The 238,103-nt window shown below is 51.8% G+C and overlaps 12 protein-coding genes across 25 annotated transcripts; 5 read left to right on the forward strand and 7 right to left on the reverse strand.

Moving 5' to 3' along the window:
* Positions 1 to 26,959: 26,959 nt before the first annotated feature.
* Positions 26,960 to 34,317, forward strand: LHX5 (LIM homeobox 5). 2 transcript variants are annotated; one of them, XM_040081004.1, is made up of 6 exons: positions 26,960 to 27,200; positions 29,014 to 29,237; positions 29,898 to 29,951; positions 30,435 to 30,712; positions 31,861 to 32,026; positions 33,010 to 34,317. In XM_040081004.1, exons 1-6 carry the CDS (start codon positions 27,028 to 27,030, stop codon positions 33,375 to 33,377), a joined length of 1,263 nt encoding a protein of 420 aa, XP_039936938.1. In that variant the 5' UTR covers positions 26,960 to 27,027; the 3' UTR covers positions 33,378 to 34,317. The 2 variants fall into 2 exon arrangements, with proteins under 2 accessions (XP_039936938.1, XP_039936939.1); XM_040081005.1 differs by lacking the exon at positions 29,898 to 29,951.
* Positions 34,318 to 37,277: 2,960 nt separating this feature from the next.
* Positions 37,278 to 40,554, reverse strand: SDSL (serine dehydratase like). Of its 3 annotated transcripts, XM_040081022.2 has the most exons (9): positions 40,446 to 40,554; positions 39,597 to 39,642; positions 39,139 to 39,324; positions 38,996 to 39,035; positions 38,767 to 38,906; positions 38,446 to 38,534; positions 38,114 to 38,341; positions 37,908 to 38,032; positions 37,278 to 37,789 (listed from the first exon to the last, which is right to left on the reverse strand). In XM_040081022.2, exons 3-9 carry the CDS (start codon positions 39,304 to 39,306, stop codon positions 37,596 to 37,598), a joined length of 984 nt encoding a protein of 327 aa, XP_039936956.1. In that variant the 5' UTR covers positions 39,307 to 39,324; positions 39,597 to 39,642; positions 40,446 to 40,554; the 3' UTR covers positions 37,278 to 37,595. The 3 variants fall into 3 exon arrangements, with proteins under 3 accessions (XP_039936956.1, XP_039936958.1, XP_039936957.1); XM_040081024.2 differs by lacking the exon at positions 39,597 to 39,642 and having other exon boundaries at positions 40,446 to 40,458; XM_040081023.2 differs by lacking the exon at positions 40,446 to 40,554 and having other exon boundaries at positions 39,597 to 39,660.
* Positions 40,555 to 42,087: 1,533 nt separating this feature from the next.
* PLBD2 (phospholipase B domain containing 2) lies at positions 42,088 to 45,956 on the reverse strand. The gene is made up of 12 exons (XM_040081297.2): positions 45,741 to 45,956; positions 45,511 to 45,604; positions 45,267 to 45,425; positions 44,773 to 44,873; positions 44,157 to 44,371; positions 43,994 to 44,088; positions 43,762 to 43,922; positions 43,565 to 43,660; positions 43,210 to 43,281; positions 42,974 to 43,126; positions 42,715 to 42,877; positions 42,088 to 42,609 (listed from the first exon to the last, which is right to left on the reverse strand). The coding sequence occupies exons 1-12, from the start codon at positions 45,953 to 45,955 to the stop codon at positions 42,442 to 42,444; spliced, it is 1,692 nt and encodes a 563-aa protein (XP_039937231.1). The 5' UTR covers position 45,956; the 3' UTR covers positions 42,088 to 42,441.
* Positions 45,957 to 48,341: 2,385 nt separating this feature from the next.
* SLC8B1 (solute carrier family 8 member B1) lies at positions 48,342 to 53,640 on the forward strand. 3 transcript variants are annotated; one of them, XM_040081271.2, is made up of 15 exons: positions 48,342 to 48,494; positions 48,956 to 49,108; positions 49,206 to 49,258; positions 49,364 to 49,421; positions 49,666 to 49,771; positions 49,852 to 50,019; positions 50,117 to 50,224; positions 50,307 to 50,363; positions 50,543 to 50,673; positions 50,846 to 50,987; positions 51,355 to 51,476; positions 51,661 to 51,814; positions 51,890 to 51,970; positions 52,467 to 52,531; positions 52,615 to 53,640. In XM_040081271.2, the coding sequence occupies exons 1-15, from the start codon at positions 48,357 to 48,359 to the stop codon at positions 52,810 to 52,812; spliced, it is 1,734 nt and encodes a 577-aa protein (XP_039937205.1). In that variant the 5' UTR covers positions 48,342 to 48,356; the 3' UTR covers positions 52,813 to 53,640. The 3 variants fall into 3 exon arrangements, with proteins under 3 accessions (XP_039937205.1, XP_039937207.1, XP_058278813.1); XM_040081273.2 differs by lacking the exon at positions 49,852 to 50,019 and having other exon boundaries at positions 48,356 to 48,494; XM_058422830.1 differs by lacking the exon at positions 48,956 to 49,108 and having other exon boundaries at positions 48,356 to 48,494.
* Positions 53,641 to 54,484: 844 nt separating this feature from the next.
* On the reverse strand, positions 54,485 to 96,540 carry TPCN1 (two pore segment channel 1). 3 transcript variants are annotated; one of them, XM_040080723.2, is made up of 27 exons: positions 96,522 to 96,540; positions 95,553 to 96,226; positions 77,499 to 77,623; positions 74,952 to 75,128; positions 74,034 to 74,147; positions 73,672 to 73,802; positions 73,061 to 73,149; positions 72,444 to 72,478; positions 71,836 to 71,894; positions 70,982 to 71,081; positions 69,937 to 70,053; positions 68,971 to 69,095; positions 67,724 to 67,772; positions 67,453 to 67,516; positions 66,630 to 66,674; positions 65,830 to 65,886; positions 65,685 to 65,738; positions 65,276 to 65,348; positions 64,964 to 65,071; positions 63,727 to 63,798; positions 62,851 to 62,940; positions 62,032 to 62,147; positions 61,321 to 61,367; positions 60,721 to 60,874; positions 59,310 to 59,446; positions 58,541 to 58,621; positions 54,485 to 57,093 (listed from the first exon to the last, which is right to left on the reverse strand). In XM_040080723.2, exons 2-27 carry the CDS (start codon positions 95,662 to 95,664, stop codon positions 56,971 to 56,973), a joined length of 2,454 nt encoding a protein of 817 aa, XP_039936657.1. In that variant the 5' UTR covers positions 95,665 to 96,226; positions 96,522 to 96,540; the 3' UTR covers positions 54,485 to 56,970. The 3 variants fall into 3 exon arrangements, with proteins under 3 accessions (XP_039936657.1, XP_039936659.1, XP_039936658.1); XM_040080725.2 differs by lacking the exons at positions 95,553 to 96,226; positions 96,522 to 96,540 and adding an exon at positions 91,980 to 92,105; XM_040080724.2 differs by lacking the exons at positions 95,553 to 96,226; positions 96,522 to 96,540 and adding an exon at positions 80,272 to 80,734.
* Positions 96,541 to 97,239: 699 nt separating this feature from the next.
* RITA1 (RBPJ interacting and tubulin associated 1) lies at positions 97,240 to 100,801 on the reverse strand. Its single transcript, XM_040081133.1, has 3 exons — positions 100,593 to 100,801; positions 99,511 to 100,389; positions 97,240 to 99,084 (listed from the first exon to the last, which is right to left on the reverse strand). Exons 1-2 carry the CDS (start codon positions 100,799 to 100,801, stop codon positions 99,855 to 99,857), a joined length of 744 nt encoding a protein of 247 aa, XP_039937067.1. The 3' UTR covers positions 97,240 to 99,084; positions 99,511 to 99,854.
* A 75-nt stretch (positions 100,802 to 100,876) lies between these two features.
* On the forward strand, positions 100,877 to 106,536 carry DDX54 (DEAD-box helicase 54). The gene is made up of 20 exons (XM_040080918.1): positions 100,877 to 100,927; positions 101,488 to 101,623; positions 101,710 to 101,780; positions 101,857 to 102,042; positions 102,131 to 102,180; positions 102,289 to 102,330; positions 102,573 to 102,668; positions 102,778 to 102,899; positions 103,037 to 103,098; positions 103,225 to 103,356; positions 103,609 to 103,819; positions 104,097 to 104,231; positions 104,510 to 104,731; positions 104,821 to 104,894; positions 104,987 to 105,184; positions 105,346 to 105,494; positions 105,570 to 105,683; positions 105,769 to 105,873; positions 106,051 to 106,154; positions 106,246 to 106,536. The coding sequence occupies exons 1-20, from the start codon at positions 100,886 to 100,888 to the stop codon at positions 106,467 to 106,469; spliced, it is 2,475 nt and encodes an 824-aa protein (XP_039936852.1). The 5' UTR covers positions 100,877 to 100,885; the 3' UTR covers positions 106,470 to 106,536.
* Positions 106,537 to 106,782: 246 nt separating this feature from the next.
* On the reverse strand, positions 106,783 to 109,037 carry CFAP73 (cilia and flagella associated protein 73). The gene is made up of 7 exons (XM_040081134.2): positions 108,979 to 109,037; positions 108,364 to 108,499; positions 108,129 to 108,233; positions 107,861 to 108,061; positions 107,538 to 107,759; positions 107,110 to 107,268; positions 106,783 to 107,013 (listed from the first exon to the last, which is right to left on the reverse strand). Exons 1-7 carry the CDS (start codon positions 109,035 to 109,037, stop codon positions 106,918 to 106,920), a joined length of 978 nt encoding a protein of 325 aa, XP_039937068.1. The 3' UTR covers positions 106,783 to 106,917.
* A 591-nt stretch (positions 109,038 to 109,628) lies between these two features.
* VSIG10 (V-set and immunoglobulin domain containing 10) lies at positions 109,629 to 115,748 on the reverse strand. Its single transcript, XM_040081112.1, has 8 exons — positions 115,619 to 115,748; positions 115,122 to 115,406; positions 112,056 to 112,337; positions 111,020 to 111,313; positions 110,812 to 110,922; positions 110,559 to 110,571; positions 110,286 to 110,446; positions 109,629 to 110,171 (listed from the first exon to the last, which is right to left on the reverse strand). Exons 1-8 carry the CDS (start codon positions 115,701 to 115,703, stop codon positions 110,104 to 110,106), a joined length of 1,299 nt encoding a protein of 432 aa, XP_039937046.1. The 5' UTR covers positions 115,704 to 115,748; the 3' UTR covers positions 109,629 to 110,103.
* Positions 115,749 to 116,523: 775 nt separating this feature from the next.
* Positions 116,524 to 118,951, forward strand: PEBP1 (phosphatidylethanolamine binding protein 1). The gene is made up of 4 exons (XM_040081113.1): positions 116,524 to 116,732; positions 117,059 to 117,168; positions 117,779 to 117,879; positions 118,120 to 118,951. Exons 1-4 carry the CDS (start codon positions 116,598 to 116,600, stop codon positions 118,335 to 118,337), a joined length of 564 nt encoding a protein of 187 aa, XP_039937047.1. The 5' UTR covers positions 116,524 to 116,597; the 3' UTR covers positions 118,338 to 118,951.
* Positions 118,952 to 119,878: 927 nt separating this feature from the next.
* TAOK3 (TAO kinase 3) lies at positions 119,879 to 194,496 on the reverse strand. Of its 6 annotated transcripts, XM_058422849.1 has the most exons (23): positions 173,891 to 173,921; positions 173,329 to 173,433; positions 172,907 to 172,980; positions 161,851 to 161,940; positions 160,450 to 160,660; positions 158,238 to 158,309; positions 157,243 to 157,344; positions 156,928 to 156,973; positions 156,186 to 156,282; positions 154,196 to 154,309; positions 153,027 to 153,118; positions 150,975 to 151,068; positions 149,504 to 149,585; positions 146,922 to 147,089; positions 143,941 to 144,147; positions 135,890 to 136,024; positions 127,646 to 127,882; positions 126,752 to 126,880; positions 125,839 to 126,042; positions 123,351 to 123,590; positions 122,025 to 122,237; positions 121,477 to 121,659; positions 119,879 to 121,398 (listed from the first exon to the last, which is right to left on the reverse strand). In XM_058422849.1, exons 5-23 carry the CDS (start codon positions 160,567 to 160,569, stop codon positions 121,237 to 121,239), a joined length of 2,697 nt encoding a protein of 898 aa, XP_058278832.1. In that variant the 5' UTR covers positions 160,570 to 160,660; positions 161,851 to 161,940; positions 172,907 to 172,980; positions 173,329 to 173,433; positions 173,891 to 173,921; the 3' UTR covers positions 119,879 to 121,236. The 6 variants fall into 6 exon arrangements, with proteins under 6 accessions (XP_058278832.1, XP_039937048.1, XP_039937049.1 ...); XM_040081114.2 differs by lacking the exons at positions 172,907 to 172,980; positions 173,329 to 173,433; positions 173,891 to 173,921 and adding exons at positions 193,584 to 193,646; positions 194,332 to 194,496; XM_040081115.2 differs by lacking the exons at positions 172,907 to 172,980; positions 173,329 to 173,433; positions 173,891 to 173,921 and adding exons at positions 193,584 to 193,646; positions 194,332 to 194,487 and having other exon boundaries at positions 161,851 to 161,935.
* A 3,587-nt stretch (positions 194,497 to 198,083) lies between these two features.
* SUDS3 (SDS3 homolog, SIN3A corepressor complex component) lies at positions 198,084 to 214,968 on the forward strand. Of its 2 annotated transcripts, XM_040081070.1 has the most exons (13): positions 198,110 to 198,243; positions 198,368 to 198,481; positions 199,686 to 199,755; positions 200,658 to 200,713; positions 201,009 to 201,080; positions 202,484 to 202,503; positions 203,054 to 203,210; positions 205,095 to 205,190; positions 206,871 to 206,932; positions 207,789 to 207,810; positions 208,451 to 208,556; positions 212,524 to 212,608; positions 214,214 to 214,968. In XM_040081070.1, the coding sequence occupies exons 1-13, from the start codon at positions 198,147 to 198,149 to the stop codon at positions 214,310 to 214,312; spliced, it is 1,056 nt and encodes a 351-aa protein (XP_039937004.1). In that variant the 5' UTR covers positions 198,110 to 198,146; the 3' UTR covers positions 214,313 to 214,968. The 2 variants fall into 2 exon arrangements, with proteins under 2 accessions (XP_039937005.1, XP_039937004.1); XM_040081071.2 differs by lacking the exon at positions 198,368 to 198,481 and having other exon boundaries at positions 198,084 to 198,243.
* The last annotated feature ends 23,135 nt before the right edge of the window (positions 214,969 to 238,103 follow it).

The following is a 238,103-nucleotide window of genomic DNA, read 5'->3' on the forward strand; positions in this document are numbered from 1 at the left end:
GGGGAAGCCCAAAGGGCTGCCAGGGAGGTAATTAATCTTGGTCTCGAGCAGAAAGGCTCCTGGAGAGGAGGGGGGAGGTCAAAATGAGGCAGGGTTTGAGGAGAGATGGGAACTTGGCGAACGCTTGAATGCGTTTCTTTGCCCTTAATGTGAAGTTCACCCCAGGTCTGGAGACACCTTTGTACTTCCCCCCCGATTTAATTTGGATTTTTATTTGGGATCATCAGTTTCTCCTCACCATAAAACACATCATCATCACTGTAAAGCACTTTTATGACACCTTTCTCTGATTATCTGAAAGCACTTAATCAGCATTAACTCATTAAGCTTCCTCAGGCCGCTGTGGGAGGGAGGGAGGAGGGGGTCGGTGGTGCTGGATTCCAGCGAGCATCCCTTGGTCCCCCACTCCACAAGCATTCCAGAGGGAATTCCCTGCTTTTCTGCATGGATGGAGGCTGAGGTGGGCAAACACAAGGGTTCCTTGGTGCTTGCAGCACCTTTCAGGGGTCAGGTGAAAACCACCACACAGAGAAGTTCAGCATCTCCCAAGAGGGGCTAGGAGTGGTCCTTGAGATGGAGCTGGGGTTTACCCACTGGCACTTGTCCTAAAACAACACAGAGGGCCTCGGAATATGATACAGAGTTGTTTAAACAACTCCCCCAACTCGTGTGTTGGCAAAAAATAAAATGTCAGAGGAAATACCGTTCAGTTTTGTGTCTGCAAAGAACAAATCTCACTTGGGGAGCTGTGGAACTTGCTGAGCCCTTGCAGTGCCCCAGCACCGAGTGGCTGGATTTGGCCCTGAGGATAAAGGCCTTGAGCACCCCACCCTCCCCAGGCTTTTTGTGGGTGTGTGCTGCGGCCAGCTCCCCTCACATGGAGACCCTGGAAGCTCTCCAGGAACATACCAGGACAAGGCCACCCCTACCCACAGCAGCAGCCCTCCGTTGTTTGGGGATGCCTGTTCCCCGGCTTCCACGGCAAATTAGAGCCCTGGGAAGGGGTGGTGGGCAGGGCTGCCCATCTGCTCCTGGTTTTGTCCCTCAATTAGGGCTCATTTCCCGCGTGCTCACTGTGGTTCATTGGTTTCCGCTTCACGTTCCGCGTGGTTCGCAGCCACCACCACGGAACAGCTCTGGGCTGTCTCCAGAGAGGTTTTGCCTTTGGATTCTGGCCATCCTATTTTTTTTTCCCCCCCCACCTTTTCTTCCCTCCTCTGTCCCAACTGTTTTTGCCCCCCGAGGCTCATTCAGGCAGCACTGCCCCGGGCCAGCTCAAAGAGCAGACCCAGAGCCAGGTTCTCCAGGACGCCTGGGATGCACCAGCAGCACCCACCCACCCACCCACCATCTCACCCCAGTGTTCTCAGACAGCTCCAGACCTCCCTGCAGAACCTCCCCTATCACCAGGGCAATGCTTCTCCCCCACATCCCGGTCTCCCTGGCTGGCAAAGCCAGAGTTCCTCTGCCATTTCCTCCTGAACCAAATCCTTCCTCCCTCCTTGGTGCTTGTCTGCAGCAATCCCATCACCCGTGGGCAGGGATTTTCCCTGCAGACATGGAGCAGGTCCTTGCCCACGCACAGGGAAGGTGGCACAGACACGTGGACCTTCAGGGTGGCTGGACTGCCCTCGAGATCCTCCCAGGTCCCGCTAAATTCCAGAGTGCCCAAACCCTCCACTCTTTTCTTCAGCAGAAATTTGATGCAAATGTCTCTCTTCAAACCCAGGGCAGCAGGGGTGAGGGGACAAGGCTGCTAGGAATGGCACAGGAAAGGAAACCCAGAGCCCAGCAAGGCTGGAGGGTTTGTGGTGAGAGGAAGGGATAAAGATCAGCTATTTCTGAGACTCCTTCAGCATCGTGAGCTTGAGGGGAAGAACATTTGCATCTGGACTCAGAGAGGAGGATGGGTTTTGATTTTTGGCCTAACTGAAAAACGTGGTGTGTGTTTGGGACTGGATTAGAAGCCCAGATTTCACATCCTGGGAAAATCTGCCTGAGTTTAGGGGGAAAAAAAATGGAGGTAGATGGGAAAAACCCCCCAGATCCTGGTGTTGGAAGGACTTTGGGTGCACGGCTGTGCCCCCCATCCCACCCGAGGGTGTGGGGCGCCAAGGACCCGGCGCTGCCAGGCTACTTGTGCTGGGAACTGCCCCTGGGTGGGCTTGGGGACAAATGGGGGTGTTACCCTGGTTTTTCTGAGTTTCTTTATTAGCCTTTTGATTTTCATAGATAGAGTCAGATCTTTTAGATACTGTAGAATATTAGAGCAGTTTTTCTACCTTTCCCGCAGAAATAATATAAACAAATCCTTTGTTTTTCATTCTCTGTCCTTTGTTTGCATATTTCTAACCTGAAAACAATTGTAACTGACAATTGGTCTGGCCACTGAGGCTGAGGGGTGGAAACCCCAAAAAGCCAGTCTTCTGCTAGACCCACAAATGTATAAAAAGTAAAAAATAAACAAAGGGGCTCTCTTCTCTCCGCTCTTTCAGCTGGGAGCTGGATCGGAAGAACCTCTGCGAAAATCTCTTGTCTGCGTGTGATTGCTTTGTGTGTCTCGGTGACATGGGGGGGGTCTCCCACACTGCCCCAGCTGGCAAAGCTGGTGGGGAGCACCCCAGGCAGGGAGGAAAATCATCTGGGGGCTTTGCCCTCCATGGGTCACTGCTGCCAGGGGGCCATGGAGGGGTTTGGGGACCCCTCCCACAAACCTCAGACACAGCCAAAGCGTCACTTTGTCTCCCCAAATCAAATCATTAGAGATTCTTTGGTACATGTGAAATAAATTTTAAAACCGCCTTGGCGTGTCTGTGGGTTAAGCCTTTGTTAGGTGACAAGAATTCATGAAGGGATCTCCTTCCTGTCTGGGCTCCCACCCTGACTTTTCCTCGGCTGTCTGGAGGGTGGTGCTGCTCCCTTCAACCCAGGCATTTTTACCTCCCAAAGTTGTTATTATTTAATTCCCTCTGCAGCTGCCTGCAGCTCTCGATGGCCAAGCAGTTCTTCGACTGATAAAAAAAAAAAAAAAGTTGAGCATCAGTCAGTAAATCAGTGGCAAGAGAAACGCTGAATCGTTAAATCTTACTCTGTAACCTGCTTTAGCTGCGTTTTGAACGTATATCCAGGGTTGTGCATGGAGGCAACAGGCTTTGAAAGCAAAACCAAAACACTCCAGGGAAAGCAGAGCAGTCCCTGGTTTTCATGGTTATGGCCTAGGTAGCTCCAGTCAGTGCCTGAAGATAAAAATCCTTTCCCCTGTGAAAAACTGTGGAGTTTGAATTGGGCCTGAGTAAAAATTTAGAATTCTTTTTTTTTAAAAAAAAAACGGGGAATCATGCAAATTCAGAGCCGGTTTCTGAGGGTTGGCTGCACCTCTGAGTCAGGCAGCTCTGAGGGTGAGCCACCACTTAGTGTAATCCTGCTTCACCAGCACAGGCAGAGGTGACTCCTGTCCCACAGAGTGGGGACACTCAACCAGGACAGAAAATTCCAGCAAAGGCTCATCCTCCCCATTTCACACCCCATAAATGCATCTGATCCAGCCTGGTGGGGAAATGAGAAGGAAAACTCAGCCCTGGGACACAGCAGCTGCTCTTTCCCTACTCACTGCCTGCCTTTTTTTCTCCCTCTTTATCCGATGGAGAAGTGAGTTTCTAGAAGATGTTGGACAAAACACTCCCGAGCCATCCTGTCCTGGGGACCCTGCTGGACTCAGCCGTTGTCAGCAGCTCCTTGTGCTCTGACTGAGCCTCTTGCCAGTGGGATCAAAGTGGAGGAAGCCCTCGGTGAGCTGCGAGGAGAAGATGATACTGGGAGCCCTGTCCTGCCTCCTGGCCGTGCCCAGAGCCTCTTGTCCCATGGCTTGGCCTTCAGGAAGGGTCCCTGCAGAGGTGCTTTGGCCCAGAGCGCAGAGCACCCAGCCCTCCCCACATTTCCCCTTTCCCTCCAGCACAGTGGGCCCTGCTGCTGCTGCCCAGAGCAGCCTCACACCGAGCTGAGGGACAGCATCTCCCCTCCCACGGGCTGGGAAGCATCAATCCCCCTTGGAAAACTGCTCCAGCAGAGCCATTTTTATCCCAGATCGGGCTGTCTCGCGCCATCTGCGAGCGCTTTCCTGCTTGCTCCCAGGTGAGGGGACCGTTTGCTTCTCTCCTTTTTGGGACAGCAAAGCAGAAGAGCGAAGGGCAGAAGCTCCAGGGACGCAAATCGCGTGCATCCAGCCTGATCCTTGCGGTGGAGGGATCCTGCTGGGCACAGAGCACGGCCAGGGCATCTCCCCAGCTCCACAGGACCCAAGTCCCAGACCCGTTCCCCTGCTGTCACCTTGCCAGGCCGCTTGCAGCTCCAGCGGTGAAGCAGAGGCCTCAGCCCTGCCCCGGGGAGCTCAGTGATGCTCAGGCTCTCCCAGTTCAGAGCTCAATTCAAACCCGGCCAAGGGGATCCCACTCCTGCGGTCGTTTCCTCGCAGCCGTGACTTTTGTGGAAGAGTTTCTGCAGAGTTTCAGAGGGAGAGAGCTGGAGGCTCTCCGAGCTCCCGCGGGGCTTTTCCTGCGGGCTGGTGCTGCACATCCTCAGGGAGCACACGGCCAGACCCTAAAATCAGAGACAAACAAACAGGTGAGTGTGTGGGGACAGGGGCTGCAGGGTGCCAGGGCGGGGATGAAAGGGAGGATGGAACGGCAGCGGGGTGCAGGCAGGGGAGGGCACGGCGGGACGGGGCGCAGCAGATTCAGCAGACAGGAGGCTCACGGGTGCATTATGTCCTCCTTTTCCTCCTCCCCGGAGCACAGGAGAGGACAGCCAGCCCGGGGGCCACGCAGGGCAGCCCAGCAGCAAGCGGGGACGTGAGGCAGCAGCAGCAGGGGGAGGCCGGGCGGGGGTCCCAGCCCCTCATGGGGGGCCCGGCCGGCCCGAGCGTCTGTTCCCTTCGGAGCGGGCACCGGCGGAGGGAGAGGGTTTGGCAGGTCGGCACTTCTGCTCTGCGGCAGCCTCGGAGCAGGAGGGTTGGCTTCCCTCCCCGCGGCACACGGCTCCGGGTTGAACGGCAGCCCAGCCGGCGAGCCCCGACAATGTCCCGTCCCCCCCAGCCCAACGCCATTGTCCCCGGGAGATGCCTCCTTCCCCCTCCCCACCTCTCCCTTCCCTTCCTGGCAAATTCTCCCCCTCCTCCTGGATCCAGCCGCTCTCATAATAGCATCCTTTTCATGGAGACAAATTGTCCAGCCGGGGGCTGCACCTGAGGGCTTTCGCCCTTTAACAAATAGCCTTTTAATTTTCTGCCAGAAGGGCATGGGGAGGGGGGGAGAGGGGAAAGGGGGGGGCTGGAGAGGGGGCTGCACAGAGGAGAGAGAATCAATCAGACATCCATCTTCATCATTGCTGCCAAGGGACCATTTGCACTGGCTGGATGCCCCTGGGGGAAGGTGGGGTGAAAAAGAGAAGAGGTTGGGGTGAGGGGTTGGCGAGGGAGGGAGGGGGCACGGAGCTCCCGAAATCCACATGGAATGGCTGCCCTCCAGAAATATAAACAGCAACCCTTGGAGCCCAGGGGAGGGAGGAGAGGGTTGTTTTTCAGCTCTTACTCCGCTCTCCAAAGAGGTTTGGGTCAAATCCAAAAGTAAGTCAGCAGCTCTGGCCCAGGGCAAGGCAGCAGCCAAGGGAGCCAGCTGAGGCCAGGGGGGATCCCCATCCCTGTGCCCCTGGAAGTGGGGATCTCCAGGTGAGAGGAAGAACAAAGAGACACGGGGAGAAGCTCCACCAGCACCTTCTCCTTCCGAGACGAGCTTATCACAAACAGCACACACAGCTTCCGCAGCCCGGCAGAGGGGTCAGGAGAGATCCAAATTCTCCTTTCCCCAGTGCCAGGACAGCAAGCAGAGAGCCAGCAGGTGAAACCACCGCGTCAATTGCCTCTCCTCTCCTCCAGATTCTCTCCTGCAAAGGGATATCAAGCCGCGGTATCAGCTTTAGCTGGAATCTGTCGCCTCTCCCACCACAAATAAATAAATAAATAAATCAAATGCAAGGAGGTTAATTAGATGTTTGCAATCCAATTTACGTCTTGTTTGTGAAACCAGCATTTCAGCTGTAACCCAGCCTGGGAGCCCCCCGTGCCCTCGCTCTTTTGCTAAATTTATTTCACAGCTTTGCAGAACTGGCTCAGCCGGGTCAGAACTCTTCCATTATCATTTTATCGCTGCCTCTTACTCTGTAATTACAAGCTGCTTCCCTCACCCCCTCCCTCCTCTCCTTCCCCAGCCCCCTCCAAGCACAAGGTGGGAGATGCTGGTCTTGCTTTAAGCTTCTTCCACGATTTGTCTCACCCACTGAGGCCGGGGACAGCCTGGCCCTGGTTTCAGCAGATAAGCCAGGGAAGGTGGCTGGGGAAGCAGGGGGAGGAGGCTGCTCTCCAGTTCCCCCCTCCCCAAGGATTAAAATATTCAGATGCACCGATGAATAGCAATGAGAGCTGGAAATGAAGGCCGGGGAGCTCAGCGCTGGAGAGGCTGGAGTCAGGTTGGCAGGAAGGAGATGAGCTGCAGAGTCGTGGGAGGCTGTGGCACATCCCCCCGTGTGTCCTGCGCCGACCCTCAGCTGTTCCCAGGGACTGGTTGGAACGCACCAAAATTGTGCCGGGAGAGACAGGGAGATGTCCGGAACTCTCATCCAGAACTCTCTCCACCCCGTGGAAGGGAGCAGAGAGGCTTTGGGAGCCCTGCTGGCCAACATTCCCAGCAAATTCCAGCGGGAGGGAAGGGCGCTTGAGGAGCACCTCGGATGCAGAGGCAGGAGCCAGCATCTCCCTGGGCTTCCAGCAGCTCCTCTGCGTACACAGGACAGGCAGCCACGGGGACTGGAGTCCCAGGGCTGGCAGGGCCACCAGAGGACTGTCCCCAGCCAGCCAGCAGGGTCACAGGGCCACACGGGGAGGTCCAGGACACGCGGAGCAGCAGCAGGGTCCCCACTCCAGGTACCCTCTCCCACACACCCTCCCCAAAGCACCAGGCTCCAGCAAGGAGTAGGAGCCACGTCCTCCCCAGAGAAGGAGGAAAACTCAGGCTGAAAGCTTCCCTGGGAAAGTCAGGGAGAAGAAGGGACAGGCAGAGGGATGTCTGCACCTCTGGGGCTCTGAAACCTCTTGGCCGTGGGGATGAGACATCACGGGACTCCAAAAGTGAGTTTGGGGTGGAGGTGTCCGCTGTCCCTGCCCTGGGAGAAGGAGCCTGTGCCTTGCTGTGTGGACAGGGCCCGGATGCAGCTGGACACAGCCAGCAGGGCCCTGCTTTGTTGTGAAATTTGGCTTCCTTTCAGTCACCTGTGAGCACGAATCAGACAAGAACTCGCAGGCGGCGTGAATGCACACACACACACACACACACGGCCAGCTCAATTGCCCATGAGAAGGTTCATGTAATTAACAGGCAGCCAGCTTTTCTTTCATGTGACAAAGAAAGGATGGGGAGGGCTGGGAGGGTATTTTTCTGTACCCATCCCCTGAGAGCAAGTTCCAGCAGGCCTGTTCACAGGAGCAGGGAGCACAGCACAGCCTGTGACCAGGACCCCGGGGCAGGGAGGGATGCACCACAGGCCCCTTTGCCCAGCCCTGATTTCCCTTCGTGCACAAACTGGGTCCTTTCCCATCCTTGGGAGAGTTAAAGCCTTTCCTCTGCTAAGCCCGGGGTGCAGGGAGCCCCTGCTCGATAAAACGGCACAAGGATGGATCTTTGTGCTGTGCCACACTGAGCAATCCCCCACCTTGTACTGGAAACCCCCCCGGATCACTGGGGCCAGCGTTTAACTCACATCCATCCCACACACGCGCCACAAACGCCCAGATTCCCAGCCCTGGAGCACACCTGGCTGTGCCCGTGCTGTTCAGCCCAGTGTCCACAGCCAGGCTGAGCAGCACGGAGCACAAAGACACCTCGGTGCCTCCCTACAACAAAGGTCAAAGCCCCTGCTCGGAGCTGAGGGTGCCACCGCCTCTCTCCGCTGCCGAGGAACATTAGAACCCCATTAACCTGGCGTTGTTATTAATCACGCAACATTGCCCAGTGGGGGCAGCCCTGCCGTGTGAGTGCCCAGGCTGCCGCCAGCTCCCCCGGCCCGGCTCCAGGTGACACGGGAAAGAGTGGGATTGGTTTATAACCGTGCGGGCCAGCTCCAGATAATGAATTTCCTGCACGAGGCAGCGCAGGGAAGCTTCACCGAGATTGGAAATAATCACCCCGAGGCGAGGCAGGGACCGGACCGTGGATGCCTCTCGCCCTGCGGAGGATAATCCCCTTTGTGACTGGGCCGAGGGCACGGCGAGGAAACCACGATTTATCATCTGCCTGAACCACATCCATCCTCTGGAAGATGATTTCCGGTCCTGCTGCTGAGCAAACCCGACGGCAGGCAGAGATCCCGGGCCAAAATCAACCCTGGAGCCGGGGAGATGTCACTTTGGAGACCTCCTGGGACACAGAGGAGACACCTTCAGCGCACGCTGGACGGGTTAACGCCAGGAGAGCGGAGCCTCTGCCCGCACGTGTGCGTGGAGGGTGAAGCCCCATCAAGCCCTCACAGCTCGGTGATATTAAAGCTTTCCCCTCATGCATAGAAGCAGGCAGGGGGGCTAATTGCTTCTTATGACACTATAATGGTAGGACTATTTACACTAGATTAAAATCCAATTCATAATGAGGTATAATAACTTTGCAAATGCCGGGATTTGTCGAAGGGTGAGGAGCGCCACCGAGACAGAGCTGAGCAGGCTCGGACTTGGGTCTGAGCCCTGCCATGGGAGGAAGGGGCTCCTGGCAGAGCCGGGCTGGGGTTTTGTTGGAGTGTCCCTCTTTGGTTGCTCTCTTCCATAGGTTAAGCAGAAGGGCTGGTGGAGGGGAGCTTGGGGAGGAGCACGGCCCTGGAACAGCTTCACAGCCAAGCAGGCAAAGGCCCTGCGCAGAGCAAGGGGCTCTGCAGTGCCTGGAGCAGGGGAAATGGGGCTGGGCAAGAGGCTGGATCAACCACAGAGCTGCTGGGCTTTACCTCAGGAACAGAGCTCCTTCCCCAGGGAAGGTTTGCTCCAGACGCTGATAAACCAAAATCAGGTTGGGATCCACCAAGGAGTGCTGAGGCAGCTGCTGGATCAGGATCAGGCACTCGCAGGGAGAACCTCGCTTGCTGGGTGTCACACCCCAGGCCACACCCTCAGAACTCACCCTCCCTGCCCGGTGGCACGCTGACCCTTCCCAGTCACCCCAGCCCCGTCCCAGCACCCCTCCAAGGACAGAGCACACACACACAGCCCCAGCAGTGCCCTGTCCCCCCAGTGGTGCTCCTGCAGTCGGGGGGATGTTTGTCCCGCAGGAAAGCCGGGGCTGGGATTGGATCCAGCCTGGATTTGCTCCGTGCCTCTCCATCCCATGTTTACGGATGTGACCTTGAATGAGCCCAGCAACACATCACTCCTGACGCGCTCAAAAGAGGAATTTATTTATTCCCTGCCAATGACATGGACTGATGGTGCCCTCTGAATTCCAAGTAGGACTCGGCTCTGTTTCCATAGTCTGGGTGGCTCTGCTGGAGAACGGGCAGGAGAGAGAGCCCCCCAAGCTTCATTCACAAAGGGAATGGTGCTCCCCAGATCCCGGGGCTCTGTGCGATCCCTGGATCCTGCCGAGGGGGCTCAGTGTAGTGCTGGCCCCTTGCACGGGGGTTTAAGGGATGGAACTCAGGTGTCCCATGGTCACAGAGGTCCCCTGATGGATCTCAGCCCCAGAGAGTGCTCCAAAGGCCTTGCCAGCACCAGAGGGTGAACTGCAGAAGACAAGAAGTCCCAGGCTAAGCGGGGTGATGGGGTGCTCAGGTAAGCCTGAGCTCCAAGGTGCTGACGTGAGTCACTCTCCCAGTGCCACCAAGCTCTCCAAGCCTTCCCACACCTCTGTTTGCATCCAAACCCAGCCATCTGCTAAAAATCCTGATGGCAGGGCCTCCAGAAAAGCAGCCCTTCAGCACACTGGGCTGTGAATTCGTCACTCGTCCTGCTGGACACTCAGCACCCCCAGCTCGTCACTGCTGGGTCACACACACACCAAGGACAAGGAGAGCTGGAAGGAATATTGATTTCCTGAAGGGTGAGGCCCTCTCCTCCAAACAAACTCTTCCCTGATGGGATCACTGGAAGAGCTACCCTGTGCACAGGAGGAGAACTGAGTTATAAAAATAGCAAAAACCATAACACACCCCGTGCTCAGAAGAAAATCAGCTGAGCCTCAAGTACAGCAAAAACGAACTGAATTGTACCAAACTCACACTGACCTCGGCAAAGGGCTCCTCCTGGCTCCATGGAGCGCAGTCCCCATGCCCAACAGGTGCATGGGCACAGCAAACCCCATTCCAGCCTCTCCAAGAAACGTGAGTGATTTTGGGTGGATCAAAGCCTTGTCCTCAGCAGCTCCTGCTGATGGCAGAGCCAAGAGAGCCCTGGCCACCACTGGAGTGGCCGAGGGACCCTCTGTCCTTGGAGGGCATGGACTGCCCAGCAGACCCAGGGCTCTGCAGGGGGTGTGGGGAGAGGGGAGAGCAGGGCTCTGCCAGGTAGGGACCATGGAACGGGCACCTGGACACAGCCTGCCTCATGGAGGGGCTGTCAGGCTGGAGGGAGAACCCAAAAAAGCAGAGCTGCCCCTCCTGCAATTATAATGATCCCTCCTAAGGGGAGGTGTTGATAAGGTCACCCCCCCGCAGAACACGCGGATGTTGGGTGTATAAATACGTTCAAGCTGTAAAAGAGGAGGTGTCAAGGAACCCAGCAGAGGGAATGAAGCCCAGGAACACCTCTGATCACATGGCATCTCCAGCATCAATCCAAGAAGCTCCTTGGACAGAGTTTGAAGCAATTCTCTTCTGGCAGGCGTGCTGCCCTTCGACTCCCCAGCACTGAAAAGAAAAACACCGTTTTCCCCCGTTCTGTTTTTGTTTGTGAGAGGGAGAGCGAGCGGGAGCGGGCAGCGGAGCAGAAAGGGATAGAGGGGATGGCACTGCATCCCAATTGGAAAGAGCCAGTGGCCACTGCCCAAGTAAAATTCCAACTTTATGACATAATGGGCTTTTTCTAACCAGCGCTCGCTATTAACTTCAGCACTGGCTTAAACTCCTTGGCCCCAGGCACGAGCAAAGCAGAGCTCACACACTGTAAATGTTAATACTGCTTTAGCACTGTAATAAGCTAAAAGGTGGATGCAAGATCTGGCACATTAATTCCTTTTTTCATCTTTTTAGCGCATTTCAGGGTAATATGAATAATAAATATTTGAGCTCATGGAGGTTAACGGATGGATAACCCTGGAGACTGGGACTCCCCAGGTAGGAAGGCAGCAGTTCCTTTCCACATGTCAGTGTCTCCAGTAGCGAGCCAAGGAATTTGCCTCCTCCTGAGAACTCAGAGTTTCTTCCTGGCAGGGAAGAGTTTGACATTAAAACTTGTTGCCCAGCACACTTGTGCACACTTCAAATGTTTGGGCTGGGAAATGAGTAGAGGTGGATGTTTCCAAGCATCACGGGACAAACCTATGGAGAGAGGGAAACCACATCCATTACAGCACAAGCTCTGTTCCCTCCAAACAAGAGCCAGATTTGGTCAGCAAAGGGCTCTCAAAGCTTTTTAGTCATCTAATTCCTCATGCAGCCAGCTCTGGATTCACCTGAGGCCTGGTGGCACAGCAAGGGAGCTGAGCATGAATTTTAAACCCCAGCTGAGGCAATGTCCTAAAGGCAGAGCACTGCATGGGCCTGGCCCAGATGTCACCATCAGCCCCAAGGCTCCTGGCCTGGCCTTGTTTTCGGGTACTGGCTCTGAATTAGAAGGCTTTGATGTCTGACAGGAGACAGGCACACAACGGCCTAAGGAGAGCAGCTGGGTGCAAAGCTCTGCTGGAGCTGGTGCAGCTCTGCACACCACCTCTGGGTTACAAGAACGGGGAGAACGGGGCATTGGGAGGAAGTCACTCTGCTTTGACACCAGCCAGGTGCCACAGGAGTGCCCCAGCTCATCCCAGAGCCATGTGTGAGCTTCCAGGGAAGCAGCCTAGAACGGATGAGGAAAATCTTGTAATCCCAAACAAGGAACGTGTCAGGAGGGAAAGGATAGGTCTGGTGACCCAGGGAAGGGTTTGAAACCTGCGCTTAGAGAGCAAACACTGGAATGTGTGAATTCCCATTGCTTACCTGTCAACAGGGACCTGGCAGGTAGGAGCACTTGCGGGGAGAAAAGGGCTGGGGATGAACAGGAGTGAGATCCCTCGGGATGGAGGACGTGGGGCTCTCCCAGATTCCATCTGCTCTTGCAGCTTTGTCTTCCTGACCTCAGGGTGCAGACAACTCTCGAGGTGCCGTGTCTGACCAGCCCCCTCGCTGGAGAAACCCTGCTATTCCAGCAGAAATCCTGCTGCCTCTTTCCCCTGTGATCCCAGACAGGTGGACACGAGCGCCGTGGGACAGTGGGACAGTCAGGGCACGAACCTTGCCCGGGTAGCCAGCGCTGCCCGGTGTCAGGACGTGCCCCGGAGGTGAAGGCGCAGGAGGAAGGTGCTGGCTGCGCAACAAACGCGGCGCAGGGATGAGATCCCCGTCCTGCTCCGGGGCAGAGCTGCTGCATCCCCCGATCGCACCCCCGATCCTCCGGTCCCCACCGGTGCCGCAGCAAGCTGGGACAGGCGGGGAGCGCTGGGCAGCCAGGGCAGCGGCGGGGCTGGCGGGGGGCACGGGCGGGGCAGGCTGGAGCAGCCCTGCCGGACGGAGAGGGGAGCCAGGAGGGAACTGGGGACACCGCGGGGACCCCCAGAAGAGCGCGGCCGGGGGAGGTGGAGCGCGGGGGGCTGCGGGCGCTGCCCACCCTCCGCCGCGCCCGCCGCTCGCATTTGCGCTCTCCGCGCTCGCCGGGCACGGCTGCGCATCCGCGGCCAGCGCCGCCAACCCCGCGCCGGGGAGGGGGAGCCGCCCCCGGCTTTTGGGGGTGCAGCCTGGATGCTGTGCCGGGGCCGCCGCCCGCCCCCCTTGCAGCCCCCGCCCCGCTCGCCTTTGGGTTTGCTCGCCGTTGCGTGACCGCCGAGCCCCCCTCCCCTGGCAATCCTTGGGGGATATCAAGGGCAAGGAAGAGAAGGGTTACCTGGAGGAAAGGGTTGCTAAGCAACCCCTCCCCCCGACCCCCCCCCGCGCCCCCCCCCCAAAGCACCGCAAACCCAAAACTCGTTCCAGGCCTGCAACCAGATTAGCATATTAATGAGGCTGTAATTTCCCCGGAATTGTCTGCACGTCTATGCCCGCTCACAGCACACTGGCCCAGGAGTTTGCTATGCAAATAAACTGGTTTTACAGGCTGTGGCTTAATTAACTCATCAAGTTCATCTTCCTAACAAAAAAGGCAGACTAACTGCGGATTAATGGACCTGTGTTTGCTCTTCTTTCTCTCCCCCTCTCACCCACTCCCTCCCGGAGGCAGTGCCTCCCCGCAGATCCCTCCATCCCCGGCCGCTCCAGCCTCAGGGCTGGCGAGATCCTCCAGCCTCGCGAGGAGATAAATCCTGGGAAAAGAGATGGGGAGGGGGGAAGGAATCTTAACACCGCTTCCAGCAGAGTCGGGGAGGTTTCCTCATCGACTTCAAGGGGAATAAGATGGATCAGGCCTCGAGGATGGTAATTACGCCTTCAGTGGAAGCTGGCAGGTGACCACTTATGAGAAGGAGGTGGCACACGGTGACACTGTCTCTTTAAAATGGTTGTTTCTGTGCGGATCAGGGGTCGGGGATTTTGGGGAGGCGGATTAAGGTTCCGTTTCTGGGGGAGCTCTGGCAGTCCTGCTCCTTCCCTGACGGCGCAGGGTCAGAGCAGGCAAGAGGGATGCTCTCCCTCCTGGGTTAATTAGAGGGGCCCTTCCCGCCCGCATCCCATGCTCGGAGGCAAGGTGTCTTTTGAAATCCACCCCCGAAAAAGGTAAGTATAAGGATTTGCAGAGTCACTGAGGGAAAAGTTCACGTGGCCAAAAGTCTGCATTCGACACAAATCCCCGGGCTGGGGAGCTTCCTTTGAACATCATCGTGGTTTCACCTCCCCTTCCCTGCTTCTCTGCCACCCTCTTCCTCCCCTGGGAAGAAGGAAGGAGTTTCCTGTGGAACCTGGACTGGGCACGGATGTCCCCACCTAGGCTGGAAGCAGGAGGAGCTGGCTGGGAGGGCTCAGTCCCCAGGCTGTGTGGGGAGTGACTCCAGTCGGAGATGAAATGTCTGAGCGGATCTTTTCCCTTTTAATTCCAGCTGTATTTTTAGTTAATTGTAGTTGGAGCTCCAGGGAGGTTTTCCACGGCTCAGAAGGTGGCCTGGGACACGGAATTCAGAGCTTGGGGTGGGAATGGTTGCTTTCCATTCATAGCATGGAGTGTGCCAGTCCCATGCACAGAGCCCTGAGGAGTGCAGAGCCCCAAACTCCCGAAAAAGCAACGGGAAACGGAGGAGCAGTTAAATATCTGCAGGGAGGGGGTCTGAGCACGGACCAGGCTCCTCTTGGCAGTGCCATGCAAGAGGACAAGAGGAACGGGCAGGGAATGATTCCCAGGAAGCTCCACCTGAACACAAAGAGGAGCTTCTTTCCCATGAGCAAGCACTGGAACAGGTTGCCCGGGGAGGCTGTGGAGTCTCCCTCACTGGAGCTATCCCAGAACCATCTGGACACAATCCTGTGCCCTGTGCTGGAGCAGAGTGCTCGGACCACTGACCTGACTGTGGTCCCTTCCAGCCCGACCCATCCTGTGGCTCTGGTGGCCCCGTGGCCATCCAGCTCGGGCCCTCGGCTTGCCACCCGTGGTGGTCACAGCAGATCTCTGCCCGTCACGCTCCCACAGCCCCTCCCACTGGAATCTCCCCATGCAATCCCCCACTTTCGGCTCTGTGGGCTGGGAAGGGGCTGGTTTCCAGCCAAAGACCTTCTGGCTGCTCCAGGCACACAAGCCTGCAGCTTCTCCTCAGGAAAGCTCTGCTGAGTTTCACACCTCCCTTGAAAGTTCCGGAGCATTCAAATGACACTGAGCCGAAGACTGTCCCTCTTCCAGCCACAGACACTTTGGAACGGATTTAAGCTGAAGCTTTCTCGCTAAATTTGCTTTAGACTGGACAAAGTCCTTGAAAAAAAATCTAACTGTACTCAGAAGCTTCTCTGCATTTGCAGGAAAATGGACTGGCTGACCTAAAAGGTCTTTTCCATCTCTAATTTCTGTGGTTGCATGATTCATCCCTCTTCTTTCAAAGTGTTTCCTACATGAAACGTCTCATCAGAGGGAAAAAAAATTATACTAAATAATCTATTTTTCATTTCCTCTCCTCATTGTCAGAGCCTGGGAGAGGTGAGGGATGTGTCTGCTCCCACATGAACCGAGCAACAGAAGAGAAAAGGCAAACCAGGATCCAGCTTAGCAGCTGAGAAGGAAGCTGCTCATGGCAGGTGGGGTGGGAGGAGTTATGCATCCTTCCCGGGAGCACGGTTGTTCCTCACTTTCTCAGATCAGGAGAAAACCCTGAGCTGGAGAACCACAGCCATCTCCCAAGGATAGAGGAATGGCCACATCCCAAGTGAGGAGAGGACATCCCTCAGACTGCTGCTCCCAGGAGACAAAATCACAGTTCCTCGGGATGTTCTTGGGAAATCAGCTGTGGGCTCAGCACTCTGAACATCCCCCAGGAATTTCTCTCCTAAGAGCTTGCCCAGTTTCCTCCCGATCCATCCAGCTCCTGCAGCGAGGAGTTCCAGAGATAACTGCTTGCAAGGAGCACAGTTTGTCTTAGATTTTGCCACCTTCACCTGAAGGCGTGAAATGGGGCTTGGCCCCTCCAGACATTTGGAAATGTTGCCAAAGACAGCACATAACGTCAGAAAGGAAGCAAAAAACTCCTGAGGTCAGCCAAGACATTCCCCTGGGAATGCACAAGTTTCCATCCTACAGCAGGCCTGCGTGGGGAGGGAACTGGGAATTACCCTAAGAGAGTGCACAGGACAGATCCCTTGGCCTGTGGCCACCAGGCCACTCCTCATCCCCCATCCCAGTTCCAGGCACTCCCCCAGCCCTGTACAACCCCGGGGAAGTTGTCCCATCCCCGCATCCCTCTGCTCTCTGGATTTCTGATGCCCCGGTGCTGGGCTTGTCTCTTCTCCCCCGGCTCTCAGGTGACTCCCTTCTCATGAGGGACAAACTGAAGATCACCAAATTATTCTTATTTTTCCCATCGGATGATGCCTTTCAATCCAACCCATGAACTGATCATTCCTTTCCCACACGTTCAGCAGTAGACACAGGGTGAAGTTACTGGAAAACATCTCCTTTCAGCTGGTTTCTGCTTTAAAATTTGAGTGTGAAGTTGGATACAGGCTCACATCAGGTGATTTCCAGAAAGCTGGGGAGCCCTGTGTTTTGGGGCTGGCCAAAACCCCACTTGAAGCCCCTGATGGGATGGGAGAGCAGTGGGGGACAGAGCTGCTGTCCCCAAAATGAGGGGAAGAGGGGAAAACAAAAGGGACAAACCCCTGCAGGAAGGCAAACTCAGCATCTGAGCCTGGCTCACTTTTCAGTGAGGTTTTGCCAGGGATTTGGGGACCGGAGGTGGTTTGAATGATAATTACCCATCTTCAGCTGTCACCCAAGGGGTGTTTACGTGAAGAATTGTTGTGACCATAATACAGGACTTTCAGCTCTTTTTATTTCGTTGATTTAGTGGATTTTCATTCTCTCTTTTCTTCCATTTTCTGGAAGCACTATAAACCCAAAGTCCTCCAGCATCACCCCTCTCTGCAAAATGCAGATTTATTTTTTTTAAACACAAAGACTGAAGCTGAAGTGCTTACATTCAGGGAATCACCAAAAGATCTGAACACTTGCCATGTACCATTTCCACCTTTAAGAAGTACCAATCCTTTTTCCCGATGACATTCCAGGACATTGATTTTTTTCTTTTTTTTTTTTTTTTTTCCCTTTTCTCCAGCATCCCTGCTACCTCAACAAAAGGGGGAAAACGGGCTTTCTTATACACGAGAGGCAATCCAAGAGGTGGAAAACTGGACCTACACAAGCCGAGCTTTGAAATGAAAATCTGCCCTTTTAGGATTAACGAGGAGCGTGATAAAACAAGGGAACGAATTTGCAGAGGGACGCGTCAACCCTCAGCTGGCAGCCGGCCGCAGGGGAGGCTGCTGCCTGCCCACGAGTTGTGGGGCAGGATGCAAAATTCACCCCCAGCTCGCACTCCGTGGGAGGTCAGACTCCACGCTCGCCGGGGTCCCTTCTGGCCCTAAAATCTATGAATCTATTGATGCTCTGAGGCTTAAAAAGCAGCAGCTGCTCCTACGCAGCACCTAGTTCTCATAAGCGTTTGGAATAATGGATCCATATTGTGCCAATGCATACTAATGTTAATATACATTTGCAGCACACAATGTGAGGGCTTTGGAGACACCCAGGTGTCAGATGGAATCAGTGTCACTGACACACCGTACCAGGACTCCGCCGCAGGTCCCTCTTGGCTTCTCCAGAGGGAAGCTTCTGCCCCTTGGAAATTATTGTGTTTATCCCGTATGTTTCTGTAGGGGGAAAAAAAATAAATAAAATAAAAATTACAAAGGAATTGTACCAGGCCCGCGGCGGGGTTGGCGCCTGCGGTTTGCGGCCAAGCAAAGGCTTGAGCAGGGTTTGGGATGGGGATGTGAGGGAAAACAAAGAGAGGAGCTGCACGAGGTGTGCCCGAGGAGTTCAGAGCGTTTTGCTCTCCCTGGTAATCTCCTCTCACCCACCAACGTGAAGAAATTCAGAGCCAGGGCTGGGGGCTGCTCCCAGCTCTGTCCCTGACGAAGTCTGGACAAGATGTACAAAGCATTTGCGAGCCAAAGACCTGAGCCTACCTCTGCCAGGTTTAACCCCCTCCGGCTTTCAGGTGCAGGCTCAGGTTGGGACCCTGCAGAGGGAGAATGGCCTCTTTGGTGGCTGCTTCGGGGTTGTGGGGGCACAGCAGGAACGGGGTCCCCCCTGCAGCCCCACTCCCTCCACACCCACAAACCCTGTGCAGTGTGCAAGTGGAGGGGAGCGCTCTGGGTGTGGGGTGTCAGGGGAAGGTTTGCACCCCAGACCTGCCCTGCGTGCTTCGTGAGGGTTTAGGGCATGTGTGGAACACCTTCACACTCATGTACACACACAAGTACCTCATCTTCTCATAATTAGCACCAGCCTGGCCTAAAATCCCTGCCCAAAGTCCCTTGTCGTGCTGACATGAGCCCACACGGGAAGATGCCCATTTCTATACAGGAATTAAGGAATTTAGGACAGCAGCATGGCTCCCAGCAAGTCCTCAACTCCTGGAATTCTCTTTATTCCAATTGTCCAATCTGTCCCAGTGCTTGGGACAAGGGGATTTTGTCATCCCCCAGGCACTGCAAGGGTTAAGGCTGACCCTGCCTTGGGACTCATCCGGGCTGCACTGGTCCTTGGCCATCCCTATCTCCTGTGTGAGGAGTTACTTCCGTGGAAAAGCGAAACCTAAGTTCTTCTCCTGATGCTTTGGTTTTGTTTGGTTTTGGGGGCTTTTTGTGGTTTTTTTTTAATTATTGTTATTTTTTTTAAATTTATTTTCCTCTTGCTATTGAAAAAAAAAAAAAAAAAATTAAAACCTGCCAGAAATATATTTAAAAAAACCAAACCAAAGCAAAACAAAAAAACCCCGCAGCTTCCCAAGCCCCCGGGGGCTCCGATCCCCTTTAAGCCCTGCCCAGCCCCATGGAGTACCCCGCTTCTGGATCTTCTCTCCTGATTTCCAGACGCCTTGGGAAAGCCCAGATATCCAGATACCTTTGGAATTCCCCCTCGATCAGATCAGATGGAGCTGTTTTCGTGGTCCTGATCGTGATTAAGGGAGGCAGGTGTGCATTTCCAGTGAGGACATGTCAGCAGAAGGAAGCGGGGTGGAGGAGCGGGGAACGCAGGAGAGAGAAAGCAGCGCGGCCCTGCGCCGGGGCGACAGTGACGGTCGGAGCACACCGAGCACAGCCGCGCATTAGGCAGCTGATGAGGTTAGAGAGGTCCCGTGCGCTCTTCCCATTCCCTGAGGCAATGGAGGAATTATCCCGTCCCTGCCCATCGCCAGGCGCCTCTGCCCCGGCCTCTCACCCGGGCTGCGAAACGGGCGTTGGAGCGATGTGAGCCAAGCTCAGCCCCATCCCCGGTCCCAGGACAGCTCCGGACAGGGCTCCCTCCTCTGACCCGCACAGAGAGAGAAAAACCTCATCCCCCGATATCAAAAGATGGGGCTGAGGGATGGTTCAGCTCCCCCGGAGCCTGGGTACGTCAGAGAAGGCAGGGCCACGGAGATGGGTGTAGCAGGGGGAATGTGCGTGTGCAAGGGCTGGTTTTGCGTGTAACGTGGCACAGCGACGCGCTCCCGAGCCGCGGAGCTGTGGGGAGCGAGGGTTCGGGACGCGCGGGGAGCGTGGGTGTGAGCAGGGGCCGTGCACACGCGTGGACACGCACGGAGGAATGCGGGGAACGCGCGGCGAGGGCGGCCGGGGGAGCTGCGGGAGAGGCAGAGGCAGACAAAGAGCTCTGCGGGCGGGCAGGGGACACCCCGAGCCCTTCCCGGGGGGGTCCCGGCCAGCCCTGGGTGGGGAAACACCCCGCAGGCGGCCCCCGCTCGCTGTGCCGGGGCTGCTTTTTGAGTGTGCGAGTGTGTAAGGACAGCAGCGTTTGCACAAATGCCCCAGCGTCGCCTCTGCTCGGCTCGGGGCTCGCAGCTTCGTTTTTCCCCCGGGGCTCCCTCCCTGCGCTGGCAGCCCGGGGCGGGCAGGGCCCGGCTTTTTTGGGGGTCGTTTTTTAATCGCGGCCGCTGTAAAGGGAAAATAAAACCGCGCTGAGATCCCGCCTGTCCCAAGGGGCGCGGCAGGGCCGGGGCCCGCAGGGTCCTGGGCAGAGCGGCCCCGCTCCCCTCGGGGCGAGGCACTGGGGGGGCATCGCGGGGGTCCAGTGGGTGTCCGGTAATTCTATGGCGGTGTCGGCAAGATTTTCCAAGCTTTGTGGCCCAGGCGGTTCGCTGTGGGAGAAGGGAAACGGGGAGTGAGAGAAAAGCAGAGAGGGACAGAGAGATGGGGAGGGAATGTGTGGGAAATGAGAGGGGGAAACGAAAAATAGAGCAGGAGGGTGAGGGGAGTGAGGAAGGAAGAGAGAGAAAGGGAGGAAGAATCGAGAGAGGAAAAGAGAAAGAAGTGAGGGAGGAAAAAGGAAAGGAGACAAATAAAAAAGAAAACGAGGGGAAACGAGGCGGGGAAAAAAAGGAGAGAAACAGAAAAAATAAAATGAGAAAAGCAGGAAAAAAATATGAGAGAAATAGGTGGAAAAGGGAGAGAAATAATAACAACCACAAAAAAAAAAAAAAAAAAAAAAAAAAAAAAAAGAAATAAAAGAGAAAAACGGGGGGAAACATAGGAAACCAGAGAAATACAAAAAAATAGAGAGAGAGATAGAGAGAAAAAGGGAGAAAACAAAAAGGAAAAAAATCAGAGACGGGAATATCGAGTGGAGAGGACGAAGGCGATGGAGAATAGGGCAGGGTGGCGGGGGCAGCCGTGCCCGGTGCCCGCAGGACGCGGCGGGGACGGGGCCGGGGGTGGCCGGGCCCGGCGGGGCCGAGCGCTTCAGCACCCTGGAGAGCTCCGCGAGAGACCCCGGGGACACCGGGGACACGGCGGGGCCGGGGCGGGCAGGGCTCGGGGCCGCCATCCCGGCGGGTTCCTCCATCCCGGGGCTCAGCCCTGCCGGAGGCATCGCTGTCACATCGCTGTCCTGCCGCGGGACGCCTCTTCCACTCGGGACGTGGAAAGCAAGGAGCGGCGTTCCTGCTCCGCTTTCCCCTAAAAACCGCCCCCTCCCCCCTCTCCCTGGAGCCGCCCCCCTTCCTTGCCGGCCCCCTTGGCTTCGGGGCGCGCTCAGCCCCCCCCGTGTGTCCCCCCGTGTCCCCCCCCGTGTCCCCCCGTGGTGCCCCCCCGCCGTGCGGGCCGAGCTCTCCCCCCTCTCTATTTCCCAAACAAACCCGAGGGAGGGAGGAGGTCCCGGAGGGGCGCGGCCTCCGGGGGTCACCCCACACCCCGACAGCTTTGGGGGTGCGCTGTGCGGGGGTGTCCGGGGTGAGACCTCTGCCAGTGCTCTGCTCAGCCACGACCCCCGACGGGAGCCCCGGGGCGCGCTCCCTTCCCCTCGCTGCATCACCGACAGCTCCACGGCCACAGCTCCAGCCCTGCCCACCGTGCGCCCCCCGACCCCCCCCCGCTCCGGGGGCTTCTGCCCCGCCACGGCGGGCTCCCCACGCACCGGCTCGCTCCGTCCCGCCGCTGCTATGCGGAGCTCCGCGGTTGCCGCCGGCTTTTCTCATGCAGATTCCCTCTTTCACACCTCCCAAACAAAAGCAAACGGGGGCATCGCCTCGCCGTGTCAACACACACGCTCATTAGCGGGGAGGCGGCGGGGGGAGCGGGTGGGAACGGCTCGAGCAGCCCCTCCGGGGGGGCGGTCGCATCGACGGGAGGTTGGAGCGGGCCGGGGATCACCCGAGGAAATTTGGAGCGAGTTCTTTGCCGCATGCCCCTCGAGTCACTAAGTTTCCGAAGGTCTGGGTTTGCCCGTCTCCGGCTCGTTTCTATCAGCGCACGCTGCTCACGGCCGGCCTTTGCCCACCCGGCACCCACGGGAGCTCCGGGCGCATAGCACCCAGAGCCAGGGCCGGCTTAGCCCCGGGGCGCTGGGAATGGGGGTCCCGGAAGGGCTGGGGGGTGCAATTAAAGCTTCGCCAATTACCGCAACCCGCAGGGAAAAGTAAAAAAAAAAAAAAAAAAAAAAAAAAAAAAAAAAAAAAAAAAAACGGGGGACTGGTTAAAATGGCTGTGGAGAAGGTGCGGGGTGACCGCGGCACCGCGCTCGGCGTTCGCTGCCCCCAGAGCCGGGAGCAGCAGCCCCGGCCGGGGTCCCGCGGGGTCCCGGGGCGCTCCGGGATCCGCGCTGCTCACCGAGCCCGCACCGACGGCTCTGCGAGCTCCGCCACCGCCGGCGGCACCCGCTTCTCTGCCCCTGCTCGAGATTTTCGTGTCTTCACTTCGGTTCGGAATTTATTTTCTTTTTTTTTTAAATTATTATTTCTTAATGATGTGGTTTTGTTCTGCTTTTTTCCCGTTAAACCGCCTCAACAGAGCCCGGTCCCGCGGCCGCTCCTCCTCTCCCGGGGCTTCTCCCTGCCGCCGGCATCGCCGCTCGTTTTGTGCCTTTTCTTGCACCGAAACCCCGTGCCGGAGCCCGGAGGGAAGGAAACAAAAATTCGTTAGAACGAAGTAAAAGGGGTAAAAACCCGAATTAAAAATGCCCCGGTTGTTGGTTTGTATTTGGGCTGCGGTGCGGCTGGAGGGCTTGGTTTGTTTGTTTTCTTTTTCACACCCCCCGGCGATTCCAGAGACACCCGTTGGGAGCGAGGAGCTGGAGCATCCCCTCTCCCCGGCACCTTCCCGGGCCCCCTTTCGGGATGGGGAGGAGGGGGAGAAGGAGCCGGGGGTGGGGGGGCCCGGCGGGGGCCGTGGGGGCTGCGTGGGGCTTTGTGCGGGGCGGGGGTCCCGCATTGTTCGCCGGCGCTGTGCGCGCTCGCACTCGCACTCACGCTCACCTCGTGTGTGTTTGTGTGTCCCCCCGCCCCAATAACACGGAAATTTCCACGTCCCAGCTGCTTTCCCCTTTTAACCTTGGTATTAATTTAGGACGGATCTTTTTAAACAGCCCTATAATGCATTCAGACGCTGCTGGAGGTTTATATTTCTTTTTTCCTTTTTTTTTTTTTTTTTTTTTTTTTTTGTACCGTGGGTTATATTTACACCCAAAACAAAATAATTACACTTTTGTTGGCGAGAGAAAGCTGGTGATTAGACTGTGGCTCTTTGCAGCAAACCCTTTCTCAGTGGTACACCAGGACAATTTTTCACGGCTGGGTGAAATCAGACGCGGGAGGTAATGAATCCTGTGAGCTATTTAAATTTACAATTTGTAACGCAGTCACTCAGAAACGCCTATGGCCCGGCGAGGAGATGCTTGCTGGGTTTGTTTAATGTTAAAACCTGCCCCGTCCCCCCTCTTACCAGGGGAAAGGAGGGGAGCGCGGGGGGAGCAGCCTCGCCCGCCGGCAGCGGCCCCGCGGAGGAGCGCGGAGCGCCGCGGAGCCTCCGCCTCCCACCGCGCCCGGGCTCGGCATCCTCGGGTCGGCAGGAGCCGCGGAGCCCGGCCCCGCTCCGCGCTCCTTTCCCGGCGTGATCACCGCCTACAACTCCAAAAATAGTTGGTAATATCTACAAAGTCGGCGGCGGAGCATCCGAACGGATAGATAATTAATTACAAAACACAGGGGGAATATGCAAACCGCGTATTACAAATTCTACAGGGCTTAACTGATTGGAAACAGATTATTATCTTGTTTGTCTTTTGTCTGTTTCACTTATCCCTCTGCCGTCTGTTGTGTTGTAAGTTGATACACTTTATTCTTGAAAGGGGATTTTTTTTTTTTTTCCTTTAATAATATAGTAAATTCCATCAGCATCTTGTGTAAGCGACGCTGCTTCTCCACGCATTACCCTGTTAAAACACAAAAGGTTTATTAGTTACATATAGGCGGTCTTATGGGCCCTGAATTACCATCTGTTTCCGTGGGGGAATGTGGCTGAGGGGAGTTCCTTGGGGCTCGGGCTGGTTTTTTCCCCTCCTCCCTTTCCCCTTGGATTTATTTATTCCTTGACTTTCGAACGAAAAACGGAGCCGAGAGCGGCGGCGGGGAGCAGCGGACGGGGTGGGGGTCCCGGGCTGGGGAGCAGGGGGTGGCCGGGAGGGACCCACGGGGGTGTGCGAGGCCGCGGGAGCGCAGCGCGGGTGCGTGGGCACCAAGGAGAGCGGGAGCGGCTCCGTACGGCCCGGATTATCCGTGGGTTCATCCACAGGATGCGGGACGCACTCGCTGGGCCGGCCCTGAGCAGCCCGCGGTGGCTCGGGCCACGCGTGTGCCAGCGGAGCCGGTGCCGTGCGAGCGCGCATCCCCACCCGGGACACGCGTGTGGCCGCGGATCTCCGGGCCCTCGGTCTCCCGGCTTTTCTCCGCCGTGCGCGGCCGCCGGAGGGACCTTCATCCCGGTGCCCCGGCCCTTCTCCCGTGCTGGAGCTTGTCCCGAAATCCGTGGAAGCCGCGGTGGGAGTGGGCCCCGCACATCCCCGCACATCCCCGCGGCGCTCCGCTGCTCCCAAATTCCTCAGGAGCACCCAGGGAATCCCGCAAAGTTGGGCAGAGCCCGGCGGGAGCGATCGGCCGTGGGTCCGGTTCCTCCTCCTTCTCCTTCCCCTCGCCTTTCTTGCCCGTTTCTCCCCTTTTTAACGCGCTGCAGTTTCAATTTCCTTTCTTCTCTCTTCCCTGGCTTTTTTTTTTTTTTTTTTTCCCTCCTTCTTCTTCTGTCTTTGTTTTCTTTTCTTCCTCCTCCTCTTGCTTTCTCCCTCGCTCTGGCGCTTTTCCTTTTTCCTCCCTTTTAGGTTTCCATTCTATTTTATTCTCGCCGAATTTTTTGCCTTTTTATTTCTTTCTTCTGTTTATTTTTCCTTTTTCCTTATTTTTCCTTCATTTTTCCCCCATCTTCTTCCTTGCCTTCTTTATCCCTATGTATATTTTCCCTTTCGTTCATTTATTTCTTCTTTCTTTGCTTCTTTGCCTTTCTCTTATTTTGTCCTCCGTTTTCGTGTTTTTCCTCTGTCTCTTCTTAGTTCCTTCCTTTTTCGTTTCCTTTAATGTATTGTTCCTCTCTCTCTTTTCCTTTCCCTTTCTCTATCTCTTTTTTTTTTTTTTTTTTTTTCCCTGCATAGGTTTTTCTCCTTTTCCTCCTACCCTTTTTCTCTTTTATTTCCCCTTTCCTTCTCTTTTATTTGTCCTCCCTGAATCTCTTCTCTCTGTGTATTTTCTTATTTCGATTCTCCTTTTTTCCGCAAACATCCCTGCACACAAAACCCGCTCCGCTTCCCACCGATGCCCTCGCGGATTTGTTGGGATTTTGAGGTGGGGGTTTTGAGGGGTTTTTGTTGTTTTTTCTTGCTGCTACCAGGAGCATTTCCCAGCAGCAGGATGCTCCACCGCTACGGGTTACTTCGGGCCGAAGCGAGGGAAAACTAAAAATAAAAAAATAAAATAAATTTTTTAAAAAAAAAATAGGTTTTTTTTTTTAATATAAAAATTCAGAGATTTTGGCTAGAGGAAACAACGGGGAATGGGAAGAAAGCTTCGGCCTCCGCCTGCCCCGCCGCTTTCCTCCTCCGGACCCCAGGGCTGCCTCGTGCCCTCCCGAAATCCCCGGCAAACGGAGGGAGACCTGCAGACCCCGGCCGGCGCAGCAGCCCCCGGCCCCAGGCTGGATCTTCCTCCCCAAAACCCACCCTGACCCCCGGGGCCGCTCCTGCCCCCGGCCCTCCCGCGGGGTCTCAGCTCCGCCGCACCTGGAATTAAAGAGAAAACTCTTTAATTGGGAGGGGGGAGCCCCCCGGGCCCGGGGCACAAAGGCCGGGGGGGTCGGGGGGGCCGCATACCTCCGGGAGAACTTTTCATCCCGCTGCGCTGCGGGAAGGAGCCCCCGGCCTCCTCCCCATCCCCATCCCCGCCACCGCCTCCCCCTCCCAAATACATCCCCCTCCCCTTCTTTTCCCCACTTGTTGCTCTTCCAGACAAAAGCGTCTCTCCTCCTTGTGCAAAACAAATACAACCCCCCCCAAAAGAACAGGTGATGCTCTCGCCCGGAGCAACTCGGGACCCCCCAACTCCTCCCCGGAGCATCCCTTTGAAGAGAAATAAACGCCAATTAAAATAAAAAGGGAAGGAGAAGCGGCGGGCGGGCGGATTTTCGGCCGTGCCCCCCTCCCCCGGCCCCCCAGCCAGGTGCGTACTCACTTCGCGGCCCAGGTACAAGCCACCCTCAACAATAGAGGCGCGTTGTTTTTTTCCCTCTGTGCCAAGCGCGAGGCCGGAGCCAATTTAGATATGCTATAAATTAAGAGGTTGCCATGGTTACCGCCCTCCCATTGGCCCCTGGCGCGGTGACGAGGAGCCCGGCGTCACCAAATCTGAATAAGGATGCGCGAATTACTAAGGCGGGGGACAAAGCTGGCGATGGGGACAGCATGAGAGTGGCGGCGCGGCGGCGGCGGAGCACAGCGAGGCACCGGGGCTGCCGGCTGCACGGGGGGGTTCATGCGCCCCTCCCGCCGCGCCCGCTGCCGCAGAGCCCGCCAGCAGCGCGGCCGCCGCTCCGCCGGCTCCCGGGCCGCTCCGCGGGGGTGTTCAGTATTCGCCTTCTTATTATTTCTAGGGGGTGGTTTGGATTATTTTTTTTGGGGGGGGGGGCGACGTCGTTTTTTTCCCTGCCGTCGTCGAGGCTCCGGAGAGAAGAAGGGGAAGAACTTGACAGCCGCCCCGCTGCCCTCCCCTGAATTTTTTGTTGTTCCTTCTTCTGTGTTTTGTTAGGTTTGGGGTGGGTTTTTTTGGTTTTGTTTTTTTTTTTTTTAGTTTTGGGGTTTTTGTTTGTTTGGGTTTTTTTTAATTTAATTCGATTTTATTTTCTTTTGTTTTTTTAATTTTTATTTTGTTTTTATTCTCCTTTATTTTATTCCATTTTAATTTATTTGATTTCTTCTCTTTTCATTTCATTTGATTTCATTTGATTTTTTTTTCCTGCCCTTTTTTTTTTTTTTTCCCTATTTTATTTTATTTTTGCTTTATTTTCCCCTGCTTTTTTGTTTGGGTTTTTTTTTTTTTTTTTTTTTTTTGTTTGGTGGTTTCTTTTGGTTGTTCTTTTTGTTTGTTTGTTTGTTGTGGGGGGGTGGGGTGGGGGTTTTTTTCTTATTTTTTGCCGCCGCCGTGTGCCGGCGCGGGGCTGGCTTCTCCTTTCGAGCGTCTCCATCCCCCGGCGGAGGTTATGATGGTGCATTGTGCGGGCTGCGAGAGGCCGATTTTGGACCGCTTCCTACTGAACGTCTTGGACAGGGCATGGCACATCAAATGCGTCCAGTGCTGCGAGTGCAAGTGCAACCTCACCGAGAAATGCTTCTCCAGGGAAGGGAAACTCTACTGCAAAAATGACTTCTTCAGGTGAGTCCTCACCCCCACCCCGGCGGTGCGGAGCTCTTTATCGCTGCCTCCCCGGGGTGTCTCCAGCAGTTTTGGGGAGCTCGGGGGGGTTTTGCTCCCGTCCCTGGCTGCCCGGGCTCCGCACCGCCCCAGCCCCAGGGCTCCATCGTGGGCAGCCCCCGGCCCGGGGAAGCCCCGGGGGGACCCGCGCTGCGGCCGCTGCTGCAGCCTCAGGTGGGGGCGGCGAGGCTGTGCCCCCCTCCCCATCTCCCCACGACCTTCCCCCGCCAGCCCCGGGCCCCGCTCCGCCGGTGCCACCGCCCGCCCCGTCGCGTCAGGCCTCGCCGGGCATCGGGGGCCCCGCTCCGGGCCCGGCCCGGCGCCCCCAGCTCCCCTCCCGGCACCGCAGGCCCCGTGAAAAGGACGGCCAGAACCTCCCCGGCCGCCCCCCCGGGGGTCCCCGCACCTTAAACGCCCCTAATGACCGCGATAAGGTGCCGGGAGGGAATTCGGGGGGGCCGTGACTTATGACTCCTAATGCTCGCACTACATCAACGTCACGGCGGGCAGCGAGGGAGGCACGAGGGGAAAAGCGGGGACCCTGCGTGGGCACCCCGGGGCCTGGCGGCCCCCCGGGACCTCGGGGAGCCGGCAGCGACAGCCCCTGCTCCCCGTTCTGGGAGCAGATTTTTGTGTTTCTGTGAAGGTTTTTTTGTTTGTTTTGGGGTGGTTGAGGGGTTTGGGTTTATTTTTGTTTGTGTGGGTTGTTTTGGGTTTTTTTCTTGTATCATTTTGGGTTTTGTTTGCTCGGTTGGTTTGAGGGGTTTTGTTGTAATTTTTTTTTTTTTTCTTTTTTCTGGGGGTTTTATGTTTTGTTCTTGTCGTTGCTTTTTTTTTTTTTTTGTGGCAATTTGGGTTTTGTTTTCTGGGGTTTTTGGCAGGTTTGGTTGTTTGGTTCTGCCTTTTTTTTTTTTTTTTTTCCCCTTGGGAGATCATTCCCAACCGATTCGAATTCCCTGGAATTTTTTTCTTTTTTTTTTTTTTTTTTTTTTTTTTTTTTTTTTTTTTAATTTAAAAAAAAAAAAAAATCCCCTGGGGGAAAAGAAATTAAAAACCCCACAGGGGAAAAAAAAAAAAAAAAAAAAAAAAAAAAAAAAAAAAAAAACACACAACACCACAAACCAAAAAAACCCCCACAACACCTAAACGCAGACCAGCTCTGGGACGGGAAGGAAAACCAGAGATTTACACAGCATTCTTCCCGACCGGGAATATTCCCCCCTCGGGAGAGCGGGACGGGCTGGGGACCTGATGCCGGGTTTGGGACCGTGGGATGTTCTGGGGAGCGCAGCCCCCTCCGCCGCCGCCCGTTGTTCTGATCCCCGCACCCGCCGCTCCCTTTCTCCGTCTCTCCGGCCGTGATCGGCCCCGTTTTCCCCACGGGATTTTCGGGCCGGAGCCCCGCGTTCCCCTCCCGGGGGGCACCGGCTGAAACGAAATCCTGCCCCGCGGAGTGCAGGGGGATCCCGGCCGCTCTCCCCCCTCGCGCGTCCCTCCTGGGGCCAAATCCGGGCGGGGACGCCCGTGTGTGTCCCCCGCGGGTGGGGACACCCCAAACCTGCGCTCCGGCGCCGGGGCTGCGCGGGGATGAAGGCTCTCCTCATCCTCGCCCCAAAGATGCGGTTCTCCCGCTCCCCCGAATCGGGAGATGCTGGAGGATCGGGGCTCCCGCGGTGGGGTCTGGGGAGGGGGCTCGGTAGGGCACACGCACACAGCCCCTGCCGCCGCCCGTCCCTGCCGGGGCTCCAGCTCTTGCTTTTCTCCCCCTTCCCAGGAGGTTTGGTACCAAATGCGCCGGCTGCTCCCAAGGGATCTCTCCCAGTGACCTCGTCCGGAAAGCCCGGAATAAAGTCTTTCACCTGAACTGTTTCACCTGCATGGTCTGCAACAAGCAGCTCTCCACTGGCGAGGAACTCTATATCATCGACGAAAACAAATTTGTTTGCAAAGAGGATTATTTGAACTCTCCCAGTTTGAAGGAAGGCAGCCTCAACTCAGGTACGAGCTGCTCAGCCCGCCCACCGCTGCGTCCCCGCCGTGGGTTCCTCCCGGCGGCACCTCCCGGCCGGGCAGGAGGTTTGGATTTTTGGGGCGACGGCCCGACCCCCCCCGGTAATCGCTGCCACCGGCACCGGCAGGAGCGGGCAGCGCCGAGAGCGCCGGGCGGAAGCCCCGAGCTGCCGGCACCTCCCGGTGGAGGAGGTTTGGATTTGTGGGGTGAGGGGCTGCACCCCGCGGCCAGCTGATCCGTCGAGGGAGGGAGCGATTTGGGGCGAAAGGCTTCGAACCGGGCGGAAGCCTCCGCGACACCCCCACGTGGGACGCGGACACGCGTGGGACGCGCTCCCCGCTCCAGCCTCGGCTCCCGCCCCGCGCACGGCCCCTCGGCAGCGGGGCTGCGGGGCGGGGGGAGCCAGGATCCCCCCGAGGGCCGGCTCGGGAGCCCCTCCCTCCCCAGAGCCCCCCCTGCGAGTGCGCCCGGTCCCCCCGCGCCGTGGGCCTGATCCTTCGCCTCCTTTCACCCAGAGGCAAAGCTCCCATTTGACTTCCTTGGAAGCTGTCTCTGCGTCAGGAGAGCAGGGCCAGGCCCCCTCCTGCTGTCCCAGCCATGCCGGGCGCCCCTGCTCACCCCCTTCCGTGGGCTCTCTCTCCGTCCAGCGCCCGGGGCCGGATCCTGCCACGCCAGTCAGTGGGGCCGCTGCTGTGAGCGAGGCGAGTAGAGCTTGGCCTTGGGGGGGTGCTGGCTGCAGGGTCCCCGGGGGGAGCACGGTGGCCGGGGGCGGGGGACGAGCCAGGCTCCAGGCAGTGACCGGGGGACTCCCCGAACCCCGACAGGGACCGGTTGTGTTTTTCCCCAGCGGCGCATCCCGCTTCCCGGCGCGGGGGGTACAGGGGGAGCGTGGAGGGGGGCAGCGGTGGGCCTGGGGGATCGCCCCCTCCCCAGCTGCCCCCCGCCGGCACGGCACGGGGCTCAGCGCCGGAGCGGGCGGCGCTCGCCCGCAGCTCCGCGTGGAGTTGGGGGGGCGATGCTTTAGGGGAACCGGGGGGGCAGAGGCCGTCTGCACCCCTCGCTGCTCTCCAGCACCCCCCAAGCCTCTCCTGGGAAGCGGGCGGGCCGGGGAGGACTGAGGAGAGGGGGGACAGTCTCTCCCCTAAGTCATCCACCCCCCCTTTCCTCTTGGGTCTCCTTTACAGTGTCCTCATGTACAGACAGGAGTTTGTCCCCGGATCTCCAGGACCCCATGCAGGACGACACCAAGGAAACGGACAACTCGACCTCCTCGGACAAGGAGACCACCAACAACGAGAACGAGGAGCAGAACTCGGGCACCAAGCGGAGGGGCCCCCGCACCACCATTAAAGCCAAGCAGCTGGAGACCCTCAAAGCTGCCTTCGCCGCCACCCCCAAACCCACCCGCCACATCCGGGAGCAGCTGGCGCAGGAGACCGGCCTCAACATGAGAGTCATCCAGGTAGGACAGCCGCAGCCCGCCGGGGGCGAGGAGAAGGGATCCCGCTAGGAGCCCGGGCGGTTCAGGGTGGAGAGATTCCCCCCCGGGTGCCGGGATGGGGTCGGGACACGCAGGCTGGTCCCTCAAGAAACGGGAACGGGCGAACCCCATCTATCCCCTGCCAGCGTCACCCCAGGCCCAGCCCGGCGCCACCCCACGCCCTCGTGGCTGAGCGGGGATCCCCCAGCCCACGGGAAGGGATGAAAGCCATTCCCAAAACGCCAAGGAAGCAGGCTGGTTTTGCGCGGGGCCGAGCAGCATCCCCGGTGTGCCCGGAGATGGATGCTCCGGCCTTGGGGACGCGAGGAGCATCCATCGCGCTCTGCAGGCAGCCGGCGCTCCCTCACCGCGCTGCCCCCGTGCAGAAAATCCCTGCGGAAATGCAGGGATTAAAGGGCTTTAATAGAGGCGTTAATAGGGGAGGGTTCTCCGGTTTTGCCGGCAGCGGAGCCGCGATTCCCGGCTCCCGGCAGAAGGGAGCACAAGTCCCGCGGGAGAGGGCTGTGCTCGTACCCCTGAGCTGCCCCATCCCCGGGGCAGTGAGACAATAATCCAGACGCCCCGCCAGGCTGCTGAGGCAGCAGGAGGAGGCAATGCCCGTGGAGAGGCGGCCGCATCTCCCCGTTCCCTTTTATTCGCATCCTCACCGCCGGCCGTTCCGACTCCCTGCCTGCTGGCCCAGGTGCTCATCCCCCTGCTCCCAGTTTCTGCCGGCTTCTGCCACCATCAAGAGTCCAATCCTCTTTTCCCTTCCCACCTTTCCTCCCTTCTTTCCCCTATCCAGAGGGGAAATTTCCCGCTCCTGCATTTTCCATCTGCAGGGACAGAGCGGCTGAGGATGAGCGTGTGGGGATGCAGCTTGGGGGAAGGAGGGGCAGGATTTTAAATAATTTCTGGGATGCGGTGTCCCCATGTACTTTTTGAGGCAACAGCAGCAGGAAAGGGGGGGGGTGGTGTGGTGTCGGTAAAAACAAAAATACCCAGATATAGGAAAACCCTCGTGGGTGCAAGATTTCCCCGCGCAGACTCCGGGGGATGGGATGTCGCTGAGGCGGAGGGGGGCCCTGCTCGCCCACCCGCGGTGGGCACTGACACCAGCCCGGCCACAGGTGTGGTTCCAGAACCGTCGGTCGAAGGAGCGGCGGATGAAGCAGCTGAGCGCGCTGGGCGCCCGCCGGCACGCCTTCTTCCGCAGCCCCCGCAGGATGCGGCCCCTCGGCGGCCGCCTCGACGAGTCCGAGATGCTCGGCTCCACGCCCTACACGTACTACGGAGGTGAGGGGCGGCCCGCGGGGTCCCTGCGCTGTGCCCCCTCTCCTCCTTTGTTCCTCAATCCCGTTCCCCGCGCGTTCCCCCCGTTCCCCCCACCCCCGCACACACACGCGTGCCCAACACACGCGGAGCCGGCCCCACGCACCCCCACGGCATCGCGGGGCCCCTCTCCCGCGAACAAAGCCCCAGCTGCGGGGCTTTTGTGCCCCTTTCAGGCCGCGTTTGTTGCAATTACCTCCCGGGCCCGCAGCATATGGAAGGTCAGCGCGGCCCGGCCGCCCCCCGCTGCCCCGACGGGACGGGGGTGGGCGCGGCCCCGCGCCTCCCTCTCCCCCAGCTGCCCCCCAAAAGCTGCATTTTCACAGCCTCCCGTCTGAGCAGGGGCTTTCCAGGCACTCCTTGTTGCCCTGCAGTTAGTTTCTAGATCCTTTCCGAGCTGCTTAAATCCATATATGAATTCCACATTATACATATAATTTTTTTTTCTATTAGATATAATTTCCCCAATGTACATATGTATTTTCCCATTATATACATTTCCCCGTTACATACATACATACATATATATATACACACACACACACACATATATTTGCCCATTCTTTTTATATCTATCTTTTCCCTTTTTATATTAATATATAGAAATACATGCATTTTTTTGTTTTGTTTTGGGTTACTAATTAAGCACTAAACGGAGCCCATTTTCCCCGTCCCCTCACCTCTCCCAGGCCGAATTCCCCGCCCTCCCTCACTCCAGGCCGGGCAAAGCGAGGGTGATGGGCAGTGCAGCTCTTAGGACGGGCTCATTTCTCTCAGGCTCGACTCAAATCCCGCCCGCCCTTCGGGTCCCCCTTCGGGGACCCTTCGGGAGCCAGCAGAGCGTTTTGGAGGGGACACCACGGGGCTGCTTTGGGGTTCAGAGGGATTTCGGGAGGTTTTTATCCCCAGGAGACCGGATCCATCCTTTTTTTCCCACCTCCCCACAGATTACCAAGGTGACTACTACGGGCCGGGAGGCAACTATGACTTTTTCCCCCACGGGCCGCCCTCCCAAGCCCAGTCCCCGGCCGACTCCAGCTACCTTCAGAACTCAGGACCCGGCTCCACACCCCTGGGACCCTTGGAGCCCCCCCTAAGCGGACACCACTCCTCAGAAAACCAAAGGTACACGGATATGATCTCGCACCCCGACACCCCCAGCCCCGAGCCGGGGATGACGGGCTCGCTGCACCCCATCCCGGGGGAGGTCTTCAGCGGGGGGCCCAGCCCGCCCTTCTCCATGTCCAGCAATAGCGGCTACAGCGGGGCTCTGTCGCACCCCAACCCGGAGCTCAGCGAGGCGGCGGTGTGGTAGGCCCGGCGTGGGCACGCGTGTGCGTGTGCGCAGGGGGAAAGCCCCCCCCGCTCCCCCCAGCCCACGCGTGTCCCCCGCAGCAAGGGCGCGTCGCGTCCCCGTGGCCGGATAGAGCCCTCCCCGTCCCTGCCTCCCCAGCCCGGTGCCAAAACGCATCCCGGCATCCGCCCGTCCTCCCCATCCCCGCACCCCCCGGCACCTCGGGGTCACCCCGCTACCTCCCCCCTCCCGGCACCTTCCCCCCGACACTTTTGGGGGGGGCGATGAAAGGTGCCCAGCCCCGCAGAGCCCGCCGGCGTCGGGACCACCGCCTCTCGGACCAAAGCTGAACTCGCCTGGACACGGGTCCCACCGCGGCCGGGGGGGCTGCGGCCCTGCTAATTAGCGTCCTTTTTAATTATCCCCTGCCACGGGAAGGGGCGGGGGGAAATGGGGAATAGCAGGAATAACCCCCCCGCGGCCCCTCCCTGCCCTCGTTTTTATTGTTCCCGTTTTACCCCCGAGACGAAGGTGGGCTCGGAGCCGGTTTTTGGCGGTGGGGAGGAGGGGGCTGTGCAGGGGCCAGGCCCGGGGCTGCCCCAGTGACTGGCTGAGACTGGGCTCCCACGTGGTGGAACAGGCAGCAGAAAGAGGCAGAAACGGGAAAAACACAACAACAACAACAACAAATAAAACCCCAAACAAACCATGAACCCCAGAACTAAACCAACCCAGCCACAACAGCAGAAATTTCACCCGAGCCTCGACGCCGAGTCCCGCCCCAACGATTCCCAGAGGCTCCGTCAATTTAAGGATGTATTATAGTTTTTGCTTCTAGTTTCTTTATTTTGTATAAAGGAGAAACAAATAAAGTATGTTTTTGTGTTTACTGATTATTTATTGTACTTTAGTCATCGGAGGCTCCGAATTTTTCTATTTTGAAGGCAGGGAGGGGATGGCACCGGGGAGGGGTTGAGAGCATAGAGAGAGGGCGGGGGGGAATAAAAGGAAGGAGAATGGAAAAGGAAAGACAAAAAAAAAAGTTGTTTTCTGAAAGCGTCGTGGGTTTCCTGTCCCCGCTGCCTCTTGCGGAGGCTGTTAGTGTGAATGGCTCTTGTTGTTCAATGTGAATAAAAAACCTTTTAGTTACCTACTGTTCGGTCACCTGGTCCCTTTCATTTTATTTTATTTTATTTTCATTTCACACGAGCCCGTGAGAAATGCTGGCCGGGCTCCCCCACTGTCACCCAGCCCTGCGTGGGGCCTGGGGGAGCCGCTCCCACCGCTCCCCTGGCTGAGCGACGTGCGCCTGAACGAGGTGATGCTGCTGCATCCCCCGGCCCCTGCCCCAGCACCCCCCATCTCCCCGGAGCTGGGAAGGGGCACATTACCCAGCCCAGCGCCTTCCCCCACAGCGGGCAGCACAATGCACTATTTCTTTCTCCTGGGGGCACCCAAGACCCACCCAGGGGCACCTGCAGCCCTGCTGGCAGAGCAGCCCCAAGGGGTCAGCTGGGGGCACACCCCGAGTGGGGGTTCAGCAATGCCAGCAGCAGCTTTTGTCCCCTTTTCCCTGGGCACACGGGTGGCAGGAGAGGGGGGTCTCCACCCCAGCACCCCAGCTCACTCCTCTCCCCTGCTTTCTATCCATTGAGATACAGCAATAAAAAGTCCCAGGCAGGCTGCAGCTCTGAACTAATATTTAAAATGCAAAATCATGTCAGAGTTTTTCGCACCCCCCCCCACCCGCTCCTTGTCTTGCAGTAAAACGATATAAACAGAATAAATTACCTTCCCTTGCTGGCTTACGAGAGTCCCTCTCTCCTGACCTGAATTTTAAGTCCTGGCTCGGTTGTAGCACGGAGCACCGATGATTTATGGAAAGCCAGTCACTCCTCTGCATATTTTCTCTGTTCAGCCAAGTGGTGGAATTTATCCTTCCTATATCATTACCGGCATTAATAACAGGGTGGCCAACGAGCCAGGCAGAGCCCTCGGCCAGGAGCTGGGGCCAGCACGGACGCTGGTGTCCCCTCCTCACCCCTCCAAGGAAAACACCTTCTCTCCTTTTCACAAATGGGGAAACTGAGGCAGGAGCGCAGCCCTGGGCTCCAGCACTTCCAGGCTGTCGGTGTTAGCAGGTAGTGGGGACTTTTCATAGAGACTGGGCCATGTGCTGGTAAATAACGCGCTCACAGCATCATTTTGAGGAGTATGAAATGGTCAGCCACTGGGTGAACACCGGTCGCTATTATCATTCTTATTACCATTTTTATTAATTCAAAATCCAAGGCTGAGTGTTGTTTTTAGGCTGCTGGGACACCTCATCTCAGAGACCTGGACAGAAGAGGCTGTGGGGGGGGATGGGGATGATGCTCCAAGCTGGAGGCTCGCAGGAGGATGGGGCTCAGCAGGAACATCAGAGCAGGGATGATCCCAAGGAATAATGCCCTGGCACTGTGGAGCTCTGCAGCTCCGAGCTGGGTGCAGGAGCCAAACCTGGGGTCCCCATCATCCCAGAGGTGCCAGGAAGGCACCAGCACTCGGGATTCCTGCCGGTCTCCAGCTGCAGAGTGACCAGAGGTCACCAGCTGGGGCCATGCCACCCCATAGGGGTGTCCCCAGCCACCCTGCACCCCACATCCCTGCCGGGGTCACACAAAGCCCAATGCCCCCAGCTGTCACCCCAAAACCAAGTGCCCCCTCATGAAGGCAAGGAGGGGGAAACTCCCTTGGGAGCTTGGGGGAGTCACCCACACCCCAGAGTCCTGCCTGTGTCACCATCAGCAATGAATGATCCTTCTGTGGGACCGTGCTGAGGAACCACCATCGTGAGCTCCTGACCCCCACCCTGACCCTCGCCCCGAGCAGAATCACGGGAATAAAACCCTTTTTAAAACCTGTTGGGCAAACAACAATGTTATTTGGTTGTGGTTTTTTGTTTTGGTTTTTTGGGGTTTTTTTGGGGTTTGGGTTGTTGGTTTTTTTTTGGGGGGAGGGCTGTTTTTTGGAAGGGGAAGGTCTGCAGAAGGTGGAAAGTAATCAGGTTTTGGACCTGGGATAAAAAATAGCTGGAGTAGGTTGGGCTGACTCCTTATAATTAATAGTGTGCCTCGTAATAGGATTCTCCAGCCTTCGGTGCTCCCTGGAAACACCTTTTTACATAAGATATTGCTCGCGATGGAGTGGCAGAGTTTTGATTTATGGGGGTTTGGCCTCCTCGAAGCACCTGGGGAGGTGGCCTGGGCGGTGGGAGGTGTAGGGCCAAGGGGCTGAGGGCAGGGAGGGGTTTCGGGGGATTGGCAGCCAGGTCAGTGTAAAGGGCTTTGTGGGTGAGCTGGTCCTGGGGCTGACACCCTTCTGCTCCAAAAGGGAGGGGGGCGAGTGAGGTTTGGGGACAGCAAAAGGCTTCCCTCCATGCCCAACACGGCAGAGCACGGGGCACAGGCTCAGCAGGGGAACCAGGCAGGGCTGGGGAGCACCAGCAGGAACGAAACCCCGCATCAGCCGGAATGGGAGGAAGGAGAGGGGAGAAACGTTGGGAGGATCCAAAAAAACAAACCCCAGGAGGCGCCACAGCAAAGGGCTAAAAGCAAGCGCAGCATTGCAGAGTGGAAATGAGGGAGCGCAGGAAAGCCCGGGGGAAAGGAAGAACGGGAAAAAGAGTGGGATGGGGGGAAAAGGGATCTTAGGGGGTCTAGGATGGGGTATATATCCCCTCCACATGTCAGAGCAGCCCGGAGCCCGCAGGCGTTAACCCCGGCCGGGGATCCCCTCGGATAAATCACCGTAACGACAGCGTTGTTCTCGTCTGGCCACAGCCAGCGTGGCAGGGACGGGAGAAGATTGTATTAATTAATAATCATTACAATAATAATGCATAAAGACAGTAGCAAAGTAATTAGTCAGAGACGGAGCATTTGCTAATTGTGGTGCGGAGCTGCAGCCCGAACGGCCTGGGGAGGAGCAGGGGGAGGGAGCAGGGGGGCGGAGGGTTGTAGGGAGGATGCCCGGCACGTCCCAGGGGAAAAGTGGGATGTGCGGAGCCCAGGCCTCAGCCCAGGCACCACCCTGGCTCCATCTTCCCCCGTGCCTCAGTTTCCCCATCCCTGCGTGGGCGCTGTGTGCTGGAGAAGGCTGCGGGTCCCGCTTCACCAGGCTTTATTTCGGTTATTTCGGAAGGAAAGCGAGCAGAGCGCTCCAGCCGGGCTCTGTCACACCCCCTGCCCGGGCCGGGTGTCACTCCAGCCCCAGCTGGCTCTTCAGGGCCCGCAGCTGGGCCGTGTGGATGTTGCTGCCGCCGCACACCACCAGCGCCACGGAGCCCAGCGGGGTCGGCAGCCGCCCCTCCCGCTGCAGCCGCTGCAGCCGCCCCGAGTAGAGCACGGCCAGGGGGGCCCCGCACGCCGGCTCCACCAGCATCCGCTCGTCATCTGCGGGGACCGGGGCGGGGGGACATCGCGGCCATCCTCACAGTGTGCGAGGACATCCTCCAGCACCCCGAGCCCCGCCGCCCCCGAGGTCCGGAGCGTCCCCGGCACCCCCGCTCACCCAGGAACTGCTCCACAGCCCGCACCGCCTCGGCGTCCTCCACCACCTGCGAGATGACCCGGCACTCCCGGGCACACTCCAGCGCCCGCGCCGACACCGTCTTGGCTCCCAGGCACGTGGCCACGCTGCGACGGGAGGAGAGGAGGCGGTGGAGGCGAGGACGCCTCGGTGAGCCCCGCCAGCCCGCTGCACGCGTGGCCGCTCACCTGGTGATGTCGGGCAGGGTGACGAGCCGGCCGGCTTGGAGCGACTCGTGGAAGCTGTGAGCCCCCTGGGTCTCGGCCGCCACGATGGGGACATCCTGCCAGCCCACCTGGTGCAGGCCGGCCACGACACCGGCCAGCAGCCCCCCGCCACCCACCGCCACCACGATGGCTCCTGGTTTGGCCTCCAGAGAGTCCTTCAGCTCCCGGACCAGGCTGGAGTGACCCTCCCTGCGGGGTGAGGGGCGGCAGGATGCAGCCTGGGGGCTCCCCGGGCAGGCCCGGATCCCGGGGATGGGGACCGGGGGCAGGAGCCGAGTCCTGGCAGCACTCACCACACCAAGGGGTGATCGAAGGGGTGGATGCTGACCCAGCCCTCTGTCTTGGCCAGCTCCTGGGCTCTACTGTTGGCATCATCCCACACCTGGGGGGGACAACGGGCGGCTCAGCAGGGCTCCGCAGAGCCCTCACAACCCCGGGATGGGTCCCCTGTCACCGCAGGGCTGGGGGACACCAGAACGGGTGAGGGTTCCCAGGGTGACCCTGCTGGGGTGCAGGAGGGGGACATTTTGGGATGGGGTTTACCAAGCACCAACGAGCAGGGGAGGTCAGGCTCGGCCCCCTCTGGACCCCCCAAACCCCGCTTTTGGGGGTACCTTGCCATAGACCTCGACGGTGGCCCCCAGTTCCTGCAGTTTGCGCACGGGGGTGGGGCCGCTGCTGCTGGGGACCACCACGGTGATGGGCAGCCCCAGCTCCCGGGCCGCGTATGCCGCTGCCAGCCCCGCGTTTCCTCCTGTGCAAAGCGGGCATCAGGCACGGCTCGACCCCCCCGTGCGTCCCCACATTCCTCAGGAGCATCCCCCCAGGTCGGGATGGAGGTACCTGAGGAGCAGACGAAGTGCTGGCAGCCCTTCCTGGCAGCCTGAAAGGCAGGAGAGAAAGAGGGGAGGGAACGGCTGTGTGCCCCTGCTGTGCCCCCCACCAGGGCAGGAGCAGCCCCCCGCACACGCCATGCCCACACTCACATCCTGGCACCGGTGCCCGATGCCCCGGATCTTGAAGGATCCCGAGGGCTGGACGTTCTCCAGCTTCATGAAGACCTTGGCGCCCACGGCCTTGGAGAGGGGCAGGCTCTCCAGGACGGGCGAAACGACGTGGAAGGGCTTCTGGCCCCCGACAGGCTGGGCTGCCATGGCCTGACAACGGGTGCTCTGGCAGGGAGGGGCGGTGGAGTCACCAGCTGCTCCCCACGGCTCCCCCCCGCAGCCCCGCTGCCCACTGCGGGCTGGGCGCGCAGCACAGGAGGCTCTGGGGAGGCACGGCGCTGTCCCCAGTGTCCCCTCCCATCCCTAGCATGAGGCAGCACGGATGGGCTCTCCCTGGAAGATCCCAGGACGGGCTGTGCCGCCTCCATCCTCGCGGTCCCCACAGCCCCGGCGTCCCCAGGCGCGCACCCTGGCCCGTAACCCGCGGCTGGCATTACCTGGTGTCCCGCGGGACCGCGCTGGTGTCCTCAGCCACCGCCGAGCCTGCGGGACACGACGGGGGAGAGGCGGCGTCCGAGGGGCCGTGCCGGTGTCCGCGGGCCCCCGTGCTCGGTCACGCCGCAGGGCAAGGGCCGGGGCTCAGACCTTGCCCCGGAGCCGCTGTTTGCTCAGCCCGGGCCGGTTTTACAGCCGCGGGGCTGGAGCGGGGCCGAAGGCGGCCGGCCATGACCGGGCACGCTGCCGGGTGACACGAAGGGGACAAACACGTGTGGCCCCGCCAGCCAGATCCCGGCGGCTTTCACATGCCCGGGAGACGGGATGTGGGCTCCCAGGAGATGGGGGAAGAGGAGAGGCAGCTCACTAATTATTTCGGTGGCCCTCAAGGGTTTGCAGTGGATATTATCGGGTCTGGCCAGAAACACGCACCAGCAGATTTTAGGGTTTTGCCCCCGAACCCCTGGTGTAACCAGGGCAGCCTGCACACCCCAACCCCTCAGCCAAGGCACCCCTCACTGCCCCCAAATGAGCCGTCACACCCCTCTGCTCACCCTGCCAAGCCCCTGCCCCATGGCAGCCATCCCTTGAGTCCTCTCCAAGATTCCCATCCCCGGGGGGCTCAGCCCCTCCAGCTCTGGGGGCCCCTGGCACGAGCCCCCCCAGCTCCAGCTGGCCCTAGCGGGCACCCCATGAGCAAAGATCACCCCTCAGAGAGGGGCTGTCCCAAGCGACCCAGCCAGACCCAAGGTCCGGCAGCCCCCGGGCAGGGCAGGCAGAGCCCACTCCCTTCCTCTGGGAGTGCTCCTTGTCACCCAGCCCTGGTGACAGCCCCAGGGTTAAAGTCCTACCTCTGCTCTGAGGGGCCGGTTCTGTCCGCAGCAGGCGAGGAGGAGGAAGGTGGGATCTGGAGGAAGGCCCAGCCCTGGCTGGCAGCCCCGCAGCCGCAGAAGGTTCCTCTGTTGCTCTGGCCAAGCTGACGCAGCCTGCAGGCAGAGGGCACAAGGAGTCCCGAGGAGGGGACACTGCACTGGACCAACACACACCAAACAGGGCGCACTGGGAACCCCACACCGTGCCCCGTTCTGCCCCGGTGCCAGGCAGACAGCAGTGAAACCAGGACACAGGATTTCGGTCCCCTGGCCCAAACTGCGCTGCCAAACCCCCCCCAGAGCAGCACTACTGGCAGGCAGCGAGCAGGGGGAGAGCTCTGGAGCAGCCCCGCTCCTGATCTCTGGTGCCAACAGAACATCCCTGATTCCCACACCGTCCTTGGGCTCCGGAGTGACCGGCACAGAGCACTGCACCTCTGCACAGAGCCACGCTGCTTTTGGGACATGGGGGCCTGGAGAGGAAGGCAGTGAGGAGGATTTCATGAATGGGGGCATCGGGGTGGGGGACACAGCTCCAGTCCCTCTGGGGCCCTTTGGAGTGACCCTCGTCCCCACCTCACAGTAGGCAGAGACTGCAGCCACTTCCATGAGGGTGGGACAGTAGCAGGAGCTGGGAAAGCCTCCCCCAGCTCACAGGGATGAGGCTGGAGGTCCCCTTGGGGAGGACACTGCATTTCAGCTCAGCCCTGGGGTGCTTCAGGGCCCCTTTCCACCCCCTACCCACCCCCCTGCCCCTCTTCTGCTCCACTTTGGCTCCATCTCTCTGTGAGGAAGGCATGCCAGGCCGTCACCTGGTCACTTCCCTTGGCCAGAGTCCCTGGCTGACACTGTGGCAGCAGCTGGGATGGTATTTAACAACTTTTTGTTTGTTTTTTCCACTTTTGAAGAAACAAAAAAAAAAGGGAATCGGCAACACTGCGGCATTTCCAGCGTGTCCCGTTCCTCCCTGCTGCTCCCTCACCCAGTGATGGTGATCTGGGGAAACTGAGGCACGGGGACCCCAAAAGCAGCCCCCCGTTCCACAGTAGCTCATATACCATGGGGACACGAGGGGACACAGGCTCTGCCGTCCTCAACTTACCTGCAGTGCGTCCCAGCACGGTGGGGTAAGGACACCCCACCTTCCCCAGGGCATCCATCCTGGTTTTTGGGGTGCCAAGAGCCCAGACCCACTCCCTTGCACCTCCCACAGCCGCCAGGGGCCCCTAGCCCCGGTGGGAACCTGGCGCCTTCAAAGCGCTGCCGAGCCGCAGCTCATTAATCCCCCAGTAATGACCTCGTTATTCCTAACGAGGCAGAGCGGATCAAGGGAGCTGCCTAAGAGGATTTTGCACGGCGGGTTTTGGGGACGGGGGGCACACAGGTGCCAGAGGGAAGGAAGACAAAAGGCAGGAGGATGGTCTCCCACTCCTGGGGGGTGAGCAGTGGGGCTCCCCCGTTCCAGCAGCACAGAACCCATCACAGCCTGCACCCCAAAAGCCCCGGCCCCACTGGCCACACCCTCCCACCAGCAGAGGAGATGGCCCTGTTAATGGAGAGGGGGCAAGACCCCTGCGTGAGCCCAACCCTAACAGAAGCCACCAGAGAACCTGAGCAGAGAGCAAAGCACAGCCACCAGCACAGAGCACTTTATTTGCCACAGCCAAACCAGCTCACTGCCCTCCTGTCTGCCCCGAGGGCGAGCCCCAGCCTCCCAGGGTGCCCCTTTCGTGGGAAGAGCCCCCCCAAACCAGGCAGCAGCACCCAGGGAAAGGGACTGGAGAGCCCCATGGCAGGGAGGGGACACCCAGGCTCAGCCCCTTGTGCGGCACAGCCAGGACCCTGAGAGGCAGAAAGAACAGGGAGAGCCGGGGGTGTTACAGAGCTGAGACCCCCAAACACAACTGCCCCCACAGAGGGACCCCCCACAGGACAGACGCCCACGGACGGACGGACGGACGGGACCAGCGCCTGCTCAGTCCCAGTGGACCTTGACTGGGGGGAAGGTCCAGAGGTCGGGGTGGCCCATGTGGAGCAGAGAGCTGCAGGGGGACGCGCTCCAGCGGAAGGGGGGAACGTCGTCCCAGGCGGGGCCGCTGACTGCCACCAGCCCGAAGGTGGGGACCATGCCCGCGGAGGTGACCTGCGGACGGGGACACACACCAGGGCAGCGAGTCAGCACCAGGGGTGGGTGCTGGGGGGTGCCCCCCCGCAGAGGAGCCCCCGCAGGGCTGCCTGGCACGCACACCTTCATGTCGATGCCGCCGTGGCAGCGCTGGCGCAGCGCAGGGAAGGGGTAGGTGCCGTTGGAAGGGTTGAGGTCGGAGCGGGCGGAGATGGCGTTCTCGGCGTTCTGGGGGGGGTCACAGCCCCGGCACCGCGACAGGGGGTCCTGCAGGTAGTTGTTGGACCTGCAGAGAGAGCCACGGTGACGACACGGAAAAAGCCCATGGATCAAAACAAATTCCTCAGTGGAGCGTCCGGGTTTGGGGGCCCCCAGCACACACCGCATCAGGCGGATCATGGAGTCCAGGTCGTGGACCAGCGTCTGGTTCCGGCGGAAGATCTGGGCACGCGGGTTCTTGTCATAGGTGAACCAGTCGCCGTATTTCTTCACCAGCTCCAGGTTCCCACTGGCGTTGAAGATCTCCTCGAAGTACCTGGGGAGGGGGAAGCCAGCAAGCTGGCATCAAGGGGGTGCGAGGTAAGCACTGCTGCCCCTCTGCCCAGGGATGGCACTCACGGCACGTTGTAGCTGGCCCAGTAGCCCTGCTGGTACAGCAGCTCTGTCCGATCGGCCACCACCACCAGGCCCCTGTGCTGGGAGGAAGAGCACTGGTCAGAGCAGAGGGGGGAAAAGCCACTGGGGATAGTGGGGGCCATGCTGGGCTGTGGGGAACTGCGGGTTTCCCACCCCAGCCAGAGGTGCTGGGCACCCAACACCTCAGTACCAGCACCCCAGAGCCTTCAGCCACAAACACACCGCACTGCCCTGTGACCACCCATTGGGCTGGGCAGGCACCGCCCTCAGGGCTTTCCCAAACCCACGGGATGGGAGAGGAGACAGCAGGGGCTCAGGGAGGAACGGAGCCACTCACGGGATCTGCTCCAGCACTGTCAGCACGCCCAGCGCCGGGCTCGCTCTGCCCGGCGTGAAGGCGTTGTAGTCCACCACCATCCACTGGTTGTTGTACCTGGCACGGAGAGCAAGGAATGCATCCCTCTGGCAGCCTGGGCACATTCCATCCGATCCCAGGACCGACCCCCAGGCCCCACCACACCCCACCCCACTCACGTGCCGCTGTTGAAGCGTCGGAAGACCGCGGCCCACTCGGGCCCACTGCGGGCCAGCCGGTTGGCCACGATGTTCCTCAGCCACTCCAGGACGCTGCCCCGGGGCTCCAGGTACTTCCACAGGGCCGGGTTGTTGTTCCCAATGGTTGTTTCCAGCGCGACCTGCAGGGCAGGGAGTGATGGGGGAGGGCAGCAGGGCCGGGGGAAGGTCCCTGAGGACCAGACCCACTCACCAACCCGCTGCTGAGGATGTAGAAGTCATCCACGGAGAAGATGGTGCCAGGGTAGGAGGAGAACACCTGGACGCTCCCCGGGATCTGAGTCTTGCCTGGAGGGGGGTGCAGAGGCATCAGAAGGGGGGTGTGAGGCGCAGCCCCCCCAGCCCAGCCCACGCACCGCCGGCCGAGGTGCGGAAGGGCAGCGTGTACTTCTTGATGATGCGCAGCATGGCCTGGTAGGAGCTCCACGTGTCGTGGGCCACCAGCAGGTCCCGGTGGCCCGGCAGCAGCTTCACGAGAGCCGAGCAGGAGCCCGAGCCCAGGACACGCTGCGGGGAGGAGCGGTTCAGGGCAGACTCCAGGTCCTCCAGGTCACCCCCCAACTGCAGCAGCCTGGGGGCAAGCAAGGCAAAGATGTCAGGTGAGGGATGTGCCAGTCCTGGAGCTGAGCTGGCTCGGAGCTGTCTGTCTGTCTGTCCATCTCCACCAAACCCCAGTGCAGGCACTTGTGCTGGGAGCACCCCAGTAGCGTGAGCAGGGAGGAAAGGGGGAGCACAGCAGCGGGGAAACTGAGGCAGGGGCTGTGGGAGGAACCCACCACCCAGCCCATGGGGTGGGGAACGGGACAACCTGCCTTGTCTCTGTCCTGCCCCAGCAGCAGAAGACAAGTGCCCAGACAAGGTGGACAAAGTGGGCTGGGAATAGAACTGGCTGTTCCTAGCCAGGCAGGAATTGTCCCCACAGCTCTCTGAACCCTGGGACAACCATCCCCCACCACCTCTGAAGGAGCTTACAGGAAGCCGAAGGGTGCCAGGGTGATCCTGCCCCTGGGGAAGTCCAGGCGCCCGTTGTAGCTGTCCTCCAGCCCCTTCAGCTGCAGCAGGGCCAGGCGCACCTGGGGACAGGGGACAGAGCTGGCACCCGGCTCCTGTGAGGAGGCGGGCTCAGAGGTTTTGGGGGACAGGCTCCCTCATTGCCCCAGGGGACAGAGCAGATCAGGCGGGTCTCAGTGCCGCTGCAGAGGCACGGGGGGAAGTGTCACTGTCAGCAAGGTCATGACTCAGCACGCAGGGCCGAGGGTGACAAAGCCACATCCCGTGCACCCCAACTGCAGCATGCGAGGCTCTGGCAAGGAGAAAGTCACGAGTCACCCCAGGAAGGAGGATGATCACATCCCTGTCATCCCACCTGGAGCTTGGCCAGGACAGCTGGCTCCCTGTACTGTCCTCTGGATGGAAGGCCCAGGAGGATCCCGGGGTGTTCCTGGATGGGGGTTCCCTTTCCTCACCTGGTGCCAGTACTCGGGGTCCTGCCCTTTCGCCATCTGCTCCTCCATCCAGGCCAGGTTGGTCTCCAGGTAGTTCCGCAGCTTCTGGCAGTATTCGCTCTCGTACTTGAAGGGGCCGCAGTAGCCCACCATGGTGTTCATCCAGTGCATGTACATCAGCTGGGGGACAGGGCCGCGGTGTCACCGGCGGGGGACAGCCCGGGGAGGGACCACGGCGTGCATTTCGGGAGGGGTCCCCCGTTACCTGCTCGGTGACGGCAGCCTCGGCGAGCCCAGCAGCGTAGGCCTGCAGGCTGTCATTGTACGAGGCGTTGGTGGCCACCTCCAGGAAGGCCCAGCTGCGGGGACACGGTCACGGTGGGTCACGGACACGGGTGGGACAAGGCACCTGGCCGACGATGGCTCCCCCGCGGCCATCCTGTCCCCGCTGGGCTCCATGCGGCCCCGTCCCGTCCCGTCCCACCCGGCTCGTACCCGACGTGCGGGATGCGGTCATCGAGGCTGGCCCAGGCGACGGCGGCGGGGTGACGGCCGGGGAGGACGCGCAGGCGCTCGGAGCCGGGCTCCAGCAGCACGGAGACATTGCGGGGCACCGGGGACGGGGCTGCGCCGGCCGGGACGGCGGAGAGGAGCGGGGACAGGAGCGGGGACAGGAGCGAAGCCACCAGCAGCACCCGCGGGGCCGCCATGGCGGGGACACCGAGGGGCGGTGCCAGGGAAGGGGCACGCCCCCGGCGGTGTGTGAAGGGGCGGTGCTGGGGCGCGGTGTAATTGTGACCACGCCCCGCGGTCCATGGCGGCGTTAATGAAGCGGGGTGGGACCGGGGGTGTGTGGCCCCGCCCCCAGCGGCGCAGCGGGGATCAATGGGCTGGGCCCCCTCTGGGGGCGGGGCGTGTTTTGGCCACGCCCCTGAAGCGCTGCTCTGTGAACGCCCCGCACGGGGCGGGGAGTGGGCGGGGCTTCTGCTGTGGGCACGCCCCCGGCCGCTCTGAGGCCGTGGGGCCCCTGAGCCCCCCACAGCAGCCCCTGTCCCCCCATGTCAGCCCACACTCACACCCACGCTCCCACCTGGCCTCTCCCAGCGCCACAGGAGGTGTGAGCAGGTTCCTCCGCCCTGCGCAGCCCTGCCCCTTGTCACGATCCGCTCCTGCAAGCGGGGGTCGTGATGGTTCGGTTACTGATCTCAGAGTGCAAAACACAGCACAGAGGGGATTTCAGCATTAAAACAAACGCACCTTTTATTGATTGACCATAGCAAATGCGATAGAGGGATTAAGAGTGAGAGAAAGAGATAGAGGAAAGGGGAGATATAGCTACCAAACGTGAAGACGGAGTCCTCGTGGTCCGGTCGATGGGTCCGCCTGTCACGTCAGGGAGAGTCTCTCTAAATCTCTGGTTAACTCAGGGGTTTTTATTATAGTCCTCAATCACGGGGGGGAACAGGTAAATCTATTGAAGCCACCAAGGGGGAGCAGGTAGTCCATGTTCTTAGCAGTAAGCGAGAGCCACTGTCCTCTTGGTCCAACGATCATGCCTCCAGGCAAACATCTCGCTTCGGTTAAGTCAGTCCCCACCCCCTGAATTAGGGTTGTAGGGGTCTCATGTCTCAGTCCTTGAGAGGGGCTTCATATAGGGGTCTCAATCTCAGTCCTTGGAAGGGGGTTTTGATCTCTGTCTGTCACAGTGGTTGCAAAGCAGATGAGAGATTTTCTGTGGGGGCTCCCAAAGTTACCCCAGAAAGTTCCCTTGGCCAAGAGGTGGGGAAATTCATAGGCTATTGTCATGAAGCAGGGACCGTGCAGCAGGTGTAATCTTCAGGTACAGAACTGCCATTACACTGCTCAAAGCCCGTGTACCGTGGCGTGGTGATGCAGGAAAATGCACCTGCAGACGACTGGCAAGTATCCACCTCGAGCACACCAAAACTGCAGTGGGGTCCTCGGGGTCCTTATGACGATCGTGAGGCAAATGAGGGGAACTTCAGACAGACTCTTACACCCCTCCTTTGGGGACACGCGTGGAGTCCTCGCGGGTGCAGCCCGGCCCAGGCGTGTCGCTGTGTCCGGGGCAGGGGGAACACACCAGGTGCGGGTGCCTCCCTTGGGCCCCCGACCCGCGGCAGCCCCGGCCTTGTGCCATTCCTTTCACCTCTCCGCGGGGAGAAGGGCGGAATGCAGCTTCGGGGAGAAACTACCCGGGCCAGGAAATGGATCTTCGAATCCCATCAGGATCTTGGGGCTCCGGCCGCGGGGGCCAACCTGCACCCCACAAACAGGGCATGGCGCTTGCACGGGGCACGGCTGAGGCTGGGGTGTCCTGGAGCCGGGACACCGGCCCGGGAAGGGGCACCGGCCCCTCTGCGGGGTGTCGGACCGCCGGCACGGGGTGCCGGGGCTGCCCCATCGCGGGACACCATCCCCGGGCACGCCTGCGCTGAGCTCGCCCGTTCTCAGAGGGTCGCCCCAAAGGGGGGCCGCAGGTGGGCGCAGCACGCAGGGTGGGTGTCCCGGCCTGAGAGGGACGGGACGGAGCAGAGAGCGGCCAGCCGCCTGGGAAAGCGTCGCTGTCGCTTTAAGGGCGGAGGGTGGCGGCCCCTTTAAGGCGGGGGGGCCGGGAGGGATCAGCTGCCCGCGCACGGCAGCGGGGCCGCGCCGACACGGTGGGGCCGCGCCGTGGGTGGGGTCTCCGGGTACCCCCATCCATCCCCGCAGCCCCGCCCGGGATCCCCTACTTACCCCCGGGGTGCCCGTCGCCACTCGCACCGCGGCCTCTCTGTCGCCTCTCTGCCCTCGGGGGTGCCCCCGGTCTTTCTCCGTGGGGTGTGGGTGCCGTTCCTCTCCCTCCGCTCGGGGTGGCCCCGGGCTGAGACCCCCGACGGGGACGGGGCTCAACCTGCCCTCGGTGGGGAGGGCTCTGCTTTTTATCCGTTTTATTATTTTTAGCGTTAATTATAATTTCCATTTTTATTATTGATTTTTAACGCCTCCTCGCCCCGCACGGGGAGCGCGGGATGGGGGTCCGGGGGCAGCCCCCGCTCTCTGCCCGCGGGGACCGCTGCCGGTGCTAGGTGTCCCCAGGGGCAGGGGGCCATGGGGCAGGGGCCCACGGGGCTGGCCGTGGTGCTCAGCCTGGCCGGGGCTCTGCCGGCCGGGACCCCGCTGCTGCTGGACGTGGGGCACACGCTCCCTCCCGCGGGGGATGCTCTGAGCCGCGGACGGGGCCTGGATGTAAGTCTGGGGGCTGCGGTGGGATTTGGGGGGGACGCCGGGGGGGATTTGGCGCTGCCGGGGCGGTGGGGTCCTGTCCCGTCCCGTCCCCGCTTCCATGTCCCCGCCATCGCAGCAGGGATCTCACCAGGATTTCCTCCGCTGCTGGTTTTCTCCTCTGAAAACATCGCTGCTTGCCAGGCCGGCGTCTTCCCATGGCCCAGGGTGGGTGTGGGCCGTGTGGGGACAAGGATGGGGTGGGGACAAGGGCTTCCATCTCTGCTGGCCCTGGCACAGCCCTCGACCCACGCACATGGAGCACAGGTGGGGAAACTCAGGTAGGAGTGACAGTAACCTGCCGAAAACAGCCCATGGCAGCGCTTGTGGGGGCAGTGTCCGCTCAGGGTGCCCCATGGCAGCGCTTGTGGGGGCAGTGGGTGCTCGGGGGGGCCAGGCCAAGCCCCCTCCCCTCTGCCCTGCAGTGCTGGGAGGTTCGGAAGCACAACAGCTCCGAGTGGTGCCACTTCATCCGGAGCAACCCCGACTGCCAGCTGGATGGGGGCTTCCTCGACTACCTCGGTGGGGTCTTCTGTGTCTTCCCGCCCCAGCTGCTGCCCCTGGCTGTCACCCTCTATGTAAGGAGGGGAAAGGGCGGTGCTGGGGATGCTCTGCTGTGGGGGCATGGGGTGGGGACCCCACTGACCCCTCTCTGTGCCACCCCTGACCCCACAGGCTCTCTGGCTCCTGTACCTGTTCATCATCCTTGGTGTGACAGCAGAGAAGTTGTGAGTGGCCTCACAGAGGAGGGGACTGTCCCCAGAGTGACCAGGAGCCCCGTGGACCCCAAGCAGCCCCATCACCTCTCTCTGTCTCCTTTTCTGCCCTTCCAGCTTCTGCCCCAATTTATCAGCCATCTCCACCACCCTGAAGCTGTCCCACAACGTGGCAGTATCCTTGGCAAATCACAGGGGCCCTCAGCCAGGAGGGGTGTGGGGACAGAGCAGGGGAGGTGGCCGTGACAGGGTCACTTTGTGTCCCCTCGGCACCGTGCCAGGGGAAACCAGTTTGGAGGGTGAGCTGGAGGTGACAGTGGGACAAGTGGTCATGTGCTGGCGCTGCACAGGAGCACACAGCACCCATGTCCCCACGGGGAGGAGCACACCAGGTCTTTTCCTTGACGTCCCCTCTCCATGGTGTCACCTTCCTGGCCTTTGGAAACGGGGCACCTGATGTCTTCAGTGCTGTGGTGGCCTTCTCCAACCCCCGGACAGCGGGGCTGGCCATCGGGGCCGTCTTTGGTAAGGGGACCCCACTGCCGTGTCGTACGGGGCAGCGTTTTGGAGCCGTGGGACGTTCCCACGTCGCGCTGTGTTGGCAGGTGCCGGTGTGTTTGTCACCACGGTGGTGGCCGGGGGCATCGCCCTGGTCAAGCCCTTCACGGCCGCCTCCAGGCCCTTCCTCAGGGATGTCATCTTCTACATGGTGGCCGTGTTCCTCACCTTCGTGGTCCTCTACTTGGGCAGGATCCGGCTGGGAGAGGCTCTGGGTGAGCGCTGTGGGAGCTGGGGATGGTGGGAGCAGTCTGGGGGTGATGGGGGCAGCCTGGGGGTGCCGTGACCCCCCCCATCACTGCCCCATCTCAGGTTACCTGGGGCTCTACGTGTTCTACGTGCTCACCGTGGTGCTCTGCACCTGCATCCACCGGCGGCAGCGCAGGGACGGGCTGGCCCCTCCCGGACCCTGGGAGCCAGGTAAGGGCTGCCCAGCTGGGATGGGACCCCCTGTGATTTGGGGTCCCCTTCCACTTCCCCTGCCCGCTTCTCTTCCCCGCAGAGATGCCGGCAAATGTGGAAGAGCCGGAGCCCTCGGGCACAAACAGTGGCGACTATGGTACGTTGTTCCCTGTGGGCTCGGGGCTGGCTCTGCTCCATCCTCGGGGGTCCCAGAGCCCCCCAGGCTGCCGCAGGTGTGACTGAGCCCTGGGGACACACAGAACCGCAGCCCCGTGCTGGAAGGGCTGGGGAGGACAGGGAGCCCCCACCCCGCTCAGTCCCTGTGGCCCCTCACAGGGGAGGAGTACCGGCCCCTGCTGCCCTCCCAGGAGACCTCCCTGCGCATCCTCACCACGGCCCTCAGCCCCCTGGACTACCGCAAGTGGAGGAGGAAGCCCTGGTACTGGCGGCTCTTCAAGGCCTTCAAGGTGACCTAGGGAAACACAAGCCAGGAGGAGCCCCCCAAGGGGACATCCCCGTCCCTGCTGGCCCCTGGGGCTCTGTCCCTGGGGCTTTGCAGTGGGGATGGTGGCACAGGGGCAGTGGGGTCAGGAGCAGGGCACCTGGCAGGGTGTCCCACATGGGTGTCCCCCATGCCAGGTGCCCGTGGAGCTGGTGCTGCTGCTCACCGTTCCCGTTGTGGACCCCGACAAGGATGACCTGAACTGGAAGAGACCCCTCAACTGCCTGCACATCCTCACCAGCCCCCTGCTCTGCGTCCTCACCCTGAAATCGGGCGCCTGTAAGAGCCTGGGGCAGTCCCAGCTTCCAGGAGGGGACGGGGCTGAGAGTGCCACCAAAGCCCTGGGGACTGTGAGAGCCCATCAGAGCTGCTCCCCATTGTGAGGAGGAGGATGGGCGGGGAAGAGCCAAGCTGTGTTTGCAGCTGGATACACCCTCACAAGGGTGGGGGGCTTGGCTGCATCCTGGCCCTGGGGGGAAAATGGAGCAGGCCCAGTCTGCCTGGGGAAACTGAGGCACAGAGGGGAGCAGCTCTGTGAGAACATAGGGTAGAGGTGGCTTTAGCTGACGAGGCTTTACCTCCTGCCTCGAGCCTGGTGGGATCCTGTCCCAGCCTCTCTGACGCCTCCTCTCCCCACCGTGTGCAGATGGGCTGTACCAAATCCAGGGCATCTTCCCAGTCTGGGCACTGGTCACACTGGTTGCCTCTGCCCTGGCCCTCATCATCTTCATCACCACAAGCAATGAGGAGCCACCCAAGTACCACTGTGTAAGGTGTCCCCCCGCCCTGATCAGCCACCACGGACCGGCACAGCCCGCTCCAGGCTGCGCTGAGGCTCCTGGGGCAGAGCAGAAGCTGGGACCTCTCTCCCGAGTCCCCAGGAGGGACAGCAGGAGCTGTGCAGGGCCCTGTGGGATGCACACATGGACCAGCTTGCTCCTCTTCCTGTCAGGTGTTTGCCTTCCTTGGGTTTTTGGCCAGTGCCATGTGGATCAACGCCGCGGCCACCGAGCTGGTGAACGTCCTGCGGACCCTGGGCATCATCTTCCAGCTCAGCAACACCGTGCTGGGCCTGACACTGCTGGCCTGGGGCAACAGCATCGGCGGTGAGGGCTCTGCCGCTCCCCAGTGCCCCCCTGGCACACCCTGGGCTCCCCCTGCCAACCTCCTTTTTTCCACAGACGCCTTCTCCGACCTCACCATGGCCCGGCAGGGCTATCCCCGCATGGCCTTCTCCGCCTGCTTCGGGGGCATCATCTTCAGTATCCTGTGGCTGCCAGGGCCAGGGTGGTGGCACGAGGGGCAGGAGCTGCCCCAGTTTCCCTGCCTAGAGCCCCTTACGCTGCGGGATCGCTGGAGGGGAGCTGGATCCATCCCAGAGTCCCTCCGAGGCTGGCAAACCCCGCAGTGTTCCCACGGTGCAAGGGGACACGGAGCTATTTGGGAGGGGCAGGGACAGAGCCAGCAGCACCTCCCTGTCCCCACGGCTGCCCCAGCTGGGCGGGAGTTTGGGCTGGAGCCTGGCAGATTCGGGATTTGCCAAAGGGAAGGAGGAGGGCAGGGGGCTGTGCCTCGCTCCCTGGGTTGTGGGTGGGCCCCAGACAGCCTCAGGGCTGTGTTCACCACAGAGAGAGAATGCTTTAGCCAGGAGGTGCAGGAAGGAGGAGGACGTGGGGCAGAGGGATATGAAGGATGTGCTCAGTGCCGTAGCTCCCTTGAGCTCTCCTGTGCTGTGTGTCCATCCTGAACGTGCTCCAGACATCCTGGTCGGCGTGGGCCTGGGCTGCCTGCTGCAGATGACCAGCAGCCAGCCGCTGGTGAAGGTAAGGCCGTGGTGGCACGGTGACACAGGCCGGGCTGGCGGCAGCACCCCGGGGTCACCCCACATCACCCTCCTTTCCCACAGCTGGAGCCCGACAGCCCCCTGGTGTGGGTGCTGGCCGGGACGCTGGGGCTGAGCCTGGCGTTCTCCTTCGTGATGGTGCCGGCGCAGTGCTTCCAGCTGGGAAAGGCCTACGGCCTCTGCCTCATCACCTGCTACCTGGTGTTCCTGTGCGTGGCCCTGCTCACCGAGTTCAGGGTGATCCACTTCTCCACCCTGTGAAGGGCCCCAGGACATGCAGCCCTGGATCTCGCTCTGTCCCCTCCCCTGTCCCTGGCAGGGGGGCGAGGGCACCTCGACGTGACCGTGCTGCCAGAGGTGCCAGCCCAGCCCTCGGCCCCTGCTGTCCTTTGGGGAAGGAGCTGTCAGTGCCCACATCCTCTCCTCACTCTCTAATCCATGTAACTTAAGGAACTCCGGGCAGGAGCAACATCCAGGCCTCAGCCGTGTCTGGTCGCAGGACCAGAGGATGGGGAAGCTCCAGCTCAGGGGTGCAGCAGGAGAGGTTTTGTCTCCAGAGCTGCTTCACCTCCCCCTCCTCAGCTCCATGCAGTGCTCTGGGACAGAGCTGGGCACTTGTGACTCTGCCCAGGCACACGCTTGTCCTTGGGAAGGACGGTCCCTGTTGGCACCATGGGCTGGAACAGCAGACAGGGCAGAGCCAGACAGGGTTAAGGGGACACAAAGCTCCGGGGACGAACTGGGACAGCAAAGCCTGAGGGAAAAACAAACACCAAACCAAGGGAGGCGGGTTTCCCCTGGTTTGTTTTAGTGTTTTTCAACCTGAGTTTCAGATCCTACTTTTCTCCTCCTGCTGGGGTGGGCAGAGCTGTAGGAAAGGACCTGGAGGTTTCCACACACAGTGTTGACCTCTGGCAGGACTAGATTTAGGCACTGTAAAAATACTGCAATAAAATAAATTAAAAAAAAAAAAATACAAACAAACACAAACCCAACCTTGACTTTTGCCTGCTGCAAAGGCCACTCCTGCTCTGTGCTGGTGTGACACAGCCCTTAGTCAGCACGGAGCCTTGGGAGGGGAGAGGGAACAGCCCAGGACCCAGAGTGGTTTTTCCTGAGGGAGTGGGGAAGTGGTTTCCAGCAGCTGAAGTCCCAAGAGCACTCACGTGCTGCCACACTGGGAACGGCCACGGCACGGGGTCAGCACGGCTCGGTCCCTGCAGACAGGGACTCCTGCAGGGCCCACAGGGCCGGGAGAACGGAATGGGGGGGCTGGTGGTTGTGCTCCCGGCTGGAGGGTCCAGGGGCACGGGCTGGAAAGCGAATTGTCCCTCCGGAGGGACACCACAGCCCCGCTCCACGGGAGAGCGGCGCATTGAGCAAACACCACAACTGTCAGACCTGGTCCTTCCTCCTTTACTCCTGGGCCTGGAGCATTTCTCCTTTTTCTAATAGATACCAGCAGCTTTCACAAATAACCCTTCCTTGTGCCTGCAGCCATTGGCTCTGCCCCGAACTCGCCCCGGCAGCTGCCGGAATGATCCTGGACACAACGCCCACTTCCTGCCACAAGCAGGGCTAAAGCAATCGAAACCCTGGCCAACATCCCAGGACAGAGGTGCAGGGTCAAACACCCCTTCTGGCCTCAACACTGCACCGGGGCAGCTTTAAAAGAACGAACTTTGAAAGCGTTACCTTGATGTTTAGGGGAAAAACCTGGCAGGGGGGAAGGCGGAGGGGAAGGCAGGCTCTGGAATGCCCTGGAACAGGAATGTGGAGCAGCTCAGCAGGGCATGCAAGCACAATATTCCCAACACAAACACTTGCCACCGTAGAGGATGGGCAGGCTCCTCTTCAAACACTGGAAATGCTCCAGCCTGGCCAAACCCCACCTCTGGAATAAGGAAGGAGGGAAAGAGGAAAGGAAGCCGCTGCCTTTACGAAGCCGAGGATGCTCTTTATTAGTGCGCCTGAAAAAAATCTAGAGAACATCTGACAGACACGTCCATAAAATCGGGGTTTTTTTTATAAACAAAACGCCAGCATACAAAATCCTTCAGTGCTTCCTCCCGTGCTCCCTACAAAATGATTGTCTCCGTCGTCAGTCGGTGTGTCGGGGGAGGGAGAGGAGGATAAATAGAAGGGGATGCCCCGTACTCAAACTTTGTTTCCTTCCAAAGTCATATGGAAGAAGCGAACTCCTGCCACCCTCCTTGGCTTTACAAAAGTAATGAACACAGCGGGTATGTGGGGGAGGATCAACACCTTGGAGGCAGCAGCCTGACCCCAGCCCTCCAGGGAGCCCTTTATTGCATCATCGGCCCTCAGTGCCTTCCTCAGCACAGCTTAAAGCCACAGCTCTTTCATACCCAGAAAACACCACCCCAAAAAAAAAAAATAGAAAAAGTCACCGACAGCCCTGCCAGGAGAAATTTGCTGTAGGGGAATGCGGAGATTAAACGCAGCCACATTTTTTTCCCCCCACTAACCTTCACAATGCTCATTCATCCTGGCCACAACTTAAAGCACAATAAACACCATCTCCTGCAGCCCCAGGACTAATCTGGATAAACCTCCCGGGCTCTGACTCCACGCAGAGCAACTGCAAGAGCAACAACTGCACTGCTCGTTAATTTGTGGTTGAATTTATGGTTTGGAAAACAGCCCTTTAAGGTCCTTCACGGGTCAGCTCAGAAGTAGTTTCATACCTGCAAGTATCCAGAAAGGAAACAAAGAGTTGCTGGTGAGGCACCCAGGGAATTTGGGCAAGGGTTGGGAGCAGCCACCGGTGCGTGTGCTGCCCGGGAAGCTGCAAACCCGCTCCTTCCAGGCGCTCCCGTGGAGGGGGAGATTTCCAGAAGCAGCTCTGTCTGTCTTGCCTCCCTCTGAAAGTCTCACCCAGCCATGAAATGCTCCTGAGCTGCCCGGGTAGGATCAGCCCTCTCCTGCTGTCCTTGTGCCACGAGGTGAGGCCACCGAGGAAAAGACGGGCACGTGGGACAAAGGGAATGCGGACACAGACCTCCCACTGCCTGATGCCGCCCCAGGAAGCTCCACTCCTCGTCTGAACTGAGGAAAGATCAAACAGCAAGAGGTGATGGAACCTCCCAGCTGCCAGGGACTTCCAGCCCTCAGAACTTCCGGCCCTGACAGGGAAGAGGGACTTGGAGAGACAAACTGTGACAGCTGAAGACACAACTGCCACATTCCCACAGACGTGGCAGAGCTGGGAGGGGATCCCTTCCCTCCCATTCCTCCTCATCCCTCAGCTCTCAGGTGCAGAAAAGCAGACAGGTGAGAAGAGTCCTCGTCTCCCACATTCCTCCTGCATCCAAAACCCAGGGGAACAGTAGAGCCCTTCGTGGATCTTCCAAGATCTGACTGAGCTGACGTTTTCCAGCCTGAGAAACATTCCTGCAAGGGAGGAGCTCCACTCTGTGCTCAGCTGGACTGAGGAGTGACCAGCAGGAGTGTGTGACGCCCAGGAGCTCTCCTTAACGCAGAGCCAGGCAGAAAAACGCCAGACTTGGAGTTGCAACGCCTCCCACTCCTGTTCCCAGTCATTTACCAGAGCTGAGGAGCAGCCAGAGAGGTTTTACAGAGCTGCTGGCCAAGTGGCAGAGCCCAACAGCCACATCACCCTGCAGAACCCCCTCCCCAAAGAGAGACACGAGCTCTGGGGTTTGCAGAGGTGACCCCAAGCCCAGGCAGTGCCACGGGCAGGACTGACCAGCAGCGATGCAGACACAGAAGAGACAGAGTCTCCAAACCCTGTCCCACCTATGCTCATACCATAACGAGGTGATGGCCCTCAGTTCTGCCTCAGAACTGTTCGGGGACAGCGAAATTCAATAATCAGAGCTGGAGCTACTACAGGGTGTGCATCTAGGTGTGCCAAAAGGAGGGGGAGGGCAGGCTGCCCTTCCAAAAGTGCCGAGATTTGACACCACCTCCCCCTTCTCTGCTAAGGAAGGTGGAGAAGAAACAAAAACTCACTCCCAGATCTTTTGTCCCTCGGTTAATGGTACCCTTTGAGCAACAGGGATCTTCCAAAAGGGCCGAAGTTTTACTGTAAAGCAGGTGACTTCAGCGAATTCCCTGCTGTTAATGGATTACACATCCCTTTCCCCAAGGTCTGTTAGTGGTAAGACGAGCAGCAGGAGCTGCAGCCTGGGCAGGGGCTCAGAGGGAGAAGGGCTCTGTCCTGCCCAGATGTGCTGAGCATGGGCACCACGCTCAATCCGTGTGCAGCAGCCTTCCCCAGAGCCCCCTGGGCCTCTGGCTTCTCAGCAGCCACTGCTGGGGTGAGATTTGATCCCTACATGGTACACTGACAGATCTATATACACCCTGCCAAGAGACAGGCTGGGGAGGAATACTCTAGGTTATTGCATAGAAGGTGGCTCGCGTTAGCTAGGCCTAAATGACAGTCTGGGAGCGCTGCCGGAGGCTCAGGGGCTTCAGAGAGCTGCTGGAAGCAGATGCAGGCTCTTGCAGTGGTGTCTGAGATTCCTCTTTCCTGGAGTGCTCCTCGTACCATTCCTGCAGCAGGGGAGCAAAGAGGCAGGGATCAGGCTGTGCCCCACACACCCCAGAAGGGCAGAGTCCTCTGTCACTGCCATGTCAGGGCACATTTTTTCAGGCACTCTTTCCAAAGCCCTAGATAAAGCCTAAACACCTGGAACTGATGCCTTAAGTTCTATCTCTGCTGTATTTCAGGTTCTGCGCTGCCCAGGGCGCAGCTCTGAGCTCACACTCAGGGTCACTCAACTCTCTGCACACAGCAGGGACACAGAACAAATCCTTTTCCTGCTGCACACCAAGGACAACTTCCAGCCCAAAAGCACAAACAACAGTGGCTAAAGGGAGGAACAAGAAGGATGAGACCTCACAGCCTGGAGCTGTAACTGGACAATTAAACCCCAATATGCAAATGGACCAAAACATAAAAATGTAAGACTGTGACTGCTTAGACATTTTGTGACCATTTTCAGTCCACCTTGGGTGCAGCCCTGGCCAGGCACTGCCCTGCCCAAGCTGAACCCTAAAGGCCTTTCAATAAATATCTCCTTTATTCCCCAGCTCTGTCCAGTCTCTGTTCCAGCTCAGCCCTCCCAAGGCATCACAACAACCCAGCTAACTGCAGCCTGGCTGTCGTGGCTGCACTCAGACCTTGCCACCCACAGCCCAAGGAGACTTCCCTCCCTCAGGATGTCCCTCCTGAACACCCAGGGCTTGAGTACAGCTATTCCCATGGTGTCTGGGGCTTGCAGAGCTGCTCCTGGCGCTGGGCAGCACCCAGGGTGTTCCAGGATGTCACATCCTCAGTCACAGACCAAGCACAACAGGCAGAATGACCCAGCCCCGTGGTAAATAATGTGCATTTTCCTTAGGGGGACTCAAGACTCATCCCCGGTCTGTCTGCTCTGGGGACAAAGGACAGGCTCTAATGGTTACCAGATAATTCTTTCAGCACTAATGATTACATCAGCCCACAACCTTCAACTGTCTTTGGCAGGACAGTGAGCAAACCCATGGCAGAAAGCTCCTGACCACAGATAGCACTGGCAGCAAGGTGCTAAAAACTGCTGATTTAATCATCACCCATCTTGCTCAGCCTGCAAACCGGGCAGCCTGGGCCAGGCCTCGGTTTCTGTGTCAGACAGACACGCCTAAGCTCAAACACAACCACATTCCAGAGGTTTAAGAGCTCTGTGCTCAGCAGCCAAGCACCAGGCAGCACCAAACCGTGCTCACAGCCCCAGCTCACAGCCGGGGAGCCCCGGGCAGCTCAGAGAAGCAGAAGTGCCTGTGCACACCCCCAGTGTGGTCACTGTGCACAGCCTGACACAGCTCTGATGTGCGCTGTGGTTTAACAAAGCCCTGGTCTCAGAGGAAAGCAGTCCCCAGTGTTTGAAAGGATGGGCTGTCATTCCAGGGAACGCTCTCAGCACAGAGCTGGTGGCAGCCCCAGCTCAGGCCCACGTACCTGTATCTCCTCCTCATACATCTTCATGCTCAGATCGCTCTTGGTCCTCGACCTGCGTCCCAGAAACACCGTGGACATTTGCTAAAGAGCCGGGGCAAGGAGGAGCAAACACCAACAAAGACATCCATCAGTCACTGAGCAGCTGGATCTGCCCTGGAACTGCAGACATCCTTCCTGTGGACACCCCTCACCCACTGAGGAGCTCAGACCACCCCAGGCTCCTTCTGTTGTCACCTGGGAGGCTGCAGCACCTGCCCTGTGTCATGGTGACACGGGGGTATCGTGGCCAGTGCTAGAACAACCACTTCAGCTCTTCCCAGATGCACGAGACAACAGTCCTGAGACAAGAGCTCATTTTCCCCACTTAGAATGTTTTAGAATGGAAGCTTAAGCAGTGCCAGGGGGAAAGGAAGGACCTGGAATCAATAATGCTCCAGGACTGTCCAAACCTTAGTGCATGATGGCACAGAGAGAGACAGGCAGAATTATGAGATCGTGGCTTCCTTAGAGGAAAACAAAATATGCTTTTTTCCAGTCAGGACAGCTCCAAGGGAAGTTTGCAGGCAGCAGGGACGAGCCTTTGTCAAGGCTATGCAAGGAGCAGCTGCTCCTTCTCTAGAGCAGCAAAATTTTGTGCTGCTGCTGAGTCCCTCCAGCAGCTCAGCCCTCAACACTACAGAGGCAGGTGGATCTTCTCTTTCCAGACAGACCAAGTGTCCCAGCACACCTCCCTCTCCTGAAGGTGAGAACCTGCAGAGTTTCCTCTTACCCCGTATTTGTCCATCTGCAACACGATCTTCTGCAGCTGAGCTGTTTCAGTGGCAGCTGAAGTCCTCTTGTACAGCTCAATTATGCCAATCACCTCCTCCTTGGAGATCTCCTTCTCCAGCACAATGCCATTATCTTCTGGAGAGGCAAGAAACAGAGGGGAAAAAAAAAAAAAACCCAAAGTCTCCAAGGTGAGCATTGCTTCAACAGCTGCTACAATAACCCTGGAAGGCAAAGTCTAAAGCACACAGGACAAAGCCAGAGGTCAGGTACAGCCTGCACCTGCTTTTGGGACTATGACATGGATATGCTGGACCCCCAACAAGGCATGGAGAAAGTTAACTGGTGTGTAAGGCCAGCAAACCTCTGACTCAAACTATTCTCATCAGGCTCCTTGGTATCTTAAAACATAAATAAATCTTGTAGCTTTTTTTTTGCTGGCCAGTAAATTAAGGAATCAAATAATCCCACAAGAGTTGCTGCCTTCTGACCTTCACCTGCCTCAGAGAGCTTGGGAGCCCTGGGCTAAGCAATGTCCTTCACTGCTCCCTTCAAACTGGGTGCAGGAAGGATCCCAAGTGTTTCCCTAATTAATTAGCTCCTGGGCCACACAAATTTGATCTTCTGGCACTTAAAAAAGCAGGGGGCTGGGGCCTTCACCTGAAGGAACAGCAGGAGAAGGGCTGTAAGGCATTAGTGTAGCTTTGGCAGCTGAATTAGCAGGTCAGGAAGGTGCCTGCAGTTCCATGCCCCCCAGCTGAGGAAAAGGACAGTGAGTAAGGGACAAGGGCGATGGAGAGCTCAGCCACTGCCAGTTCCTAGAGGAAAAGGCATGTCCTAAGTACAACCAGAGAATGGGGGAACAACTGGACAGGCAGTGTCTGCTGTCCTCCAGGTCGTGGCAAAAACGGCAAATCACCTCGGAGACACATCCTGCCACCAGTGAGGAAAGAAAATTGGTTTTAAAAAAAATTATCAATCTTCCCTTCCTGTCAGGTCACTCGTTGAGCTTTGCGACATCATTGCTGCAATGTTTCCTAGAAACCCTGCATGAAATGCACACCGACTTCCTATTTTCAAAGAATTTGCTTGAGATGGCTCAAGTGGTTGAAGTTTGTGTGTGTGTGTGCACACAAACATACAGACGTATACAAAACCCACATAAATACACCCACACACGCTTTTTGGGGAATTCTGGTGGAGAGATGAGGGGCAGAGCAGAAAGACCAGACAGAAATATCACATCAAAGCAAAAGAATTAGCTCAGGATGTCAGGCACAAAAAAAAAAAAAAATTGTAAAAAAAAAAAAAAAAAAAAAAAGTATTTTTTCCAGTCTCATTCTCTCCTAAAGACATAAAGTACCAGGGAGAGAAGACCCAACGTGTCAGGTGAGCCAGGCCTCAGTTCTGACCTTCTGAATCCTGGTTCTTCCGGGTGTAGTTCATGCGGAAGACAAAAGCGTCCAGGATGAAAGCCACGATGATGGTCATCACCACCATGGTCACAATGTAGAAGGTCATGAAGTACAGACGGCTCCAGTGAGTGGTTTGGGATGTCACCCCTTCCTAAAGAGGAGAGGGAAGAAGTGAGCAGCGCACAAAAGAAGGGAGAGGCGCCGTTCACTGCTTGTCAAGGGGCACAAAGCAGCAGAAACACTCTGGCCCCAGGGACTGCTTGTGCAATGCTCAGTGCCCCAACAGGTCCTCATAGCTCACGAGAGAGGTTCCTACAGGCAAACACACTCAACATCCAAAGCTGGTGGCTGTAAGAGCCCCTGTGCCACGAGAACACAGCCTGGACAGCAGGGTGACAAACTGGAGCACAGGGTGACTGCATCAGTCCAGCCTGTGAAGCCTGGAAACGTGCCCAGCAGCATGGCAGGGGTCAAATGCCTCCCAGCATTCAGGACCCAAAGATATCTGGCAACAAGTCACGGTGGGAAGAAAGCAGTGGTGGTGTGGAAGGTGAGCCTGAGCTGACAGGGTCCGTGCTGCCTGCAGGGTTCACTCACCATGATGATGTACCAGTCATTGACCACCGTCAGCTCAAACAGCGTCACTGCACAGGAGAGGGAGAAAACACACACAGGTAATTGTTCCATCCATCCTGACCCGCTCTACAGGGGTTTGTAGATAAAGTATCTGACTGGGAGGACTGATACAAGACAGCAGATCTGGAGAGAATGCAGACCCTCCCCACTGCAATGGCTTCAGACAAAGGGGGTCAGACCCACAGAACCTGCAGCATGGATTTGTCTCTGTTCCCTAAAGAAGCCAGACCTGACTCTTCACCGGAGAGCATGGAGACCTCTGAAATCTCCAGGAGATAAGCATTCTGCTCACACATTAGGAAAAATCACGGAGAGTAATCAACACATTCAAATTATCCTTCATCAGAGGGTTTAAAGAGCGGCATCGCTGTTGGTTCCTTAGAAGGGCAGTGACTTAATGGCCTCCTTAAACACCTCTGGTCTGATCACCAGCCAGAACTGATCTGCTGGCTTCCAGCTGCCTCTGAGAGACCTCTGCTCAGCCTGCAAAGCAGTCCTGGCACAATTAGTCAGCTGGAGCTCTCCAGACAGAAAGAGCAGGATGCTGAGCGAGGTGCATTAGCAGGACTCCCTGGGAGAGTCCCGGGCTCACATGAGCATTACAGCATTACAGAGCCATCCAGCTCCGCAGGAACACGGGATAATCTTTCCTAGGGACAAAAGTGCCCTTACCAAAGCTGTTCAGAATGTTGTCAAAGTTGTTGAGATAGTAATAACCTTCCTCCACAACTGTTTTGTTGCCAACGGTGTGGTTCACCCAGCGGTAGGAATCTGCGACAGTGCTTGTGCTGGTTGGAGAAAACAGGACACAGAATCAGCAGAGACTGGAAAGGCAAGGAAAACCTAAAAAATTATAAATATCAGCCCTTGTAGAAGCAATTTCCAGAAGAAGCGAGGCAATTTCCACCTCTTGGCCAACGCTTGTCTTTTCCTCTGGAAGGAATCCTCTCTCCTTCACAGCTCAGCACAAGCCCAGGGAGCACATGGAGTCCTTTTAATAATTCAGCCAATATCACACCAGAGAAGCTGAGAGTTTGAGTTCCTTGCCTCACACCCTTCAAGCTTGGCATTTCCAAGTGGTCTGCCGTCATTAAAGGTGAAAAGGGCTCAGGACAGCTTAGAGTCCAGCACCAGGTGAATTTATCTTGGGTGAATTTGTTGCTGGACAAGCAACTCTGCATCATAGAAACAGAATGGTTTGGGTAGGAAAGGACCTTAAAAGCTCATCCAGTTCCTGCCATGGGCAGGGACACCTTCCACCATCCCAGGTTGCTCCAAGCCCCATCCAGCCTGACCTTGGACACTTCCAGGCATGGGGCAAGAGAAATGAATTATGCCCTGGGTTTTTGCCACGTGTTGCCTTAGCTACAAAACCCCATTCAGCCCCATCCTCTGGCCACTTCTCCACAGGGGAAATGGAGCTGCCAGAGCTCCCTGCTGCTGGCTGAGCACCAGAAGCGCTGTTGAGGGGGCTGGATTTGAGATACTCACTTGCAGCAGTTCGGGTAGACCACGCCAGCGAAGAACTCCATGCCAACGATGGCAAAGCAATAGTAGAAGATCAGCAGGGTTAAACCCAGGCTGGAGGCAGAAACAGAAAGAGTACTGTGCTGCTGAAGAGTTGCTAAGGCAGGCAAACACAAAATCCTGGGCTGGTTGCTCTGGGAGGAATTTCCAAGGGATGGGAAGCAGCACTGGAAACCCCAGCCCACCCTCCCTGCTGCTGCGGCTCTGCAGTTCCTGGCCTGCTCTCATTCAGGGAGTCCTTGGACAAGGAGTTTGCCACTCACTGAAGAGAGAAACTAAAGAGCAGCCTGGATTCCCTCCCAGTCTGTCCTTTTTCTGTTAAACAAACATCTCTCCGCAGCTCCTTCACTAAAGAACACCACACAGTGTTTCTGCCCTCTCCACATCCTTGGAAGCAGGGACGGTGCCAAGAGCAGGGCTCTCCAGCCAGCTCAGGCCTCCTGCGAGGGAAGCAGGGCTGAGGGGGCCCCACTCAAGCACCAGGCTCCCTCTGCCCCACCAGCTCACAATAACGCTCTGCTGAGGACAGGGGAGCGCCCGGGGCCGAGGGGATCCTGCCAATGCCCTTCCCATGTGGGCTTCGGCCCTCAGCGAGAGCTGGGACGGGAGAGAAACATTCAAACAAGCAGGGACTCTTCGTTACCCTAACACAAAAGCAGGAGGAGGCCCAGGGTGTGGGAGCGCTGCTGCTCCGAGGGATTGCAAGATGAACGCTCCGGTGGCTGAGAAGAATCGGTAACGACCCACAGGCAGATGGCAGCAGGTTGGACAGGTCCCCATCCTGACCCCAAACCTTCACTCCCCTCTCCCTGCCATCGCCCAAAGAGCAGAAGTTGGTACCTGGCCATGCGAGGGAACAGCTCAAACATGGTGTCCAGGACGTTCCTGTAGCGTTTCTTCAGTTTGAACAGCCTGGAAGGAGAGGCCGGGAGTTACCCACCCCCTGCAGCTTTCCTGGTGCTGGGGGAAAGAGCTAAAAGGAGAACCCCAGCTCTCTCTCCCTGGCAGGTCAGTGACAGCGAGGTTTCCTGGCACCTCACTGCTCTCGCTCAAGTGATCTCTGCTCACCTTCCACTGTCCTGCTGTCCCTCTGAATGTTTATGACACATTCCGCTGTTTACAGCACTGAGGATCTCAGGGGGGGAAAAAAGGCTGTATTTTTACATGCCATGATGCATAAACAGCTGTTTAAAACTCCTAAAAATCGTAAGAACTTACTCTAGTCCCATGTACACAAGCTTTTCTGTGCTCCCCCCCATGACCCAATAAAAACTGATGAAAGAAAACTACACTGTGCCTGCTAATTTAAGATTTGGCAACCCCATCAGCCTTTAGAGAGAAAACACAGCTGCCAAACAGGCTTTGGCAGGGGAGGAAAACAGAAAACTTTTTTTTTTTTTCCCCTCTTGAGTGTCATGAAGTGTTTTGAAAATCCTCGCTGAAGAGCTAAATTACATTAGCTTGTTTTTAATGAAACATTTCGCCTCAAATCCCTTCCCCCTGTGGCTCTGGGGGTGTTTGTGAAGGTGAGTGTACCTGGGCATGAGAGGGTTAATCAGCCCCAGCTCCCTGAACTGCAGAGAGGTTACAGGCCATGGTCTTGCTCAAAGTGTGAGATGCAGTTAGAGCAGGGCAGTACTTCACCCTAGAAAGCAGCAGTCTTTGAGAACTGTAATTTCTGGTAATTCAATGGAAATTATTAAACTGGCTCAAACATCTCACCCCGACGGAAAAGCTCTTCTCTGAACAGCAGCAGACAATTTAGAGGAGGTATAAGAACCCCACGAAGGCAGACACAGGATAATCTGCCCCCAGTAAATCCCCTGATCTCCATTAGAGATCAGCTTAAGCTCCAAAGCACGGGGTTTTCATATCCCATCCCAAGTTTTTGCCACCCTTCGTTCCGATAACTCGGGCTAATCTCATTACGCCACGCAATTCCCGTTTGCCACGGTCACATTCCCACAGAGCAATCCTCGCCCTCTCCTGCTGGGGAGCTCAGTGCCCAGTGGGACTGATGGAAAACCAGCTGTTTCCTCCCACCTGCCCTCTGGAACCCCAGCCTCTCCCAGCTCACCTCAGCAGCTGGAGGGGTCGCAGGACCACGATGAAGTAAAAGGGCTCCATGTTAAACGCCAGTGCCATGAGCCCCAGAAATGCAAACAGGGTGACTGAGAAGTCAAAGCTGGAAAGAAAAATAAAATAAAATGAACTAAGAGCAGCGGTTTATCAGCAGTGCTTCAGCAGAGAAGAGGGATTGGTGCTGCTCCAGCCTAACAAGATGCACGAGGCCAGGGGCAGAATTGTGAAAGCTGGTTGATGGCCTCTCCTCTATAGGCTTGGCTCAGGAGTTGACATTTCCGACCCAAAAAGGTGAATGTGCACTTACAGATTCCAGCCTGAGGACAGGTACTCCACAGGCCCCAGCCCAGTGGTCTTCAGGAGCAGCTCCACGCCATAGACTGCAAAACAAGGGATCAGGAATGAGCAGGAAAGGCTCCTGGGAAGGTTTGCCCTGTTGGATGTGGGGTGATTTTAAAGGGTTTCTGAACAGGGTTTAACAGACCCCACCCACCCTCCTCATTCTCAGTGAGGTGCCCAAGAGACTCTTCCCCTCCAAATCAACAGAGTTTCCTGTGTTGATGGAGATTTCTCTCTGGGAAAGTCCACAGAACAATCCCTGCCAGGCACAGCATTGTTCTGGGTGGAGGCTCTACACCCCTGGTTAAGTTGTAACTCCAATTCCCTTCCCAGCTCCTCAGGAAGTGACACAGCTCTGCTGGGAGGCATCAGCTTACTTGTGAGGAAGACTATGTAGCTCCACGGGACATTCCTGGAGAAGAAATTCCCTCCTGCAAGACACAAGAACAGCTTTCTCAAGTCTTCCCTTTTTTTCCAACCCCCCAGCACCACAGTCCAGGAACAAGCTGTGATGTTTCCTACCCTGCAGCATGAAGGTTTCAACAAGAATCCAAATTCCATTCACAGCCACCACAGTGTCTGGAAAACAAAGGAAAAACCCATACCAAAACCACTCCTGAATATCCATTTTTTAGGCTAACAAAAAGAATATAATATAGGACAAGTGGCAGGGTCATTGGTTCCAACTCAATGAACAAACTGAACTCATAATTTGGAAATCTTCCCCCACATCTTTCTCCAGGCCTTTAAGAGATGCAGTGCCTTTATCTTCAAAAAGAAACAAAACTAAAAAAATTAAAAAAAAAAAAAAAATCCCATATTATTGAGTAGGAATAGATCACTTAGAAGCCAGCAGGCAGCACCAGGAGGAAGCACTCTTCCTCCTCTAGAGAAGCACAGACTCCTTCTCACAGGCAGCTCAGTTGCCAAGCAATCCCTCCAGCAGTGAGGATGCTCTCAGCTCCTTGAGAGCAGACAGAATGCGGCTGACTGGCAAACTCTTCCTCATCCAGCATCCCTCAGCTGCAAGATAAACCCCCCAAGGCTTGGGACAGCTGATCACCAACCCACCTGAAGGCAACAAGCTGACTCCTCCAGCGCCAGCCCCACGGGAGTGCTCAGTGGTGAGCCAGGGAGCCTCTCCAGAGGCAGAGCTGAGAGCCCAGGCTGCTGGTACAATGAAGCACTTCCCTCCCTCCCCACCAAGACTCCCAAAATTTGTCCATGAACCACACCAAGTCCTTGGAGGGCTGGCAGACACAGCACAGCAGAGCTACATGAGGAAGGGAGCCAAGCAGAGACAGCTCATGATTCCTACTCACACATAGTGTACTGGAACACACGGGACTTCACCAGGATGTTGATGCCTGAAAGGATGACAAAACAAGTGATTACACCATCCTCCATACCACAGATCCCTCTATCTCATCCTTAGAGACATTTTCCACACCAATCCTCAGCACAGAAGCTGAACAGATCAGTAGATGATCAACTTTCACCTTTCAGGAGCAAGTTTAAATTCCTTTAGAATTTTGGCAGCAATGAAGTCATTATCCTTAGCCCCCAGGATGCTCTGTTTGGTCTCCATGTGCTAATTCTGAGGTGTGGACAGAGGTAAATGCTCTGTCCGTGTTGGGAACAAGGAGGGTTGGGAGCATCAGCAAAGCTCTGAGGGCTCCTGTGGCAGCTGTGTTTGGATCACAGCTGTTCACAACACCTCAGAAGAGCTGCAGGTTCTTAATTCTGAATGGCTACATCCAGTCAGGAACCTTGGGACACAGGAGGTAAATTGGCCAGACACTGCTCTGATGGGGATCTCAGGCCTCTTCTCCCTTCCCAAACTGCTGTCCTTGACCTGAACGGGAGCTGCAAACACACCTTGGGACCAGGCAGCCAAACAGCTTCTGAGACAAACCAAATCCCACTCCACAGCCACTGCAGGAATATTTACAGGACAGAAATTGTCCCTGGAGACTCAGAATCCAAGTCTCTGGCGTCGGAGGATACACAGGGAGCTGGTGAGAAGGCCTTCCCTCAGGTGTTTGCCAGGGACATAGGAGAAAATCCCTTCAGAGTGTCCTGTCTTGGTAAGGAAATACCCTTTGTGCCCGCTGAACCCAGGCTGCCACGAAAACAGTGTGTTACCTTTAAAAATAAGGAAGGCAGTCCGCGGAAGGTCATCAAACCAGTGCTCGCGGTTCCGTTTTGCCTGCAAGCAGAACAGCCACGGTCAGCAGCAGCCAGAGCAGCAGCCATGCAAAAAAAAAGGGCGGGGATGGAGACCCACCCTCCCCACAACACCTGCTTCTCTTGGATTGCCTTTGTTTCTCACCCAGCTCCTCTCTATCCACTCCTTTTCTCCCTCTCTCCCTCCCACACACACGGTTCCCTTCTTCTCCACCCAACAAACTCTTACCTTCCATTTTAAGCCAACAACTTCATAGAAATTGTAAAAATCCTTTAGACTGCAAAACAGAAAGAAACATCTGATCAGGGCCTTGAGGGTGAGCAGCTCCTTAATTGTCCCTGTCAGACACCACCAGTGGAGAGTCCCTGGAAGTTATTAACTCCTTATCAGAACTGCAGCCACAGCTGACAGAACTCAACCGTGACCTCTTCCCAGCCTGCCCAAAGGTACCTGACTGACAATAGCCAGAATCTCCTTTCTGTAATGCTTCAGCCCTTAAGGGATACTCTGGCTCTGCTGAACTCCAGAACTTTACCACTGAGAGAAAAGACCTGAGGTTTAGATGCCAGCTCCAAGGGATGGAGATTGCACTGCTCTTCATGAAGAAGTCCTGGACTGGCTTAATTACTCGTACAGTCCTCTTCTAACGTCTTTGCACATTTTCTTTTCAAGGTAAAAATTAACTTTGAGAAAGGACATGAAAGCAAAGAAACTCATAGAACATGAGTGCCAGTCTAGGTGCTCGGGGTCAGGCCTGTAACAGCTTTTATGTGTCTGCAAGTGAGGATGCTGAACTTCTCAGACCCTTACTGGTGACACCGGTGCCCAAATTTCACAACTCAGTCTTTCTCCCTGTGCCATTTTCAATACTTCTCTGTGGCACTTGACTTCAAGGAGAAGCATCAGCACCAGTTTCATAGGAGAGTCACTTGGAACCTGTCTGTGGCCAGAACAAAGGAAAAGGAAGAGAAGGTCTCCTGCTCTAATTCCCTCTGCTCCCTCGCTGGCTGGAGTTAAGCTGCGCCCACCCCCCACCAGAACGGCAATTCTCTGCCTCATAACACAGAGGATGGCAGCCCTGAAAGCACCAGCAGAACCAAATTTTAATTAACAAAACCCTGGGGGGGACAGCCAGCTGCCGGATAAAAGCACAGACTTGTTGGGCTGCGAGGCTGCGCTGCGTGAGGAAATGCTCCTCGCAGGCTGCAGCGCTGCTCCCCAGCTCTGCTCCGGCACGGGAGGGGGAAGCAGCTCCTGCCTGTGAGTGCCAGCACAGCGCTGTATCCACCAGAGGGCACGCAGCAACTCCAGCACCTCCCGAGGAAAACCTCAGCCCGCAGGGTACCCAGCTCCCCCCGCTTCCCAGAAAAACCCTTCCTATCCCCACGTGTCAGACAAGGCTCATTCCACAAACCCAGCCATCCTCCCCGCAGCACAGCCCAGCTGCAGGGCGTGCAGCAGCAGGAGCATCCTACCTGACTAAAGGGGTATTGCTCTGGTTCAGTGCTTTGAAGGTGAGATATCGCTCCCTGGCGCACATCCGAGGCTTGTAGAACCGCAGCAGCCCTTCGAAGTGCTTGAAGGAAATTCCAGACGGCCTCTGGCAACAAAGGAATGCTGTCAGGAGCAGCAGGAACGCACAGAGGCTTTTAATTCTCACTCTGGGTTTGTTTTAAGCAGGATTTCATACATTATTACTGAGCCCCCTAAGTACCCCGAGCTATTACTTTAACATCCCAGGTCACAGAGATCAGAAAGCCTTCTTGGCAATTGGTCCCTCCAGAAAATGCAGAACTGCTCCCTGTTGCCCCATCACCTGAAAATTGTCCAACCAGACACCCCAAGCAGAGTTCAAGCCCTCTCCTTGGGAAATTAGCAGGCAGCCTCACAGATCCCATCATGGCACTTTTTTAAAGACCATCAGCTATGTGCACTAAACATGAACTCATCTACTAGAAGTGGGTTAGTTATTTTTGGGTCTTATTTCTCTTGCTGCTCCAACAAGTTAAGCAAGAAATCAACCTTCTCCCCACTGCGCTTGTCCCTGTAAAAAGTTGATTGTAGGTGAATTCCTTCTGTTTCTGCACTGTTCACTTGTGCAGGTTCTGGCAAATGGATTCTATATTCAACTGTACGACCCATCCCTCCTCTCAGCAGTGATGCCTGGTAAGCCAAACAAGTCCTCAAGTGACCCAGACTGAATCAGAGAGAAATCAATGATCACATGCGCTTCAGAACAAATATCCCTCATTCTACCAAGCCGTAACCTCACGCAGGGCTGAAATTCAGAATTCTCCAGAAACACGGGTGAACAAGTTACACGACTGAAAAAACCCACCAGCCCGTGGTGAGGCCGATCACAGGCAGCAGAGATAAATGGCCTTTTTTTGGAGGTGCTGTTTAAGCAGCCCAGCCCAGGGGTGCTGCTGACACAGCTGTACCTGTTTGGTGACCAGCAGCCGGTACGCGTGCTGGATGGCCGTGCGCTTGTGCAGCAGCAGGGACTTGAACTTCCTCTTCTCAATGTCGTTGAAAGTGTCAAACACAACAGCCAGAAGCTGAGAAGATGGGGAAAAAAAAAAAAATAAAGGGTTGTTTTGACCCTTCTAATCTGCAGGGTTTCAGGGAAGCAAGGAGAGGCACTGCCTGCAGCAGGAATGCTGATGGAGGAGGGACAGTCAGCGAGGTCCCGCTGGCACGAGGGATCTCACAAAGGCATCCTCAGGATCATGGCTCTGATCCACTTCTTGGAGGAGGTCCAGATGTTTCTGGCCTCTCAACACTTGCTAGTGGATTTTAAGGGCTATGGCTAAACCACACAAATGCCAGCAGAAAACCGTACCAAAAGGTTCATGAAAGCGCCCTGATCTGTTCCTGGAAAGCAGGGTTTGAGGGCTGCTCTCTGCACTCACTTCCTGGGAGCTTTGGCATAGCAAAGCTAACTCTCCATCTGGGAAGGCAGTGAAACCCATCCACAAGCATGAAATCCCTCACCCTGGGTGGCAGAATTCCTCAGCTCCTTTGGCAAGCCCTTTTCCAGCACTCACATCCTGCCCTGGGCAGCCGTGCTCTCACTCTGCAGTGATCAGCACTGCAGTCCTGCCGCACTGAGTAATCCCGTCCCCTTCAAGCTGATTTACAAAGTATTTCGGGCAAGTCCAGATAATAAAATGCCACTTTATGATAAATAATTAAGACAGAGAAGGATAATAAATTCCAAGCAACCGAGTATGTCACTCCAAGCACAATATTAATGGGAGAGTAGCTGAAAGATGCTCATATAATTTGGTTTTCTGTGATTTAGTTCAATTCCTCGTGGTTAGACATTAAAAGAGTTCTATCTGTAGCCGAGCTGCCATCTCTAGAAGTATTCTGCCAAAGGGTCTGAGATGATTGCAGAGCAGTTCTGGGAACGGGGAAGTCTCTGCGGAGCAATGAGCTCCAAAACCAGGCAGAGGGAAGGGAAGTGCTCCCCCAAGGACTCACCAAGTTCATGATGAAGTAGAGCTCAATGGAGAGGTACACGATGAAGAAGACACAGGACCAGGGGTTCCGGGCGTAGGACGGCATCATCACGTCAGGGAAACTGCACCCCAAAGGACACAAAGGTGAACAACAAATAACTCATGGTAACAATAACACATCCCACTGCACAGGCAACAGGCACAGGGGGGTGTGTGGGTGTGGGTGTGTGTAAACTCTCACCTAAAGATGTGCACGTTTGTACAAAACTCGTGGAAAAAAAAATAAGCATGGCAAGCACACCCCTCGTGCACCCCAAACACCAAATGGGATTTGTGAAGTGGTTAAGGGCTGTGCTTCGATACTTAACAACAGCAGTACAGCCTCGGTGCAGGTGTTACAACCTCAGATTTATTCCATCCTTTGCTAATTTCTTAATCCTCAGGGCTCTCCCTGACAGCAGATCAATATTTACTCACTGCTGTTATCCCAATTTCCTAGCAGACAGGTGAACTGCAGCACAGGAATAGGAAGTTCCTTCTCAACAGCGAGCTGTTGGCTGACAAAGGAGCACAAACACAAATTTTCCCTTCTTGGACCAAGGCCTAACAAAGCTCTTTCTCCCCTTATTGGCCTCACAGTGATGAAGATGTCTGAGTCCTGAGAGATAACTCTGCAGCTGAGGTCACAGTGTCCTAAAGTAAAATGAAATACCAATTCTTCCCATGCAGGCTGACCCTGGACATCTCTCTCTCTCTCTCAGACAGAGGAAAGGGGTGACCCATTTGGAGCCAGAGCATGTCTGCAGATAAACTCATGGCTCTGCCAGACTCCTTTGGGACAAAGGGACAGACTGAGACAGAAGAGCATGAACTTACTTTGAAGTGGTCAAAAGCACAAAGAGATTCACCAGACTGTTCTCTAAGGTATTGAAGTACTGAAAGAAAAAAAATTCCCATGACAAAATGCCAGCAGGAATCCATAGGGACATTTTGTTCAAAGAAACAACCAGTCCCCCCCACCCCTTTGGATGTGGCACTCCCACAATCTCCTGATGCCTTCCCTAGGGAAAAGTACTTCAGGCACTGGGCCTTTTTAAAGAAATGCTGAGTGAAAGGTTAAACCAAAAGCACATTTTTACAAGTACTTTCTCCCAGCCAGCCACAGCCTGGCAGCAGCAGGAACCAGCGGCTGCTGGACTCTGACCACAGCAGTGGAAGTGGCCAAGCTTTGCCCCAGACACCTCCTCCCTGGGAACAGTGGCAGGTGGCTCTTTTGGCTGAATGAAGGCATCAAGAACAAGGAACAACTCTGAGAATGTTCCCTTTGGGACATCCTGCCTGGGAGGAAGTTCCCTCCACAGCCTTCCTCCCCGGCAGAGGGTAAAGCAGGGTGACACTGCCAGGCAGCCCCTTTGGTCTCACACGGAATCAACTGTGACTGCTCTGTAATGTTGGGTTCTTAACGAAAGAATCAAGGTACTCACTGGATCCGAGTGGTTAGGAGAAAACAAGTAAAAACCTAAAGAGGCAGCAAAGAAAATAGAGGAGGAAAGGAAGGAGAAAGAAGAAACAAAAATAAAGTCAGTTCAATGTCGAGCAGTGGAGCAGTTCCCAAAGGGAAGGGCCCACGAACAGTAAATCCTCTCTGACACCCTGAAGATGGGAGTGTCTGGAAGACTTTCTCCACAGAGATTTGCCAATAGGTGTCATTGGCGTTTCACTGCTCCTTTTGGAAAATAAACTTCCTGGGAGTGGTTTGGAGTGCAGCAGGTACACTCCAGACACACGCAGTTGTGGGGATGCAGATTAAACTGCCAGTGTTGGGGAAGAGCTGGTGGAAGCAGGGCTTGAAAACACACACCACTGACTGTGCTCTGGAAGAGGTCAAAAGGACTTTTGTCTCAAAATCAAACACCCAGCTTTCAGATTTTTTGGATGTTTTAGCTCTGCCTTCTGGCTGACTGCAGATGAAATGGGATAAAGGGAAGATCCTGGCAACACTTTGAACCTAATCAGCTTTATATTCATCCAGGCTGTTCACACTGCTTTTGGACAATCACTGGTTAAGAGCATCGCTTCTCCATCCATAAATACAACTCACCCAGAATAGCAAAAATCACCATGAAGAAAAGCAGGAGGAGAAGGATGTCAATAAATGGTGGGAGGGACTGGAAGATCTGTCGCAGATTTCTGAAAAATAAGAAAACATTAATAAACTAAAATTTGCACATTTACTCCTCCAGGTTGTCAGGGGAAAGGAAAAAATACCCACCACCACCACCCCACACTTGAGGGCTTTCTTCCCACTCCCTCCAAGGATTAAAAGTAGAAAGCTTGCTAAATCAAGATCATTTCCAAGCTACCCATCTGTCCTTTGCAGTCAGCTCTCAGGTACTGCAAACAACACTAATGTCACGCTGTCAACTCTCCTTCTCCAGACTAGAGACCAGCCCTGATTCACTATGCAGTCTCCAGGCAAGCCAAGGAGCAGAGCCAATGCAGCCACACCCCCGTGCTGCTCTCCGAGGCGCTTCATACACCCAAGCCCTGTGAACCATCAGCACATCCACGCTTAGGTCACAACGGAACCGCCTCCAACACTAACGCCCGTGAAAGACACTGATTCTCCTGGGATGCCTGCAGGATCTGAGTGCCTTCCCTCCAGCCCAGCCCCAGGAATGAGGGCAGAGCCCCCAGGCAGCCCAGCATCACCTTCTGACAGCCCCACAGTAGCGACAGTCGACGAGGAAGATGCAGCGCAGGGCGCGGGTGATGCGCACGTGCGAGGTCTGGCGCACCAGCACCACGATGGCCTCGATGAACTGCACGAACAGCACGCACGTCTGCAAGAAAGGGGGGAATCAGAGGCAAAGCTCCGGCTGACCACCCGTTTATTCGGACATTTGAAGGGTGGGAGGTGTCCCTGAGAGTTCAGGGATCTCGCATGAATCATCTGGCAGCTGGGACACAGAGGCTCTGTCATCCCTGCTGCAGCGCAGGCCGATATTTCATCTGGCTCTTTGGGTCTTGGAGGTGCTAAAGGAGAAACCCTGACAATCAGGCAGACAACTCACCTTGACCATAGTCCTTTTGTGCCTGATGAAGGTTTGGAAGCCCAGCCACCTCATCTTCATGGAGAGCTCAAAGACGACCACGATTAACGCAAACAGCTCCAGGGTTGCGTGGACCTGCCACAGCACGGGTTTGGTGAGAACGGCAGCACAGCACAGGCCACGCTCCTGCCCCTCCTTTTTCGAGGAGCAGGTGGGCTTGACAGCAGTCTGAGCATCACCCTGTGGCATGCAGGACAACCCCAAGCCACTCTTTTTACAGCTAACATAGCGCTGTTTTCAAAAATTTCTAGTTTTTATTAGAGCCTGTGCAACTTTCCTCTAAGCAGTACCAGGCCAGAATTCCCTGAAATCCATATCCCTTCTCAGCTTGAGCAACACAGAAAAAAACTTACTGATGCATTCAAAACAAAAGGCCAAGACGTCAACAACTTGGGCAGAAACACTTTGAAAAAAGATGGAGAGTGTAATTTTTTTAGTGAAACACAGGAAGGAGAGCTGCTGGGCAGAGAGATTTCATAAAGAGAAGGGTTTTCTCTTGTATCAGACATTCTGGACAATCACAGGGAGGGTCCTGATCTCTGCTCCAGGAACCAGCGGTGGTGTTGGGGTAATGGGACCAGCCCTGACAACAACTTTGAAGCCACCCCATTAAAGCATACAAATTGCTGATTCATCTCATGAAAATGGAAAAAAAACCCCATTTCTGTTAGAAAATGAAGAACTGCACGAATCGGTAACACGAAACGAGTGTCACTTTCATTGTGTTCTGCCTAGATCAGATTTCGCTGTCTGGCCTCTCTGCTATCAACCAGCTACAGAACAAGCCAGGTGGATTTTTTTCCTCTTACTGCCTCCTCCTTCCTCTCTGTGTGGCCATCATTTTCCTGCAGACTTTCCCACGTAGCCGCAGGTACTTACAAAGATGCCCAGACGGAGCATGGGGACCGCTGGAGCCTCGCAGAGGGACAGCAGCAGGAGCAGCAGGGCCGTGCTCAGCTCCATCAGGTAGAAAAGGTGGTTGTGTGCAAAGAGGTAGGCAGCGAGTGCTTTGGCATTTTTGGGGTGAGTGAAGAACTTGTCATTATTTTCTCCTTCCTAGGGCAGCAGGAATAAAGACTCAGAATTAGTGACTCAGTACTATAAAAGAGTGAAGAATGCAGACTTTTGTAGGGATTGGATACAGCTCCCAACAGACAATTGCCATTTACAGCCTGTTGTTGACGTGTTTATTGAGGAATGGACTCGACGCACACGGGACATCCCCTTCTGTTCATAACCACATTTCAGTAATGAAACTCTTTATTATCCACAAACTCCTGCTTCAGAAACTCCTGAGCCTTTTCACGACGAGGGAGAGAGCTGGGAGAGTTTATAAAGGCAGGCAAAGAGACTTCAGCCAACATCCCAACATAAACACAGCACTTCATTTACTTGCAACTACTTCCACATGTTTACAGACTTATTTGATTAAACTTCCCCGGGACAGAACACGAAAACACCCAGATAAGCTCCAGGGCACCTGGTTGACAGTTGTTCCTCCTTATCTTGGCCTTGCAAAATGTCTTGGAGAAAACACTGGAGCACACACAGTGTTTTCTGCTTCAGGAATGTAAGACAAACTCCATGAAAAATTAACAAGCCTCTATGCTGATCTGTCATTCCCTCTTAACTGGAAAGCTTAATTAACATTAAAAGGTCAGATACTCCATCTTAACACTTTGCCTACAACTGATTTTCAAACGGCTACATCGTGACTATTTTTACCCCTAGGATGAAACTTAGTTCGGGGAGATTTTAGAGGGTTTTCATGCAGAACCACCCAACAGCTTCTTCTCTTTCTCGAGTCAACAGTTTTGGCAAGGGAGCTTTTGTCACTCACAGGAAACTTGCTGCCTCTTGGGAACTGTCATAAGAGATCCCTTTTCCCCAGCAGGGCCACATGGATGCACAAGAAGTGGCGAGGTTTTATTTAAATTAACATCTTTGCAGGCAGGCAATTACTGCAAGGACAGTCAAGCTATTACTATCAAAGCAGAATAGCTGTGATTGCAGATGGATAACGAGGTCAGGGAGCTCTCCTTTAGGAAGGGAAGCATTCTCCAGACTCGCTCAGGAGAGGGGTCCCAACGCTTCTCACTCGCTCCAGCTCACGCTGGGTTTCAGAACAAACACGGCCGGGTCAGAGAGCAGGACTGGAGCAGGACACAGCCAGCCCTGCAAAGAGCTCAGGCTGAGATCAGCAGGGTCCTTCCCATCCACGCCTGGCAGAACACACCTGCAGAATGACAAACAGCCCAAACGCTGCCTCTCGGGAGCCAGGCAATTCCAAGCGTGGCTGGAGAGCAGAGCCCTCTTACCCAGACCTGACCCTTGCCTGCAGCCACTGCTCACAGGACTCTCTTCGAGTGATTCCCCCTCATTTCAAGGACTGTCATCGTGGCCACTGGTGAAGGCAGCAGCAGCAATCATCCCCATCCGGAGGGCCAGGCCTGCTGTGCCCATTACCATCAGAGCTGCAGCAGCTCAATGACCTTTGCAGGGCTGCTCCAATAATCAGGAGTTGAAACAAAAGCCTGGGGGGGAGGCTGGAGCCACCCTGCCATTGTCAGGGCTGCTCCAGCACACCGCGGAGCTCAAGTGTTGTCAAGGTCCGGCCTACACTGTTTTAAAACATCTGAGAAGTGAGAATTCTGAGTCCTGTGGGGTCAGGAGCAGGGAAGAACAAATGGTTTCTGTCACCTTGCAGTGGCTTAAACAAAAACCATCCCCGAGCTTTTAAAGGGAACGAAGAGAAGGAAGGATGGACAGTAATGGAACCAGCAACCACTTCAGACTGGCCAGCTCTGGGAGAAGCTCCGTTTTGGTGGCTAGTTCCTCACACCAGATGTACAGCAAGCTTAAAAACGCAAACCCTTTGCTGCAGTAAGGATGGTGGTCCTGGTAACTGAGACATGAGTGGGGTTTGATTCTTCATTGTTTTAAATATTATAAATTTTGCTCACTTCTGGGCTGATCCTAATCCCAGCATCCTTTAATCCTGTAGAAATCAAGACCTCACATGACCTGCAGCACTTGACTGACACCCACCCACGGCCAAGGCAGGACTGGGACCTGCCCTTGCAGAACTGGGCTCATCCCAGCAGAGCACTGACCATTCCCCTGGGGCGACTGTAGAGATGAAATGACAATCTGTGACCGGCTACAAAAACCTCCACGCCAAGGTGGCAGAACTGTGCACGTGCTGAACCTCCGAACGGCACAGTCCTTGGGAGAGGGTGGGTATTGTGTTGTTCAGTCGCTCCACGTGACTTCCAAAGCCTATCTGGAGGTGCCTCCACTCCTGAAGCAGGATCCTTGGCAAAGCACCGAATTTTCAGCCCCAGAATGGAAGATGTTTTGTTTCCCATGGCCAAGAGCCACCATAGCTCCTGCAGAGCATCCTCCCCCCGACCCAGCAGGGCTCACCTGGAGGTAGATGGCTGCCTCTTGGTAGTTCATCTCCCAGTTGTGCCGGGCAGAGCTCTGCTGGGCGCAGCACTCCCTGGCCGCGGGGCTGGAGGCGTCGTTGACAACGTCATAGCTGCCTCCATCTGCATCAGAGAAACAGGGACCGACCATCAGGGAAGCTGGGATGGAGCAGGAGGCTCTGGGAGCACACACACAGGCAGAGTAGCTGGGGAAGTGGCAGCTTGTACACTGACAAATGGACTTTTTTTGGCAGGTAGGAGCTTTAAAGAGGCACTCAAAGCCAGCGCTTCCACACGGGAATGCTCCCGGCAGATCATCAAAAGAGACAGCTTCCTATTCAACACTGCAAGCAGCTCTCCTGGCTCAGAGGTGTGTGCTGTCATGCCTGAAGCTTGCTATCAGCATCAGAAACTAGAACCAGGCAGGAAACAGCCACCAGCCTCCCAGGATGCCCAGCCCAGTGAAGGAAAGAGGGTTTGCTGAAGGAGCAAGAAGCTTTTGCTCATGTCCTTGGAGCAGAGGCCATGGAAGGATGGACACAGCACTGCCACGGGGCACCAGTGTGAGGAGAGACGCTGTCAGCACTTGGAGTGGAAAGCCCCATTTCTCACAGCACTTCAGAGTCACTAAATAACACATCTTCACAGTGCTGCCGAGTACTGACACCCCTCTGATGCAAACAAACTGCAAGATGAATTTTCTGTTCCCACTCCACATTAATTCTGAACTTTCTGAGCGCCTGTCCTTCTCACCAGCGAAGAACTATAGAACAACGCCATACTGAACATTTCAACCAGATTTTGTAAATAAAGGTTTTGTTTTAAAAAAAAACCCCAAGACGATTCAATTGCAAAAGAAGCAACTCCCAAGCAGAGCTACACATCCACAGTGCCCTTCCCATGGGAGAGTTATACACGGCATGCCTGTAAACCCCAAAATAATTGCCATTTTCGCATTCTGCAGCCTCAGTGCTATGAAGACAGATGAACACTAAGCAAGAAGACAATTACTGTACCAAAAGTGAATGTCACTTGGTTTCTTCTTCTGGGTCTGGGGGTTTTATATTATGTTTGACAAAGAGAGCAGAGAACCCACAGCAGTGAGACTTGCTTAGGGCCTGTGGTGGAGCTAGCCACACTCTCAGTTCTCCAGGGTTTCAAACATTTCCCACATCACATGGTTGTTCCTGCTTTCAGAAGAGACTTCCCTCCTCCAGTGCCTCATGTTCCCAAAGTGGGTACATGTGAAATTGAGCTTGCCAGCACAGCAGTGCTGATTTCCCCCCTTGCTTTATGAGCCCAGGAGCCGTGGCGTGGCAGCTCGCTCTCCCTGTGCTCCAAGTTGTTATCTGAGAGTGGGCAAAAAGCACCACGAGGTTCTCTTCCCCTCTCATGACAGCCTGCTGAAGATTTGCTGTGACAAAATAATCCTCGATGAATTACTGATTCAGTCTCTCCAGAACACCCTCTGGAGTGGAGAGGGAGTCCATGCCAAAAACTCCACACCCGCCAAGAGAAAAGGCACCGTGTGCTCCTGGCAGAGGCAGGGAGTGGGAAGAAATCAGAACCCCTTCACCAGTGCACAGCCACAGCTGCCTCTTCCACCCCCAAATCAAATTAAGATAACATTTCTCTGGGGTTTGTGAAGACCATCCAGATTGCACGCTCAGGTTGCCGAGCATTCTGCAGCACGAAGCCTGTTTCTCTTCCTCGCTTCCCCCACACCCTTAAAATACCACTCAAAATCTGGACAAATGTTTGAATGAGGCCGGTTTCCTCCCCCACACCCCTTGATTTAGCACAGCTCTTGAAAAAAAAAACCAACAAAAAAACCCCCTGAATGATGGAGTTTTTATTTATCCACTGAGCTGGAATGGCAGCCTTCTGGTTTGTCTGCTTTTTAACTAAGATGACAGCCATATGCAAAAATCAGAAGCGTTATATTGCAAGCTCTAAAAAGTTCTTAAATGTTATTATTTATAAAGCTTTCGCTGGGGATGTCTCTAAAAAAGACCAGACTCTTTCAAACTGCAGCCTGAGAGCAAAACCTTTTCACATTTGATGCTTAACAGTTACAGGAGGAGCATATCTTCATCAGCACCTGGACTTTACCTGACAGAATATACAAAATTTAAGAGGATCAAAACACACTGTGGCCAAAACAGCAAAGGTTTGTAGCATTAATCTAAACACCTACACACCGGACCCTGCCAAAAGATGCCACAATCACCTTTAACCCTGAAGCAGCTCCTTTGCAAAAATTAACCTCCCTGGAGAGGATTGGCACTAGGAAAAGACACACCCCAGCAAAAACCCAGGACAGGACCCTGCTCAGTGCTCCCCAGAGAAGCTGAAAACAGAAGAGCCGTCCCAGCTCCGAAACCGAGGTTGCAAACACAAAACAGCACTCAGAGATGCAAATCAGAACTGAAAAACAGCTCTAGAAACCAAGATGCTTCCCTGCTGTCTAAACCGGGCACGGACAACAGAAAATGCACCCAAGTGTTCCGGTGGGGAGCTGCATTTTGTGGATCAGCTCCTTCCCCATCAGGTACCAGAAGGTCGATCTTAGCATCCCTGAGGCAACAGCATCATCTGGGTCATAAATAATAATAAAAAATAATAATAAATCTGAAGAGCAGCCCTCTGACTGCGCGCTTTGGCAGCCCTCCAGCGAGCTAATTTCCTCAGCTGCTCCCTTGATAACAATGACACAGACTAATGCAAGCTCGGCTCCGCTCGTGCCGCACCACATCCCCGACGGCGTTTACCATCAGCATGGAGCTCAACGAGATAGGAGGATCTCTCCGCGGGGCTCCCGGGGTCCTGGAAGTAGATGGCAGGCGGCTCTCTCCACTGCATGGCCGGCGGCGGCAGGCGGGCACCGCCGCGGCTCCTCCTGCCTCCCCAGCGCCGAGCCCCGCTCCCGCAGCCTCCTCAGGGGAAAGCTCCGCGCCGGAGGCTCCGCTCCGCCGCCGGCACAGCCGCACGGCTTCTCCCCTCCCCTCTGAGGAAGGAGGCTCAGACCTCAGCGCGATCCCTTCCCCGGGTGTTTCCCAGGGCGAGGTTTTGTCAGGCTGAGCCGCAGGACGAGGAGGCGCCGGGCACAAGCGCGCTGGCGGAGCGGGGACGCGTGTGCTGCGCTCGGGGGTTCTGGCATTTAGCACGACTCGCTCGCCAGGCGAGCACGATGAGCTAACGGGAGGGGAGGCAAAAGTGCTGAGCAGGCACGGCGAGGAAGCTCCAGCACAAGGGGAGGAAAAAAATAAAGTAAACAGGTATTTCGTGAAGTTCGCAGCGCAAGGGGCGCGCCAAAGGAAGGGAACGGAGCCGGTCACAGGTGGCAAAGTTTCCTTCCTTACACTTGTGTAACTTATCCCAGTCGTTCCCTGAAAAGAGAGGCAGGGAGGGAGGGGAGAAAAAGAAAAAAAAAAAAAAACAAAAAAAACCAAAAACCAAAAAGGAAAAGCAAAACCAGCTGGCTGCTTACACAAGGCATCCGGAACGAGACTGCCGGGACTCCAGCATCTCCATTCAGTGCAGCGGAGCATGCTCCTGTGTAAATAGTTTCCATATGTCATCATTACAATAAAAAACAAAACAAAAACAAAAAACAAACAAAAAGAAACAACCAAGGAAGAAAGAGAAGGAGCATAAACTTTCCAGAGCCCAAACCTCTCCCTCCGCAAAACAAATTCCCTGCTTAGGGGAAGGAAAAACTCTCCATGGGCTGAGAGCAGACAAACTCCTCTTTCAGAGGAGCTCATGCAGCTATGGGGGATCACCAGGGCAGAGCTGAGAGGGGAATAAGGGACAAAAAACATCCACAGGAGGCTGGGATAAATCACCCTTCCCAGCCAGCTATTATATATCAAACTGAAGTCACTCTGGAATTCCATGGGGTTTGGTGTCTGCACTTCTTTCAATAAATAATATATTTAAAAAAAAAAAAAAATCCAACAAACGATTAACCTCCTACAAATTCTAAGAGTTATAAACCAACCCTACAGGGCAGCTCTTCCATTTGCCTCGGAGCTCCCCCAGTCTGGCTCTCATTAGCCAGTTTGGCAGATGTTCTGCTTTCCAGACAGCACACACTTTTTATGGCCTTGCACTGAAACAGCCTGAGATTCCCTAACTGGCTCACTGCCTGGCTCCAAAGCCTTCTCTGGACTTACCAAGGGCTTTCTCCTAAATGGCTGAGGGGGGTTTGGATGCTGCTTTCTACCCTGCCCAGATACTGCAATTTTAGCAAGTATTTTTGCACCTTTGATGACAGAACACAGCAGAACATGTGAAGGCAGGAGTGACTTAAATCAGCAAAAATTATCCTTATTCTGTCATTCATGCTGTTCATACATCACGTGTCAGTGTAAGAGAGCATGAAAGATGCAACATGTAAGTGGCTGCAGTGAGTTCCATATGCGGGCAAAAAAATAAATACCAAGGACACAGAGCTTCGGAGACGGGACGCACCTTCATTCACCAAAAGAGGGAAAAGGAAGGAAGGCATCACCTCCTGCATTTGGGAAAGGTCAGACTGCCCAGGGCACACGATCTGGGCAGCTCCAGTCACCAGCATTGTTCAAGTGTTCAAGGCTGGATGGGGCTTGGGGAAGGTGTCCCAGTGGAATGTGTCTGTTCCTTCCAACCCAAAGCATTCCATGATTTTACCATTCAGTTGGAGCCTTTTTTTTTTTTTTTTTCAGGCTTTGCATTCCTCACTGCCATAACCCCCTCTATTTCTCACACCCTCCACCTTCACTGGATCTGTAATTCCCAAACTCAGCCACGTGGGTTTAATACAAACATCACCAGGCACCCCACAGCACTGAACGTGAGCCCACGGAAGAAGGCAGATCCCAGCAGGACCAAAGGTTCTCTTGGTGTTCCTGGATCTCCTGAGCTCTCATCCAAGACCTGTCCCAGTGCAGGATCCCTGTGCTGGCTGAGGTTTCTGGCTCTCTCAGCGACATCCTCCCTGTGGTGAGGATGGACAAGGAGAAGGACAGCACTCCAGAAGCACTCCTGGAAAGCTCTCATCAGCTGCACCACAGGGAACACTCACCACAGCAGGTGCAAATCCAGAAAAAACCATGGAAACAAGGTAGATGCCTACCCTTCCCCAACACAATCTGTGCAGGCATCGTCAGGCCCAAAGCCAACATTTTAAGTCAAGTGCTGGAGTTGTCCCAGCACCAGTGATGGCATTTTCCCTTCCAAGGGCTCGCAGGCCACGTAGCTTCACCTCCAGAGGATCAATGTTCCCTCCCTCCTCCAAGGAGGCTGATAACAAACTGCTGCTTCCGAGCACTGAGGCACAAACACACGTGCGCTTGTCTCTTCAAGGCCAGGCTCACCTACCCGGGAGGAAAAAAAAGCTGGAAGCTGCCTGGAAAGCACAGCTGGTCTGGCACTTGGCCACACATCTCAGAGGTGAGACAGACAGGCGGGGAAATCACCGCCCTTGCTGCCTGATTGCCAGTTCAGCGCCGTGCCAACGGGAGCGTGGCAGGACTGGGTCTTTGCGGCCCCAAACCTCTTCGTGCCTGTCCTGTTTCAGGGGACATTGTGGGAATAGAACAGCCACGGGGAAGTCGAAACAATTTGCTGTCAGTTTGTTGCCTAGGAAAAAAAGGGCATTTCCAACAGAGAGCAGCGCCAAGCCCTTCTGCTACAAGAGGAATAATCTGCTTCGGAATATTCCGAGCCAGCGTAACTGAGTCATGCTCTTCCTTGGAGACAACGGCACAGCAGAAACATATGCAAAGGCCTGGGGGCTCTTTGTCTTGCTGTATTCTCACAGCACTCACTTGCTGTGAAGCTCAACAAATAAAGTCACTTCAGCTTCCTATTTAACACAGGAAAAGTTGTTATTTTTTAAAAAAAAATACGGATGTTGCCGCTTCCTGTCAGTGGCAGAAGGCGGCCGGAGCCGAGCGTCCTCACCCTGACTCGAGGATGCAGCGAGTTCCTCCAGCACCAACACAAGCTCACATCACGCCTTCATCACCACAGGGAGCTGAATCCTCGTGAAGGAGGAGCAGATGTCCCTCAGCATGGTAAGTCACATTTTATATATCATTGCCTCTTCTCAGTCGTGCTGCCGAGCTTCTTCTTCGGAAGACAGCTTATGCCCAGCACTGTTTAATTAGGGGACCGCTGCAGCCTTGCTAACATCTGCACTGCACACATGTAAAACCCCCGGTGCACACGCTGAACACGATGCCAGAAGAGCTACAGCATGGTAGGAAATGGTTTAGTCCCAGCAGAAACCCTGGCTCCATCCAGCTCTTGCTCTGAGCGAGGCAGAGCCAGTTAACCCTTCGCTCTGCGGCCCGGGAGAAGAGCCATGATGATTCACTTGGATATTCGCTTCCTGCACCACCCTCCACATTTGTAAGGAAGAATTAAAAATAAAAAAAATAAGATTAAAGGCTTCCAAGAAAGTAAGGATGAGGATAATTTTACCCATCTACAGCAGCCAAGCTCGGTTGGTTGGAGATCCTCATCTGTGCAGTTCACTGCCTCGCCTCCCCAGGACACCTGCTCTCCTCTGATCTCATCCCTGACTCACTCTGGCTTCTTTTTTTTTTTTTTTTTCCTCCCCTCTTGAAATATTATGTGGGAAGTTCTGGCCAGAAACTGTTTGATCCTGGGACAACTTTCACTCCTGAACACATAGCAGCAAGAGGCAGAGGGGCAGATCCCTCCTCTTGGGGATGTTTGGGATCCATAATTAGGTTAGCAAGACTTCAGTGGCTGAAGATGAACTGAGAGATGCAAACCACCCCCTGTGTAAGCCCTGTTCCACAAAGCTGCCTCCTGACAGATGTGGGATTAAATCCTCCTGCATCTGAGAGTCCACGGAATATCACAGGGAGAGCTGCAACCAGGCACTCCTTCAACACGAAACTGTGGAACACAGGAGTTGCAGCTTCCTAACAGAGCTGCAAAGTCGAATCCAAAGCATTTTTATTCAGTGGAAGTCCCACAAAACAAAAGGCTGCATTAGGGAGCTATAATTAAGAATCTCACTTGTCTCAAGCCAAATTGCTGCCGGTTTCATATCCTTTATTTCTTATCTTAACAAATGAACCACAACACCACAAAAAGGAGAAGCCAAAGCCACAACAGAAGGATCACCTACAACTCACATCACCCATCCTTTCAGCAGCCAATACGCTCCATAATCTCATCAGTCCGATCGTATCACGGCAACAAAGGCTCTACACACACTGAGATAAAATTATACCATAACTGGAGTTAAATATCGGAGTCATTGAGGGGCTCTACGGAACAACTAATGAATGGGAAAAACAACTGGAAACAGTTAAGGCTTTGCTGAACCGAACCAAAAAGGAAAAGGAGAGGAGACAACTCTGCCTAAGGCAGAGAGTGAGGCCAGACGTGAAACACACAAATACACACACATTTCTAATTCATCATTTTTGAGGAAGTAACAGAAAGAGACAATATCTGAGTCCCTCAGCTATAGCATTTCTTTAACATATCCTGCACATGAAGGAATTTCCTCTTTTTGTTCCAAAAAGGGAAACCAGTGTCTCCTGCTTTGAACACATTAAAGATCTGCTTTGGCTTCGGTAACAACACTATGTCAGCAGTTTAAGAGCACATTCCTCATTTCAATTCTCCAAAGCAGAGCCTTTGGATTTCCCTGATGCAGTTTGGAAAGATGTTTGATTAAGCTGCAATCTGGCCTTTTTAACGAGAGCAGTGTGCTGCCAGGACCGACTGCCAGCTCCAGCCGCCAGCGGCTCTCCAGGGAAGTCACAAAGTCAGCAGTGGGAAGCAGAGAGGAAGCTCTTCCCTTTGGGAAAACCCAGGATTAATTTGGGTAACAAACCTCCAACATGGCCAAAGCAGCACTAGAACGAAGAAGGCAGCAATAAGGTATGTGCCTTGCTGACCTTTTTCTCCCCAAAGAAAGAGGGATAGCAGGAAAATGACATAAATTTAAAAGTTAAATAACGAACTCTCAACATCTTACCATGACAGGCTGAGACCAATTAAAGTTATTTGCTGTGGGGCAGCAATGATAAGGAGGTAATTGTGTTTTGTAGTGTCAGAACACGACTCCACCACGCTGATTCCTTTGAAATACAACACGGCCACATCCCCTCTGCCTTGTCCTTCAGACAGGAAAGAGAAGCTGCCAACTTCAGAGGAAGACACATGTAAAGGAGCAGGGAAAACCCCGGCCCCGAGTGCTGGGGAGCTGTTTTCCATCAGGAAAAAAGGCTTCTGCACGTGTGGTGGAAACCACTGCTGGCAGGAACTGGAGGTTGCACTTACTGGCTGGAGAGGAAGGAAAGAGTTCAACCATTAATGTGGCATCTGCTAAACAGCTGGTTTTCCCCCAGCTGGTCCTTACTTCAACTCCTACAGCCCTCACACATAACCATATCTTCAGATAATGGACAACTTTGACTTCAAAAGTCTTCATACACACAAAAACATGTCCTTTGAATCCAGATTTTAGAAGAGCTACTGCTGCCTCCCCATTGTTTTGCCTGGAAATCTTGGCTGGCTGGCCTGCAGTTTCCTGCCTGGTGCAAAGCACCTTCTGGGGCTGGAAGAAAGTCACTCACACTGCAATGTACAGACTGCCTCAGCTGCAGCCTTAGAAATCAAAAGTCATATGCTGATTTTTAAATGCCAACCTTTAGATCAGCTGTTCAATCTCTATTTACTGTGGGGATGGAAGAACAGGTCATACAATGACTGTGTCATCTGGCTTTTCAGCAAATCCAGAATACATTCAGTATTTCTTGAGCTTCCCTCTCACACTATTGGAGTGTTAAACCCTGAACTCCTGACAGGCTGGAATCATTTAATATGCTTTTTTTATTCCTCAAGTCCTTTAGAGCACATTTAACTCTGCTGAACACATTTCTCTTCAGGATTCTCCTCCACCCCCAGGTGCTATTCCTTCATCTGATATGTATTTATCTACATATCTGTATATCTTCTGTGTCGGCCAGCCCAGGTATTGCTGGTACTGTGACTCTCCAACAGCTTTAAAGCTTCCATGAACATTTCTGTTTTCCAGGCATTTGTGCTGCCTCAAAGTACAGAAAATTTTGAATGTTTAAGTCTTCTCCTTTGCAACCACTAGAGATAAGGTCCTGCCACCAGCCTTGTATCTGAAAGGAAAGGGCTTTGACTTGGGCACTTCACCCCTCGACCCAAATGCCAAAATTTTCCTCAGTGCTCCCAGGATTGATCACTTAGTCTTAATTCTACAGGCATTTCTCCATTTGGTTAATGAAGACTGGGAACACATTTGCGCACTCCAGTGAAATCCACTTTGCTTTTGTGCCATAAACTTTCCCAAATCTGTGGGGGATAGTGAAAATGCTCTCTCCCTCTGCAAAACAGTTATAGCTGGAATAAAACACAAGCATTCCCAAGTTATGTGGGAAACACGAGTGTAGCTGAGCTTCCCAGCCCCACAGAATCGGGGCGTTTAACACGAGAGACACATCCTCAATCTTCTTCCCCCCACACATAAGCGGGAGAAGAAAAGCCTTTTGTTCCAAACAGACATCACCAGATCGTGATTGTGATGCTCCAAACCCCCACGGTATGAATCAAACCTTTGCCACGCTCAGAACGTGTCACCCAGCCCACCTTTGGCACGCTCAGGGTGTGTCACCAAGCCCACCTTTGGCACGCTCAGGGTGTGTCACCCAGCCCACCTCTGCCACACTCAGGGTGTGTCACCAAGCCCACCTTTGGCACACTCAGGGTGTGTCACCCAGCCCACCTTTGGCACACTCAGGGTGTGTCACCCAGCCCACCTTTGGCACACTCAGGGTGTGTCACCTCAGGGTGTGTCACCCAGCCCACCTTTAGCACACTCAGGTTGTGTCACCCAGCCCACCTCTGCCACACTCAGGGTGTGTCACCCAGCCCACCTTTGGCACACTCAGGACGTGTCACCCAGCCCACCTCTGGCACACTCAGGGTGTGTCACCCAGCCCACCTTTGGCACACTCAGGGTGTGTCACCAAGCCCACCTTTGGCACACTCAGGGTGTGTCACCCAGCCCACCTTTAGCACACTCAGGTTGTGTCACCCAGCCCACCTCTGCCACGCTCAGGGTGTGTCACCCAGCCCACCTTTGGCACACTCAGGACGTGTCACCCAGCCCACCTCTGGCACACTCAGGGTGTGTCACCCAGCCCACCTATGGCACACTCAGGGTGTGTCACCCAGCCCACCTCTGCCACGCTCAGGGTGTGTCACCCAGCCCACCTCTGGCACACTCAGGGTGTGTCACCTCAGGGTGTGTCACCCAGCCCACCTTTGGCACACTCAGGGTGTGTCACCCAGCCCACCTCTGGCACGCTCAGGGTGTGTCACCTCAGGGTGTGTCACCCAGCCCACCTCTGCCACACTCAGGGTGTGTCACCCAGCCCACCTTTGGCACACTCAGGGTGTGTCACCCAGCCCACCTTTGGCACACTCAGGGTGTGTCACCAAGCCCACCTTTGGCACACTCAGGGTGTGTCACCCAGCCCACCTCTGGCACACTCAGGGTGTGTCACCCAGCCCACCTTTGGCACACTCAGGGTGTGTCACCAAGCCCACCTTTGGCACACTCAGGGTGTGTCACCCAGCCCACCTTTGGCACACTCAGGGTGTGTCACCCAGCCCACCTCTGCCACACTCAAGGTGTGTCACCCAGCCCACCTTTGGCACCTGCCTGTCCCCAGGTGAGGCACAGGTGCCTGAGCCGCGAGCAGATGGCCGAAACCCCAACGCTGCTCCCGCAGCTCCCCAGAAAGAAAGCAGCCGTGTGAAAACCAGCCTTCTTCTCCACATGCAGAAAGCAATTATGTTAAAGACACAGAGAGAGCCCTGCGAGGTCCAGATCCAAAGCCAGAGACGCGGGAGGCTGGAGAAAAGACCGATCAAATTCGCCGCACTTTTCCCAGCTTAAGGATCAGAAATGGAGCATTCTGGCTCATAAATTCTACTTCCAGCAAATTCAAGCCTAAATCCCCTGAAGGCAATAAGGAAAAGGCAATCAACAACAACTCTAACCACTTCACAGATGCTCCTGTTTAGTTTATACAGCACTTCTTACAGCATTGAAATGGGTAAAATGGGATTTCAACGCAGGGGGGCTGACGGCAGCAGGCAGGATTCCTCAGTGAAGATACCAAGGGCAAAGGAAGTTCTGAGAAGCATCATATTGGTTATGATGAGTGAACTCAGCGTGCTCAGCCTTTGCTCATTTTAATCTGCCAGTACGCAGGCTTGGCTGAACTGAACATCCTGCATCTACGGTGCCTTAAAAATCCACAGGAACCACAAAATGAGGGGGGAAACGAACAAACTGATGCGTTCCCTGGGAAGCCATGAAAAAACTAATCACTATTTGTTTCCAACTGTTGTTCCGCTTCCTGAGCCAAATGTTTCCAAGTCAGCTGTGGTGGCTGAGGAGTGACCGGTTCGAGCTGGAAAGCTGTCAACCTAAAATTGCAGCTCCAACACTTTCAAACTCCCTAACATCTTTTATAATTCCAGGACCACCTGTTCAAAAAAGCGGAGCCCTCTGATGACACGACACGTGGCCTTATCCCACGTTTTCCAATGAAAGCAATCAGCAGGGAGGAAACACCTAAGGCTACCCTGTTCTTCTGCTCTCACCCCAAAAAGGTGGGAGCTGTGCAGGAGAAGAGCACACAAAGGGCAGGGGCTCCCTCCCTCCCTCCCTCACAGCATCAAGGTCATCACCCCCATCTTGAGGAAGGGAGTGTGGAGCTTCCAGACTCCTTCCCCACTCTGCAGTATCCCCCCTGGATTTACAGCAAGATGATCTCCACCCCCAGTGCTCCAGGAGATGACAAAGGAGAAAGAACCATTTGACTCCAGGATAATGGAACACTAACCCAAGTCTTCTCTACCTTGTAGAGGCAGTTACCAGCTCAGATTTGAACAGCATGGGGCATTCAAGACAAAAAAAATCACTGGGATTTTATTTATTTTTTTTTTTTTTCACTGCGTGAAAGAGTCAACAGTGCCGAGATTCTGTTTGACAGAGCATCCCACTGTGAGACACACAACGTGTGCATTGTGCAAACCGCTCTCCTGCAGAGCTCAGAAAACAAGGAAGGCTTGGGAAAAATACCCACAAAGACTGCAGCCCTCCATACCCCCTGGTACTTTGCTGTGCTCGGGGCTCTTCCTCTACAGGCACCGCGCTCACACAGCCACGGTGAGAATGTTTCCACACAAATGCTTCTGAGTTTTGGACAACGCAGGGCTCTTTCTCACGAAAGAAAGGCACCAGCTCTACCCAAGTATTCAAGCACAGCCCTGCCTTAAAACCTGAATCCTCAGGGAAAGTGAGATTCCAGGGGATGGCTCAGAGCAGAAACATATTTTTCGCTATTTCTAACATCATAGCAAAAGATCCCCAACATCTTCTAAAAAGCAGCATTTCCCTCCTTCCTCTGAGCTTACGGAGCTCATCACCCAGGGAAACGAATTGGACTGAAGGAGAAAACAATAATCTCCTTATGTTTTGGGTGTTCGTTTCCCTTTCCAAGATTTTCACTCCTCACTCATCTCAGAGGCAGTTTTGCTTCGCTTTGCTTGCTTAAAACATTCATTTTAAGTCATCTAGGCCAGGAAAGGATTAGAGGAGCCCTGGCAGAAGTTGCAAAATGCAAGGCTGTTAGGTCAGAGAAATGAGACTTTCGGAGGCATAACCAACAATCCACCACAAAACCACCACTCGTGCTTTGGAAAAAAAAAAATAAATTCCTCTCTCTATAAATTTTAAGCAGGTGCATATTAAGAAAAAATGAATCATACACAGCAATGCAAAACAGCACCTTCTCATAACAAAGGAATGAAGCCTACCTGTCCACTCCCACACCAGGAGTGATCAGCACTTTCCAGGCGAGATTGTGACCCACAGGGGCATTACCTGACCTACCCTAGGTGCAAGGAGGAGCTGCTCCAGCAGCGGAACCAGACAGCTTCCCAAAATGAGATCCCAGCCCTGCGCTCTGGCCATGTTTCACCTCTAAAGGCAGCAGCAGAAGCGCTGCTGCTGGAACTAATTAAAGGCAAATTGGTAGAACTAGGGGCCATGACGTGAGGAAATATCCTGCATGGCATCCAAGAAAGCCACCAGATAATCCAAAAGGCTGTTTAAGTGAGTGGCTGTCAGAAATCTTGGAATCTGCCAGCTCCAATGCAAGCAGTCGCTTGTTCCCTCATCCCCTTCATTCCTACACCCCAATCAGCTACAGCACTCCATACCCAGTGCCTCAGCCCAAACAGCCACCTCTGAAACCCTTGCTTCCACACAAGGATCAAACCCTACAGGTCCTGAAGGATTTATTAAATCCACCAGGTGGCTGACATTTGAAATGCCTCCTTTCCTCCAAAGGCAGCAAAGCCAGAATGCCTCCACAGCAGCTCCAGTGGTGCCACAAGAGGCACACGTCCCAAGAGCTTGTGTGGCTGCAGCATTTTCCCAAAGGTCAGGTGTTTATTCTCTGCTTCCTCAGCCCTTTAGGAATTGCTTTACACCTGGAAATCTCACCCATGGCAGGACTGTGGAACAGGAATGAGGCCTGAGGCCCCTCCAACCCAAACCGTTCCAGGATTCTCTGAGATGATTCCATCACCAGATGGGCTGAAGCTGTGGACTACATGGACAGACTTAACTCTCTCACTGCCAATACAAACGTGTTCTGGAGCCAGATCCAAGCCAGGAGAGACTTCTGTCACTTCAGGTTGCACTGGCTACCAAACACATCAAGATCCAGGTAACTCCCATGCCTCAAAAAGAACATTAACTGTCCCAAATCCCAGGTGTCTACCTGGGCCTTAGTAAAGGATTTTTTATTTTTTTTTTAAGGTAAGTTTGGTGTCTACAACATCCATTAGTGCTGCAATTAGACTCCGTGTTCAGAAGCACCACCTGAGTCTCCACCAGCCAGTCACAAAAGGAACAGCTTTGCTGGAAGCCGCTCCCCACATTCCATCAGGGAACTGTCCCAGTGCAAGGGCAGAGGGTCCCTTCCAGCCCTCTGGGAAGGCCAGCACACCCCACCCTCTGTCCTACAGGCACAACCAACAGGCCCTGGGCTTTCCTCACCCACACTCCTCACCAAGCATGCCTGGGGCAGCCCCTCCACCCTCACCAACAGAGAAATCTCCTTTTCTCCACACACCTTGGGCCGCCTGCTCATTGCCACCAGCGACAGTCACCTTCCCAAATAATCCACCTTCCCAAATAATTCACCTTCCTGAAAAGTCCAGGCTGGCTCTGGTTTTCCTGACAATTCACTTCTCGGGCAGCAGAAAGCGAGATTGCAAAGGCGGCTCACTCGAAGTTGTAACTCCCCATTTTCCAACAATCCTTTTCGCAAGCATCGCTCTTGGCTGTTGCAGTTGCTCCCCCACCTCCCCAATAATTAGTTTTTACCTCAAGAGCAGATGCAGTTGCTTTCTTGCAAAAACCCGGAGCCGAAAGATGACTCCTTTCCCCCTGCCATCACCCATTGTGTGGGGAAACAGACAATATCCCATTGTTCCGTGTACAACACTGCGAGCTGTACTTTCTGCTCTGAACGCACTGAAACTCTACTTGAGGCTACAGCAATTTCCATGCAGGAGGCAAAGGAGAATCTCGTATCTGATCTAATACAGGATAAATCAATGTGCACTCATTTATTGTTTATAGCTCCCATCAGCTCAAGGAGAGACACTGTCCTAGAGTTTCAAGGCTATCCACGCTGCCTTTGTAGATGGAAAACAGGCACTGCACTTAGGAGGTATTTTGAGAGCTCTGTTCAAATATTTCCCAGGAGTTCAGCAGGGATGGGAAATCACTAAACCCTGGCAGGTTCTCATCACTCTCAGGACAGGATTTTGGGAAAGGCCAAGCCAGGTTCACATCTCCCTTCTTGGCCTCCGGAGAAATTCGGTTTCCTCCCAGTCATTGCCCTCAGGCAGGGGCTGGGGAACTTAATTGGAATTTGAATGGAGATGCTCAGATAAGATGTGCTAGCAAAGGGCAGCATCACATTCGTTGCAGTGGATCCAGGTGATGCAAGAGCTTCTCCCTGTCTCCTTCAGCTGCTGGAGCTGCAAAGAAAAATCACCCAGCCCCTACACGGTCAGGAAACCATCAGCACCACATTTTTCTGGCTGTGGTCTGAACTCCTGTCAACTTTGCAGGATTCTGACCCTTTGTGGTGGCTGCAGATGCGAGCTCCCTCGAAACCCTGTATCCCAGCACAAGCCAAGCAAGGCAGAGTTTAATATTGCTCCCCATGCAAGTATTTCCTCTCATTAAATGCTTAAGAGCTGGAGGATTTGGGAGATTAATTTTTGCAGCTGGACATTTTCTTTACGAACGCAATTTTCCAGACAATTTTCTCCTTTAGCTTTCTTTAACTCTAACCCCAAGACACCCACTTACCCAGGAGAGGACTCTCCTACAAGGCTTGGAAAGGAATTCACTCCTGCACTTTGGTCCTTCCTTTTACCATCTGCTACAAGCTACCTTTCAGAAAACCCTGTTTCTACTTATTTCAACACAGAAACTTGTCTCCAGTTCCATGCAACCAACACCAAGAATCCACAACTACAAATTCATTTATCCAAAAACCTGACTGGAACAAAGCCAGACCTCGGATAGATTGGGTTTTTTCTAAATTTAGAAGCAGAAGAAGTTCCTTAAAAAGCACGAGAGCTGATACAATGAACCACACAGGCACACAGCACTCAGTGACATGGTTGTGACAGGCTGGAGAATGGACTAAAATTTAGAGTTTGTGCACAGAGGAGCACAAAGCAGGAGTCAGACTTAATTATTAGCAGCCTTAAATGTGATTAAAGAAGGGGCAGCTACAGCCACTTTGTCTTTCCCCAAGTGTCAGCTGGAAGAGGATGGTGAGTTCCTCACTGCAAACAGTCCCAGCCTGCTCTGGAGACACCTCACTGAAGTTTTGTGTTTAACCTGCCCTTGAATTCCTTGGAGCTGATGACGGAGTTGCCTGGCCAGGCACAGTAATGAGCGAGCTGTTCCTCCAAATTCTGGCTGAATACTCAATTATGAGAGTTTGGGCCAAGGGAAAACAAAGCCAGAAGGAAAGAGCCTCGTGACCTTCCCTGTCCCCGTGTCCCCACCGTCACCCTGGCAGGCTCTCTCTCCCCTGACAAGGACTTCTCACACACTTTCTCCCTGGAAAAGAAAAGCTTCTGACTGAAAACGTGACATCACACAGCTCTTGTCAGTGCCATTTCAGTCCTCAGCAGCCAAGGGGAGGCAGAGCAGAGGGGACACGTTTGACTCCTCACAGCCTCCACGAGACACAACTTTGCTGCATTTCACAGCAGATTTTCTGTGCAGGCAAAGAGCAAAAGCTGAGCTACACGTGCTGGTTTTCAAACAAGCTTACTTCTGCCAGGGCTGGTGTCAGTGTGCTCACTCCCTGATTTAAGCTGCCCACTTCCCAGAGATAAACGTGCCTTTCAAGTTGTTGATGCCAGCCTGCCCCTCCTAATCCTTCACCCCACCCCGACTTCAGAAGGCTCTGTATCACTCCCTACTGCTCCCACAGCATACGCTTCATATTTCTGCAGCAAATCCAGCTTTAACAGTGATTAAAACATACGAATTAGAGACATTTCATTTGAAATATCCCAGGAAATGAGTTCTCAAAAACCGCACAGCGATCCTATAAGAAGCACAAAATTGGTCCCTGAAGAACTTCCCTGTATTTCAATGTGGAGAATTTTATTTATTAATACATTCATTCTCGTGCCCGTGCTTTAGCACAGTCACGCTGGCTTCAAGCAATTGTTAAGCTTCGCACAACTTCTTTTTTGAAGGGATGGGAGGAGGGGGAAAGAAAGAGGGAAGAGTGATTAAAATTAGTCACAAGGAATCCTATAAATACACCCGTGGATGGAGGAAGAAATCTCTCTTCTATTTAACTTAAAAATAGAGGGCTAAACTTTAAAAGACAAACAGATGGGATGAAGCAAGGATAAAACAGAACTTAGGGAAAGTCAAATGGGCAATTTAGTCAGGGATCTGTATTTTGGGGTGGCAGAGGAGGAGGAGGAGGGAGGAAGAATCTTGATTATCCAAAATTAATTCCTGAATTGGGAAGTCAAGAATGAGAAAATTAAAGGAACTCATCTTATTGCAAGAGGAATCACATCTCAGAGGCAGCATGGCACAGAGGTATAATGTGGAAAAAAAGGATCCTGGCCAGGAAATTATGCATTTGTTCCAAATGTTCAGCCTGTGGCAGCAAAGGCTGGTACAGGGTAACAGACCTGTGTATGTGCACCTGCACCTGGAAATCATGGGGATGTGCTGGACAAACCTGCACAGATACATCCAGTAAGGCGTAACACTGACCAGAAACCCTCTGAACACGCTCAGACACATCTGCTGGCCACATCCAACCTGCTGAGGGCTTTAATGAAGACACACTGAAGAGAAAAGCAAAGCTTCTGAGGGCTGGTGGCCGCTGCTTTCCCCCTCCCAGTGCTCACAGGCTGGCTACACCCCACTAAACATGAATACATTGTCTAAAAGCACTCCAGGTTCTTTGATAACAACACAATAAAGACGTGGAAGGGATTTATCAACACTTCCCTTCTTGGAAAAGTCAGAATGTAAACTAGGAGCAGACAAACCAAGCCTCACAAAGCGCAGATGTTTGTAACGCCACACGAGGAAACCGCAGCGGGCCAGCGCCAAGGGAAGGACACGCTCTGGGACAACGTGCAGGGAAGGGCTTAAGGTCACAGGCTGCTACGGGGGAACCACAAAACTGTGTGTGGGAAGCAGCACTGGTCGGAGCTGCCCTGCCCCGCGCTGTCACACGGGGCTGTGAGCAGCAAGCAGCACAGCCAGCAACTTGTGACCTGCCTCGATGGGGCAGCCCCAGGACCCCGGCAGCTCTGGAGTGCCACCGGGAAGAGCAGGCACCCCGAGGGGACAAACACGGGGCAGGCAATGACAAAGGGCTCTTACTTTCGTTAGGCAGCTCCTCCCGATCCAGCTCATCCAGAGGGGCTGAGGCGCTGCTCCCGCTGTCGTCCAGGGTGAGGATCAGGGGAACATCATCGTCCATGCTCACCGCCATCCCGTCCCTTCTGCGGCTCCTGCTCGCGGAGCTTTAAGCAAGGCTCTTCGCAGTTCCACGTGGGAAACGCCTGTGTCAGAACCTCTCCGCGGCCAGTCCTGCCCCGGGGCCGTCTGCTAGACACAGGGACACGGCACTGCGCGCACCCATCCCGGACACCGCAGCTCCCGACAGGGCCGAGCCGCTCGCTTCCCAACAGCGGCGCAGGACACCGCGCTCGATGGATTTGTGCCAAAGCTCAGCTCACGACGCGACGCCGGGGCCGCCTATCCGGGCCGGCGCACGGCTCGCAGGACAGCGGGGACGCGGCAGACACCGATCCTCGGCGAGCTCCTGACCCCGCGGCACCGGGAGCAGCGCCGTGACGCACCCGGGGCCAGCATGGCGCTAAGTGTCCCGGTCACACATGGCTCTGTCCCCCGCCGTGCCCGAGCGCCGGCACCGCAGCTGCGGAAGCGAACGCGGCAGCGCCGGAGGCCGCCTGGAGTCCGCACACATGAAGTTCCAGGAGGGTTTTTGTGTTTTTTTTTAACTGCGCGATGCCACAAGGTCACGGATTTCTCTAAAAGGTGACGGAAAAGGAGAATGAAGCAGGCCCAGGACAGCGCCACGGGGACAATTCACAGCCGCTGTCCCTGTCCAGGGAGAGGGACACCGGCACGGCGCTGTCACCGCGCTTGGGAGGCCCGGCCCGGCGCCCTCCCCGCGCCCTCCTCCCCGCGCTGGGTGAACCTGCTCCTCACCAGCACCCCGTGCCCGCGGCCCCGGGACTCCCCGGACCCTCCAAACCCTCCCGGGAACCCCCGTCCCGTCCCGGGACCCCCCGCGCCCCCCGGCCCGTCCCGGCCCCGCCGAACCGGCGCCCGCAGCGACGCGGCTCCTCCGCGCCCCGCCCCTCGCTTCCTATTGGCTGTTGCAGCTATGGTCACGCCCCAAAGGGCGGAGCCCCAGCTCTCGCCAATCCGCGCGCCGCGCCCGCCCCCACCCCCTGCCCGAGGCTCCGCGTTATTCCCGCCTCCCCTCCCCGCCTCACGCATTTCGCCTCGCCATTGGATAGAAGAGCTGTCCCTGAAGACAGACAAGGCTGCTGATTGGTCCGAGGTGGCGGGGGAGGGCTTTATGGCGGAAGCGCGGCCTACCATTGGCTGCCCCGAGGCCCCGCTCCCGGGTCAGGGAGGAGAGGAGCCGCCACCGGGAACCGCGGGAGCGGCTCGGGGATCCTGAGGGGACCAGGCCCGGGACCCGGAGCCGCTCCCGGGCTGGAACACCGGCTTCTCCCCACTCCAAATGGAGACGTCCCTGTTCGCAGGCCTCGCTGGCGGTAGCAATGAGCGGGGCCCTGAGCCCAGCCCTGCTCCGAGCGCTGTAGATGCTGTGAGGGGTACCCAGGAGCACTGGCTCTCAAAAGGTCCTGCAGGAGACGAAGCCTGTAAAGGTCAGGCTGCTGCCTCTTGCCAGCTACACTGGTTTTTGGTGTACCCACTTCATCCCAACGCTCTCCTGATCTCAGTGGAAAGCAGCCCTGCAGCAACGCAACTTTAACCCCCAAGTAAGCAACAAGTCAAGGAGTCAGGGTGGAGTCAAAGGTGGAGAGTGAGATTTTATCAGTGCTGAGCAGACAGAAAAATGAGAGCAGCAGCAGGGAGGATCCCCAGCTTGATTGAGGCCTCTGTATCAACAACTCTGGCCTGAGCTGAGCACCAGTGACACTGGACAGGCTGGATCTGGAGGTAAGAAACAACAGAACATTTCCCCCACCTCGTTTGATTCAGATTTAATGTGGTTTTTTTGCACGTGAGCACCAGTTCCAGCAGTAACAGCAGCTTTTGCTGTCATGCTGGGCTGCACAGCTCTGGCAGAACAAGAGGACAGGGCAACAGTAAAGCACCAATGTGAGGGAGAATCACAGAACAAAATGCAAACAACCCATTTATACTTAACCAACATTGTACTCATGTGTAAATAGCAAGGAAGTGCCACTTCTGACCTCCTGGAAGCCCTTGGTGACAACCCGGGCCAGTGTGGGACAAGAAAGTGTGGCTGATGAGATGGGCTCTAGTTTCCCCCACTGATTACTTGGACCCTGAGCACAGCAGGGCGGGTAAAGTGGCCAATCCTGGCCACACAGGCCACTGTCAGCTTGATTTTCAGATAAGGTCTCTCCATATTTCAAGAGGCTTCCTCCTTCAAGGACTCCAAGCTTTCCAAGATTGTGCTGGTTTGGTTCTGTGCTCCTTAGATTCCAGGGCAGTTCCCCTTCCCCCAGTTTGCTGACAGCGTGCCTAGCTGGATCTGACTCACCCACCTGCTGCTGGGGAAGAGCCTTCCTGCTTCTGTGTCAATCCTCAACTCTCTTGTCTCCATCTAGTGTCCAAATCGCGTCTGGATTCTCTCCCAGCCCAGTGAGACCTGCAGCCTTCACAGCTTGCACATCCCACATCCCAAACAGAGCTGATCAGGCTCAGATTGACACCAGCACTCCCAACCCCTCCTCTGAGAAGGCCACAACTGTTTCATGTCCCTCCAATTTGTCCCCAGGTGGAGAAGAGCTGCTGGATTGCCTCAATGGGAAGCAGAGGAAGAGATCCAAGAGCTCAGAGGTAATCACAAGGATCCTCACTCACCTTCTCGGGTTTTAATAACGTCAGGTAGTTCTTGCTTCCTATCAGGCCAAGAAATGAGCAGGAATTCCACTCAGCGCAGGCTCCTGGCTGGCTCCAGCTCCACGTGCTGGTGTGGGTCAAGGCCTGATCCTGCTGCTGCTCAAGGTGCAATAAAACAATTTCTGGGGGCAGAATGATGTTCTTAACCTTGTGTGTGTCCTTGGGTGAATTTGAGTGTTTCCCTCAGCATGGGAGTTACCAAACTCGCAGTAAGCTCAGCAGCTCCTCACCGCAGCCCTCTCCCCAGGGAGCAGTGACTGCAAACCCCAAGTCACCCACCCCATGTCCTTTATCCACCTCCATACAGAGCTGCTCTTTCCCACCTCAGCAAAGGAAGTTGAGGAGTTTTGGAGGTGCCCAGATCACTCAGCAGCATCCCATAGATCCCAGATTTGTCTCGGAGCACTGCTGTGAGCACCTCACAACCCTCAGCACCAGCCACACAATTATGGATCTACTCAGCACCTCCTCATCACCACGAGCTGCCAAAATCCCCGCTCAGATCCTTCTCTGTCACAAACCCCATCCAGCCAGGGACATCCCATTGCCAGCAGGACGCAGGGCAATGCCTTCCTCACCTCTGTGCTCGTCCTCCCCTGTCCTGCTTTGTCAGAGGAGTCCGTAAGGCGTTGGTGACACAAAGCAAGGACAGCAGGGAGACACCGAGGCACATCCTGTGCACAGAGGCAGAGGGAGTGGAGCTCATTTCCTGGAGAAGGGAACCTTTTGGGGGGGCCTCAGAGCAGCCTCTCAATACCTGCAAAGAGGAGGCAGCCGTGAGGGTTGGGCTAAGTTTTGTGCTCAGGCAGAGAATGAGAGAACAGACACAAGTTCAAACTAGAAAGGCTCTGACTGGACAAAGGGAGAATTTTCACCCTGAGGACAGTGGAGCACTGGGAAGGAGCCCAGAGGGGCTGTGCAGCCTCTTTTCCTAAGGGTTCCCACCACCTGACTGGACCTGCCTTGAGCAGGTCAGAGTAGGCGTGCATTCCCACAGGCACAGGTGGGATGGAGCAGGACTCCTCTCACCACACGTGGTCAGCAAAGGTCCCTGTCAGGGCCCTCACACCTCAACTGCCCCAGCCAGACTCAGCTGGGACCCCACCCCAGCAGCACCCCCTGTTCTGGGAGCTCCACGGAGCTCACACCTGCCTGTCCCCACGCAGCTACACTGTCCATGTACCTGTGCCTGGATGGGCCCTGGACTGCACCGTGGGCACTCCTGTCTCCTGCTGCTCCAACCTCCCAGCTGGATTTCCCAGGCAGCAGGAACCTCCTCTGACAACCATTGGAGATCACGGGAAGCAGCTGTTCCCACCAAGGCTATCCCACTCTGGTGCCATGAGGTCGTGCCCTGAACAAGGAGCTCACTGCTCCCAGCACCTTTGGCTCCTGGCTTGTCCTCCAGCATGGAATAGCCCCATCCTTCATTTCCAGCCATGGAAAAGCCGAGGATCCTTGTGGGCTCAGTCACAGGAGGCCTGAGGTGGACTAAGGCTGTATGTACATCCAGAGGAACATTTGGAATCACTTCCAGGGGGGTCTGGCTTTGCAGCCACCTGCTGCCTTGGCATTCTTGAGCACAGGAGATCCAGACACGCTGTTGGACCGAGCCCGCACCAGAGGGCCCTGGGGAGCAGCAGGGGTTGTTGGAAGGCTCTGGTTCTTCCACCTTTCTGTGCCAAGGTTGGAAGAGAGGCGAATCCTGTCCGGAGGGGTGCTCAGCCGGCTGACAGACTGGGAACGTCCTCTGCCAGGAGCATCCCAGCCTTTGGAGCAAGCATCGCTCCTGGGATGCCTCCGGCCACACAACTTCTCCTTGTGGCCGGGCTCAGATGTGGCCGGAGGCGCGGAGGCCGGCGGGTGGACGGCTCGCAGGGGAGTCCCCCTGCAGTGTGGGGAAAGGCCAGGCTGGTTTTGGGGGGCAGGCGGGGGGCTCCAGAGCAGCGAATGGAGCTTGGCTACATCTTCTTTCCTCATCCGCGGAGTCGCCCAGGCAGGACCCTGGGGCTTAGCACCAAACAGGGACTCGTCACAGAAGGACGGAGCGTGGCTTCGAGACCTTGGAGGGCGACAAGCGGAGAAACACGTGTCGGTTACAGCGGGGGAAATCAGAGGAGGAGAGACCGAGAGCCGGCGGGGCAGCCGAGCCCGGGCTGGGGGAGTCGAGGGGCTCCGTAGGGCGCCCCGGGGACAGCGACGCGGAGCGAGCCCCGAAACCCGGGGCAGCGGAGACGCGAGGGAGCGCCCCGAGGCACCGCTCACCTGCACTGACTCCCGGGCCGGGAGCCGCCGGCTGCGGGAGCCGCCCAGGGCGGAGGGAAGGCGGGCGGCGGCGGGCGGGCCCCCGCGGGGCTGCCGAACAGCGACTCATCCACGAAGGACGCCTGCACCCGGCGGCGGCCCCGGGATCCCCGCGGAGGGCGGGCGGCGGCAGCGGAGCCACCGTCCCGGGCCGGCCCCGCAGCCCGCATGGCCGCGGCCCCGGGGCGGGCACGGGCCGGGCCCGGCCCCTTCCGCCCCCGCCCGCGACACGTGGTTCCGCCGCCGGTACCGACATGGCGCCGCCGCGCGCCCGCCGCCAGCCCCGCGGAGCGCCGGTACGGGACGGGACGGGAACGGGACGGGAACGGGAGTAGGGTGGGGTGGGATGGGAGCGGGGCGGGCCCGAGCCAGGCGTGTCCCTGCACCCCGTGCCGCTGCGCCCGGTACTGGGGCCCCGGTCCCCAGGCGCCGGTGTCCGCAGTACCGGTATGCCTAGTGCCAGTGTCCCCAGTGCCCGTATTCCTGGCACGCGTGTCCCCACTACCAATGTCCCAGTGTCAGTATTCCCAGTACCCCTGTCCTCAGTACCAGTGTCCCCAGTACCCGTGTCCCAGTGCCGCTGTTCTAAGTACCAATGCCCCAACATCAGTGTCCCCAGTACCTGTGTCCCAGTGCCGCTGTTCTAAGTACCAGTGTCCCCACTACCAGTGGCCCCAGTGCCTGTGTCCCCAGTACCAGTGTCCCATTGCCACTGTTGGAAGTACCAGTGTCCCAGAGCCAATGTCCCCAGATCCCACAGTCACCAGCACTGGTGCCCCTGCCTGCCATGCCCGCAGTGCAGAGCTGCAGTGACCCCAGCACCCATCACCACAGCCATGTCCCCCACTGTCCCCAGGTCCCTGCGAACCCACTGCCCGCCTTCCCTACCACCGCCGAGGAGGACGATGGTGCCGATGCTGAGCTGGACACTCAGGCCATGGTGCGGGCCCAGAACCAGAAGAAGAAGAAATCTGGAGGCTTCCAGTCCATGGGTGCGTGTGAGGCAGGGGACAACTGTCTCTGGGAAAGTGACTGTCCCCTCCTGCCCATGCCCCCTCACTTATCCCTGTTCCCCTAGGCCTCAGCTACCCTGTCTTCAAGGGCATCATGAAGAAGGGCTACAAGGTGCCCACTCCCATCCAGAGGAAGGTGAGCACGGGGAGCGGTGAGTCTGCGCCCCAGGGGGTGGCAGTGGGACAGTGACGGTGACGGTGGTGTCCCACAGACCATCCCCGCCATCCTGCGTGGCCGGGATGTGGTGGCGATGGCACGGACGGGCAGCGGGAAGACGGCCTGTTTCCTCATCCCCATGTTCGAGCGGCTCAAGGCGCCCAGCCAGGCCGGGGCACGCGCCCTCATCCTCTCGCCCACCCGGGAGCTGGCCCTGCAGACCCTCAAGTTCACCAAGGAGGTACAGGGGACGTGGGGGCCAGTGGGAACAACGGGGGCGATGGGCTTGGTTTTACATCCCACCAATGTGTTTCTTCCTCACCCTGCAGCTGGGCAAGTTCACCGGCTTGAAGACAGCCCTGATCCTGGGAGGAGACAAGTAAGCTGTCCCCATGTCCCCTCCAATCCCTGCTTCCCTGAGCCTCCCCAAAACCTGCTGAGGGGCTGAGCTGCCTGGTGCCACCCCAGTCTCTCCCCTCTCTCACAGGATGGAGGATCAGTTTGCTGCCCTGCATGAGAACCCCGACATGTGAGTGGGGCACAGGGAGGGGACCCAGTGGGGAAATGGCCACCAGCTGTCCCGGGATGTCACTGGTGTTTAGAGCTGGTGTGCCCGGTGGGCATTCCTGGTGTTCCCTTGGAGCAACTTCCTGTGGGACAACAGGGTCTCCATTGTGTCATCTTTGGGTTGGATTGGGACCTGCTCCCAGGATGGTGTGGGGACACTTTCTCCCCCTCGGCCTGGTCCTGTCACCACCTCTGTCCCCACAGAATCATCGCCACCCCTGGGCGCCTGGTGCACGTGGCGGTGGAGATGAAGCTGAAGCTGCACACCGTGGAGTACGTGGTGTTCGACGAGGCCGACAGGTCAGCGGGGCACAGGGGCGTCCCCAGGGCTGGCAGTGTCCCCACCCGGGTGAGAGGCCCAGGGAGTGGCAGGGAGGGACCTGCCACATCCCACATCCCCTCCCTGCAGGCTCTTTGAGATGGGCTTTGCTGAGCAGCTCCAGGAGATCATCGCCCGGCTCCCAGACTGCCACCAGACCGTGCTGTTCTCCGCCACGCTGCCAAAGCTGCTCGTCGAGTTTGCCCGGGCTGGTGAGGAGCACTGGGGACGGGGACACAGCACAGGCTGAGCCCAGCACTGGGAAAGCCAAGCTGGATTCATGCTGGGCCAAGTGGGTGTCCCCAGCAGCACACCCCATGTGTGACCCGTGTCCCGTGTGTCACCGCAGGCCTCACTGAGCCCATGCTGATCCGCCTGGATGTGGAGTCCAAGCTGAGTGAGCAGCTCAAGGTGAGATGAGCTGGGGGAGTTCAAGATGGGCTTTGTGCCCCCTACCCCCTGCAAGCCACGTGCTCCCGAGGAGGGGACGAGGGTGGCAGTGGTGGCACAGGGCTGAGCGCTGCCCTCATGCTGCAGCTGGTGTTCTTCCACGTGCGTGGGGACGACAAACCGGCCGTGCTGCTCCACCTGCTCCGCAGCGTGGTGAAGCCCCAGGACCAGACAGTCGTCTTCGTGGCCACCAAGCACCACACAGAGTATCTGAGGGAGGTAAGTGGCATTTGGGGGTGCCCGTGTGGGGTCTGCAGCTGTGGCAGGTCCCTGCTGGAATCACTCCCTCTGTTCACTGGGTTGAAGGAAGAATTCGACGATATGTGATCACAGAGGTGCTGCCTCCATTCACCCCTCAGAGAGAGGAGGGAGCACAGTGGGATTTGGAGGTCCAGGTGGCCTCTCTGGAGTCTCTGGCCCTGTCTCTCTGCTGAGGGCACATCCATCCAATCTCTTTCTCCCCCTTCCCAGCTGCTGACGGCACAGGGCATCCGCTGCACCCACATCTACAGCTCTCTGGACCAGACTGCCCGCAAGATCAACATTGCCAAGTTCTCCCAGGGCAAGTGCCCAGTGCTGCTGGTCACCGACGTGGCCGCCCGGGGGCTGGACATCCCCATGCTGGACAATGTCATCAACTTCAGCTTCCCCGCCAAGGGCAAGCTGTTCCTGCATCGTGTCGGTGGGTGCCAGTGCCCTCACTGTGCTGTGATACTGCGGGACAGACTGGGGACAAAGCAGTGTCAGTGTCCCTGGTGTCCCAGCTGGACTGTGAGGGCTCTTGGGGGCAGGACTGGTGCCTTGCCCGTAGGGCTTCCCCTTGCCCCTTCCCCAGGCACCCACAGCCCCTTGCCAGCCCTGCCCCCATGGTAAATGTCATGTGTGTAGGCTGCCAGGGACGCCAGGGAGTGCCCAGGCAGGCTGGCTATGGTTTCCCATTCTCCTCTTGCCCTTGGCAGGCCGCGTGGCCCGAGCTGGCCGGAGTGGCACTGCCTACTCGCTGGTGGCTCCCGACGAGATGCCCTACGTGTTCGACCTCCACCTCTTCCTGGGGCGCCCGCTCGTCCTCGCCGGAGCCCAGGAGATGCCTGCTGGTGAGGGGTGGCTGTGTGGCCACTGGGGTGTTATCCTTGGCCAGTGCTGGAGTTTGTGGTCGTGTGGTGGGCCCTCACACAGTGGGGTGATGGGGGCAATGGGTGCTGGGGGCTGTGATACACCGTGTGTGCAGGGGATGCTGATCGAACAGCGCTGAGCTCCCTGGAGCTATCAGCTGTGCTCTGATAAATCCAGGGCGGGTGCTGGGGAGGTGCGGTGGTTTCACGTTCACTGAATTCAGCTGGCCAAGTTTCACACGGTGTCCCCCGGGCTGCAGATGCTGGCGGGGTCCTGGGCCGTGTCCCGCAGAGCCTGGTGGATGACGAGGAATGCCTGCTGCTGACAGACCACGAGGGCTCTCTGGAGCTGCGCAGCCTCCGCCGCGTCGCAGACAACGCCCACAAGCAGTACCTGCGCTCCCGGCCCGGCCCCTCGCCAGAGTCCATCAAGAGAGCCAAGGACCTGGATGTGTCCCAGCTGGGCATGCACCCCCTCTTCAGTGAGTGCTGAGGGGATGCCGAGGGAGGGGACCCCGTTGTCCTCCCCAGGAAAATGATCTGTGCCTCTCTCCCTGCCTGCCTTCCCCAGGAGCTCGCTTCGAAGACACCGAGCTGCAGAGGCTGAAGTTGGTGGATAGCATCAAAACCTACAAGTCCAAGGCAGTGAGTTGGGGATGGGATGGCATGGCATGGCTTGGCATGGCTTGGCATGTCCATGTGTCTCACTGGGAATCATGCTCCTGCCCTGGGAACAGACCATCTTTGAGATCAACGCCACATCCCGGACACCGGCCAGCACGGTGATGCGATCCAAGCGGCGCCACGACCACGCCCTGATCGAGAAGTTCCAGCGTGGGCAGCAGGAGAAGCGGGCAGCAGCACTTAAAGGGCAGGGGCTGTGCCCAGCCCCTCCCGAACCCCAGGATGGGGAAGGAGAACAGGAGGACCTCCAGGTAATGGGGTCATGGATGCAGGAACTGCTGCAGAGCTGCCTTGGCCCCGTGCTGGCAGCAGCAGGGCCCCCAGATTATGCTGGAGCTTGGGGGCTGGTGCAGAGGCTTGGGGGAATGTTGGGGGAACGTGGGTCCCGAACCCCTCCACTGTCCCCATCCAGGACGTGTTCTCCAATGTGGGGAGCCAGAAGCGAAAACGTGGCCGAGGAGAAGGAGAAGATGGTCCCAGGAAAAAGCCGCAGCAGCCGGCACAGCAGGACGAGGACTTTTACATCCCATACCGGCCCAAGGACTTTGAGAGTGAGCGGGGGTAAGTCTGGGGGGGCTCCTGCTGCTCTCCCATCCCAGCCCGTGTGGGGGCTGCTCTCATCACCCCCCTTTGCAGGCTGAGCGTGGGCGGCGAGGGCAGCGCCTTCGAGCAGCAGGCGGCCGGGGCCGTGCTGGATCTCATGGGCGACGAGAACCACAACCTCAACAAGAGCAAGCAGCTGCTCAAGTGGTGAGTGGGGTTTGCCCGTGGGCTGGAGGGAGAATCAGGGCTGGGGTGGCGCTGCTCAGTCCCACCACCCTCGTGTCTCTCGCAGGGACCGCAAGAAGAAGCGGTTTGTGGGGCAGACGGGGCACGAGGACAAGAAGAAGGTGCGGACGGAGAGCGGGCGCTACATCAGCAGCTCCTACAAGAACAACCTGTATCCTGCCATGGGCGCTGCCTGCCTGGGCTGGGCGCTGCGGGAGCAGGGCTGGACCCATGTGTCAGGGCTCCGTCCCCTGCCAGGGCAGCAGCCAGGGAGGGAGCACGGTCGCACAACCTCAGCCCAGGGGCGAGTGAGGAGTCACCACACGTTCCCTTAACCCACCCTGCCCAGCTACGAGAAATGGAAGCAGAAGTACAAGGTTGACGAGCGGGATGAGGATGAGGAAGGGCCCCGCAGCAGGGAGCAGTTCAGAGGGAAGCACAGGCGTGGGCACGGTGAGTACCTGAAGCAAGCAGCAGAGCCCTGCATTGTTCCCCTGGGCCTGGCTCTGTGCCCTGCCCCGAGCACAGCCGTGTCCCCCTGCAGGGCCCACGCAGCCCCCGGCGCAGGGCAGGGTGCGCTCGGAGCTGAAGAACAAGCAGCAGATCCTGAAGCAGCGCAAGAAGGCGGCCAAGCAGCGCTTCCTGCAGAGCGGGGGCCTGAAGCGCCTCAAGGCCCGGAACCGGCAGCGGGTGCAGGAGCTGCGGCAAATGGCCTTCGGGCGCCGGGTGGGCGCTGCCAAGAAGGGCAAGCTGAGGAAGAGGATGTAGGGGACACGTCCCCTACGCCTGGGCCGGGAGCTGGGGAAGGGGACAGTAAATATTGCCTGGTTTTGAATCCCAGCTTCTCTCTGTCCTTTCTCGAAGCATCGTGCCTGGGGAAATTCTTTCCCTGGAGACACGAGAACAAGCAGATGCTGCAGCTGCACTGCTGGATGTATTTTAATGTGAAACACCTTCAGAGATGCCATCAGCAGCTCCCTCCCCCTCATTCCCCTGCCTGGGGTGCTCTGTGCAGGAGGGAACCTCGGGAGTGCCCTGGCCATGCCTGGGTGTGGTGCCACCCCAGTGTGCCTGTGCCACTGCCATTCCATGTTGCCTCTTGATGTGGCGTTTCCAGACTTGCAGGGAATTACATCCATCCCCAGGGGTCCTGCGGCTCCGTGCTGGTCCTGACAGCCTCTCCCCAGCCCCAGGAGCAGGCGGGTGTCCCCAGGGGCTATTCCTGGCCCTGAAGCAGCCTGGCACCCCTGTGGTTCTGTGGGTGTGTGCCAGTGGCACAGATATCGGCCAGGCCCTGCATGCACAGCAGCACCTGTGGAGATGGAAGCCTGATGCCACAGCCATCCAGAGATGTAAATGTCCCTGTGTGTCCCCAGCCTCAGTGCCCCAGGAAGAGGGTTCTGCTGACCATGTCCAACTGCGCCTTCGTGTCCTCCTGGGCTCTGTCCGTGGGGATCCTGAGCTGTGCAGTGGTTTGCTGGAAGAGGTTCAGCACAGCCAGCTTGATCTGCCCCAGCAGCAGGGTCTTCTGGACAGCTGTGCTCTGGATGTGGGTCCAGCAGGACTCCTGGAGGACAGAGTGAGCCCCTGGCCACTGCCCTGTGTCCTTCTGCACCCCCCAGGCCAGGCCAGAGGGACTCAGGAGTCCTGGCTGTGTATTCTCCCCACGCAGAGCTGCTGCTTTTTGGGCGTGTGGGGATCCTCAGCTCAGCCCAGAGGGTGCAGCCCAGCTTGGCACCTCCACCACATTGGGCATCTCCCTTGTGCAGCACACCTGGGGTCTGTACTGCTGTCCCTCTGCCTGGGGGGTCCTTGGGAACGCCCCCATCCCCTTACCCACTGGAGCACATCTCGGCGGGCAGCCTCCAGGCGTGCGTGGAGCCGGGCCAGCTCGTTCCTGGTGCCCAGGAGCTGGGTGCCAGTGTCCTGACGGTACCGCTGGAGCTGTGCCCTGCCCTGGGCCAGCAGCTCCTGCTCGGCTTCTGCCTCCCGTGCCAGGGCCGCCCGCACCCCCGCCAGCACCCCGAAATGCTCCAGCATGGCCGATACGTCCTGGAACTGGGCAGTGGGAGGCGGCTGAGAGGCCGCAGGGCCGGAGGGATGACCCCCGCGAAGGGCTTGGGGACACGCAGGGTGGCACCGCAGGACCCCACGCTCACCTGCCCCATCCTGGCCAGCACGTCCCGCAGGTAGTCCCCGAAGGGCCGGAGGCTCCGCAGGCGCCGGGCCAGGCGCTCCCTGTGCCGCAGCAGCTGCTCCAGCTCCCGCTGCAGCCGGGCGGCTTCAGCCCGCTCCGCCTCCGCCCGCGCCCGCTCCTCGCCCGCCCGGCGCAGCGCCCGCTCCCGCCCGGCCGCCACCGCCTGCGCGGCGGGCACGGGGTGAGCGCCCACCCTCCGGCCAGCCCGGCCCCGGGCCCCGGCACGGCACCTTGAGGAAGGACTCAGATCGGAGCACGGCGTCGCGGTGCTGCTCTCGCCTCCGGGCCAGCCGCTGCCGGCGCTCCGCCAGGCGCTGCATCCGCTGCTGAAACTCCTGCGGGATTGCAGGGTGCCGGGAGCACCGCGTCGTGCGGCCCAGGGTGCCAGCCCCTGGAGAGCTGGGGACACGCCCGCCAAGTCCCCACGGCACACCTGCAGCGCTCCGGGGCTGGGGCCGCCCTCACCTGCCGCTGGTTCTGCAGCTCCTTCTCCACCTCCGCCAGCTCCCTCCTCTTCAGGAGCACACGAGTGGATGGCAGTAGCGTGGCGGGGTCCCGCGCTGGCACCGTCCTGCCACGGGCTGCGGGCAGCTCGGCTGGGCTGCGGAGGGAAAGCCTGCGCAGGGCATCTGCCACCTGCCACGGGGCAGCGCTGCCCCCGGGCTCAGCGCGGGGAGCCTGGCCCGCTCCCCCTCGTGTGCAGGGACCGCCGGGAGCCACACAGGGTTAGCCCCGCCTGCATCCGCGTTCGTGCCCTCCCTCGTTCCTGCCCGTCCCTCCCACTTCAGCCTCCCCCGCTTGGAGACCCTCAGCACCAGCGCTCCGGCCCAGGGAAGGAAGGGCAAGTCACACCACAACCTCAGCTTTCGTGTTAGAACCCGGGGAATCCCTCCCAGCCCATGGCTGCAGTGCCCTCTCCTCCCCGGGAGCCCCAGCTGGGGACAGTGCGCCCACCCAGTGACACCCGTCCTGGCAGTGGCACCCGGAGATGGGAACACAAACCGGGATCACGGGGCACACAGCCTGGCTGTCAATCCCTTTGGTCATTTGCCGGGGGGAGGGCAGAGGGGTCTCACTCACAGCAGCCGCAGCTTGTCCCGGAAAGCCGCTCGCAACCGCTCCTGCAGCTCCGAGTCCATCTCGGCCCGTGCCTGCTCCTCGCCAGGGGGCTGCGGAGGAGCTGGCGCCGGGACAGGCGAGGCGGTGGCAGCACAACAGAGTTGCCAGGGGCAGCCAGAGGCTCCCGCAGCTCCCTGGGATTTTCCTGGCTTTGCTCCGAGCGCCGCTGTGAGGGGGCGGCGCTGGGTGCAGGGAATGCACCAGGGAGGGAGGCTCCCACTCTCAGCCCTCAACCCATCCCATCCTTCCACCCACGCTCTGCTCCCTCCAGCCCTCAGACCCTGCTGCAGCCTCCCAGAACCCTCAGGCTCCACGGCCCTTCAGAGACCACTGAGCACAGCCAGACCCCAACCACTGCCCCCTCCTGTCCCCCTCGGCCTGCTCCAGCCCACACTGTTCTGACACCCATGGGTGCCTCAGACCCTGACTTCACCCACAGCACAGACCCTGCTTCTCTCTGTGTCCCAGGAGCGCCTCCCTTCCACTGCCATCAGATCCCCTGCGATCCCCCGTGTGCTGTCAGCTCCCCTTTGTCCCCCCAGATGTGTGCTCATGTCCCCATTACCCCACACCCACACTTGACAAGGGACAGAGCAACACTGCAGAAGGAATACAGGAGAAATATTTATAATACAAACAACTCAGCCTCCTCAGAGCCAGCATCACCCACCTCCTGCCCACACACCCCTTGTTTCTTCCCTTGCCCCAGGACCACTGGCTGCAGTCACCCCCTGGTGACTTTCTCCATCCCCGAGCTGCTCATGGGGACTGAGCCAGAACCTCACAGAGGAATTTGAGTCTGTCACAGGCATCGAAGTGAGGGGGTGTTCCCATGCTCTGCCTGTGCTGGATGTCACCTTGTTTTAGGGACACCCAAGACAAGGAGGAAAATGGAAGAGAAGAAATGGCTGGTGAAGGACAGAGTGAAACTGTGGAAGGGTAGGTGCAGAAAGAGGTGGGAAGGCTCTCCCTGAAGTGTCCTGGGACAGGACACCGACAGCCTGTGCTCAGCCACACACAGTGAGGGCCTGCTTGATGCTGGATTCCAGCTGGAGCTCCATGTGCTTCCTCAAGAAGGAACAGAAGCTATGAGCCTCGTGTCTCTTCTCTCACTTCCTGTGGAGAGACCCCGCCATGGAGCTCGTCATCGTCACCTACAAGGGCAAGAGCAGCAGCATCTCAGCTACAGCAGCCATCAAGAATTCCTCCCTCCCTGGCAGCTGCTCTGGGAGGACTCACAGCTCAGCAGGGAGCAGGTGGCTCCTCACCTTCCCTGAGGTGCTTCAGGTGAGCAGCCTGGGCCCTGCTGCCACTGACCAGCGCCATGGCCTCGTGCTCGGTGCAGCTGCTCAGGGCCTCCTCGGACCCCTTCCCCTCCTCATCATCTTCAGAGTCCACCAGCACTAAGACATCCCCAGAGTCTGCATTCCTGGGAACAGCAGAGCAAGCTGGTTGAAAGGCTGAGGAGAGCCTGTTCTGTGCCCTACAGGAAGGCTGAGTAGTAATGCCATGAGGGACTGGGACAAGGAATGTCAACTCACCTGAACGCAGCACCTGAGTGGGAGAGAAGAGAGAAGACAGCATGAAAAACTGCCCCTCTGGGAGTGCCACTGGTTCTACCAGACTGCACAACCCCTGCCAATCCTGTCTCCACATCTGTGCCTCTTCCAGACGGTCACTGGCAGCCCCACGCAGAGGCACAGACCTGCCCAGACAACCCTGACTGACTCCAGCACACAGGGAGGGAAAAGCAGGTTAGGGATAAAGCCCCAGGAAGGAGGAACCAATCCCTACCTCTGAGGCACAGGAGGGGATTGTAGTACAACACAACGCCGGTGACGGTGAGAACAGCCAGGATGGACAGCACCACCACAGCACCCACGACCCCAAGGATGTTCACTGGCTCTGCGGAGAGGGGACACAGGTGGATGAGGAACTCTCAGTGCACGCCAAAGAGCAGGTGCGCTGCGTCCCCAGGCCCTCCTTCCACAGCCCCACTCACGCTTCACCGTGAGGCAGACGAAGAGCTCCCTGAGCCCCACGGGGTTCTGCGCCTTGCAGACGTAGCAGCCGCCGTCAGTGCCCTGGGAGCAGTTCTGGATGGTGAGCCGGGACACGTTGCCCTCCTGGGCGATGAGGAACCTCCCCCCAGGCTGGATCTCCACCTCGGGCTGCGTGATGTCCCGGAGCCAGCTGAGCCGAGCTGCCGGGGTGCTCTCGGTCACCCGGCAGGTCAGGGTCACATTGTCACCCACAAAGCACGTCTGGGGGGGCTCAGATTCCAAGGAAGGGAGTTCTGAACAGCCCCGGGGGAAAAGAAAACAAAAACAGGAGGAAGGAATGGAGGCAATTAACGTAACGAGCAATCAAGATTCTGGCTGATTAATAATCATTAACAGAAGGGAGGCAGGCAGGAGTCTGGGAGTTGAGCGCTATGGGTTTGGCATTTGGCTCACTCAGGAGCCTCCCAAGGAGGGCCCTGAGCAGCTTTCACGGTGCCCAGTCCCTTCTGACACCTGTCCTCGTGTCCCCAGGGAAAAATGCTCTGAGGGTAGCCCGCAGGTAGATGGCAGACAGCAGAAGAGCAGCCCAGGCATTATTTTCCTTGGGATCAGCAGAGCTCTTGTGAAGCCTTGACAACCCTCAGAGGATAAATACAGCCCAGATTTTCATCAGCCACTCAGACCCCTGAAGGGCACAAACAACCCTTAAACCCAACCCTACCAAACCTCATCTCAAGCTGCCCACAGCCCCCAAACCACCTCTCACTTTCACACAGCTGTGTGGAAGTTTTCTACAGGTGAAAACACTGCTGGGGTGAAATTTGTTGGCCCCTGAAGATGGGCCCAAGAAAGCTCACCTACAACTCTGCTGTGATGGATCTCAGCTGCAGGACATCAGTGCCTCGTGCTGCACATGTGCCCTGCCATGCTACCTCCTTCCTTCCCTGGCCCCCCCAGTGCTCTGGAGAGCAGGGAATCACCTGCCCCACGTTCACCAGCTTCATTAACAGTTAATGAGGCAGCAAATCCACTCACTTATCTCCACAGTGCAGGCAGGCTGCTCCTGCTTCACGACGTGGCTGCCCACACACTTGAAGACCTTTCGGTGGGAGAGGTGGGAGCTGTTCAGCGTCTCCACGTGGGTGTCTGAGGAGCTGGTGGAGCTGATGACCCAGCTGGAGTTCTCCAAATCCTGCCCCTCTTCTCTCCAGTGCAGGGTGGGGTGGGGGTACCCCCCGGGCCAGCTGCAGAACAGCTGCAGCATCAGCCCTGACGAGGAGGTCTCAGCCCAGCACTTGGGGGTCGCCTGTGGTGGATCTATCAGCAAGGACAGCACGTGGTCAGAAACACTTGCAGGGCTGGAATTAATTTGTTGTCATTCCCCTTGAAAAATCTTCCCTGCTCCCCTGCAAGTCTTGCTCCCTGACCTGCGTCCCACAGCCCCAGGAGTACACAGCTGTAAGTGACAGCCAGCAGAGAACAAGAGGGGCTGTCACAGTCCCCACAGCCAAGCCTTGAGGGAGGGAAAAAATTACTGCCACAGCTTTATCCAATGGAAATGAGATAAACACAGCGGGAGAATGAAATCCCACTGCCCTGCTCCTCATGGCACAGCTGCCAGGGAGGGACACTGAGTCATCACATGAGAACAAGGCACAGTTCTGGCTCTCTCCCAGCTGCTCCTTCCACACACAGATCCACACACGTGCTGATTTAACAGCCAGAGGGATTCTGGACTCTGATCCAGGCAGAATTAACAGGCTGTGCCCCTGCGTGTGCCTAATGCAGTACTGAAAAAGACCCCACCAACAGATCAAACCAAAGCAAGCCCCACACCAGAGGTGTCAAGAGGGATGTCTGAGGCTTATTTTGGGGAGCGTTAATTCAGTGGATTTTGAAATTACTTGAATTAATAAAGAAGCCATCGTGGCAAACCCTCATGTGAGCTGCAAGAACACACCTTCCTGGGGCTTGGCTCTCCAGGAACTGTACACACACCTCAGGTGATCTTTGAAACCACCCAGCTCTGGCAAGAAAGTTCTCTGCAACACTCCCTGTGTCCCAGCTCTGGGGAGGATCAAACTGTTCCCAAACCCTGGCTGTGGTTAATAGGGCATCCTGTCAATCTGAACCAGCAGAAGCCGCCCCACGTCGATGGGACACAGCTCTTCCAGGACATCCAGGTGGACACAGCCCCTCCAGGATGCCCAGCCAGGGCTGTGCTTTCTGTGCTGACCTCAGGAACAGTCTCCTGAAGCCATCAGCTTTACATCCTGAACTCCCAGGCTCTCCCAGCACAACTCTATAAATAGAAATCTGCTCCCACAAAGTTAACAAACCAAAAGCCTAAAAATCTCCACCCTCCCAACCCCACAAGACACCAGCAAAAAGCACCTGCTGTGGTTTGACCCAAAGAAGAGCCAACAGCGCTTGCATCAACCCACACGCAGACGTGCCAAGGAATCCCTGGAGGTGTGGAACTGCACGTCTCCTTCACAGGTGCTTCCCATCCAAAACAAACAGAATCACAGCCCAAGGCAGGGCTGCACCTTTGTCCTGTCACTAGAATGTTTACTCTCCTGCTTGTGGGGTTTTCAAAGTGCGGTTTCAAACAAAACGAGAACTTTTTGGTAACACCCATGGTATGGGTTGAAGACTGTAAGCTGGTTATTCCCACACAAAACCTCCTCATATCCTGGGAGGGTCTTCCACAGCAGTGCCAAGTCTGTGTTCAAAACTCGCTCCAGCCCAAGACAAGATGTTCTACCAAGAGGGATTGTGAAAAACGGGGTGCTGCTACAGGTCAGAGGTTAAACATCTAACTTTTCTGATGTTCCTCCTGCTGACCTAAAGTATTTCCAGAAATCTCTCTCACCTATGAAAGGGAACACTCACATCACCTTTGCTGCACTTGGAAATTAGTTGACACAATTAATTCCAGACATATAAATGAAGTTCAGAGTGCAGCACCAACACTTGGCACCCTATAAATACGTTTTGCTCCCAGGTGCTCTGCCCCAGTGCTCCAGATTTGGGGCTCCCCACTCCTAAGTGCAGTGCCTACATATCTATGCCCTGAAGCAGCCTGGGGTTCAATCCTTCCACACCCCATCTGCACGTTCCTTGCTGCAGGAAGAGAATTTTTATTCCTGTAAACTTTCAAGAGGTTAATCTGTACAAAACAGGTGCAGTGTTTACACACAGGTAAAAGGAAGGAACACCCTGAAGGCAAACACGTTTCATACATGGGAAGAACAGCAAGAAAGGAAGGAGTCAAGGGAGTACAGAGGGTCAAAATGGGAAAAGCAGCGGATTTTTCCTGTTCCCAATCCCAAAGGGACCAAGAGTGGCACCGGGCACAGGGTCTGTGCTAATCTGGAGGGGGCTGTTCTCATGGAATACATGAGGAACCAGGGCACACTAAAGGTTCCCTGGCAGAGGCAGGAAGGATTAGCTGGCTGGAGTGCTTTCCAGCCTGAAGTTCTACCTGTGCTCCGAACACTTCTAAGGGAATGAATGGATGCAATAGCGATGGAAAAGGGACAAAGCACCAGAAGACACAAAAGGGCTGAAAGAACTGGCCTGTGCTGACAACAGGTACGCTCTCAGGACACTGCTCCCACGTAAACCTGAAGGAATTTCGTGCTTCCATTGATGTATAACTCCTCAGCTGGGAAGAGTTCTCCCACTAAAAGGATGGCACCGAGGGATGGCAAAGCACACCTATCCCAAACAAGGGAAAGCAGACAGCAAGCAGCAGCCCTTACCCCAAGGTTTATGGAGACTCAAGTAAGCCAGATTCTGAGGCAAAGGATCCCCCTGGAACAGCTACAGGGAATGGAAGATGTGCCTAAAAACTCATTTATCACCAGCAATGAAGAAGAGACACAGCGAGGACTCGAGAGCTGGCATTTCCCCTGCATGTGCCAGATCTGTGACAGGCCATTTGGCACACATTTTGCTGCTTGTAAGCACATGTAAATCACACTCTGCACCATAAAGCCGTTTGCACTTTCTAAATATTATTTTTCCACCAGCGCCAGATGAATTTGGGGATGTGGAAGACTGAGGGGAGGAAGCTCAGCTGTGGGGATGACTTACTGGCCACGAGGAGCTGCACCCTGTGCTCATGGTCCGTCTTGTTCAGCACTTCCCTGCAGGTGTAGTTGCCCTCGTCCTGCACACGCAGCTCTGTGATGCTCAGGGAGCTGTTGTCCACCAGGGAAAAGCGGACGTCCGGGGGGAAGGAGACCCTCGAGGAGAAGAGAGGTGGGAAGGAGTGCGGATCCCCTTGGAACCAGACCACCTCGGTGGCTTCCTTGGACACATTCCGGCATAAAAGGAGGATGCTTCCTCCCACCTGCCCAAAGACCACTTCATCTGTTCCTGGAAGAGAGAAGGGACGGCGTTAGGGATGTAGGGAACGGGCAAAGCCGCCTTCTGCCAGCAAAGACCTGGGTATCTGATCTATGTCAGCCCTCTGAGGTGCTTCTTGGGGGACTGCCGAGGGACCTCTGAGATGACTAAAACCATCCAGCGCAGACCGGGATCAGGAAAAGGGACAAGCTCCCTGCTCCCCTCCCCTCAGCCCGCGCTACCTGCGGCCTCCCGGCGCGGCACCAGCCTCCAGACGCAAAGGGCGAGGAAGAGCCGCGCCGGCGGCATCCCGCCGAGGAGCTGCATGGCTCTGTGCCGCTGCCAGGGCCCCGCGGAGGCGGTACTGCCCGGCCGCCGCCCCGGCGAGAAGCCTGGGGAGGGCGGGCGTGCCCGGCCGGGGGGACCCGCCCGCCACGGCCCGTGAGGGGCCCGTCATGGGGTCGTCCATGGGGTCCCGCCGCCTCAGAGCAGCCGCTTTGGGCGGTCGCCATCTTGCCCCCCCCCGCCTCGGCCCCGCCCGCCATCTTGGGGTCACCTCACTCCCCCTCGGCCACGTGGGGCGGCCCCGGCGGAGCGGAGCCGGCGCTGCCGCACGGTGCCACCCGCGGATCGCGAGTGTTGGAACCGCAGAGGGTGCTGTTCCCTCAGTGGTGTTCGCTGAGGGGAAGCGACCCCACGTCCAGAGAGCTGCTCTAATCCACCCACTTAGACACACCCCACAAGCAGCGGAGCGGGAAGAGCGGAGATAAACTGTTATGCCTCTGTGTAACCCCGTGGCAAGGGCCGTAACCACGCAACCACCCTCGGGTTTCTCCAGGACATCTTACACATGGCAGCTTGGAAGCACCAGGGCGTGAAGCAGAGCGCTGAGACTCACAGGGCTGCCCCGCTGGGCCCTGGCACATTAATTATTAATTAACCTAATTAGCGGTAGGGGCGACACTGCTGACCCAGGTAACCGGAGCTTGGCCGGCCGCCCTCGGGTCCGCCTGGGGGCGCCATGGAGCTGGTGCGGGGGAGGCCAGCGGTGCGTCTCCACCAATGGGAGGGGAGCATAGCGGCATCTCCACCAGTGGGAGAGGAGCATAGGGGCGTCTCCACCAATGGGAGAGGAGCGGGGCGGTGCCTCCGCCAAGGGGTACGGTGGGGGGGCAGCCCAGAGCCGCCGCTGCCGCCGCCGTCGCAGCCGCAAACGTCGCCATGCCGGTGGACCTGGCCAAGTGGGACGGGCCCCTGAGCCTCGCCGAGGTGGAGCAGAGGCCGGCGCACCCTCTGAGGGTCAAGTATGGCTCCGTGGAGATCGACGAGCTGGGCAAGGTGCTCACGCCCACTCAGGTGAGCAGCACCCGGCCCTGCGCGCGGGGGTTGGCGCGGCAAAATGGCGGGATGCGGTCGGGCCTCCTGCGCTGTCCCTCCGGCAGCTGCCGCCGGAGCTTCGCCTCGTGCGGGGGCAGAGAGAGCGGCTGAGCTTTGGGGGTGGCCTTGCTCCGGGGCGGCCGTGCCGCAGGAGAGAAGGCCCGTGGCTCTCACAGCCGGGGCGAGCTGGCACGAATGGCCTTGAGCCGCTCGTTGCTGCCAGCGCAGGTCGCGCTGGCCCTTGTGTGCAGGGCAGGCGGCTGGCGCTGACAGCGGGGCCGGTGCTAAGGCGGTCATCCCTGCAGGTCCAGCATCGCCCCACCAGTATCGAGTGGGACGGCTGCGATCCCCAGAAGCTTTACACTCTGGTTCTCACAGACCCTGATGCGCCCAGTCGGAAGGACCCAAAGTTCAGGTAACGGGGATGGACAGCTCCGTGTCTTGCATGGGGAAAAAGGAGCGTCTCTGTTGGGCTGAACAGAGGCTTAAGGAGGGGGACTGTGCTCCACCTAAAGTGCAGCTGTGGGGCTGTGGCTTGTCATAGAAATTGTGTCCTTGCATCTCTCCTTGAGCCAGGGACAGCATCGGGAGGAGCAGCTGTTCTTATCAGGATACAAGGGTGTTATCTCATCAGGGGTGATCAAAGGTCTGTTGTAGCGGGAGCAGCACAGCAATTATTGTTTGCTCTAATTTAGCACATACGTGATTTGGAATTAGGTCTTGGCTGGCAGCAGAATCTTAAATCTGGGACCAGGTTGCCTTCCTCAGCAGTGTGTGGGATACCCAGTCTCAGAGGTCAGGCTGTGGGTTTCCTGCAGCCACGTGGAGCTGGTTTTGGCAGGCTGTGCATCCCAGTGAAGCAGTGCCTGCTTTGGGACTGGTGCTCTTCGGCTTTGGCAAACCAGCAGTGGCAGCTGTTTGTTTACCCCATTCTGACAGCCTCATGGACAAGCAGCAGCTTGGAGTGACAAAGGGTCTTCTTATCTCTGACTCTGCCAGTTTGATTGTTCTTTGCCTTCTTTCAGGGAATGGCATCACTTCCTGGTGACCAACATGAAAGGCAACAACGTGGGCAGCGGGACCGTGATGTCGGATTACGTTGGCTCGGGGCCTCCCAAGGGAACAGGTCGGTACCTGCAGCAGCTCCCACGTGGTGCTGCGTGGATCACACCCACTGCAGAAGGGTGGGGTGGGGGGGAGCCTGCAGGAAACTGCCTGTGGAAACGATCCAGGCGGGATTGCTGGGGGCCGCACCTAGCCGCAGCCAGCACGAGCAGGGTCGAGCCTATCTGGTACATCTTCCCCGAGCTCCATCGTCCGTAGCCAGCTGCGGGGGTCACCCTGGTGACGCTGTCCCTCCCCGCAGGGCTGCACCGCTATGTGTGGCTGGTGTACGAGCAGCCGCAGCAGCTGGCCTGCAGCGAGCCCGTGCTGTCCAACCGCTCCGGGGACAAGCGCGGCAAGTTCAAGGTGGCCGCCTTCCGCAGCAAGTACGGGCTGGGGGCACCGGTGGCGGGCACCTGCTACCAGGCCGAGTGGGATGACTACGTGCCCAAGCTCTACGAGCAGCTCTCGGGGAAGTAGGGCCCGAGGGACGCTGGAGCACCCGTGGGTGAGGGGGGCCGGGCACGGCGCTGTAGTTTTTGTTAATGAGTTGAACCCCAGTGTCCCGCTCTGACCGCTGCAAATGTCACTCTGTTGCTGTCCCTGCCCTGTGTCCCTGCATCCAGGCCTGTGCTGGTGCCCGTGGAATCCTAGTTAGAGAGCTGCTGATGGGTGTCCTGGGAAGGGCCACTCCATCCTAACTGACCTGCTTAAGGGAATCAAAAGCCTTTGTGAATTAGTGTCAATTCAGGGGGTTTCTCCTGTCTTGGGATGGCTTGAGGTGGCAGGGGTGTGGGTTCGTCACCACTTTGCAGCGGGTGCTGGCTGTGGAGCCTCCTTTTTCCAGGAGAGGAGAGGGCGGTCGAAGGGAAACTCCCTCCCCTTTTTTGTGTCTTTCCCCCCTCCTATGTTTGGTCAGTGCCTCCACATCACCACTACAGTAGTGAAGGTGCAGCTCAAGGGGGAGAGAGGAGCTGGCCTAGAGCACTTCCTTCTGTTCTCTGCTGCCACTCAAAGCTGAGACCACTTTGTTTTGTTCAGTCCTGTGGTGATCTGCGCTCTGCTCCCAGTGCAATTAAAAACTTCCCAAGGTACTTGGTGTGCTTGGTGTCTTCTTGGGGGACGAGGGCAGTGCTCAGGGGTAGTGGGGTGGTGTTTTTGTGTTCCTGGGACAAAGGGCTCCCCCTTCCTGGGACTCATCGATGCTGGAGGGACACAGCTCAAAGCTGTCACCTGTTTCTATCTTAAAAACATTCCCAGGCTTCAGTTCCTTCCCAAGGGCTCTCCCCACACTCCCAGACCCATGGAGGCTCCTTCCCTCCACAGGAGCACCACAGCAGATCTGGGACCCCAACAGTCTGGGCACCACCAGCTTTACTGACCTGAGGCCACTTCCCAGCCCAGCTGCAGGTCCCAGGTGCTTCCTGCTCCTCCAGCAGCTTTGCAGTGAGGCCTGGAGGTGTCTCCTAAGTGCCTAGAGCAGAAATGAGCCTTTGGGAGAGACTGATGGCTATAAAAAAGGTAAAGAAGGTGAAGCCAATGCAATTCAACTTCATGGAATCAGAAGCCCTCCCTTCTTCCAAGCTGCTGTATCAAAGCTTTGCAGTGACGTGGTCTGACAAGAAGCAGCAGCATCCCTGTGAAAACTGGGGATTCCAGAACTCTGGTGGTGCTGCCCCAGGGCAGTTTTATCAGCCCAGCAATTAAACCATTTCAACAGGATCAATGGTTTCCCAGGAAAACATCCCCAGCTACTCCAGCCCAAGGCTCACCAGAGTTAAGTGGAGCAGTGCTCACAAGGCTGATCCATCCTGGGACAGCTCAGGCTGGGAGGAGGACATAAAAAAAAAATAAAATCCATTACCCTAAAAACCTCCACTGTCAGGAAACCTCCGGTTCCTCCAGCCCCAGGCTGAGGGGCACCTCTGGGATGGGACACGTGTGGAATGTCCCCTCCCTGTCCCCACCTTGCACCTGTGCTGGGCCACGAGCCGCCCCTCCCGCAATGACACAGCCAGGCATCGTGATGAACACTTTTATTTACAAATATAATTAAAAGCTCTGACAGTTATTCATGCTCTTCCCTGGAACCTGAAAAATGTTTTTTGTTGTTTTGTCGGTTTTTTTGTCCTTTTTTTTTTTTGTTGGTTTTTTTTTTAAAGTGCATGCAAAAGAAGTAAAGCCTTTTTTTTCTCTTTTTATTGTAAGAAAATACACAGTTTGAAAGTGTGAATAATGCAATATTTATGACCAAGATCGTGGGGTTGGGGGTGGACTTGGGGGAAGAACAAAAAAAAAACCAAAAAAAACCAAAAACAAAACCCCAAAAAACAAATAAAAGAAAACTGAAAAGGGCTGGGATGATCTAACAGACAGTGTTGAGCTCCAGAACGGAACTGGAGAGTGGGGGGTGGCTGGAGCAGGAAGGAAGGGGGGAAAGAAGTAAAAAAATTTTTGATCAGAGAAACAGTTAAAATACAATATGAAAATAAGTAAAAGCTCTCCTTAAATTCCTTCTATACACAAAATACACGATTTGACAAAGCCCAATTTGTGCTACTGGGATCCTGTGGGCTCATTTAAGTGTATTCACATTCTCTGCGACAGCAGAAAATGATTTATGATACAATCAAGAATATGCCCAGGGGGCCAGGGCTCGTCCCTGCTGCCCCTGGCATGGTTCTCCTAAAAATCACCACGTCGTCACCCACCCCTCCCCACCCCCAAAAAAGTAATAATATGTCACCACTGATATGTACAGCACGATTTAAGTTTTTTTTTTTTCTGTAAAATGTATCAAATTTTTTTTTTCAATCTTTAATAAAATTTTTTTTTATTATTTAATTATTCCTGATGAATAAATACCAAAAAAATAAAAATAAAATAAAATTATGCAGCAGCTAGTTAAGGTAAGGCTGCGGATTCAGTCTCTCTCCCCCTGGGATCGTAGATATCTTTTAATTATTAATATTTTTTTTTTGCTTGTACTTTCATTGATTGGTGGTAAAATGAGTGATTGCTCAGAAGCAACATACATCCACTTGGTGGTTTTTATATATTTTTCTCCATTAAAATTGTCTCCAAAGTTTTCACTGAAACATTTTTAATCATTGCACAGAGACATCAATACTGTGACATACTATGGAAAAGACTGCCAGGAGCTGTCCTGCACCGGGATGTGACGGGGGAAAGGGGCCCCTGATGGATAAGAATATACAGGCACTGGTCCGACACGATGTCAGTAAGAGAGACAGAAAGAGAGAGAGCACGCCCGTCAACATGGGGAATGTTGGGTTTGCAAGTTTTATCCTTACTTTGTTTGCTTTTTGTGGTTTTTGTTTGTTTGTTTGTTTTTTTTTAATGGCAAAAAAATTTAACCTCATCTATAGTCCTCCTTGGGATAGTCTAATGCCACCAAATTCCCAAAGCCCATCCGCAGGCTCTCCATGTCAAATGTCTCGATCTCCCGCTCCTGCCTTTCCAACAGAAACTTGATCCTCTCGCTGCGTTCCTTCTGGAGGGCGGCGAGCTCCTCTTCGATCTGCAACGAGCACGGTCAGCAGCCCCCCGGCACAGCTCCACCCTGCCCCGTGTCCCCAAAACCCCCCAGGGAACCTACCTTCTGCTCCAGGTGTGCCCTGCGCAGCGACACCCGCTGCTCCAGCTTCTGGAGTTCCCTTTCGTGCTGTGCTTCTGTCTGCATCTTAATTTTGCTCTGGTACGCGTTGAGCAGCTCCATCTCCTGCTGGAGTTGCAGTCTCAGGGCTTGGCATTCTGCTTCCTGGGCCTCGTCCAGCCGGAGCTGTGAGAGCATCGGGAAAACAACACTCAAACCCCCGCTGGGAATTCCTCTGCTGCCACACAAGTCACACACACCACTCTTTCTTCCCAAAGCAGCTGGAGTTGGTGGCAGAGGGAGAAAGCAGGAAAGGCTTTCACGAACAGCAGCTTCTCTGCTCATGCTGAGGCAGAGCCTCAGAAGATGCAATTCTAAACCTCAGCACGTGAGGGGAGCAGGGGAAGGACGCATTTTCCACAGGACACTTATTCCAAGAGGGAAACTGTCACCTGATGTGTTATTTAAACACTTTTTGTAACTCAGTGCCTGGGGACATCCGCCCCAGGGTGCTGCCAGGCCCCAGAGCCCCCCAAGCCCCCCGCACGTACTGCCTGCGAGGCCATCATCTCATTGATGCTCTGCTCGTACTGCTCGGCCAGGATGGCGAGCTTCCGTGTCTGCTCGTCCTTCAGGCTCTTCAGAATTGTCTTGTGCTCACTCTTTGGAGTTACTTCCAGCTGGTGATTCTTCAGTGCTTTGTACTGCTTAGTCTGCACTTTGCATGTGTCCTGGAACTGCTTTTTGATCTGCATTTCCATAGCCTGCCAAGGAAGGAACGACGTGAAGAGCGCAAAGGGCTTTGGGAATGGAGAGGCTGTGGTACATCCACATCATGGGTGGGGTGGTGGGAACCACAGCTCCCCTGTGTGTGCTTCCCACAGGCCTTAACCAGCAGCAGCAGCAGCTGAGGCCCCGCTGCAGCCTGGCCAGGAACAGCACCCACTCAGCCCTCCTCAAGCCAGGGCACTTCCATCCTCTGCCCCTGCTTCCTGCACATCACCCAGCCCATCACCTGCCTCCCAAAACACATTTGGTTTTTCACAGCATCATTCCCCTTCCACATCCTTCCCACCCACACCTTGCACTATGTGGAGACTGCAGATCTGAGAACTAGCAAGGGTGTGACAGAGTGACAGCAATGTGCCTTCTCTCTGGTGACCAGTGACTCCAGGGAACAGCTGGAGCTGTGGCAGGGGGTTGAGCTTGGATAGCAGGAAAGGTTCTTCCCCCAGAGGGTGCTGGCATTGCCCAGGCTCCTCAGGGAATGGGCACGGCCCTGAAGCTGCCAGAGCTCCAGGAGAGCTTGGACAGCGCTCCAGGGATGCCCAGGGTGGGACTGCTGGGGAGTTTGTGCAGGGACAGGGGTTGGACTCCATGATCCCTGTGGGGCTCTTCCCACTCAGGATATGCTGTGATTCTGTGACATGGGGAGGAGGAACACGCCTCTCCCACAGAGAGCAGCTCAGAGGTGTATAACCACACTGGGGTGTGCACAGAGCTCAGCACACAGAGTGCTCTGTGTTCTCTCTGCACTCTGAAAGCACCCATCAACCACAACCAGCCACCTCTCCTCATCATTCCAAGCTGACACCAACGAGGGCCTGAACCATAGAGCTTGTCAGAAACAAGTTCTGTAACACTTTGCTTAGGACTGGACTATTTCACCCAACAGCCTCAATTAGCACAACACTTTAACAACCCTCTGTGAGCTCCGGGCTATCCCAGCCCATAACTTCCCTTATCCAGGGAGGGGGGAGGATGCAAGGGAGAGCACAGGGTGTGGAGAGCAGTGGTCCCACAGCACGGGCGCTGCATGGAGGAGGCACAGACAGGAGGACAGAGGCTGGAGGAGGAGGAAGGAAAGCTCGCAGCACCTTCAGGTTCTTTGGTTGCTGCCGGAGCTCCATGAAATGCTTCCTGTGCAGCTCCCGCTCGCGCCGCTTGTTGTATTCCAGCTGGTTCTCGAGCTCAGTCTGGTGCTGCAGCCGGATGAGGTCCATGCGCAGCTTCTGCAGCGTGTGCAGCTGCCTGTACTCCAGCTCCCGCGTGGACTCGTCGTGCCGGATCAGCATCGCGTGCTCCATCTCCTTCTGCGTCCGCTTCTTGTTCAGCTCCTGCGCACACACACACACAGGGCTGAGCGGGAGTCCCGGCTGGAGGGGTCCTGCTCACTGCTCTGCACAACTGCAGGGACCTCACGTGTCACAGGGAAACGCAAACCCAGCAGCACGGGGCACTAAGAGTGATCATCCCTCCATCCCCTGCTCCTCTGGCAGCTCTGGGATGGCCCCAGGAGTCCCCAGCAGGTGGCACCAGGACCCCACGCAAGCCCTCTGTGCCTGCGGAAACTCGCAGCAGCTTTCAGTGAACACAGCCCAGGGCGCTCAGGGCTGGGGGGACAGAATAGGGGCTCTTGTCTGCGTTAAATTCCCCTGTGCCCCTGGCGGGTACTGGGAATGAGCTCCCCCCCCCATCACCTGCACTAGACAGAGGTCAACGGCTCTAACACCATCTCAGGTGAGAAAATCAATTGTCCAGGTGGGATTTGCCCAAGGTGCAGCACATTTTTAAAATGAGGCTGGAGTCTGAGGCTCAGAGGGTTTTGCAGTGTCCACACCAAGAGCTCCTGCACACGGTGTCCACAGCCCAGGAAAACCTTCCCCAAGCTACAAGCCCGGGAGGGGAAAGACACCAGTTTCCTTCCCCGATTACTGCAAGTATTTGTGTCTCAAGGTGTCAGCCACATCGTGTGCAGCACGGAGCTGACTCCAGCTGTGCCCCTTCACAGATGGCGCTGGTGCATCCCTGATCCAGGCTCGGGTTACAGCGCTGTGCTCCGTGCTGCATCAGCCAGGCGCAGCAGGGCTGCCCCACCCCACACCGTGCCCAGCACGGGGACAGCCCAGGGCTGCCTCAGCCTAACGAGTTTCTGCAGCAGAGGCAAAAAAATGTAATTATTCCGAGCTGCTGCTCACATGTGGTAATCCTGTTGTAGCTCTCAACAGGAGCACCTGCAAGCTTCAGCCCCTGTGGCTGCTACAGGTTTGAGCTGTGAGGACAGGGAAGGAAACAGGGCCAGGGTTTCCCTCTGCCCTCTTGGCCCTGAGCACGCAGCATGTGTTTACATTTAAGCAAAACTCAACCCCTGACAGCCAAGATTAGAAATGACACGCCCTTCTGTGCCAAAATGACTTCCCACTGGCACAAAGGCAGGGGGGGCACTGACCAGGCAGGGAGCTGTGGCACATGAGCCTTCATCCCAGGATAGCTCAGCCAGCCTCTCCCAAGCCCATTCAACACCTGATTTCAGTTCACACAGCATAAACACACACCGTCATTCCACTTCCCTCACACGCTTTCCCACTTGCACAAAAACAACATCTGTGGTTAGTTAAAATATGGTAAACACATTTTGAAAGCGTTGTTTACTTCAGGTGATCCAAGTAGTTAGTACTGGCACAGCTGAATTAGTAGGGATGTAATTTTCAGGGAAGAAACACTCAGATCGTTCTGGAATTTCAGCTCCCACAAGAGCTTAAATGCACGGGGTCAGAGGTGTGTTTCTGGTTAAATGCCACACTAGGTAACTGAACTCTGCTCTCATCCCTGCCACAGGGCTGACATGTTGTGATAAGGGTGCTCAAATCTGAATTTTTGCGGTCAATTGTTTTCAGGGTGCCTGGGTTGAGATACCTGGATCTCAGCAAAGCAGCTGAGCAGCTCCAGGTGCATCTGGACCCAAGGGCAGCAAAGCTCTAAACAAATACAAAATACACTGGAAAACCTGAGGGTAGCAGGCCAAGCACAATTGGAAACTTTTGACCACTCCTCACTCAGTTTTCACTGAAACACCCTCTCATCTGACAGTCTTTATCCAAAAATAACACCAATGAAGTATTCAGATACTACAGTGATGGCCACAGGAACACGTCCAAGTGGAAACACTGTCTCCAAGGTGGTGTTTGACCACAGGCAGCCGTGAGGCAAGGGGCAAAAACCAACGAGGGGAAGCAGGGTGTGGAAAGCTGCTCCTTGATAACCCATATCCCCATCCCACAGCTCTCCCTGGCCCTCCCCACAGCCCAGACTGGGGCAGGACCCCCAAACCCAGCACTGAGGAGCTGGGATGAGGCATCAGGCCCAGGGAAGGGCCCACAGGGCGTTTCTGTCTGCACTCAACGCTGCCATCCCTCAACTGACCAAAGCAGCCACAGCTGCATGGAAAACTATTCCCAACACTTCTTTTCTTACACTTTTCCCGGTTCTATTTAGCAGCTAGAAACGTGAAGACCTAACTTCAGCCAAGACACGAAGCTAAAGCAGTTAAAGAAAGGCTGGGAGAGGAAGTGAGGAGTGCCATACTTCCCGAATGTTCTGCTGCTCCATCTCGTGCCTCTTGATCATCGTTTTTCTCTTGAAGAAACGGCAGTTTTTGTCGTAGTAGAGTCTCTGCTGGCTGAGAAGCTGGGCCTCCTCTTCAGCCTGTGTGTGCTGCAGGTTCTCTTTGTGTTTGGATATCCTTTCTTGCTTCTCTTTCTTGGGCGTGCTGTGGTCCTCATTCATTTCCTGCAGTGTTAGAACAAGGCTTCCCTTAGCACCACAGGACTTTGGGGACCTTCCTGGCTCCTCCCCTGCCATTCAGTTCATGAGAGGACACCAAAATCCTACTACAAAACCAACAGGGCCAGACCTATCACCTGGGCATGCTTGCCCTGCTGCCCCTACAGCTGTACCAGGACCCACACCAAGAGTACGAGGAACTGAGCTCCTTGATAAATCATTTTCTCACCTTAACTGCAAATTATTTTTGCAATGTGGTGGAGAAACTACTTAAATAATGCATTTTGGCACAGATAAGCCACATATGAAGTTACTTCTCTTCCTAATTTACGTAAGTGATCACAGGACTTTTAGTCAACGGACATTGAATGGCTGCTCTGATTACTTGGAAAAAAAAAAACAACAGAAAAAAAACAGATGAGGAGAAAGGGGAAGAAGAACTCTCTGTGAAGTCCCATTTTCCCTCATCACCCTTAGTTTCAAAGATTCTGCTCTACAGCAAATTGTGAAGGCACCTGTAACCACCCTCACAAATTGTTCTGGAAGTGCTGCCAGATGCTCCCAGTTCCTGAAAATTTACTTGCTGAGAATCCAAATTTGTTTCCAAGCCTGACAGCACCCCTTAAACCCCGGGGCTGGCCCAGGCTTATCAAAACCAAAGACTGGTTCTTGTTCATTCCACACCCCTTCAGCCCCAAAAATGAGGGTTTCTTGCCTCTTTAATCTTTTCCTTGCAAAGCTTGTATTGTTTCTTCTGACTTTCTAAGAAGGTCGCCAGGTCTTTCTTTTGCTGAGCCAAAATCTGTTGCTGGAATTTCTTTTCATCTGCTGCAGCTGCCTTTGCCTGTAATGTACAGAGAGAAAAAAAAATTAAAAAAAAAAAGAAAAAAGGTATGTGGGCAGGTGAAGAATCCAGCACAAATCAGTGTTGTGGTTTTTGGTCAGTCATTTTGGTGACTGTGCTAGACAAAGCCATGAGCACTCAGCCACAGGAAAGCTGCTGGCACAGAAAATGCTCACATTAAGTCTGAGGGCTTCCTTGTGTTCCTTATCTCCCCAGAGGGCACAACCACACCAGTTTATTATGTGGATTAAGGTACTGATTTTTACATTGAGTGACAGCTCTTCACCCCCTCAGCTGAGGCAAAGCTCTCACCAAGGTCCCCCCAGCTCCTTTTATGCAGCTGTGGCACTGCTGGATGCCAACAGTGCCCATCAGCCAGCAAGGTGAACTCCAGGCTGCTTCACCAGGGAGCACAAGGTCACAGAATCATCAGGTGGGAAGAGACCTTCAGATCACTGAGTGCAACCCAGCCCTAACACCTCAACTAAACCACGGCCCCGAGTGCCACATGCAGTGTTTCTTTAAGCACATCCAGGGACGGTGACTCCACCACCAGCCCAGGCAGACCATTCCAGTATTTTATTACACTTTCTGTAAAAAACTCTTTCTTAACATCCAACCTACATTTCCCTTGGCGCAGCTTAAGACCACGTCCTCTCGTTCTGCACCTCAGACCATGGGTTTGAGCGGCAGCTCCCACAGCCCCCCTTGGAGACCTGGATTCTCCCGTCCCTCAGATCCTCAGGGACAGCTCCCTGCACTCACCTCCTTCTCCATCACAGCCACTTGCTTCTTGGCCAGCTTCTCCAGCTCGATGGACGAGTTGTTGGCGTGCGTCTCCACCTCCTTCTGCAGCTTGAGGCGGTGCTCGTCCATCTCGGCCTTCAACTTGTTCTCCAGGGCGATCAGCTGCTTCTGGTGCTGGCGCCGCATCCGCTTATATCCTGACATCTGTTCCCGCAGCTCGTTCTCCTGCTCATGCTCATGGATCTGTCTTGTAACCTGCGGGCAGGGACAGGCAACAAGTGCTCCATGGCCTTGCTTGCCACACAGAGCCACGCTGGCTGCTCACTGGAAGCCAGGCGCTGCTCTGCTGCGCTCTCGGGAATCGTCAGGTTTCAGAGGTGCTGCTGCTCGATTTCACACAGCCACGAGGTTCATCTCCCCACACTTTTAACCCCCCGTTTTTTCCTGAGACTTTTATGTGTTTTCAGTAACACAGCAGAAAATGTCATATTACAGATAAAGGGAGGGACTGGCTACTTATCACTTCAGGACACAGAGGAGGAGATCTGGAAACAAAGCTGGCTGATGGACAGTGTTCTTCAGACACAGGGAACCTCACTCAGACACAGCACTCAGATCCTGAGGGTGGCATGGACTCCCCAGACGCAGCCAGAACTCCCCCAAGCCGCCTGTTCTTTCCTTCCTCCTCAAGTCACCCCCATGGCAATTCAATCCCTCAACAGCTATTTTCTGCTACAAGGAGCCTCCTTCAAACTTCCCCCTTAAAATTCGAGTTGATGGCAGACTGAGCTCATTCCTTCCCAGAATTGAAAGTTTTCTAACAAGGGAACGCTGTTCTGGAACTGTGTGCTCTTAACAAGATTGATCAGATGGTCTAAGCAGATTTTAAACCCTGCTCAGCTGAAACAAACTCACAAGTTCCACATTCATTTCCATGCCCAAGTGTATCCATGTGAAAGAAAGGAAAAAAAAAAAACAACCCAACAGGCTGTGCCAAAAATCTTCAGAAGAAAATGCAAATTGTGATGCTTCCATTTCAAAAGAAGAAAAGGGTCCAAGACTGGGTTTTATTCACTTATGAAGATCTACTGATCATTTTTATGTGAACCAAAACCTTGGTACGTGTGTGGAATTGCAGCCCCTGATTCTGTGCAAGAGGACCTTTGCTTTGACACCTAAGTGCTTTGACACCTAAGTGTGAAGAGCTCAGTCCTTTGAAGGCCATCACTGAAGCTTTATGAACCAAGAATCCCTTCTGCAGCCCGCAGGAGCCCAGCCTTCCTGATGGATTCCTCCACAGCAGCCCCAAAACCCAGCCCCTACCACAGCACTGCTGTCATCTGAAGGCAGTTCTGTGCAGAGTTCTGAAGCTGAGGTGAAGGATGGGATACACCCACGGAGCTGGGAAGGTTCAGGTTCAACAGAAGAACAGCTGCTTTAGGGAGCTGCCATCCCAGTGCACTTGCTGGCTCCAGGACTGGGAGGTGACAGGAAGCCAAGTCAGAGCTCCAAAATCAACAGATGAACACCCTGACTGAGGTCACCCAAGGCAGGCAGCAAGTGCCACCTGTCTTGGTCCAAATGACTCCCAACACTTGGGAGCAGTGCAAGAGGAACTCGGGAGGAGCCTCCCAAAAACTGCAAAGGAAGGACAGAGCCAGCCTGACCACAGCACTGTCACACTCGGGCTGATCACTTCAGCGAGGCTGAGAATCCACCGGGGTGATGAGGGACAAACCACCAAGGTTTTTCAAGGAATTTCAGAACGTCATTTTGGAGTAGGCTGGATTAAATACACTTACACCTCAGCAACTGGTGTAACAGAGCAGCTTGTACATCCCTGAGACCTAAACAGATCTAAGGCAGCCACCAGGGCTGTGTGGAATTGTAGAATGACCACAGAAACACAAACACCGTGTGTGAACCCTGTGTTCTGCTACAGTTCAAAAAGCTTTTGGTTTTTCCAAGTGTACCAAGGACACACACACTTGGAAGAAGTTGGGAAGTGTTCCTAGGAACTTGGACATTTCAGTCAAGTTCAGCAAGAGTAAGATCTCTGCCAGAAGCTTCCAGGTAAGGAAAATTTCTCAGAGAATCCATGTTAATGATAAGAGGCAGATGCCAGGTAAGACAGGCAGACCGCCAACACTTCACACATGCCATTGACAACGTTCAGTGACATCCAGCTGGGAGAGAACAGCCTTGGTCAGGCACTTGAAGAGAAATGGAGATCTGGGAGCCACCAGCAGTACAAGATCTTTCTGGATGTGCTATATTTGTGGCCAGGCCCTTTTGTGAGCAATGGGATGTTCTGCACAGCACGCTCTGTTCCCAGACGTTGGCAGAACAAAGCACACAGCAAGAGCCTAAGAAAAAATGGATCTAAGGATCCTCCAGCAAATTTGCCAGTCTCCTTTGGTCTGATCTCTAATGAGATGTAGAACGTGCACTTGTTTTATTTACAGCAAAACTCATTAACTTTTATCCTTGGTTTTCTTCCCTGCTCCTCTGCACCCCATTTCCAATTTTTCTCAGCTTTATCATGACAAGAATTCCATCTTGGAAAGACTTCCCATGAAATCTAGGGCAGTTATCCCTAACAATGGGATGCAATTGCTAATTACAAGCCTAGCTGATAAAGTCCTCCAGTCACAACAGAAGATGAGACATTAAAAAATCAGGAGAAAACAAAAGCAGTGTCTCATCCTAAAGATGAGAGAGGAGAGCAGCAGACTTGGTGGACATCTCATGGAGTTAATGTCTGTATTCAGCAAGCTCACGATAAAGACTTAATTTGTCACCGTAATCTCCAGTCAAGTCCAACACTCCTCAGGACAGTTCTCAAAGACAAAGTCTGCACATGGTGATCTCAGGGATGGGAGAATGTGGAAGAAATGAACATCAGTTACTGAACATGCCCCGTTCAGTACCAGAGAAGTCCTTCAGACTATGAATGAATAAAGGATTATGGTTTTAAAGATTAAGCCCCTAATGAATGAACAGCTCCAGCAACCACTTTAACAAGAAAATTTGGGGATGTTCCAGTAATCATCTTTCTGGTGTTCTTAGAGAAAGACTCTTGGAACTCCATTTACTATTTGGAATATCCTGAGTGGGAAGAGCCCCACAGGGATCATGGAGTCCAACCCCTGTCCCTGCACAGACACCCCAACAATCCCACCCTGGGCATCCCTGGATCGCTGTCCAAGCTCTCCCGGAGCTCCAGCAGCCTCGGGGCTGTGCCCACTCCCTGGGGAGCCTGGGCAGCGCCAGCACCCTCTGGGTGCTAAAATCCAACCTCAACCTCCTCTGCCACAGCTCCAGCCATTCCCTGGGTGCTGTCCCTGGTCACAGGGAGCAGAGATCAGAGTTGCCCCTCGGGAAGAAGCCCACAAACATAACCCCGCAGATTACCACGAGGTAAAAGGTGATAACTACAAAATTTGTTCCCCATATAACCAGGAAATGTCAGGATCCTCCACACCAGAAATCTGCAGTTTCTTGGTGCTCTCCCTGCAGCACACAACAATCAATCAGGTCACCAGGAGAACCAAAAACCTGTATAAACTGGAACAGCTTTTATTAAGGTGTAACATTTTCTCAGTTTCCTACCTCTCTGCATCTTTGGCACACACAGAAATGAGAACAGAGATGTCTTTTCCAACCTACTCCCACACGCAGTTCATTTGCCATAAAATCCAAACTTTCTTTCATCCCTCCAAGATTTTAGCTTTATGTAAGAAAGTTGAGCTCACAACTTCTCCTTCAAACCAGCAGCTGTTTAGAGTTCCCTTTTCTACACTGTTTATGCAAGACACTGAACCCTTTCCTAAGGGACAGGAATTCTCACCCCTTGATAACCAAAATTTTGAGCTCCACTGTGCTGGAGGACACAGAGCTCTGAGCAAAATGCTGCCAGCTGCTTCCCACAGCAAGCGGAGATGAGAAAGAACAAGTCCAAAATTTTAGAGGAAAGATCTACTAAGGCAGCAGCCAGATGAGTCCGTTGGGAGAAACTCAACCCTCTGGGATAAAACATCAACACTTCAGTAGAAGAGGGTGCAAGGAACAGCTCCATGTGAAGGTACCTGGTTCTGGAGTCAGGCTGCCCTGGTGCCATTCTCCTGGCCACATCCAGGGAATCCTGCTCCCATGGACACAGACACCTGGCTCTGCAGGCCCCGGATGAGATCACATTGTTCTTCTGCTGGCATTTGGATTTTCAAAGAGAACACCAAGGCCTTTGATAGAGTCCTCACTGTCTGGTCTTTCTGAGAAATGAGATGCCACAGATGTGAGGGAGGAATCCTTCCCTGTGAGGGTGCTGGGGCCCTGGCACAGGGTGCCCAGAGAGGCTGTGGCTGCCCCTGGATCCCTGGCAGTGCCCAAGGCCAGGCTGGGTGGGGCTGGGAGCAGCCTGGGACAGTGGAAGGTGTCCCTGCCATGGCAGGGGGTGGAATGAGATGAGCTTTAAGATGCTTTCCAACCCAAGCCATTCTGGGTTTCTATGAAGTTTTAACTACTTGATCATTGCCTTTGAAAACTGTAAAAGCAGCTGTTGAGGAGATGCATGAGGCAAGGGGGACCTAAGGGGTCAAGCTTGAAAGACACCCAGAAGTGCAGATCAATGCAGCTCTGAAGAGATTCAAAAAACAGCTCTCTCTTGAAAACATGGAGAAGTGTAGTCTCATCAACATGCAGAACCTCTGCCCTTCTTCTCAAACAACAGCTTGCTGAGCTTCAAGATATTTCTGGTTGTTTAACTCTTAACTTATGGATCACCAATAATCTGCAAAATAATATGGAGATGTAGGTGCCTGGTCTCCATTTCAGATGGCAACTTTTACTCCAACAGCAGAAATATGCAGGGTATTTCCCACCACTGTTCCAGGTGAGTGATGGTTACTGTTACCACACAAAACTGATAAAGAGAAAAGTGGTCCAGAAAAAAAAATGACTAAAAATTGCTGATTGAATTATGACCAAAGTTAAGCTCCTTCATCTTTCTTACCCACATTTGCTCATCTTAATTTTCTTTCATCTGAGCAATATGAAAACACTACTTTAAGACTCAAAAGGGGATATCCACAGCCTGTTTCTTTGTGGACAGTTCATTTGACTATTTTCTCTGGAGGTCTGTCCAGTTTCCTTCATATTCAGGTGGTGCTTTTGCAGAGTAACAGGGCAAGACAATCACTCTTCAAACCATGGGGTCACCTGGAGCATCCATCTGTCTAATGTAAGTTCCTCTGTGACCTCTGCACTCCCTGAAACTGCTTCAGCTTATTTTTGGAAAAAGATCCAACTTGAACGTTGGATTCCTTTTAGGAATGCCAGTTTTACCTCCATCTGCAACATCCCAATCTATGGGGAGAAGAGCAAGGCCTTGAGGGCCCCAGACCCTGGACTGCACCAGCAGGAACAGCTGTGGAGTGACCAGAGTCAGACTTGGTGCTTTTCTTCTAAAAACACTGCCCTGGTCTCATGTTTGGGGGTGGTTTTCAGCAAATCCCATAAAAGGAAGTTTTTACACCCAAATATCATCCCATGTTATTGAAGTTGGGGCCAGAACTCCCGTTTTTGATTCTCCGCAATACAGGGCACCTGATGCTCCCAACTGCACCTTTGTGTGCCTGAGAAGATGTTGCCAGCTGCTGAGAAAGGGGTAGCAGCCAGGATGTGGGGAACCATCAAAGCTTGCTAGTTTGCTTGTTTTCAACTACTGTGGGACCTTGAGTACCCATTCACACAGGAAAAAATCTTTTCCAGTTGCCATTGAAAGAGTAAATTAACACAGGAAGATGAATAAAGCCTGAATTTCTGGGTTTGCACTACAAATTCCAGCAATGTTCAGGTCTTTCTCCCCATGTCAGCTCCATGACTAACCTTGCCCCCCCCACAAATATCAGCCAGGGAAGCAGGAAGAAGTTCTCCCTTGGCCAGAGGAGCAGCAGCATCCAGCACCTCTCCCCAGGGCCATTATCCAGGCACTGAATGGTGACAGTGATAAAAAGTGCTCCAACACAAGCACTGGCACCCAAATTCTGTGCAATGGGTTTAAACTTTCATTTTTTCACCCTAGATTTCCATTTTGGAAGAGGTGGGAATGGAAGACCGTTAAAGGGAAAGCTCATCACCGTGAAATATTTCTGCGGCAAACACAGGGACAACTCTGTCCCAACACACAACCTCAGAAGTAAGGACACACCAACACCTCCTGGAGTGCTCAGGTGGTGTGTTGGGAACTTCCCTCTGCACTGGGGAGATCCGTGTGTGTATGATGGGGCACAACAGAGCATGCTCCACAGAAAACCCAAAAAAACAGAGGCTCTCCAAAAAGCTTTCCATCTTCCCCACCCAAAATTTTATCTTTATCATCACTTAGTCATTGAAGCAGAGAGATTCAGCAAATCCAAGTGAGTAAGGAATTAAGGCAGACACAATCCCAGCCCCCCAGGAGGCTTCCATGGGATTCAGGAGTGACCTTGGGATATCAGCTGTCTTCCCCAGAGCTCAGGGACGTGGGAATACCTCACAGCCCATATTTTCATTAGGTCCCAAGGGGGCCTGGCCATGCAATCCCTCCAAGCCACCCAAGTAGCCCAGAGGTGACATTTCCAAGGGAGACAGGAGTTCTGGGCTCTGCTGCTGAAGGCATGACACAAGGTGCAGCAGCTTTGCACAAGGGAGTAAAAGAACATGAATATATTCATCACACATATCAATTTATCAATGAAATTGCATGTCTGGAGTATGATACATGAGTCATTCATCATTTCTACCCTCCAGCCAACCTAACTGGGTCCTACTTTTATCTTCTCAGTGCAGGCAGTAGAAGAGCTGGCACTACACTGGGTGCAAACACACACACACACACAAAAAGGCAGAATTCCCAGGGCAGAGGATCTCCAGGAGAGCAGGGATCCTGCACCCTGTCAGATGTGCTGCATGAAGTCCTCTAAGACACACATTTCTAGGTCACTCTAAACTGGGGGGAGCAAGGGACGCCAGCCTGGGGGGCACTCAGGTTACGGGCACCCAGAAATACACCTGCAAAAGATGGGATTCAGATGCTCCCAGGAAGCATCTGGGCAGAAGCCTGAATGCCACAGCATCATTTTAGATTTTAACAGCAGCAGCAGCAACAATCACACAGGAAAATCTGGGCTGCTGGCACCGCTGCTGCCGCCTCCCTCCAGTCACAACCTTTAGCTGTGGTCTCACACACACACCCCCTCACCCCACACCTTGTGCATGCAGGAATGGGAAGCGATTCTGGGGATGCAGAAATGGTGGTGTGGAAGGAGAACCCCCATGGTGGAGGCAGGAGAAAGCGGGAAGGGGAGGGCTCGCTGGTGTAATTTCGGGGTTGGTCCGGGATGATGTCATAGCACTGAGCAAGTGCCATGGCCAAACCGTGGGGACTTTCTAACGCTTCCCGTCCATCTGACCTCTAATACCAGCGAGCTGAAATATTTAATAGGACATTCATTTTACCTCGGAAGGGCCATTTTTCACCGCTTTCCCTGGAAAAGGCTGCTCCCAGCCCGGGTGGATGCGGGGTGGGGGAGGCGGCACACAACTAACTCTTCCGGCACACACCCCTTTCCCTACTACAAAGGCATCCACAGCAATCACATTTGCAATAGTACAAATCTTGATGGATTCATCCCATCCCCCTCCCCTTTGTAAGCCCACAGCCCACTGTAAGCCCTCTCTCTCCCTTATTGCAGCCCAGCAATCCTTCTGAGGGATCAGGCTGGAAAATGCAGTCACAGTACGGTTGCTTGAAATAAATGAATGAATGAAGGAAAAAAAAAAAAAAAATAAAACCACCAGGCAGCAGCTCAGGGCGGGCAGCACCGATCTTATTGTTCCCAAAGCCATCTGCATCTGCACCTCCACAGCGTTCCAGCAGCTCTCACACACCTCACACACGCTTTATGCACATGCAGATAAATATATTAACAAAAAGGACAGGTGGGAAATGGAGGCTGGGGCGGGGGGGGGGAGGTGGGAATGAGATGATATTAACTTCACCCAGGAAGGTGGGTTATCTCACACTGGAAATGCACAGAGAAATTAAACATATTTCACATTTCCATCTCTCTCTCACTCACACACACACACAGAGGTAAAATCTCTTTCAGTGCAATATCCAGTTGCTATGCCAACAGCACCAACAGCACGGGCGGCGATGGCAGCGAGGGGCCGCGGAGCGGGGTGGGATGGGGTGGGGTGGGGTGGGATGGGGGCTCTTACCAAAGATGCTGATTTGATTGTGGCAAAGCGCTCTCGGTTCCGGTAGTGGAGGGCCTGATTCTGCACTGACTGGGTAGGCCGCACCTCAGGCCTGCGATCCCTGTGGCCCACCTCATCCCTTATAAATACATGATCCTGCAGAAATGGATAAAAACAAGGAGAAAGTCCGGCTGTGCTCTTCCCGCGGCGGCTGCCTCTCTCTCACCCCTCTGTCTGCACAAGCGCGGCTGTAGGAGAGGCATAGTTCAGCTCTCTGCTTAGCCCCGGCAGCTCCCACCGTACAAAATGAATAAGCAACACATTGCAGCTCGGCGTGTCAGCTGATCGCTAGCAGGATGCCTCCGAATCCCTGGATCGGGCTGCCTTTTTTTTTTTTTTTTTTTTAAATCTCCTTTTTTTTTTTTTTTTTTAAACCTCCAGTATTACATATGTGCCAGAAAAAAGCGAGCCGGGAGCAGAAAGCAGAGCAGAGCGATCGGAGTCCTCGGGAAGGTCGGGTTCAAGCACTGCAACCCAGCGATCCTGGTGAAAACGTGATTCCCATGTCTAGGCACGGAGATCCTGTTCCCTTTTAACACCACGGCAACATCCCGCCTCATTCCCTTTGCCCAGCGCTGTGTCCTCGATAGGGTTTCTTTGTCCCTCGTCTGCTATCTGCTGTGGGGGACGAGCATCCTGGCCAAATCCACGGCAGGCTGGAGACGACCGGGAAAGCCTCCGTGACCACTCAGGGATCCTGCTTTCCAGTCATGATCCTGCACAGTTCTAGCACTTTCTCTCCACAGCCCACAAAGGATTTTTTTTTTTTTTTTTTTTTTTTTTCCTTTTTAAAGCAACAGCTCCCAGGTTTTAGCAGGAATGGTTCCCGGTGCAGCTTCCCTCCTGCTCCTTGGCAAGGCTTTACCGGGAGATGGCCGTGCCTTTCCCAAACGGCGCAGACAAATTTGGGAGTGGGACAAAGCTCCTGGAGAAGCCCTCCTAAGAAAGGCCAGCAAAAAGCCACACCACCACGGTCTTCCCAACTGGAATGGTGACAGCCAAAAGCCAGCGCACCTGCAGGCTGCACCTTGGGGATGGAGCAGCCTTGGGACACCCAGCACACCCCGGCAGCCTTGGCTCTGCAGGGCCACACCGTCACCCCCACCAGTGTCACGGCTCCCATCCTCAACCCCCAGCTCCTAAAACCTCACAGGAAGACCGGGATTCTTCCTGAATTCAGTCAAGTTTCCAGTTCTCTGAGGTGCAAAATAAAGGCTGTCAGTGCCTAGAAAGCCCTGGCAGGGAAGAGCTGCCTCCATGAGCAGGAGCAGCTGTGCCACCCCGCCATGCCCCAGCAGATGCCAGGGAGGTCAGAGAGCCCCGCAATTAGAAAGCAGCTACCATGGAATGGTGTCTCCATCAGGACACTGCTGTCATCCCTATGCTCCTTTCCAACCCCACAGACTCCTGGTTTTCCCCTCTGCTGGCCTCCATTTCCAGCTGCTTCTCACCCAGACCCCACGCACTCAGCCCTTTTCAAAAGGATTTGGGAAATGAGTTCAAGCAAAAGCCAATTAGGTGCAGAAATGCTGATATTAAGAGCTGAACACCACATTGATTAAAAGTGCTTTAACCCCAAACCTTTCCTTATCCTTCCTTTTGAGTGTTCCCAGTCCATGCTCACCTTTCCCTTTGCACAGGGCCCAAGGCCACCACAGAGTCAAGTCTGCACCACCTCCTTCACACCCACACATGGGACTCAGAATGAGCCAAAACAGCTTAAAAAGGACAGTTCTCCATGGAGATATGGAGTGTCAAAACAAGCTGCAGTTTCATTTTATACTGGTCATCCTTATACTGGCATTTGTGGCCTTGTCTGATGGGAGAGCCAGTGAGACCACAAGACACAAGAGAAATCACTGAAAATTGGGCTGATCACAGATTTCCAGCTTGTGCACGCTGGCGTGACGGGCAGGGCTCTCAGACTTGCCCACATTCCTGAAAAAGGCACATCTGAGGCTCTAGAACAGCCACCCCCAAAAAAACCTAATGAAACACTTGAAGTCCAACACCATGACACAGTTTAATCTGACCCAGGTCCTCACCAGAGCCATCTCAAACCCTGTAGTGAAGATCTACACCAGACTCACCCACCTGAACCACAGAGGAAACAACAGCACACAGGAGCCACCAGAGCTGCACTGCAGCCACGAAATGAAGGTGGGGACAGGACAAATGTCACCCCTGGTCACACACACAGAGCCTGTGAGTGCACAGGGCTCCCAAGGGCTGCTGAGGAATACCCCAATCCCTGGATCATCTTCCTTCTCCCCATTATGTTGGTACGGCAGGAGGAATGGGAAATATTAAATTCAGAGAAGATGCAAATTGCTGAAAAAACACCAACTTTTTAAACGGGCATTCAGACTTTTCAGAATGCTCCAAAACACCACCTAAAGTAAGTTTAAGTTGCAAGTGCTTTTTTATGCTGGAAAGTTAATCTGTGATTTCCTTTTTGTTATCCAAGAGGGGGATTTTTAGAGGGCAGAGTGTCACCCTGGCCTTGTTTAATGGGATCTCTGGTTACTGCAGCACACACGAGAAGCTCAGAGCAGAATTAAATTGCCCTTCAGGAATGTGAATTAACCACATTCTGCATTTCAAACTCAGCTGGGCAAGGAATGGGAAAATTCCTTTGCAACTGAGCAAACCAAAGGACCAACTTCAAGGGGACAAAAAACTCAGTGGTTGTCCTTGGCACCCCTTAATCCAGGATCTGAGCGTTCTGCAGCAGACAGGCACCCACTAACTCTCAGCTAAGCCCAGGGAATCTTCATAGGCGCAACATTTTTTGGAAAAGCTGTCCCACTACCAAAAGATGAAAACACTTGGCATGAAGAGTTACCATATCTACCAGGTTCCACTGCCCCAGGGACAGCTGGTAAAAGAAATAAACCTATGAGCAGCCACATCTCCACCAGCCTTCCTCAGATGAGGTGAATGATGGCAAAAGAAAAACATCTCCCTACAAACCCAGAAAACCAGAATTTTGCTACTTTTATTTTAAAATAAATAAAAGTATGCTTCTTCTCCCAAAAACTTGCTAGGAGACACTGCAGCCGTAACTGTCATCACAGATAAGGAAATTATGTTTCCAACTTTTGGCTTCAGATGTGTGGGAAACAAAGACCCAAAACTGGCACCTCAGCTCAAGGCACCCACTAAGTAAAATCAGACTGAAAGCACCCCAGAAACTCATCAAGCTTGGGTAATTCTCAGCCCCAAATCTGCACTTCAAACCCTGGTTTGTTTTTGAAGTAATGTATCTTCTGTATACACTTCATCTTCCACCTGTTGTCTGTGGGGATTTTTGCAATATTTACCTTAAGGATGCAACTTTGGGCATGCTCAGCTCACAACTCACTCATTAAAATCCTTTTATTCAGGGCCAACAATCCAGAATCTTCAACTTCCTACTGAAGGAATAATTTGTTCTTCTGACTGTATCATGCACATAAACAGTTGTCAGGTTGATCAAAACAAAGGGAGGGATTTAGCTGGGACATTGCCAGGACAAAACCTTTCTCAGATATTCCCACAGCATGATCTGACCAGAGCTGGTGGAGTTTCCAGTGGTTTAGGGGGTGCTTCCACAGCTGGATCTGAATGGCAGCTCCTGGTGTGTTGTCTGAGCACCTCACAATGAGTTTGTGTCAAACCACGAGTTCAAAATCCACTAGAGAGTGAATTGTGCTCCGAGTCCCAACCCCAGTTCTACCACACACTCTCTTTTCATCCTTCTCCTCATTGAAAAAAGGCCTTTACCATCCAAATTCTGCCCAGCCCAAAGCTGGGACACCTCCACCTTCTCCTCAGGAGGAATACTCCCTTTCACCCTGGGTTTTTTTTTTGCTATGCACACCAAATAAAACCTCCACAGACACAGCAGGACTCATTAACTGCAAGAGCTGCCAGTCTCCTACACAAACAGGAAAGGCAATTTCCAAGCCACACTAAGGACTCCTATGGAATTGCAGCAAATCCCTGCTTTCCAGGAATTTAAAGAGCAAGGAAAACAACGGTGTGGCACCGCTTGTCTTAATACACTGCACTAGGTGTCTCGATAATTGACAGAGAGGTTTAAGTTCTCTCCATGCACAAAATTCCCCACAAATGCTGAAATTAACTGGAGCAACGTGAGATGTGCACAGGTTAACTTACAGGATCTGGGAAGTCACTCAAGTTGCAGCAGTTATTGCAAAGGTACTTTATTATTACAGACATTGGGTGAGAATTTGTGATGATCAACTACAAAGATCCTCTTCTCCATCTTTTTTGTTACAAACCAAATCTTAATCACAAGATTTCCCTGACATTTTACCAACCAGGTTTCAGCAAGCACTGCTGATTTTAAGGCTGAAGCAAGAAACAGCAACAGCTGAGTACTGCAGTTGAAAAAAACCAATATTGTACTGTTTTTTTGTTTAGATTAAAAGATGACAACATCTTATTATTACAGTTTTGCAGAAATAAAATAATAATACATTCATTGAGGACAATAAAATTATATTTCTGGGAAGCCACCTGTGCCCACGCTGCCATTATCCAGCAGCTGAACAAAACAGGTGATAAAGGATCTCTGATGCACCAGCTGATGCCTATACTCACTTTATCATCTTACTCTGGGAGCCAAAAATCTTCATCCTCATTTTTAAGATGAATTAACTGATATTTATCTGATTTTAAAATCTGGGTTCCGTGTCTTTGAAGCACAATGTGTTTGGAGTTTAACTCCCTGCCCCATTTTGTCATTTTGGGGGCTCTCAGACACAACTGGGTTTGTATCAAAGCCGTCACCTACTCTTCAGCTCTCAACCTGTGCAGCTGAACAACTCCTAAAGGGAGATGGATGTGAGAACGTGTATCCATAGGCAAGGTGATCCCTGGATGGAGTAGCAGATTTATTTAAGCATATTCAGAAGAGACCCAGATTTCTTACACTGAACGTACTGAGATGTAGATGGAGGAGCTCACCAACCTGCAACAGGGCAAGGAAAACTTCCTCATCCAAGCAAGACATCTGAATTTCCTGAAAAGAATATGCTGGTGAGCAGGGTTTGATCCCAAGGATGGGCTTCCTGCCTCGGTAGCTCGCATGATTGCCATTTTTTTCCTTACAAGAGCTCAGGACACAACCCTAAACTAAATAACATGAAAAGCTCCACATTCAATTATGGTTTGTTTTTATTTTCAGTATTTTATTCCTGTTCAGTGATTTTTCTTCCAGCCTAACAGGTGTACTCTGCCAGGTGGGAATCACCTTTGCTCTAAGCTCAAGTTTAAAACCATGGAGCTCTGCTGTGTTGTGGAAGGGATAAGGCTGTGCCTGTTTTCCAGAGAGGATTCATCCCAAATGCAGCAAACCCCAAGCACCTTGGCTGCCATGAACTAGCACAGCCAGTGACAATTAACCAGATCAGAACAGGTCATTTCACTTACCCTGTGACCACAAAACATTTTTGGAAGTTACAGCCAACTAGCAGCTGTTAAAAAAAAGAAAGAAAATGAGTTGTTTACAAGCGCTTTTTCTCCATCAGCCTCTTCCCTAAGCCTGTGCTCAGGGTAGCTGACCACAGGACAGGTGCCAGGAGCCCTCCTTGGAGACACCTGAGGCTTCTCCAGCCAAGCACCACACAGGGATGGGCTGCTCCTCATCTCCTCCAGGCCAAGGCCAGCCCAGCCTGGCTCTCCACACCAGGCAGGGAGCACTGGAGGCTGAGAACTGCGTCTCACACCACCACACACTCCTCCATCCTACGTTCTACCTGCACGTGACATTCTGGGGCTGTGGCCCACAACACCAAAGAGCCTCTGACACTTCAGAGCTTTCAGCCATAGGAGATACCAACACTCCAGGCCATTTTGCCATCTTGGACCCCTTCCACCATCTCGAGGTTGTCGATTAACACATTTGTGAACACCACAATTTTACACAACACCTTTGACTTCACCCGTGTCAAAATCATCTCGTCTGTGACCCTATACCCACGAAAATGCTGCTCACGTTCATCAGTGTTTTCTTTTTAGCCTTTAAAGGCTGATGGAATGCAAAACAGCTTAAATTAAACTTGAACCCCAGCTTCTTTCCGTTGTGTTTGTGAGGGGCTCCAGAGGGATACCCAAAGCTTCATCCCAGGTTCCAGAAACGCAGTTAAAGCACAAAGACAAACCGAAATCTTGGCAGAACAAGGAACTTTACCTTGAAAATGAAGTGGGATGTACGTGGATAGGACCCCCCCAAAATGTCCAGCTCCAATTTTAGTCTCTTCACATATATTAATATACACGCAAGAAGCAATTTTCCATTTAAAACTGCATTCCCCAAAGTAACAAAGAATAAAAAAATCGTGTACTAAATTAAAGCAATGTATTTTCAGACTGCAACACGTCCTGTTACAGAGCCCAAATCCGCTTTATGAATTACATACAGCAGAAGGGAACATTTTCCAATGGAGAAGGAATCTACTCCAAGGATCAGCAGTCCTAGCCAATCATTAACTGTTTTGTGAAGACCATCAGTGCAGACCTGGGCTTTCTGCTCCCAAAATTACCCTAAAACACCTGTGTTAAATGATCTAGAGGTGGTTTCTTTTATAATACTTCAGTTACAAGTGTGCAAGACACCCTGGGTTTTTTTCAAACCAGATAAAAACTTCCATGCGGTGTCTGTGCATCCTGCCCATGTGAACAGCTACACACAAGTCTAGGAGGACTGAAATCCTGTATTTGTACTTCAGAAGTGTCATACAACTGTTATAAAACATTAATATTAGTCTTAAAACAAGCAGGAATTCGACTCCTTTCACAAATGCCATTTATACCTGGTGGGAGCAGCTCATGTTTTGTTTTTATCAACTGTAACGACCCTGAGCAGTCATTATAACCCATGAATTCTGTGAAAATCACTCCCTCAAACTTCCATTTTAATAATGGAAGAGTAAATATGGCGAAATTAAAGTTAATACACATTTTAAAAGCCTATACAAAATAAGAATGAGCTCCAATCATAACCACCCAGAACATCCATCAGTGGCGTTGCTCTTCACTCAGGACAGTTCCATGGGCAGGCATTCGGTACCTAACACCTCATTTTCACCTTTCTGAATCAACAGTCTCCTCTAAAGATGCGGTCAAGTGTCTTTAGGAAAGAGGCAAACCTCTAAAACCTTTACAACTTCTCTGCCGGTATCTTTAAATATGTAAGTCCATGTTTTGTTGAAGACAGAAGTTTTCAACAGTTCTTAATATCCAAGGACACCAACCCTGCACTTCAGGAGGAGAAACTGCTTAGAAATATTTAGTTAGTTACAACCAAGCTTTACTGTAACCTTACAAACAAGAAATCCACACTTTTCATGCTGCTGCAATGTTTTGGCTCCTCTGGTGAAAAGCAAACGTACACTTTGAAGTTCCTTGCAAATGAAACCAACACAACCAAACCTACATTTTGCTGCCCACTAGCAAATGACACTGCTAAGGCCAAGCCCAAACTATTTTAGTCAGACAAACAGCAGAGATGAGATGCAGGCTTACAGCTGGACAGCCTCAGCTCGATATCCAGCCCTAAGAAAATGGAAGGCATCAGATCACAGCATGCAGCGAAGGAGCAGGAGAGCATCGAGTGGAACTCGACTCCGAACGTACCTCGCGGGAAGGGTCCGGAGCTCTGCACACTTCCGCTCCCCGCAGAGGAAACCCAAGTGCAGGCAGGTTTTAATCACACACTGTGCCTGGCAGAGGGTTAGCTTGGCTGCCAGGAGCAGCACAGAACACAGGACAGGCATTCCCAAGGAAACAAGGATGTCCCAAGCAGAGAGGAAGAGGTGCACATGCAGGGCATGCGGGGAGGCTGGGCGACCCTGCCTAGGCACCGACAGCTCTTTCAGCAGCAACCCCTCCTCATGGGCAGAGGTTCTTTAGATGCTTTTAAAGACAAAAACCCCACAGAACTCGACCCTGGCAAGCCCAGCAGCAGCTCCTGCTCTCAGCACAGAGCACCAGGGCACACGTACCTTCTTGTGAACAACGGAGGAGGTGGAATTAATGGTGCTCTCGTCACTATGCATCATGACCAGCTCAGGGCTGCTCTCATCCAGGACCTCCTGCATGCTGCTCACACTGCTGCTCTGGCTGCCTGTGCTCACAGACATGCTGGGGATGGAATGGTTGCTGCCCAGACTGTCCATCTTCCTATTCAGGTTTGATCCGTGCTCACTGTCCTATAAAACAAGGGGCATCAGTTACAGATCCCGCAGGGGTTCACCTGCTCAGCACGTGCCTGCAACGCCCAGAGTTTGTCTTAAAGGTGACTCTGCAGACTTCAGGGGCCTTTGGGCATTATTTTGCCAACTGCACGTCTCAGAGGGCTGTCTGGGTTCTGGAATGCTCCATATTGGGCAGGTAGCTTCTGGCTTTTCCCCTACAATCTGATTGCATCAGGTTTTCGAGCCAGATTTTTTTCCACATATCCTTAAGTGTGGGCATGGCTCTTGGCTTGATAAGAGACATCCAGGAATACTGGATGGCTGGTAGAAGGAGCCTCATAATTAAGAGAAATGATCCAAGTTTGAATTAAAACAATGTCTCAAGTCAGGATCTGCTGTAACACATTTCCTGAATCAGAAGATACGTAAGAAAATTAATCCATTTATTATTTGACAAATTCTACATGGTGTAGAGGTTTTAACCTCCATGTCCCAAGCAGTCAGCAATTTGATTTTATCAAGCTAAAATCCCCTTGGAACCCTGTGTTTTCAGCCAAGATAAAGGTGAGTGAAGAATCTCAGAAGCTGACTCAGACAAGCCTGCATTATTATAGGGGTTAAAACTTGCATATACATAACTAAAGATTCCTCATATAAGAGCTATTTTTGATTTTACAGACAAATACCAGGAGCTGGCAGCCTTTTTTCTTCTTCCGTAGGAGTACAGTAATGCCAGAATATGCACTTAGTCTGGACTGATTTAGAGAATTTATGGAGTCCTTTGTAATTAACTAGTGGCACCAAAGAGGCTCACAAGGAGCTCGCAGTGAGGACAGAACTCTGAACATCCTTCAGCTCCTGGGGTGAAGCAGCCTTGACTCACTGAAATGAGCAGCCTGCTGCTGCATCCAGTTTACCCTGGCCTCTGAAGGGAGCTTGGGGAGAATTCCATTACAAATCAATTAACAGGGAGCTCATTTTGTTGGAGACCGACAGAAAAGATAAAATTGCGACTTGACAGATTTGCCTTTGATTGTGTGATTATTTTTTAAGCAATCAGCAGATCATTCAGAGCCTGTGTGAGAGCACTTAAAATCCAGAATAATACTATTTTACAGAGAACACAGGCACAGGGGAACGAAAATATTTTCAGGATGCTTATATAGAGTTGCAGAAGAAATGCTTAATGAAGGCTCTGTGTAATTAATGAATGTTTATGCAGGAAGGACAGAGATGAGATTGCACATGCAACCTTAGCACTGGCTTCCTGACTTCAACTTTCACCTTCCCAGAAAGGCTCTGAGGAAAGCATTGGTAATATTTTGCATGCTAAAAGATTTTTAAGGTTCATCTTCCACCTTCAAAAGCCCAAGGTAGAAGAAGGAAGTGCCTGGTGGCATTTCCAGCGGGGCAGGTTCTGTCCCCAGCTGAGCAGGAACTGCAGCACGCGCTGGGTGTGCTCTCGCTGCCCAGTTAGTGACACACACACACGAGCAGTGACACCTCCTGTGGTGGGACAGGGCTCAGGGTCAGTGCAGAGCATGCTGTGCACATGCAGAGTGTCAGCTGCATCCCTGCAGACACAACAGCTCTTCTCCCTGCTCTCCTCAGGAGCGGGGACAGGAGGAACAGAAGCCACACCTGGAGCCAAACAGCGCCACGTGTTTCCTGTGGAGCTTGGAAGTGCTCAACAGCCAAGAGGGAAATCCATTCCCTGGCACTTTGCTGCCCTGTCAATGTGGGGAGAGAAACTGGAAGGTGTCAGTGCACAAGTCTGACAATCCCCCAGTCCCCAGCTAAGCTCCAGGTCTGGAAGCCAGAGGGGACCTTCAATCACAGCAGGTGCTGTTCTTGCTCCTTTGGGGCATCTTCACAGTGAGAGGGAGCACAAAGTGCCAGTCACCTCCTCCTGCAGCTCCACCCGAGACCCACGTGCCCATTTCTGCAACCAGTTCAGCTTTAAAGGAGCATTTGACACCCCCAAAGCTCAAACCCAAGCCCCTGAGGATCCTCTGAGCTTGGGCACCTTGCTGTGTGTTATTGCCTCACTGCACTGGAGCACAAGGAACACAGACATCAATTTGTCTGTCAGTGTTCTTCATCGAGAAGCAGTCACGGATTTATTTATGCATTGTGCCTGCACCAAGCGACATTAATTTCCATCTAAGCTCATCAATTGAAAAATGACTGGTTTCCTTCTCTCAGCCACAGTTAGGGTCAATTATCATACACTGATTAAGTGGGTTGTTTATTACAAGATTTAAACTGAAGCTGCATTTTAGGTCTTTAACCTTTTTCTTCTTTAACATTAAAGAATTTTTTTAAAATAAGTCTTACTAATTCGGTGATTTGCTTTTCAGCTCATGAGAGGCCAATTACTTTACAGTGAAGTTATGGTAATTGAAAAAGTATTAACATTAATGGAGTTGTTTTGACAGTGCAGATGAGAAAGAAAAGCCTGGGCTGTCAAAGACCCTCCTCCACACAGGCTGGGAGCCACTTCTCACAGAGAACCTCCCTCAGAATGAGTTTCTTCCCTGAGGCCTCCAGAAGAAAGGGCAGCACCGGAAAAAATGCAAAGTTTCACATGTACAGTAATTGGCAGCTTTAACACTGAGCAAGGACTGCCATCACTCATGATCCTCTCCTGCCTCTCTGCTGATCCAGATGATATTCCAACAACCTTCCTCACCTAGGCTGCGCTTCTTCTGCCACCCTAAGCACAGGAACATCTCCCTGGCCCTAAAATTCCTTGTAACAGTGTAAATGGGGTAACAAATCCCGAGTACCTCCTCCTCCTCCTGGGACTCGTTCAGGGGGCCGTTCCGTGTCTCCTGGAACAGGATTTTCTTCATTTTCCGGTACTGCAGGTTGTCCAGCTCCCTCACTGCATCCTTGGTCCTTTGGATGAGGTCTATGAGCACCCTGGGTGGTCGCTCCCGACGGACAAAATCGTGCTGGGTTCAAGGAAATAGAGCAGCTCATTTCAGACTCTGGGGTTAACCCAGGGACAGTGGGAGACCTTTCAGACCCCTGAAGCGACAGCTCCCATTCTGCATTCATCTGTTCATATCCAATAACTGGTTTCTTTCTCAAAGACTCCAAACACACTGAGCTTGTGCTGGGGTCAGGTTCTCTGAGCTCTCCAGGCTACACAGAAGATTTGTCCCTTCCTGAGCCAGTTCACTCAAAACACACGAGGTGACACTTCAAACCTTGGAGGCACAGGAACGAACAAAATGCATCCAGAACAAAGAAGAACCAACCTGCAAAGATTCATCCTGCATCCATCTATTCCAATTCACACACAAAACCAGCAAGGAGACCACAAAGTTTATTTACACCCAAAGCTTTTGTAGCCAGAGTTGAAATCAAATCAGGCTCTTGCCAACTCCTGCACAGGTTTTAAGTGCAGACTTAATAAATTCTTTAATGGTATTTGAGAACATGATTAAAACCTCTTCTCTGATTTATCAGGTACATTCTCTTGAACGGTGCAGCTGGCAGTGGATATTAAAGTCTCCAGTTTTCTCATTTAACCTTGGCTAAAGCAAGACATTTGCCCACACTCTATATGGGATCTCTACAGCTGGGTGTGCTGCTTAGTACTTCCCAAGGGGGAACATTAGGGCACAAACATCCTCTGCATGCTTACAGAAAAATCTACAGTGGAAACAGAAAAATTTGCAATGGCACAAAAAAAAAAAAAAGGAAACTTTGGCAGAAAAAAGTTGTTCTCTACTGCACATTGCAAATGCCACAAGGGGCTTTTGTTAGAGCCTCAACAGCTGGAGCCACCTGCAAGGAAATTGTCAGGAGGGTCACCTTTGCCTGCTCAGCCTCACAGCTCTCCTGTGGGCTCAGCTCCAGAGTGAATTCATCCCTGGAGCTGGAGTAACCAGCACGTGGAGCCCCAGCCCGGCCTAAAACAGGAGCCTCCAACTAAAGAGCTGAAAGGATGAGCTATTCATCTCTTAATGATCTGTAAATAAACTAGGAAAGCATCATGCCACAAGCTGATTTCTCATTTTTAACTGAATTCAAATTTGTGCATTTGAGTTCTGCTAGTGGGGACAGCCAGTCATTTCAGTACCCATTTTTTGCTTCTAGTGATGGTGTTTATTTTTGAATCAGAGCTAAAAGTTCTAAACATCATTTCACACAGAAACAAAATGAATCATTTCTGCTCCTCAACACAGATAACCACCATTTATTCCTCTGTGAACAGTAACAATCTGCAGCTTATTTATGATTAGGGAAAAAAGAACCCATTTTTATCTCATTGTACATCATTTTTAGAAAGCGGTGAGACATTTGGAATCATGATCCTGAATCTAAATCCATTCTATGTGTGCACTCAAATATTAAAATGTGACCACGTGAAAAGTGTAGGGCAGGCATAAATATAAATAAAATATAAATCTAAAATACAGCCTTTACAAGATTTCAGACTCAGATCTCAGCTCTAATTGTTTGTACAGACTCCAGCCCAAGGAACTCCTGAAATCACATCCTTCAATGAACTCAGCCTGTTCCTAGAGAGCAGCAAGGCTGCCAATCCCCAGGAATGAATCACTCCAAACCCCACAACATAAACCTATTAGCTGGTCAGGGTGCTACAAGTAGAACCAGGAAACAAAACACTGATTATTTGCCACAGCACAAATGTACCACAGGAAATAAAAAAAAAAAAATACACCAGGTGCCAAAGGGAGCACAAACAGCTCCTTCATCATTTACCTGGAGAAGTCATTGGCACCAGCAGCCAGAGAGCAAGGCTAATAATCAATTTTAAAGAAAAGCCAAAGCCTGATGGAAGAAGGGCTGGACAGGATTTCACACCCCCCTACCTCCTAATGGCAGGCTGCTCCTGAATTTCCCAAAAGCAAAGCCCTTGGAGCTGTAAACAGTTCCTCTATTTTCCAGGTAAACTGAACCCAAATGACTGAAACTGGAACTGATTTATGATTCACTGACAAAACCTTGGCAAACTCTACACACATCACTCCCAGGTCCCCCTCCTACAGGCTCTTGGCAATTACGGACCTGTAAAAACCCCTTCCAAAATGGTCCAGTTATTTCCAAAACAAGTTTAATTAATTGGGTTCAGTATAGAAACCATTAAAGGGATTTAAACAACTTTTAGGTCTGGTGGTTTGATTAGGGGAGGAAGTCAGCCTTGGCCTATCCCCTTAAAGCTACTTTTAACTGCCAAGCATGAGGCATGAATGGAGGGAAAAAGAAAACCAAAAAAGCCAGCCAAAGAGTGGATTTCTACAAGGGCAAATATTTGTCCACCATCTTTACTATTATTCTGGTAGACAAACAGATATCCCCCCTCCAAATTTCTGGAAAAGATTTGATAAATTACCCGTAACAAATCTGTTGATGATGGCCTTTCCTGAGGTATTTTCTGCAAGCAGTAATCAACAAATCCCCTAAAGGAGTCTGACCTGCAAATAAAAATAAATTTAAAAAATTAAAAATCTAAATGAAAATAAGAAGCTCAGGATCTGGAATGCATTCAAACTTTTCAGTGCAAAGCAAAAGAAAAACATTGAGTAATTTGTTCTTAAGTTCTACGGCAGAGAAAGTAACTGGATTCTTCCAAATTCCAAGTTGATCTCATCAAGTCTTTCCCACTTAAAAGTTGTTGAAAAAACATGGACACACAACCATTCCCCAAGCACAAACTGAAAACCAAGTTAGAACTATGTGCACCAGTCACTATTGAATGATTTTACTTCAACTGCTTAAAAACAAATGACAGCAGAATTATTGGGAACTCCAGAAATGCACTCACTGATCTCTGGGAGGTTACAGAGGAAACCCTGCCTCAGTAAAGCCCCTCAATGCTTCCTTCAGCACTTGAGGCATTATCTGAGGTTTTATCCCAACTGCAAAGAAGGAAACTGATCGTTTTGGTACCACTGAACTCAAAAGGAGCACAAAAAGGCACCTTGGTGACTCCAAGAGAGCAAACAGGGCACTGTAAACAAGTGCCTGCAATCAAGAACGTTGATGTGGTGCTGTGTTTATGCACAGCTGTCTCTGCTCTGGATTGCAAATCCTGCACAGAACCTGGGGACCACGCTGCAGGCAGCAGAGCAAGCTCCTGGAACCTTGAAAAATGGGCAAAACATGGAGGGTGAAATGAGGAAACTGGAGTGGTCTTGATAAAATATCAGCAATAAACAGTTGTGCTGCTCAAATGCCCAGCAGAGAAATGGAGGAATTTCACACCTCACCAGGAGCTTTTGTTCCAAGCCTTCTGCAGGCTCTGCCAAGCATCATCCCAGAGCAACAATCCAGCCTTGGGATCCGGGAACAGGGCAAGGCCTTTGCTCCCACAGAACAAAGTGTTCTTGTACCCTGAGATTCTGGAAGAAGCCTGGAGCACGGGGAGTATTCAGTGGCCACAGAGCTCCGAGGGCTTTTGGAGTCACCCACTGACAAAAATATCCAATTACCTCCACATTCTCCTCCCTTCCTCCACACTTCAGCTGCACAGCAATGCTAACACAACTCCTCTGCCAACGGGGATCTTTGGCAGCTGGAAATTCTGCTGATGCTGAGCCACGGCTGGTTTAACACACCTGAGAGTATTTTAATTCCCACAGCAGCGACACCCCAGAATTAACACCCCCACACTTTCAGATTGTAGAACAGCCAGAGTGACAGAAGGTCAAAACTGAGCCAGCCTACACAAGACTTGAGAACACACACAAATCACTGCACTGCCAATGAACCAACATGTTCACTGTCAGGCTTGAACTGTGCAGTGTCACAGGGCATTCCCAGGGAAATAAACAACAAAAAGCAGCTGTTAATGGTTCTCTTACCATTCATTTGATTGTAACCTAGGGGAATCGTTCTGGGCTATGTGATATAAGGCACTCATTGCATTCATGTTGAAAAGTGGAGGCTTCCTTTCAGCTGGAAAAAGAAAAGAACAGAAAGGTGTGATAAGGCTGTCTGGAAAGAAATGAGAAATGTATGGAAGTATGAGCAGGGTATCACTGCTAAATCAATGCTCAGTGCTGTTGTCATCACACTTAGGCCAATTATTTTAATGTTCCAAGTTAGACCAGGATACCCACTCAAGGAAAGCTGCTGTTCACTTGGAGAGGGATGACAAAAATCCAAGGAGAGCAGGATACTAATTATAAGGAAGAGTCTGCAGTAAATTTTACTTCAACTGCAACATCTCACACCTGATCTGCTGTGGCAAAATCACCTGAAACAGAGTAAAACTAATCTGAGGCACAGTTCAGGGCCGGGACATGCTGTATCAGTCCCTACACATCTTTGATGCACTCACTACCGGAATCATGTGGGTTACAGGAAGAAGTGGCTGCCTGCCTCATTTGTCACTGCAAGTGGGACAGGTTACCAAATTCACTTGCCAGATGTGCCATGAACTCCTTCTCACTGAAATCTTTCCCAGTGCTTGCACCAAGAGGGCACCTGCCCAGCAGCCCCTGTCCTCCCAGGAGGGCAGAACTCAGAGTTCTGGGGGAGGCTGGATCCCACCAAGGTCACTGGTGCCAGGATTTCTCAGTTCTTTCAGGCCAGAGCAGTCCCTTGCCATGCAGGCAAACCACCACATCTGCTCTTCCTTAATCACTGCTTACTTCAGCTACACGAGGAATTAAGACATCATCGTTCAAAGAAAACCAAGTGCTGCTCAACAAGAGATTTCCTCCCACTGCTGCCTGACCTCGTGTTCAGACAGAGAATCACACAAAGGTAAAGTCTGAAGTTTAAAAAAGTTTAATGCTTCTTAAAAGGGTATTTTTAAAGAAAGCAAATCCATCATCTCTGTAAAGTGGCTTTGACGTTCCTGAGTAAAAAGCTCCACAGAAATTCTGGTACCAAGACTGTGCCTACAGAGGGTTGCAGAGTCTCTCTCCTACTGCTGCGATTTAGTCCTTGAGAGGCTGTGACACACCTGAACACCATACAAACAAAAATCATTGGCCATGCACAACAACAGACACCTAAAACTTCCAATTCTGGCATTCTTTATATCAAAACACAGATTGTGTCAGCATGCTGGCACATGAAATGCAGCCATGTTAGTTACTGGTTATCAACACCATCTCAATCCTGGAGATAACAAAGAGAGGGATGTGCAGAAGAAATGTTATCTCACATCTCTGCTGATTAAACACTCACCAATGACATTTCCAGTGAACTCACCCACACAGTAAGTTATTGGTGTACTGCTGGTAAGTAGAATCCATATCAAGACTGATTTTGGAAAATAATCTACTCAACACATGCAGTGCCAATATTCAAACTTGAAACACACACTTGGAGTCTCCTCTGTGTACCTGCCATCACATCCACCTCTGCTCCAGGCTCTGTGGATGTGCGTCATTTGCCCTTTGCAGTGCAAACCCTTTTCTTCTCCTCACGTAAAGAACCTGTCCATGATGATTCACGGCACAAACTTTTCAGCTGAGACTGAAGCTTTTTGTTTCAGAGAGCAGGGAATTAAGAAGAATTAAAAATTAAATGTAGGTCCCTTCTGACACACAATCCTTAAGACACCAGTTCCCCTGACACAACAGCTGGGGCAACTTTCTCAGAGTGCAGCTTGGAAAACACAGATAACAAACCATGGTTTCCTCTCACTCAAGAGCAAAAAGCTCTGGTTCTCCAGGGAATAACTGAGCACAGCAGACTAACATGAAAGCACAGTGCATTAGTGCTTTGCTCTTGATTTGCCAGCAAAGAAAAGATTTAACTCAACTGCCTGAGTTTTCCAAGTCAGGCATTTTAAAGGGGAAAAATAATGAGGAGGAGGAATAAGGATCTCCCCTTTTTGCAGGAGCTCCTAACACACCACAGAGCTCAATACCCACCTCAGCTGCAGTGTGTGCACTCACCTAACTCGATGCACGTGATCCCCAGAGACCAAACATCCACCTTCCCGTCGTACTGCCCCTCGTCCATAGCAAGGATCACCTCTGGTGCCATCCTGCCAACCAGAGCAAAGGTGCCTTAGGGGACACACGGGGTCACTCCAAGCACACCAGCTGAGCTGCTTTCAGCCCCTTAGGCAAAGCCACAGAGCAGGAGAGACAGCAGGGAGCTGAGCAAAAGTGTGCTGGAATGGAACAAGGACTGACCACACCGGCAACTCGTCAGAGGAAAAGCAAGAGAGGAAAGGAGGGAGGGGAAAAAAAGGGAAAGGGAAAAAGAGGGAGAGAAAAAAAGGGGAAAGGGAGGGAGGGAAAGGGTCAACCCAATCATTTTCCTGTTAGCAGAACATGCTGGCACATAGGAGACGCCCTATTTTCAAAGGAATTGTAGCTGCAGGCTGACAACAAGGGCTGGGAGCGCCCTAAAGACACCCCTAGCACCCTCCCCCAGGATCCCCCTTGGCACACCAGGAGCGTTTCAGCAGACAAATGCAGCCTGTGGGTACAGCCAAGAATGGAACAGGGAAATTGGGAACAGAGGGGACATATGGTGGTCCAGGATAAAGGGATGAAGTGAGGACAGAAAAGCAGCAGGCCCAGCCTACAAAAAAAAAAAAATCAGCCTCTTAAATCGTGTTCTTCCAAAAAAAGGCTTCCTGCCAAACGGCCTCATTCCAAGGCTGGGCCATGGTGACCTCCCAGCACTGCCTGGGGCCTCTGCCACAAAATCAATGGAGCATGGAGCTGTGCTGGTCCTCGGTGCTGGGAATGCCAAGGAACTCGGGTGACCCTTCAGCAATTCCTTCAAAACAGGATTTAAGTAGCTGTGTGACTTCCAGTCTAACAGGATCCCTTTTCTCCATGAATGTCTCATTCCCATCACCTGTGGCAAGCGTGAGTTATTTTTAAGCCAAGGCATTACAAGAGTGGAGCCGTTTCCAAGCACTGCACAGCCTAAACCTCTCCTTATGGACCCTGAGGAAGGACAGACTTCCTGAAGATCTGGACACTGATGTCAGGGAAACTGCCCAGCTAAGGAAGATTTTATCCAGGTATTATTATCGTATTGTGAAGCACTGGAAAGGGAAGAGAGCAGTTTTATAAAGGACTAAAGCACTGCAGGCTTCACTTACCAGTAAGGCGTTCCCACAAAAGAGTTGGCGGGGGAGACTATAGATGCAGACCCAAAATCAGCGAGTTTCACTTGACCTGGTTCTGTTAGAAGAATATTTCCAGCTTTAATATCCCTTTAATGGAGAAAAAAAAGAGGAAAAAAAAAAAAAATTCAGCATGATGCAAACCCTGGTGAGATGCCTTTGTACTGCTGGGACAGAGACACAGAGAGGAATTCACTGTCAGTGTTTCAGCAGCCAGCTCAGAGTAACCTCAATTCCCCCATTCCCTGGACAGCACTGCTTCAAAAGTAATATTATGGAATATTTCACCCACAAGTGCTACTCGTACATCCCAACCCTTCTGCTGCAGGACAAGTGCTGAAGTCTTGTGTGTGCATGAATGAACACTTTGAAAGTACAAGAGAGGCAGCACAGGCTGTCCCCTTCGCTGTCACCTCCACTGCCAACGTCCCTGTACAACAGCCAAAGGGATGGAGCATCTCTCCCACAAGGGAAGGCTGAGAGAACTGGAATTGTTTAGCCTAGAAAAAAGAAGGCTTCAGGGTGACCTAGTACCCTTCCAGTACCTGAAGGGAGCCTACAAGAAAGATGGAGAGAGATTTATTCCCTGTTTACAAGGGATGGAGGGATAGGACACAGGGAACAGCTTTCCACTGACACACAGAAGGGCTAGATGGGAAATTAGGAAGGAATTGTTCCCTGTGAGAGTGGGCAGGCCCTGGCACAGGGTGCCCAGAGAGGCTGTGGCTGCCCCTGGATCCCTGGCAGTGCCCAAGGCCAGGCTGGACAAGGCTTGGAGGAGCCTGGGACAGTGGAAGGTGTCCCCTCCATGGCAGGGGATGGAATGGGATGGGCTTTAAAGCCCCTTCCAAGGCAAACCATGCTGTGATTCCATACCGTGGCTCAACAGCCACATCAGGTATCAGCAACATATCTGCCAGCCTCGTGCCTGCAATTAAATCATAAAAACAAGGAGAATTTCCTCCTTTTCCATCGCCAGCGCCACGCGCGAGCAGCCGCGCGGGGCCTGCACTGCCGCTCCCTCGCCACTGGGTGGCGCCCCTGCGCCAGGGCCCCGACCCGCGGGACCCGCTCCCAAAATCGGGTCCCAAACACCAAGAATTGGGTCCTAAACAACAAAATCGGGTCCTAAACAACAAAATCGGGTCCCCAACCCCCCAAATCCTGCCCCTCTCTCCCTCAGCCTCGCCGTTCCCGGCGGCAGAGGAGCTTCTCCCCGGGGCTGTGCGCAGCAGCACAGCGCTGCTCCCCGCCCAGCCGGGGCTCGCTCTCTCGCCTCTCTGCCGCAGCAGCCACCAAACCAGGAACGTGCCGCTGCCCCTCGTTTCTGGGCGAGCAGCTTGGCATTCCCACCTCAGCAGCTAAAAGGCGGAACACCCCTCGGATGAAATCCAGGTCACAGCAGCACAGGACAGCTGGGGTTGGAAGGGAGCTATGGAGAACACCCAGCCCGACCCCCCGGAGCAGGTGACCCGGGAATGTGTCCGGTGGGTTGGGAATGTGTCCAGAGAGGGGAAATCCACCCCCTCCCCGGGCAGCTGTGCCAGGGCTCTGCCACCTTCCATGGAAAAGTGCTTTGGTTTCTCCTCAGGGAGTTTTATCCTCGACTTACACTTCCATCACCTGATTGTGCTTCCATCAACTCTGTGGCCCCTCTGCGACCAAAAACCAGGCCGTGCAAAACCAATAGTTTCACTTATTCACATAATGTAAATATGAAAATGTATCTAGCCTTGGAAATAGTCTAGCTCAGTGAATTCCAATTTATTTGGCACGTTTGGGGTGATACTCTTCAGTGCAACGCTCCTGCATAGGTAGCCTTTGTTACCAGGCTCTGCACAGAACAATTGCCAACAAGGCAGAGAAAATGTTGATAGAATAACTTTTTCCAAGGCTGGTTAAAGCCAGGGAAGCAGCTTTGAGACTCCAGGGAGCAGCAGATGAAGGGCAGCAGCCCCAGCCTCACCTGTGGATCCTACAGTGGGAGTGCAGGTAGGCCAGCCCCTGCAAGGCACCGTGGGTGATGGCAGCAATCTCCACTTCCTGGAGTGGTTTCTTGTGAACTACGGGGGAGAAAATAAATCAAGAAAATAAAACAAACCATGAGAAAATAAATGGGATATTTTTCTGAGAAAGTGTTTTTTAAGGAAAGGAAGCCCACCGATCTGCTACAAAGAGAAATTAGGGAAGAATTCTTCCCTGCAAGGTTTTTAAGGTCCCTCCCAACCCAAACCATTCTGTGATCCTGTGATCTTGGCCCCCAAGGAACACTAATTTTTGTAAACTTTGGCTTTCACTCCCTATTTTGACTTAGATTCCCCTATTTCTTTGCAGGTGCTGTTCCAAGGTTGAGGTCACATCAACCTCCTGTTCTAAAACCCATCTCTAATTGTTCCTCCACACTGCAAGGCAAGGACAAAGGTGATCTCTGCAGGATTTTATTACGGATATTCTGAAAACAGGCAGCTGAAAAAGGCACAGATTACAGGAACATACCTTTACATTTTTATGCCTTCATTTTGACAAAATTAAAATGTTCATACCAACTATCTAGCACTGGGAAAGCCTCAAATTCTTCCTAGAGAATGGAGCAGGACAGACAGACCAGCTGTACCATCTGCAAAACCCCACTCTGAGGAAACAGCCTCCCATCAAACTCAAGGTGGGGAGCACCAGCAAAAAGAAAATCCAAGACAGATCAAACTTACCTTCTAGCAAATCAGAAGCTGATCCTAAACAGTACTCCATAACCAACTGCAAAAGAAGAGAACACCATGCCTTCAAGTATCTCTGGAAGCATTTTGAAACTAGAAAACATCTTTACATGCCAAATTTAAATCACATGGTGGCTTTAACGCCCTGATTAAGAAAAAAAAAAAGTGAGTAGTAGGTTTTGTTAGTTTTCCATCAGAAGATGCAAAATTTGACTTTATTACTGTTCACCACAGACCCAAAGCTATTTCAGTGCCTGTGCTGAGGATTTGAGTGCTGCAGTAAATTTGCTGTAAATGCCCCTCACTCACCCACGCTGTGTGCTCCTTCAGGTAACAGCCCTTGTACTCGATGGTGTTGGGGTGCTTCAGCTGTTGCAGAAACTTGACTTCTTTGATGATATCCTGCCATTTCTAATGAAAAAAAACCAAGCAAAAAGTACAAATGCATTTCTCTTCTTAATCCTCTACATCCTTTCACGCACCACACACTGTAGGACAGCCTGAACAGTGACCATGAAACTATTTTACAATATGAAGATGCAAAGTCAGTGTTGCAAAAGCACAGCTGTAAATCAGTTGTCTGGGTCCCTACTGCACTGAGATACCCCTAAAAATGTATTTAACAGCTTGAGGACTGCCAAAATACTTTTTTCCCATTTTAACTGCAATACATTTTATTTAAATGTTACTGCTTTGCAAATGGAAGTGTTCAGTGGCCTCAAAGTTAGTAAGAAGCTACAGAGCATAGCAGTGAGCTGCTCACCTTCTGTAACAGAGCACAAAGCCACTGACACTTGGGAGACCAACAAGCAAGCAAGGAAAAATGAGTTTAAACCACCCCTGTTTGCTCTTAACAAACAAACACACCCTGCACATCCACACACCAGTCCAAAGGAACAGTGGGTTCAAGTTACACACAAAAATAAGAGGAACAATTAACAAGCAACAACTGAAATGAGACTGAGATTAGCAGGTCTTTGCAGTTTGATAGATCCTCGAGAGTTTCAGAGAGCTGTGCTCCAGTGTGCTCTTAACACACTCCTTAATAAAGTTATTTCTGAAACAAGCCCCATCCAGGCATTCTGAATCCCCACTCACTTCCTTAAACTGAGCTATTTGTCAAAATTTGCATAAACTCATTTTCTCTCCCCAAACCTCCATGATTCCCATGGAAGGGAGCAGCAGCTCCTGCATTAGAAGCTGTTCTGCTGGGGTCAAAGCAGAGCTGCAGCTCATTTCACTGCTCAGATTTCCACTGGAGCTGCCACAGCTCCTGAATGCACAATTGCCTTTCTTCCTCTTACCTCATTCGTCTGCTTCCCACTATAGGACATCTTCTTGACTGCCACCACCTCATTAGTGTGGGAATTCGTAGCCTGGAGTAGGGAAAGAGAAACATTGAAAAAAAGCAAGAAACAGATTGAAAAAAGCTTCAATTTTTTCCCCCGTCTCCCCATGGAGTGAGCTGTGCCTGTGGCAAATGCAGGATTCTTTTTCCTATTTTCTTGCAAGCTCCTGCACCTCAGAGACATCTTCCTCAGGATGCAACTATTAGGACACGTTTCCCTGGTTTTATCTGTCCACATCCACTGTTCCTCCCTCAAACTTTGTGCCACTTCTCTGTTGGTATGTAAAAGGCCAATATTGCACCTACTGAGAACCTGCAAAATAGTTCTAGAATTGCACAGAAACAGTTTTAGATGAACCCTTAGGCAAAATGTTTGCCAGAGAAACAAAGTGGTGTATCAAAATCTCCATGATTTCATCCAGAAACTCCACACAGCACTGACATTCTTAAACAGCTATTTCAATTTCCAGCTTCAAGAAGATGATTCAACTTGGAATTTATCTAAATTCAAAAGTTTTTCTTTCACTGCACTAGATCTTAGTTTTGAGACAAAGATTATGCAGTCATCAAAATTCTACTTTTCTGCAGCCTGGATGACGTTGGGATGGTAACTGGAGGCTAAAAACTCAGGTTTGGCAAGATCTCTCCTTGCCTGGACTGGCACTGCCCTCATTTCTGCATGTTAAGGGTAAAAAACATCAAGCTTTTGGTCTTGAAACAGTTGCTGAAATCTCTGTACATCCAACCATATTGGGGACAAAAAAATTAGTGACAGTTAAAAGCTTAAAGTATAATAGGAGCTAAATGTGGTAAATCCTCCTTGCAAGTAATGTATTAACTAATGACATTTTTTGAGGCATGTGGGGACTTCAAAGAAAAAACTCTGAATGAACCAGTGGAGCACAGGAATTACTGAAGGGAGGTGACACAGGCCCCTGACAGCACACACTCCTCAGATGAGACAGAGAAAGCTGAAAATGAGCAGCTCTGGGATAAGGCAAAGCCCTTCCCCACCACTTGATTCAGCACAGAGAAGATCAGGAGTGTTTCACTCCATTGTATGAATGCTTTCTTTCTGCCTGTCACATTAATTCCAAGTAGCTCCACCTGACCATGGTATCTGTCCTTCCAGCTGGGACCTGTCACTGAAGGACACACTGCCACGTTCCCAGAGCTGCGGGGAGAGTTCTGGCTGCACCAAGTGCTTGGGATGCTCCTGGCTGAGATAACTCCCAGGGCTGTATGAGCACACCTGGAGAACAGCCACTTGTTGAAGCACTTTTGGGTCTATTTGAGATGATACCTTGAGAAATTATATTGTTATGCCTCAAAATACAACATGAAATACTTATATGACATAAAATTTAAGGTTTCTCTCCTTACAACAGTTCCACCAACATCTCCATCACTTCACACAACTCCAAACAGTGAATTGGGATGCTTAAAATAACCCATGCTACCTATTGCCAGCTAGAGGTGTCAGGGATCTTATCTGGATTCTTTACTGTCTGATATTCAGAAAGACAATTCCAGTGAACCTGATCCTCCTGAGTGCCTGACCATGGTTCCAAGCAGCTTTAATTTGGTTTTAACTTTTTTTTTTTTTTTAATATTGATTTTATTTCAGTCTCTAATGCCAACTGGATTATAATTATTTTCAGTTCCAGTATTTTGGATTTGGCTTTGTTTGATACCAACTGTAAAAGGACCATTTTTCTCATTTCCAGATTAAATTCTCTTGCCTGTATCAACGAGTGCCACACATCCTTCCTGCTTGAATTCCCATTCCTCTGAGGACTCTCTCTTTGTTTTTGCCATAAAGGAAATGGCAGTGATTTCCAAGCATATAAACTCGAAGTATCTTGAAACTCCAGTATGGCAAATGAATTTTCAGCTGTTTAAGTTCAGCATCAAACAGCACAAAACACCATAAACTTGACCTAGACAGTCGGGTGCACTAGTAAGACTATAGTAAACTGCTACTAAAATACAGCTGGAACATTAAAGAGAACAGGAGTGGTTTGGAAACACTTATTTTTGAGATATGTTATCACAAAACGGATGCACACAAAGCACTAAAAACTCAAGGAACACCTCCTTCTACAAATGCCCCAAAACCTCACTTGAAATGATTCCATTCCCCAAAAAAAAAAAAGAACTCTACTTACAAAATAAACTGCTCCAAAACTTCCATGTCCAATTTCATGCAAACCCACGAATATTTCCTCAGGATCATCTTTGTAGAACAGGTCAGCTATCTCTGGGTCCTTTGGCACCCCTTTGCGCATGTTGAAGCGTGTTAGGAACTGGTTTGTGCTCTCAAGTCCCAACCAATTCCTCCCTTCATCGACAGCGCCGTTTGCAGACAGCTCTCAGCACCTGCTGGCAAAGCTCATCTTTAATCTGCTTCCCTTGCACGTGTTTCTGTTCACACTTCTCTGACAAACGAGCAAAAGGAGAGGAAACACTTCCAGCGGCAATAGGCTTCACCATTGCTTCCTCCCTCCAGCTAATTCTTTTTAATTATTAGTCCTATTTAGATAGAGAGATTAAAATGCATTCAGGATACAACAGCTCTTTATCTCGCACAGGAAGCAAGTGCTGCAGGGACACTGAAGTCCACTTGAATTCAAGAGTCCTGTTGCTATGCAAAACATCCTGTGACAGGAGTTTGTTATTCTTCACGCCGGGCTCCCAATGTGTCAGTTTTCAGACTCCCTCTCTTGTTCCTCCTACTTTCCTGGGCTGTTTGCTTTGTTTCTCTACTCCCAATTGCCAGCTGGTGCTGGTGGAAAAGTCAGCTGCTATTCCACAGCCACACTTTGCAGCCATGTAATTGTTATTTCTCTCTTTATTTACTCAGAGCTGAATGACAGCCAGTGCTGCTGAACTGCAATCGCTCCCAGAACATGGAATTGCTTTTGAAGAATCCTAAACTCCACGATACAAGGCAGATCTTTGCCTCCTGAAACTCTTCCCTTAGCACAGAACTGAGCTGCATCTATATGAAAGCTTTCAGCATTCATCCTCAAAATTTTATTTGTGTGGGAAGGGAAAAAAAAAAAGGGAAGAAACATCCTAATATCAGGAAGTTTTCCATTTCTTAATAATACATCTGGAAAAATGTGCATTGACTCATTAAATACTGGTATGCAAAGCATTGATGGGGTCCTTTACCTATGTGCTTTTGGCCTGTGAAAGGCAGCAGAGGAGCTGCAGCTGAGTCACCTGGAGCACTTTCCATCATTCTGGACCGAGTCTCAGAGCTGCTTTCACACCTGTGGTTCAGCACCTCATTTCCTGAGGCCACATCTTGTCAGTGCACAACAAACTCCTGCACACACACACCACAACCTTCAGCCTCTACCATGATATAAGCCAGGGCAACATTCAATGGGAGACCAGCTGAATTGTAACCATCAGATAAATTTTAAACTAAAACACATAGAGAAGGTTTTGGACTTCAAGTGCCACCTGGATGAATGCAGAATTTTGGCCTGGTGCTGAGACAGCCTCCCTAGCTCAGGGTCAGTGATGGAGCAAGGAGAGGTGCAGTTAGAGGAGCCCACCTGGATAACTGTGGCACCAACCATGCTCCGTGGCTCACATTCCTTCCAGCAGCATCGTCCAGTGCTCCCAGCCCTCCAGACTCTCCTATTCTGCAAAGAAAAACAAGGATCTGTATTTAGAAAAATGATTTTCAAGTTTTACAGCTTATCCTAACACACAAAACCACCACATCCAGTAAAGGCCAGTGACTATAGGGCTCCACTGGAAAGCACAAGGAGAATTGGCTGGGAATGTTAATGGTGTGTCTTTAGGTGAGGATAAGCACTCCCTGTGCTCCAAAGCCCTTGGACTATATATCACTGGAGGACAGAAATCCAGGAAAAGAGGTTAAATGCCAAGTTCTTTGGCTTTTATAAAGACTCTTAAGCTTGCCAGGGCACAGGAAGTTCCCTCTCAGACCCTGCTTTTTAAATCAGCTATAAAAAGGACAAAGCTCAGAAAAAATCCCCATCCCTGGAAGTGTCCAAGGCCAGGCTGGACAGGGCTTGGAGCACGCTGGGATAGTGGAAGGTGTCCCTGGCCATGGCAGGGGAGTGGAACTGGATGGGCTTTAAGGTCCCTCCCAACCCAAACCATTCCAGGACTCCCTGGGAAGCAGACAAAGCTGCGTCCATGACTTGACTCTGTGCTCTCCCTGATGACACACAAGATTCCAGGGAAAGTGCTGGGCATTAGCAAGTCAAACACTGCTCAATTCCACCAGGGAGGGTATGAGCAATGAAAAGATGGAAAAGGAGTGCCAGCCAGTGAGCCCCATCAGCTGAAATCAGGTCACAGTGAGAGAAGTCACCCACTGCAGCCACCCTCTCCCATGGCTGTAGGAACACCCCCAAAGAGCCACTGCTGTCCCCTCAGGGGAGTGGGACACAGGGAGAGCTGGAAATCAGCCTGAACTCATGGAAAATGTCATCGTGTAGCTACATGCACAGCAGAAATGCTTCCAAGTTAAGCATAGTGCAATAGTTGCACTGCCAAAATCTGAATTCATAGGCACCTGATTTAATGACACACTAACTCATGCTCTCCTTTATTAGGGAAAAAAAATAAACGAGCAGAAATCTTCCTGCTAACAGCAAACATTACCGAAAATGTTATTTTTGTTACTTTATCTCACCACAGGCCGATACTATTGGGCTGTTAAAAGGCTATTTGAAGAGCATCAAAAAAAGATCCTGCAATGTTTTGCTTTTTTAAAAAAATATCTCAAGTATAAACAAAAGCCAGATGAATGAAATGATTATTCCATTTCAGCTGATTGGCCTCACCCAAAGGTGCTATATTTACTACAGCCCTGCAGTCAGGGCAAAGAATGCAGTATTTCAGGTCTGGCATTCTTCAGCCAACAGAAAAATCCATCTGGCTTTAAAAAAAATAAAAACAAACTGATGGAGAAAACAATTTATCCATCTCCAGTCAAATGAACCCTTCTGCCATTATGAAAGCAGCTCCAGTGTTCAAGATATTTAAAATGGGAGGCTAAATGTCAATACTTAAGAGTTAAGCCCTAAGTAATAATGTCATTTTCCAATTAGGGCAGCCACGAGTAATGAGGCAAGTAAATCTTCTCAGTAAATCTGCTTAGCAGGACTATTATTTCCCAGTAATGTATAACAAAAAAGCACAGGGTGGAAAGTGTATCAACAGCAACCTGAGTTGTGTTGATTGAACATAATCACAGAATGATCCACAGGATCCCACAAACACTGTACTGACACCAGCACCAGATCCACAGTTTGGGGCTTGGACAGCGTAAAACACCACAGATACACATCACACTGCTTCCATTTGGGCTGGCAAGGTCACAAATCCTTAACATCACAACTCTCCTCTAAGTGTGTGGAGACTGAAATAAAAATGCTCTCAAATCAAGGCAAAGCACCGTAAGAGTTGAGTGCCATTAGTAGAAAAAACTTAAGTTTAAGGTATGGTCAGTTTGAGCAGGTCCTTTTCATTACCAAAGTGCTGAATTAATACTCCAAGAAACAATTTCTATTAGAAGCCGGATTTCTGCTTTTCATCCTCATAAAGCAGCATTTGGGGTTCTGCATGTCCTGAAGACCTCAAAAGGAAACACCATTAATCACACTGGCAGTGACTTAGGGGAGTAACAAGTGACTCAAGATTTTGAGGGTTTGGGAGATCAGCATTTTGTTCAGACAGCAGAATTTCCTCAATGCTCAGCAACGCTCCCATTCTAAAAGCATGAATTAACTGCTTTTGCTACAGGTTGCACAAAGGTTCTCTCCTACCACTTACTACTTCCAGGTACTGCATTAAAAACAACAGAAAACACCTTCACCTGGATATAAAGAACAAAACACAACTGGAAGCACTTTGAAGAGGAGCCAAACTACCAACGTTTCCAAATAATCCATGGATTTAAAAGTATGTCTGTCAGTAAGACAAACTTGAGAACTCGAAGCGTGTGGCTTGTGAAAACAGAGTTTGAATTGCATCTCCCAGCGCCATAGGGCTGTTCCAAATGTGCCCAAAAACACACAAAATTAATTTTAGTTCCAACTACACCAGGGTACTTCCCAAAACAAGGACAAAGTTTTCCACTTCATGCAGAAAAACAAACTACAGGAAACAGGGTGGACCAGCAGCAGATTCCACTCAGAGGAGGAGCAACATGACATGGCTCATGCACCCATTTTTAGACACCTATTTTGAGGGGAATAAATTCACACCGGAATTATTTTCCCAAGAATGGCAAGCACAGAGCCCCATTTCATCACTTCACTCTCTCCAAAACCTGGAATACAACGTAAAAAAAGAAATTCTGAGATAAAGTCAGCTGATAACTGTCCTGAGTAAGAAACCTTTCGAGCTTGGAGTAAGGAAGGTGCTCGAGTTCCCCTGCAGTCCTCACCCACAAACTGACACGGTTTTGTTGGTCTGATTTGGGCAGTTTTTGTGTTGTTTTTATGAAGCTGAAGTTCTTCCCCTTCCCTTTAATTGGTGCATATGGCTGGCTGGCCAGGCCAAACACAAACACTCCATCCTGGGCTGATTCCCTCACATGAAGACCACAGCCTTGGATGAACAGCCCACTATTTCAGAGAAGCTTTTTGGAGAACACTCTGGAACCCCCACGTTTTAAGCTGTTCAGTATCATTTCTTTCATTGTTAAGAACCACTTTTCCAGCTAACTTGATGTAAGTGAACACAATGTGTGTTTTTTCCAAGCACTTCACCCATTTTAATGCTCAAGCCAGTCAGATTCACATACCTGGCACAGAAACTCAAGCTACGGACAGGGCATACAAAAAACACCTCCACTGCAGCCTTTGTTTGCTTAAATTAATCACCAATTCCAAGGCACTCAGGAAAGATTTCACTCTGGTCTAGAAGCAGCAAGTCCTCTCACGTCCTTTCCCCAGATTTCTCTGAAGCCAAATGATTCACTCAGTATGGAACCGGAACAGAAGGTACCCAGTGTCCTTCAGCAGGAAGGACAAATGTTCCTGAGCATTTGGGGCTCTGCAGAGATCAGGGCAGCGTGCCCCAAGGGCACACAGCAGGAGGAGCAGCCTCAGGAGATCGGGACACAGTCTGCCAGCAAAGCTGGACAACGTGAACACAACCGCACCAGCGGTACCAGCTCCTCAGACACCACCTCCATTCCACTGCTTGGCTTCTCCAAGGAATAACTTCCCACAACATCCAAGTCAATACCCACACACCATTCCTATCAACATCTGGGTGCAACCACAGCTCCTCATCACCTCCAGCTCCTGCAGGGAAGCGCAGGAATTTCCCTTCGGAGCGTCTGGCTCTGCAGTGCACCTGGAATTCCATCCCGGCACCGCGCTCGGGGCTCAGCGCCGTCCAGAGCTCGCGTGTGCATCAGGTCACGCGGAGTTCACACATTACTCATGCTAATAAAACCCTGAATCACAACTCTTCTGACCCAGGCCATCGCTGCACGCTGCCCCTGGGGTATGAAATCCAGCTAATTACTTGCAGGGCTTGTTGTAGATAAATACCTTCACAAAAACAGCCTTTTTTTTTTTTTTCCTGATGAGGAGCAGTAGTTTTAAAGGAAACATTCAATTTATAATTCCCCTATGACTGCTATTTGTGCGGCAAAAGACAATAAACTTATTAAAAAATTGAAATACAAGACAACCTTATTAAAACAATTAAAAAAAAAAAATAAAATCAGCGGGCTTAAAGTCAAGAAATAATCCGTTTTAGTCATCGGGAATGTTTCAACAAGTATGAAATCAAGCCACAGGCCAGCCCTCCCCAAAGGAACGGTCCCAGTTGTGCTCTGGAATTCCACTGCTTTGCTAAACATGGATAATCACAGCTACCCAAAATCATGGGGTAAGGCCTGGGCTTTAGCTCTAAAAGTCAAACAGCATCATTCTCACAAGAGATATGTAATGAAAAAGCAAGAGGCACTGGGTGTAGCTTCCCAATAGTTTTACTGTTGAATTTAAAACAATTTAATGAAATATGTATGCCCTCGTTAAGTTTAAGGGTAACTAATGTGGCTTGGATTAGAACCCGTATTTTACCAAAAAATCTAGAGAGCATTGTTAGAGTTTCTCAGATTTATTTAACAAGATTGAAACACTTCCAGTCATGAAATAAACCTTGCCTAATTAAAGATAAAGGGAAGAAAAAAGGCTTCCTGCTCCCAGCAACAACATTTCATAATATTTCATCATGGCACACTTGAAATAATTCAGCAGTACATCTGGAAGGGAGGAAAGATCCATGAATCATTTTAAACCCTAACATACATAAGCCCAAATAACATCATACACAGAAATACAAACTCCATCAGATCTTCTCACCAAAACATCTCTAAAAAGCATCACAGATCCTCATGAAATTGAGAAAATTGCCTTTCTATTTTCATCATTTATTTCTTCCCTTTAGTGTTTTTATCAGGCTCTTCATCATGTTGCTTAAAACTCCAGACCATTATAAATTGATGAGTATTATGCTATGTGTGCTACTCAGAGGCACAAATAAGTCATCGGATTTGTTTGTGGGAGCCCCAAGAGACACCAGCACACTCAGAGTTTCCTACCTATTAATGTAATGGCTTACAGAGAGCTGGGTCCATTTTGTGGTTTAAAGCTATTTTTAGGTACTTTTGAAAAAGAGTTTATATTTTGACCATCACATAATCAAGAAAAATAAAACAAAAATCCCATCCAGCAACTGACAAATCCATTCCCGGAGCTTTCCAGAGTGCCCAGGGTGATGGTGAGTGAGAACTGAGCTGTGAGAATTATAACTCAGAGCTGGAGGATCCCGTTGGGGGACAATGAAGCCACCACAGTGGCCACCAGGTCATTTAAATAGCAAATGAGGCTGAAGCCTCACCTCCATCTCCAGTTCAAGTTTTGCTGAAGTGTAAGAAGTGACTGCCACCGTAACTCTGAACGCAACAAAATTCCTTGTATTTTAAAAGTACTTTCCTTATCATGACTTAGATGGCTTGACCTCTGAATTGTCCCTTAAAGCCAGAAACTACAGGGACTGTTAGATTTAACTACCTGAGGTTAACATATGTTACTGGACAGTTACAGTGCGTTAGTCAAGGAAAAGGTGTGTTTTAGGAGAGGCACATGAACACATTTACATAAGCAAAGCCTGAGATGCCATTTGGGGCAAAATGGGATTTCATTATGTAAGTGCAGGGCAGTGAGTAACAGCCCTGGTGTAGTTACATGGATTTTGTCATAAACATCAGCTGACTTTGAAAAAGGAGTTTTCTATTTTAAAATCCTGTTTATTCTCTTTGTGCAAGAAAACGTAAACTCAGGTACTGATTTTCTGGAAGCTGCATCACGGTAAAACTGGCCAGAAGGAATCGCGCAGGAGGTCCTTACACAAAGCAAGGAAACAGATCCAGGCTGTGTGCGTGAAGGGGGAAAAGAAAAGACATTCCCTGGTCATGCAGGGTGAGAACACTTCTCACAAGCAAAATTGTAGGGTTTTAATTTAGTCCAATTTGTTAGGACTTTTTTCTTCTCTTTGAAGGGACAAGGGAAGGGATGTGTGAATCATGTTTTTCATGACTCTAAGAAAATCCAGGAATCTTCACCATGACTGACTATTCACAAAACACCCCCAAACATCGATTTTACAGAAGGTGAGTTGCACAGGGCTGTGAATGTTGCTCCTCCTCTCCATGGATAAACGGGAAAGGTTTCTCATCCTGACCTGCTGCTGGTTTATTAAGCAGAGAAAGCCACAGCACTCCAACACATTTCCACAACATTCCCAGCCTGGCTTTCCACGTTCCCATGAGACATGTCCCGCACGACACCTCCTTTTCACTGCGTTATACTTCCCCCTTTCTTTGCCCCCTGAATCCCTCCCTGCTACAACTTCTCCTTTCTCAGCCCTCCTTCCTTCCTGCCTGCTCTGTGCCAGGCAGAGATAACACTTTAGGAAACAGCCCTTTGGACTGCTTCAGTTTATCATTTCTGCTCTGCCTGCCCTCAGTGGCTCCAGCACATCCAGCTCTCCTCCTGACCTATTTATAGGCACAACTGCAAGCATTAACATAAATAACAGGAATTTGTTCCATGCTGGCAGCATTAGGAATGGCTACACCTGTCTCACTCAGGGGCCAAAGTCTGCTTCATCAGTGAAGTTAAACGAGAAAAAGCTTATTTGGGAAAACCCAAAAAAAAGCTCTCCATTTCCTATGGGAATATTATTATTATAGGATGATAGACTTAATCTAGCAGGTACCAGCCAAGGAAATATCAGTCATTAATATTACATGGCTTACCCACTGGCTTTCTAAGTTTGTTCTTTTATAACCTGCAATTTTTATGGCCATTAATAAAAGAGACAGAATGAAATATGAGTGGCTAACATCCAAAATCTCCTTATTATCATCTAATAACTGTGTCCAAGAAGAGAGTGTTTGTCCTCTATGAAAAGAGCACTGGATGGCTGAAAGTCTGGAAAGAAGAAAAAATCAAATGCTGCTTTTATTCACAAAGAACTCCAAGTTTGCTGTATCAGTCATCACACGTATTTGTAAGACAGCTCCCTCATCTTCAGGATCATTTTAACACCCTTATGACAATTACAGCCCTTAATTAATTGCACGCAGAAATTATCAGTGTTATGAAAACACCAAAGTATCATGGTGAAGAAATAGAGATTTTTTTTTTCCTGCCACAATACAGCAAACCACCCCCAAACAGGATGACAGAGACTGCTGAGATGGAAAGAAAACCCACAGTGAATGATGCCAGCTTTCAGGCAGGGGTGTAACTGGGAATAATGAATGGCTCCTCCCAGGTTGGAGGCTATAATGGGGATCACATGAAAGGAAGGGGCGGTAGGGGGGAGAAAATTAAAAAAGAAAATTAAGAAAAAGTAAGAAAACCCTTAATATATTGTCAAATATATCCATTACAAGTTGCAGAGTAAAGTTAAGGAAGAATAACAACCAAAAAAAACCCCAAACCAAAATCCTGCAGAATTCTAAACAAACAACTATTTTGCTTCAGCAGATTAAAAAAAAAAAAATCTGACTTCAGACTGAAATTACAGCCACCATGCCATGTCATTATTCCCATTTTATGAGAATATACAGCACCCAGAGAATCTTTAAATAACTGGATAACTGAGAGGTTCAGGTCCGTGATTTCAGCCTTAAGTTTTGTCATCTTGGGTTTTGTCAGGTCAAAAAAGGCCCTTAATGTGGCTTTAATGCAGAAAAACTACAACTTTAAATTAGAACTGGAAGGCAAACAAAAATTTGCTTCACTGAGCACTGGAATCAGATGTGTAAAATGAACTGAACATCACAGCTAAAGTCAGAGCCTTGTTCAGGCAGAGTTTTTGTTCCACCAAAGGGAGGTCGGCAGAGGCAGGGACAAGGAGAAAGTCACCTGGATTAGGATACGCCACCCGTCCCCTCAGCAATCTCTCTTCCATATTTTTTTAATCAGCATTGCAGCATTGAAGAATCACTACAAAGTTTTAACTGACTTTAATTCTCATTTTAAATAATCTATGCTTAAATTTCGTTTTTCCACTCGAAATTGCAAATGCAACTTTCAGCGCTGCACCCTCGCGCACGGGGACATCCTCAGATGTGCTTTAATGTGCTGGAATTTAATATTTCAGAATGTTAAAGGCAGAGAGGAAAAAAAAAATATCAGTAAACTCAAACTACTTGGTGCAAAGAAAACACGGCACAACTAAGGGGAAAATAAGAAATGTGACTAATCTTCTCACAGGCAAAGAAAGTAGAGTCTGTCTCCCAGGACCTGGTGGGTCCTTTTAGGAAAAGTGGAAGGTAGATCACCATGGAAACTGAGTATTTTATGAGCTACTTCAGCAGAGCAATTTGCTATGATACGAACATAATCAGGCGAGCAGCAGTTCCCTTCCAACCAACTAGAAAAGCTTTTAGCACAAACAGTGAGTGCATTTCTGTCTGCTGGAATTCCCAGAAAATGAAAAAAAAAAAAAGGATGCTGCAAAAGACACCACAGATATCAGCTGGAGAAAACATTATCAAAGCTTCAATCCAATTTTCTGGTCACTGATGGAGACATCTGAAGACTCACAGAGCCCAGGAAACGAAGCCATCAGGAGGGGAGGGTCAAACTTCCCCACTGCTGGCCCAGCTTCTGTGTCAGGTCCCCAAATCACATCAGATCACTGCACAAAAACACCGAGTGACAGCGTTTGGGAGGGGGGCTGCAGGACAAGGGGAGCTTCTGTGGGTGGCAGGGATGGACACTTATGGCATTTGAGGGCAGGGGGGACAGGCAGGAGAAATTCAGGTCAGAGACATTCATCAAAAGAAGAAAATATAATAAAAAGGATAGCAAAGCAAAATGAAAGGCCACCACAATTTAGAAACATCTCTATTTCTGCATGAGAAGCTAAGGAAGTGGCAGCTGATGTTGGAATGTGTGTTCAATGGCTAACAAAAATTCAGGCTTTTTGGCAAACACCACACAGGAAGAACCACGTGGAGACTGCTCTGAGATATGACTGAGCTTATTTTTGCTCTAATGACAATTTATTATTTTGAATCACCACCAAAAAAGCCATTGAGCAGTTTTCTATTTTTGAGATGGCTGCTGGAGTAATGACACAGATTTGTGCGTACTGAATTAGCATCACCAAAAGGGTTTTGGCCACTTATCTCAAAGACAATGTTAATTCATAGCAGAGGTGATAAATCACTATATTAAAAACACAGCCAGGTCCACCTTGAGTGACTCAGACCTGAGAGATCTCACGGCAGAACAGGGGCTGGTGAAATGCATTTGGTACAAAAATAGGGTAAGAGACAGCAGTAGTAGTATTTTCAGCTACTCTATACATCACTCTGAATTTTAAATTAATTGTAACCACACAGGAAAAAGACCTGGGGGTTGCTGCAGATAGCTCTCTGAAAACATCTGCTCAGCAGGCAGAGGCAGTCAAAAATTGGCAAATGGAGTGTTGGGATAAATGCAATGACAAGAAGCCATGGCCAAAAGTATGGATGGACATAAAAATATTACATGTTTCTATTCTGATTATAGCAACGAAGCCTCAATCAATGAATTCACCCATTTGCAACGCTGAGTGCAAGGCTCAGAATGAAGAGCTCAGGTAACTGATAACTGCAGTGGAAAACAGAAAAACTTCCCTTTGGTGAGGAGACCACGAGGGCTGCCCAAGCCCAGGATCGAGGAGAATCCCAGCAGCACCTCCCAGGGTTTTATCCCCATCCTCAGGAGATCCAGTCCAGCACGCCCCTCAGTCACACACACGTGCACCACACACCATTTCCCTGGGGATTTACTTCAGGAGCTCTCTCTCGAGCCAGAATTTCACAGTAAATCCCTGGCAGACTCCCACAGAATCCAGCATGTTCCCTCTCCTAACTTCACTCTTTTCTTTCCTTCACATACACCTGCTGAAACCATCTGACTCCAAACCTCCTGTTACCCTGCAAAAAAACTGTTTTAAGCCACGTTTATTGCTCCTGGTAAGAAATTATCCTTGCCAAATATTACAGTTCTATTTGATACGACACTTCAGTGTATTCCAACATCTAGAATGACAGCTGAAGATAATGAATAAAAACTCTCAATTTATTTCATATTTCCATGGCAAATTTCTGTAATGAGGAGAGAAAAACCTCTTTTTCCTCTCTGTAGAGTTGTTTCCATCTAACAGACAAATTCCAGTTATACTTTCTAGGGCTCTTTGGAACTGTCAAAATTATTCCAAGGATGTTCTGGGAATCAGAGCCACTTGAAGTATGGTTGCTGTAGATAAAACACTGATCGAAACCTCAAGCAGCATCCCGTGGATGCTGTCACTACCAAGCCTGGCTCAGGACTGCTCCCCACTGATAAACAACTACATTTTGACCACGGCCAGAGCTAAAACATTACAAATATTGCCATGAAGCATCCCAGTGTTCCACAATTTCCTAATTTGATCTAAACAGCTTTCTCAGAGCCACTTCAGCAGCTAAAGCCCAGTCTTTTCCAGAGATATGTTCAGGCATCACTTGACCACTTAGAGCTTTGTTTATTTGGACAGATATTGAGATAAAATAGCTCCAAGCCACCACAACTGTGTGAGCAAGGCCCTGGTTACACAAGTGCTTATTTACATCTGCTGCTGCAGCAAGGCTGTCTTCACAGGGGAAAAGCACCCAGAGCTCAAGACCACCAGACAAGGCTGGGCATCCTTGATTTTCAGTCTTGACTTTTGACAGAAACTCCCCATTTTCTATGAAAAAAAAGTGCTCCACTACTTTTTTTTTTCCCTTCAAGCCTTGCCTTGAAAGCAATGCTAAACAAAGCAGGCTTTGAACGTTGTAGCAGAATTTCAGTATCGTAATCTTAAATCTCATGCAATTAAGCAATTAAACTTTTCTAAGAGAAACCAAAATGGTCTTTTTGCTGAATAAAACATCTATAGTTCATTCACTGATATGATCTCGATGCCCTACTTGTTACCATTTTAACAAGGGGGGAAAAAAAGCCTGAATGGAGATTAAATAGAACATGAGGTTTTTGTCTAAAGACAACTAATCTTAACTGCTACAGTAAAGCTTTCAGCTCCAGGAATGTCTCTGCCAACAGTGTTTTCCCCTGCAGGCAATGTTGTTGGACCTAAATCAGAAAAAAAAAAAAAAAAAAAATCAGTCATTTACGTCAGTCTATTCCAGTTCTGCTTTCTATTAAGACAGACTGAAGTCCTTCCCCAGCAGCAGGGCTGGATAAACCTCCTGTGTTCCCACATTTCATTCTCCTCTCAGTTCATGATGTGAACCTCACCTGCTTAGGAGGTGGGCATTCAGCTTAAATTCCTCTAAGAAATGCATTTATGTGAGATACAGGGTTCTAAGCCACAAAAATACACCCTTCACAGCATTAAAGGCAAATTCTTCTGAAATAATACAACTACTTTTTTTCCCCCTCCAGTTAAAAATATACAAATATCTATTCAACCACTCCTACCTTGTGATTACAGTTTCTTTTCCATTTACCTTTTGTAACTTAGATTTTGGAAAAACGTGTGTTGAGGAAAAAGAGCAGGGAAATGAGGTTTGAGGAGTTCAATACCTGTGTTAAGCAAGATGTCAACAGATAAAGCCAATTTTCTCCTGATAAAGAATATCACCCAACCCCACTGCAGCCCCAAGAAGCACCAGACATGCCCACAGGATAAAGGTTTTTGTGCAGGGAGGTATCAGTGCCCATGAGAAAATACTCATTTTTGGATCCATAACAAGTTGATGTACAAGAAAAAGATGTTCAGTTTCCCAGAGAAATGGTCCCCTCACTTGACCCTTCAGAGAATATAAATATTATTTTGTTTTGCAGATGGGAGAAATTAAAGTGTTTTGCCTGACAGTGAAGATTTTCAGAACCATTTTATCAGGCTTAACCATCCTCATACCAAAGAAAAGAGCCTTCTTTTCTGTGATATATACTTTAAATAAGGCCATCCTGTGTTTTTTATAACCTAGAAGTGCTTTTAAATATCCAAAAGCCCATGTGAAGGATTCTGCATACACACCTGTCAATTCAACACCCCAAATAACAGCAATTCTCTAAAAAAACATAGAAAGGGTTATTTTTTTAAATGAGGGAACAGACACAAACACACTCAACTCAAATGCTGGTACATCCTTTGCCTTTCCATTCCCCGAAGCCAAATTCCCGCCTGCCTCCCCATGCTCCCTCAGAAGAGCTTCCCTTTTCATGACATGTTTTGTACAAGAGTCTTAAACATTAATTAAGCCTAACAGTCCTCAGAGATGTTAGCTCCGCTATAAAAAGGTTTCTGGATCAAGTGGCTACTGAAGGAACTGGCATCTGATCAAATTTTTAAGAGTTATGCTCCCTGCTTTATGAATTAATCAAGGAATTACCAGTTTTTGAAAGTCTCCAGCACTACTTGGTGCCTCGTGTACATATTAACAGCCCTATTTTATGGATTCAGCATCCAAGGCATAATGAACCTAAGGGGATATTTGTAGTAAAACTATGAAAGAACCCATCGTCTAAGTGAGGAATATTTTTAGTTGGGGACAGCCTCTCAATTGCAGGGCTCATTATTTTGTTCTGGTTAACTTTAAGCACAAGTTGAGACACTCCACGCATGAAATATGTTTTTCTGCAGACGGAGGCATATTGCCATTAATCAAAGGAATGAAAAATTCTAGTATTAACTAGTAAATTCGTGAGAGATAAATCTTTTACTTTATGGTCAGGTCAGCCCAAAATGCTGAAGGAGCTCAGGGGACTTTAGAAAGTCACCTGGATCAGGGTCATTACTGTACAGGAACTTCTCAGCTCCTAGAAAAGGATACTCTAGACAGGAAGAATGGGGAAAAAACTCCTTTACGAGTCTTCCTAACTAATCAATACCTAGTACAAATCTGTAACTAGATATAATTTGAGAACAAGAACGGTCTTGGATGAGCTACCCTGAGTTTTTACACATATAATTTTAAAGCTGTTGCCTCCAAGGAAGGAAAGCCTTCAGGGGAAGCTGCACTGAACTCTTCTGCTAAAGCTATCTGTATGAAATAACTATACATTTTGGTGATTTTTCTTTGCATTGCTGAAAAGAATCAACACTTTCAAAAGCATAACTACAGGGGAAAAAACACCAAATATGTGTATGCGACCAACACACACCAGAATTTATTCTAACCCAGCCAAATTTAAGTATTATGTGACTTCGGCAAAAAAATAAATATCAAAAATAACCACAGAATTTCTCTCGCAAACTCAAGCACAAAAGCTTCCAACCATTTGAGATGATGCTGTCGGAAAAACTCAGCTACACGGTTCTTTGGTGAGAAGCAAACTTTCCCAGAGAGAATATGAGGAGCACAGCAAGGTTACAGAGCAAGGCTATACTGTGCTTAAACTCTCCATTAATCATAGATGAAGCCCAGCAGAGGAACTGCCTCTCCTCGTCTTGCTCTCTAGGGAAGTGCAGAGCGGCGAGGTTCAGCTCCAGGCTTCCTCTTTTCCAGGCACGGCAGGGACGGGGCCCCCTCCCTGTCCCACCTACCCCAGCCTGGGGCTGGGAACCACCAGCTGGGCCTGGCTTTGCAGAACTGGCTCCTCGGCCAAATGCAACGCTGCAGTTTCCCACTGAGAGCTGCTGCTCGCTCCAGCGCTGCTGCAGCAAAAGCCCGTTTCTGCAATCCAGAGCAGGCGCTGCTGGGCGTGATCGGGAGTAAGAAAAGCACTTTAAGGACTCGCCTTCTCCCAGGAAAACCTCAAGTAATGTAATTCCAACCCCCCTCAGATATTTCATTGCGTGCCCAGGAAGATAAGGCACACATTGCCCATTCAGTGTTTCTGAACAAAGGAAATGCCACCCAAAATGCAGGGCTGAGAAACCTAGTGAGCGTTTTCCTGTTCACTTCCAGATTAGCCCCCAACACCAAGATAGGCGACCTTCCCAACCTGACAAGCCCCACGTTAAAACAGTCATAGGACACATCAGAAAGATAAGTACCATGCATCCTGGGCAGCCAAAGGAGTAAATTCAGGGAATGTTCCCCAAGCATGAGATGATCCTGTGTTTCCAGGTCTTACAGCTTCTACACAAAGGAGGTGGGTAAGGGCATCCCACAGAGCCCTGTACACTAACAGCCTGGCGCTCCACTGCTTCCCAAAGCTTCACCTTTTACTCCCCACCCTCACTTAGCTGTGGAAAAGGAAAAGCCATAAGGATCTCTTGGATTTGAAGTAGGTCTAGAAATGACAGCACTCCACTGACACTCTGGGGCTCCTCTGGAACACCACGTGCCTCCAGGGAAGGTCCATCCCTGCGTGGGAATCCAGGCTTACACACGGGAACAAACAGGCACATGAGCTGCTGAAGCAGCAGGTTGGGTTTATTTGGATAATGCTGAAATGAGAACTGATCCCGAGACTCCACAAGCCAGAGCTGGGTATCTCATCTGGCACGTTCAGCTTGCAGGGAGCCACTCCCTTCCATATCCCTCCAAAGCACCTCTGTCCTCTCCTCCTCCACCCTCCCGCCTCCCTCATGGTAGAAGGGAGCTGTGTCCCATGCCAGGCACCCCCAGCACCTCCAGCCCAGCAGCTCCCTGTCTCTCCAATCCCATCACACAGGACATCCCAGCAGGGCACAGTTCCAGGATGTGTTTAATCCCATCCTCCCTGTGCTGCTGCACACGCAGTGTGATCCCACTGAATGCAAACCTGCACCGGAACACACCCTCCAAAGGCCCTTGTGAGCCTGCTGGGCAAGGCACAGCCCTCCCAGGCTCATTTCTGTACCTGGGATCAGCGGGTATCCAGGAACTCCCCAGGAGCTCAGACCCACCACCAGCTACACAATCTGCTGCTGCTAAGGGCCTGGAACTGCTTGTGAGCGACACTTGGCTCAGGGGTCACTTCCAGGAGTGCAGAAAACAACAAAAAAAAGAGTAAGAAAAAACGTGGGGAAGGTTTCTCAGAATTATAAAGTGCTAAAAATAGAGACACCATCCCCCCTCCAGTGACAGCAGGGTAAAACTGAAATTTCAAAGCAGAAACACATTTTCACAGCAGTGCCACAGGACAGAAAGGGAAGAAAGCGCCATCACCTTTATAAAGATTTGGCTTAAGCATCCCCATTAAAAAGGGATAAATAGCAGCAGCGTGTAATTATTGCAGTAATCCAATATATTTTTGTGTCCCCAACACTCAATTAAATTTATTGAGACTCCAGAGCTACTATACACAGCTTGAGAACGTGTAGCATCTGCTACTTCCAAGATGAGTCATGGTAGGAAATTCCCCTGTATTTTCTAGGAACCAGCCAGGCAGCCAGTGATTGAAACAGTGATGTGACTGTATATGACACCCACACAAATGAGAAGAAGTAACTTCTATCAATAAATGTACATTATATTTAACATACTCGCTGCAGATTTCAAGTAAGATATTACAATTAGAAAGCTTGTTTTGGGAAAATATTCCCCAGTTTAATTTGAATGCAATGTAAATTTTGCCAAGAAACGTTAAAGGTCAGAAGAGACTGGAAGAAGAGAAACTAATTTAAATAAATTGCAGGAATTTGAGGACATTTTGAAGAAGAGAAGTAAATATGCAACAAAGCAGCACCCCACAGCACCTGCCTCCATTTTCAAGTGTTGCATCACCAACTCTATAATTTTCTGTCCCTCCCCAAACTTTAAACAATCTCAGCTTTCCCCTTGCACCTTCTGTTTTAGACAAAACTAGAGAGAACCAAGTTATCTCACCTTCTGAGTTCCCCCCAAATCACCAGACTAGAAATGCTTCACTTTCAACAGCCACTCTGCTTCCTGCATCCCCAGATGTTCCAAATGACGGAGATACTTTGTGTTCACTCTGCCAACAGCTGGATCTGTCCCTGTCTCCTCACTCAGACGTGTGACATCCCCACGAGAGGCCCCCCAAGGACACATCTGCCTCTAGACTGGCCTCTGGAGTAAACCCTAAACTTAAAAGCATCCTGGTCATGTCCATCTCTCACTTCCAAACAAGTTACCACCATAACACAGGCACTGTGATGTGCAAAATTTACATTGACCTGAGGTTTGAGGTAAACCAGAATAATTTGGATTTTAAGAGCCAGGTCACGTTACCAGATGGCCTCTAGGGAAGGAAGGCAGCCTCACCGACAGCACTGAACTAGTTCTGACTTAGCAGGTACTGAGTCGTTTGCTAGGCAAAAAAATTCAAGGTCCAACCCAAACTCAGGAAGACAAAAGTTTATACTGTGTTGATCAGTTTCAGCATTTTCAGTCCACAATCAAAACAGCTGCAAAGAAAGCAAGTGGATGTAGGACTGAGATGAAGATTCAGTTTTGGAGCGCTGGTTATGTATTTCAAGCTAAAGACATTTTTGGATTTGACTTCTAATCTGACGAGAGCTCAGACATTTGTGTGCAAGCAGCCAACTAATAACCCTTCCAGATAAGGCCTGGAGCTCCTAGAATTACCAAACAGCAGGAGTCTCACCTTCAGAGAGTACACCATGGCCTTCTTGAATTACCAGGACTCTTGATAAAAATCCAGAAGGACAAAAGAGAAATTCCACCTCACTTTTGAACACCTGAAAGTCACATCCTCATTCATCAACGGAGAGAGCCTAAAACAAATCCACCACAAACCAGCGACTGGAAGGATATCTGCTAACACAAGAGCATGGACACAGAACAAGAATCACTAATTTTCACCAAGGAAGAGAATGCAAAGAGGATCAAAAGCCCTCAGTTTGAGGACAAAAAACCATTTGCTATACCAATAAAGGGATAAATCCAGAAGTGAGAGTTTGGTTTCACCAGATGAGTCCCCAAACTCATGCAGGCTCCCCCTGCAACCCCAGACCAGTCTTCAGCTCCCCTGAGAAAAAACTTTCAGTGAATTGTGACACCACCCATTTATCTGCAATATTTATACTGACAGTGAAGTTCTCCAAGCAAGAACTTAGTATTATCATATTTTCACCAAGTTTGGCTAAACGTGGTACCCATTTTGAATAGTCTGCCATGTTATTGTAATAAATTAGAAGTAGCATGTCAACAAGGACAAAGGGAACTACTAACACACAGTTTTTCCCAGCACTTATAAGAGCCCCATTGCCAGCCTAAAATATTTTTTTTTTTTTTTCCCCCAGACATTTAACTTTCTTTGGAAGATTTCTGGTCAGGGGCTTTTCAGAAAACACCTGATGTAAAGTAAAGCTGGAATTCTTTGCAAATATTTACACTAAATTAAGGGTTTGTTCCAAACTATCAGATCACTACAGCTGACAGCAATAAAGCAAATCACAGACCAGGCTGTAGGAACCCATGGTTGGTTTTAGCTCTGAAGGAGAGTATCAATCTTATCAGAATATCTTCCTTTTCAGACATCATATGGCCTTCAATTGTACAGCAGCACTCATTCAATACCAAAGCAGAATCCACAGACATCAACACAATCATATTAATATAGTGTCCTGTTTCTAGCTGCAATAAGTGCTACAATCTGAACAGCATACCCAAAAATTCTATGTTCACAGGTCTACTAAATTCCCAGGTGCCTCCTGCTTCCCCAAAAACACAAATCCAAATTCCCTGAAGCAACAGTAAAGAGCACAGACAGGCCTGTGCATACAATGGCCTCCGTCTGCCCTTCTGCATTTCAAGTCATGCTACAGGAAGCACTACTGAAACACAAACCAAACCAGATTTGTCAGAGATCTCTGGGAGTCTGAAGAGCAGCACATGGGCAGCTGTGACAGGAAACCTGCTCAGCAAAATGGCCATAACATCTCTGTCATGTGTCACCTTTCTAGGGAAGTGCCAGCTGCATGCCCAGGAGTTGGTATCAGTAAGAGAAGCGTGGGTAATGTCAGTAATTAATGTGCATCATATAAGATGTGCTTACAACACTCCCATTTCCTTCTCCATAAAGATTAAAACTGTGGCTTCTAAGTAGCTTAACCGCTCAATGGAGACAAGCACAGCACTGCTGCTCCCAAGTACTGCAGGAAGTGATTCTCCAAACCAAGGTTTTGGATCCAGCAGTGCCTCCGAGCAATACGGGCTGCTGGGCACACAAAGTCACTCATGGCCAGAGCTCCACCTCAGGGACATCTGCAGAATCCATGCAGTGACCTGGCTGCCCCAATTTGAGTTTCAGCTGCCAGTGCCTATGAAGCACAGCATCCCTGAGGGGCCCTGATGGGATGCAGAAGGAGCTCAGCTCCCAGCACAGCATTGCACAGTCTGAATTACACTCCTACACTGCAGCTCGGCACTTACCTAGCCTGGATAAAAGGAAGACCCAAAGATCTTACCTGTGCTGGCACTGCATGAATAAGTACATTTAAAATGCTCTTTTCCACAGAGGATGATTCAGCTACCCCACTATACACGCAGAGAACACGTATAGCTTCAAAATGCTTCTTAAAAAAACATCAACCCACCCAGAAATGCACCTGCATGAACCCTTCATTGTACAGACCACCAGCCCTCAGCACTGCATCACTCATAGCTATGGTAAAGAGCTGAATGTGAGCACTGCCATTTTTACATCATGTTTTAAAACTCATTTCATGTCCATTACTGCTGTGTGAGTGTTACTCTGAAAGACACGATTCCCACAGCGTGTGCAGAGCCAACACACAGGCAAATCCTCCAGCCTGCCATAGGGATAATATGAACCAACCACTACACTGCAAATAATAACTTCTGGCTTCTGTGTCAGCAGTGCAAAACAGCTTCCAAACCTGGAACTGAAGTGTCAATATCAAGCTTAAAAACTAATAAATGAGCTGAGGAAGCCCCTTTGCTGTGCAAAAGGGCAGGACAAGGAGTGCTTTGTCACCAAAGATTAGCCAATACACAAGAACACCCAGGGAAGTACAAGCAGAAAGGACATTACATATCTGAATGATTAAGACATTTAACCATTTAATTCCTTTCCATCATCACATTACCTCTACAACTCTTTCAATCACAGAATCAACACAAAGGCTAAGGAAAAGAATCCAAGCGTGCACCCCGAAGTGCAGCATTCCAAACACACACTCCCAGAACTTCCTCATCCTCCCCTCCTATCACTCATGGCCAGAAGAGACTGGACTTACTGAGAAAGTGAGATAAAGTAACAGTCAGAACAAACACAAACCACCCTGTAAATCTCAAAGAGTAACCCAAGGCAAACACTCAACAAACCCGAGAGATTTTAGAGGCTGCACGGAAAACGTGTCCTTCAAAGGCTGCACTATCTTCCCAAGCAGGGACACACAGAGCCCAAGCTCTTTAAGGACAAGGAACAAGATGACCAGCACATAAAGAGAAGCGCATTGTACTCATTTGAAGCACGTTTCTGACAGCTAATTAAAATATATCATCATTGAAATTAAATACAAGCCAGCAAAAGCTTTTCAAACTGATTCTAAAGCAACATCTGATTTGTGTTCTGGTATGGTTTGGGATCTGGGTTTAAGGCAGTCCCAGCACAGGCAGCAGAGCTCTTTATGTACCTGCTCTGAGTTCCACACCTCAGCAGATAAATTTGGCAGCCTTACATATGGGCTCAAGATTTCCATTTGAACCAGAGGTTTCTTCATTCAATTCAGTAAATGCACCATTTGGCATCTAATTTAGGAGGGAGGATAATACTTTAAAGCTGCTTCTGAAAACAGCGGAATATGGCCAGATTACTGTAGAAAGATCCTGGAAAAGCTACAAGGAATTCAGCCAGTTAAAGTACTTTGCCACGATCAGCCTGGAAATGCCCCTTTGCCCTGGGAATGCCTTCCAGCGTGGATTTATTGAACACATAATTGAAAGCATTCGCCATCAGGTCTGTCTGATTTCAGATCAGACGCTCTAGACTTCATTGCAGCTTCTGAAACAGAGAATGTGAAAGGGGCACCATCAATACTGGCAAAGACTGACTGACCCCAAAGCTCAGTGAGTGAAACGGTATTTGGGGAAAGCAGATCCTTCAAGATGAACTAAAAAAATGTTTTGATCATAGAGAAAAATTGATCTCCAGCATACACCTGTCCTCCCAGCAGAAAAAAAAAAACTTGCTCTAGATCACCAGACTTCAGCCTTTTACAGCCAAACTGAGTCACCATGAGACAGTTTAAAGCAGCAGGAAAATAATCTCAAAACACTACGCTCTGGTACATAAACTGCTTGTGTGGTACTTACTGTGGCAAGCAGAAGACTTCCATTTATATAAACATCCTTAATTTTCTTTGAGAAAGCCAGAATAACCACTATTAATGCTGCAGCAAATGCACATGGCTACACACTTGACCTGAGGATTGCTGAGTTTTGATGGCTTTAATCACATCAATATGGGGGGGAAGAGGCAGGGAGCCAGGAAAACATCACTGTGTGCCTTCAGAAAACTTGTTATTTTTAACAGTGCAGTTTAAGATCAGCAACCCTGAAGCAAAATGGTCAGAACATTTTCTTCCACCGGTGTTGACAGCACACCAAGAGCTTTCAGAGGGTGAGTATTTTAAGCCAGTTCAGCAAAACAGAGATCCCAGGAAGGGGAGCTCACCTACTGTGGCAAAAACCAGCGTAAGAAGGGTGAGTTTATCCATCCATTATGCTGAAGAGCTTAAAATAGAAACATTCTATATGTCTCACCTCAGGCCAGGATGAACAACTGAACAGAAGTGAATCACTGTTACAGCAAATGACTGGAAAACACTGATGGAAACTGAGGCTATCTTCTGCCTCTCCCTGCAACCCATGAAAAAGTCCTTCTTGCTGCATGTTTTTACAAGGAGGAAACAAAATCAGACCCACTATTTTTTCCCTTTTTTCCCTTTAATCAAGCTGGAGAAACAGAGGCTGATCTATAAAGCTTCACCTCTCCCTGCAATCCCTACTATGCCTCTGTCCTTACCCATGGATGTACAACTGCAAAAACAGACAGAAGACAGAGACGCTTGGGAAATGCATCACATCCAGTCCTGGAGCTCTGGAGGTTTAATAAAAAAACTAAAATCAGCAATGAATAAAACTGGGGTGAAGAACTCACGTGTTTAGTGCGTTCTGGTACAAAGAAAACCCTCTTTAAAACAGTAACTGAGAGTTTAATTTACCAAATACCCTGGTTAACAAGAAAAAAAAAACCAAAATTCACATTCAAAATGAGGTATTCTGCTAAAAATACCCAGCCAGCTGCAATTCCCACCTTATGCAGGCAGGCAGAAGTGCTTTGCAGTCCCCCTCCCCAAGCAGACACACGCTCACTTCCTTCTTCATTGCAACATCAGAGGCTCAACCCGATGCTAACAAGCCACAAAGTCCTGCCCAGAACTTAAAAGTCACGCCCCAGTAATTACATAAAATAAGCTCTAAGTGCAAGTGGTTAAAAAAAAAAAATCAATTTACTCAGCTTCAGTTTTGATTTTAATTCCAAAATATTTTGACTTGTCGTAAAACAGAAAAGCCATTTTCATTTGAGGTTTGCTCCCTCCACCCAGATGTTTCATTAACTCTCTTTTTTCTCCAATCTCACTGTAGAACATCAGCTCATTCATTTATCTCAATGCTATGCCAATACAGGGATCAAACCCCTAAACATGCAACCTCTTAAGGAGGACATTTTAAGGTGCATTTGAACTTTACTTTTTGTACATAGAACACAAAGGATGAAAGAAATTGTGGGGGGAGGAAAGGAAAAAAGAAAAGGAAATGTAGGATAATGTAAAACTAAAACTCACTTGCGCAGATGTCCCACTCAAAAGTGGTCCAGGACATCAGAGTAACCTACAAAAGCAGCAAAGATCCTCCAAAATCTTTGCTAGCTCCCAGCAAAAAGGCAAAGTGCTCTCCCCTGACCTGACCTAAAAAAAAAAGCAGCACACAAATTCCTGAACAAGAAAACCCCTGTACACTGCATACAGATTTTCCCCAGAGAAGGCAAAATACATCACGTGACTGTTTATGGAATCAAATTTATAAAAAATAATCATTTTTCTTCTACTGGTGCCCAAAAAAGACCAACAAACCCCGCCACAGCCCAGGAGAAGGCTCCAGGTCAGGGAGCTGACATCACCCTGCTCCAGAGGGAACAATACCTGCTGGGCACAGCAGCCCAGGCAGGGCGTGGTTCCTCCAACAGGAACCAAAACCTTCCCCACTGCACACGCACAGCTCCCCGGCCACCTCTTAGCACCAGCTTTTGCTCTTCGCTCAAATCCCCCGCTTTTTAAACACCCACCCGACCACCGCAAGCGCCCCAGCTGCCCCCACCAGCACAGACAGCCCTTCGCTCATGGAGACAACGAGCTTGGCATGGTTTCTCCCCTCAGCTGGGGAGGCAGATTGTGCCCCACATCCCCCTGCCACAAACACAGCAGCAAACCTTTGTGCTTCTGCACCACCAGGGCTCGGAGGTTCCTCCTGCCGGGGTGAGTGGGGGGAACCCTTCACCTCCGCAATCCCATCTCTGACACAGCTTCCGAGCTTCTGGGATACAGAGGCATAGGGCACTGAGGGGGGCTCACCCTGCCCCTCAGCTCTGCTTTGCGAGAGTTCCTGAGTTATGGATGATGACACCAATTAAGCGTCCCTTTTGTTCAGAGACAGAGATAGAAATATGAAAGTTTTCTGACTTCCTCTCTCCACACCCTCGAGGCTCCACAACCCACAGCTTCACCGACAGCAGCTGCAAGCGCTCTCTGGATGGGGAGGCCCTGTCACCGGGAGCCAAACGCTCTTTAAACTGAGGTGTTTGATTCTTTAAACACCCACCACAAATTCCCTGGATGGCGTTGGAAGCCAGGTGGGCTTAGCAGCGCTCAGAAAGGCTTCTCTTCTGCCAAACTGTATAATGATCTTCCTGAAGAAAAAACAAACAAACTCTCCTCATTTGTGTTAATGACAAAGTCTATCTGTAGACTGTAAATTGGTGCTTCCTTTTCTAACTTTAGGATCTTGGTTAGATACTGCAAGTAAGCCTCACACTTAAACAACAAATAGGATTTAATATTACAAAGTAACTTTTCACCTTCAGTAATTCCTGTCATGGGGGGCCATGGCTTAATATTTTAAGAAGCCATTGTATACCTGAAATACGAAATAAATTTCATGTTTGGGAATACCTGTATCAAAATCTAGTCAATATTGTCAGTGCCTTGGCACAAACATTCTGCTTGGGATCTTCCCCCACTTTTTAAAGCAGATACTTGTCCATGTAGATTATAAAACACTGAGCAATGAACATACAGCAAATTGTGTCAGAAAAGCCTTTCCTCGGTTAAATCTGAATACAAAACCTTAAAAAAAAAGGCAGGTACAAGTAATATAAAGCATCAAAATGGGGATTCCTAAAAAAGGCAATTAAAAGCAAAAGGAGGGAGTGTTACAATGATTCGAGTCTTCCCCAAGACAACCCAAATGCTGCGGGACCCAACCCATGCCCAAGAAAGAGAAAGTGAAAGCTGTTAATTTACTCATTAACGGAAATCCAACAGTGGCATGGGGAGGGGTTTTGTTTGGTTTATTTTTTTTTAGAAAAATACTCACAGTGTAATTTAGCAGAAGTTTGTACCATCCATCCTCATCCTCTGTCTGTTCTTATCTCCAAACCTCTGGCTTTGCTACTCCTGGTCATTTCACAGCAGGACCAGTTTGTTAATTTGAACCATCCCCTGGTAGCACAAAGGTTCGTGCCAACCCAGCTCAGTGGGAGAAAGGAGAGGTGGAATAACAGCTGGTTTTGATTCAGCACTAAAATCAGCTCAAAATTAATATTAATTTGCAGACTCATGATTATAAATTCACAACCAATCCAATTCCTGATCCCTGCCTCCTCCAGCCTTTTGCTTCAATAGGAATCCACGTTTCTATTTTTCTTTCACTCAAAATATTTCCAATCTGCCAAGACACAGAAAACAACTTTTGTATGTAATAATGAAAAGATGAAACTGCAAAGATAAATAAAACTGTCTGGATTTGGACCTCGAGCTGTCAAGGCTGCATCTTGACTTTCAAGTGAGTGTGAATTTTAAGAAAGTTATTAAAGTTTAATAAGGTGCTATCGCTAATGACTAACAAGGTTACTTGGTTTGGGAAATAAACACTGGTATCTAGCTTTCCCAAAAATGGGAATTTTGCCTTTCCTAGCATAGTTATGTTATTATAATGGTGGCCAGAAAGGAAAAAAATTGATAGATACTTTCTAAACATACTATCAAATTAATTTTAAAAGCCACAACATGAGCATTCACACAAAAGTTTCACAGACTGTCAAAAGACCTCAGCTTGAAGATCACCAGATCTAAGAGGTTTTTAATAGTTGCTTTATGCCTTTTAACTAACATTTCTGTTGCCTAAAACATTTTTTGAAGATTCTTTTTATTTTCTTCGGTTTACAAAGCGAAAGCAGGGCAAATTCCGAGTTAGGCGGACACACAGGAAAAACTCAGCTGATTATAAAGCACTTCTCCTGCCATGAAGGTGCTAAGGGCTCACTAGTGGCAGAATAAGTCATCATCACGATGCTGAACTGCCAAAATTCACTGAGGCTACGGCATGACCTGCATGCAAAGCCAGCCGTGAAATCGCAGCGAAGCGCTCAAGGCAGGCTCGAACATCCCAGCATATGCTCCAGTTCTGCTCCAGACCACTGGAAATGCAGCAGCCTGGATCTACCCGGGGTAATTGCAGGTGAAGCCAGGGAACAGCCACTATCAGAGCTTCAGCTATTAAAGCTGCTTAATGAATGGTGTAACAATAACCCAGGCTTAACCAGTTCTCTCATTGCAGGACCTTAACCATAATAAGCCCCTTGAAAATTCCTACAGTGTTTTCCAAAGATCTTACAGCATGAGGCTACTAACTGTGCTCCCACAGCCTGTGAGACAGGTATTAGTCAGCCTTTTTTTTTTTTTTTTCATTTAAGTACAGATAAAAAGTGAGGCAGAAAGCTGGCAAACAACTTCCCTGTGGATACACAGCTGACTAGTGGCATACAGAATCCAGATCTTCCAGATTCCAGCCCTGTCATCAGCCAAAAGGCCATCATTAAGAGGAAAGAAATTAGTCTGGTCTTATAAATAGCATTTGAATATAAGCCTTGCTAAAATATTTGCAAGGAGTTGACCTTAAACACTAGCAGAGCTGCACTGGTAGCCTGGGGCTCCAAGCACCAGCTTGCACAGCACTGGGACTGGGATCCCGTCCCTCTGCCTCCCTGGATGTCTCCAGAGCCTGGATCCAGCACAAAGTGTCCAACAGATCAGACCACAATCTCATTTCACCACCTCTGGTTTGGGCTCAGCATATCAAAAAACCTAAGACTGCACTAAAAATATAAACAGCATTGTTCTAAAATACTCAGGTAGGCAGGAAAAAGCAAATTAACAACAAGCCTGAGTCAGCAACTTTCTCCTGCTTTAAGGCACCAAGTCAGACTGGAAGAAATCTCCCTGTAACGTTAAGAACTGGAAACCTACAATGTAGAAAAGGTGCCCAACACACCTAAAATCTGGAGCATTTGTCCAAGTTAATCATCCAAACTGCTCAGACTGCATTATCACACATTTACCTGTAATTTCTGCAGGTCTCGAATGCCTAAGTGAGATATATTTTGATTTATGGCATTTCCATATGGCACCACAAAGAAGCAGATCTTTTTCTGCACTACAGCTTCAGTATCTGCAGCAGGTCTAACTCCTGGGCTACAATTCCTGCAGAAAAATACTACGCTCAATACTGATTTTTGCAGCAAAAACCCTCTTATGTCTCGTTCTGTAAAAATCTAACTTCATTTGAAGCAATGTACTTTCTAAAGGCAACCCTATGATACCAAGTGGAAAACTACAAAGCAGAGTTAAAGCAAACAAGAGAAAAATAAGACTTTGTGTAGCAAAAAAGTAATTCCTGTAGTTACTCATTTATTCTGGTTTTAGGTACCTGGGCTGCTCCCTCCCACCCATGTGGGCCATGCCCAAGTGCTGAACACACAACCTCTAAACCACAACAGGAGCTCTCAGTCCAAGGGAAGAGCTGGAAATGGAAAATTTGTTATCTTCTGTGGGGATCCTCCTCAGAGGAGAGACACCACAGATAAAAAACACACAAAAATTTTTGAGAAAAAGCTGCCTGAGTGGTACAAGTTGGAAGGTTTTTTCATTTCTATCCCTCACTTTAGCAGCTAACTGTTGTTACAGGCAGGAGAGCCATAAAATCCTATTTTTGGCTGTCTGCTTCCCAAATGACAGCAAACTCCTGACTCTGAGAACATGAACGTCTCACACTGGAACTAAAGGCTCGTGTCTCTTAATGAAAAAGCAGCAGAGAGAAAATTCCCTGCGTCCTGCCCAGGAAGAACAAACTCCCTGGATTATTATGCATTAAAGCACCGCTGGACTGTGGCACAGCAGATGAGACCTGACTCTCAACAGAGCCTGTTTCCATCCCAGCTCACATTTAGGGCTCAATTATCTTATCTGCTCTGCCACTCGCATACTTTCCAGATAAGAAATGTTTTTCCCCTCTTTTGAAGAGCTAAAACTGACACCACTACCAGTGTTGAGATTAGTAATGCCAGAAATTAAAATTCATTTGGCCTAATGCTTTCTTAAAAATATTTCATGTGCAGGCTAAGGCTGGGAATTAGAGTTAATTGAGAGGCTGGGTGTGAGTTTTAACACCAGCAGGATGTTCCACAAGGGGAAAAGGAGCATGGTCCCCACTTCAGTTTCCCCACAGGGTCAACCATCAGTTCATCTCCAGCTGAGAAACTGCACAAGAGTTGGGAGGGAGGGGAAAAAGCCTGTTTTCCTCTTCCAATCTATGACTAAGGATGAGGCAAGCAAAGGGAGGATCTAAGATCCTGAAGGCGATGGTTAACAAGAGGTCATTAGTTAATTCCCTCAAGGGTAGCTATGACTTCCTTTTATTAAGTAACAGCAGTTTTTAATGATGTCAAATATCTGTTGCCATTCTAAAGGACACAGCATACTCAAACTTTACCTGAACCAGGCAGAATAAGCAAAGACACACAAGAAACCCTGAACTGAGAGGCAGATTGTCACTAACCTTGTAATGCAAAAAAAAAAAAAAAAAAGGCTCATCTGATTTTTATCCCAAAAATTTACAATATATATTCTTTCTTAATTATGTACTTTTGGCCTAACAAAAGCAAATTTAGCATAGTCTGTTTCAATCACTACTTTAAGATGTCCAAATAAACTGAGTTGTTAGAAAAGAAGACAAACACGAGCACCATTCTAAGGTTTAAATGAAGTTTTTTGCTTAAATCATTTCTAAGAAAGCTTAATCAATGAACATTTATGACCAACCTAAACGACCACAGCACCTGGGAGCTTCAGTTACCCTGCAGCAAGACCCTACAGAGTGAGAGCAGAAGCCACGCCTGCTCTAGAAAGATTACAATCATCCAAAGATGAATAGTTAAAAAACACAGGAGAAGACAAGGAAATAGGTGACTGGAATTTATGTTCTCTGTCGCTGCACTTTAGTCCACTTTCCCTTGAGCCTTCCAAGGACCAAGGTGTGTGCTTGTTTCCTTTCCCTCCTTCAGTAAAAAAACCCAACCCTCCAGAAGTCACATAAAGACAAAAAAACCCCGAACAGAACACATAAATAAGGTGTTTTGGATAGCAAGACCAGAAGAAAACTATTTACACATTTTAATACCTCTGCCTACCATTTGAGAGAGAAAATATTTTATTTTTTTTCCCAGGTTTTTTAAGCTGTCATCCCACAGAGCAAGACTGTACCACAGTAAAAGGGCAGACACACAACTTTTGGAAGCATTCTGTTGCCATTTAAAAGAATCCTTTGAAATTACCACACAGCACAGTAGTGCACCCAGGACAAACCAACAGCCAGAGCTGTTTACAAGCTTTCTGCTCAGTGTTAGACTGAAAACCCCAACCCTTTTTGCTGTGTAATAAATCAGTGCTCCACGTTTAACAATTTTCAGTGGTACCATATGCTACGTAGTCCCATATGTTCCATTACAAGGGAGAAAAACATCATCTCAACATGAATCATCACTGACTGTGTTCCTGTAAATCTGGCTTAAACACTCACAACGTTCAAGGGCAACCCTAAATAAATCTGCTCAATATTATGCCAGTTTCTGTGCAACAGAATCACAGCTCACATATAAAAATTAGGGGGAAATGAAGTTTAACGTAGGAAGCGAGCACAGCCTGCATCTCTCTTAAAAACAGACTCGCCACAACGTTTGGCACACGTTCATCAGTTCCAATCTAATAATGACATCCTGCTCACAAAATGCTGATGGTATCTGGTACTCCCAACACCTTTCATCCTAAATAGCTTGATACGTGTGGAAATACATACACTGCATACAAAATTCGCTCTTCCCAGTGCCAGGTTCTGCACCACAGTGAATCCTGAGGAGCAGTTGGTAGAGAAGTAACAAACCAAACCCATGTGCGTGTTTTAGACTCCAGGGGAATGCAGCTGGAAGTGTATGGCTTATGCAGGAATTTGGGTTAACACCTCCACTCTCACAGTGACAATTTCTTAGGGAAGTACAAATGTTCTCGCTCTTCCCAAAGACAGCATCACCTGCAGCACAAAATCGGCTCATCCCAAATCAAACTCACGGAACACCAAGGTCATCATTTGCCCTTCTTTTGAGGGATTTCTTGGGCTCTCAGATAACCCAGCATCATAATTAACAGTGCCAGCAGGAAGAGGTGCAAATGGAGGGCAAACTGGGAGAAATTTCCCATTTGAAAGCCTTTAGTAGCCAAGGAAGGACCACGAGCGACCACATGCAATGACCGGTTTCATTAAATTCTAAATCAACCAGAGTCCAGTTTGACCTAATATTCAGGGTGGGGAAAAAAAGTAATTACACCAACATCAAGCTATTACCTGTCCAAGGGCATAAGTGCCTAGTTCATTAGCAACTCAGACAAACTTGTTTTGTAAGCTCTCCATATTAAATTTGAAATTTCCCTGCCCTTACAAATTAAACTAATGATTTGTGACACTAACCTGAGTTTATAAACAAGAAATCTTCCAACCTGCTCAAATACAATGTGTTCTTTGCCACCCTGAATAAGAACAACCTATTAGCCAACGTAATTTCAATATTTAATTAATTTAAATAAATTAAAAATAATTTAGAAATTAAGACTAGCAGTACTCCAGATTTCTTGAATCTTAGAGCAAAACCTACTGATCTTTAAAAAGATACACTTTTGTATTTCCAACAGGATGTTAGAAGTGAATTCCCATGGTTTAGTTCTAAAGAATAAGGGCAATATGTCACATTAGGAACACTGCTCTTTAATGCTGGAAGTGGGGCTTTATAACAACTGAGAAACTGCCACAATGCCATTAATAACTCGGATATCCAACATCCTTCAGCAGCTCAAGAGATGGATGACCACGCCCAATCAATTTAATTTCTATTTCAACTTTCCTCCTCGTTAATGAGGAGCTGAGGCTCTCACAGATGAGAGCTCCTGGCACACAATGCCAGTGACAACTTTTAAGCGATGCCCACTGCATGATTACAATGAAAAATCACAACCTGTGCTGCCCATGTAAAAATCACAGGAGAGATTTCCTTTTTACCCAGAGGGAACTCTCAGATTTACCAGATCAATACCTTCTAAAACACACTTCACTCAGAAAACTAAAACAAAGCTGCCAGAGAGATTTCAGGGAGTGATAAAAAGACTCTCAGGGAAACTCAGTGAGCTGCCCCTGGAAGAACTGATGACCAAGCAGGCACCAGGCAATTGCATCATGTTTATTACACAGCCAAGGGCAATCAGATCCTTCTGGTTTAATCAATGGCCTTCAAATGAGGAAGTAGTTTGAAAATAATAAGCATAAAACAAAATACTCTTTTGGGTTCGCTTTTTGAATTCTTCCCTGTTGTGTGAAAACACGACTATTCATAAAGCTGAGCACGCCCTGAAACAGAATTTTATAGAAACCTACTTCTTGAATACCTTTGATGCCAAAACTGCACTTTTATTCCAACTCAGTTTGCTGTAAATGCTGTGACTGAACTGTAGAGGGGTCCTATTAAAAGACTCTGAGCTCTATCTTAAAACAAAAGATATATTTCCTATTTAAAAACATTAACCGTAGATACCTTTTTCTGTGTAAAAGCCACAAATAAACAAAATTTAAAGTGTTCCACAAACACCTCCTTCCCTGACGTTTCTCATAACCTGGATGTTGCAGCATCTCACGAGGCTGCATAACAACCTGGAACAAAAACCTGTAAGAGGAGAAAACAACGAGTCTGTGTTCCTGTTCCAAACTCACTGACCACTGCCTTGTTCCTGCTCCCCAGCAGGCCAGCAAACTCCAGCCCTGCGCCATACAAACAGGGTTTGTCCCTTAAAATAAGACAGCAGGTCACTCAGAAGGAAGAGAACTCATTTCTGCTGAAAGTTTCCCCCATCTAGTAACACATCATGGAAAAGAAATCTAACAGTAAAACCCTGATGATGCAAGAGCCACATTTAAAATGCACACAAGCAGGAATACCTCATCTTTAAAAGCTTTGACTTGCTAAGATGCTTTTTAACTGATAATGATGCATCGATGTAAAAGGGAAGCACGTAGAGAGAATCACTGTAAGTAATACACACACAAAAATAAGAATTGGTTTGCAATCTGAAAGGCCACTGTACAGAGGAGGGTGGATGGAAACAAACCAGCTCAAGGTTTCCTCAAATCAGATGCCAGAGGAAGTTATATGATGAGTTGGACAGCAAATAAGAAATCTGGATTTGATAAATGAGACATTTATGCAGATAGGAACAGTTTGCAGCCTCACTGTGGGTGCATGTAAGAATCATCAGATATTTGTATGAAGATCAGTGTTAAAAGGGAGATTACAGACAGGTGCTTACAATTAAAACATGCCCTAAGTTGTTATATTAGCCCCTAAGAACACGAAAACAGCTACCTACCAGAAACAGCCCAATTTTAAGCTCACAGAGATGAGTATGGTGTATTATCTCTCTCCATGAACAATCCACCATCAACATAGAAACACCAACACGTGTCCTCTCATAAATCCGGTATGGGATACATCAAAGTAATGAGCACTGGCAAAACAAGCTGCATCACTCCCAGCACTGCAGCCTTCTAAACATTTGCTAAAATATGTCAGCAGACCTTGAGGAACAGATTGGAGCCCACTAATTCTCAAACAACATAAGCGCCACAAACCACAGCCAGCACTGCTGTACCCACTAACTTTAAATCACCCTGCACTCTGTGGAACAGGACCCACTAGGATCCAGAACCCCAACTGCTTCCACCTTCTTATGCGGATCACTATCCAGAGAGATGGGCAGGGGGGATGCCAAATCCTTCTGGCATAGCCAGGGCCAGAATCAGCACCACCTGCTTTGCTGTTTTTAAACAAACAAGGAGCTGCTGCTGGATTGTGTGAGAGCCCAGCATTCCACACACCTCCCAGAGCAGTGTCCCACCGGCTTCTCCCGCACCCTGGGGAGAACAGCCCAGCTGGGGACAGCAAACTCAGCACCGAGCTCCCAGTTCCGCCCAGGCGCAGGAGAAAACAAGGATACCACCAGGGCTACTCAGTAGCTACTGAAGTTTAGAACTGCCATTGTTCTAGGAATTCATTCCACTCACGTTCCTGGGGATGGGGCGTGAGGAAACACGAGGAGATGTATTCATGAAACAAAATTCTGAAGGCTTAGTACTTGCCTCGTGTCCTCCTTCCTTCGCCTTCCCACGCAAGTACGAGCGCTGCTCGATGGCATCCAGCACCTACAGCAAATCATTTCTCCGTGTCATTAAAAGGACAGGGACATCTGCTCGCACCAGACCTACGTCATTGCTTCCAACTCCGCTCAAAGCTGACAGAAACGCAGCTCCCTCTTCCCCTGAATTCAGCAGGACACATTCCAGGTCGCAGACAGATCCCGGGGTAATCCCAGCGGAGCAGCGCCGTTCACCCGAGCAGTGCCCGGCTCCAGGTGAAGGCAGGCGGCCGCTCTCCCTCCTCTCCTCTCGCTCCCTCCGGGGCGTTCCCGTCCGCTCGGGGCTGCTCTGCTGGAGCTCCGACTTCCACAGAGCTCCCGGGGACAGCTCCCGGCACACGGGGAAGAGGCAAGGAACGAGGGAGCGAAGGGAGAAGGGAAGGAAGGCGCGGCTGTTCCCGGTGCCCCGACACGAGGTGCGGGGCAGCTGCCCTCGTCCTGCCCCCGGCCGGGCTCTCTCAGCCCCCCACACCCCACACTCCCAGCCCTGCGGGAGCTGCCCCGACCCCGAGCAGCCCCAGGCGGGCTCCGCCATGAGACACCCCGGCACCGAGCGCCCCGCGTCGCCGCAGCACCGACAAAGTGCCGTTCTTAGCCCCAAAGGCGCTGCCAGCCCCGGCGCTGCCCCCTGCCCTCCGCGCCCCGCCGGGACCCGCCTGTCAGCGGCGCCGCTCCCTCTGCCGGTGCCTCACCTGGTGCCGGCCGGCGGCAGCGGGCCACGTCCGCGGGGCCCGGGCGGGGAGGGAAGACGAGGAGGAGGAGAAGGAGGAGGAGGAGAAGGAGAGGGGGACGGAGCGTGTCCGCCGGGCCGTGCCCGTCACCGCCGCTTCCTGCCCGGCCCCGCTCGGCGCTCGGCTGCTCCGCCTGGCCGCTCAGGCCGGGCCGCTGAGCGGCGCCGCCTCACGGGGCGCACCACCCGCGCCATCGGCGCTCGATTGAGCGGCCTGCGCGGTGCCGCGGCGGGAGCGGGGCTCTGAGGGAGGGGGAATGGCGGGAGCGCGGTGTGGGGTCACAGCGAGAGCAGCGTGTGAGGGTGGGGGTTTAGGGGCTGCAGCAGCCTCGCCCGTGGGTGTTTGTGTCGGGCCTCAGGTGTGCGTGGGGGGTGTTAGGGCCCATAGTGGTCTCAGGTGTGTATTGGGCCCACAGCGGGTTCAGGTGTGTGTGTGAGGGACTTATGGACCTGCAGTGCTTTCAAGAGGGTGAAGGGCCGAGCGCTATAGTAACCTCAGGTGTGTGGTGGAGGGGAGCGGGATGTTGCGGTCTCCAGTGGTCACAAGTATGGGAAACGGATGTTGGGGCCCGCATCAGGCTCAGGTGTGTGCGTCAGGGCCCATAATTAGATCAGAGGTGTTTGTGTGTGTTTGTGTACATTGTCAGGGTCTGCAGCGGTCTCAAGTTGGGGGGATGGGGGTGTTGGGGCCCACAACAGTGGGCCCAGTAAAAAGGCAGCCCTGAGTCTTCAATTCTGTGCTGCAGGTGTTGGGGGAGCCCTGACAGGGTCTGTGTGTCCTGTGGCAGGTCGCAGCAGGAAGAGGCCCCTGGTACCCAAACAGGAGCAGCTGTGATTTGGCTGCGAAGCCCCAAAGAAAAAGAAACTGTAGCAGGGGTTGAGAGCTCTGCCTTAGGAATTGCTCAGAGCAGAGGCAGGGTAAGGTGAGTTCATGCTGTTTCTTCCTCACTTCATGGCTCCTCACAGCCTCTGAACCTAAACACTTCATAGCTATAGAGACTTACTTGACAGGGGGGGTTAATGACTTCATTTTCCTAAATAAAACTGAAGGACCAGAACTTTATCTGCTGGTACCTCATGCAGCCTTATTCTGCCAGCTTGCTCCTGACAGCTGTTCCCCTTGTTGGGCTTCTAGAACCATCCTCAGAGAGCCGTGTGAAACCACAGGTACGGAAACCTGAGAGCCCTGAGTCCCAGGTGAGGGGTGTTGGTGTGTCCTGTGCCTTAGAGGCCAAGGTACAATACCTGCTCTTCTCATTATAGTCTAGTAATTCCACACAGTTTCCTGTTTATAAGCTGAGCTCCATAACCTTTTTTTAACACCTCTGTTTCTTACAAGTGGAAAAAAGAGCATGGTGAGCACAACTCATCTGTCAGCAGCTCTGTGAAAAGCTGATGCTGAGCAAGCAGGAGGCAGAGATCTCTCCCCAAAGCGAGCGTGTACAGGGCTCTGAGTGAGCTGTGACGGGAACAACAGCTCCGATGGAAGCACGAGCCAAGAACAACAGCTCGACAGGGAACTTTACACTTTCCCTGACAGCTCCTTGGGGCGGAGACAGTTAAGTTTCTGCGATTGTAAGGGAAACATGGCATTCCTTAAAGCTGAGCCTCCTCCCTCGGGTTCCCACTGAATGCCTGAGAGATGACAGCAGAGGGTGTCTCCAGCAGGCTCCTATTAAACAGGAGGAATTAGCACGGAGGGAGCAATAGCAAGAGCCCAGTTTTGACCACAGAATGAGCTAAAAAACTTTGCATCAGCAGCAGTTTGCGGTGTTTTTACGCACTGGGTGCATGCAGCTCCTGTTCAGGGGGTTCCTGTGCCCTCGTGTTGATGCTTGCACCTGCCCGATGTGTGAAGGGCTGTGCCAGGAGGGCACATCAGCTCCAAACAGAAAGTGCTGAGGCAGCAGTGGGGCAGGGCAGATGAGCCTTGGGAGGGCAGCTGTGGTTCAGACACACTTAGAACTGGTTTGGTATCCCCAGCAGCACAAACCCGGCTGGAGTGTGTGCACAGATGGAACAGATACAGGAAATGGGGGAGAAAGGGGAAATATTAGTGTCTGTAAAGCTCCCAGGGGCTCTGGTTAGTTCTTGAGTCCTGCAATCCCATTTCTATTTTTAGCTCAGTGACTGGATGGCTTTGGGGAGTGATTTGAGGAGCTCAAGCCGGGTGTGAGTGTGAGGAGAGAACAAACCCATGGGCACCAGGCAGCTCATGCCATGTGGCAGCCGCCACCACGCCCTTTCCTGTTCACCCCGGGGCCGCGGGCAGCCGGGCCAGCCACGCTGCCTGAGTGGGGAGAAGGGGAAAGGAGGGGTTTCCAAAGTGCTGGTAACCCACAACATTCCTTGGGAAAGGAGAGGTGGTGAGCAGCTCTGGTGGTGTCTCTCCCCTGAGCCAAAAATGCCCCCAGAAGTTCTGGGAGCTGCTTGGGGGGTGGTTGCGGGGACTTTTGGCCGTGCCTCAGCCTTGTCCCCTGTTAGAGGCAATATTGACTTAAGGAAAGAGGCATGGAGCATACTTGGCATGGGTGTTCCGAGTTAAAAATTGTCAGTCTGGGCAAACAGACCTTTGGGGTGATCGGCAGGCAAGCCGAGCGGCTGCGCTGCGTTATTACTGCTCCTTTCAGAACACGGTGTGACCTGGTGCTGCTCTGGGCGCTGAGCACCCGGCTCGGCGGGTTTGGGGAAGCTGTAGGTTTTGGAGCTCAGTGCTTCAGATCAAACCCATTTCCTTCCCCTCGGTGAGGTGTTTGTAGTGCCTCAGTGAGTCAATAAGCTGTGCATGTGAGGAATGTACCTCCCAGCTGAAGGTGAGCGATTAGTGTGGCTGTGCTGGAGGTAATGAGATTAATTAGTCCTTCCCAGGTGAATTTGAGCTGCAGAAATGAGATACATGAGATATTTAGTCTGAAATACCACTGTGAGGCATTTTCAGATGGGAGTGGAATCCTACGTATGACTCTCACCACGGGATATGTACTTTGATCCTTAATTTTGTAGCAGTGCGTAGTCAGGAGAATAACCCGTATCTGCCAGATGTGTGTTCAACAAAAGCTGCTGTTCACTGGCAGGAGGCACCTGATTCACCTGGGTGAGATCACAGTGCTGTCTGTGGTCAGGCTCTGCTGAGAGTATGGAGGAACAGGGAAGTAATTTCTTTATTAAAATATAATAAAATTCAAAAGAGTAGAAGTGTCCTAATGAGTCCATCCCGACCGAGGCAAGATCCTGCTCTGTGTCTGCAGAACAGCTGTGCTGTGTCTGTATCACAGAATGGGTCAGGTTGGAAGGGATCACAGTGGGATCACCTGCTCCAGCACGTGGCACAGGACTGTGTCCACACAGTTCTGGAATATCCCCAGTGAGGGAGACTCCACAGCCTCTCTGTCCTGCTTGGCCACTGCACAGTGAAGAACAGAAGCACTTCCTGTGCGTGTTTCTGCCCGTTGCTCTCGTCCTGTCTCTTGGCTCCTCCGAGCAGAGCCTGGTCCATGAACAGGTGGGAGTTAAACGCCGCCGCCAGCCCAGCCTAACCGCGTGCCCCGCACCGGGCGGGGCCGGGACTCGAACCCGTACCGCTGTGACCCGCAGGGCCCGCGGTGGCCGGGCGGGGGCGCGGCGGCCCCGGCGCCGCCCGGAAGCGGAAGCGCGGCCGCGGTTCCCGCCGCGGTTGCCGAGCGGCGGCCGCTCTGTCCCGTCCCGCCCGCGGCCATGAGCGCGGCCGGGCTCGTGTCCGCGCCGCCCGCAGCCCCGCCGGGGCCGCCCGCCCCCGCCATGGCCCCCGCGCCCGACTACTACGAGGAGGAAGAGCTGGAGAGCGCCGAGGAGGAGGACGGCGAGAGGAGCGCCCGGGCCCGCGACTCCGACGAGGGTGTGTGGGGAGGGGGCGGGTTGGTGCCCGGGGACGGGGGGGGATGGAGCGGGGGCTCTCGTGGGGGTGTGGGGTGAAGGGAACGGCTCCGCACGGTGTTTGGGGAAGGGTTGGCCGCTTAAAGGGTTCGGAGCGGCGAGAACACCCGAAGGAAACGAGGACGTGCCAGGTTGCAGCGGTTCCCCGCGGAAGAGTAAGACAGCGAAGCCGCTGGAGAGGTGGAGTTGTGGCTTCCCAGGTGAGCAGGAACGCGGGGAGACCGCTGAGCAGGGGGGCTGAGTGGGACAGCAGAGTGAAAACAGTGGGGAAATCCTCTGTATTGGTCCTATTTCCGTGGTGAGAAGGGGGAAGGACACGGCTAAGGGAGGAGAAGGTGTTGACAGAAGTGTAGCAGTGCAGGAGGATGTGACAGTACGAGAACCAGAGAGCGGGGGAGAAGAGGAAATTGAGTAAAACCCAGAGTATCTAGGAGCGTAGAGGACATAAAATGACAGATAAGGGGGATGTAGAAGGACTCTTGGAGAGTGGCTGTTGCTGGCAGCAGAGCCCTCCATCTCCTTTGGCCTGGTTAGAGATGATATGATAAAGATGCAGAGGGTGGCAGGGCTCTCCCAACAGAGGATGGAAGTCCTTTGTGGTGGCCCAGACATTTAAGTACATTTCTTGCAGTTAAAGAACTTCTTTGTTTATCATTGGTGCATTAAATTTCATCTTAAGTTTAAACTGTAGTTTAAGAAAAACCTGAGAAAGGTTAGATTTAGGAGGCTGGGTCTCCCTTCCATGTGTAGGGAATTAGCTGTGGTTTAGGTTTCTCAGCTGTACCCTGTAAAGTCTAGAGGCACTGAACCCCTCTTTGGACAGGTAATGCATTCTTGGCTAACCGTGTGTTACAAATAGAAGTTTGAGAAGTCTTAGCAGAAAATGAGCAGTCCCACAGTGATTTACTTTATTTACAGTTTATACTGTCTACTTATAAAATGTAGCTATCTTTATGGTAGCACTGGTATTTGAATGTTGAAGTAGTAAATGAAGTATAGCTGAGAAATTCAGGTCCCAGCCAGTAACTGCTCTCTTTGGTGAGTGGCTGGAACTCCAGTAACAGGTTTGTGAGATGTCTTCCAGAGTCTTTAGGCTGTTTGTGTCTCACCTGTGTGTGAGTATTAATGTAGAGCCCCTTGTCTTAAACGGGAAGAAATTCCCAGGCTCTCTGAAGTTGAAGTTGTTCATGTGAAGCTGCACTGTAAAACTCACAGTTGCAGGAAAATGTTTCATTTCCCACCTGAATTCATCTCTAAGGTTGTGTTTGATGCTAAATTGCCTGAGGCTTGGGGATTTCTTTTTTGTTTGCCTGTTTCATTGTTTTTAAATAATTTACCACTTAGTTTGGGGGCTTTTTAATAATTTTTTTTAAATTTTAACAAGTTTTTTCTTGCCTCTTTTAGACACTGAGGATGCCAGTGAAACTGACCTGGCAAAGCACGAGGAGGAGGACTTTGTAGAAATGAAAGAACAGTAAGTAACCCATTATAAATGGAAGTAAAGTGATGTTCTATTTACTTGTGGGTTTTGGGATATTTATTGCCTAAAACTTGGCAAAGTTTTGTGCCAACATTGGGAGTTTTAAGTGCTTACCCCAACAGAATAGCTCATGAATCCATATTCTTGTATGTCTGCTCCCCCCAGCTACTTCCTCTGTCCTATGCAAAATCAAAAGAATTAAGGGCTGCTGCTGTTTTGGGCAAAGAAATAATTATGAGTTCTGGGAACAGCTGCAAATGGATCCTGCTGCAGACAGATCCTTCAAATAAAGGCTCTGCTTTAGATAAGCTAAGGAAAAGTACAATGCCTATCCAAATGCCTTAAATAATTGAATTCTAGTCCTGAACTAGAAATGGACGTTTGGGAGACTTGAAATAGCTTCCTCATGGTGTTTAGGAGCATTTACAGTATTTTGAGTTCTTACTTACTGGCAGAGACCTGTTTTTATACAGGTCAGGAAGACTTGGCCAGTGTTAAACCACAGATATGTGGTAGAAGAAATGCAGGTTTGCAGCAGCACCAGGAATAGACTTTGGTGGGTTTTTAGAATAATGTGGGGAGCAAATAAAGCTAATAAAGCTTGAGATATAGCAGACTCCTTCTTGCACTAAAGTTTTTGATGTTTGCAGATCCAAATGTCATTTTAGATTTCAACATAAAAAAACCCCAAACCCTATTTTATCTGGCACAAAGAAGTGCCAGAATTCTTAAGACAGAATGAGAACCTTTCATTGGAATAAAATTCTTTTAGTTTGTAGTTAATTTGTTTCCTGAAGTTCCAGAAAGTTTTTGATTCTGTGTAGAAGAGTAACTTCAAGAGATGGTGGAATAAACTGTGTGTGCTTGGTGTTTAAAGTTTCCTGCTGTGTTTGCAGGATGTACCAGGACAAACTGGCATCTCTGAAGAGGCAGCTACAGCAATTGCAGGAAGGTAAGCTTTGAAGAGTAGCTTTGTTTTTTATTTTCAGCACTTTTCAAATGGCATAGAAGGATGGGAGGAACATTTTTCACTGCATGTTGGCTCTCAGACGTGCTGCAGAGTTAAAAATGTCAGCTGCTTCCCCTCTTTTCTCCATCTTAACTCCATTTGTAGTTAAGCCTCTCTGCTAAAACACTTCTTAAAAGGAGTAATCCACTTTTTACAAAAGCAGGGAATGTACTTGGAGTGGTGTATGACTCCTTGGGGAAAAAAAATGCAATGGGAATCTATAATCTATTTCCACTAGGTACTCTTCAGGAATATCAGAAAAGGATGAAAAAGTTGGACCAGCAGTACAAAGAAAGGATACGAAATGCAGGTAAGTAGAATTTCTCTCCAAGACACTGCAAATAACTTAAATGTGTGTTTTGTATAACACCTGAAGTAAAAAAGGAGTAATTCTTTCCTTTAAAGAAAAGGAACTGGCTGGAGCAAAGCAACACAAGTAAAAAGATGGTTCCATTTTTATCTGCTAACCCACCATGTCCCACTTTGGTTTGTTGCTTTGTGGCCCTTGCTGAAGCCTTTGGGTGCCCTGTCTCCTTCAGTTTGCAGGAGTGGGAAGTTAGGAGCACGAGCTTTCCCAAAGATCTGTTTTTGAACAGTGAATACAGAGGATTTGCTGCACAGCTGTGACATGGAATGGACTGCCTGGACTTTGTGTACTGCTCTGTTTCAAGGAGCAGGCCTAAGTTAATTTTTAAAATACCCAGAGCTCTTCCTTCTGGGTGTTTTTATTGTCTTGCTGCAGAGGAATGGCTTGGGACTCAGATCCAGCTGCTTGCTGTCTTTCTTGTTCCCTTTCGAGCAGTTTCTTACCTTGACTGTTGAAGCAGGGCCTTTTATAGAAGACATTATGTGCATATAAGAAATACAGCTGCTCCTCCTGTAGCAAAAGAAAGCAGTTCTCTATTTCTGAAAGCGCTTGGGAAGGTAAAGGATTTGCTTGAGGAACTGAAGGGGTTTGAACAACTTCTTGTTAACAGGAACCTGTCTCCTGAGATGAATTTCACTGATGATTTAGGTTGGAAAAGTCCTCCAGAAAGACCTTTCATAGAGCTGCATCCTGGCGAGCCTGGGCTGTTTTGATAAAATTAAGCCTAAGAATAAACTGGTATTTCTGGCTAGCCAGGAGCAGTGCTGCAGCAGCAGCGGTCTTCCACAGGAGGGCAGGTGGTGATCACTTGGAATTTTATGATTTAAAAAATCCAACTGCCTTTTACGACAGGAATAAAGATCTTTTATGTTGGTCCTTGCCCTGCTGGGGTCTATTAAAACAGCAGTTTAGATTTACCTGCATTTGTTTATCTACATAATGCTGCTTTCACGCTTTGTAAATAGAAAGTTTGATTTTTATCGCAGCATTCTTATATTTGGTATATGTCTATTACTGTTTTACAAATTTTCTTTTGAATAATGGACTAGTACAGTGTTGCTACTACAGCCTTCTCCGAACTGAACTGAATAGTGTGGAATAGTGGAAGCTTTTCAGTGAGGTGACAATCTGTAAAAAACCTCCAGTAAGAGTGTGTATCTGTGGAACTTTTTCATAGTCAGTTTATTTTCAGCATAAAGCTGTGAAGTCAGAGCAGAGATTGGATAAGCACATGCATTATTGGCTTCACTGCCGCTCTTGGCTGCAATATTCAATGGCTTAAAATGTTAAGGAAGTAATTTTGTGCAGCTTTGAAGGTAATAAATTAAGTCTTTCTTGTGTTTCAGAACTGTTCCTGCAGCTGGAAGTAAGTACTCTTAATTTATCAAAAATATGCATTAATTAGATGGAAGAGGCATAAACCTTGTTTCATCAGCCAGTATTTGGGCTTGTTTTCCCAGAAGGCTTAAAAGAAATTTTCTTCCTCTAGCTGGCTTGTTACACTTGAGATGTAGTAGAGCTTACTGCTGGTATTACCTCAAGTAACCTCTGCACTTCGTTGTTAGAATAGAATTAAATATTTGCTGTTGGGTTCTTGTATCTGGCTGTGCATTGGCCTGGTTAAAAAAGGGTGTTGAAGGTGATAAGTGCTGTTTATAAATGAGCAGAGCTCTCTGTTAGGGACTTGATTTGTTATGCAACAGTAAAATGTCTTTATACAAATGATTCTTTTGCCAATATAATAGCGCTAAGTCATATTTAGATGTTTTTTCTGTAGATTGTGAATATCGATAATATTTAGAGCTTTAGGACCAGTTATGAACTGGAAAGCTGATCAATAAAGCATTTGAAAAGCTGTTGTGATGTCATTAACTTGAGTCCTTAATTAACCTTCTTGCTCCTTGGGTTTGCATTAGACAGATCAGGTGGAGAAAAATTACGTGAAGGAAAAGAAAGCAGCAGCAAAGGAGTTTGAAGATAAGAAAATTGAGCTTAAGGAAAATCTGATAGCGGAGCTGGAAGAGAAGAAGAAGATGATTGAGAATGAAAAGCTAACCATGGAATTAACAGGAGGTAAAGAAGATAAGCACCTGTCATTTGTGTTATCCACTCTGCTCCTGCTTAGGAAAAGAGCTGTAAAGATGGCAGCGCTGGTGGGAAATGCCAACGGGGCAGAGCACAGATTGCTGGTCTTTTAATGGAGAGACAGCTCCAAATTTCAGTGAATTGTTAACAGGTGGATCAAGCAGTGCCAGTGGGGCAGCAGAGGGGATGATGGGCTTGCTTACATGCAGGGAAGGAGGCTGCTTTGGTTCCCTGATCTGGCAATAAAACTACTGAGATACGTCACAGTAGTGACCTAACCAGTGATGACAGGTTCTAAAGCTGTGTCCCGTTCTCCTGCAGGAGTGGGTGGTCAAGCAGTTGAAGAAAGCCAAACAACAGAGGTTGAAATCTGCTGCTTAAAACCAGGAAAAAAAAAAGATTTGTGGGTTACATTTGTGTCCAGGCTGCAGAAAATTTGTGTGAAATGCACAGATTTTTTTGAGACAGCTGGTACCCCTGGTGCCTTGCAGTGCACTGTGGCAATGGACACAGGGGAGCTAAGTCAGGGGTTAATTATTCCTGCAGAATTCTGTTGCTGTGGTACTGATCTAAAAGTCTGACTTGCTGCTCTTGCTGAGAGCAGCTCCCTCACTTCATGAACTTATAGTGTGGCTTTGTTGCTGAGGCCTGTCCATGAGTTACACCCTTCATATATTTCCTGTATAGTATCTACAGGTTTTATATAAACTAATGTTTTAATTAATACTCAGAAGTGAGAATTAAACTCTGTTTTGGTGTACTAAATGGTGCTCTTGGCTTAGTACAAACTCTTAGGGTTGATGTGGACTGGAAAGCATCTTGAGTTATGTTTCCCTAGTGACTTCTTTTATTTATTTATGAAATCTGGTCTCGTGGTCATCCCTGTTCACCCTTGTGATGAAGGAATTTGGTGTATTTTGCACATGCAGAGCTGCTCAAGGTTTTTGTGTCTAGTGGGAGCCAAAGGGGCTTCCCAGATTGAAGTGGGGTGATTCCCAGGGGGTGATTCAGGGGTGCTTAGAGATGACCAAATAAATCTCAGCAGATAGAAAGGGAGGTGGAACGATGTGTTTGGTATTTATGATGTGGTCTCTTGGCTGCCAGGTCAACATATCTTCATGAATTAGGCAATGAGTTGTGAGTGTTTGAGTGGAGCTGTTCAGTAAAGGTTATCTGTGGGCATTTGGGCAAACTAAGTTCAGATAATTACTTGGTGATGAGACTGGTGTTCAAGTTTTTAACAGACCTCCTTCTTTTTTCCTAGGGCATATGCTGCAGTTTACTTCCTGTCAACTGCTGCTCTGTGTGTTATTAATTAGGCTCATTTCATTAATCATTCTTTGATAAAATGAATTTAAATACTGTTTGTTTGAAATCACTCCAGCAGACTTGTATCAGTCTTCAATGCAGAAATTTTCTCTAATCTTTTGACAAAGCTATTTTCCTGCCTTGAGGATGAAAGAGCAATTGATTTGTAGCTGATGTTTTACATGCTATTAATGATCCGAGTTGGGTTGGGAAAGAGCTCCATGAGCTTGGCCTTTTAAATCTGTTCCCAAGCAGATAGCATGAGCATGAAGGGAATTTGCCTTGAACCCTTGTAGCATCATTGTGCTGCTTATCTCTACCTGGAGCAGCTGTAACCATGGCATTGCAGCAGTGGCACTGAGCAGTGACCTGATGGGAGAGAGAACCTGGATTCACTGGCAGCACTTCCATGCTGGAAGCTAGCAACAACAGCAACAAAAAAGAAATCCAATTTGCTGTGTGAAAGAGGGAAGATTATTTTCCTTGTGCCTTGTGTAGGAAAGCTGCTGCTGCTTACTCCTTTCTCTCTGGTCTTATCAGCTCTCCAACTTCATTACTCTACAGATTCAATGGAAGTGAAGCCTATTATGACGAGGAAACTGAGACGGCGACCAAATGATCCAGTTCCTATCCCAGACAAGAGGAGGAAACCTGCCCCTGATATCCTTTCATGGACTCACTGTTGGGTTTGCAGCCCCTCTGCTCCCCACACCTTTGTTGTTTTGTACAGCGAGGAAAAGGAAATTACATGCCAGGATCAGATTTGAACCTGGGAAATGCTGAAGCACAATTGTGTTCTGAAGCAATACAGCAGTTATAGAATATATAGAATACAATGCATGTATAGAAACCAGTGTTTGGAGATCCCTTGGTATCCTAACTTAATCCTTACAGTATCATGAAATAACTTTTTTTTTTTTTTTTGGTCAGTGAGAATCATTTGAATTCTACAGGCGATTTATTTCACAAAAGAAAGCTTTAAAAGAACATTAGAGATGTATATATGCTGAGATAATTGATTCCATAGATAGTAAATGGCTTTTTACATGAACCAGAGCTTTTCTCATTTCAAGACGTGACAAAGCATTTACCAGAAAGATCATACTTGTCATATCAAAATAGTTTTTCCATTTCTGATAAAAGCTTCAGACCTCTAATCCAGAGGTGCATAGCAAGAAGCAAGGATGCTAGATTTGTTCTTTGAATAAGAAAATATGAAGATTCATCTTGTTTTCTTGTATCACAAGAGACAGAAAAGCATGTCAGTAATCCTTAGGATCTGCCTTGCTTCGTGTCTCGGAATTAAAACATTACTTGGCTTCTGGAAATACGTTTTTAGCTCCTCTGTGATGATAGACACTTTTTCTATTTGTGTATTAAATTCACCTGGAGAGGAAAGCGAGGGTATTTGCTTTGCAGAGGCTTCTTATTAGATTCTAGACTTGTATGTCTTAGATTAAAAAAACTTACCTGAGTGGCTCTCGTTTTCTGAAGGCAATATCATACCTTGAACTTCTGGAATTCATGCAGGATGGTCATGGGCATCTCCAGTTTCAATTAACCTCTTTCTGGTTGGAGATTCTGTTCACTCTTTCAGGGAAAAAAAAAAGTCATTTATTAGTGCCCCTATCTCAGGCAAAATAAATGAGTTTCATAGTGAATATGACCTGCTAATTGAGCATGATACAGCAATCACACCGTGGAACTCTGCCTTTGCTCGCTGGGAGAGGATTAAAGTCCATCAGAACCAAAATCCTTGAAATGCAGCCCAGCAATTGTTAACTTGAGTTTAATACTTTGAATACTTTTGGCTAAATGCTTCCTATGAAGAAATGAAAGTACAGCAGAGCTCTGATAAGACTGTAATACACCAATTTCTATTTTCAGAGGTTTTGGGTTTGTTTTTCAGCTGCATTGTAGGCTTTTAATTATCCCCATCCACACAAAGTTTTATTTAACTAGGTTTAGGTGGGATTTAGCTTCATTGTAAAAAACCTGAAGCAAGTCTTGTTTCAGCTCACAGATTCTTCTCCACAGAAATACAAGATGAAAAACACCGAAAATGCTGGTGCTTGATGCTTCCATGAAGTAAATGTCAGTGCACTAAAGGTTTTTCATTGATGGTTGTGTCTGAGTAAGTTAAAATGATTTTGCACTCTGCTGCTAAGATCATGGGGATGGACTTGTAATTAATTCCTCTGGCTAAAGAAAAAGCTCAAGTGAGACATTTATTAAAATCCTGGAAACCTTTTGGCTTACACTTATTCAAGTGAAATGTCACTGACCTTTAATTTTCAGCCTTCCTTGTGAAGAGCTTATGGAAACCTTAATTCTGGATACCTCAGCTAAATTATTTGTTGACTGATGAGCAAATAATGGAAGACCTAAGAACGCTGAATAAGGTAGGGATTGTTGCTTGACTGCATTTCTTCATTTTAAAGAGAAGGCAAATGCTTTCTCCTATAGAGAACAGAGCTCTCTTTAATGTTCACTTTTGAGATGTGGGACTATTTCATCCCCGTAGGCTTTCTGAAGTAGCACAGTAAAAGATTTAGCAAGATGGTATCTCCTCTTTTTAATTGAGGTTTAATTAACCTAATTTGAATGACTGTCATCTAAAAATGTTACCTTTTGTGTGAAGCAGGGGATGAGCTATGTTAAGGAGTTTCTTCCTCATGGCTGAACAGATGTCAGTGTGTTTTTCTGGGAGATCACAGGCTGCCTTTGGTTTAGGCCTCAGTGTGGGGGAGGATTTTTTCATTAATTTTTTTTTTTCTCCCTGCTATCACAAGATTTCAGCAAGCTGAATAGGGGGCAGTGTGCGTGTTTATGGTTTTTCTGGTGTTGATTAACATCTTGTTTTCTTGCTGAACGCTTGAAGGCTGATCTAATTTCTTAGAATATCAGCTGCTCATTAGGGCATTTTGGGGATGGTAGTGGAACACTGGTTTTGTGCCAGCTGTTGAGGTTTCTCTAATGATTTATTTCCTGAGAAGTGTTGTATCACATTCAAAAATAGCGTGTTAGATGGGTTTGACTCATTGGAGTGGGTCAGGTACAGTTTTTTGGCCTTTTGGGTCATTATACTGATTATCTGCACCTTTGGCTGTTTAGAGCACACTGCTCTGGTTATGTGTTTGTGTTTGGTTAAAAAATAGAAACAATCAAAGCATGGAAAGTCAGATACCTTAAGTTGTCACTGCAGCTTCTGTGGCTCCTGTCACATCTCTAACACTGCTTTGCTCTCTTCCCATGTAGCTTAAATCACCCAAGAGACCAGGTGAGTTACAGATGCAGTGGAAGTCGTTCACAGGGGTGCTGCTCGGTGTGGAGAATGGTGCTGGAGATGTTTGCCTGTGCAGTTTGGCTGTGGAATTGCTGTTCTTTGTGTGGTGTTGATGTTTGCCAGGGATGGGAAGGGGGACATGAGCATCTTTGGTGGCTGAAGCACTTGGGCATGGGACAATCCAACTGGGAAAAGAGCTTTTCCATTATATTCAGGTGCATCTGGGCACCTTGTCTGCTTGTCAGCTCCACTGAAGGATTGACCACTTAGGTTTTATGCCTCCAGCTCTCTAGGTGTTCCTATACATTTTATTTCAAGACAGAGTGGGACTAACTTGCCTCAGTAATTTTAACCATATTTAACTAATTAACCGTGGTTTATAACTAAAACAGAATCAAGGACATATTGTCCATCACTTAACCCGTGAATATTTTTTCAGATAAATGCAGTATTTCAGTGAGGCAGAGGTCGAGTTACTCATCACAATAAATAATATTTTCCCGATGCACATTTGAGTTTGCAGCTTTCTCTGCTTGTTATTTCTGACCTTATTAAGTGCAGTTTTGCAGTCAGATGTGCTGCTGTGAGATGGGCACGTGCTGGTCTTTAACCAGAGTGTCTCCCCTGTCCCCAGCCTCCCCCTCCTCTCCCGAGCACCTCCCAGCTACACCAGCAGAGTCCCCGGCGCAGCGATTTGAAGCTCGGATAGAAGATGGCAAACTCTACTACGACAAGAGATGGTAAGGCCTGGGGGATTTCTGTTTCCATCACTCTGTGTGCTGTGTAGTGAGGAGGCAGAGGCTGCAAAGAGAAATGGCTCTGATCAGAGTTGGTGGGCAAAAATGCTTTTGGGCAGAGGGTTGCTGCTCCCTCCACAAGCTCCTCGTGGCTGCAGTAAAGCAGAGGTGATGATGGAGTGTTCACACCCTGTAGGCTTTCAGAGATAACTGGTGGCTCCAATAAAAGGAGACTTGAGTCTTTCCCATGGCCCACTGTGGCACTTAGGAAATCAGACCTGATATGAGGTAGGAGAGGCAGCAGCAGCCACAGTGGGATGTGACTGAAGCTGCCCAGATTGGATACAGACACTCCACAATTTGCTGTCAGCAGTAATCCCATTCCTCAGGTTCAGTTCTGTGGAACACCAGCCCAGCATTCCACAAGGTGGCAGAAGAAATGCCGTCCACCAGCTGCTCAGGATGAAAAATGCTCCTAATAAATCCAAATAACCTTTAAAGATCAAACCCACCTGGGAGAGGCAACTTCAGAATTGCTGATTGGATTTATCTCTGTTGAGTTTTATGGCCATACAGCTGTACGAGCCTCACAAAACACAAGGAAAATATTAAATTCTGCAGAGGAATCTTAGTAGATCTTAAACTTAATCCATGAGACTTGCAAACCTGGATAATCAAGGGGGCAATATTGAACTCCTTGAGCAGAAAACAATATGCTTTCAAAAAGTCATCTGCTTATTTGTAGCTTAGGTGGCTCAAAACAACAAGTGACAAGGCTGTAATTTTATCACAGAAGTAGGTGTGAAGCTGGTTTTTTGTGGGGTTTTTTTGTGTTTGTTTTTTTTTTTTTTAATACAGCAATTCCCTTGGTCTGTTGGTCAGTTATTCCTTCTGACTGAAGTTTGAGAGTTCAGTGTACACAGCTCTCATAAAAGCTGCTCCCTCAGTTTAAACATCCATGAGGCATAAAACAGATAAGATCTGAACAAGCTACTTATTCCACAGATTCATCAAGGGGTTTTGGGTTTTTTTTGGTTTTTTTTTATTTAATGATTTTTTTGTGTGTGTATAAAGTGACTGTCCCTAGGATATATTTGGATAACGCTTCTTCAGAATTCTGAAGCATGTGGAGTGCTTGAAAAGTGTTGATGAGTAAAAAAAGAAGGAAAGGGAGAAAAAGGCGTCTGAAGTAATCTGTCAGTAAAGCTCAAAACTTCCCATTAAATTGAAACCTGGAAGGGTTCAGTGAGCCCAGAATCTCACCAAAGCACCAGCTCTCTCTGAAGGGTATCTAGCTGGGGCATAAACACTTAACAGATGTTTTCATCTTGCTGAATTCACTTGTCCTGGGAGTCTTGCTGCCAGGAATTCCAGCTGTTGTCTTTCCTGCCTGCCTTGTTCTTATTCTGTTTTAAAATCAGTATTTTGTATTTCTTTGATTGTAATAATCCTGCTTACATTTTTTTGATTGATAATAGTAGTTGGGCAGAGTAGCTGGTGTTTAAAAATAATGAAATAACTCTTGGTAGGGGGAAGGTAATTCTTCCTAAGGTGCATAAGGAGTGCTGGCATGCACAGAAATCCTAAAGCTGACAGCCCAGGAATGAATTTCTCTGTTTCCTGATGCAGCCCTGCATGACAATAACCTGAACACAGGGAATGTTTAAGGCCAGTAACGAATCCCCTGAAGTCTTGCAGAGACATTTCACAGATGTCTCCAGAGTGGAGTGTTTCAGGTGAAAGTGGAATTAGACTCAGTTTTTATCCTCAGAGCCCTGTGCTCCCCCATCAAATCCTAAGCCACAGTTTAAACCATCTTTTTGCTCTTAGCTTTGCTGCATACAATAATGCAGAGGGATTTTTTTTCCTATCTTCTGATGGAGTTGTGGTTGGAAATCTTGGCCTTTCAGTGAAATATTTTATAGCAGGAAATGGAATTACATCTGCCTGCCTCACTTGGTGTGTTTTGCCTCCTGCAACAGCGAGAGTTGTTTGGCTCTTTGCTTTCTTGAAAGCCAACTTAAACCCCATTGCATTTTTCATCTGAGGTAATTTCCTCAATCCTGTCCCTCTCTGAATACATAAACTTGGCAAAAGGGTGAGACACGACCAGGTAACTGATGGCCCAGGGTGCTGTGCCTTCAGCTGCCCTGTGTGTGTGAGCGTGGAGTGTGAGACAGCTGAGACAACTCTTCAGTGAAACACTGCTGACTTTGCCTTTTCTGGGCACAATTAGCATTAATTTACTGAAGGAGAGTCACTCATGATGTGAAATCCAAGGGCTGAATGAAGCCTCTGACACGTGTGTCATCAGCTTTGGCATTCACTGGGAATCAAAAATTGAAAGTGGGGGAAAAAATACTTTCTTATGTGTATGGGCACAGCTAACACTTGGGAGCTGCTGTTTGCTCTGGCGTCTCCTTCACTCCTGCTGATTCTATCAAGATCAAAACTCTTGTTTAAGTACTCCCAGCATGGTGTGGTAGGGCACTGCAGGACTGAGACTTTTGTCTCATCTTAGTGAGGTCTGGGGTTTGTAGTAGCTTATTGAGTTCCTCTGTATCAGTTAATGACATCTGGACTCACTAAACAGATTTTTTTGGCTCAGATCATTGTTGCTCTTACATTGCCCTGGAACCCGCTGACATTGTTTCTGGCAAAACAAATGAGAAGGATACCTGTGTCCAACCATTGTTTTAAAGGTTGCAGGATTTGGGGATTTTTTTTGTTCTCTCTCCCCCTCCATGGGTAATGAGTATGTTTGGAAGGCTCAAAGCTGACACTCATTCCAGTTACTGGCAAGCAGTGTGAAAATTCTGAGTGCATCAGCCAGTAGGAAGAGATTGTGGAATAAACCATTGGAAGACTTCCACGTGTACAGTATGGTTATTGTAGAAATAACTGTAAAGTTTAAATAAGTCCATGCATTTTGCACAGGGCAGTCAGGCTGCAGGGGGTTGCACTGGGTAGCTACTGAGGGAATATCTGTGCAGGGATTCTGCAGCTTGAATTGCCCAGATAAAATCATGATTAGGGGAAAGGTGGAAATAGAGTCATGCTTTTTTAACTGTAAAGTATTTTGGTGCTTGCTTGATTAAGATGATTTACTTACAAATCACCTCTTCCAGTGTAATTATTTCTGCCTCTGGAACAGAATGAGGCAGAATGAACAGAAAGCGGAGTTTTGGGGTTGGCACACTGCTGCACTTGCAGAAGTGTGGGCTGTGAAAGAGGCAAGTGGAATCAAACAATTCAGAGCTATGAATCTCAAAGCCTGTTTTGTGCACAACACATTAAGAACAATATAGGGAGCTTAAAATATGATCTTAAATGGGCTGAGGTGGATATGTTTAGTCACGGCCTCCTTGTGGCAGATATTTACAGCTCATTACAGAGTCAGTTACCCATTAGTTACCATATTGGGTATTTTCACAAAATAGGACAGCATTAGAAATTTGAGATCTCACTAAACAATGCACAGACTGCACTGATTGAGGGTAATTCACTTTTGGTGGTGGTGGTGCTCTAGTAAGTCTGTATTGGGGAATAACTTGAGTATCTGTGATTTGTTCTGTTAGACTTTATCAGGCAAAAGAAGGAGTTGCCTTCTGAGATCCATCCTGTGTCTGAAATGGGAAAGGCTGCTTGGATTAACCCTTGAAGCCTGGCTGCATTGTCAGTCACTGTTCCCCTGGGCTGTGGCTGGGGCTCTGCCTCTCCCCCTTGCAGCTGTGAAATCTGTTTTCAGTAACCTTCAGTGCAGAGTTGAATGTGAATCAAGACCCTCCTGCATTTCAAAATACCATTAAATGCAGTGTGTGTGTGTAATCAGATCACCCACTATTTTGCAGACATGGAGAAAGTGGCGTGGAAAGAAAGGCAGACTTCAAATTTACTCTGTCCAGCTTTATCAAGAATGGATTCATGCATTTCCTTTTTTTTTTTTACTTTTGTTTTTTTCCTTTTGCAGGTACCACAAGAGCCAAGCTATTTACCTGGAGTCTAAAGAGAACACGAAGATCAGCTGTGTGATCAGTTCTGTGGGTGCCAACGAGGTTGTGGCTGCTTTTATTTGTCAGCACAGGGGGGAAAGGCATGGGTTTAGTAAGGGCTAAAGATAGACACCTGTCTGGTGTGTAAAGAAGCTGAAGCCAAGATAAAACTGACTTGGGAAATCTCTGTTTGAGATGGGAAGAGACTTGCTCTGTTTCTGAAGGACAATCCTGTGTTTTGCCAGCTCCTGCAGCAGTTGGGCAAAGGGAGCGCTTTGTTCTTTGCTTGCAGATTCCAGGCACTTCAGGGGAAGAAATAATAGACTTGAGTGCACTTCTCCTCAATCAGCCAATAAAGGAACTTTAATTTGTTGTGGCAGCCAAGGGAAAACACTTTCTTTTCCCCAGGATGAGTTGCATGTGGGATGTTTGTGTCAGAGCTGTTCCCTTGCAGTGCCAGTTGTGGCACTCGGTTGTTCAGATTAAAACAGTGGTAGTGAGCTCACGGGTGCGTTAAAATTTGTTGAAAGTTATTACTCTAATTCAGCAAAACTAATGTATCATTCCATCATACTGTGGTGGAATATAAAATTGTACATGTTTGTTTCCTACAGTTGCTCAAAGTTTATGGATTTTTGAATTATTTTGTCAAGCAAAAAATGCCAAATCCTTGGAAATGTTGCAGTTGGGAGATGATGATGAATGAATGTTGATTTTAATTTCTCTGGAGAAATAATTGAAGTAGAAATCCAGGCAAATACTAAACCCTTATTTTACATTGAGGTGTCCTATTAATAAAGTCAATTTATAAGTAAAATAATAGAGTTAAATCAATTTACTTACCAGGCCTGTAGATAATATATGGGGGGAAAAAAAGGGTAAATCACAGGCTAACATAATTTTATAATCCTTTGCAGTAGGAAATACTGGACTTCCCTCCTAAAATGCTGCAGTGCTAAGGAGTGGATAATTCTTACTCCATGCATTTATTTAAATATGCTGAAATGCATTAGAAGGATATAATGCCGAGGAAATTGCTCAGACTTGATTTTTAAAGTACAGCTTTTTTAGATCTAAACAGCATGAAGGTGATTTCAAAAACTCTCTGAAGTGGCTGCCTCGGTGGCAGCAATTTGTCCTCTGGAGCACATGGTGTGAATCCTTCCATGCAGGTGTTCAAAGGAGAGGCCCTTTTATCTCCAGACACAATTTCTGTGGTACACTGTGGGAAATGCTTCATGGAACAGAATCAGAACAAGCTTTTCATTTGACTAATAGTTACTTGTCTAGGCAAATCCCAGGATAGATAATTTTATGATCTGTGGATCTGGAGAGACTTCGTCTTGATTAGGCAGAGCTCAGTGCCACGGCTCTGTTGTGAGCTGTCGCAGGAGGAACCTGCTTTCCTGATAGTGCTTGAAGGAGTCGTTTTTCTTGAGGACTGTTTTGAGCAGGAAGTTAGGAGGTGAAGTTAGACACGTTATTTCATTTTCTACTCATGTGGGAGGGAGAGGGGTTTAACCTCACTGATCTGTGCCCCCTGCAGTGCCCAGCTCCCACACTAAAACACGGAGTTAATTTGTCTGTCTAGTGCTCGCTGAGAGTTCTCCCCTTTTCTCCCCTAATTCATCTCCCTGCCCTGTTCTTTTTGCCCTTCCTCTCCTGCAGATCTGGGTGAGGAAAACCAGCGACAGCACCAAGATGAGGATCTACCTGGGGCAGCTGCAGCGGGGCGTGTTCGTGATCCGCCGGCGATCGGCCACCTGACTCTGCCCTGCCCTGTCCTGGTTTTTATCGCATCACCAAACCTCTGCCAGGGGCTCACAGGCTGCTCACTCCTCCCAGCAGCAGGGAACAGCCCTGACCTCTGACGAGACACTTTGTGGCTGGCCACATAATCCCCAGTAGTCCTTAAACCTTTAGTGATGCCCAAGCACTGCCCTGGACTATTTCTGGATTTTGCATCAAGCTTCTTGTACGCTCTCTTTGTATTTTGGGTGACTGTTTGAGAAGACTTTGCATCATCCTCCTTTTCATTGTTGTTTCGTGGTGCACAGACAGGACTCGTGTGTCAAAGACATCATCATCGTGTTTCTGTTGGGAGTCAGACCAGTGGGAGAAGCTTTGCTTGTCGAGACCTGAGATTATTCCTGCTTTTTGGCCTTGTTTTCCTGCAAGGCTCGGGATTTTGGGCAAAAGATGAATCCTGCCAGGTTTCAGCTGCAGCTGAGAGACGCCTCCAGAAAACCTGGTGCACAACATCAGCTTTATTGGATGGACTGTTGAAAGACCGGAGACTTTTTTTAGGATGGTGTGAACAGCTCAGAAACTGCTGAAAATAGAGTGATTTTAATGTAGCTCAGAGTCACGCGTGGTTAGTCAGAAGCTTCCGTTTCTCTTCACATTAAAAACCCTTCAATGAATGAGCAGAGTACGTCTGTTTGCTGATGTAATTACCTGGGATAGGTAATTTTTGGGTTTTGCGGATAGCAAGGCAGTATGAACTCTGTGTGTGTCTATAATCACTCACAGATGTAGAGTGGCAAAAGATCAAGTTCACTTTTCCCACTGATGCTCAGAACCCCAGGTTGTGGTGGGATCCTAGCAGGAGATCTGTAGCATCCTCCCAAGGAGCCTGGTACAGAGTAGGAAGTGGCCTTGGCATGCTGTTAGCTGGAACCTTCATTCCCTGAAATGTTCTGCAAAGAGCTCCCCTTGAAGACACTGGAGGTACCACTGGGTTTCTACAGTTGTCCTCCTGCAGCACAAGTGAAAATCCCCAAATAATGGCATTAAGGTGCTCCCTAGGTGTTTCAAGATCTACCTCTGGCATTCGTTTATTATTCCCAGTCATTTGCTGATGGCTGGAAGCCCCAATGTGTGACTGCCTTGGCAGGGGCCACACGGTGCCCTGGCTGTGCTGTCACATCTCTGCCTTCTGTGCTGAACAACTCCGTGCTCCTTTTGATTTCTAGTCAAAAAAGTTGTAAATTCTGTCTTTCTCAATATCTGTCACTTTGAGGCATCCTCTGGTTTTGCTTTTGAGCTGCCTTCTTGCTCACGTCCACGCAGCCTTTTTTTGGTGTCAGGGTGGATGGGTTCAGGGAGGGGAGTTGCAACGGCTGTGCCCATTCCTCTCCTGCAGTTGGGTGGCAGTCACATCCCAGAAACTGCTGCCTCTACGTGGGTCTGGAGTGGAGTGTGATGGCTGAGTTCCTGATGTGGCTGAGGCACCTGACTTGATTTTTGCTGCCTTTGGAGGTTCGAGTGGATCTGGAGCCCTGGCGAGGAAGGAGAGGGCGTTTCCCACCCCCTGACAATGTGCCATCTCCGCTGCAGCTTAGGCAGGCAGAACGCAGCGGGCTGGATTTTATCAAGCTAACAGCTCACTTAATATAACTTCACATTCTCTGCACACGTCGCGGGTTTTTGATAAGGTGATGATGTACCAGACAGGATTTGTCACCGAGTCTTTAAGTGAACATCGTTCTAAAATAATAAGAAGTGCTAAGGAGGTAGCAGGATTTGTTTCCCGGCTGTATCACTTTATCAATCCATGTCTTTGTGGGAGTAGCTGGGGACGTGTGCTCGGTGCCATCTGCTGCCGCCGTGGTGTTTCCCTGCTCTGGGGTCATTTGGGGAGTTAGCAGAGGTGTGGCTGGGATGTTCAGTGTGTGTTGGACAGGGAGAGGGGCTCCGTGAACCGGGGCACTGCGTCCTCGTGGGAGTCGGCAAACCCTGATCTCAAACTCTTCCACACCAACCTTACGCCTCCAGGAAGGATGGGAGAGGTTTGTACAACTTCCTTCTGTCAGGATTCCTTGCCAGTTCCCCCAGTGCCCCTGGGTCAGCCTTTGGACTGTTGATTTCTGCTTTTGGCAGCCCTGAGTAGGGGTTGTACTGCTGTAAATGCTCGAACTTAACTGCTACAGTGAAGGAATTTTGTTCATGGGCTACTTCATCCTCAGTTTCTTAATGAAATGAAAGTCTGCCTTGCCTCTGTCGATCACCATAAAGAGTAGATGTGTCTCAAGTACATGAATATTGTATCCTGGTTTTTTTTATCCTGGCAGGCTGTTCTGTAATGGCCTGAGCCATTTGTGAGGCTGGAAGTGATAAAGTGCGGTGCCTTGCTGTGCACTCAGGGAAGCAAGTGCATTTTTTTTCTTTTTTAAATCCTAAAAGGATGCACAAGTAGTTCTGTGGTGGGGATGAGGCATGTGGAGATCAAGAGTGGAGACATGAGCTGTAGAATTGAAGATTTCCTGCCACGGGTTGGAAAAATAGAGACAAGTTACTCAAGGAGATGGACAAGGTCTTGCTTGAATTCTAGGAGAAAATTGGCTTTTCTGTCTGCTTTTTGCCTGCTTATCATCAGTCTGGAAGGATCCCAACCCTCTGAACAGAAACAGCTTTGCTGCAGGTACGGAACAATTTACTCCTCATTACAAACAGCATTCAAAGTAAATTTAGGAAATGGCTTTAACTCCTCGTTACAGTAATTTTAAAGAAAGGTGAACCTTCTGCCAAAAATAGACTTTTATTGAGGGTTACATTGCAGTTGGCTGAGTCACACTAAGCATTTTTTTTTTTTTTTAATTGCCTTGAGAAATGGACTGTGGTGTTGATACGTGTAAAATAAAAAAGACATTCCCCTCCCAGCCATTAGATGTTCCAATGGAAGGAAGCCAACTTCCAGGGGGGTTTTGACATCATTCTCAACAGAAAGATTTTCAAAGAGACTTTTTTAGTTTATGTGCTCTGCCTGGAATTTTGTGAAGAGACAAAGAGATTTAATGACAGAAACCTTAATTGTTTGCCTTTGTGTTTGTAAATTTCTGGGGAACTTAAAAGAAAATAAAGGCTGAGAGAGCAAGAAATAGCTTTGTGGACAACTGAGGTTCTTCCCCCTTCAGAACAAAAGAAAAATCAGCATTTGGGTTCTTGTTCCACAGAAGCAAACAGTGAAATAGTCAGAAAATCTGAATGGGTATCTAAGGTTTGCTGTTACTATTTTCAGTTTGCCCAATTCTAAAACTAAGAATTTAATATACAGTGAAGTATTTAGAAAACAAAAGAATGTTTCTGTTTTTCTATGATTTATGGAAAACCTGTTGTCACTGAAACTTCAAATTCAAATACAGTCAAAGAATTCCACTATTGTAATGTTTTGCTGGATGTGGAAATCCCCTTTAATATTTAACATCAGTTCAAACTTTGAGGATGCCAAAACATCTTGTAATACTTAAGTGCCTATCACTGTACAGTGGAGTAATTCTGTTTATTTAGATTCCTCCTTTTAAAGCAAGAATGCTTTTCTGTAAAATATTGATTTTAATTTTTAAGTAGGCACGGAGAACAGCTTGGGTTTATGAAAACCAAACCCACCCCCACCCCCCCCCCAAAAAAAAAAAAAAATTTTGGATTATTTTTTTCCGCTCCACTGTGATGCTAATAAATAAGCAGAAGGGGGAAAAGTTGCTCAAAGAAGCCTTGGGACCAACATTTAAATAACATTTAGGTGACAAAAGAAAAGCAAAATATCCTCCCTGGTGTATATCTAAACAGGATGGGTGGCTCAACTCTCCTCACGTTATTAAAATGCTGAACAGCAGCACAGGAAGAGTTACTTAAGCCTTTGGTTCTAAAATAGCAATGCTCTGAGCAAAGCCAGGCATTTGTAGGGCTTTGGAACCGAGAGCTGTAACCCACGGGAAGCAGCTGCTGATTTATTCCATCAATCTCACATTTGAAAGCTATCAGTTCTCTGGATGCCTCAGGTAGCTTTTGTCGTTTTTCATTTAGTTCTAATTTGCATCCCCATGTTCTGCCCCGAATCTTGAGAGGGGGGAAAGAAAGGCAGAATGGTGATGAAATGTGCATTTTTCATTTCACTTTATTAACACTCCTCATTTTTATTGAGTTTAGGATTCTTTGGAGGGTGGTCACTGCCTGCGGATCTCTGCAGGTTTAATGGCCAGCCCAGGCCATGAGAGCTAACGAGCATTAACCAAAAAAACCCCACAAATGCAAATCCAGGGGGGGAATTGGGTGTCTTCAGTCAAGGTTTCTGCTTGATGGTTTAAATCCTGTTTGGAATCGGTGACTGAAGGGTTTTTAGGTGAACAGACTGGTGGCACTGGCTGGCATGAGTTTGGAGGACAGGCTCAGGACACATGGACGGAGCTCCATATCTGCTTCCAGCATTAAATGAGGAGGTAAGTCAAGTTTTTTTGTTTGTTTTGGGCTTTTTTCCTTTTTTTTTTTTTTTTTTGTTTTTCCCCAGGGTGTTTGATAAACAATTGATTTCTGTCACACAGTTGAAGGCAGCTGCTGATCATGTCAAGTTCCTGTTAACACTGAAGAATTACTCATTTTGGAGAAGAAATAGCCTTTTGCCCACGATCTAAAATATAGTAACACTGCCTAAAGAGCCACAGGAATATTTTTTTTTCTGATGTGATTAGAGAAGAAACATTCCAAACCTCGCACATCATGAGGCATCACGTAATGGGGAAGGCTCTGAATACTGATGACACTAAATCATGTAGAGCAGGTGCACAAAAGGAGTAGAAAAACAGGAGGCAAAGATTCTGTTGGACAGGATTTCTGGGGTGGTAAAAGTCTCACCCACTGAGATTGGGAATTGCTAAAACAATTGGTTCAAGCCTGTCTGGAAAACTGAGACATGAAGAAGAGTTTGACCCGGGACCCAGGGATGCTCAGTGTGTAATGGGACCTCAGCATTAGGATATTGATTAGGTCTCATTTTGGACCAAGCCTGGAGTTTTGCAGTTCAGGAAAGGGAAATAGAACGTGGCAGGGTCGTTACCAGCCCTGCCTCAGCCTCTTGGTCTCGTCCTCCCCTGAGAGAATTCAGAACTATCAATTTGGTCCCTCTTTCATTGAAATAACAATTTTGGGAAGAGCTTTGAAAGTCTGGGTGAAATACAGAAATGCAGTGTCTGTCCCCTTGTCTGTTCCAAGGAAGGGACAATTGGTGGCAATCCAGTGGCTCTGTCACAGCAGCGCTTTGCTCCTGGAGGATTTCATCCATCTGAGTAGACACTGGTGCTTGTCTGCCATTTCCAGGTGCTGTGAAGGGCAGTGTTTAGCAGATATTTTGGGGTGCAAAGCTGCAGTGTTGGTGCTCTCAGACCTGCCTGCCTGTGTGATGTGTCTGGACAAGGGAGGTGTGGGGTGACAGGCAGATTCTGGACTGTCCTTGGAGAGAATCATGGGATCACAGAATGGTTTGGGTTGAAAGGGATCTTAAAGATCATCTTCCACCCCCTGCCATGGTAGGAACACCTTCCACTGTCCCAGGCTGCTCCAAGCCCCGTTCAACCTGGCCTTGGACACTGCCAGGGATCCGGGGGCAGCCAGAGCTGCTCTGGGCACCCTGTGCCAGGGCCTCAGCAGTGCAGTGAGCAGGGCTGAGCACCTCTCAGTGCTAATCTGGCTTTCCCAGAGAAGTCTGAAGGCTTTGTTTGCTCTGGAATCCCATGAGGGCCAAAGGGAGTGTGGAGGATGCATCAGGATGTGCTGGCACGAGCCAGCCTCTGCTACCCCCGTGCTGAGGACTTTGGGAGGGAAAACTCATCCCAGTGCCTCGTAATGGATGTGCACAGCCTCAAACAGTGGCTGGAGCCTTCCTGAGGCCTGCAGTGCCTCTTTATCTTGTCACCCAACCAAAGGTATCAATAACCAGCACAGGCTCCGAGCAGAGGGGTTTCTCCCCATCCATCCTGCCTGGCAGGTGCTCCGTCTCGGTTCTGCCTCAGCTCTGCTCTCTCTGTCGTGTTCCTGGCCTGAATGACAGAGCAGGAAGGTGCTGCTGGTGGGAGCATTTCCTGCCTGCCTAATGGGGATGTAATTAATGGATGCAGCCAGCCAGCCGAGCAGAGGCACGAGCCCTGTCCTTCAGCCACCCAGCCGTGCCGCGTCACACACCCTGCTCCGTGCCCGTGTTGCGTCCTCACTTTAAATTCGGAGGCATCGCTAGGTTTAATTAATGTGTTACAGCGGACCTTCTCACCGCTTCTGCAGCCTTTTATTGCCAAGCAGGTGGCTGGATCGATGTGGTGTCTCGGCTGGAGGGGAATGTGGGGCAGGGCCGGGCAGGCTCTGGGTGCGGGGTTTGTCGCTGGGGCGATGTCCCAGCCCTGTCACTTCTGTGAGATGGGTGTGCTGCAAAGGGGCTGCCGGGACAACCACACAAATGGGGACTGTTCAAAGTGACCCTTTGGCTCTCGCCCTGCTCCCCACGGTCTCCTTTAGGGAGCAGACACATCCCGAGCTGCTGCTGGAGGGGGCACTGGGAGGGCAGGTGGTGAGGATGCTGCCTGGGTGTTTAACCCAGCCATCATCATCATCAGAGGACATGGAGAGCCTGGCTGTTCATTGAAAAATGGGATCTTTACCTTCTGTGGGTTTTTTGGGACGTGCTGCCAGCTCACCCCTGGCACAGCTCGGCTGGGCTCCTGAGGTGTCCCTGGGCGCTCCAGCCAAATGCTCCGGTCCTTTGGGGCGTTGTTACAAATGGAATGGCCGGTGTGCTGTCAGCGCTCTCCCGCGCCATTACCTGCTTTAATGAGCCTCCCCGGTCGTTGTTCTGGGGTGGGGCACAGGCTCGGCTCCGCCTGCCTGCCCCCACCGCTGCGCTGGCGGTGGGCTCGCAGCTCCAGCACTGCGGGCTTGCCTTGGGAAGGCAGATCGCTGCGGCTCAGCCCTGTGGTGGCCTTTGGGGACAGAGGGGTGAGCGGCTCTGTGTGCACTGGTGCCAAAGTCTCCTGCGGGCTGAGATTCCGCCGCTCTCCGGACCCACACCGGCCTCAGGTGCTCCGTCCCCTCACCCCGCGGCTTGCTCACCGAGCCAAACTCCTCCGGCGCCTCCAATTTCACACCGACCTGCTCTTGACGTTTATAAACAAACCCTCCTACGTTCATCCACTTAAAAGCAACCGAATCCGTCCTGGACAAACACTTTTCTCCTCTTTCCCGTTGCTGTGGCAATCGGCGGCTGCTGAGCGGAGCGGGCGGGAGGAGCCAGCCCAGCGCCAGGGCAGAGCATCCTCCTTTGCTGCTTGGGCACTGCTGTGAAGGGCATCCAGTGCCTGCTGCTGCCTGTCTCGCCGCTGATTTTACCCCCAGAGTGGTTTTGAAACAAATCTCAAAGGTTTCTACAAGGAGAAGTAAATGAGAACAAACTTGATGACTCAGTCGAGGAGAGCAATGATCAGCCGAAGGCTGAGAGCTGGCTCTGAAACTCAGCTGGAAATTTACTTTCTCCTTCCTCAACTTAGCTTTTACTCTGGGCTTGAGGGCAGCTTGACCTTCCTTAAGGCTTTGCTGTAGGTTTTTGGCTATGTCAGAACTTCACCTACAGCTCTGAGCGCGTCATCTCTTGAGTGTCACGCTCTTGCCCCTTCTCCGTCCAGCTGGGCTGGCCCAGGCTCACTCTGGAGCGGGTGACTGGCTGTCTTCTGGATTCCCAGCTACATTTGGTAGTTGAGTGTGAGAAGCTGGTTGCACAAACCACGGGATGAGAGCGCTGGCAGTTTCCCTTGGCAGTTGGTGCAGATCACGGGGATGTTCTGTTCATCGGATCCGTCCGCGAGCGAGCGGCTGACAGATGGCAGCTCCCTGGGGATAATTAATCACTTGTTTGTCCAGGATGTGGAGTGTGGAATGGCAATGTCCATACAGATTCTAGGTGAAGCTCTGAGAGGATCTGTAGCCCTTGGAAAGGAGGTTCTCATCTCCGAGGTGGAACTCGTTAGCTAAAGACAGTAAAATCGATCCTGGAGGGATCATGGGCTTTGTCCCTGCCACCTTTGGCTCCTCCAGGGTGTCCAGCAGGTAAGGGATTGCAGAAGGAGAGGAACAGTAACATCTGGCCTTTGATCTCCTGTGGAAGATTTCTCCCCCCAGCTTGGGGGGAGAGGGGAATGTATTCAAAACCAGAAAGCAAATGCTTGTAGGTCGGGTCAGTAAGGAGCATCACCCTCAGTGGAATTTTTTCCTAGGGAATGAGCAGCAGCAGAGTGACAAAGCTCTGCCTGTCACTGTCACTGAGGAGCTGAGCATCCTCTGCCAGGGGGACACGTGGCACAGGTGCCATTTGCAGACAGCTTCACTCTCCTGGCACACCTCCCGCCCCAGGAGCGAGGGGAGAGGTCAGGTAACCTCCCTGTCATGGTGGCTTTTTTTGGGGGGGTTTTTGTTGTTGTTGCTGTTTGTTTGTTTTTGATTGATTATTTTTCTTTTTGATTTCTGTTTTGTTTTTTTGTTAGGATTTCCTCTGGATATCTTCTCCAAACCCTCCTTTCCAAAGGCAGCTGTCTCAGCAGGGAGGTGGGAGCACAGGCAGGATGGGGATGATCAATGAAGGGAACCCCCTCCCTTCCTCTGAACTCCGAGGCCTCTGTGTGCAATTTAAAGTGGGGAAAGAAAGACATCTTTAACAGTACCAAGGATTTGTCAGGCTTGTTCCTGGCAGATAAGCTGGTTTTACCAAGTGGCTTGACATGTAATTCCACACAGTGTGTAGATGTTTGTCTTATGTTTACCTCGAGGAAGAGATTTTCTATCAATCCTAAAAAAATTAACCTTGTGTAATGGTGCATTTCCTTGGTGAAAAAGAGTGTGAGGATCTGTCAAAATGTCAGGCTTGCCTGGAATGAGGGTCCTGCAGAAGACAAGTGGCATTAATGTCTTTGAAGATGTTTCATTTAGGAGTAATGGAGTCCCCAGGCTTTTGGGGGCCCCATTAATTGGACTGAAGAGGTTATAAAGCCTAGAAGGGAAATGCTGTTCAGAGCTGGACAGGCAGAGACACTCTCAGAGGGAGAGGGTCAGATAGGTTACTTCTGCTGTGAAACAGCATCAGAAGGATGTGAAGAATTGTTCTTAAATTACACTCCTCTGCCTGGATCATTTTAGTGAAGTCAGTAAGACTCAGAGGTTTGCTTCTAGGGGAGAAAAGGGCTTGGGTCTGAGTTTTAGTTTAATGGTGCTCATGGAAAGAAACACAACCCCCCTCTGCTCTCTGAATCATCAGGCAGGTTTGCAGGACCACAGAAAGGAGTAATAATAAATAATAATAATAATAGTCAGGAGCCTTCTTGAAGCTCTATTTGTAATGCTGCAAGGCAGCACACAGTGTCTCCTCTCTGACGAAAAAACCATGTTAAAAAGGGTCTCCTTTCAGAACCTGAAAATGGATCCTTCACAATGTGTATTTTTCCTACCAGGGACAGAGTGTTTGGATGGAGATGTGTTTTCTGCCTGAGACACTGAGCAGAGTGTTCCTCTTGACAACTTCATGTTGGTTCTAAAATGTTTTTTTGAAATAACGCCCCTTCTCTTCTGAAGGCTCTCAAGCTCTCACAAAAGCGGAGAAATCGCCCTGTTTGTGAGGAAACAGGCACGGAGCTGCCGTGCCTGCACTGCTGGCAGATTCTTGCTGTTTGCCCCAACTTGCCAATAACCAAATTCAACAACATCTGTTAATTGCCCTTTCTGTGTAAAATCCACTTATTTCATAAGCACCGGGGGTGGGGGGGACCAGGAGGGTGAGTCTGCGGTTGCTCACGTTGAGGTTTGACCTTGCAAATCCAGATTTCTTTCTGGAGACCTGCTGCTGGTGTCAGTACAGTGTTTAGAGTTTGCTGTTTCGTGGGAGAGGCTTTCCGTGGCTGGAGATGTTGTTTTGGCCTTGGACACCTCCTCTTAACGAGCTCCTTTGTCCTTCTCCAGGGAAGCTTTCAAACTCGCCTGCGGTTCTGAACTGGCTGGGAATAAAAGGTGTTGTGCCTCTGAAGTGGCCGGCCCAAGGGCTCTCCAGCAATCCAAACAGCCGGCACACAAAGCCATTAAACCTCAGGTGCCTGGGCATGATTACCCGGAGACAGTTTGCAGCTGAGTCCCGCAGGAACCGGCTTTGTCGGGAAAACCACCCCCGGCAGGTGGAGAAATCCAGGTGGGTCTGCTTGATTCATCAGGGTGGGTGGTTTGGTCCTGCAGTGCGAGGTGAGTGGGAACAGGCAGGAATTGAAGTGAGGGAGATGTTTTAAAGGGGATTCTGTTCTTTCCCCCCTCTGCTGAGGCACCGTCTCCCTGCCTGGTGGGTGTGAGCCGCTGGAATTTCCAGCTCGCATGACTAATGGTCCTGGTGTCTTGTGTCCTGAAAGGAGATCCACAGCCTGGAGGAGCCCGACCTGACCTCCTCAGGTCCATTTGCAGAGTGAAACCCCAGAAGTGCAGCTCCTCTACTGCCTCGGAGCTCCTGCATGTCCTGGCACCTCTTCCAGGAGGAACTTTATTTTACCTCTTGGTACCACACCAGCTGGAGCAGCTTCTCCCAGGGTGGGGAGTCTCCTGTGCTCGCTCTGCTTGGAGCTGAATGTGCACTTCCCCCCTGTGGCTTAGAAGGCCGTATCTACAGTTTTAGGGATTTTTTTTTCCTCCAACTTATTGAAGTACGAAGGGAAGATTATGGCACTTGATGATTTAATCAACATAATCTCTAGATAAAACATGCTTATGTTATACTACTGGGACATATTAATTTATGCCGGCTTGCTTCTCTAAAGGTAAATTAAATCATTAGTTTTAAGACTGGATTAGCTGCACGTGTGCCCTGCCTCTTAAAAAGGCAGTTCAGGAGTTCTTGAAAGCTTCTTGGCTTGGCATTTCTCAGGAGCCATCGAATCCCTTCAGTGCAGGTGCCATGAGAAGTGGAACTGTGGTGCAGCGCTCAGAGGTGGGGCACGGGACCTGCTCCTGCCCCTTCCCACTCAGCAGTAGCATTTTACCATTAATTCAGAGAGAAGGCTTTGCCCCAGCTCTGGGACACCAGGATTGCTCCTTTGATCAAACCTGTGCCTGGAGCTGGTTGGGTGTGCATTGGAGATCCCCCTGGAGCAGTGTCCACATCCATCTCCCACCGGAGAGAGCGCCGGGACACCCAGCGTGTGTCGATGTCCGCGGCCAGGCTGGGTGGAAGGAAGGTGTCCCTGGGGTGAGAGGAGCTTTAAGGTCCCTCCCGACCCAAACCAGCCTGGGATTCTGTGCTGATGTGCTTGGGCCACCTTGGAAATTCAGCCAGCGCCTCTGAACGCCGTGAAAATCCGCCCAAATGTATCACTGAAGCTCCGTGAGCGCAGAACAAGGATTAAGAGCGGGAGATACTCACCGAGGTGGGTGGAAGGTGACATGGCTCTTCCGTACAGGCAGGGAAACTGAGGCACAGTCTGCCTCTCCTCACAGAGGGCGGTAGCAGCAGGCAGCAGTGAAATCTGGGTGCTGGATGCCAGCGGCTCCCCCGCAGTCATTGGATTGGGAGCAGATGTGCTGAGCTGAGCCGGTGCCGTTCCCCTTGGGAATGCCGGCTGCGGAGGCGCTGGCTCCGAGCACGGAGGTGCCCTGATGATGGCTCTCCCCGACCCAGGGGAGGAGAGCTGCCAGAGGCCCTCACGGCAATTTCTGGGCTATTAAGGATGTGCTAATGAGCTTTCTGCATCATTTTTCCAGCGCTTCACTCCCCCAGCTCAGCCCATGCGTTAGCACCTCCATCCCGGGAGGACAGCGAGCACCCCGCCGGAGCTGTAACTCCATTTATCATGGATCTGGGCATCAGCGGGGCTGGTGCAGCTGGAGGGGCTGAGGAGAGGACTTTTCCCAGCTCTCCATCAACACAGAGAGCAGCTGCTCAAGGCACCTCAAAGGAGCAGTTGCTGGTCCCCCAGATCTGGGGCAAAACCTCATTGAATTGATGAGCTGATGAAATACTGCTGTGGGTGAAGAGGGAGGCACAAAGCGCTGCTGCAGGATGCTCCCAGCCGTCCACGGGCTGTGTGCTTGTGGAGGATCCTGTGTGGGATGGGCTCCGTGCACCCAGCAAAGGCCACATCCATATGCCGTTTGCCGTGCGCTCCTGGTGCTATTTTCCCCGGTACAGTCAGTCCTTGGGGCTGGTTCTGCACGGCACATCTCTGCGATGGATGGTGGGATCTTCCCCCGCTCTGCTCTGCCTCCCTGGATCCCAGGGCCATCTGCTCCAGCCTGGGGTGGGTGTGCTGGGGGCTGCTCCAAATGTGGGGCTCTGGCACAGCCAGGATTGCTGCTTCCTATGGGACAGAGCCAGAGCTGGGGGAAGGACACTTCCATATCTCCATGGAGGTCAGGACAGGGATGAATTCACGAGGTTATACATCACATGAAGGGTGGGAAGCATTTGTGGAGCTGCCCTGAAGCTTTTCCTGCTGGCTGTGAGTGCCTGTGCAGAGAGCACAGAGAGCCCTTCTTGCTTCATGACTTCATTTTTCCCATTTAGATATTCAGAGGCATTTTTTTCTGCTTTGACTATTTAGAGGTGAGCGTCTCTTCCTGTGCACAGTACTTTTGCACCTGCTTTATTGTGTGATGCTCTGGGATTAAATGTGAATGTCAGAGGGTCGATCCAATCTGCTCTGAACTGGGCACCTCCTGCAGCTCCAGAGGCATTTCAGGAATGAAATCAGCTAATATGGCCCTTTGCCACCCTATAGATGTGCCTGGTGGTGTGTTCAGCCCTTTTCCAGCCCCACCTTGGCCACAGGCACCCTTGAGAAGCATCCTGGGGCTGAGCTCTTGCGCTTGACCTGGAGCCCCTCTGTCCCTGCGTGACTGTGTGTGTGTCCAGCTCCTCGGGGGCTGGGTTCTGGGGCTGTGCCCTTCCCCTGGGTGATGCCCGGGCAGGGAATGCCCACACCAGGTGGAGATCACCTCCCTGCTGCCACGTGGGTGGCTGTCTTATCAGGAGAGGAGATGGAAAAGTGCCCAGCTGGTACTTGTCACTTCTGACTGCAGCCATCAAGGATGTGTCACTGGCAGAGCAAAAGGGGAACAGTGTTATTTTTGGCCGGATCAGGCTCTTTTCTCTCTCCAAGTACCACGGGCTGACACGAGGTGCTGCTGAACGCTCACTGTGCTTTATCTTTGCCTTGGTGAACACGGGGGAAAGGTACTTTTTTAAATTTTAAAGTATTTGTAGTCTTTCATGCTTGCAGAGCCTTAGCAAAAAAGCTGGTGTGCAAGGTATAGTTTGACTTGGTTTAATTCCCTTTCAGGCCGCTGATGGCTCTCCTGCATCTCCCATCCAGCCATCCAAGACCTGTCCTACAGCCACAGAGGATCCAGGCTCTGGGGCAGGGACTGTGCTGCCACAGGGATCTCCACACTCCAGTCCTGGCTCTGCAGCCTGGGAGGGAGAGAGCCAAAGCAGGTGGGTTTGGGAGAACAGGAGACTGGGAATTCCTGGCTCCCAGGAGGGCAGCAGCAGTGGGAGAGGGGGATCCCGCTGATGCTGAACCATCCCTGCCACTGCCTAACACAGAGAGATCACAACAGAGACAGCAGGACTATTTATTGAGGTGTTTGTTTGAAGTTGAATGGACAGGAATCACATCTCAAAACTGTAAAGAATGAGCTTTTCAGCCCTTTTCCTTTCCACAAAACAGCAGCAACATCTCGGCAGGGATGTCAGGGCGAATCTGTTTCACTGACAACAAGATTGTTCTGTCTAGACGGGGAAGCGCCGCCAAACCGAGGGAGGCTGCGGAATAATTTAAAGCCAAAATACTTCACAGGCATTAAATTTAAGAACAGAAGTTGGTTTGGCACAGACAATGGTTGATGGATAGCTGGTGTGAGGGCGGGATGGCGGCTGGCTCTGACGCGGAGCGTGGTGGCAGGGATTGGCAGGTGTCACCAGGGGTGACCCAGTGGCTGCTGACCTGTCACCTTCCCCGGATAACTTTCCACCAGAATTGGTCCATGGAGGCATCTGAGTGGCCTGTGGAGCTCAGTGCAGGGACTCCCTGCAATATCTTGCATTCTGTAGCTCTGAGGCAGCTGCCCAGCCCTCCCTGCGCCCTCAGTGCCACCTCCTGACTGGCAGCAGGGACTGTGGGAGCAGAAAGGTTTGGGTGGGTGGGAGATGAGCCTTGCACTCCCTGTCTGCCTGGAGGGGCTGGCAGCCAGAGCTGTCTGAGGCTCAGGGGGGTGGTGGTGAGGTTGCAGCCCAGCCAGCATAAGGAATTTCCTTTCTTCTGGCAGAAAAAGAAAGATGAAATATTAAAAGCATGGCGCAAAGGCTGCTGTATATATATATATATATTATTTTTTTCCCTTCTGCTCAGCCCTGCTTTGGTGTTGCTCAGAGACAGCAGCCAGTCAGAGCAGGAGGGATGCCAGACTTCAGGAGAGAGCAGGGAGTGGGGCTGAAGCAAGGGAGAAAGATGAGGATGGTCTCAGGTGGGTTGATTTCAGGGCTCAGGGTGAATTCTGACACTTCAACTCCACCACAGCCTTTAGGACTTCAGTTTTCTGTTCAGCGTCAGGAAACAAAACCTGGTTTTTTGTCTCTGTCTCTACAGGTGAGGGCAGTGCCCTCTGAAGCAGGAGGACACCTCCATGTGTGCCACTGTCCTTGGATGAGGGAGGATGGGTGGAGAAGAGGGTCAAGGCACCTGCCAGCTCCCCCTGGAGAAGTCCTGCAGTCTCCCAGCTTGCCATTTGTGCCATCCCAGTGAGTTCAAGGGTCCCTGATGACTTTCTGGAGCGGTGGTGCTGTGAGGTTTCTCCCAGGGCCAAGCTATTCCAACTCTTTCTGCTGATCACCTCGGGAGCCGGCAGCAGGGCAGCAGAGCACGCTGGCAGCTGTGCCCGGTGCCCTCCTGCACTCAGGAGAGCGTGGGGCCTGCCAAGCATTCCCCAGCAGCTCAGCTGGAAGCAGCATCCCAAAGGAGCCTCCACAGGAGTGCAGGAGGGAGAGCTGCGGGATGTTGTCTGCCAAGGGAGGAGCTGCAGGGATCCAGATCAGGGTGTTTGAAGCTGTTCCTTCCTCCTCTGCTCCTGCTCTGTGTCAGCAGGTCTGGATCCTCAGGAATGTGGGAAAGGGGACACGCAGGGGGTGGGCTTGGAGCAGGATGAACTTTGCACCTCTGCAGGCACCGACAGCAAGGGCTGTTTATTTGCTGATCAAGGATGTGCCCAAACCAAGCAGCCTGGGGACACGGTGATTGCTGGAGCTCACAAATTGGGATGAGCTGTGAAACAGAGCTGTGAAACAGAGCCTGACCTCGACTCCAGCTGCTCCTGGCCTCAGCCTTCGGCTCCTGTGTCTCCTGTGGCAGAGCAGGGTGGGGACAGGCGGGAGAAGGGGGCCCTGATGTCCCTTTTCCCCCAGCCTTGTGCATTCCCCTGCCTCCCACTGCCTGTAAAACACCCTGTGATTAATTGCACCGCTCTGCAGCCACCGAAAATTTATTTAGAGTGTTAATGTTTGCTGCTGCTGCCACTTACACAGTGGCAAATGTGCCGTGGCTGCTAATGGGTCACTGAAGGGGATCAGGCCATTGGAGCTGCTCTGGGAGCAGGGCAGGGAGAGGGAACACTGCCAGGAAGGTGAGACAGATCTGTTCTAGTAGAATGGGCTGTTGTGCTTGCAGGAAATTGCTTGCTGCCCTGATAGCATCCAACCGCTTTAATAAATCAATTTTTCCACTAGTTTGTTTAGCTTAAGCTTTCTCCTCCCTGCATCCTAAAAATTAGTCTAATTGGACTTGGGTTTTTTTATCTCTGAGGGGTTTGGAAATTATTTTTCTTCAAGGATTTCACTTTCTTTGGGGTACTCAGAAAAAGAGGGGCTGAGGGAGTTGGCAGCTGAAGAGAAGAGCCTCAGAAAAATCTGCCTAAAAATGCTACCGAAAGCGTGCAGGAATCAGCCCAACCTGAACCAGCTGACGGCCCCACTGTTGAATTTTAATGCTTCTGTGGGGCTGGCTCGTGTGAAGTGAAGCAGGTTGTGTTTATTCTGTAGAGCTCTGTGGGTTTCTTGCGCTGCGTGTCGCTCCCCCAGTGCACTGAGAGCAATTCAGCTCGAGGAGCCATCACCAACACTGTTATCTTTTTTGCCAGTCCTGCCTGATAAATCTGCTCCCTCCAGGATGGCTGAGCCCGGTGAGGAGCCCAAACCTGTGTGTGCATTCGGGAGAAAGCAAAGCTCAGGAGCTGCTTGCAGGGACCCAAACAGCCGGGCGCTTCAAACAACCCCGAGGGCTGCTTTAAAAACCTGGAATCTGCAGAGCCCTGCTCCAGCAGTCCCTGGCTTTTTCCAGCGCCAAGGGATCCAGGCGCTTCTCAGCTTGGAGGGGCAGAAATGTGCCGTAATTCCGCGAGCCCTGCTGCGCTTCCCGCTGCAGATCCACTGCAAAACTCCGCCTGGAGCCGGTGACTTGTGCTGAGCCCGGGGCTGTGTCCCCGAGCTGTGTCCCGCGTGGGGAGCTGTCTGCTGTCCTGCGGGGCAGAGCGCAGGGGCTCCACGTGGAGCCCCTCTCACAGGGGGAAGCTTGGTTCACAGCTCCTTGCCCGTGGTGGCAATTTCCCTGGGTCTCGGGTGGCTGTGGGAGCCGGGAGCTCTTGTCTCCCCTGTGGCAAACACACTCTCCCCTCCCTCCTGCTGAAGTGCTGGTGGCGCTTTTCCATTCCAGCCCTCACGGGGGACATCCCCGGCTCCTGCAGTCCTGACAGCTCCCGGGGCACCAGCGGCTCCCCTGGTTTTTATTCTGCCACGTCTGGTGGCACCCCTGAGCTGCCCAGAGTCACCCAGGGGCTGCGGATGCAGCCTCAGCTGGGAAAGGGAGCGCTCCCGGCTTGGGGCATCTGAGGAGGAACAAGTCAGGTGCCAGTGACTGCACCCGCTACGCTGGCTCTTGCTGAGGGGTGGAAACAGCTGGAGGGGGTCCCCCTGTGTCCCCTCTGTGGGCAGGAGGGGCTTGTGGAGCCCGGCAGGGGCAGAGGAGCTCTCTGGGGAGCAGGGCTGTCTCCCAGCCCCTGGGATGTGCCATCCTGCCCCGGCAGCAGTGGGGTGGTGGAGGGCACAGGGCAGGCACCTGCTGGCACCACCCTGAGCCCTGGGGAATGCAGAGAGCTGCCTCCCTGCCCCCTTCTGAGGCTACAGGGTGCGGGAGAGAGAGTGACTTCTACAGAAATAAAGGAGACTTCCCTTTGGGTCAAGTGCCCTGGAAGGGAACGATTTTGAGATGAAAGGCTTTTTGCTCTGGTAATACAGCTTCACATTGCCTAGAGGGAAGTCTGCCTTATGCCCGGGTGTTTTTCCCTCTGGGGGCATTGCAATTGCAATTGAAGATGAATTTTCAACGTACAAAAGAGAAGAAGAAAGCCGAGAGAAGGCTTTAAAGCATATCAGGGGTTCTCGTGGTCTGTTTTAATTTGTCAGCTTGTCTCTCTCGCTTGTAACATCCCTGTTGGGTGCAGGGATTGTTCCTCCTCTTCCCTTTGTGACTTGCTCCTTCCCTCTGGCATCTTCATCAATCCCAGGCTCTGCTTTTAATATTTTTCAGTTTTTTCTTTTTCTTTTTTTCTTTTTTTTTTTTTTTTTTTCCTTTTTTGCACCCAGGGCTGGTTGACAGAGCAGCAGGAGCTCCTGGGTGATCCCTGGGCTGGAAGAGATCAGGGAATCACAGGAATGTCACCGCTGGATCAGGGTCTTGGTTAGCAGGGGGTGAGGAGGGAGCAGCCAGGTGGAGCCCCCTGGAAGGTCTGGCCTGGACCCTTTCAGTTTATAATCTGAAGGGTCTCTTTTGAAAGCACATTATGTTTGCCTTTGGTAAAGCCATGGGAAGCATCAGAGTGTTTAATTTCTCTGTGGTTTCTCCCCCCCTGCCCTGCAGGGATGAGGTGCACGCTGGGCTCTGCTGCTGCTTAGTGTGAAGTGCTGTAAAACCCCAGCATTGATTTCTCAATCAAAGGTGTCTGTTTGCTCCTCGGTCTGCGCTTTAATGCCTGAAAATCCATTTTTCACTCCCCAACAGTTTGCTGTGAGGTTTTTAAATCAACTGTTGTGCTTCAGAGCTCCGGGAAGGGAATGGATTCGGTTGAGCTGGCTCACCAGTGAGTTTTGAGCCAGACAGAAAACAGCCAGAGCCCGTGGGGGCTCTCCAGTCTCAGGTGGGACCTGTGCCTGTGCATCACTGTGGTTGGTACAGGGCAACACCGTTCTCCTTATTCAGCTTTCCCTCTTTGGAAAGCCGTGTGTCTCCCTCCTGCCCCAACAGTGACCCTGGTTCAGCAGCTCTGTGCTCCCCAGGCTTTGGGGATTGTAGGCTGAAGTTTCAGGGTGTCCTGAAACCAGATGCCAGAAAAACCTCCAGACTTTTATACGATGCTAAAAAGGAACCCCGTGTTCCCACCTGCACTTCCCATCTTTCTTGGCAGGGACAGCGTTTGCTCGCTGTTTGTGGGGCGTTGTGCTCTGCTGCTCTCCAGGGGCTGCACAGCTGCCCCAGGCCTTGCTGAAATGTAGCTGCTTTTGGGGAGGAACAGAGTGGCTTGGGGCAGCAAGGGCTGCTGCTGCCCTGGGCTGTGCTCCTGCAGGAATTGCAGCTGGAGACTGAGCTGGGGAAGATGCAGCAGCTCCTGCCTTGGCCTCTGCCCCCTCCATCAGCTCTCTAACGTAGTAAAGATGTTTAACCCCATCTTTCCCCTGGCTAGAGGAGGGCAAATGCCATGGGAAATCCTTTCCAAAGGTGGGAGCGGGGTTCCTCTGCAGCCCTGGGAGGTGCTGCTGGGGGCTGGTGGAATGCAGGTGACTCCTGGTGCTAATTGCATGCAGCAGATTTATCTGGAAGGAGCTGAAGGATGTGCATCAAGGATGTCTCAGCTATTCGAGTGAGAAATCAAATTAAACTTTGCATCAAACAGCGGAGCTGCTCTGTGCTGGGAGTTGTGTCGGATCCATTAAGGTTTCTCCGGGCCGGGCCCCCAGGAGTTAGTGGAGAGGAAAAGCAGTGCTCAGTGTCAGGGGCTGTGTTTGCTGCTCACCTGGCTGTGTTGATGATGTGGGCAGGAGAAAAGGGGATGATGAGGGCTTTAACCTTCAGGATACCCGTGTGAGGAGGGGGACAGTGGCCCCACAGCAATGCCTGTTCTGTGTGCCCATCAGCAGGCACTGAGGGATGCCCGGGGATCAGCCCCAGGGAGATGGAAAACTCTCTTGTCCCAGTTATCTGTCTCCTGATCTCCCAGTATCAAGCTGGGACACGGAGCCCCTTGGGAACCCTGTGGTATCTGGGAGGCAGCTGGGAGAAATGTGAAGGAAAGCAAAACTATCAGCATGGCACACAAGTGCGGCTCTGACTTGCTGCTCGTCAGGCACAAGTCCACGTGTGCTGCAGGAGAGGGAAAGGTCTGGACAGCCCATTGCTCCCTGCACAGGGACAGATTGCTCAGAGCCTGGATGGAGCAGACTTGGCATGGGAGAGGTGGCAGCCCAGAGGAAGCTGCCAGCCTGGTGTCAGGGGATTCGGCTGCTGGAAATCTGTGCAGGATTTTGGCTGCAAAACGATTTCCCGACAGGGCACCAGAGGCTCGGAGTGCTCCCAGGTAACCAAAGCTCACCCAGCTCTCACCATGGTGATGGTGGGACACACCGAAGAGCTGTCAGGAGGAGGAGCAGAGGAAGGCTGAGCTTCCTCCAGTGCAAATGCTGAATGCCGAAGGGCTCTCTGCCTCATGGACAGAGGCTCGGCTCGGCAGCTGCTCTCGGGTTTGGTCTCTCTTCACCCCGATGCTCTGCCCTGGAAGCTCCAACTTGGTATTTAAAAAGCCATTTGCAGCACTGCTGCCAGGAGTCAAATTGGTCTGACCCTGGGATGTACGGACACATCCCTGTGCTGGAGCACGACAGCCCCGCGGCAGGCAGGGCTGAGTCTCCTTGGGTGTCCTGCCTGCTGCTGGGGCTGGATTAGGGCTCTCCAGCCAAGTAAATATCTTCCCTTCTTCCATTTCTGTCATCTTACAAGGATTTTCAGGAATTTAAGATGCTAAACCCCAATTAGGCAACACTGATTAATTTCCGAGATGTAATTTATTTACAGAGTGTCGCCATTCGCAGCAGCAAGAGCCGGTAATTGCTGCAGTTTGCTTTCCAGGCTGGGATCTGAGAGGCTTGAAAAGCCTGAGTGTGGCATCTCTGGGTGGATCCTGCCTCCCAGGGACACAAGGAGCTGAGGAAGGAGCCGATTCTCACCCAGACAGCCCAGCTTTCGCTTATGGCAGTCCTGTCCTGGGGCATGGAAACGGGCCAGGGGCAGGAATGCCATCCCCTCGTCACGGCTGTGTTACCCCGCACGTCCCCCGGTGCCTTTGCTGTCTCAGTTGTTCCCTTTCATTTGTCCTGGAAGGAGATGGGTGTCCTCATCCCGCTCCAGAGTTCCTGCAAGGCTGGACAAGCCACCTCACTGTGGATCTGAGGGCAGAGCTGCAGGAAATCCACGAGGCCCTACACGTCCTCCAGGCTGCCAGCACCGGGGATGGCATCTGTGCAGTGGGATGGCTCCAGGCTGTGCTTTCCCCTTCTCTCCCTGGCACAGGCTCAGAGCTGCTGAGACGCTGAACCAAAGCTGTGCTGACGTGTAGCCCTGTGACCAGTTCCTCTAGAATTCCTCTGTTTGCCTGGGACATCAGTTCCTGCAGGCAGAGCCCTCCAGCCCCGGCCGGTTTTATCTCCATTTTATCTCTAGCTGGGTTGAGAGAAGGGAGCAGCCTCCTGTGTTTTGGGGGTGGAGAACCTCTCCTTTCTCCAGCTCATGGACCTCTGGGCTGTGTCTTGCCATCTACACCAGCAGCACCTTCAGGAGAGTCTCCCTGATGGCTCTTCAGGGGAATGAGCTGGAGGTTCACCAAAGTGCCAAACCACTGCCTCCACCTTGTTACGCTTCCCAAGGGCCGCTGGAAAATGGGGAAACAGAGCTGCTCCCCTTCCCCTCACGTGGGGTGGGATCTGCTGGTAGGACTGTGAGGTCCTGGTTTTGGCTTGGCTCCAGAGGCACTTCCAAAACTCCAATGTTTCCTGCGTATTTTGACAAATAATTGCAAAATGTTCTGGCTTTATCTTGTGGCAGCCTCCTGAGAGGTTCCTCCTCCTCAGCCCGGCTGAGCCTGCCAAGGAAGCAGTTGTACCCAGCCACCATCTCCAGTTGAGCCATAGTTCCTGTTTGTGGGCACAGGAAGTGTTCCAGGCTCCCAGGAGCGGGGAGGGATGGAAGCCTGGATGGATTGGCCATCTGGAATGCTGCTGGGCCATTTGGTACGGAGGATCTTGGAGGAAGAGCCTCTGGTGCTGCAGTGAGCTCTGTGCTGTTGGGATAATTTCTGGGAGCTCGTACAGGCGACTCCTGGCTTCTGAAATGCCTGAAACCAGTGAGTTTGGACCACTGCCTGCTGCTGTGGTGATCTTCTTTAATATCCTTGTCCAAGTATCCATGGAGAAATGTGACCTGCTTCTTCCCAGGCTGAGCATGCCAGGATGCTGCCAGAGGATTTCTGGGTTTGTTTCTTGATCCTCACCTCTTCCTTGTGCACTTGGTGATGCCTTATGATGTGGTGAGCAGGAGCTGCAGGGAGGTGCCTTCTCTCTCCCTGGCTGACCTGCAGAGCAGGAATCTGGCTCTGGAGCATCCCCTGCCCTTTGTAGGGCTTGAGCTCAGCAGTGCCCAAACTTAAAATGCAAATGAAATGGAAATCTGAGGGGCAAAGGGGCTGCTGACTCCTTCAGTGCTGGGCCCTGCTGCCTGCAGGAGAGTGTTGTGTTCTCCTTCCCCAGCTAGCCTGGGCAAGGCACTGGCATCATCAAGGAAGGCAATTTCCTCAGCTCGTGCTGAGATCTTATTATGCATTTCTGTTAAGCCAGAGAAGAGCAGGGAGCAAGCCAAGCTCTGTGGAGCTGTGCAGCCCTGGGGGAGGCTGGAGTGGGCTCAGGGAGGAGGGTTACCCTGTCACAAGGAATCAGGTTCACGTCTTGGAGCCGGGCTCTTGGCTCTCTGCTGGCTCCTGGAGCGCGCAGGCAGCTGAGGAGCAGAGGCTGTGGATGCAGATGAGTTGGTGGGAGATCAGCTCAGACAGGGAGCAGAGCAGGGTGTTCTCCTCCTTCTTTCTCTTCTGCCTGGTTTGAGTTGTTTTCTGTGACCAGCGCAGGGCAGGGGCTCCTGAGAAGGGTGGTAGTGGGGGGTGGTGGAGGTGGATGCTCCCAAGGGGTGACAGGGTAAGATGTCTGTGTTCCCATGCTCCAGGGATGTTTTCAGAGAGCCTTGGAGGTGGCTGGATAAGGTCAGTACTGTCCCTTGGGTAGGGATCTACCCAGCACTGCCACTGCATCACCCCCACCCTGCACGGCTGCGCTGTCCCAGCCTCGCCTGATCCCAGTGCCTTCAGCCCAGCTTTGTCCTCACCTCAGTCCCTGCCACATCTCCTGGCCCTGAGAGCTGGTTTGGGCTCTGGAATCATCAGGAGTAACTTCAGCCAGGAGCTGGTTCCTGCCTGCTCCAGTGAGGGGATATTTCCCTGGCAGAGAGCTGACCGTGGAGCACGTTTTGCTGTTCTGTGCTGTGGTGGTTTAGAGCTCAGCTTTAAATGTGGGTCACCAACGAAAAAGCTCTTCTGCAGCTCATTGCACTTTGCAGGAACAAATGCCTGTGCTGTTGGGGTGGCTTTTGCAGCCTCTGACCATTGTGTTCTTAAGCCACACACGTGATTAAACCCCTGAAAGGGAACTGGGCTCTTAGGATAACAGGGAAGTGTGAGGTTGGAACAGACTGAAATGGGAGAAGCCTCCCCACAGGGGGCTGGTCGCTCCCAGTGCTTCTTCCCAGAGTGATTCCTCCCCCAGGCAGCTGGGCTGGTGGGAGCTCTTGGCTGGGCTAGAGAGTGAGGGGTGGGGGTGATGAGGGTTTTACAGCTGCCTCCCTGTGACCTTACCCCGGGGCTGGTCAATGGCAATGTCAGTCTGATCCAAAGCAATTACAACTGCCCAGAAATGGTTAGCACTGGCCGTGCCGTGAGGACAAGGCCATCATTTCTGCTGTGGGGCACACGGATGCATGAGGCAGCAGATCCCACGGCTGCTGCCTGGCCACCCCCAGTGCCCCGGTCCCTTTGCACTGTGCTGGATCAGGAGGGATGTGTGGCTGGAGAGCTGTTCACTCCCTGCCAGACCCACAGACACATTCCTGGCCTTCAGCAGGGCATGGACAGGCAAGGCAGAGCCTTCCCCAGGCGCATCCCTGGTGGCATCCAAGGCACGGATGGCCCTGGGTGTTTTGTTTTCCTCTGCACTGATCCCATCCAGACCTTGTCCTGCACTTCTCCCCGACAAGGCTGCGGCTGGCAGGGAGTGACTGCTTCGTTTGGGGCTCTCTAGATTAGCCCTGGCCCTGGGGAGCAGAGGCTCAGCTTGCTCTGGAGTTAAAGGATGCTGTGTCCTCCCAGCTGTCAGCTCCCCACCTGCAGGGCTGGGATTGCCCTCAGCCTGTCCAGGCTGCTAACCAAGCACCTGCAAAGACCAGGAATGGAGAAAGCAGGGGATTTTTGCTAGCAAATAGTCCTGTTGTGCTTCACAGAGAACAGTGTCCTTTGTTTCTCTCGTGTGTGGTGCCTCTTAGAGCTCCGAGTCTCCAGACTCTGCGGGATGTCAGGCTTGCAGCCAGAGGTGCTG

Source organism: Hirundo rustica, chromosome 17, assembly GCF_015227805.2.
Source record: "Hirundo rustica isolate bHirRus1 chromosome 17, bHirRus1.pri.v3, whole genome shotgun sequence".
Classification (NCBI taxonomy): domain Eukaryota; kingdom Metazoa; phylum Chordata; class Aves; order Passeriformes; family Hirundinidae; genus Hirundo; species Hirundo rustica.

Excerpts from the sequence above, each read along its gene's own strand:
- PEBP1 (XM_040081113.1), top strand. The coding sequence starts at position 116,598 with ATGCCGGTGGACCTGGCCAAGTGGGACGGGCCCCTGAGCCTCGCCGAG. Across the intron at positions 116,733-117,058 it reads AGGTGCTCACGCCCACTCAG|GTCCAGCATCGCCCCACCAG; the intron begins GTGAGCAGCACC and ends TCATCCCTGCAG. Across the intron at positions 117,169-117,778 it reads CGGAAGGACCCAAAGTTCAG|GGAATGGCATCACTTCCTGG; the intron begins GTAACGGGGATG and ends GCCTTCTTTCAG.
- SLC8B1 (XM_040081271.2), top strand. The coding sequence starts at position 48,357 with ATGGGGCAGGGGCCCACGGGGCTGGCCGTGGTGCTCAGCCTGGCCGGG. Across the intron at positions 49,772-49,851 it reads GGCCATCGGGGCCGTCTTTG|GTGCCGGTGTGTTTGTCACC; the intron begins GTAAGGGGACCC and ends CTGTGTTGGCAG. Across the intron at positions 50,364-50,542 it reads CACAAACAGTGGCGACTATG|GGGAGGAGTACCGGCCCCTG; the intron begins GTACGTTGTTCC and ends GGCCCCTCACAG.
- DDX54 (XM_040080918.1), top strand. The coding sequence starts at position 100,886 with ATGGCGCCGCCGCGCGCCCGCCGCCAGCCCCGCGGAGCGCCG. Across the intron at positions 102,043-102,130 it reads CCCTCAAGTTCACCAAGGAG|CTGGGCAAGTTCACCGGCTT; the intron begins GTACAGGGGACG and ends CTCACCCTGCAG. Across the intron at positions 102,900-103,036 it reads CGTCGAGTTTGCCCGGGCTG|GCCTCACTGAGCCCATGCTG; the intron begins GTGAGGAGCACT and ends GTGTCACCGCAG.
- RITA1 (XM_040081133.1), bottom strand. The coding sequence starts at position 100,801 with ATGCGGGCTGCGGGGCCGGCCCGGGACGGTGGCTCCGCTGCCGCCGCC. Across the intron at positions 100,390-100,592 it reads CGGCCCGGGAGTCAGTGCAG|GTCTCGAAGCCACGCTCCGT; the intron begins GTGAGCGGTGCC and ends TCGCCCTCCAAG.
- PLBD2 (XM_040081297.2), bottom strand. The coding sequence starts at position 45,955 with ATGGCGGCCCCGCGGGTGCTGCTGGTGGCTTCGCTCCTGTCCCCGCTC. Across the intron at positions 43,282-43,564 it reads ACAGTGCTGGAGCAGATCCC|GGGCCTGGTGGTGGTGGCCG; the intron begins GTGAGTGGCTCC and ends CTCCCAGCACAG. Across the intron at positions 42,878-42,973 it reads TCCATGATCCGCCTGATGCG|GTCCAACAACTACCTGCAGG; the intron begins GTGTGTGCTGGG and ends CTCTCTCTGCAG.
- TAOK3 (XM_040081114.2), bottom strand. The coding sequence starts at position 160,569 with ATGCGCAAAGGGGTGCCAAAGGACCCAGAGATAGCTGACCTGTTCTAC. Across the intron at positions 147,090-149,503 it reads CATCAACAGATTTGTTACGG|CACGATTTTGTCCGTCGGGA; the intron begins GTAATTTATCAA and ends CCTTGAACCCAG. Across the intron at positions 136,025-143,940 it reads CCTCCGTTGTTCACAAGAAG|GATCATGTATTTATAAGGGA; the intron begins GTACGTGTGCCC and ends CCATTTCTGCAG.
- VSIG10 (XM_040081112.1), bottom strand. The coding sequence starts at position 115,703 with ATGCAGCTCCTCGGCGGGATGCCGCCGGCGCGGCTCTTCCTCGCCCTT. Across the intron at positions 115,407-115,618 it reads GCCGCGCCGGGAGGCCGCAG|GAACAGATGAAGTGGTCTTT; the intron begins GTAGCGCGGGCT and ends TCTCTCTTCCAG. Across the intron at positions 112,338-115,121 it reads GGTGCAGCTCCTCGTGGCCA|ATCCACCACAGGCGACCCCC; the intron begins GTAAGTCATCCC and ends CCTTGCTGATAG.
- SUDS3 (XM_040081070.1), top strand. The coding sequence starts at position 198,147 with ATGGCCCCCGCGCCCGACTACTACGAGGAGGAAGAGCTGGAGAGCGCC. Across the intron at positions 201,081-202,483 it reads AGAAAGGATACGAAATGCAG|AACTGTTCCTGCAGCTGGAA; the intron begins GTAAGTAGAATT and ends CTTGTGTTTCAG. Across the intron at positions 208,557-212,523 it reads CTCTACTACGACAAGAGATG|GTACCACAAGAGCCAAGCTA; the intron begins GTAAGGCCTGGG and ends TTCCTTTTGCAG.
- LHX5 (XM_040081004.1), top strand. The coding sequence starts at position 27,028 with ATGATGGTGCATTGTGCGGGCTGCGAGAGGCCGATTTTGGACCGCTTC. Across the intron at positions 29,238-29,897 it reads GGAAGGCAGCCTCAACTCAG|CGCCCGGGGCCGGATCCTGC; the intron begins GTACGAGCTGCT and ends CTCTCCGTCCAG. Across the intron at positions 29,952-30,434 it reads GGGCCGCTGCTGTGAGCGAG|TGTCCTCATGTACAGACAGG; the intron begins GCGAGTAGAGCT and ends TCTCCTTTACAG.
- TPCN1 (XM_040080723.2), bottom strand. The coding sequence starts at position 95,664 with ATGGCGGTGAGCATGGACGATGATGTTCCCCTGATCCTCACCCTGGAC. Across the intron at positions 71,895-72,443 it reads CTCCTAACCACTCGGATCCA|TACTTCAATACCTTAGAGAA; the intron begins GTGAGTACCTTG and ends TTTTTCTTTCAG. Across the intron at positions 65,887-66,629 it reads TGTGTTCCAGTACACTATGT|ACACTGTGGTGGCTGTGAAT; the intron begins GTGAGTAGGAAT and ends TTTGTTTTCCAG.
- SDSL (XM_040081022.2), bottom strand. The coding sequence starts at position 39,306 with ATGGCAGCCCAGCCTGTCGGGGGCCAGAAGCCCTTCCACGTCGTTTCG. Across the intron at positions 39,036-39,138 it reads TCGGGCACCGGTGCCAGGAT|GCTGCCAGGAAGGGCTGCCA; the intron begins GTGAGTGTGGGC and ends CCTGCCTTTCAG. Across the intron at positions 38,907-38,995 it reads GCACTTCGTCTGCTCCTCAG|GAGGAAACGCGGGGCTGGCA; the intron begins GTACCTCCATCC and ends CGCTTTGCACAG.
- CFAP73 (XM_040081134.2), bottom strand. The coding sequence starts at position 109,037 with ATGGACTCGGAGCTGCAGGAGCGGTTGCGAGCGGCTTTCCGGGACAAG. Across the intron at positions 108,500-108,978 it reads CGGGACAAGCTGCGGCTGCT|CCCAGCCGAGCTGCCCGCAG; the intron begins GTGAGTGAGACC and ends TTCCCTCCGCAG. Across the intron at positions 107,269-107,537 it reads GCCGAGATGTGCTCCAGTGG|GAGTCCTGCTGGACCCACAT; the intron begins GTAAGGGGATGG and ends TCTGTCCTCCAG.